Below are 214266 nucleotides of genomic sequence, written 5' to 3'. Positions count from 1 at the left end.
CCCCACAGGGATTTTCGCTCCCTTCTCCCCAGAGCACAGATGAGGCCCTTCATGGGAAATGTCTTGGGGAACAGCAGATGCTGTAAACATCCCAGTCAGAGTCAGAGACACGACCTCTCTGTGCCTGGAGGTCATCCAGCACAACCCTCTGCTCCACTGACATGTCATCCTCATCTCTCCAGGTAGCACAGATGACTCTGCCTGGAGATGACACCTCTGAGAAGAGTGAGAAGAGAGGACCATGTTAGGAACTCGGGGGTGTTTCTGCCTACAGGAGGATTGGACTCTTTATGGAATGCAGTGGAAAAGCATTCGGGGACTGTGCAAGGTTGTGCATGGGTTGTTTAGGGGAAGCAGCAGGGACACAGAAATAGAAGGAGCAAGGCAGTCTGTCCTGGAGCAGGCATAGGAGGAGAGCTGGAAGCAGGGACAAGAGGGGCTGATCCCCTGTGACCATGAGGCTGATCCATGTGCGGGACTGGACATACTTGTTGCTCTAGCTTGTTTGTCCCCCTACCAGTAGTTCCCTGCAAACAGAGTTACAAAACCAGTCTGGGAAATGCAGCAGGGCTGATCCTTAACTCTGTGCCTCGGAAGCCTCTGACCACGGGCTTTGAAGAGCTCTGTTGGTTACTTGAGCCACACAGGGTTCCCTGGGGATTGCCTGGAATCTCTTTCCCAAGGCGTCCTTCCAGGTCTTTCTAAGCTCAGACCTTCAGCCCTTCACAACTAAAGGAAATGACCATCAGGGTGAGCTAAGGAGGAAAGGAAAGAGATGGACAAGACGTGGCACATCCTCATACATGGGAATCCACTGCATCCAACTGAGAATGTCTGAAGCTTCTTCCTGGGAATTCCACTTCAAAAGAGCCCCGACAGAATGATCCAGGCTGACATCATTTGTGTCCTCTGGAAACATGCAGCACTTAAGCTGTCTTGTGCCAGCACTGCTGCATTCCTGCCCTAGAAATCCTGGGGCCTTTCATCCCAGAGCTCAGAACAAGCCTCCACTGGGCAATGGGCATGGCACAGACCTGGCAATGAAAAGGAGCAGTGCAGGAAAGGAAAGCACAGCCCCTATCATTAGCTGCGATTGTTTGCATTCAAGATGAGCTTGTCAGAAAATGGTGACCTCTGCAAAGGGTGCCTCTGGTCCTGTGGCAGTGAAGGGCAGGTATAAAAGGCAGCCCAAGTCCCTGCTCTCTCATGCCCTTCTCTTGGCTCCTTCTGCTTGGGAACCAGGTGAGTCTGAAGCCCCTTCTCCTCCTCTTCCATAGGGAGATCTGCACTTGGGAGACATCCCAGCTGATATTGCTCTGTCCTGTCCTGGGGTCTGGATCTTCTTGTCATGACAAAGGGAAGTGGGGACACTATCTACTTACAGAGAGGCTCCGATGTGTGTGAGGGGACTTTTGGTTTATGAATTAGGAGAGAACCGCCCTGGGCCATGCTGCTCTTCATACAGCAATGAAGACCCTGTGGCTCCCGCAACAATTCCCTGTCCCCACTCAGCAGTGGCCTTTGGCTCCTTGGTGACAGGGTAACCAGGCAGCTCCTCACCCACCCTTGTGCTCTGCTTCCTCCCTGCTTCTACCCAGGTGCACCTCCACCCTCAGAGACATGTCCTGCTACGACCAGTGCCTGCCCTGCCGGCCCTGCGGCCCGACCCCGCTGGCCAACAGCTGCAATGAGCCCTGTGTCAGGCAGTGCCAGGACTCCACCGTGGCCATCCAGCCCTCCGCCGTGGTGGTGACCCTGCCCGGCCCCATCCTCAGCTCCTTCCCACAGAACACCGTTGTGGGCTCCTCCACCTCCGCTGCCGTTGGCCGCATCCTCAGCTGTGACGGAGTGCCCATCAACTCTGGGGGCTTTGACCTCTCCTGCATTACCAGCCGCTACTCCGGCAGGAGATGCCCCCCCTGTTAAAGGTGCCTGGCATACATAGCTCTTGGGAAGTCTCCCTAAGATCTCTGGACATGGTGCTGGACAAAGGATAAATCTTCAGGCCTTTGCTTTCACAGGAATTGAACTTCTCCAGCTCCTCCAGAAGATGATGGCAGGAAGGGGCCAGCCTGTGCTCTTTGGAAAGATGGCCTATGTCTTTCCTTCCATTTTTCCACCTACCTCTTTTTCTCTCTTTTCATTCTTCTGCTCCCCTGGACTTCAAGGCTCTTCAAAGCCATCCTGCACTCTGCAAGAAAGGCAGGTGGATGCCCTGCATAAACATCATCATGGCCGGGGGTCGCAGCCTCTCTCTGGCCGCTCGTGATCCCTGCACTGAAGGCTTGTGCTTGGAGTGACCTCGATTTCCTTTTTAGACTCAGTAAAGGTTTCTACATCTCAGCCTGGGCCTCCGGGTGGTCCTTTCCTCCATGTGTACTCTCCCAAGCAGTTCAGGGAGAATGACTTTGATCTTAGCAGGGAATAGGATGAAGGTATAAGGACGCCCTTCACCACACCCAGAAGACTGGCAGGTTGGGACACACTGCAGAGTCCTCTTTGGGGTGCTGTTCTGTGGCACTATGCAAAACATCCCCAGGTACCCCAGAGCAAGTGGCAATAAGCCTTTGCCTTGCAATGTCTCTGCCCAGAAATACCCTCTCAGGTCCTGCAAAAATCTCTGCTGTCCCAAGGTGATAGCTAGGACTCTGTGGGAGGCCATGGAGACAAGCCACCCTGCAAGCTCATAGGACTGGTGTGCCTCCTGCTCTGGTGAGTGCTGTGCTGGGGAAGAGGACAGAAGACATCCCCAAAAGAAGGCAGGAGTGTGGATGAGCGGAATAGACTCAGGGATGCCCCTTGGTTTCACTTCCACCTTCTTGTCTCCTCCACTGCCCAGTCTAGAGCCACGTCCAGCACACATGATGGCAGGCAGCAGGATCGCTCCCCCATGCAACCTTACCCCATCCCTACGGCACTTGGCAGGGCCCAGGCTTTGGCAGGCATGTAGGACTGACATCATTCACGAGTCAGTATCGGGATTAAGCACACTGGGTCACACACAGGAGTCCCTGGTAACCCAGTACCCCCATGGGTACAAGATCTGTGCAAGAGATGATCACTGTAGTCCCTCTGAGATGTGGAGGTGACAATGGGACACACTCAGCATTATCGTTGTCTACAGCAGGAAACTTTTGTTTACAAGCATCCCTCTTTTCTGACTGATGTTTTTGGGCACTGGTTTGATCAAAAGCATATCTGAGGCCTCAGTCAGGAAGATGAACAGAACACATCCATCCATCCATCCATCCATCCATCCATCCATCCATCCATCCAAAGGCCCCTGAAAAAATTGCCCTTTTCCCAGCTGGGGATATGAAATGTGGGCACAGGTCCTTCTCTTCTGCAGGGCCAGGTTGCCAAGTCCTCTGTTGACATGCCCTCTTCTTGCCTGATTGTCTAAAGGCGAATCCGGGTGGCAGAGTTATCAAGGCACTGCTCCTATCTCCTCTGGGAATAAGGTTGATGGGGACTGTGTAAGCTGAGCTCTGCAGGTCCCAGTACCACAAAACATCTGTTCCCTGTGCACATGTGTTGGGAATCCCTGCTTTTTCGTCATCAATTCACAGTTTATAGATGGTGGGTAACTGGGTCGATGGCAGCATGACACAGAGTGGCAGTACAGAAAGTTGGGCCCTCCAGTGTCCCACGTTCCTGTTCCTTCCCATGGCATGCTCCGGGCGTTCATCTTCTCTGAGTTTCCGTGCAGGACATCTGGCTTCATTATTAATGCAGAGGTTTAGGTATTTTTTTTCTGTGATACTCTGAAATTTCTTTTTCAACCTCCACCCTCAGTTCAAGGTAGCAATTAAAAGGCTGGCACTTCTCCGTCATCTACAGTTCGCTGAATGTAGGGGAGGAGCTGCCGAAGGCAAAGCTGAGCTCACAACAGGGGCTGGGACACAAAGGGCCCAGCAGTCCAGGGGAGGTTCCCTGCACATTCTTCCTGCTGGAGATGTGGGGGGGACCCACTGAACCTGTCCATCCCTTTGGCCACTGGACACATTCTTGCCATGTCCCTCCTCCCCTCCTCCCACACGAGACCTGCACTGCTGCCACTGGGTGAATTGCCAGTATCTGACTAGACAGTTCCTTACCTTGCCTGGGACTCTGGGAGACCCCCATTCTCTCCCACCCCCAGGCAGCCCCAGGACACAAGCACCGCTCCTGTCTTGGGGATGCAGTTGCACATTCAGGCACCTGCTCAACCACACAGCACACACTGAGGCATCCCCCACTGCACCTCTGAGCCAGGCTGGGCAATAGCTTTACTTCTGGCGTGCTTGTCCCAGCACTGGCCATGCCCAAGCATCATAGTAAAAATGGTGCAAAAAGGGTGACGCAGAGTCACCTGGGAGAAGAGGACAACAAAGCCCACTGCCCACACTCCCAGCGCTGGAAGCAAATAGACTTCCTTCATCATGGTAACGTTTTTTAGAGAGCGATTTGTATCTGGTGAAATCAGGGTCGAAGGACATGGCTGAAAGGATCAGGGACTCAGTCATAGCCAAGAAGAAGTGGAAAAAAACTACTGTGCCAGGCAGCAGGAACCACAAACGGTAGTTCTGGTGACAAGGAAAGTCTCCAGCATTTTGGGGACAATGGTTGTGGCACAGCAGATCTCCAAGAAGGAAAGACTGCTACGGGAGAAATGCGTGGGGATCCTCAGGGGCTGCTCCCGCAGAGACAGTGCTGAGCCTCTTCCAGCCATGGTTAGGAGAGACGAACAAGGCTATGTACCACCTGGGGAGGTCACCCTGTCCTTGCTTGATTCCATTTGCGTTTCCTTCAGGGCAACAGACTGCAGGAACAGCTTTGTCAAGTCCAGAAGGAATCGGTTACCCAGGCAAGAGGGAGGAACCAACGGAGTGCTCAGGTAAATCCTTTATCTCTGATGGTGTCAGAGGAATAAAATCAACCCCTGCTGCGAGGCCAGGTAACCAGTTTATCCCAGATGAAGGTCTGGCCCTGCCAGGGTGGAGGAGCAGGTGGTAGACCACAGGAAAGAGAACCTGGCAGTGCTCTGACAAACATTTCTGGTTTGTGGGAATGGGCCTTTGCCCTGTAAGGGCTGATTCCTGTTGCAGCTCGTTCTATGTCTGGTAATTCCTGGGTGCATTGGCTGCCCCATCCCTAATTGCCTACTTCAAATGCCCAAGGAGCCTGTTAGTGGAGATCTTATCACATGGCCTTGGGAAGGGAAAGACACAAAGTGGCAGCTGCCAAGGTGTTTGCACAATGGAGCTAAGCTACAATAAGACACCCAATAAGCTGAGCATCCCTCTGGTGACAATGAAGGTCAGTTTATTCATGTCACCATGAAATCCCGATGCCATGTCGTCATGTGAAGGACCTACAGCAGTCACTTTGGCTTCAGGAGAACCAGCCTGACATGGGGAATCTGTGCCCTCTGTGATGCATTTCTGAGACAATGCTGGCAGGCCTTTACAGACAGGCCAGAGGATGCCACATCAGAGAATGCTCTGAGCCCTTTCTGGGGAAGCAAAAGATCCTTGTGGGAAACACCTTCCTCCCCCCCGCCTTGCACAGACCATCTGACTCTCCCTCTGTAGCACTGACCAAGTGCAGCTCTTTGCTTCCTTCAGAAGCACAGATGCACAGCAGCTGTCAGTGAGAAGAGGTGTTGAGCCCAGACATTGACTCCAAGGAGCACCTCGAGTCCTCCAGGGGTGCAAATCACGGAGAGACACTATCAGGAGCATCTGTGTAGCTGTTTCTCCTGTAGATCCTAAGGCACAAGACAGAGGAGATGGGCTTGGGGACTGGGAGTGATCCTCTGGCATGCTGGAAAGGTGTATGAGGTTTCCACGGTGTTGTCCTTCCAAGCACAGGATGAACAAACAGCCATCTGCAATGTCAGACATAACGATGATCATGCCTTGAAGATCGCAAGGTCACAAGTTTCATAGAAGGTGCAAAGAGCTCATCAAGCTTGGCAAGAGGAGAAAAGAGGCTGAGAGGAAGACAGACAGCACTTGCGAGTTACCCTCTAGCAGCTGGGGAAAACCCTGGGAAAGCAAGAGGAATGATCAGAGTGAGAAGAGATTTGCTGAAGCTTGAAAAAAATTTCCTGAAGGTAGAAGTGAAGACAGGACAAAGGCAGATAAAAGCGTTTATGAAGAAGCTGAAATCGGAAGCTGAAGCAAGGCAAAGAGATTGGTGGTAATGGCAGTGGTGTTATTTTGTCTGTATTCTCAGAAAAAGACCTTCTGCAAAACTGGCTTCTGGCATGGGAAAGGAGACCTCAGGGCTGTGACAAAGTGGCAGAAAATTGAGGTCTCCGGTTCCTGACGTATATTTGGTCAGCTGTTGGCAAGATCCTGACACAGCCTGGAAGGCTTGGTGGGGACAGTCAGAGCCTGCAGGCCTTGGGGGAGTTGTTCCTTCAAACCTTTGCGATAGCTGGAGTCTTGGGATGTCCCAAGAGGGGTTTAGCCCAGACACAATGCAGCAGCCAAGTGCAGGCAATGCAGGCAGGGAATGGGGACGGAGAGGGAGGAGACGCAGGCATCAGGGAAAGAGAGTCCCAAGCCCTGAGCTGGGGCATGTGGGTCAGCAAGAATGGTTGCCAGGGTGAGTACAATGCCCAGCAAGGTGAGCACAGAGGGGAGAAAGGAAGGGAGGAAGGAGAGGGAATATAGCTCTGCAGTGACTGGGAGTCCCCCGAGGATGACTGCTGAGCTTTTTGTATCATTTCCATCCTCTGTTGATTTGCAGGCCTGTGTAAGGTGGTAACAATTTGAAAAATGCTACAGGAGTAGAAAGGGGCAGAGGTCTTTCTGGTGCCAGATATACCTCATGCTGTCAGTCCTGCTATTCCCCACCCAGCACATCACATGTTGTGCCTCACTCAGGCCCAACAGTGTCTCACCAACATCAGCCTCAGCCAATGCCTGCTCTGGCTGCAGTATTCATGTGTCTAGAGAGTAAATATACGTGCCCCCCGAGAGACCATCATGTGGCAGCCTATGTCCTTCCAGCTGAGGCAGCTGCCCTACAGATGGTCAGGCTGGAGGCTGACCTGGAGATGTGCCTCTTCCTAATGTTCCCCTGCTCTAAGTAACGCTACACAGAGCCAGGAGAGTGATGTTCCTCTCACTTCCTCTCATGTTATTGCCAGCAGTCTCACCCCAAAAAAGAGTACAATAAACTCAGCTCCTTGCTGATGTCAGGAGCAAGGAAAGGAGAGTCCAGACCCACTGCTGACCCGGCAGCAAAACCCCAATATCGCTGTGGCTCAGCAAAACAGCAGCTGAACTCACTGCGCCTTTCTGTTCCCAGCTGCTTTCTGGGACCTGTGATCCCCAGAACTGAATTCAAGGGAAGAGCGTTGGGGAAATCTTGATCTTGACAAGGCGAGGATGGTGAGGAGCTTCTCATGGCAAAGGTTTCCTCTGTCCGACATCACCTTGGTATTCTGGGCTCGGACAGCTGCCAGTAGCAAGACGTGACAAAGAGAAACTGCACTTGGAGGAACTAAAAGTCCTCAGAGGACCTGATTCTGGTGCTGGTGCTGAAGCTCCTGCTGATGTTGGTGCCGGTGTTGGTGCCACTGTTAGTGCTTCACCTTCACCCCTGACACACATGTCTGGTCCTACCCACAGCAGTTTCTCTGGCTGTAGCCCCAGCTCATCTCCTGGTATCCCACAAGACACAGTAATAAACCTCTGCATACCTGTGCCCGGGCTGGTCAAGCCACCAGGTGCTGGATGGGAACCATGCAAAAGTTTGTATGCTCGCATAAAACCAGGAGATCATCAGCAACGGGGGACTCTGCTGGGGACCACACTGGCAGAACCGTCCTCAGGCGGCCCTGGGAATGACCGGGCCCCAGACATGCTCCTGGTCTCACCTGAGGGCCTGCAGAGACTACACAGAGAAGGGGAACAGGCAAATGAGCCCAGCAAAATTGTCCTCAGAGCAGCGTTAGTGTTGCAGCAGGGTCAAACCCTCCCAGCAGAAGCCCCCCTGTGTGCATCAATGAGCAACCTTCAGAGAGAGATGTGGGGAGCAAGAGAAAAGCGTGTGGCATGTCCTCTCGCACGGGAGCCCTTGGGCACACTCGGACAAGAACCTTGAGAGCGGTGCCCATTTCCTGACAACTTTGCCACAAGCCATCCCCCAGGAGTGGCCCCGGTGCACATCACCTGGCCGCACGGGATGCCACCAGCACTTGCGCCGAGTCTTCCGCCTGCGCTGACGTGTTTCTGTCCCGGAAATCCTTGGGGCTCTCATCCCGGCAGAAGCTTACAGAAGCCTTTGGATGGGCAAGCACGTGGCATAAGCCAGGAAATGAAAAGGCAGCCGTGCAGGAAGCCAGGACACAGCCCCTACCATTAGCTGGGATGGTTTGCATTTGGCATGAGCTTGTCAGAAAATTATTACTTGTGCAAAGGGTGCCTCTGGCCTGAGGCAGTGCAGGACTACTATAAAAGACAGCCCAGCGCTCTGCTCTCTCATCCGCTTCTCTCGCCTCCTGCTCCTTGGGAATCAGGTGAGTGTGAAGCCTCTTGTCCTCTCCTCCTCCTTCAAGATCAGGTCTTTCCTCGCTGGATGTCTCAGCTGATGGGGGTTGTCCTAGCCCAGGGCTGGGAGCTGCTTCTCGTGGGAGAGGGAAGGGGCGAGAAGGTCTCGTGCAGAGAGGGGCTGGGACTGCGCTGAGGTGGCTCCTGGGCTTTGAGCTGGGCAGCGTACGCTGGGCCAGGAGGTGCCTTGGCTCCTCTGCGGTTGGGTGCAGTGCGGCTTCTCACGTGCTCCCGTTTCCTGCTTCCCCCTGCCCTCTCTCCCAGGTGCACCTCCGGCCCCGAGACATGTCCTGCTGCAACCCGTGTGTGCCCTGCTGCCAGCCCTGCGGCCCGACCCCGCTGGCCAACAGCTGCAATGAGCCCTGTGTCAGGCAGTGCCAGGACTCCACCGTCGTCATCGAGCCCTCCCCCGTGGTGGTGACCCTGCCCGGCCCCATCCTCAGCTCCTTCCCACAGAACACCGTTGTGGGCTCCTCCACCTCCGCTGCCGTTGGCAGCATCCTCAGCTGTGACGGAGTGCCCATCAACTCTGGGGGCTTTGACCTCTCCTGCATTACCAGCCGCTACTGTGGCAGAAGGTGCCCCCCCTGCTAAAGGGGCTGGCAAATCCCAAGGGAGACACCTTGAGGTGCAGGGCTCAGCATCAGTCATGTCGATGCTCTTTTCAGGATAGCTGAACGTCTTTGAATTTCTCTCCCTTTTCTTTGCTTCAATGGCAGTAACATGTCTCCAAGACCAGCCTGTTGGGGATCACCTACCTCCTCTCCCTCTATGGGACAGGCAGATGGACATCATGCAAGAACTTCTCCACAGCCAACACCACCATCTCTTGATTTCCCCTGGGGCTCCCTGCACTGCTGTCCTCCCCTTGGAGTGACTTTGTTTCCCTCTTTTGACTCATTAAATTTATGCTGCATTCAAGCCTGACATCCGTGTCGTCCTTCCCATTGTAGACATTCCTCAAGCTGCCAAAGGGGAAGGGTCTTGCTCTGGGGGAAAAGGGGGTGAGGGCACCAGAAGACCCTTCTCCATTCACAGCAAACAGGAGGCTGGGACGTCCTGCAGTGGCTCCTCTTGTAGCCACCATCCCCTGGAGCTGAGAAAGTCACCCCTGGCTGCTCTGCTGCCAGTGACCATCAGGCTGTGCCTTGCTATGTCTGTGCCCACAAAAGCCCAGAAAGGCAGGAGGCCCTGAGGGCTCGGCAGCCCCATGACCTCCTGAGGAAGAGCGTTCCTCTTGCTATGCTTCAAGATGCAGTGGGATGGCAGGGGTGGGTCTGGGGATCCAGGAGATGCTTTACTTTGCAGAATATCAGGAGTGGTGATGCGGGGAACAGCCCTTGGGATGGCTCAGAGCTGCTGCTCCACTTTCCTCCCCCTCCAACACCCAGACTAGGGGCCATGGGCAGCACGCTTGGGCAGGAAAAACATCACCCATGCTGCTGACTTTGCTGAGTCTGGAAATTGGAGCTACACGTGTCGGAGCTGAGGGCAATCAGCACAGAAATGGAAACACTGCAATGGTGAATTTCTGAGGTAGATCAAATTGCTCTCATACAGAGCTTGTAGGGGAACGTGAAGATTAGCAAGCATGAGGGTACTGGGTGCAATTCCCAAGAGAGCTGCACAGAGCTCTTGACTGCTTCATTGGTGCCCCCAGAGAAACTGTGCTCAGGAATTAGCTGACACTGTGGGGGGATGTGGACTTCTCACATATAAACCTCATCCTTCTCTTGGCAGCCTCTGGAGTCTCAGATCCTATTTCCTGCCATCCAAATCCACATACTTGACAAAAGTGTACAGGCAGAAGCAGCATAGCCCTCTCCTTTGGGAACATCCCAGCATGAGGACAGACCTGAATTCCACCTCCAGGTGGGATCCAAATCTTATCATCCTTAGCCCGTCCAGGTGGAAAGGGGACTTCTCATATCTCTTCCAGTACCTCGCAGAGACCCTTGTCTACAGGTGCCTCACTCGCTTTGCCTCCTCCTCTTTCCCTCTGGCCCATCTCTCCCTCGAACACATCAGCCACCCACTGCAGAGCAGGTTTTTATCTTAAGGCAACTTCATCAGGCCAGCTTCCTCTCTGGTGTGCCAGCCTCAGCATCTGCAGGCGCAGGGCATCTGGCTCACCCCAGACACAGCCCTTTGCTGCCGTGGGAGCATGTCAGGGCAGCACCTCTCCCCGTGCTGAGCTGGAACTGGTCCCACACCTCCACAGCTGCCCTACAGCGATCACCAGGGACGGGCTGGGTCTTGTCTGACTCTGAGATTGTTTTGCCTTGTAAAGTGGGGAAGCCCTGCAGCTGCAGCAATAGGGATGGTCTCTAGCACATGCGAGAGTGAGTGTCTGCCAGTGTGTGTGTGAACAAGTGCCTGTCTGTGTGTGTCTGTGCGTGCGTTTGTGTACGCGGGAGCTTTTGCAGGTGAGCAAGTAAGTGTGTGTGGTGTCAGTGTGCAGGTGTGTGTATGTGTGTGGGCATCTGTGTGTGCAGACGAGCACATATCTATCTCTGTACACGAGCTTGTACGTCTATCTACATGCGAGTGTGAGTGTGCAAGTGCGCTTGAGCACGTCAACACTGATGTGATGACAAGTCTCAGGACTCTGTGTGTATGTGTGTGTGTGTGCTTGTGCAGGGGCTCCTGTGCAACTGGCTGTGCATGCACATGTGTTTCATGTGTGCTGACATGTGATGGCATCACGCAATGATAGAATATCTGGAGTCGGTAGGGGCCCATAAGGATCATCGAGTGCAACTCCCTGCTCTTTGCAGGACTGCCTAAAGGTAAACCATATCACCGAGAGCATTGTCCAGAGGCTCCTTGCACTCTGACACGTTTGGTGCCGTGACCGCTTGCGTGGGGAGCCTGTTCCAGTGACCAGCCACCCTCTCAGTGAAGAACCTTTTCCTAACGTTCAGGCTGAACTTCCCTGATGCAGCTTCATTCCATTTCCTTGACCTTTTCCTCTCCATTCCATTGCCTATCACTGGTCACCAGAAAGAGATCAGCACCTCCCCTGCTGCTGCCCGCCTTGAGGAAGGTGCGGACTGTGATGAGGTCACCCCTCAGCCTTCTCTTCTCCAAGCTGAACCATCCAAGTGACCTCAGCCACTCCTCAGAATTCTTGCCCGCAAGACCTTTCACCATCTTGGTCACCCTCTTCTGGACACTCTAAGAGTTTGATGTCCTTCTTATGCCGAGGCTCCCAAACCTGCACACGGGACGTGAGGTGGGGCCGCACCAGTGCAGAGTGGGACAATCACCTCCCTCGACCGGCTCGCTGTGCTCTGCGTGATGCACCCCAGGACACCGTTGGCCCTTTAGGCTGCCAGGTCACACTGTTGACTCACAGTCAACTTGCCATCAACCCAAAGCCCCACATCTCTCTCCGTGGGGCTGCTCTCCAGCCTCTCGTCCCCCAGTTTGTACCTATAACCAAGACTACCCTATCGCAGGTGGAGAATCCGGCACTTGCGCTTTTTACATTTCGTGAGGTTGGAGACTGCCCAGCTCTCCAGTCTATCCAGCTCTCTCTGCAAGGCCTCTCTACTCTCCAGGCAGTCCACAGCTCCTCCTCGTACATTATCATCAGCAAACTTACTTAAAGTACATTTGATTCCTGCATCCAGATCCTAAAATGGAGCCCTTGTGAACCCTGGAACACGGACTAAATGTTGCTGCAGAGCGGCGAAGGGAATCGTTGTGGGTAATTTCTGCTGTTGTAACTGTGGCAAAGGGATGAGAGATGAAGTGTCTGTACATTGTCTGCCTTTGTTGGCGCTGTGATGGTGTTATTTTGATTTTGGTGTGAGGAATTCCTTTTCTTGATGTAAGTGAAGTTTGTGAACATTGTAGATTGTGTGATGAATGTATGTAGTAGTGATAATTCTAAAATATGTGACTTGCAGAGCAGAGGGGGTGAATACATCGGGTTTCTAGAGCAAAGTTTTGGTAGCAGGGGAGCTGCAGGGGTGGCTTCTGTGAGCAGATGCCAGAAGCTGCCTCCCCTGTCAGGCAGAGCCATTCCCAGCTGTTTCTAGGACTGACCGGCCACTGACCAAAGCTGAGCCAACCAGTGATGCTGGTAGCACCTCTCTGATATTGAAGGAAAGAAGGGAAAATACTGTTGTACAAGAGATGCTGGAAGAGAGGAGTGAGAAAACGTGAGAGAAACAACCGTGCAGACACCAAGGTCAGTGAGGAAGGAGGGGGAGGAGGTGCTCCGGGTGTCACAGCCGAGATTCCCCTGCAGCCCGTGGTGAAGACCATGGTGACACAGGTTGTCCCCGTGCAGCCCATGGAGGTCCATGGTGGAGCAGATATCCACCCTGCAGCCCGTGGAGGGCCCCAGCCACAGCAGGTGGATGTGCCCTGAAGGAAGCTGTGCCCACGGGAGAGCCCGCACCGGAGCAGGCTCCTGGCAGGACCTGTGGCCCCGTGGAGAGGAGCCCACGCTGGAGCAGGGGAAGAGTGTGAGGAGGAAAAAGCAGCAGGGAAAGTGTGATGAACTTAGGACAACTCCCATTCCCCTGTGAGTTTTTCACTGAGCACTTTGCATACGGTGACATAATGTTCAAAGGACGTGGCCGAGGGGATCAGGAACGGACCCAGGAAGAAGTGGGAAAATGAAAGCAGGAAACACAAATGGTCGTTCTGCTGACAAGGAATGTCTCCAGCATCTAGGGGACAGTGGTGCGGGCACAGCAGATCTCCAAGTAGGAAAGCCGGCCAAGGAGGAAACACATCGGCATCCTCAGGGGCTGCTCACTCCCCACAGGGACAAGGATGAGGCTCTTCCCACTGAGATGAGGAGAAAAAAGGAGAAGACAAAGACAAGCAGGGCCAGGTGTCCCTTAGAGCCCGGCCCGAGGACGCCCCGTCGGGCAGCACAGCCTGAGCCCGTGGGGAGGCAGCAAGAGAGCCTGGGGGAAAGGCCGCCCTGCCCTGCCTGCCTCGGCCAGCCCGGCTCCCTCTCCCCGGGCAGCGCTGCCCGAGCGCGGCTCTTCGGTGCCCTCAGGAGCACAGACCCGCCGCGGCCGTCAATGAGAAGAGGTGCTGAGGCCAGGCCTTGGCTCCGGGGGGGGCCGGTGGTGCCGGTGGCGGTGGCGGGGCCGGGCGGGCGGGGGAAGCGGCCCGGGGCCCGGGGCCGGGCGGGGCCGGGCGGGGCGAGGCGGCCCCGGCGGGCGGAGCGGCAGCGCCCCCTGGCGGGCCCGCCCGGGGCTGTCCCCCCGCCCCCGCCGGCCCCGCCCGGCCCCGCCCGCGGCGGTTCGTGCCCGGCCGCAGCCCCGGCTCCTCTCCCCGTGTCTCCCAGCGCGCAGTAATACACCGCCGCGTCCCCGCGCCGGGGCCGGGCGAGCCACAGGGCGCTGGACCGGCGGTCTGCCGCCACCGACAGCCGCCCCGGCGGGGCCTGCAGCTCCTTGGAGCCTTTCAGAGCGAGCGCCAGGAATGCGGGGGCTCGGCCCGGGAGCTGACGGTACCAGTAGATGAGTTCCGTGGTCTGGATGTTGGGGTGGGAGCAGTTGATGGCGACGCCGGTGCCCTCGCTGGTCTCTGCCGACGGCTCCTGCTGCACCTGGGCTCTGCCCGCAGCCACTGCCGAGGAGAAAAGAAGAATCACTTTGCTTCAGCTGAACGTGTCGTGCAGCGGGAGAGGGGAGAAGGGGACACTTCACAGATGGTGGGGGTGTGATCTGAGAACACAGGATGGAGAGACCGTTTCTCGGAGAGTGGTGGTTTGGGGACAGGAATGTATGAGGGAGGTTTGGAAGGACAGTCCGAGTGAGGAAGAGGAGAAGGGGCTGAGGAACAGAGATTGGCTGGGAGAGAAGGAGAGATGGATGGATGGATGGATGGATGGATGGATGGATAGATGAATAGATGGATGCAGAAGCAGAGTAACACAGGAGAGAGGCAGAGTGAGCAGAAATGACCTCGTTTGGGGGCAGAAGAGTGGGCAGAGAAGGGAATAAGGTTCAGGAGGAGCCGGAGGGCCAGAGGCGAGCCCCGCTCCCTCACCCGACCCAGCCCCTGTCCCAGCCCCGCGCACCCAGGAGCACCGCGGCCAGCCCCGCCAGCCCTGCGCCCCGGCCCCGCCGCATCCCGCCGCTCCGCCGCCCGCGCCTCGCTGCCCCCCGCCAGCCCCGGCTCTCTGCTCCGGCCGCGGCGCCTCCTCTCCGCCGCCTCCGCTCCTCTCCGCCGCCGCCAGCTCCGCCCCGGGGCTGAGCCCTGCGCCGGCGCCGCTCGGGCTCTCGCCCGGGCTCCGAGCGCTCCGCGGCTCTGCACCGGCACCGCTTTGGCTCCCGGGAATCCCACTCTCTCCCTCCTCCGCCAAGGGCTCCCCGGCAAGAAGAAGCCTGCCCAGCGCCAGCTGCAGCCTGGGGCAGCACCAGGGCCTTGGCCCAGCACATGGAGCCGCTTCCCAGAGCTGGCCCCGAGCTCAGCGCCTGCAAACAGCAGCCACTCACCTCCTGCCCGGGGCAGGGAGGAGGCTGAGAGCCTCCCTTCAGCTGCCCCTCTGCAGGCCGAGCACAATGCCTCCGAGCTGCTCTGGAGCACAGGGGATGGCAGGCCCAGGGTGACATGGGCGTGCAGGGTTCAGGGAGGGCAGGGGACAGGGGGAAGCACAGAGGCCCCGTGGACCTGAGCAGGGACCTGCAGAGCTTGTCTGGATCAACCCCGCCTGGAACAGTTCCCGTTAGTTCAGGCCGCTCCGGGGTGGAGACTGCAGAATCTCCCAGGGAAATCCAGTCCAGTTCTCATTCTTTCTTTTAGCCTCTTGCTTAACTAGAAATCTCCCTCTTCCAGAATCCTTGACTCCTGTCACAGAGCACCTCCACAGTCTAGTCCGTCTTCTCTCCTTCCTTTGAAATCTTTTTTCCTGGATCTGCTGGGAACAATTTGTCTGACAGAGATCAGTGTCTGCCTGTTGCCTGTGGTTGGGTGTCTTGCCCAAACTTGCAGGAAATTCTGACCTTCCCACCGCTCGATGTGTTCATGAAATCTTTGGAGTATTGATCCTCCTGCTGATCCCTGAGAAAGCCCATCAGACTGTGCCAGTTGGGATTTGCACCACACAAACCCTCCTTGAGCCTGGCAGTCCAGGCAATATTCCACCCACATTATCATTCTCTCACTGAACACATTTCTCACAAATTTCTTCTTAAATTAAGTGTGAGAGAGGCATTCATGTTCTTGCTGAACTCTAGGTACACACCTCCCTTGCCCCCCCCTTATTCCACAGTGCCTGTTCCCTCCTGAGCCACCAGCAAGTTTTCCCTCAGCTACAGCAGAGCCTCAGCCCAGCAGCAGCTCCACGGAGAGGGGAATCAGCCCTGGCTGAGCTCTCCCAGCAGAGCTCCCTGGCACTGATCTCACCGAGGTCACTCAAGGGAAGGGAGAAGCCTTGGCTGCCCTGTGTCCAAGCTGGGCCTGAGCCCAGGCAGACAAATATTCAGGGGGGGAGATGGGCTTAGAGCATTGACCCACTGTAGACAGCCCTTGTTGGCAAGAGAGTCTCCCCTGGACAGCCCTGTGGGACAGCAGCAGGCTGTGGGGGATGTGGTGTCAAACCTAAGGCGTTTTCCCTGCCTGGGGCAGTTGCTGGGCACTCAGTGTGAGATTCCAGTGTGGGACATGAAGGTTTTTGTAGGCTGAAATCCCAAGCCCTCATCAGCTCATTCATTTTCCTTGTGAAAGGCACAGGGTCTGTCTTTCCCCTCACATCACAGCGATATCAGGCTTCATGATCCTTTCATTCAGTACCTGTTTCATCCAAGATCTCAGTCCCTGCCTGATACAGGACCAGGTTTCATGGGATGCACAGACACATTTTTCATGATATGGACCTGAGCGTCAGCTATGTCCCAGCACAGACACGGTGAGACTGCCCGAGAAGCAGATCCCCTCAGGGTGTCCAGCACATGACCAGCAGGATTCCTCAGCCTTTCTCCTTGCCCAGAAAGCAATCCCCATCCCTCTGATCTCTCTAGAGCTGGGGAGAGCAGCCGTGTTAAGGACTCACAAAGACACACACACACCGGCTCATGTAAACTAACATGGAATTCTATACAGATTTGTACTCCCACATGCATCCACACAAACGTGTCTGCTTACAGGTAAACACAAGAAAAGAACAAGCACGGGAACACAACGGACCATGGACACTGCTGAGGATCCCTGGGGACTGGGCAGTGTCAGGCAGGGTGGGGTCAAACCCCAGCAGCACAAGACCTACACCTGGGGAGGCAACAACAAGTGACCACGGAGGTGAGCTGAGGAGGGAGGCAGGCAAACATATGGACACGGTATAACTTCATGGGTGGGATCCCACGGCATCCGTCTGAGGAGGGCTGGAATTTCATTCTAATAACACTTCAAACAGCCCCACCCGAGCGACCCAGGCTGACATCACTTGCCTGCTCTGGAAACATCCAACACTTGAGCTGAGTCTTCTGCCTGCACTGCTGCATTCCTGCCCTAGAAATCCTGGGGCCTTTCATCCCAGCGCTCAGAACAAGCCTCCACTGGGCAATGGGCATGGCACAGACCTGGCAATGAAAAGGAGCAGTGCAGGAAAGGAAAGCACAGCCCATATCATTAGCTGCGATGGTTTGCATTCAAGATGAGCTTGTCAGAAAATGGTTACCTCTGCAAAGGGTGCCTCTGGTCCTGCGGCAGTGAAGGGCAGGTATAAAAGGCAGCCCAAGTCCCTGCTCTCTCATGCCCTTCTCTTGGCTCCTTCTGCTTGGGAACCAGGTGAGTCTGAAGCCCCTTCTCCTCCTCTTCCATAGGGAGATCTGCACTTGGGAGACATCCCAGCTGATATTGCTCTGTCCTGTCCTGGGGTCTGGATCTTCTTGTCATGACAAAGGGAAGTGGGGACACTATCTACTTACAGAGAGGCTGGGATGTGACTGAGGGGACATTTGGTTTATGAATTAGGAGAGAACCTCCCTGGGCCATGCTGCTCTTCATACGGCAATGAAGACCATGTGACTCCCTCAACAATTCCCTGTCCCCACTCTTCAGCGGCCTTGGCTCCTTGGTAACAGGGTAACCAGGCAGGTCCTCACCCACCCTTGTGCTCTGCTTCCTCCCTGCTTCTACCCAGGTGCACCTCCACCCTCAGAGACATGTCCTGCTACGACCAGTGCCTGCCATGCCGGCCCTGCGGCCCGACCCCGCTGGCCAACAGCTGCAATGAGCCCTGTGTCAGGCAGTGCCAGGACTCCACCGTGGCCATCCAGCCCTCCCCCGTGGTGGTGACCCTGCCCGGCCCCATCCTCAGCTCCTTCCCACAGAACACCATTGTGGGCTCCTCCACCTCCGCTGCCGTTGGCCGCATCCTCAGCTGTGACGGAGTGCCCATCAACTCTGGGGGCTTTGACCTCTCCTGCATTACCAGCCGCTACTGTGGCAGAAGGTGCCCCCCCTGCTAAAGCCACTGGTGACAGCCCGCACAAGGACCCATGGACACACCTTGAGGAACTCAGAACATGGTGCTGGGCAGAGGATCAACATTTGGAGCTTATTTTCAGGATAGTTGAATGGTTTTGCCTTTCTTTCCATTTTCTTTATTTGCTGCCTCTTCCTCACCGAGCAATACGTAGCCTTCCTTTTGCTGCCAATCGGCTCAGAGATAATTTCTTGTTTCCCTTCACCTCCATTAGCAGTTTCCATCGAGCTGTGCTTTGGCTTTTCCTGACTCGCCGTTCTGCACCTTGCAGAGACCATCCTTGTGCTCTGAGGAGGCTGTCTTGAAGGTTAACCCCCTCCCCCGGGACCCTCTGTGCTCCAGGGCATTTTCCCATGACATCCAGCCAAGCAGGAAAGTCCCTGGTGAGACTAAGCCGTGCTCTTCTCCAGTCAGGGGCGCTCATCCTCCTGTTTGTCCTGTCAGGCCTCTGAGCATCCTGAGCTCCACAGTCTCCTGGACAGTGAGGGCAAGGCTGCCCTTGACCTTTACATCATCCAACAATTCTTCCTCATTTGTGAGTAGCAGGTCTAAGAGAGTCTCTGCATTGCCTTTTCATGGATTTCCTGCATCAAATATTTGTCTTTCATACACACTAGACATGTTCTGCTTTGCTTGTGCCCAGCCATTTTCCTCCTGCAGTAGATCCTGAGGTGGTCAAAGTCACCCACGTGTACCTGGGCTTTGGACTGTGACTATGAGGCTTTCCCCAACTGCCTGACAAAGGTGTCATCTGCCTCCTCCTCTTCTTGAGCAGGAGATGTGTAGCAGCCACCTAAGTACACCACCACCTGCGCCACAGGGGAAGTGTGAGAGCCTCCCCTGGCATGCTGTTCCCCCGTGCATCCCTCTTCTACCCTTGTGACATCCCTGCTCTTCAGTCTGTGGTGACCTCCCCCTCCATACCTACTTTAAACTCCTCCTTCCCAGTTCTGCAGGCATTTGGAAAGACACTCTTGCCTCCCCTTGCCACGCACATTCCACCCCTGACCAGTGTCTTCACTCTTCCACGAAGGTCATCTGGGGATAGAAGGCAAAGCTGTGCAGTGCTGCTGCAGCCTCCTGCTGCCATGCCCGCGGCCCAAATGAGCTCTTCCCCATGAGGGAGAGGGAGTCTCTTCTGACTTCTGTGTCATGCTTTACATCTCACTCATTAAAAATGCATCTCACTCTTAGAAAATATAGGTAATTAGGGGTTCTGAGTCAGATGGAACAAGGTCCCCTCAGGGGATATGTCCTTCCAGCCCTGTGGGACCAACTCAGATTCCAGCACATCCTTGTGTAGAGGCTCTTTCTGCCCAGACTCACTTACCAGCAGAATTCATAGACTCACAGAATCATAGAAGAGTTTGTGTTGGAAGGGAGCTTGAAAGACCATCTAGTCCAAGCCTCCTGCTATGGGTGGGGACATCTCTCACTAGATCAGGTTGCTCAGAGCCCCATCTAACCTCACCTTGAACACTTCCGATTATGGGGCTTCCTCAACTTCTCGGGTCAAACTGCTCCAGTGTCTCAAAACCCTCATGAGAAAAAATTTTCTTCCTTAAGTCCAGTCTAAATCTACCTTCTCTAAGTTTGAAGGCATTGCCCCTTTGTCATTTCTGACACTCCTAAAACTCCTTTCCCTGTCTCTTTTATAAGCTTCCCTTTAAGAATTGAAAGGCTCCAAGGTTTCCCCAGAGCCATCTCCTCCCCAGGCTGAACAAACCCACCTCACTCAGCCTTTCCTCAGAGGAGAGGTGTTGCATCCCTCTCATCAATTTCATGGCCTTACCTGGACCCGCTCTAACAGACTCTTCCCACAGACACTGAAGAGACATCAGCTCCCACATGGGAATTATCCCTCCCCATAGCAGATGTGCACAGCAAGTGGAACAACTCCTCTTTCTGGAGACACTGATCCTGTCCTTGAAACATGGCAGCCTCTGAACTCCCCAGCTAACATAAGCTCACAGCTGGGCCGACCTACCCGATCACATCTCCATGGCTTGCTTCATCATGTGATCAGGTGTGAACCCACAGTCTGTCCTGCCAGCGCCTACAAGCACCTCCATCCCACGCCTAAAGCCCACATCCATGTCCACGGTACTCAGGGACAGACAGGGAGCAGGGAAGGGGTTTTGTGGGGTGAATGGGCTCAAGCTGGGCTCATTGCTCTCATCACCTGCATCTCCTGCTCTCACCAAGCACAGATAGGTCTTCTCTGAGCTACACAGAACCCTTGCAAATAGAGCTTGGAGAAGATGACTCTCTGCAGTCCAACACCTGTGTGCACAGTGTGTAATGCTCTCTCTGGCTGTCTTGAGTCTTCTCAGCCAGCTCTGAATGACTAGAGGTTTAGATTTGTGTGTGTCTGTGCATGTGTGTGCATGTGCACATGTTTGTGTGCCTGTGTGTGTTGTCTAAGCCAGCTGTTTGGTCTACCCTGAGTCTCCTATACAGGATTCCTTCAGCATGTGAGGTGAGTCCTCTGCTCATGCTGACATGTCTTGCTCCGGAAATGCTTGGGCCTCTCATCCTGTCATGCAAAAGATGTCTTCACTGCAGAATGTACCTGGCATCAAGCAGAAAATTAAAAGAAAATGGTTCCGGAAGCTGTAACACAGCCCATAGCCTTAGGTGGGATGTTTTGCATTCAGGATGAGCTTGTCAGATAATAACCACCTCTACAAGGGATGCCTCTGTCAGCCTGGGGCAGTAAAGGTCCAGCATAAAAGCCAGCAGAGCTCCTCGCTCTCTCATCCACTTCTCTTGCCTCCTTCTCCTTGAGAAGCAGGTGAGTCTGAGGTCCCTTCTCCCTCTCTGCTTTCTCACAAAGGAGGTCTCACTTCAGTGAACCTGCCAGCTGAGACCGGCTTTGTTCCATACCAGATCTTGGGGCTGCTTGTCATGGGAGAGGGGAGTGGGGAGAGTTCAGCTTGGAGGGATTTTGGAATGGGACTGAGGTGGCTTCTGTACTCAGGGGTAGACATTGGCACATAGGAGCTGCTGGCTCTTTTTGAACTGTGACAGAATGAGATCAGGAAGCCCTAATACATTTCTGCACAGCCTCATACTGCAGTGACAAATTGCTCATCAGGCACCCCCGTGTTCTTCTTCATTCCTGACCTCTCTCCAAGGTGCAACTGACATCCCAAGACATGTCCTGCTGTGACCAGTGCCAGCCCTGCGAGCCCTGCTGCCGGCCCTGCGGCCCGACGCCGCTGGCCAACAGCTGCAATGAGCCCTGTGTCAGGCAGTGCCAGAGCTCCACCGTCGTCATCCAGCCCTCCCCCGTGGTGGTGACCCTGCCCGGCCCCATCCTCAGCTCCTTCCCACAGAACACCGCTGTGGGCTCCTCCACCTCCGCTGCCGTTGGCAGCATCCTCAGCTGTGACGGAGTGCCCATCAACTCTGGGGGCTTTGACCTCTCCTGCATTACCAGCCGCTACTGTGGCAGAAGGTGCCCCCCTTGCTAAAGCCACTGGTGACAGCCTGCACAAGGACCCCAGGAACCCACAAGCTCATGCTGGACTGAGGACAGAGCTCCTGGCCAGTGATTTCAGGGAGGCTGAGCATCCTTCCAAGGGAGGGCAGCTGTGCCTCTCTGGTAACATGGCCAAAGTCTAACTCCCCTGCCTTCTCTTCCCTCTCATCTCTTCCTTCTCTTCTCTTTTTCTGGCCTGTAAGACCCCCAAAGCCAATCTGGGCAATCTGCTGGCTCCTCTCCCCCCATGATGATGGATCCCTTCTGGGATCTCCACCGTGGCCGATGGGCTCAGACACTTGGCAGCTGCTGGTGCTCTCCCTGATCTGGCCGCCTCTTCTCCAAGTGAACTCATTTCCCTCTCTCAGAGACATTAAAGCTTTCTGCATTCCAGCCTCTGCCTCCATATAATGCTTTTATTGGTGGACATTGTATCGAGTTGTTGAGGAAGAAAGGCTTTGTCTTCAGTGCTGTGGGATTGTGTCAGGGACCAAGAAGATGCTTCGTTGTACCCAGAGGAAGGGGTGGATGGGACACATGGCAGTGGGGATCTCTCAGGCACAGTGTCTTGGAGGTGAGGAAGACATCCCTGGCTCCCCCACAGTCAGTGGTGACCAGGCTCTGCCTTCTGGCATCTCTGCTCAGACACAGACCCTTGGCCTCAGAGCATGTCCTGCAGAAAGGAAACCTGACCACTCCTATCCCCTAGAGAGGAGCCCAATGCTGCTGGAGGTTCTGACAGCTCAGTAGCTCACAATTCTGTACAAAAGGAAATTTTTCTTGCTTTAGTTCTGCGAGAAGAATATCAGTCAAAAGATATCTGCAAAGGATGCGGGAGTGGGGAAGATGTGAGAAAAATCCTTTAGAAGAGCCCCAGAATTTCTTCTCATCATCTTCCCACCTATCCCCAGAAAGAAGGGGTCAACCTCCACTCAAAGGAAAGGATAGCAATGACAGGTCACCTCTACACCCTCCATCCGCCAAAGGGATCACTGCACAGACCAGCAGTTACACTGTTCAAAGCATTAAGCTGACCCTAAGGCTGATGTTGGAATCAGCCTGTCCAGCCCTCACACCAGAGCCCTCCTGTCACTCACACACCCCCGGCTCCCACCAGACAGGGCACCCCAAGGACAGCAGCCAGTGCCCAAGCCCCCATGGTCCATCGGTGCTGCCTGGCCTTCCCGCAGGCATGAGGCAGCTCTCCCCAAGGCCGGGTCTTCTCCTGGCAGGCCCATGAGGTCGGGCATGAGAAGGGCTCCAAGGACCAGCAGAGTGCACTGGGCAGAGCAGGTCCTCTGGATCCCAGCACATGGTGTTGCAGCAACAGGAGAGTCCACAAGGTGGATCAGACTGTTATCCACTATTGCAATAATCATGCAATTCCAGGAAGAAGCATTGCCCCGTGACATGTAATTTATGTTTTACATGTTACTTTGAACTCTGACCTCTGATGGACACATCCCACAGCAGGTACTCTTAAGACACAGGCCTGCAGGAAAACCTGAAGCACCAATGTGCAGCGGGGAATAACAGAAAGCAAAGAGCAGCAGCAAGGAATTACTGAACAAACAGAAACCATCCCTGCATTGCCTGCCCCCTCACCAGAGCCATCGGGCAGAAAAATCATGTGATCCATGGTGAGAACAAGAGGACCTGAGACTCTGTCACCACATTTGCCTTCCTCTCAAACCACTGACACTGTCCCCTCCTGGACGAAGATTTTGACCTGCAGATCCCTGGGTGCCCAGGGGAAGCAGAGGTGCCAGGGGAGAGCTGAGGGCCCCTTCCCCCAAGCTCAGCCTTGCACACACACAGCCCCTCCCTCCCCTGGGTTCTTGCCCAGCCAAGGAACCTCCCTGCACCAGGGTGTCTTGCAGAGCACAGAGGTACAAGGCGCTGTCAGAGACCTCGACTTCCTCCAGCTGCAGGACGCTGTATTTCCCTGTGGTGTTCAGCAATGTGGTGAGACGGCCGCTCTGCCTGGGGCCAGCTGCTGCCTGATACGAGAGCAGCTGGGGAGCTTGGCCTTTCCTCTGCTGGTACCAGAGCAAGGCATCAAAGGCAGAGACCTGGTATGTGCAGTTGGTCTGGAAGGTGTCTCTGTGCTTCACTGTGACTTGTCCTTCTTGCTGGGTGACTGTGATCTGCCCCGTGGTGCCTGGAAGAAAGGGAAGGTCAGCAGCCCTTCAGGGACGGGATCTGGCAAGAATAAAATGAGTGGATGCAAAATCCTGGAGGAGAAGGTTCCCTTGCCCTGCAGGAATATCATGAGACCTGGGCACATCAAGGTGGAGACTAGTTTTGGCAGGAGCTTGGAGCTGTCATACCACTGTAGACCCCCAGGAGAGCTGTGCTGTGCCCATCCTCCTTCTCCCTGGTCTCTGACTTCTGAGAGAAACATAGAACAGCCTGTTGTGCCTCATCTTTATGTTCTCTGACCAGCACACCTCCAGCAGGTTGAGGGGTACAGGGAGATTTTGAAAAGATTCCTCCTGCTTCCCCATCCCTGTCATTGTGGAGGGCTCCTAGCTCCCTGAGTACATGCAGTGCTGAGCCCAGTGTTGGAAAGAGAGAACCCTGGTTGTGTTGCCAACCAGCAGGAAACTGGAGGCCATGGCAGGTATGTGCCAGCCAAGAGGCAGAATGGGACACCCCACTGATGTCAGTGGCTTGAGGGCTTTAAAGCCCTGGTAGCGGCATTGACACTTTCTGCTAATTAGTGGTGGAAGGGTGAAATCTTGGAGTTCAGAGAGAGCTGAGAATGACAGCAGGTGTAAAATAAGAGAGACAGAGAGAGAGATGGATTGAAGGGGAGACAGATCCAGAAAAAGGGGTCTCATCTATCTCTTCTCTCTATTCTCTTCTTGTTTCAAACAGTAAGAGCATCTGGAGCCAGCATTTCCTAATGTTTTCCTATTGTGCAAAAGTAGCTCCCCACATCATCCTGATGAGGTTTGTGATGGTTTCCGTGGGGGAAGTAGAAGTATTTGTTGATAGAAAGCCCGGACTTACCCAGCAGTTGCCCCAGGAAGGCCGTGAGGATGAGATATCCGAGGTGCATGTCGAGACCAACAGGTCTTTTTGCTGAGTGAGAGAGTCAGAAAAGCACCTCCCAGCCCCGAGATAACAGAGCTGCCGGAAACGGCTCTGTTGGGGGAGCAAAGGAAGAAGTGGGGAGGGAAACGACCTGTTCTCCCTGTGCCTGAAATGCTCCTTCTGGGTTTCTCCCTCCTCCAGCAGCAACACCTGTGGCTCCCTCAGCCAAGGGCCTTCTCAGCATCTCCACAGTGAGGGGCCCTGGGGGCTCTGTGGGTGTCCCAGTGGTGGGAAGAGGCTGTTCCCGGTCAGCTGGCAGTGGAGTCCTCACCTCCCCAGCTAGAATCACCTGCTCTTCTGCACAGCCCCTGCTGGGCATTTGGGAGGTCAGGGGTTTCACATCTTCCCCTGGTGTCCTCAGCTCTCTGAGGACACTGCTATTTCTCCTGGGAAGAGAAGTCTCTTCTGTTTCTCTCACTTCTCCCATTTCTTTCCTCTGCAACACCTCTCGTCCAGGTCCTCATTAATAACAGATGAGCTCTGCTGTGCAGCAGCCCGGGGGCTCTGTCTGAGTCCTGCTCTGGTGGTGTAAACTCCAGTCTAAGAGAGGAACCTGCCTCCAGCGGGGCTGCTGGATGCCACAAACCCAGAGCGTAAAAGGACAACTTATTCCACAGGAAAAAGGGCTGAGGTGTCACCAGGAAACAGGATGAGGGATCACTGGATCGTACACACACACACACTCACAGGGAGGCCATGGGGCACCCCCTGGAGCACTGCACTGCGAGGGGTGGGGATGGGGCAGCCCTGCACCCCAGAGCTGAAAGGGCACGGGAAGGGGTGGGGGTGGGCAGGTGGAGACCCCTACTGCCACCCCCTTCCCAGACCAAATTCAAAGAGGTCCTATGCACCAGTCACAACAAAGATAACATCCTGGTCATTTAAGTGTCACAGGTCTTTGCTCCAGTAAATCTCCACAATGAGGTGAAGAGTGATCCTGGTAATGATACTGGCAGAGTTCTTCAAAGCTCATTGTCAGAGTTTTGCAGACAGAGTGAAGCATCAGCCCTGCTGCCTGTCCCAGCTGGACTTTGTGTTTGCAGGGAATTACTGGCAGGGGGACAAACAAGGCAGAGCAACAGGCATGGCCAGGCCAGCGCATGGATCAGCCCCGTGGTCAAGCTCCATCTGCCTCTCTCATCTCTGCCTCCATCTGTCTTCCCATGCTTGCTGCAGGACAGACTGCCTTGATCCTTCTCTCTGCTCCTTCCCCTAAGCATCCCGTGTCTTGGACAATCCCTAAATGCTTTTCCACTGCATCCCATAAGAAGTCCAATCCCCCTATAGGCAGAAATACATTTATAAGATGATCCTCTCTTCTCCCCCTTCTAGGGTGAGACATCCCCAGACAAAGGGGACGATTGTGACACCTGAAGGGATGTGGACAAGCTGCCCGTGAAGGAGAGGGTTGTGCTGGATGTCCTCCTACCAGAGAGAGTGATGTGTCTGACTCGGGGTAGGGGTGGTCGCAGCACGTGCTGTCCCCAGAGACATTTCCCTTGACGGGCCTGATCTTTGGTCTGGGGAGAAGAGAGAGAAAAGCCCTGTGGGAACAGGGAGTCAGACTCCTGGATTTAGGTTCTTTGTTAATGGTTCTGGCTTCTTTCAGACACTACCAAGGGACAAGGAGCACATCAGGGGCTGCAAAGGGGCCTGTCTCCAACCCCAAGAGAGGTGGGTGCAGGCCCTTGTCTCTGGCTGGACACTGGATGGCAGGAGAAGTTCATCATGGACACTCCTGCCATGCTGGGGGCTGGTTGGGATTCAGGAGGAGCAAAAGCAGGAAAACAGCCTGTAGCCTCCTGTTGCCTGACAGCAGGCTGCTTGATACCTTCCTTCAGGCTCAGGCCTGAACTTTCAGGTGCCCCAGACCCCACTGGCAATGTGACTGGAGCTGAAAGGCAGCACTTGTACAGCAGGGTACGTGTGTCTGAGGGGATGCTCAAGCACTTCCCGACTTGGAGGGCTGGGAAAAGCCCCACTGTGGCCTGAATGTCCAAAGATGAGCCTCCCAGTGCTGAACAACCTCTGCTTGGCCCTTGCAAAACTGGAACACAGTGAGAGTCACAATTCGGTGTCTTCCCTTGCGCTGAACACTTTAACGACTTTAATTAATCTCCCTACAGAGACTTCTCATGGCACAGGTGTGGAGTCCCAAGCACATCTGTCTGCAGCAGCAGGGAGAGCGTTGCTCCACCCTTGACATCGAGGTTTGGTGAATGCTTTGCGCTGGCAGAGGGATGAGAAGTGGTGAACACTCAAATTGGAAAATTGGAATGAAAGAGGTCCTAGAAGAGGAAGAAGTAAATTAAAATTAGTCCAATATTGTATGGTTGAATGGCCGAAGAAACCTGTAAAAGCACATGTCTTCTGGCCTACTTTTGGATCTTTTGAAGACTGGATTTGCCAGGCTTTAAATACATATGTTTACTCAAAAAAACCCTTTTAGTCTAGAAAAAGCGATTATGTGAAATTGTGGATCAGGACTTCACGTCCTTATCCAGCTTCAATACTTACACTAAAAAAGGATGAAAAATCTCAAGAAAAAGGGGATAAGAACAAGGAAGGGACAGAGAAAGATGATAAATGGGAATCACTAGATAACTGGCCGCCTCCATACTTTAATTATCCGGCCCCGGCGGCTTTAACAGCTCTGGCGGCTTTGACTGCTCTGACAGCTTTGACTGCTCCGGCGGCTTTACCAGCCCGGCGGTTCCCCTTCCACCTCCGGCTGCATGTACAAGAAGTAAAACTGCCGTAACTGAGGAAGCTTCCTTATATCCCTCACGGGAGGTGCCCCTCGGAGGCAACCAAGGAGGCATCGGATTTGTGGCAGTCCCGTTAAACACCTCCGATGTACGAAATTTTAAGAAAGAGATGGGGACTCTATTAGATGATCCTCTCGGAGTAGCTGAGAGGTTAGATCAATTTTTAGGTCCCAATACTTACACCTGGGAAGAAGTACAGTCTATTTTAAGCATTTTATTCACGACCGAGGAAAGGCAAATGATTAGACCAGCCAGAATGCGTTTGTGGGAACTGCAAAATCAAGCAGGGCCGCCGGCAGATCAGAACTGGCCCAGTGTCCGCCCTAACTGGGGTCATCAAGAACAGGTCCGACGGAATATGAGGGACCTCAGAAATTTAACGGTGGCCGGCATTAGAGAAGCAGTTCCTCGGGGACAAAACACTAATAAAGCCTTTAGCGAACATCAAGGGAGAGATGAACCACCCACTGATTGGCTGGAAAGATTAAGAAAGAATTTACAAATGTATTCGGGGGTAGACACGACCCGCCCGGTGGGAGAGGCTTTATTAAAAAAAAACAAACCAAACCAAACCAAAAACAAAAACAAACAAAAAACCCACAAACAAAAACAAACAAAAACCCCCCACCTCAATTCGTAGCCAATTCGTGAGGTGCCATCAGGAAAAAGTTAGAACAAGTAGACAATTGGCAAGACCGGAGTCTGCAGGATCTATTAAAAGAAACACAGAAAGTGTATGTTAAGAGAGACGAAGAAAAGCAGGAAGCAAAGGCGAAAATATTTGTTGTGGCAGAGAAACCTCCGAGATCTCATTCTAAGGGATTTACCTGGAGCTTTGGGTGGTGAAAGAAAGAGGCAGAAATTAGAGGAAACGAATTAGCATGCTATTATTGTGGAAAGAAGGGACATTTACAGCAGAACTGTAGAAAGCAGGAGCAGGATAAAAGGATGTTTAAAGAAGAATAAGGGAGTCGGGAGCTCTATTTTCTGGGGACAAAGACGTCAAAGGAGCACTTGATAAAAATAAAATGAAGTCCCCAGAGAGAAGAGTTTGGATTTTTAAGAGTGCAGAAAAATCAACTGTAAAAAATATTCCGAGGGGATTTATTATTGCTACCAGAAGCTGAAATTAAAAAATGATAGTACAAGAAAAATAAAAAAAATTAAAATTATACATTAACGGAAAAAGACGAACAACAGATAAATCCTAAAGTCTGGTATACAAAAGGAGAGATTGGAAAGCTCAAATTAAAGCCTGTTAAAATTGATATAATTGATCCGGAGACACCAATTCAGATAAAACGATACCCCATTCCCCTAAAGGGTCGAGAGGGGCTGAAACCAATTACAGACGAATTATTAAGTAAAGGCACATTGGAACCTTGTATGTCTCCACATAATACACCTATTTTACCGGTTTTAAAATCAGACAGATCTTACAGATTGGTGCAAGATTCAAGGGCTGTGAATCAGCGAACTGTGGCTCGTTTCCCTGTGGTAGCAACCCCCTAGATGCTGCTTAACCAACTACCCCTAACTACATTTGGTACAGTGTCATTGACTTAAAGGATGCATTTTGGTCCTGCCCCCCTGGACAAGGGGAACAGAGACTATTTTGCATTTGAATGGGAAGATCCATCTAATAATAGAAAACAACAACGCAGATGGACAGTGTTTCCCCAAGGGTTTACAGAATCGCCTAACCTTTTGGGGCAGGCATTAAAAAAGTTACTGCAGACATTCAAGCCACCCTCAAAAATAAAGCTTTTACAATATGTAGAGGATTTATTACTAGCCGGACAAACTGAGAATGGTGTCAGGATGGGGACTATAGAACTGCTGAACTTTGTAAGAGAAAAAGGATTAAAGGTTTCAAAATCTAAATTACAAATTGTAGAAAATGAAGTCCTTGGGGCACTAGGGCTTTGAGTGATCATTTCTTGAGATATTTTGGCTGCATTGGAATATATGAAATTGCAAAACAAACTACATACGGTTGTTTAACATGTCAAAAGATTAATAAAAGAACTATGAGACAGACCGCAGCTAGTGGAAGGAAAACAGCTTATCAGCCTTTTGAGAGGGTCCAGATAGATTTCACAGAACCACCAAAGTTGGGAGATATAAATATTTGCTGGTGATGGTAGATCAATTAACTCACTGGGTAGAAGCCTTTCCTACCACCAGAGCGACTGCTCAGTCAGTAACTAAAATTGTACTGGAACAAATTATACCACGATTTCGAATTATAAAAGCATTTGATTCGGATCAAGTTACTCAGTTCACATCTAAAATCGTAGAGTTGGTTACAGGAGCTCTGGGCATTGCTTGGGAATATCACACTCGGTGGCATCCACAAAGTTCTAGACGAGTAAAGCGAATGAATCAGACCTTAAAACAACAGTTATCTAAATTAATGTTAGAAACTAAACTCTCACGGATTAAATGCTTACCCTTAGCCTTACTCCATATTAGAACAATGCCAAATTCAGAGACAGGTGTCTCAACTTTCGAGATGCTCTATGGGATACTATATTCCCAAGGTATGCCTTTAGGGCATCCATTAATAGGAAACATGACAATTCAACAATATATTAAAATCACTGGGAAAAAAGTGAATGAATTAAGAATGAAAAGAATATTAGCCCAGACAACTCCTTTAGGATTTGCAGTACACAAAATACAACCTGGAGATGAAGTAATGATTAAAATTTGGAAGGAGGAAAGCTTATCTCATGGATAAGAAGGACCATTCCTAGTACTATTAACCACAAAAACTGCTGTAAGAACTGCTGAGAGAGGGTGGACTCAAGTTTCAGGGTAAAAGGACCGGTTACAGAAAAGCCTCAGTGGAAGATTGAATGAATGCCGGGAGACCTAAAGCTTCAAATGCAGCGGAATCAACAAAGGGATGGACTCAGTAAGACTAACTGAATAATTAGAAGGACTCTGTATTGGTAACAAGAAAATTTAAGGTATTTGCTATGAAGCTTTGTAAAATCCTGAATGTTTGTTATAATAAGTTGTGGTGTCTGCTTTATAAATAAGTGTATAAGCCATTGTATATAGTTGAATAAGAAGTTGAATAAGAGTAACAAAAAGGAGAAGAAGACTAAAAATAAATTCGAAGTGAGGGCAAGACCGGGTTGGCCTCCATTTTTGCTGTTGAGAAGATAAACTCCCAACCGTTGGCAGCAACCCAATGGGTCTAGGGACAAACAGAAAAATGTGCCATAGCGGACCTCACTATAGTGGTTTCCTTTTTCTCCTAATTATATGTATCAGCCCTGTAATGGATACAGAAAGTCGAAGTGCTCCATATGATCCCCTTGAAGATAATCAGTTTGTTTTATTAGCCAAGACAATAAGCACAACTTTCAATCTGAGCCACTGCTGGGTCTGTGGAGGACCTTTGGGACTGTCCAGCTGGCCGTGGGTCTCTGTACCCCTTACTCCATCGCAGATTGTGAGTAATTACAGTGATATTAACAATACTACCTGGGAAGAAAATGGAACATGGCCAATCCAGTTTCCAAATCAGGGCAGATTTTGTTTGATTCGAACTCAGAAAGGAGGAACTGATGTAGGGGAGAGTAAATGCCAGTGGACACTTACACATAAATTGATCAGCAAAGATAGAGGTATTTATATATGGTTATGGCTTAATGAACAGGGACACAGCAAAGGATTCAAGGGATTTTGATCAGATAAAAATGAAACTGAATATGCTAAATTATATGGAAATAGCTTTTATAATCAAACCTCTGTATGGAGAAATGATACAGGATCTTGGCATTGCAATATATGGATAAATGATCATTTAAACGATGTTTTCAGTCCTTTAGGAGATAAAAACACAACCTTAATTGGATCCCTGATTATTTTGTTATTAATTCTCACTTTTGGACCTTGTATCTTGAACAAATTAATTAACCTTGTTAAGAACAGGATTGAAGATGTCCAACTCATGATGTTAAGGCAACAATATACTGATTTAACCCAACAAGAAGAACACCAATTAGAGACTGAATTAGAAGATACCACCTATTTAGGGGCTGCTAGAGAAGCTATTTTTAAGCTTAACCAGCAAATTAAGGTGTAAAAAGAAAAAGGGGGGACTGTAATAAACTACTGTAACTAATTTGCTAAGTTAAGCAAGGCAGGTACAATACGCTTGAATGATCTGTAAATGTTAAACCATACTATCCTGCTGTCTAAAGTATTGTAAAAATAGAATATGGTATCCTGTGTGGGTGCTGAAATGATGTGTGATTACTTCACCTATATTAAAATGAATGTTTGAATATATATATATATGGATAAAATATAAAGTATGCCATTCGGTTGGAAAAATGTAACTGCTTCTCGGAAACCTCATCACCTAGAGCTGATAGGTAACCACTTCTCGGAAACCCCATCACCCAGAGATAACATGTAACTGCTGCTTCAAGAAAAGCCCACCAATAGATGGGATCATGAGGCTTTTAAAAGATCCAATAGGAGAAAAGCGCGCCAAGAGACCAAGGCTTCGAGACTTTCAGAGGACCCAATGGAGAAAGAGCAGGACAATTATCTGACGAGAGAGGGTTGGTTAAGACGGTGGTACAGGAGTATAAAAGACGCTGCTTTTTAGAACTCTGTGTGTGACTTGGTGGAGCGGAGACTCCTGTCACACCCAGCGCTGCTTTGTCTATTGTTTCTCACCCTAAATCAATTGAATATTTTAAATAAATCAATTGAACATTTTAAATAAATCAACTGATCGATTTAAAAAAAAAATATTTTTAAAAATTGGCTCATTTGATTATAACAAGCGGAAGAACAGAAATCCCCACACCCCTGTCCTTCATCAAGAGGGAATTATGGCTCATGAAGCACACAGCTCAGAATAACTGAAGGCCAGAAGCCCTATAACAGTGTTTCACTTGCATGTCTGAAATCTTTTTTCCTAGTCATGCTGCTAATAACCATCATCATCATCCCATATAGACCTCCTGTGCTACCACACTAAACCTTGTAACAAGCAGGTCCTTGGCAATGATGATACCATCTGCAATTTTTGTTCTGGAAGAGGGAGGGATGGCATTGTTCCTGACAGATGAGTAAGGCCTTTAGCCAAAACACTGCCAAAGCTCTGTTGGTGACTCCTGGCATGAGCCCTGGCTTGCCAGCCCAACCAAAGAGCTCTTGGAAACATAGGAAAAGGGCACAGGATCCATGCAGGCTTTACATTTCAAACTAAGGGTATTTGTGCCAGAGGTTGGGTTTTATTTATGGTGATTTAAACCATCGATGGACAGAGCAGGAGCTGTTCTTTACATCACACTTATTCCTGTGCTGTACACCTTGATTTACACCCTACGAAACAGGGACGTGAAAGCTGCTGGTATTTGTTCACTGCCAGCACTGGCCAGGCTGTGGTGTTTGACAGCTGAAATGATGACGAGATCTGTTTCCATTTGAATTAAACACTCTAAAAGCCTGACTGACCCGAATGGGGTAATGCGTGTGTGGATGGGACGTGGACAGTGCCCTGTGCCCTGGCAAGGGGTCATCACATTGTACTGTGCTGTGGGAGTGACTGAGAACTGCTGTGGGTTGCCCAGGGAGGTCACTGATCTTCCCTCCTCCAAAACCACCTGGACACGGTTCTGGGCAACTGGGTGGAGGTGGCCCTGCTTGAGCAGGGGGCTTGGACCAGATGACACCCAGAGGTCCCTTCTGACCTCAACTGTTCTGTGATTCTCTCATTCTGGGAGAGCAGCTGATGTAGAGCAGCTCAGGGTTCCCAGCATCTGCAGGGATGTAAGGTTCCTATACTATCCTCTCCTTCTTTGCAGCTTTCGCACTAATTAATGACATTCTAAGGAATGTTTGGAAGAGGCAGAGTGCCTCTCTTACTGGAAACAGACACTCTCATTTCTGGTTCCCCAGCCCCAGTGTCTGCAGTCTGTGGGGAGTCTGGCTTGTCCCAGGGACACCACTCTCTGCTGCTGTGTGAATACACCACTGAGGCACCATTTCCTTTCCACAACAGGGGCAGTCCCCCACTCTTGCATCTCCCTTCATGAAGTCACTAAGAATAGCTGAGAGCATCTAAGGCTCTAAGAATTTTCTCACTTGTGATGTGGGGATTCTTTGTGGCTGCAGCAATATGGATGTGCTCTAGTTATTACCTATATCCCTGACACACAGACCCTGGACACAGAAAGGCTCAATGCCTGGAAAAGCCATGACAGCTTCGTCTCTGACTTTTCTAGTGAGAAAACACCTGAATAAAGCCCAGTCAAACCCCTGATCTCCCTAAAGCTGATGGCAATGGCAGGAACTGATTCACTGCCTTCACTCCAGGGCCTGAAGGACTTGCCTAGGACTTGTCTTGGCAAGAGGCTGAGAACTGGCATTGAACTTCCTGGTTGTCAGAGCTGTGTGTGCATGTTCATGCTCACATACATGTTCTTCTGGCTGTGCTCACGTGTCCATTTGCACGTGCATGCACATTCCTGCTTGCCTATGCACAAATACTGGCTGCGGGTCTGTTTGTGCACATCTGTTGATGAGGGCGTATGTGTTTTATCACATGCACGTGCCTTCATGCAGCTGAGCACGGACGGGTGTGACAATGGTCTGCAGAGATGTAAGTGTGTGGGCACAGGGGGGTGTAGGTGTGTGCTTTTATGCGTGCACAGCGCTGTGCATGAACGTGCAAGTGTATCTGCACAGCCATGGGTGCAGGAGGATGCATATATGTCAGCATGTGTGTGGAATATCTGTGTGTACGTGTTGGTTTGGGGGGTGGCTGTGCCTGTGCCTGCTCGTGGGCTCCTTTGGAATCCTGTGTGCACACACCTCTTTCTAAGTGCTCAGATATGACACATGTCTCTGTGTGTGCATGCCTGTGTGTGTGCGTACCTCGGTGCGGGTATAGGTGTGCGTGTGTGTGCACACGTGAGCGTATGTCAGCGGTCTTGCTAAAATCCAGGTACAGCTGAGCCAGTGCCCCTCCCCTTCCCCACAGAGCCAGTCACCTCCTCACAGAGAGCAATGAGGTCGCTCAGGCGTGATTTGTCCTCAGTTAACTCATGTCAGCTGCTCCCAAATCCCTTCTTTCCTTTCATGAGCTCAGGAACGGCTTCTGAGAACATTTGCTCCATCTCCATTCCAGGGACTGAGTAGAAACTGTCCTGTCAGCTCCTTGAAACGCCTTTAGATGCCTCCCAAGTGATCCCATTGACTTGTGTATCGCCAGGTGAGAGTAAGAGCTCCTTAGACCTTTCTTCTTCTACTGTGGGTGCTGCTTCATTCCCAGAGAGTCTGTGGGAAGGTTCAGGGATGTGGTGGGCCTAAGGAGAAGCCATATCAATAAAATCAGGGTAGAAACAGGCATCAAGTATATCAATGTTCTCCTTGTCATTTTCTCCCCTTCCTCACCGAGCAGTGAGCCCTCATCTACTCAGCCTTCCTTTTGCTGCCAATCGGCTCAGAGATTACTTTCTTGTTTCCCTTCACCTCCATTACCAGTTTCCACTCCAGCTGTGCTTTGGCTTTTCCTGACTCGCCGTTCTGCACCTTGCAGAGACCATCCTTGTGCTCTGAGGAGGCTGTCTTGAAGGTTAACCCCCTCTCCTGGGACCCTCTGTGCTCCAGGGCAGTTTCCCATGGCATCCAGCCAAGCAGGAAAGTCCCTGGTGAGACTAAGCCGTGCTCTTCTCCAGTCAGGGGCGCTCATCCTCCTGTTTGTCCTGTCAGGCCTCTGAGCATCCTGAGCTCCACTGTCTCCTGGTCATTGCAGGCAAGACTGTCCTTGAACTTTACATAATTCAGAAGTTCTTCCTCATTTATGCGTAGCAGATCTAAGATATCCTCTCCCCTAATCCTTTTATGGATTTCCTGCATCAAAAATTAGCATTCCATACACCCCAGGTATGTCCTTTTGTACTTGTGCCCAGTCATTTTCCTCCTGCAGTAGATACTGAGGCGGTACCAGGTAAGAACCAGGGCTTGTGACTATGAAGCTTTCCCCAACTGCCTGACAAAGGTGTCATCTGCCTCCCTCTCTTCTTGAGCAGGAGATATGTAGCAGCCACCTAAGTACACCACCACCCGCGCCACAGGGGAAGTGTGAGAGCCTCCCCTGGCATGCTGTTCCCCCATGCATCCCTCTTCTACCCTTGTGACATCCCTGCTCTTCAGTCTGTGGTGACCTCCCCCTCCATACCTACTTTAAACTCCTCAGAATCACAGAATCATCTAGGTTGGAAAGGACCCCGGAGATCATCTAGTCCAACCGTTCGCCTAGCACAGTTCCCACCTACAGCGTATCCTTAAGCTCTAAATCGACCCTACTCTTGGACACCTCCAGGGATGGGGACTCCACCACCTCCCTGGGCAGCCCATTCCAACGCCCAACAACCCCTTCTGGAAAGAAATGCTTCCTAATACCTAGTCTGAACTTTCCCTGGCGCAACTTGAGGCCATTCCCTCTTGTCCTGTCACTTTCTACTAGGCTAAAGAGGCTTAAAACTGCTCTCTGCAGCTTCCTTTCAGGGATTTGTAGAGGGTGATGAGGTCTCCCCTCAGCCTCCTCTTCTCCAGACTAAACAATCCCAGTTCCCTCAGCCACTCCTCACAGGACATGTGTTCCAGACCCTGCACCAGCTTTGTAGCCCTTCTCTGGACACGCTGGAGTAACTCAGTGTCCTTTTTGTAGTGAGGGGCCCAAAACTGAACCCACTCATCGAGGGGCGGCCTCACCAGTGCCCAGCACAGGGCTCAGATCCCTTCCCTGTCCCTGCTGGCCACGCCAGTGCTGACACAAGCCAGGATGCCATTGGCCTTCTTGGCCCCCTGGGCACACTGCTGGCTCCTGTTCAGCCGGCCGTCAATCAATACCCCCAGGTCCCTCTCTGACTGGCAGCTCTCCAGCCACTCCTCCCCAAGCCTGTAGCGCTGCTGGGGGTTGTTGTGGCCCAAGGGCAGCCCCCGGCATTTGCCCTCAGTGAAACTCCCCCAGTTGGGCTCAGCCCATGGCTCCAGCCTGGCCAGGTCTCTCTGCAGCCTCCCTGCCCTCGAGCAGATCAACACTCCCACCCAACTTAGTGTCACCTGCAAACTGACTGAGGGTGAACTCCATCCCGTTTTCCAGATCATCAATAAAGATGTTAAACAGGAGTGGCCCCAACACCCAGCCCTGGGGGACACCACTCGTGACCGGCCGCCAGCTGGATTTAACTCCGTTCACCACAACTCTCTGGGCCCGGTCGTCCAGCCAGTTTTTACGCAGCAAAGCGTGCGATTGTCCAAACCTCGAGCAGTCATTTTTGCCAGGAGAATGCTGTGGGAAATGGTGTCAAAAGCCTTGCTAAAGTCAAAGTAAATTACATCCACAGCCTTTCCCTTATCCAATAAGCAGGTTGATCTGTCATAGAAGGAGATCAGGTTTGTCAGGCAGGACCTGACTTTCATAATCCCGCTGACTGGACCTGAGCATCTGGTTGTCCCTCATGTGTTGCATGATGGTGTTTAGGATGAGCTGCTCCAGCAGCTTCCCAGGCACTGATGTCAAGCTGACAGGCCTGTAATTTCCTGGAACATCCTTCTGACCCTTCTTATAGATGGGCGTCACACTGGCCAATTTCCCATCAGTCGGGACCTCCCCGGTCAGCCAGGACTGCTGGGAAATGATAGAAAGTGGCCTGGCAAGCACCCAGCCAGCTCCTTCAGCACCCTCGGCTGTATCCCATCTGGTCCCATAGACTTGTGTGTGTCTGTGTGATGCAGCAGGTCACTGACTGTCTCCTGGATTGCAGGGGGGTCGTTCTCCCACTCTCTGTCTTCTGGCTGTGGAGGCTGGATTTCATCAGTACAACTAACCTGGCTATTAATGACTGAGGCAAAGAAGTCATTAAGCACCTCAGCCTTCTCCTCATCACTTGTTATCAAATTTCCTCCTGCATCTAGCAGGGGATGGAGACTCTCCCTGGACTTTCTTTTGCTACTGACATACTTAGAGAAACATTTCTTTTTGTCTTTGATTGCTGAAGCCAGATTAATTTCCAGTTGGGCTTTAGCCCTTCTGATTTCCTCCCTGCATAGCCTCACAGCCTCTCTGTAATCACGGTGTGTGGCTAGCCCCTTCTTCCAAAGGCTGTAAACTCTCCTTTTCTCCCTGAGTTGCAGCCAAAGCTCCCTGTTCACCCAGGATGGTCTTCTCTGGTGTCGGTTTCTCTTAGAGCACCTGGGGACCGCCTGCTCCTGAGACATTAATGCTTCCTTCTTAAAGAGCGCCCAGCTCTTCTTCCTCCTTCCCAATTTAGCAAGGATTTGGAAAGACACTCTTGCCTCACCTTGCCAGGCACATTCCAACCCTGACCAGTGTCTTCACTCTTCCAAGAAGGTCATCTGGGGATAGAAGACAAAGCTGTGCAGTGCTGCTGCAGCCTCCTGCTCCCATGCCCACGGCCTAAACGAGGGCTTCCACATGAGGGAGAGGGAGTCTTTTCTGACTTCTGTGTCATGCTTTGCATCTCACTCTTAGACAATATCGGTAATTAAGGGCTTGTGATTGTGAGAGGTGAGAAACCAGGCCCATGAGAAATTAAGAAAAACAGCCTGAGAAAGCAAAATTTGAGGCTGATCAAAGAAATGCCTCAAACACTCAAACACAAAACTATGAGTCACAGACTGGATGGTGTGGAGTTAGAAGCTGATAAGGTTGCCCAAAAACCACAAGGTGCAGCTGGAGAGGGGAGCCCTGTGGGGACAGGACGGCTCTGCTCTGGGTCACCTGGCCAGATTTCAAGGGCCATCTGTCTGGTGAATGCCCTTTGCTTCATTATCCATGAAATGCAGATTAAAGTTAACACTCCCCAATATGCTAACGAAGGCTAACATGATCCTGCTAATTACACCATCCCATGAAACAACTTACTCCTCCCCGTACATGGGATATGTAGGTATGTGAGTTGAACTAGAGGATGGACACAAGGAAAGTGGGTGTAAATCAAGGGAGGGGTGGGTGGGGAAAGAAAGATGAGGGCCTGGAGAGTGCAGTGAAGCAAAGAAGATGGATGCAAGCGAAAAAGATGGCTGCCTCCTGGAACCCTTGCTGGTGGGAACAATGCAGAAACCCAGACCAGTGATCTGTATTCCCCCATTCCTTCTATCTCCCTCATTTGCTTTTTCTTTAAGAAATGCAAGGCATATTGCATTGCTCGCCACAACTTGCCATATACTTAGCCAACTATTGTGTGTTCAATTGGTACATTGTGGGTAGTTAACAAATGTTTGGACTTTGAAACTTGTTGTCCGCTCCACTGGGGATTTGCGAATCTGAGTCACGTATCTCCCTCTTCTGAGCAGGACGTGACAGTGAGTCAAATGGAACAAGGTCCCCTCAGGGGATATGTCCTTCCAGCCCTGTGGGACCAACTCAGATTCCAGCACATCCTTGTGTAGAGGCTCTTTCTGCCCAGACTCACTTACCAGCAGAATTCATAGACTCACAGAATCATAGAAGAGTTTGTTTTGGAAGGGAGCTTGAAAGATCATCTAGTCCAAGCCTCCTGCCATGGGTGGGGACATCTCTCCCTAAGTCAGGTTGCTCAGAGCCCCATCTAACCTGACCTTGAACATTTCCAATGATGGGATGTCCTCCACTTCTAGATTCAACTTGTTCCAGTGTCTGAAAACCATAGTCAAAAAATGTTCTTCCTCATGACCAATCTAAATCTACCTTCTCTCAGTTTAAAGCCATTGCCCCTTTGTCAATACAGACCCTTCATAACATCTTTCCCTGTCTCTTTCATAAGTCCCCCTTTAAGAATTGAAAGGTCTCTCCAGAGCTGTCTCCTTTCCAGGCTCAACAAACCCACCTCATTCAGGTTTCCTCATCATTATTGTGGCCTCCTCTGGACTGGCTCTAGCAGAGCCTGCAGACTCTTGCCACAGTCACTGAAGAGACATCAGCTCACACACGGGAATTATCCCACCCCAAAGCAGATGTGCACGGCAAGCGGAACGACTCCTCTTTCTGGAGACACTGATCCTGCCCTTGAAACATGGCAGCCTCTGAACTCCCCAGCTAACATACGCTCACAGCTGGGCCGACCTACCCGATCACATCTCCATGGCTTGCTTCATCATGTGATCAGGTGTGAACCCACAGTCTGTCCTGCCAGCGCCTACAAGCACCTCCATCCCATGCCTAAAGCCCACGTCCATGTCCACGGTACTCAGGGACAGACAGGGAGCAGGGAAGGGGTTTTGTGGGGTGAATGGGCTCAAGCCGGGCTCATTGCTCTCATCACCTGCATCTCCTGCTCTCACTAAGCACAGATCAGTCTTCTCTGAGCCACATCGAGCTCTTGGAAAGAGAGCTTGGAAAAGATGACTCTCTGCAGTCCAACATCTGTGTGCACAGTGTGTAATGCTCTCTCTGGCTGTCTTGAGTCTTCTGAGCCAACTCTGAATGACCAGAGGTTTAGATTTGTGTGTGTGTGTGCATGTGCACATATTTTATGTCTGTGTGTGTTGTCTAAGCCAGCTGTTTAGTCTGCCTTCAGTGTCCTTTAATGGATTCCTTCAGGATGTGAGGTGAGTCCTCTGCTCCTGCTGACGTGTCTTGCTCCGGAAATGCTTGGGCTTCTCATCCTGTCACGCAAGAGATGCTTTCACTGGGGTATTTAACTGGCATAAAGCAAGAAAAGAAAAGACAGTGATTCCAGAAGCCAAAACACAGCCCATAGCATTAGGTGGGATGTTTTGCATTCAGGATGAGCTTGTCAGATAATAACCACCTCTACAAGGGATGCCTCTGTCAGCCTGGGGCAGTAAAGGTCCAGCATAAAAGCCAGCAGAGCTCCTCGCTCTCTCATCCACTTCTCTTGCCTCCTTCTCCTTGAGAACCAGGTGAGTCTGAGGTCCCTTCTCCCTCTCTGCTTTCTCACAAAGGAGGTCTCACTTCAGTGAACCTGCCAGCTGAGACCGGCTTTGTTCCATACCAGATCTTGGGCTGCTTGTCATGGGAGAGGGGAGTGGGGAGAGGTTCAGCCTAGAGGGAGGCTGGGACTGTACTGAGGAGTACCCCCTTCTGTACTCATGGGTAGACAGTAGCCACATAGGAGCTGGTGGCTCTTTTTGGGCTCTGGCGTGATGAGGTCACGAATCCCTCATACATCTCTGCACAGCCTCATACTGCAATGACAAGCTGCTCATCAGGCACCTCTGTAATTTTCTTCCTTCCTGACCACTCTCCTAGGTGCAACTGACATCACAAGACATGTCTTGCTGTGACCAGTGCCAGCCCTGCGAGCCCTGCTGCCGGCCCTGCGGCCCGACCCCGCTGGCCAACAGCTGCAACGAGCCCTGTGTCAGGCAGTGCCAGAGCTCCACCATCATCATCCAGCCCTCCCCCGTGGTGGTGACCCTGCCCGGCCCCATCCTCAGCTCCTTCCCACAGAACACCGTTGTGGGCTCCTCCACCTCCGCTGCCGTTGGCAGCATCCTCAGCTGTGACGGAGTGCCCATCAACTCTGGGGGCTTTGACCTCTCCTGCATTACCAGCCGCTACTGTGGCAGAAGGTGCCCCCCCTGCTAAAGCCACTGGTGACAGCCCGCACAAGGACCCCAGGAACCCAGAAGCTCGTGCTGGACTGAGGACAGAGCTCCTGGCCAGTGATTTCAGGGAGGCTGAGCATCCTTCCAAGGGAGGGCAGCTGTGCCTCTCTGGTAACATGGCCAAAGTCGAACTCCTCTGCCTTCTCTTCCCTCTCATCTCTATCTTCTCTACTGTTCTTCTGGCCTGTAAGACCCCCAAAGTCGATCTGGGGAATCTGGAGGCTCCTCTCGCTCCACGCTGATGGATCCCTTCTGGGATCTTGACCATGGCCAATGGGCACAGACATTTGGCAGCTGCTGGTGCTCTCCCTGTTCTGGCCGCCTCTTCTCCAAGTGAACTCATTTCCGTCTTTCAGAGTCATTAAAGCTTTCTGCATCCCAGCCTCTGCCTCCATATAATGCTTTTATTGGTGGACATTGTATCGAGTTGTTGAGGAAGAAAGGCATTGTCTGGACTTATGGGAGTCAGGTCACTGAGCAGGCAGATGTTTCATCATTCGGAGAGGAAGGGGAGGATGGGACACATGGCAGTTGGGCTCTCTCAGGAACTGTCTCTTGGAGATGAGGAAGACTTCCCTGGCTCCTCCACAGCCAGTTGCAATCATGCTCTGCCTTCTGGCATCTCTGCTCAGACACATATCCGTGGCCTCAGAGCATGTCCTGCAGAAATAGAACACCACTACTGCTATCCCCTAGAGAGGAGATGAATTCTGCTGGAGGCTCTGAGAATGGACTTTTTTTTGCCTTAGTGCTGGGAAAACAATCTCACTCAAAAGGTATCTGCAAAAGATGTAGGAGTGGGTATCTTGTGAGAAAAAACTTTAAAACAGCCCCAGAAATTCTCTTCCTCATTTACACATGTGTCAAGATAATGACGGGGCATGACCTCCATACAAGGGCAAAGATAGCAATGACAGGTCACCTCTACACCCTCCATCCGCCAAAGGGATCACTGCACAGACCAGCAGTTACACACTTCAAGGGGCTATAATGACCCTAAGGCTGATGTTGAAATCAGCCTGTCCAGCCCTCACACCAGAGCCCTCCTGTCACTCACACACCCCCGGCTCCCACCAGACAGGGCACCCCAAGGACAGCAGCCAGTGCCCAAGCCCCCATGGTCCATCGGTGCTGCCTGGCCTTCCCGCAGGCATGAGGCAGCTCTCCCCAAGGCCGGGTCTTCTCCTGGCAGGCCCATGAGGTCGGGCAAGAGTGCACTGGGCAGAGCAGGTCCTCTGGATCCCAGCACATGGTGACGCAGCAACAGGAGAGTCCACAAGGTGGATCAGACTATTATCCACTATTGTAATAGTCATGCAATTCCAAGAAGGAGCGTTGCACCGTGATATGTTTTTTATGTTTTACATCTATCTTTGACCTCTGATGGACACATCCTGCGGCAGGTTTTCTTAAGACACAGGCCTGCAGGAAAACCTGAAGCAGCAATGTGCAGCGGGGAATAACAGAAAGCAAAGAGCAGCAGCAAGGAACCATTGACCAAACAGCCACAACCTCCTGCATTGCCTGACCCCTCAGCAGAGTTAATGGGGAGAAGAACCATATAATCCATGGTGAGAACAAGAGGACCTGAGACTCTGCCACTACCTTCTCCTTCCTCTCAATCCACTGACACTGTCTCCTCCTGGAAGAAGATTTTGACCTGCAGATCCCTGGGTGCCCAGGGGAAGCAGAGGTGCCAGGGGAGAGCTGAGGGCCCCTTCCCCCAAGCTCAGCCTTGCACACACACAGCCCCTCCCTCCCCTGGGTTCTTGCCCAGCCAAGGAACCTCCCTGCACCAGGGTGTCTTGCAGAGCACAGAGGTACAAGGCGCTGTCAGAGACCTCGACTTCCTCCAGCTGCAGGACGCTGTATTTCCCTGTGGTGTTCAGCAACGTGGTGAGACGGCCGCTCTGCCTGGGGCCAGCTGCTGCCTGATACGAGAGCAGCTGGGGAGCTTGGCCTTTCCTCTGCTGGTACCAGAGCAAGCCTCTGAAGTTAGAGCTGTGGTATGTGCAGTCGGTCTGGAAGGTGTCTCTGTGCTTTACTGTGACTTGTCCTTCTTGCTGGGTGACTGTGATCTGCCCCATGGTGCCTGGAAGAAAGGAAAGGTCAGCAGCTCTACAGGGAAGGGTTCTGGCAAGAAAACAAGGAGTGGATGCAAAATCCTGGAGGAGAAGTTTCCCTCTCCCTTGCTCTGCAAGAACATCATAAGGCCTGGGCACAGCAATGTGGAGACTAGTTTTGGGCAGGAGCTTGGAGCTGTCATACCACTGTAGACCCCCAGGAGAGCTGTGCTGTGCCCATCCTCCTTCTCCCTGGTCTCTGACTTCTGAGAGAAACACAGAACAGCCTGTCGTGCCTCATCTTTATGTTCTCTGACCAGCACACCTCCAGCAGTTTGAGGGGTCCAAGAAGATATTGTAAAAGATTCCTCCTGCTTCCCCATCCCTGTCAATGTGGAGGGCTCCTAGCTCCCTGAGTACATGCAGTGCTGAGCCCAGTGTTGGAAAGAGAGAACCCTGGTTGTGTTGCCAACCAGCAGGAATCTGGAGGCCATGGCAGGTGTGTGCCAGCCAAGAGGCAGAATGGGACACCCCACTGATGTCAGTGGCTTGAGGGCTTTAAAGCCCTGGTAGCAGCATTGACACTTTCTGCTAATTAGTGGTGGAAGGGTGAAATCTTGGAGTTCAGAGAGAGCTGAGAATGACAGCAGGTGTGTCATAAGAGACAGAGAGAGAGAGAGATGGATTGAAGGGGAGACAGATCCAGAATAAGGGGTCTCATCTATCTCTTCTCTCTATTCTCTTCTTGTTTCAAACAGTAAGAGCATCTGGAGCCAGCATTTCCTAATGTTTTCCTGTTGTGCAAAAGTAGCTCCCCACATCATCCTGATGAGGTTTGTGATGGTTTCCGTGGGGGAACTAGAAGTATTTGTTGACAGAAAGCCCGGACTTACCCAGCAGTTGCCCCAGGAAGGCCGTGAGGATGAGATATCCGAGGTGCATGTCGAGACCAACCTGCCCATTTGCTGAGTGAGAGAGTCAGAAAAGCACCTCCCAGCCCCGAGATAACAGAGCTGCCGGAAACGGCTCTGTTGGGGGAGCAAAGGAAGAAGTGGGGAGGGAAACGACCTGTTCTCCCTGTGCCTGAAATGCTCCTTCTGGGTTTCTCCCTCCTCCAGCAGCAACACCTGTGGCTCCCTCAGCCAAGGGCCTTCTCAGCATCTCCACAGTGAGGGGCCCTGGGGGCTCTGGGGGCTCCAGCTTTGGAAAGGGGCTGTTTCCGGACACTGGAGTCCTCACCCCCCCAGCTAGAATCACCTGCTCTTCTGCACAGCCCCTGCCGGGCCATCTGGGAGGTCAGGCGTTTCTTCCACAGTGAGGTTTCACACCTTTCCCTGGTGTCCGCAGCTCTCTGGGGATGTTGCTATTTCTGCTGAGAACAGAAGCCTCCTCCAGTTCTGTCACTTCTCCCCTGTCCTTCATCAGCTTCCGGGGAGCAGTATTTTTCCCTAAATCCGCATAAATAGGAGATGAACCCTGCTGTGCAGCACCCAGGGGTTCTGCCTGTGTCTTGTTCTGGTGGGGGCACCTATGGGGAGAGAGAGGAACCTGGCTCCAGCGAGGCTGCTGGATGCCACAAACCCAGAGGTGACCAGGGGAACTAATCCGTAGGGGAATGGGTAAGGGGTCCGCAGGGAACAGCACGCGGGATCAGTGCGTCACCCAGACACATACCCAGGGAGCACATCGGGCACCCACTGAGGTGCTGCACTGTGAGGGGTGGGGATGGGGCAGCCCTGCACCCCAGAGCTGGAAGGGCACGGGATGGGCTGGGGGATGGGTAGGTGGATACCCCTACTGCCACCCCCTTCCCAGATCAGCTCCAGAGTGATCCCATGCACCAGTCACAGCAGAGGTAAAAAAGTCTGTTCATTTTGGTTGTCTCATAAAAAGCCTAAAACACCTCCACAGTGTGGTCGGTAATAATCCAGGTAACTACAATGGTAATAATAGGAATATTCTCGTGGAAGTTTTGCACATCATTATGGCACGACAAGAGGTTTCTAGAACTGTGGAGTGTTCTGTGGCTGGCAAAGCCTTTCCCAGGTGGAAGAGCAGGTTAGAGCTCACCCTGCAAGGGGCTACAGAGATGGATCTGCCTTCCTAAGAGTCACAGCAGACATCTACAGCAGCATTAGGACTTTGGTATTTCAAATGAGAGCAGAAATTGAGCCAGAGTCCTCAGCCTGCAGCCATTCTCACTGAGCTCAGGGTCACATCCCCATGAATCTCTCCTTCCTTCATTCCCGTTTCTTTCCTCTCCCCTTCCCTTACACATTGTCTGGCTTGGCTGCACCTGGGTCCATCAGTGTCTGCCCTGAGGCTTCTCCCAGCACCATTCTAGGATGTAGGTCTCAGACACCTGAAGAATGACACTCCCAACATGGAAGACCGTGACTGTCCCTCTCAAACTCTCCATTTAGTGGGAACATTTCACCCTCTGTTTGAAAAAACAAAACCCCATGAACGACAGAATCCCTTTTCCTGCAAACAGTGGCCCATAGTAACCACAAGACAATCGTTCATGAAGAAGTTAGGCACCTGCGTTTCCAAATTTCTAGCAGGCTTTTCCCCTGTTCCAGACTGGTTTTCCTGCCCTTTTCATTATCAGTGTGCTCAAGAAGAGTTTGACTCCACCTGGCCCTGCATCCTCCAGGCAAGTGTTAGAAGCATCAGAAAGCTCTCTCTTAAGCTTCTCTTTGGAAGGCTGAAGAAGGCCAGTTCTCTCAGCATCCCCTCACGTCTCGTGTTACTTAACCAACGAATTGGTACATTTGGAAGGGACCTCTGGAGGTCACCAGGTACAAGCCCACCTCAGGAAGAGGCACCTAGAGCTGGTTGCAAAGGACCATGTCCAGAGGGATTTGGAAGACCTCCAAGGATGGAGACTGCTCCACCTCTCTGGGCATCCTGTGCCAGTGCTCCCTCACCATCACAGTGAAAAAGGGTTCCCTGGTGTTCAGAGAGAGCCTCCTGTGTTTCACTTGGTGCCCAGCGCCTCTTGTCCTGTCACAGGGCACCACGCAGAAGAGCCTGGCTCTGCCTTCTTCACACCCTCCCTCCCGATATTTGCACACAGTGATGAGAGCTCCCCGGAGACTTCTCTGTGCTGACCAGTCCCAGCTCTCTCAGCTGGGATCTCCATACGAGACTTGCTCCAGGCTCTTCATCATGGAAGAGGCCCCTTGTTGCTCTGTCTCCAGTATGACTGAGACATACGGTTCCCAGTGAAAACACACACACTTACACCCTCTGGAGTCACTGCTTATACATCAGTCCCGCCAGGTGCTGGCACAAAGAGCAAAAGGCCCCGTGACCCTTCTCCAGTGGCTGGCACCAAGGTCTACAAGCCCTGTAGCCACTGCCTGTTCGCCCAGTTAGTGGCACCCAGCTCTCTCTTGCACACCAGTCTCTCCAGTTACTGGCACTCAGACCTTGCAGCACTCACACATGGGAAAGGGAGTGAAGCTACACAGAAGGGGGCTTAAGGAAGGATTTAATAAGGAATCGGGGGGGACTGTGGTGATCAGGCACAGGGCTCATCCCGGCAAGTGCACTGACCAGCCCCTGCTTAGGGGCAGGGAGCTCCTTTTATCCTTCCTCCCCTCTGTTGCCTCGTCACCAAACAGGATAAAAGAACGTATCGACACCATGTGATATATTGTCCTGGTTCAGCTAGGATAGGGTTAAGTTTCCCCAGCAGAGAGAGAGGGGGAAGGGATCTCCAGCGGGTTATTCATACCATGCTGACCTCGGGTCCAGGCGGGAACTTTTTCCTTCGTGGCTTTTGGTGGCGGGAGCACACGTCGGGTTTGTTCCTGGACCATTGCGGTATTTCTCTGTATATCTTCGGTCTTGTTCACTGTTATTGCTGTTTATTGTTGTTATCATTGCTACTGCAGTTGTTCAGATTGTTTATCACACTGTTGGATTAAATCTCTTCTTATTTTAACCCGGGGTTTGTGCCTCACTTCCAGCCCGACCGGCTGAGGGGGGGCGAGGGGCAACGGCAACGTGCTCTCCGGTCCCGGCAGGGCTTAAACCAGCACATGTAGGTAAGCAGACACTCCTTTATTAATGGCCGGGTGCACAGGGGAGTCGTCTCACCCCCAACAAACACCTCGCGCCTGTAACATGCTGATTATATAGGATGCAGTAATTCACAACGAACAAGTTCTCATACATACACATAAATATTCCCGTAACTCATTTTCTTATTCCCACCTTTTTCCACTCCTGAAATGAGTCGGGGGACTGCTTTTACAACCACCATGGACTACTGACTCGAAAGAAACACCCTCCAGTGTCCTTGTCTCCAGGCATTTGGCTCACATTACAACTTTGACATCTTTCGAGGCCCTTTCACAACGTATCTTCTGGAAAACTTGATGTATCCTTTCAGAACACCTGCACTACAGGGCAATAAATTGTCCTTATTGATCAGCCTAACAACAGTACCCGGTCATGAATCTTATTCTGTAATAGAAACCTGGTTAATGATTATTACCCGCCTGCGTGGCCTTAGCCTGGGACTTTACAAAGGGCTTTGTAGCAGCATGACTGCTTGCACGATCACTCTAGAACAATCATTATTTAAATCAAATTCACCAAAACTCATTAACATCAGACCAAATTAGCATCAAATCAATAACAGCCTCCCCTTACTCCTCCCCAGTCCCCTCTTGCCCACCACCTTTGACCCTTCCCCTAAGCATTCCTTCAGAACTCTTGTCTAGTCCTGCAGGACCCCCCTGAAACACCCCAAACCCTCAGGTTCCTCTCCTCACTTCTTGTCACTTACAAAGCCCAGCCTCAAGCACTTCAAAGCTTCCCCTGCAGTTCCCTGATGGCCCATCAATTAGAGGCTGAAGAGCTCTGGTTCCCCTCCTTGTCTCCCTCATCACTTCCTGAGGGACTGCTGTCATTGTGTGCCTTGATTATCACTTTCCCTTTGACTTGTTCTTCCCTTTGAAAGGAAATGGCCTTGATCAGACAGCCCCAGTGATATGGAGGCTTTCACTTTCCACGGGTCTTTAAGTGACCTCTGGGGAAGTTCCTCGGGGGAGTGAATTCCTCAAGATGCTGAAAGGCCCCTGTCCGCAGAGAAAACCGGGTCACTTGAGTCATGGCTCTGGGGGGAAACCCCAAGGTGAGCTCAGTCTTTGAAGTGTGTCCCTGCAGCACCTGCAGCAGCACTAAGCCATGGCATTCACTTTCCAGGACACCCGTGATGGGGCAAACGTGAAGGAAAAGGGAAAGGCTGGCCAAAGGAGCCATCAGTTTCAGAGACAAGGCATGGAAAAGACTCAGGTCATGTGAAATGTTATTCTGGAATGAATTACTTTGCACCCCCATGTTCCATCATATTTATTGTTTGCTCTCCCAGATATCCTGTTTCCTACAAGGCCCTGAACCCTCTCTCAAAGCAATTTGGGAACATCCCAGCATGAGGACAGACCTGAATTCCACCTCCAGGTGGGATCCAAATCTTATCATCCTTAGCCCGTCCAGGTGGAAAGGGGACTTCTCATATCTCTTCCAGTACCTCGCAGAGACACTTGTCTACAGGTGCCTCACTTGCTTTGCCTCCTCCTCTTTCCCTCTGGCCCATCTCTCCCTCGAACACATCAGCCACCCACTGCAGAGCAGGTTTTTATCTTAAGGCAACTTCATCAGGCCAGCTTCCTCTCTGGTGTGCCAGCCTCAGCATCTGCAGGCGCAGGGCATCTGGCTCACCCCAGACACAGCCCTTTGCTGCCGTGGGAGCATGTCAGGGCAGCACCTCTCCCCGTGCTGAGCTGGAACTGGTCCCACACCTCCACAGCTGCCCTACAGCGATCACCAGGGACGGGCTGGGTCTTGTCTGACTCTGAGATGGCTTTGCCTTGTAAAGTGGGGAAGCCCTGCAGCTGCAGCAATAGGGATGGTCTCTAGCACATGCGAGGGTGAGTGTCTGCCAGTGTGTGTGTGAACAAGTGCCTGTCTGTGTGTGTCTGTGCGTGCGTTTGTGTACGCGGGAGCTTTTGCAGGTGAGCAAGTAAGTGTGTGTGGTGTCAGTGTGCAGGTGTGTGTATGTGTGTGGGCATCTGTGTGTGCAGACGAGCACATATCTATCTCTGTACACGAGCTTGCACGTCTATCTACATGCGAGTGTGAGTGTGCAAGTGCGTTTGAGCATATATGAACACCGATGTGATGACAAGTCTCGGGACTGTGTGTGTATGTGTGTGTGTGTGCTTGTGCAGGGGCTCCTGTGCAACTGGCTGTGCATGCACATGTGTTTCATGTGTGCTGACATGTGATGGCATCACGCAATGATAGAATATCTGGAGTCGGTAGGGGCCCATAAGGATCATCGAGTGCAACTCCCTGCTCTTTGCAGGACTGCCTAAAGCTAAACCATATCACCGAGAGCATTGTCCAGAGGCTCCTTGCACTCTGACACGTTTGGTGCCGTGACCGCTTGCGTGGGGAGCCTGTTCCAGTGACCAGCCACCCTCTCAGTGAAGAACCTTTTCCTAACGTTCAGGCTGAACTTCCCTGATGCAGCTTCATTCCATTTCCTTGACCTTTTCCTCTCCATTCCATCGCCTATCACTGGTCACCAGAAAGAGATCAGCACCTCCCCTGCTGCTGCCCGCCTTGAGGAAGGTGCGGACTGTGATGAGGTCACCCCTCAGCCTTCTCTTCTCCAAGCTGAACCATCCAAGTGACCTCAGCCACTCCTCATAATTCTTGCCCGCAAGACCTTTCACCATCTTGGTCACCCTCTTCTGGACACTCTAAGAGTTTGATGTCCTTCTTATGCCGAGGCTCCCAAACCTGCACACGGGACGTGAGGTGGGGCCGCACCAGTGCAGAGTGGGACAATCACCTCCCTCGACCGGCTCGCTGTGCTCTGCGTGATGCACCCCAGGACACCGTTGGCCCTTTAGGCTGCCAGGTCACACTGTTGACTCACAGTCAACTTGCCATCAACCCAAAGCCCCACATCTCTCTCCGTGGGGCTGCTCTCCAGCCTCTCGTCCCCCAGTTTGTACCTATAACCAAGACTACCCTATCGCAGGTGGAGAATCCGGCACTTGCGCTTTTTACATTTCTTGAGATGGAGACTGCCCAGCTCTCCAGTCTATCCAGCTCTCTCTGCAAGGCCTCTCTACTCTCCAGGCAGTCCACAGCTCCTCCTCGTACATTATCATCAGCAAACTTACTTAAAGTACATTTGATTCCTGCATCCAGATCCTAAAATGGAGCCCTTGTGAACCCTGGAACACGGACTAAATGTTGCTGCAGAGCGGCGAAGGGAATCGTTGTGGGTAATTTCTGCTGTTGTAACTGTGGCAAAGGGATGAGAGATGAAGTGTCTGTACATTGTCTGCCTTTGTTGGCGCTGTGATGGTGTTATTTTGATTTTGGTGTGAGGAATTCTTTTTCTTGATGTAAGTGAAGTTTGTGAACATTGTAGATTGTGTGATGAATGTATGTAGTAGTGATAATTCTAAAATATGTGACTTGCAGAGCAGAGGGGGTGAATACATCGGGTTTCTAGAGCAAAGTTTTGGTAGCAGGGGAGCTGCAGGGGTGGCTTCTGTGAGCAGATGCCAGAAGCTGCCTCCCCTGTCAGGCAGAGCCATTCCCAGCTGTTTCTAGGACTGACCGGCCACTGACCAAAGCTGAGCCAACCAGTGATGCTGGTAGCACCTCTCTGATATTGAAGGAAAGAAGGGAAAATACTGTTGTACAAGAGATGCTGGAAGAGAGGAGTGAGAAAACGTGAGAGAAACAACCGTGCAGACACCAAGGTCAGTGAGGAAGGAGGGGGAGGAGGTGCTCCGGGTGTCACAGCCGAGATTCCCCTGCAGCCCGTGGTGAAGACCATGGTGACACAGGTTGTCCCCGTGCAGCCCATGGAGGTCCATGGTGGAGCAGATATCCACCCTGCAGCCCGTGGAGGGCCCCAGCCACAGCAGGTGGATGTGCCCTGAAGGAAGCTGTGCCCACGGGAGAGCCCGCACCGGAGCAGGCTCCTGGCAGGACCTGTGGCCCCGTGGAGAGGAGCCCACGCTGGAGCAGGGGAAGAGTGTGAGGAGGAAAAAGCAGCAGGGAAAGTGTGATGAACTTAGGACAACTCCCATTCCCCTGTGAGTTTTTCACTGAGCACTTTGCATACGGTGACATAATGTTCAAAGGACGTGGCCGAGGGGATCAGGAACGGACCCAGGAAGAAGTGGGAAAATGAAAGCAGGAAACACAAATGGTCGTTCTGCTGACAAGGAATGTCTCCAGCATCTAGGGGACAGTGGTGCGGGCACAGCAGATCTCCAAGTAGGAAAGCCGGCCAAGGAGGAAACACATCGGCATCCTCAGGGGCTGCTCACTCCCCACAGGGACAAGGATGAGGCTCTTCCCACTGAGATGAGGAGAAAAAAGGAGAAGACAAAGACAAGCAGGGCCAGGTGTCCCTTAGAGCCCGGCCCGAGGACGCCCCGTCGGGCAGCACAGCCTGAGCCCGTGGGGAGGCAGCAAGAGAGCCTGGGGGAAAGGCCGCCCTGCCCTGCCTGCCTCGGCCAGCCCGGCTCCCTCTCCCCGGGCAGCGCTGCCCGAGCGCGGCTCTTCGGTGCCCTCAGGAGCACAGACCCGCCGCGGCCGTCAATGAGAAGAGGTGCTGAGGCCAGGCCTTGGCTCCGGGGGGGGCCGGTGGTGCCGGTGGCGGTGGCGGGGCCGGGCGGGCGGGGGAAGCGGCCCGGGGCCCGGGGCCGGGCGGGGCCGGGCGGGGCGAGGCGGCCCCGGCGGGCGGAGCGGCAGCGCCCCCTGGCGGGCCCGCCCGGGGCTGTCCCCCCGCCCCCGCCGGCCCCGCCCGGCCCCGCCCGCGGCGGTTCGTGCCCGGCCGCAGCCCCGGCTCCTCTCCCCGTGTCTCCCAGCGCGCAGTAATACACCGCCGCGTCCCCGCGCCGGGGCCGGGCGAGCCACAGGGCGCTGGACCGGCGGTCTGCCGCCACCGACAGCCGCCCCGGCGGGGCCTGCAGCTCCTTGGAGCCTTTCAGAGCGAGCGCCAGGAATGCGGGGGCTCGGCCCGGGAGCTGACGGTACCAGAGGATGTAGTCGGCGATCTTTGGGTTGGGGTGGGAGCAGTTGATGGCGACGCCGGTGCCCTCGCTGGTCTCTGCCGACGGCTCCTGCTGCACCTGGGCTCTGCCCGCAGCCACTGCCGAGGAGAAAAGAAGAATCACTTCGCTTCAGCTGAACGTGTCGTGCAGCGGGAGAGGGGAGAAGGGGACACTTCACAGATGGTGGGGGTGTGATCTGAGAACACAGGATGGAGAGACCGTTTCTCGGAGAGTGGTGGTTTGGGGACAGGAATGTATGAGGGAGGTTTGGAAGGACAGTCCGAGTGAGGAGGAGGAGAAGGGGCTGAGGAACAGAGATTGGCTGGGAGAGAAGGAGAGATGCATGCATGGATGGATGGATGGATCGATTCAGAAGTGGAGTAACACAGGAGAGAGGCAAAGTGAGCAGAAATGACCTCGTTGGGGGCAGAAGAGTGGGCAGAAAAGGGAATAAGGTTCAGGAGGAGCCGGAGGGCCAGAGGCGAGCCCCGCTCCCTCACCCGACCCAGCCCCTGTCCCAGCCCCCGCCGTCGCCAGCCCCGCGCACCCAGGAGCACCGCGGCCAGCCCCGCCAGCCCTGCGCCCCGGCCCCGCCGCATCCCGCCGCTCCGCCGCCCGCGCCTCGCTGCCCCCCGCCAGCCCCGGCTCTCTGCTCCGGCCGCGGCGCCTCCTCTCCGCCGCCTCCGCTCCTCTCCGCCGCCGCCAGCTCCGCCCCGGGGCTGAGCCCTGCGCCGGCGCCGCTCGGGCTCTCGCCCGGGCTCCGAGCGCTCCGCGGCTCTGCACCGGCACCGCTTTGGCTCCCGGGAATCCCACTCTCTCCCTCCTCCGCCAAGGGCTCCCCGGCAAGAAGAAGCCTGCCCAGCGCCAGCTGCAGCCTGGGGCAGCACCAGGGCCTTGGCCCAGCACATGGAGCCGCTTCCCAGAGCTGGCCCCGAGCTCAGCGCCTGCAAACAGCAGCCACTCACCTCCTGCCCGGGGCAGGGAGGAGGCTGAGAGCCTCCCTTCAGCTGCCCCTCTGCAGGCCGAGCACAATGCCTCCGAGCTGCTCTGGAGCACAGGGGATGGCAGGCCCAGGGTGACATGGGCGTGCAGGGTTCAGGGAGGGCAGGGGACAGGGGGAAGCACAGAGGCCCCGTGGACCTGAGCAGGGACCTGCAGAGCTTGTCTGGATCAACCCCGCCTGGAACAGTTCCCGTTAGTTCAGGCCGCTCCGGGGTGGAGACTGCAGAATCTCCCAGGGAAATCCATTCCAGTTCTCATTCTTTCTTTTAGCCTCTTGCTTAACTAGAAATCTCCCTCTTCCAGAAGCCTCAACCCATGTCACAGAGCACCTCCACAATCTAGTCCGTCTTCTCTCCTTCCTTTGGAGTCTTATTTCCTGGATCTGCTGGGAACAATTTGTCTGACAGAGATCAGTGTCTGCCTGTTGCCTGTGGTTTGGTGTCATCCCCCAGCTTGCAGGAAATTCTGACCTTCCCACTACTTGCAATGTTTCTGAAAGACTGTAGTATTGATCGTCCTGATGATCCCTGAGAAAGCCCATCAGTAATTGTCTGCCAGCTGGGATTTGCACCACTCGTCACAACTCTTTGAGCCTGGCAGTCCAGGCAATATTCCACCCGCATTATCATTCTCTCACTGAACACATTTCTCACAAATTTCATCATAAATTAAGTGTGAGAGAGGCATTCATGTTCTTGCGCTGAACTCTAGGTACACACCTCCCTTGCCCCCCCCTTATTCCACAGTGCCTGTTCCCTCCTGAGCCACCAGCAAGTTTTCCCACAGCTACAGCAGAGCCTCAGCCCAGCAGCAGCTCCACGGAGAGGGGAATCAGCCCTGGCTGAGCTCTCCCAGCAGAGCTCCCTGGCACTGATCTCACCGAGGTCACTCAAGGGAAGGGGGAAGCCTTGGCTGCCCTGTGTCCAAGCTGGGCCTGAGCCCAGGCAGACAAATATTCAGGGGGGGAGATGGGCTTAGAGCATTGACCCACTGTAGACAGCCCTTGTTGGCAAGAGAGTCTCCCCTGGACAGCCCTGTGGGACAGCAGCAGGCTTTGGGGGATGTGGTGTCAAACCTAAGGCACTTTCCCTTGTGGTCCCTGTGGGCTGAAGTCCAAGGCAGCCATCATTTCTTTGGCTTTCCTTGTGAGAGCCACAGGGTCTGTCACTTCCCCTCAGAGCACAGTGATATCAGGCTCTGTGTTCCTTTCATTCATTATCTCTTTGGTCCGAGCTCTCAGGTCCTGCCTGATGCAGCACCTGACCTATGATCTGCACAGGTACATTGTGATATGTCCTGCTGCAGACAGCACCAACACTGCCCGGGAAGCAGATCCCCTCAGGGATGGCCAGCACATGGCCAGCAGGATTCCTCAGCCTTTCTCCTTGCCCAGAAAGCAATCCCCATCCCTCTGATCTCTCTAGAGCTGGGGAGAGCAGCCGTGTCCTGGCCTGGAGAGGCAGGGAGGGGGCACTGCCAGCCATGCTGAGGCACTGCCAGGGTTGTTACACTGAATTAAACTAAGGGCCCAAGGTGGAGTGAAACCATCCTTGCAGTGGCCTGACATTGGCAGCAGCGGAGCGTGAGCTTTGGAGGGGCAGGAAAAGGAGGGCTCAGGAGCCAGGGGCTGCACTTCAGAGCCTCTTCCCTGGACACATCTCTAGCAGGCTGGTGCCATCACCGTTCAGCTGCACTCAGGCTCCTTCTGACCCCGGGAACCTGCTGCTCTGTGGTGCTCATGGACAGAGCAGAGGAGAGTGTCCCTGCCATGAGCAGCACATTCCCTCGTGATGAAGGACACACAAGGACACACACACACACACACACCGGCTCATGTACACTAACATGGAATTCTATACAGATTTGTACTCCCACATGCATCCACACAAACGTGTCTGCTTACAGGTAAACACAAGAAAAGAACAAGCACGGGAACACAACGGACCATGGACACTGCTGAGGATCCCTGGGGACTGGGCAGTGTCAGGCAGGGTGGGGTCAAACCCCAGCAGCACAACACCTACACCTGGGGAGGCAACAACAAGTGACCACGGAGGTGAGCTGAGGAGGGAGGCAGGCAAACATATGGACACGGTATAACTTCATGGGTGGGATCCCACGGCATCCGTCTGAGGAGGGCTGGAATTTCATTCTAATAACACTTCAAACAGCCCCACCCGAGCGACCCAGGCTGACATCACTTGCCTGCTCTGGAAACATCCAACACTTGAGCTGAGTCTTCTGCCAGCACTGCTGCATTCCTGCCCTAGAAATCCTGGGGCCTTTCATCCCAGCGCTCAGAACAAGCCTCCACTGGGCAATGGGCATGGCACAGACCTGGCAATGAAAAGGAGCAGTGCAGGAAAGGAAAGCACAGCGCATATCATTAGCTGCGATGGTTTGCATTCAAGATGAGCTTGTCAGAAAATGGTTACCTCTGCAAAGGATGCCTCTGGTCCTGCGGCAGTGAAGGGCAGGTATAAAAGGCAGCCCAAGTCCCTGCTCTCTCATGCCCTTCTCTTGGCTCCTTCTGCTTGGGAACCAGGTGAGTCTGAAGCCCCTTCTCCTCCTCTTCCATAGGGAGATCTGCACTTGGGAGACCTCCCAGCTGATATTGCTCTGTCCTGTCCTGGGGTCTGGATCTTCTTGTCATGACAGAGAGAAGTGGGGACCAGGTTTTCTTATAGAGAGGGTGGATGTGGTGGAGGATGTTTTCGGTTTATGAATTAGGATGGGGCTTCATTAGGCCAGACTGCTCTCTGTAGACCAATGAAGACTGTGTGGATCCTGGCAGAGTTTCCATCTCCCCACTCATCAGTGGCCTTGGCTCCTTGGTGACAGGGTAACCAGGCAGGTCCTCACCCACCCTTGTGCTCTGCTTCCTCCCTGCTTCTACCCAGGTGCACCTCCACCCTCAGAGACATGTCCTGCTACGACCAGTGCCTGCCATGCCGGCCCTGCGGCCCGACCCCGCTGGCCAACAGCTGCAATGAGCTCTGTGTCAGGCAGTGCCAGGACTCCACCGTGGCCATCCAGCCCTCCCCCGTGGTGGTGACCCTGCCCGGCCCCATCCTCAGCTCCTTCCCACAGAACACCGTTGTGGGCTCCTCCACCTCCGCTGCCGTTGGCCGCATCCTCAGCTGTGACGGAGTGCCCATCAACTCTGGGGGCTTCGACCTCTCCTGCATTACCAGCCGCTACTCTGGCAGAAGGTGCCCCCCCTGCTAAAGGGGCTGGCAAAGCCCCATAGACACACCTTGAGGAACTCAGAACATGGTCCTGGGCAGAGGATCAATATTTGGAGCTTGTTTTCAGGATAGTTGAATGGTTTTGCCTTTCTTTCCATTTTCTTTGTTTGCTGCCTCTCCCCTCACACACCCCAGCACCAGCTGGGTAAGGTCCATCTATCTCCTCTCCCTCCCTGGGACAGGCAGACAGACATCACGCAGGAACTTCTCTACGGCCAAGGACTGCAGGGTCTCAGCTGCCCCTGGGGCTTTCTGTGCTGCTGACCTCCACTTGGAGGGACTTTGTTTCCTTCTTTTGACTCATTAAAATTCTGCTGCATTCAGGCCTGGCCTCCATGTGGTCCTTCCCTCTGTGGACACTGCCCAAGCTGCCAAAGGAGAAGGGTGTTGCTCTGGGTGGAAGGGGGTGAGGGCACAGGGAGACCTTGCCTTGTTGTGTCTCTGTGCACAAACGCCCAGAAAGGCAGGAGGCTCTGAGGGGTCAGCAGCCCCATCAGCTCCTCAGCAAGAGCCTTCCTCTTGCTATGGCTGGAGCCGCGCTGGCTTGTGCAGGGGCTTGGCTTTGGGCTCTGAAAGGTGATTTGCTTTGCACAATGGCAAGAGTGGTAAAGGAGGGAACAGCCCTTGGGATGGCCCAGAGCTGCTACTCCACCTTCCTCTGCCCTCCACCACTCAGTCTAGGCCCACGGCCAGCACACCTGCACGGGACTAGCAGGGAAAAGTCGCCCATGCTGCTGAATGTCTTGAGGCTGGACATGGGAGCTACACCTGTGGGAGCTGCGGGTAGTCAGCACAGAAATGGGGACAGTGAAACAGAGTATTTCTGAGGGGATCTAATTGCTCTGAGACAGAGTGTGCAGGAGAACATGAAGATCGGTGAGGACAAGGGTGCTGGGTGCACTTCCCAAGAGAGCTGTGGGTAGGTGCAGAGCTCTTGTCTGCTTCATTGGTCCATCCAGAGTGTTTGTGCTCAGGAATTGCTGCCGATCTAGGGACAGTTGATGTAATTTTATGTACATGTCATTCCTTCTGATCAGTGGAAATGTGTCTCAGCAGCCACTACTCTCTCATATGCTGTTTCCTATATGAACCTCCAGATGCGTTGACAGAAGTGTCCAAGTGGAAGAATGGAAATGCCCACACCCCTGTCCTTCATCGAGAGGGAATTACAGCTCATGAAGCACAGCTCAGAATAACAGAAGGAAAGAAGCTTTATAATGGCATTTCATTTGCATGTCTGAAATCTTTTTTCCGAGTCATGGTGCTAATATCCATCATTATCATCCCATATAGACCTCCTGTGCTACCACACTAAACCTTGTAATGAGCAGAAGGTATTTCAGTTCCTTGGCAATGATGATCCTGTCTGCAATTGTCCTTGTAGAAGAGGGAGGGAAGGCATTGTTCCTGACAGATGAGTAAGGCCTTTGGCCAAAGCACTGCCAAAGTGCTGCTGCTGACTCCTGGCATGAGCCCTGGTTTTCCAGCACAACGATAGAGCTCTTGGAAATGTAGGAAAAGAGCTCAGGATCCATGGAATCTTTACATTTCAGCCTAAAGACGTTTGTGCAGAGGTTGTTTTTTACAGAGCAGGAGCTGTTCTTTACACCACACTTATTCCTGTGCTGTACACCTTGATTTACACCCTGTGATGCAAGGATGTGAAAGTTGCTGGTATTTGTTCACTGTCAACGCTGGACAGTTTCTAGTGATAGACAGGTGAAATGATGACGAGATCTGTTTCCATTTGAATTAAACACTCTAAAAGCCCGACTGATGCAAATGGGGTAATCCTTGCATGGATGGGATGCACACAGTGCCCTGTGCCCTGGCAAGGGGTCATCACATTGTACTGTGCTGTGGGAGTGACTGAGAACTGCTGTGGGTTGCCCAGGGAGGTCACTGATCTTCCCTCCTCCAAAACCACCTGGACACGGTTCTGGGCAACTGGGTGGAGGTGGCCCTGCTTGAGCAGGGCCCTTGGACCAGATGACACCCAGAGGTCCCTTCTGACCTCAACTGTTCTGTGATTCTCTCGTTCTGGGAGAGCAGCTGATGTAGAGCAGCTCAGGGTTCCCAGCATCTGCAGGGATTTAAGGTTCCTATACTATCCTCTCCTTCTCTGTAGCTTTCGCACTAATTAATGACATTCTAAGGAATATTTGGAAGAGGCTGAGTGCCTCTCTTACTGGAAACAGACACCCTCATTTCTGGTTCCCCAGCCTCAGTGTCTGCAGTCTGTGGGGAGTCTGGCTTGTCCCAGGGACACCACTCTCTGCTGCTGTGTGAATACACCACTGAGGCACCATTTCCTTTCCACAACAGGGGCCAGTCCCCCACTCTTGCATCTCCCTTCATGAAGACACTAAGAATAGCTGAGAGCATCTAAGGCTCTAAGAATTTTCTCACTTGTGATGTGGGGATTCTTTGTGGCTGCAGCAATATGGATGTGCTCTAGTTATTACCTATATCCCTGACACACAGACCCTGGACACAGAAAGGCTCAATGCCTGGAAAAGCCATGACAGCTTCGTCTCTGACTTTTCTAGGGAGAAAACACCTGAATAAAGCCCAGTCAAACCCCTGATCTCCCTAAAGCTGATGGCAATGGCAGGAACTGATTCACTGCCTTCACTCCAGGGCCTGAAGGACTTGCCTAGGACTTGTCTTGGCAAGAGGCTGAGAACTGGCATTGAACTTCCTGGTTGTCAGAGCTGTGTGTGCACGTTCATGCTCACATACATGTTCTTCTGGCTGTGCTCACGTGTCCATTTGCACATACGTGTGTCTGTGTGTGCCTGGGGCAATGCACAGGCAAGCAGGAGTGTCCACAAATATTGGCTGCGGGTCTGTTTGTGCACATCTGTTGATGAGGGCGTATGTGTTTTATCACATGCACGTGCCTTCATGCAGCTGAGCACGGACGGGTGTGACAATGGTCTGCAGAGATGTAAGTGTGTGGGCACAGGGGGGTGTAGGTGTGTGCTTTTATGCGTGCACAGCGCTGTGCATGAACGTGCAAGTGTATCTGCACAGCCATGGGTGCAGGAGGATGCATATATGTCAGCATGTGTGTGGAATATCTGTGTGTACGTGTTGGTTTGGGGGGTGGCTGTGCCTGTGCCTGCTCGTGGGCTCCTTTGGAAACCTGTGTGCACACACCTCTTTCTAAGTGCTCAGATATGACACATGTCTCTGTGTGTGCATGCCTGTGTGTGTGCGTACCTCGGTGCGGGTATAGGTGTGCGTGTGTGTGCACACGTGAGCGTATGTCAGTGGTCTTGCTAAAATCCAGGTACAGCTGAGCCAGTGCCCCTCCCCTTCCCCACAGAGCCAGTCACCTCCTCACAGAGAGCAATGAGGTCGCTCAGGCGTGATTTGTCCTCAGTTAACTCATGTCAGCTGCTCCCAAATCCCTTCTTTCCTTTCATGAGCTCAGGAACGGCTTCTGAGAACATTTGCTCCATCTCCATTCCAGGGACTGAGTAGAAACTGTCCTGTCAGCTCCTTGAAACGCCTTTAGATGCCTCCCAAGTGATCCCTTTGACTTGTGTATCGCCAGGTGAGAGTAAGAGCTCCTTCGGTGTTTATTCTTTTACTGTGGGTGCTGCTTTATTCCCAGAGAGGTGCGGGAAGGTTCCGGGGTGTGGTGGGCCGGAGGATTAGCACTATCAGTAAACACTGAGAAGAAATAGGCATCGAGTACCTCAGCTTTTTCCCTTGGTCATTTGTCACCAAGTCCCCTTCCTCACCGAGCAACTCATAGCCTTCCTTTTGCTGTCAATCGGCTCAGAGATAATTTCTTGTTTCCCTTCACCTCCATTACCAGTTTCCACTCCAGCTGTGCTTTGGCTTTTCCTGACTCGCCGTTCTGCACCTTGCAGAGACCATCCTTGTGCTCTGAGGAGGCTGTCTTGAAGGTTAACCCCCTCTCCCGGGACCCTCTGTGCTCCAGGGCAGTTTCCCATGGCATCCAGCCAAGCAGGAAAGTCCCTGGTGAGACTAAGCCGTGCTCTTCTCCAGTCAGGGGCGCTCATCCTCCTGTTTGTCCTGTCAGGCCTCTGAGCATCCTGAGCTCCACAGTCTCCTGGACAGTGAGGGCAAGGCTGCCCTTGACCTTTACATCATCCAACAGTTCTTCCTCATTTGTGAGTAGCAGGTCTAAGAGAGTCTCTGCATTGCCTTTTCATGGATTTCCTGCATCAAATATTTGTCTTTCATGCACACTAGACATGTTCTGTTTTGCTTGTGCCCAGCCATTTTCCTCCTGCAGTAGATCCTGAGGTGGTCAAAGTCACCCATGTGTACCTGGGCTTTGGACTGTGACTATGAGGCTTTCCCCAACTGCCTGACAAAGGTGTCATCTGCCTCCTCCTCTTCTTGAGCAGGAGATGTGTAGCAGCCACCTAAGTACACCACCACCTGCGCCACAGGGGAAGTGTGAGAGCCTCCCCTGGCATGCTGTTCCCCCGTGCATCCCTCTTCTACCCTTGTGACATCCCTGCTCTTCAGTCTGTGGTGACCTCCCCCTCCATACCTACTCTAAACTCCTCCTTCCCAGTTCTGCAGGCATTTGGAAAGACACTCTTGCCTCCCCTTGCCACGCACATTCCACCCCTGACCAGTGTCTTCACTCTTCCAAGAAGGTCATCTGTGGACACAAGATAAAACAGCAGAGTGCTGCTGCACCTTCCTCCCGCCATGCATGTGGCCAAATGAGCTCTTCCACATGAGGGAGAGGGAGTCTCTTGTGACTTCTCTGCCATGCTTTGCATCTCATTCCTACTAAATATGCATGTTGCTCTTAGAAAATACAGGTAATTAAGGGGTTATAGGTTAAAAAAAAAAGATCCCTTCAGGAGATATGTCCTTCCAGCCCTGTGGGACCAACTCAGATTCCAGACATATTCCTGTGTAGAGAATCTTTCAAGCCAGACTCACTTACCAGCAGAATTCATAGACTCACAGAATCATAGAAGAGTTTGTGTTGGAAGGGAGCTTGAAAGACCATCTAGTGCAAGCCTCCTGCCATGGGTAGGGACAACTCCCACTAGATCAGGTTGCTCAGAGCCCCATCTAACCTGACCTTGAACACCTCCAGTCACGGGACATTCTCAACTTCTAGGGTCAATCTGTTTCAGTGCATCAAAACCCTTATCAGAAAAATTTCTATCCTTATGAGCAATCTAAACCTACTTTTTTTCATTATAAAGCCATTGCCCCTTTGTCAGTACAGGCCCTTCGAACACATTTGTCTTTCTATAAGTTCCCAATTAAGAATTGAAAGGCTGCAAGAAGCTCTCCCCAGAGCTGTCTCCTCCCCAGGCTGAACAACCCCACCTCACTCAGCCTTTCCTCACAGGAGAGGTGTTCCATCCCTCTCATCATTTTTGTGGCCTCCTCTGGACTGGCTCTAGCAGAGCCTGCAGACCCTTCCCACAGACACTGAAGAGACATCAGCTCACACACGGGAATTATCCCACCCCAAAGCAGATGTGCACGGCAAGCGGAACGACTCCTCTTCCCTGGAGACACTGACCCTGCCCTTGACCCATGGTGGCCTCTGAACTCCCCAGACAGCAGAAGCTCACAGCAGGGCCAGCCTGCCTGGTCACATCTCCATGGCTTGCTTCATCATGTGATCAGGTGTGAACCCACAGTCTGTCCTGCCAGCGCCTACAAGCCCCTCCATGCCATGCCTAAAGCCCACGTCCATGTCCACGGTACTCAGGGACAGACAGAGAGCAGGGAAGGGCTTTTGTGGGGTGAATGGGCTCAAGCTGGGCTCATTGCTCTCATCAGTTGCATCTACCACTCTGACCTAACACAGATCATTTTTCCCTCAGCCACACGGAACCCTTGAAAAGAGGGCTTTTAGAAGACAAATCTGTCCAGTTCAAGACATGTGTGCACAGTGTAGATGTCTCTCTTTGGGTGACTTTTTGAGTTTTCTCAACTAACTCTGAATGACTAGAGGTCTAGATTTGTGTTTGTGTGTGCATGTGCACATGTTTTTGTGTCTGTATGTGTTGTCTAACCCAGCTGTTAAGTCTACCTTGAGTGTCCTTTAATGGACTCCTCCAGGATGTGAGGTGAGTCCTCTGCTCTGCTCCGCAAATGATGGGCCTCGCATCGTTTCACACAAAAGATGCCTTCACTGGGGAATGTACTTGGCATCAAGCAGGAAATGAAAAGACAGCGATTCCGAAGGCCAAAACACAGCCCATAGCATTAGGTGGGATGTTTTGCATTCAGGATGAGCTTGTCAGATAATAACCACCTCTACAAGGGATGCCTCTGTCAGCCTGGGGCAGTAAAGGTCCAGCATAAAAGCCAGCAGAGCTCCGCGCTCTCCCATCCACTTCTCTTGCCTCCTTCTCCTTGAGAACCAGGTGAGTCTGAGGTCCCTTCTCCCTCTCTGCTTTCTCACAAAGGAGGTCTCACTTCAGTGAACCTGCCAGCTGAGACCGGCTTTGTTCCATACCAGATCTTGGGGCTGCTTATCATGGGAGAGGGGAGTGGGGGAAGGTTCAGCTTGGAGGGAGGCTGGGGCAGTACTGAGGAGGCTTCTGTACTCATGGGTAGAGAGTAGCCACATAGGTGCTGCTGGCTTTTTCTGGACTTGGGCAGGATGAGGTCAAGAATCCCTCATACATCTCTGCACAGCCTCATACTGCAGTGACAAGCTGCTCATCATGCATCCCCATATATTTCTTCCCCACTGACCTATCTTGCAGGTGCAAATCGTTCACAAGACATGTCCTGCTGCAGCCCATGTGTGCCCTGTGACCCCTGCTGCCGGCCCTGCGGCCCGACCCCGCTGGCCAACAGCTGCAATGAGCCCTGTGTCAGGCAGTGCCAGAACTCCACGGTTGTCATCGAGCCCTCCCCCGTGGTGGTGACCCTGCCCGGCCCCATCCTCAGCTCCTTCCCACAGAACACCGTTGTGGGCTCCTCCACCTCCGCTGCCGTTGGCAGCATCCTCAGCTGTGACGGAGTGCCCATCAACTCTGGGGGCTTTGACCTCTCCTGCATTACCAGCCGCTACTGTGGCAGAAGGTGCCCCCCCTGCTAAAGCCACTGGTGACAGCCCGCACAAGGACCCCAGGAACCCAGAAGCTCGTGCTGGACTGAATACAGAGCTCCTGGCCAGTGATTTCAGGGAGGCTGAGCATCCTTCCAAGGGAGGGCAGCTGTGCCTCTCTGAAAACATGGCCAAAGTCTGTCTCCCCTGCCTTCTACTCCCTCCCATCTCTTTCTTCTCTACTGTTCTTCTGGGTTGTAAGACCTCAAATGTCAATCTGTAGGATCTGCTGTCTCCTCTCCCTCTGTGCTGATGGATCCCTTCCAAGATCTCCACCATGGCCAGTGGGAACAGACATTTGGCAGCTGCTGGTGCTCTCCCTGCTCTGGCTGCTTCCTCTCAAAGTGAACTCGTTTCCCTCTTCAGGGAATTAAAGCTTGCTGCATCACAACCTCTGTCTCCACATCATTCTTTTGTTGTTGGACATTGTGTCAACTTGCTGAGGAATAAACGCATTGGCATGACCGGTGGGGTTGGGGCGAGAAGTTTCATCATTCGGAGAGGAAGGGGAGGATGGGACACATGGCAGTGGGGCACCTTCTGGCATTGTCACCTGGAGCTGAAGATGACATCCTGGCCACTGACACTTGGGACCTCCTGGAGAAGGATCTTGACCTACAGATCCCTGCGTGCAGGGGGGAAACAGAGCTGCCAGGAGAGAGCCGATGGCAGTTGCCCCAGGAAGGCCATAAGGCTGAGATACTGGAAGTGTTTGTCAAGACCAGCCTGGCCATTTGCTGAGAGAGAGAGAGTCAGAAAAGCACCTCCCAGCCCCGAGATAACAGAGCTGCCAGAAACGACTCTGTTGGGGGAGCAAAGGAAGGATCCTGGAAGAGAAATGATCTGTTCTTCCTGTGCCTGAAATGCTCCTTCTGGGTTTCTCCCTTTACTGGAAGAAACACCAGTGGCTCCCTCAGCCAAGAACATTCTCAGCATCTCCACAGTGAGGGGCCCTCGGGGTCTGTGGGTGTCCCAGTGGTGGGAAGAGGCTGTTCCCGGTCAGCTGGCAGTGGAGTCCTCACCCCCCCAGCTAGAATCACCTGCTCTTCTGCACAGCCCCTGCCGGGCCATCTGGGAGGTCAGGGGTTTTGCATCGTCCCCTGAGGTCCTTCAGCTCTCTGGAGACACTGCTGTTTCTTCTGGGAAGAGAAGTCTCCTCTGTTTCTCTCAGGTCTCCCATTTCTTTCCTCAACAAAGATTCTCCCCCAAGTCCCCAGAAATATCAGATGAGCCCTGCTGTGCAGCAGCCCAGGGGCTTTGCCTGTGTCCTGCTCTGCTGGTATAAACTACAGACTGAGAGGAACTTGCCTTCAGCGTGGCAGCTGAATGCCACAAAACCAAAGGCAATAAAGAGAACAAACTCCATAGGGAAAAGGGCGATGGGTCAACAGGAACAGGATGAGGGATCAGTGGGTCACCCCCCTACACACACAGGGAGCCCATGGGGCACCCCCTGGAGCGCTGCACTGCGAGGGGTGGGGTACAGGGCAGCCCTGCACCCCAGAGCTGAAAGGGCATGCAAAGGGATGGGGGGTGGGCAGGTGGAGACCCCTGCTGCCACCCCCTTCCCAGATCAACTCCCGAGTGATCCCATCCACTAGTCACAACAAAGATAACTTCCTGTTCATTTTGATTAAGTCTCATATAGTCTTTGCTCCAGAAAACCTCCACAATGAGGTGAATAACGATCCAGGTAATGATAATGGCAACAATAAGCACATTCTCGTGGAAGTGCTGTACCTCTTCATGCTGTAAAATAAGATTTCTAGAGAAGTGGAGGGTCCTTATTTCAACAGAGCCTTTCCCAGGTGGAGAAGCAGGCTGAAGCTTACCCTCCCACAAGCTCCTGAGATGGATCTGCTTTCTGAGGCTTTGCAGCAGACGTAAGAGCTGTACAGGAAGATGAGGATTTCTGCAGTTCGACTGAGAGGAGAAAAAGAGTCATAATCCTCAACCGGCAACTGTCCTTGCTGACCCCAGGGCCACATCACTGGCAGTCTCTCCTTCCTTTATGTTTGTGACTCCTCTCTCAACATCCCTAATACTTTCTTTGTCTGACTTTCTGCACCTGGCTCCATCATAGGGTCTGCCCCACACCTCCCTCAGCCCACCTCTAGGATGTAGCTCTCTGACACCTGAAGAATGACACTCCAAGCCCTGCAGATCCCGACTGTCCCGTTTAAATCCTCCAGGCAGAATCAGCTTTCGCCTCTACCCAAACCAAAGCACCTCAGGGGCCAGTGGATCTCCCTGCCTGCCTGTAGTGGCCCACAGTAACCAGAAGGTGATTGTTCCTGGAGGAGTTAGGGATCATCCGCATGGCAGCTGACCTGAGCAGGCACGGACACGTGCTGTGCTGTGCCCTAAATATCACTTGGCGCTCAGCAATGATGCCACAAACATGTGGCACAAACCCTTGGTCCTCTGAGGTAAACGCTACGTGTATTGGAGCCCTGCTTCCTGAGAAGGCCTGACATTGCCTGTTAATGGGAAGTAGAGGATAAATCTGTTTTCTTTTTGCTTCCGCACACAGACCTTTACTTTGCTTTGCTTACATTAAACCAGCTTTTGTTTTACCCACAAGGGGTTGGGTTTTTTCCTATCTTATTTTCTTTCCCTCCCAACAGATATTGTTTATAGGCTTAATTCATAGAGCACAGGAGCTCTAGGAACAATTCTGACAGTTTCACGCAGTATGCACAGGTGCTCGAGGAACAGTACTGACATTTTAAGCATCTTAGACAGGCTAGGTAACGAGAAGCTAGACATAGATTAACTGTATGTTAAATAGAACATTTTGAGTCTTTTCTCAGAAGTCTAGAAGTGAACTATGATGAAGATTGCTCAGAAGATACGTAACCATGATGACCAAAGACTGCATCAATGAGCAGTGGTGTCCGAAAAAGAATTGGTACAGAATGATGAGAACTACTTGAAACAGTGGAATACAGTGGACTCTGGAAATTGATGATGAATTGAGAGCTGAAAGTTCCTGGAAAATCACCAAAGACAATTTCTGTTGTATGTTATATCATGTATATAGGGGGTGATTTTGGGAGCTGTTGCCACTCACCGAGGTGCTGGCTCCACTCTGAACTGTTAATAAAGCAAGCCTAGAGATAGCCACAGTCTGGTGAAATCCTTTAACGGTGACAGAGCGACTTGGTGGGTACCTGGCTCAATGCCAAGGTCAAACCACCACACCTATACCCTCTGATGTCACGCAACACTCACATTTGTTCATCCCCCAAACACCAGCACGGGCCCTCAGCCCATCTAATAGCCCTGCCTGGAGCCTGGGCCCTCTCACCCAGCACCTGGGGCTCCTCCTTCTCTCTGGCTAGGCCAGCCTGATGTTCACTAGCAAAACGATGTGTGAAATCACCCACTGCCACCATCATCCCCACACTCTTGGGTCCCTCAAACCTTACCATGGCTTGGTAATATCAGCCTGTCTAGCAGCCATGAGCGGGCCCTGGGCTCCCTTACCCACCTCTGTCTCAGACTTTAGATACAGATTTCTGCCCACTCACTCAAATATGCTGCCAGTTCCACATACGCACCCATGACCATCAGGGTCATTTCTCAAAGAAGAATGAGAAACACGCTGAGGTCCCTCCAGTCACTCGTTCCTAGACCTGCCACGCGTACACGTGCAGTGTGGTCCCTGCAGTTGCTGACAGCAAGATGTATGACCCCTCGGCCAGGTTCTTCCTTCTCCAGTTGCTGGCACCCAGACCTTGCTCACACTCCAGTCCCTCCAGATGCTGGCGCAGAGGGTGATAGGCCCTGTGACCTGTGACCCTTCTCCAGGTGCTGGCACTTAGATCTTTCAGCACACAGCCTGGTGATTCAGCTACTGGCCCCCAGGCCTGCAATCCCTATGGGCATTGGTTGCTTGTCCAGTTACTGACACCCACCTCTCTCTTTCACACCAGTCTCTCCAGTTACTGCACTCAGACCTTGCAGCACTCACACAGGGGAAAGGGAGTGAAGTTAGTCAGTAGGATGGTTAGAAAACCATTTCACAAGACGTGGGGACAGTAGTGATCAGGCACAGGCATCATCCCAACATGTGCCCTGACTGAGCCCTGCTTCTGTGCTGTTGGCTCCTTTGTCCTTCCTCCTCTCTACCGACTCCCCTTGCTCCTCCCCAGTCCCCTCTTGCCCACCACCTTTGACCCTTCCCCTAAGCATTCCTTCAGAACTCTTGTCTAGTCCTGCAGGACCCCCTCAAACATCCCAAATCCTCATGTTCCTCTCCTCACTTCTTGTCACTTACAAAGCCCAGCCTCAAGCACTTCAAAGCTTCCCCTGCAGTTCCCTGATGGCCCATCAATTAGAGGCTGAAGAGCTCTGGTCTCCCTCCTTGTCTCCCTCCTCACTTCCTGAGGGACTGCTGTCATTGTGTGCCTTGATTATCACTTTCCCTTTGACTTGTTCTTCCCTTTGAAAGGGAAGGGGACTTGATCAGACAGCCCTAATGAACTGGGTGCTTTCGGCTTTCAAATGCCCTGACAGGACCCTCTGGGGAAGTTCCTCAGGTGTGCAACTTCCTCAAGAAGCTCAAAGGCTCCTGTCCCCTGAAACAATTGGTTCTCTTGAGTCAAGGCTTTGGGGTGAAACCCCATGGCAATTCTGGGGAGTCCCTAGAGCTGAAAGAGGCCTGAAAAGCAGGGGCACAGCTCGAGGGTTGAACAGAAAATCTTGTCCAGTACCTGGTTGATGGGCCTTTGACACATGTTGGGGCTCTCACTGATCCCCAGTTGCAGACCTAGGAAAACATCTTCCTTCTTCTGGCTTTTTTTTTTTTTTTTTTCCCAGAAGATTAAACCACAGGAGCAGTCATGGTTTTTGGCATTAGCCTCCTCCTCCAACGGCGGTCATTGGTGCATGCAGAGGAAGAGTAACATTGGGAAAAGCAGCTGGGATATTTCTCCTGAATAATCGCTGCTATGTCCCTCTCATTTTCAGCAGCTCAGGATTGTTCCTGAATCTGCTGTGGCAATGCACCCTCGTGGCAAGGAAGGCCAACAGCAGCCTGGGCTGCAGTAGGAAGAGCATCACCAGCAGGACAAGGGGCCTGATCCTTCCTCTCTACTCAGCGCTGCTGCGGCCACCTCTGGAGTGCTGGGTCCAGTTCTGGGCTCCCCAGTACAAGAAAGAGAGCTGAATGAGCCCAGCAAAATGGTGCAGGGACTGGAGCATCTTTCCTATGAGGACAGGCTGAGCGGGCTGGCAGTGTTCAGCCTGGGGAAGAGAAGGCTCGAGGAGGATCTTGGCAGTGTCTGTAAATACCTGATGGGAGGGAATGAAGAAGAGACTCTTCTCAGCAGTGCCCACTGACAGGAGCAGAGGTAGTGCACACCAGTTTAAAAACCCAACCTAACACGGTCCTGGGCAACCTGCTCTATCTGACCCAGCTTGAACAGGGGCTGCATGATCTCAGAAGGTGCCTTCCAATGCTACCAGTTCTGTGATTCATTGCAATATGCCCAGATTTTCTCTCTGCTGCACAGGCTGGGCAGGCAGAGACCCAGCCTCCCCCCCGCGCCAGGGGGCAGTTCCTGGGCAGGCTGAGCTCAGAGCTACACCCAAGCAGTGGTGGGGAGGGAGTCGCTCCCCAGCACACACCCTCCCCTTCCTGTGCAGTGCTGCACAATGGGGGCACAGATGAGGACTCGGCACGCAGAGACAGAGAGCGCTGTCCTGGAGCTCGGCATCCCCCACGTGCAGAAGCACCTGGGAGTCCTCTCAGACAGCACAGAGGAGAACCTCCCTGAATCCACACCAGTTTTGTACTCACTCACCCCCAGCAGCATTGGACGGGACTGCTTTGGGAGCTGCTGGTACCAGTAGAAGTCTGGGTTGGAATCACTGGTGGAGAAACCCAAGTTGAGTGTTGTGTGGTGTCCTGCCTGCATGGTCCTTTCTGGAGGGCACTGGAGCACAGAGTCCTTCTGCGTGTGACGCGTAAAGCCAGACGGGAATTTCAGCACTCCCTGCATTGACCCAGCCTTCTCCTGATGATTTTGGCCATTCCTACACGGGCTGAAAGCATTTTGTCAAACGTGTCTGGGAGAGGAGTTTCCATCTCTAGTGTTGGACTCTAGCCTAGCAGCTCTCTCTCTCTCAAAACACCTGTGCAAAACAACCCCTAGAAAGGCACTTGTGAACGCTCACAGGGGTGTGCAGAGTCTTACTCCTCCCTCCATTCCCATCACAGCTGACATCTCCCTGACGATTTCCCATTCCCACCTGCGGTCCCTGCTCTGCCTACAGAATCAGTCCCAGTTCCCTGCAGAGTCACAACTCAAATTTCCCTTTCCAAGGGGAAAGGAAGGAGTGGCTGTGATGAACTTCTGCCATCCAGGGCCCAGCCAGACACAGGGGCCTGCATCCACTTCTCTCAGAGTTGCAGACACGCACCTTTGCATTCCTCCTTGTCTCTCGGTAGTGTCTGAAGGAGGCAGAAGCAGGAACAGCCAAAAGCATCTGGAAGCAGGAGCCTAACTCCCTGTCCCCACAGGGATTTTCGCTCCCTTCTCCCCAGAGCACAGATGAGGCCCTTCATGGGAAATGTCTTGGGGAACAGCAGATGCTGTAAACATCCCAGCCAGAGTCAGAGACACGACCTCTCTGTGCCTGGAGGTCATCCAGCACAACCCTCTGCTCCACTGACATGTCATCCTCATCTCTCCAGGTAGCACAGATGACTCTGCCTGGAGATGACACCTCTGAGAAGAGTGAGAAGAGAGGACCATGTTAGGAACTCGGGGGTGTTTCTGCCTACAGGGGGATTGGACTCTTTATGGAATGCAGTGGAAAAGCATTCGGGGACTGTGCAAGGTTGTGCATGGGTTGTTTAGGGGAAGCAGCAGGGACACAGAAATGGAAGGAGCAAGGCAGTCTGTCCTGGAGCAGGCATAGGAGGAGAGCTGGAAGCAGGGACAAGAGGGGCTGATCCCCTGTGACCATGAGGCTGATCCATGTGCGGGACTGGACATACTTGTTGCTCTAGCTTGTTTGTCCCCCTGCCAGTAGTTCCCTGCAAACAGAGTTAAAAAACCAGTCTGGGAAATGCAGCAGGGCTGATCCTTCACTCTGTGCCTCGGAAGCCTCTGACCACGGGCTTTGAAGAGCTCTGTTGGTTACTTGAGCCACACAGGGTTCCCTGGGGATTGCCTGGAATCTCTTTCCCAAGGCGTCCTTCCAGGTCTTTCTAAGCTCAGACCTTCAGCCCTTCACAACTAAAGGAAATGACCATCAGGGTGAGCTAAGGAGGAAAGGAAAGAGATGGACAAGACGTGGCACATCCTCATACATGGGAATCCACTGCATCCAACTGAGAATGTCTGAAGCTTCTTCCTGGGAATTCCATTTCAAAAGAGCCCCGACAGAATGATCCAGGCGGACATCATTTGTGTCCTCTGGAAACATGCAGCACTTAAGCTGTCTTGTGCCAGCACTGCTGCATTCCTGCCCTAGAAATCCTGGGGCCTTTCATCCCAGAGCTCAGAACAAGCCCTCACTGGGCAATGGGCATGGCACAGACCTGGCAATGAAAAGGAGCAGTGCAGGAAAGGAAAGCACAGCCCATATCATTAGCTGCGATGGTTTGCATTCAAGATGAGCTTGTCAGAAAATGGTTACCTCTGCAAAGGGTGCCTCTGGTCCTGCGGCAGTGAAGGGCAGGTATAAAAGGCAGCCCAAGTCCCTGCTCTCTCATGCCCTTCTCTTGGCTCCTTCTGCTTGGGAACCAGGTGAGTCTGAAGCCCCTTCTCCTCCTCTTCCATAGGGAGATCTGCACTTGGGAGACATCCCAGCTGATATTGCTCTGTCCTGTCCTGGGGTCTGGATCTTCTTGTCATGACAAAGGGAAGTGGGGACACTATCTACTTACAGAGAGGCTCTGATGTGTGTGAGGGGACTTTTGGTTTATGAATTAGGAGAGAACCTCCCTGGGCCATGCTGCTCTTCATACGGCAATGAAGACCATGTGGCTCCCGCAACAATTCCCTGTCCCCACTCAGCAGTGGCCTTGGCTCCTTGGTGACAGGGTAACCAGGCAGGTGCTCACCCACCCTTGTGCTCTGCTTCCTCCCTGCTTCTACCCAGGTGCACCTCCACCCTCAGAGACATGTCCTGCTACGACCAGTGCCTGCCATGCCGGCCCTGTGGCCCGACGCCGCTGGCCAACAGCTGCAATGAGCCCTGTGTCAGGCAGTGCCAGGACTCCACCGTGGCCATCCAGCCCTCCCCCGTGGTGGTGACCCTGCCCGGCCCCATCCTCAGCTCCTTCCCACAGAACACCGTTGTGGGCTCCTCCACCTCCGCTGCCGTTGGCCGCATCCTCAGCTGTGACGGAGTGCCCATCAACTCTGGGGGCTTTGACCTCTCCTTCATTACCAGCCGCTACTCCGGCAGGAGATGCCCCCCCTGTTAAAGGTGCCTGGCATACATAGCTCTTGGGAAGTCTCCCTAAGATCTCTGGACATGGTGCTGGACAAAGGATAAATCTTCAGGCCTTTGCTTTCACAGGAATTGAACTTCTCTAGCTCCTCCAGAAGATGATGGCAGGAAGGGGCCAGCCTGTGCTCTTTGGAAAGATGGCCTATGTCTTTCCTTCCATTTTTCCACCTACCTCTTTTTCTCTCTTTTCATTCTTCTGCTCCCCTGGACTTCAAGGCTCTTCAAAGCCATCCTGCACTCTGCAAGAAAGGCAGGTGGATGCCCTGCATAAACATCATCATGGCCGGGGGTCGCAGCCTCTCTCTGGCCGCTCGTGATCCCTGCACTGAAGGCTTGTGCTTGGAGTGACCTCGATTTCCTTTTTAGACTCAGTAAAGGTTTCTACATCTCAGCCTGGGCCTCCGGGTGGTCCTTTCCTCCATGTGTACTCTCCCAAGCAGTTCAGGGAGAATGATTTTGATCTTATCAGGGAATAGGATGAAGGTATAAGGACGCCCTTCACCACACCCAGAAGACTGGCAGGTTGGGACACACTGCAGAGTCCTCTTTGGGGTGCTGTTCTGTGGCACTATGCAAAACATCCCCAGGTACCCCAGAGCAAGTGGCAATAAGCCTTTGCCTTGCAACGTCTCTGCCCAGAAATACCCTCTCAGGTCCTGCAAAAATCTCTGCTGTCCCAAGGTGATAGCTAGGACTCTGTGGGAGGCCATGGAGACAAGCCACCCTGCAAGCTCATAGGACTGGTGTGCCTCCTGCTCTGGTGAGTGCTGTGCTGGGGAAGAGGACAGAAGACATCCCCAAAAGATGGCAGGAGTGTGGATGAGCGGAATAGACTCAGGGATGCCCCTTGGTTTCACTCCCACCTTCTTGTCTCCTCCACTGCCCAGTCTAGAGCCACGTCCAGCACACATGATGGCAGGCAGCAGGATCGCTCCCCCATGCAACCCTACCCCATCCCTACGGCACTTGGCAGGGCCCAGGCTTTGGCAGGCATGTAGGGCTGACATCATTTCACGAGTCAGTATCGGGATTAAGCACACTGGGTCACACACAGGAGTCCCTGGTAACCCAGTACCCCCATGGGTACAAGATCTGTGCAAGAGATGATCACTGTAGTCCCTCTGAGATGTGGAGGTGACAATGGGACACACTCAGCATTATCGTTGTCTACAGCAGGAAACTTTTGTTTACAAGCATCTCTCTTTTCTGACTGATGATTTTGGGCACTGGTTTGATCAAAAGCACATCTGAGGCCTCAGTCAGGAAGATTAACAGAACACTTCCATCCATCCATCCATCCATCCATCCATCCATCCATCCATCCATCCAAAGGCCCCTGAAAAAATTGCCCTTTTCCCAGCTGGGGATTTGAAATGTGGGCACAGGTCCTTCTCTTCTGCAGGGCCAGGTTGCCAAGTCCTCTGTTGACATGCCCTCTTCTTGCCTGATTGTCTAAAGGCGAATCCGGGTGGCAGAGTTATCAAGGCACTGCTCCTATCTCCTCTGGGAATAAGGTTGATGGGGACTGTGTAAGCTGAGCTCTGCAGGTCCCAGTACCACAAAACATCTGTTCCCTGTGCACATGTGTTGGGAATCCCTGCTTTTTTGTCATCAATTCACAGTTTATAGATGGTGGGTAACTGCGTCGATGGCAGCATGACACAGAGTGGCAGTACAGAAAGTTGGGCCCTCCAGTGTCCCACGTTCCTGTTCCTTCCCATGGCATGCTCCGGGCGTTCATCTTCTCTGAGTTTCCGTGCAGGACATCTGGCTTCATTATTAATGCAAAGGTTTAGGTATATTTTTTTCTGTGATACTCTGAAATTTCTTTTTCAACCTCCACCCTCAGTTCAAGGTAGCAATTAAAAGGCTGGCACTTCTCCGTCATCTACAGTTCGCTGAATGTAGGGGAGGAGCTACCGAAGGCAAAGCTGAGCTCACAACAGGGGCTGGGACACAAAGGGCCCAGCAGTCCAGGGGAGGTTCCCTGCACATTCTTCCTGCTGGAGATGTGGGGGGGACCCACTGAACCTGTCCATCCCTTTGGCCACTGGACACATTCTTGCCATGTCCCTCCTCCCCTCCTCCCACACGAGACCTGCACTGCTGCCACTGGGTGAATTGCCAGTATCTGACTAGACAGTTCCTTACCTTGCCTGGGACTCTGGGAGACCCCCATTCTCTCCCACCCCCAGGCAGCCCCAGGACACAAGCACCGCTCCTGTCTTGGGGATGCAGTTGCACATTCAGGCACCTGCTCAACCACACAGCACACACTGAGGCATCCCCCACTGCACCTCTGAGCCAGGCTGGGCAATAGCTTTACTTCTGGCGTGCTTGTCCCAGCACTGGCCATGCCCAAGCATCATAGTAAAAATGGTGCAAAAAGGGTGACGCAGAGTCACCTGGGAGAAGAGGACAACAAAGCCCACTGCCCACACTCCCAGCGCTGGAAGCAAATAGACTTCCTTCATCATGGTAACGTTTTTTAGAGAGCGATTTGTATCTGGTGAAATAAGGGTCAAAGGACATGGCTGAAAGGATCAGGGACTCAGTCATAGCCAAGAAGAAGTGGAAAAAAACTACTGTGCCAGGCAGCAGGAACCACAAACGGTAGTTCTGGAGTTCTGGAGACAAGGAAAGTCTCCAGCATTTTGGGGACAATGGTTGTGGCACAGCAGATCTCCAAGAAGGAAAGACTGCTACGGGAGAAATGCGTGGGGATCCTCAGGCGCTGCTCCCGCAGAGACAGTGCTGAGCCTCTTCCAGCCATGGTTAGGAGAGACGAACAAGGCTATGTACCACCTGGGGAGGTCACCCTGTCCTTGCTTGATTCCATTTGCGTTTCCTTCAGGGTAACAGACTGCAGGAACAGCTTTGTCAAGTCCAGAAGGAATCGGTTACCCAGGCAAGAGGGAGGAACCAACGGAGTGCTCAGGTAAATCCTTTATCTCTGATGGTGTCAGAGGAATAAAATCAACCCCTGCTGCGAGGCCAGGTAACCAGTTTATCCCAGATGAAGGTCTGGCCCTGCCAGGGTGGAGGAGCAGGTGGTAGACCACAGGAAAGAGAACCTGGCAGTGCTCTGACAAACATTTCTGGTTTGTGGGAATGGGCCTTTGCCCTGTAAGGGCTGATTCCTGTTGCAGCTCGTTCTATGTCTGGTAATTCCTGGGTGCATTGGCTGCCCCATCCCTAATTGCCTACTTCAAATGCCCAAGGAGCCTGTTAGTGGAGATCTTATCACATGGCCTTGGGAAGGGAAAGACACAAAGTGGCAGCTGCCAAGGTGTTTGCACAATGGAGCTAAGCTACAATAAGACACCCAATAAGCTGAGCATCCCTCTGGTGACAATGAGGGTCAGTTTATTCATGTCACCATGAAATCCTGATGCCATGTCGTCATGTGAAGGACCTACAGCAGTCACTTTGGCTTCAGGAGAACCAGCCTGACATGGGGAATCTGTGCCCTCTGTGATGCATTTCTGAGACAATGCTGGCAGGCCTTTACAGACAGGCCAGAGGATGCCACATCACAGAGAATGCTCTGAGCCCTTTCTGGGGAAGCAAAAGATCCTTGTGGGAAACACCTTCCTCCCCCCCGCCTTGCACAGACCATCTGACTCTCCCTCTGTAGCACTGACCAAGTGCAGCTCTTTGCTTCCTTCAGAAGCACAGATGCACAGCAGCTGTCAGTGAGAAGAGGTGTTGAGCCCAGACATTGACTCCAAGGAGCACCTCGAGTCCTCCAGGGGTGCAAATCACGGAGAGACACTATCAGGAGCATCTGTGTAGCTGTTTCTCCTGTAGATCCTAAGGCACAAGACAGAGGAGATGGGCTTGGGGACTGGGAGTGATCCTCTGGCATGCTGGAAAGGTGTATGAGGTTTCCACGGTGTTGTCCTTCCAAGCACAGGATGAACAAACAGCCATCTGCAATGTCAGACATAACTATGATCACGCCTTGAAGATCGCAAGGTCACAAGTTTCATAGAAGGTGCAAAGAGCTCATCAAGCTTGGCAAGAGGAGAAAAGAGGCTGAGAGGAAGACAGACAGCACTTGCGAGTTACCCTCTAGCAGCTGGGGAAAACCCTGGGAAAGCAAGAGGAATGATCAGAGTGAGAAGAGATTTGCTGAAGCTTGAAAAAAATTTCCTGAAGGTAGAAGTGAAGACAGGACAAAGGCAGATAAAAGCGTTTACGAAGAAGCTGAAATCGGAAGCTGAAGCAAGGCAAAGAGATTGGTGGTAATGGCAGTGGTGTTATTTTGTCTGTATTCTCAGAAAAAGACCTTCTGCAAAACTGGCTTCTGGCATGGGAAAGGAGACCTCAGGGACTGTGACAAAGTGGTAGAAAATTGAGGTCTCCGGTTCCTGACGTATATTTGGTCAGCTGTTGGCAAGATCCTGACACAGCCTGGAAGGCTTGGTGGGGACAGTCAGAGCCTGCAGGCCTTGGGGGAGTTGTTCCTTCAAACCTTTGCAGTAGCTGGAGTCTTGGGATGTCCCAAGAGGGGTTTAGGCCAGACACAATGCAGCAGCCAAGTGCAGGCAATGCAGGCAGGGAATGGGGACGGAGAGGGAGGAGACGCAGGCATCAGGGAAAGAGAGTCCCAAGCCCTGAGCTGGGGCATGTGGGTCAGCAAGAATGGTTGCCAGGGTGAGTACAATGCCCAGCAAGGTGAGCACAGAGGGGAGAAAGGAAGGGAGGAAGGAGAGGGAATATAGCTCTGCAGTGACTGGGAGTTCCCCGAGGATGACCGCTGAGCTTTTTGTATCATTTCCATCCTCTGTTGATTTGCAGGCCTGTGTAAGGTGGTAACAATTTGAAAAATGCTACAGGAGTAGAAAGGGGCAGAGGTCTTTCTGGTGCCAGATACACCTCATGCTGTCAGTCCTGCTATTCCCCACCCAGCACATCACATGTTGTGCCTCACTCAGGCCCAACAGTGTCTCACCAACATCAGCCTCAGCCAATGCCTGTTCTGGCTGCAGTATTCATGCGTCTAGAGGGTAAATATACGTGCCCCCCGAGAGACCATCATGTGGCAGCCTATGTCCTTCCAGCTGAGGCAGCTGCCCTACAGATGGTCAGGCTGGAGGCTGACCTGGAGATGTGCCTCTTCCTAATGTTCCCCTGCTCTAAGTAACGCTACACAGAGCCAGGAGAGTGATGTTCCTCTCACTTCCTCTCATGTTATTGCCAGCAGTCTCACCCCAAAAAAGAGTACAATAAACTCAGCTCCTTGCTGATGTCAGGAGCAAGGAAAGGAGAGTCCAGACCCACTGCTGACCCAGCAGCAAAACCCCAATATCGCTGCGGCTCAGCAAAACAGCAGCTGCACTCACTGCGCCTTTCTGTTCCCAGCTGCTTTCTGGGACCTGTGATCCCCAGAACTGAATTCAAGGGAAGAGCATTGGGGAAATCTTGATCTTGACGAGGCGAGGATGGTGAGGAGCTTCTCATGGCAAAGGTTTCCTCTGTCCGACATCACCTTGGTATTCTGGGCTCGGACAGCTGCCAGTAGCAAGACGTGACAAAGAGAAACTGCACTTGGAGGAAGTAAAAGTCCTCAGAGGACCTGATTCTGGTGCTGGTGCTGAAGCTCCTGCTGATGTTGGTGCCGGTGTTGGTGCCACTGTTAGTGCTTCACCTTCACCCCTGACACACATGTCTGGTCCTACCCACAGCAGTTTCTCTGGCTGTAGCCCCGGCTCATCTCCTGGTATCCCACAAGACACAGTAATAAACCTCTGCATACCTGTGCCCGGGCTGGTCAAGCCACCAGGTGCTGGATGGGAACCATGCAAAAGTTTGTATACTCGCATAAAACCAGGAGATCATCAGCAACGGGGCACTCTGCTGAGGGGACTCTGCTCGGGACCACACTGGCAGAACCGTCCTCAGGTACCCCTGGGAAGGACCGGGCCCCAGACATGCTCCTGGTGTCGCCTGAGGGCCTGCAAAGACTACACAGAGAAGGGGAACAGGCAAATGAGCCCAGCAAAATTGTCCTCAGAGCAGCGTTAGTGTTGCAGCAGGGTCAAACCCTCCCAGCAGAAGCCCCCCTGTGTGCATCAATGAGCAACCTTCAGGGAGAGATGTGGGGAGCAAGAGAAAAGCGTGTGGCATGTCCTCTCGCACGGGAGCCCTTGGGCACACTCGGACAAGAACCTTGAGAGCGGTGCCCATTTCCTGACAACTTTGCCACAAGCCATCCCCCAGGAGTGGCCCCAGTGCACATCACCTGGCCGCACGGGATGCCACCAGCACTTGCGCCGAGTCTTCCAACTGCGCTGACGTGTTTCTGTCCCGGAAATCCTTGGGGCTCTCATCCCGGCAGAAGCTTACAGAAGCCTTTGGATGGGCAAGCACGTGGCATAAGCCAGGAAATGAAAAGGCAGCCGTGCAGGAAGCCAGGACACAGCCCCTACCATTAGCTGGGATGGTTTGCATTTGGCATGAGCTTGTCAGAAAATTATTACTTGTGCAAAGGGTGCCTCTGGCCTGAGGCAGTGCAGGACTACTATAAAAGACAGCCCTGCGCTCTGCTCTCTCATCCGCTTCTCTCGCCTCCTGCTCCTTGGGAATCAGGTGAGTGTGAAGCCTCTTGTTCTCTCCTCCTCCTTCAAGATCAGGTCTTTCCTCGCTGGATGTCTCAGCTGATGGGGGTTGTCCTAGCCCAGGGCTGGGAGCTGCTTCTCGTGGGAGAGGGAAGGGGAGAGAAGGTCTCGTGCAGAGAGGGGCTGGGACTGCGCTGAGGTGGCTCCTGGGCTTTGAGCTGGGCAGCGTACGCTGGGCCAGGAGGTGCCTTGGCTCCTCTGCAGTTGGGTGCAGTGCGGCTTCTCACGTGCTCCCGTTTCCTGCTTCCCCCTGCCCTCTCTCCCAGGTGCACCTCCGGCCCCGAGACATGTCCTGCTGCAACCCGTGTGTGCCCTGCTGCCAGCCCTGCGGCCCGACCCCGCTGGCCAACAGCTGCAATGAGCCCTGTGTCAGGCAGTGCCAGGACTCCACCGTCGTCATCGAGCCCTCCCCCGTGGTGGTGACCCTGCCCGGCCCCATCCTCAGCTCCTTCCCACAGAACACCGTTGTGGGCTCCTCCACCTCCGCTGCCGTTGGCCGCATCCTCAGCTGTGACGGAGTGCCCATCAACTCTGGGGGCTTTGACCTCTCCTGCATTACCAGCCGCTACTGTGGCAGAAGGTGCCCCCCCTGCTAAAGGGGCTGGCAAATCCCAAGGGAGACACCTTGAGGTGCAGGGCTCAGCATCAGTCATGTCGATGCTCTTTTCAGGATAGCTGAACGTCTTTGAATTTCTCTCCCTTTTCTTTGCTTCAATGGCAGTAACATGTCTCCAAGACCAGCCTGTTGGGGATCACCTACCTCCTCTCCCTCTATGGGACAGGCAGATGGACATCATGCAAGAACTTCTCCACAGCCAACACCACCATCTCTTGATTTCCCCTGGGGCTCCCTGCACTGCTGTCCTCCCCTTGGAGTGACTTTGTTTCCCTCTTTTGACTCATTAAATTTATGCTGCATTCAAGCCTGCCATCCGTGTCGTCCTTCCCATTGTAGACATTCCTCAAGCTGCCAAAGGGGAAGGGTCTTGCTCTGGGGGAAAAGGGGGTGAGGGCACCAGAAGACCCTTCTCCATTCACAGCGAACGGGAGGCTGGGACGTCCTGCAGTGGCTCCTCTTGTAGCCACCATCCCCTGGAGCTGAGAAAGTCACCCCTGGCTGCTCTGCTCCCAGTGACCATCAGGCTGTGCCCTGCTATGTCTGTGCCCACAAAAGCCCAGAAAGGCAGGAGGCCCTGAGGGCTCGGCAGCCCCATGACCTCCTGAGGAAGAGCGTTCCTCTTGCTATGCTTCAAGATGCAGTGGGATGGCAGGGGTGGGTCTGGGGATCCAGGAGATGCTTTACTTTGCAGAATGGCAGGAGTGGTGATGCAGGGAACAGCCCTTGGGATGGCTCAGAGCTGCTGCTCCACTTTCCTCCCCCTCCAACACCCAGACTAGGGGCCATGGGCAGCACGCTTGGGCAGGAAAAACATCACCCATGCTGCTGACTTTGCTGAGTCTGGAAACTGGAGCTACACATGTCGGAGCTGAGGGCAATCAGCACAGAAATGGAAACACTGCAATGGTGAATTTCTGAGGTAGATCAAATTGCTCTCATACAGAGCTTGTAGGGGAACGTGAAGATTAGCAAGCATGAGGGTACTGGGTGCAATTCCCAAGAGAGCTGCACAGAGCTCTTGACTGCTTCATTGGCGCCCCCAGAGAAACTGTGCTCAGGAATTAGCTGACACTGTGGGGGGATGTGGACTTCTCACATATAAACCTCATCCTTCTCTTGGCAGCCTCTGGAGTCTCAGATCCTATTTCCTGCCATCCAAATCCACAAACTTGACAAAAGTGTACAGGCAGAAGCAGCATAGCCCTCTCCTTCCACAGCTGCATGGCCCAGCTGTCCTCCTCCCAGCTCCTGGGCAGGGACCAATGCTTCCTCCTCCTTCTCATGGCCTATGGCCACTGCTTGGTTACCTGCACCCCACTGTGCCATGGGGCCATCACGCATCAGGCTGTGTGTGCCTGGCTGGTGGCACGGACATGGCTGGCCGGTTCCCTGCCTCCTGCTCTGCACACAATACTCACCTCCCGCTTGGTGCACCGTGAGCCCAGGCACATCCACCGCTTCTCTGGTGCTCCCCCAGCCTTCCTGGACATGCCTTGTGCTGACCCGTCTGACAACCAGGCTGGGATCACGTTCCATATTGGCGATGTGACCCTGGGCTCCTTCCTCTTCATCCTCACTTCCTACAGGTGCAGAGCAAGAACCATCCTGCGGCTCTGCTGTGTGGAACACAGGCACTGGGCTGACTCATCCTGTGCTTCCCATGTCAGTGCTCTGTCCTGTTCCTACGGGCTGAGTCTTCTCCTCCATGGGAACTGACCTCAAAAGGGTCACTAGACAGAGCGGTGGCTGTTCTTTACACCGCTCGTACTCCCCTGAGGTACTCCTTGATTTACACCCTAAGAAGCAAACATGAGAAAGCTGCTCATAGTTGTTCGCATCCAGTGAACAACTGGCAGGGTCATAGTGTTTGACCGTAGGAATGATGAATAGAGCTGTTTCCTTTGAAGAAAATGCTGTAAAGCTTGAAGGACAGAAACCTTTCTGTGGATGGGATCAGTAGAGTGTCCTGTGCCCCGGAGTATGGACAACAATAATTCCCGGTGCTGTGGGAGTGACTGAGCACTGGCATAGCTATCCCAGGGACTCTGCTGACTCTTCCTGCTTAGAGAGTGAGAAAAACAATCCTCGACACAGTCCTGGGCAACTGGCTCTAGGTGGCCATGCTTGAGCAGGGGGATTGGACCAGATGACACCCAGAGGTCCCTTCCGACCTCAACTGTTCTGTGATTCTCTCATTCTGGGAGAGCAGCTGATGTAGAGCCGCTGAGGGTCCCCAGCATCTGAAGGCATGTAAGGTTCCTATACTGTCCTCTCTAGCTTAAGTTCTAATTAATGACATTTTAAGGAATGCTTGGAAGAGGCTGAGTGCCTCTTTTACTGGAACCCACCACTCTCATTTCTGGTTCCCCAGCCTCAGTGTCTACAGTCTCTGGGGAGTTGCTTGTCCCAGGGACATCACTCTCTGCTGCTGTGTGAATACACCACTGAGGCACCATTTCCTAAATTCCTTCACAGAGCAGGGGCCGCTCCCCCAGCCCCACATCTCCCTTCAGGAGATCACTCAGCACAGCTGGGAACATCTAAGGCTGTTGCCTCAATCGTGATGTGGGGAAGCTTTGTGGCTGCAGCAATATGGATGTTCTCTATTTTTTCACACACAGACGTTGCCTAGGACTTGTCTTTGCAAGAGGCTGAGAACTGTGTACTGGGTCTGTCTGAACTGGAATCGGTTTTCCCCTATAGCAGCCCTCACGGTGCTGTGGTTTATGCTGGGAGCTGCAGGGTGTTGGCAGCACCCTGGTGTTGTGGCTGCTGCTGAGCAGGGCTTACCCAGCACCAAGGCTCTTTCTGACATTTCCCCCAGTGGGACGGGGTGGGCAAGATCTTGGGAGGGGACACAGCCAGGACAGCTGACCCAAACCGACCAAAGGGATATTCCAGACCATGTGACGTCTGCTCAGTATAAAGCTGGGAGAAAGGAGGAAGGGGGTGGGGTCACCCTTGATCCTCCGAGGCAACCACTACGCGTATTGGAGCCCTGGTCCTGAGAAGGCCCGACATCGCCTGTCCATGGGAAGTAGAGAATAAATCTCTTTGCTTTTCCTTCTGCGCGTGGAATTTTGCTTTGCTTTGCTTATATTAAAACTGCTTTTGTTTCACCCACAAGGGTTGCTTTATATTCTTTCCCCTCTTTACCCTGTTGTAGAAAACAAAGGGAAAGGTGGTGTGAGTGTGTGTGTGTGTGTGTGTGAAGTGATTGACTGCCTTGGTGGATAACTCGTATTTAGCCAGAATCAAACCATCACAAGCTGGCATTGAACTTCCTGGTTGTCAGAGCTGTGTGTGCATGTTCATGCTCACATACATGTTCTTCTGGCTGTGCTCACGTGTCCATTTGCACATACGTGTGTCTGTGTGTGCCTGGGGCAATGCACAGGCAAGCAGGAGTGTGCACAAATATTGGCTGCGGGTCTGTTTGTGCACATCTGTTGATGAGGGCGTATGTGTTTTATCACATGCACGTGCCTTCATGCAGCTGAGCACGGACGGGTGTGACAATGGTCTGCAGAGATGTAAGTGTGTGGGCACAGGGGGGTGTAGGTGTGTGCTTTTATGCGTGCACTGCGCTGTGCATGAACGTGCAAGTGTATCTGCACAGCCATGGGCGCAGGAGGATGCATATATGTCAGCATGTGTGTGGAATATCTGTGTGTACATGTTGGTTTGGGGGGTGGCTGTGCCTGTGCCTGCTCGTGGGCTCCTTTGGAAACCTGTGTGCACACACCTCTTTCTAAGTGCTCAGATATGACACATGTCTCTGTGTGTGCATGCCTGTGTGTGTGCGTACCTCGGTGCGGGTATAGGTGTGCGTGTGTGTGCACACGTGAGCGTATGTCAGCGGTCTTGCTAAAATCCAGGTACAGCTGAGCCAGTGCCCCTCCCCTTCCCCACAGAGCCAGTCACCTCCTCACAGAGAGCAATGAGGTCGCTCAGGCGTGATTTGTCCTCAGTTAACTCATGTCAGCTGCTCCCAAATCCCTTCTTTCCTTTCATGAGCTCAGGAACGGCTTCTGAGAACATTTGCTCCATCTCCATTCCAGGGACTGAGTAGAAACTGTCCTGTCAGCTCCTTGAAACGCCTTTAGATGCCTCCCAAGTGATCCCATTGACTTGTGTATCGCCAGGTGAGAGTAAGAGCTCCTTCGGTGTTTATTCTTTTACTGTGGGTGCTGCTTTATCCCCAGAGAGGTGCGGGAAGGTTCCGGGGTGTGGTGGGCCGGAGGATTAGCACTATCAGTAAACACTGAGAAGAAATAGGCATCGAGTACCTCAGCTTTTTCCCTTGGTCATTTGTCACCAAGTCCCCTGCCTCACCGAGCAATACGTAGCCTTCCTTTTGCTGCCAATCAGCTCAGAGATTACTTTCTTGTTTCCCTTCACCTCCATTACCAGTTTCCATCCAGCTGTCCTTTGGCTTTTCCTGACTCGCCGTTCTGCACCTTGCAGAGACCATCCTTGTGCTCTGAGGAGGCTGTCTTGAAGGTTAACCCCCTCCCCCGGGACCCTCTGTGCTCCAGGGCAGTTTCCCATGGCATCCAGCCAAGCAGGAAAGTCCCTGGTGAGACTAAGCCGTGCTCTTCTCCAGTCAGGGGCGCTCATCCTCCTGTTTGTCCTGTCAGGCCTCTGAGCATCCTGAGCTCCACAGTCTCCTGGACAGTGAGGGCAAGGCTGCCCTTGACCTTTACATCATCCAACAGTTCTTCCTCATTTGTGAGTAGCAGGTCTAAGAGAGTCTCTGCATTGCCTTTTCATGGATTTCCTGCATCAAATATTTGTCTTTCATACACACTAGACATGTTCTGTTTTGCTTGTGCCCAGCCATTTTCCTCCTGCAGTAGATCCTGAGGTGGTCAAAGTCACCCACGTGTGCCTGGGCTTTGGACTGTGACTATGAGGCTTTCCCCAACTGCCTGACAAAGGTGTCATCTGCCTCCTCCTCTTCTTGAGCAGGAGATGTGTAGCAGCCACCTAAGTACACCACCACCTGCGCCACAGGGGAAGTGTGAGAGCCTCCCCTGGCATGCTGTTCCCCCGTGCATCCCTCTTCTACCCTTGTGACATCCCTGCTCTTCAGTCTGTGGTGACCTCCCCCTCCATACCTACTCTAAACTCCTCCTTCCCAGTTCTGCAGGCATTTGGAAAGACACTCTTGCCTCCCCTTGCCACGCACATTCCACCCCTGACCAGTGTCTTCACTCTTCCAAGAAGGTCATCTGTGGACACAAGATAAAACAGCAGAGTGCTGCTGCACCTTCCTCCCGCCATGCATGTGGCCAAATGAGCTCTTCCACATGAGGGAGAGGGAGTCTCTTGTGACTTCTCTGCCATGCTTTGCATCTCATTCCTACTAAATATGCATGTTGCTCTTAGAAAATACAGGTAATTAAGGGGTTATAGGTTAAAAAAAAAAGATCCCTTCAGGAGATATGTCCTTCCAGCCCTGTGGGACCAACTCAGATTCCAGACATATTCCTGTGTAGAGAATCTTTCAAGCCAGACTCACTTACCAGCAGAATTCATAGACTCACAGAATCATAGAAGAGTTTGTGTTGGAAGGGAGCTTGAAAGACCATCTAGTGCAAGCCTCCTGCCATGGGTAGGGACAACTCCCACTAGATCAGGTTGCTCAGAGCCCCATCTAACCTGACCTTGAACACCTCCAGTCACGGGACATTCTCAACTTCTAGGGTCAATCTGTTTCAGTGCATCAAAACCCTTATCAGAAAAATTTCTATCCTTATGAGCAATCTAAACCTACTTTTTTTCATTTTAAAGCCATTGCCCCTTTGTCAGTACAGGCCCTTCGAACACATTTGTCTTTCTATAAGTTCCCAATTAAGAATTGAAAGGCTGCAAGAAGCTCTCCCCAGAGCCGTCTCCTCCCCAGGCTGAACAACCCCACCTCACTCAGCCTTTCCTCAGACGAGAGGTGTTCCATCCCTCTCATCATTTTTGTGGCCTCCTCTGGACTGGCTCTAGCAGAGCCTGCAGACCCTTCCCACAGACACTGAAGAGACATCAGCTCACACACGGGAATTATCCCACTCCAAAGCAGATGTGCACGGCAAGCGGAACAACTCCTCTTCCCTGGAGACACTGACCCTGCCCTTGACCCATGGTGGCCTCTGAACTCCCCAGACAGCAGAAGCTCACAGCAGGGCCAGCCTGCCTGGTCACATCTCCATGGCTTGCTTCATCATGTGATCAGGTGTGAACCCACAGTCTGTCCTGCCAGCGCCTACAAGCCCCTCCATGCCATGCCTAAAGCCCACGTCCATGTCCACGGTACTCAGGGACAGCCAGAGAGCAGGGAAAGGGCTTTTGTGGGGTGAATGGGCTCAAGCTGGGCTCATTGCTCTCATCAGTTGCATCTACCACTCTGACCTAACACAGATCATTTTTCCCTCAGCCACACGGAACCCTTGAAAACTGAACTTGGAGAAGATGACTCCATCCAGTCCAAGAGATGTGTAGACAGTGTAGATGTCTCTCTTTGGGTGTCTTGTTGAGTCTTCTCAACTAACTCTGAATGACTAGAGGTCTAGATTTGTGTTTGTGTGTCCGTCTGTGTTCACGTGCACATGTTTGTGTGTCTGTGTGTTGTCTAACCCAGCTGTTTGGTCTACCTTGAGTGTCCTTTAATGGACTCCTCCAGGATGTGAGCCGACTCCTCTGCTCAAGTTGATGTGTTTTGCTCCGCAAATGATGGGCCTCGCATTATTTCACACAAAAGATGCCTTCACTGGGGAATGTACTTGGCATCAAGCAGGAAATGAAAAGACAGCGATTCCGAAGGCCAAAACACAGCCCATAGCATTAGGTGGGATGTTTTGCATTCAGGATGAGCTTGTCAGACAATAACCACCTCTACAAGGGATGCCTCTGTCAGCCTGGGGCAGTAAAGGTCCAGCATAAAAGCCAGCAGAGCTCCTCGCTCTCTCATCCACTTCTCTTGCCTCCTTCTCCTTGAGAACCAGGTGAGTCTGAGGTCCCTTCTCCCTCTCTGCTTTCTCACAAAGGAGGTCTCACTTCAGTGAACCTGCCAGCTGAGACCGGCTTTGTTCCATACCAGATCTTGGTGCTGCTTGTCATGGGAGAGGGGAGTGGGGGGAGGTTCAGCTTGGAGGGAGGCTGGGGCAGTACTGAGGTGGCTTCTGTACTCAGGGGCAGAGAGTAGCTACATAGGAGGTGGTGGCTCTTTTTGGGCTCTGGCGTGATGAGGTCACGAATCCAACATACATCTCTGCACAGCCTCATACTGCAGTGACAAGCTACTCATCATGCATCCCCATGTATTTCTTCCTCCCTGACCTATCTTGCAGGTGCAAATCGTTCACAAGACATGTCCTGCTGCAGCCCATGTGTGCCCTGCGAGCCCTGCTGCCGGCCCTGCGGCCCGACGCCGCTGGCCAACAGCTGCAATGAGCCCTGTGTCAGGCAGTGCCAGAGCTCCACCGTCGTCATCCAGCCCTCCCCCGTGGTGGTGACCCTGCCCGGCCCCATCCTCAGCTCCTTCCCACAGAACACCGCTGTGGGCTCCTCCACCTCCGCTGCCGTTGGCAGCATCCTCAGCTGTGACGGAGTGCCCATCAACTCTGGGGGCTTTGACCTCTCCTGCATTACCAGCCGCTACTGTGGCAGAAGGTGCCCCCCCTGCTAAAGCCACTGGTGACAGCCCGCACAAGGACCCCAGGAACCCAGAAGCTCGTGCTGGACTGAGGACAGAGTTCCTGGCCAGTGATTTCAGGGAGGCTGAGCATCCTTCCAAGGGAGGGCAGCTGTGCCTCTCTGGTAACATGGCCAAAGTCTAACTCCCCTGCCTTCTCTTCCCTCTCATCTCTTTCTTCTCTACTGTTCTTCAGGCCTGTAAGACCCCCAAAGTCAATCTGGGGATTCTGGAGGCTCCTCTCCCTCTGTGCTGATGGATCCCTTCTGGGATCTCCACCATGGCCAAGGGGCACAGACATTTGGCAGCTGCTGGTGCTCTCCCTGCTCTGGCTGCCTCCTCTCAAAGTGAACTCATTTCCCTCTTTCAGAGTCATTAAAGCTTTCTGCATCCCAGCCTCTGTCTCCACATCATTCTTTTGTTGTTGGACATTGTATTGACTTGCTGAGGAAGAAAGGCATTGTCATGACTGGTGAGGGATCAGCTGGAGTTGCAGGCAGACGTTTCATCATGCCCAGAAGAACAGGAGGATGGGACACATGGCAGTGTTTCTTGGAGGTGAGGAAGACATCCCTGGCTCCCCCACAGTCAGTGGTGATCAGGCTCTGCCTTCTGGCATCTCTGCTCAGACACAGGCCCTTGGCCTCAGAGCATGTCCTGCAGAAAGGAAACCTGACCACTGCTATCCCCTAGAGAGGAGCCCAATGCTGCTGGAGGCTCTCAGAGGTCAGTAGCTCACCAGTTTGTGCAGAAGGGAGTTTTTCATGCTTTAGTGCTGGGAGAAGAAGTTCAGTCAAAAGATGTCTGCAAAGGACGCAGGAGTGGGGATGATGTGAGAAAAATCCTTTAAAACAGCCCCAGAAATTCTCCTCTTTGTCTTCCCACCTGTCCCCAGAAAGAGGGGGCCTGACCGGCACTCAAGGGCAAGGACAGCAATGACAGGTCACCTCTACACCCTCCATCTGCAAAAAAGATAACTGCTTACCGAGTTCAAAGGGCTAACATGACCCTAAGGTTGATGAAATCAGCCTGTCCAGCCCTCACACCAGAGCGCTCCTGTCACTCACACACCCCCGGCTCCCACCAGACAGGGCACCCCAAGGACAGCAGCCAGTGCCCAAGCCCCCATGGTCCATCGGTGCTGCCTGGCCTTCCCGCAGGCATGAGGCAGCTCTCCCCAAGGCCGGGTCTTCTCCTGGCAGGCCCATGAGGTCGGGCATGAGAAGGGCTCCAAGGACCAGCAGAGTGCACTGGGCAGAGCAGGTCCTCTGGATCCCAGCACATGGTGACGCAGCAACAGGAGAGTCCACAAGGTGGTTCAGACTGTTATCCACTATTGTAATAGTCATGCAGTTCCAAGAAGGAGCGTTGCACCGTGATATGTTTTTTATGTTTTACATCTATCTTTGACCTCTGATGGACACATCCCGCGGCAGATTCTCTTAAGACACAGGCCTGCAGGAAAACCTGAAGCAGCAATGTGCAACGGGGAATAACAGAAAGCAAAGAGCAGCAGCAAGGAACCATTGACCAAACAGCCACAACCTCCTGCATTGCCTGACCCCACAGCAGAGGTAATGGGCAGAAGAATCATGTGACCTGTGGTGAAAACAAGAGGACCTGAGACTCTGACACCACATTTGCCTTCTTCTCAAACCACTGACACTGTCCCCTCCTGGAAGAAGATTTTAACCTGCAGATCCCTGGGTGCCCAGGGGAAGCAGAGGTGCCAGGGGAGAGCTGAGGGCCCCTTCCCCCAAGCTCAGCCTTGCACACACACAGCCCCTCCCTCCCCTGGGTTCTTGCCCAGCCAAGGAACCTCCCTGCACCAGGGTGTCTTGCAGAGCACAGAGGTACAAGGCGCTGTCAGAGACCTCGACTTCCTCCAGCTGCAGGACGCTGTATTTCCCTGTGGTGTTCAGCAACGTGGTGAGACGGCCGCTCTGCCTGGGGCCAGCTGCTGCCTGATACGAGAGCAGCTGGGGAGCTTGGCCTTTCCTCTGCTGGTACCAAGACAAGGCATAAAAGCTGGGAATCTGGTATGTGCAGTTGGTCTGGAAGGTGTCTCTGTGCTTCACTGTGACTTGTCCTTCTTGCTGGGTGACTGTGATCTGCCCCATGGTGCCTGGAAGAAAGGAAAGGTCAGCAGCTCTGCTGGGAGGGGCTCATGTAAGCAAAGCAGGAATGGATGCAAAACCCTGGAGGAGAAGGCTCCCTCTCCCTTACCCTACAGGAACATCATGAGGCCTGGGCACAACAAGGTGGAGACTTATTACAGGCTGGAGCTCAGAGCTCTCATACTAGTACAGACCCTGAGGAAAGCTTTGCTGTGTCAATGCTTCTTCTCCCTGGTGTCTGACTTAGGAAAGGAGCACAGAACAGTTGTAGTGCCTCATCTTTATGTTCTCTGACCAGCACACCTCCCGCAGGTTGAGGGGGCCAGGAAGATATTGAAAAAGATTCCTCCTGCTTCCCCATCGCTGTCATTGTGGAGGGCTCCTAGCTCCCTGAGTACATGCAGTGCTGAGCCCAGTGTTGGAAAGAGAGAACCCTGGTTGTGTTGCCAACCAGCAGGAAACTGGAGGCCATGGCAGGTGTGTGCCAGCCAAGAGGCAGAATGGGACACCCCACTGATGTCAGTGGCTTGAGGGCTTTAAAGCCCTGGTAGCAGCATTGACACTTTCTGCTAATTAGTGGTGGAAGGGTGAAATCTTGGAGTTCAGAGAGAGCTGAGAATGACAGCAGGTGTATCATAAGAGAGACAGAGAGAGAGAGAGATGGATTGAAGGGGAGACAGATCCAGAAAAAGGGTTCTCATCTATCTCTTCTCCCAATTGTCTTCTTGTTTCAAACAGTAAGAGCATCTGGAGCCAGCATTTCCTAATGTTTTCCTATTGTGCAAAAGTAGCTCCCCACATCATCCTGATGAGGTTTGTGATGGTTTCCGTGGGGGAAGTAGAAGTATTTGTTTCTAGAAAGCCAAGACTTACCCAGCAGTTGCCCCAGGAAGGCCGTGAGGATGAGATATCCGAGGTGCATGTCGAGACCAACCTGCCCATTTGCTGAGTGAGAGAGTCAGAAAAGCACCTCCCAGCCCCGAGATAACAGAGCTGCCGGAAACGGCTCTGTTGGGGGAGAAAAGGAAGAAGTGGGGAGGGAAACGACCTGTTCTCCCTGTGCCTGAAATGCTCCTTCTGGGTTTCTCCCTCCTCCAGCAGCAACACCTGTGGCTCCCTCAGCCAAGGGCCTTCTCAGTATCTCCACAGTGAGGGGCCCTGGGGGCTCTGGGGGCTCCAGCTTTGGAAAGGGGCTGTTTCCGGACACTGGAGTCCTCACCCCCCCCAGCTAGAATCACCTGCTCTTCTGCACAGCCCCTGCCGGGCCATCTGGGAGGTCAGGCGTTTCTTCCACAATGAGGTTTCACACCTTCCCCCGGTGTCCGCAGCTCTCTGGGGATGTTGCTTTTTCTGCTGAGAACAGAAGCCTCCTCCAGTTCTGTCACTTCTCCCCTGTCCTTCATCAGCTTCCTGGGAGCAATATTTTTTCCCTAAATCCGCATAAATAGGAGATGAACCCTGCTGTGCAGCACCCAGGGGTTCTGCCTGTGTCTTGTTCTAGTGGGGGCACCTATGGGGAGAGAGAGGAACCTGGCTCCAGCGAGGCTGCTGGATGCCACAAACCCAGAGGTGACCAGGGGAACTAATCCGTAGGGGAATGGGTAAGGGGTCCGCAGGGAACAGCACGCGGGATCAGTGCGTCACCCAGACACATACCCAGGGAGCACATCGGGCACCCACTGAGGTGCTGCACTGTGAGGGGTGGGGATGGGGCAGCCCTGCACCCCAGAGCTGGAAGGGCACGGGATGGGCTGGGGGATGGGTAGGTGGATACCCCTACTGCCACCCCCTTCCCAGATCAGCTCCAGAGTGATCCCATGCACCAGTCACAGCAGAGGTAAAAAAGTCTGTTCATTTTGGTTGTCTCATAAAAAGCGTAAAACACCTCCACAGTGTGGTCGGTAATAATCCAGGTAACTACAATGATAATAATAGGAATATTCTCGTGGAAGTTTTGCACATCATTATGGCACGACAAGAGGTTTCTAGAACTGTGGAGTGTTCTGTGGCTGGCAAAGCCTTTCCCAGGTGGAAGAGCAGGTTAGAGCTCACCCTGCAAGGGGCTACAGAGATGGATCTGCCTTCCTAAGAGTCACAGCAGACATCTACAGCAGCATTAGGACTTTGGTATTTCAAATGAGAGCAGAAATTGAGCCAGAGTCCTCAGCCTGCAGCCATTCTCACTGAGCTCAGGGTCACATCCCCATGAATCTCTCCTTCCTTCATTCCCGTTTCTTTCCTCTCCCCTTCCCTTACACATTGTCTGGCTTGGCTGCACCTGGGTCCATCAGTGTCTGCCCTGAGGCTTCTCCCAGCACCATTCTAGGATGTAGGTCTCAGACACCTGAAGAATGACACTCCCAACATGGAAGACCGTGACTGTCCCTCTCAAACTCTCCATTTAGTGGGAACATTTCACCCTCTGTTTGAAAAAACAAAACCCCATGAACGACAGAATCCCTTTTCCTGCAAGCAGTGACCCATAGTAACCACAAGACAATCGTTCATGAAGAAGTTAGGCACCTGCGTTTCCAAATTTCTAGCAGGCTTCTCCCCTGTTCCAGACTGGTTTTCCTGCCCTTTTCATTATCAGTGTGCTCAAGACGAGTTTGACTCCACCTGGCCCTGCATCCTCCAGGCAAGTGTTAGAAGCATCAGAAAGCTCTCTCTTAAGCTTCTCTTTGGAAGGCTGAAGAAGGCCAGTTCTCTCAGCATCCCCTCACGTCTCGTGTTACTTAACCAACGAATTGGTACATTTGGAAGGGACCTCTGGAGGTCACCAGGTACAAGCCCACCTCAGGAAGAGGCACCTAGAGCTGGTTGCAAAGGACCATGTCCAGAGGGATTTGGAAGACCTCCAAGGATGGAGACTGCTCCACCTCTCTGGGCATCCTGTGCCAGTGCTCCCTCACCATCACAGTGAAAAAGGGTTCCCTGGTGTTCAGAGAGAGCCTCCTGTGTTTCACTTGGTGCCCAGCGCCTCTTGTCCTGTCACAGGGCACCACGCAGAAGAGCCTGGCTCTGCCTTCTTCACACCCTCCCTCCCGATATTTGCACACAGTGATGAGAGCTCCCCGGAGACTTCTCTGTGCTGACCAGTCCCAGCTCTCTCAGCTGGGATCTCCATACGAGACTTGCTCCAGGCTCTTCATCATGGAAGAGGCCCCTTGTTGCTCTGTCTCCAGTATGACTGAGACATACGGTTCCCAGTGAAAACACACACACTTACACCCTCTGGAGTCACTGCTTATACATCAGTCCCGCCAGGTGCTGGCACAAAGAGCAAAAGGCCCCGTGACCCTTCTCCAGTGGCTGGCACCAAGGTCTACAAGCCCTGTAGCCACTGCCTGTTCGCTCAGTTAGTGGCACCCAGCTCTCTCTTGCACACCAGTCTCTCCAGTTACTGGCACTCAGACCTTGCAGCACTCACACACGGGAAAGGGAGTGAAGCTACACAGAAGGGGGCTTAAGGAAGGATTTAATAAGGAATCAGGGGGGACTGTGGTGATCAGGCACAGGGCTCATCCCGGCAAGTGCACTGACCAGCCCCTGCTTAGGGGCAGGGAGCTCCTTTTATCCTTCCTCCCCTCTGTTGCCTCGTCACCAAACAGGATAAAAGAACGTATCGACACCATGTGATATATTGTCCTGGTTCAGCTAGGATAGGGTTAAGTTTCCCCAGCAGAGAGAGAGGGGGAAGGGATCTCCAGCGGGTTATTCATACCATGCTGACCTCGGGTCCAGGCGGGAACTTTTTCCTTCGTGGCTTTTGGTGGCGGGAGCACACGTCGGGTTTGTTCCTGGACCATTGCGGTATTTCTCTGTATATCTTCGGTCTTGTTCACTGTTATTGCTGTTTATTGTTGTTATCATTGCTACTGCAGTTGTTCAGATTGTTTATCACACTGTTGGATTAAATCTCTTCTTATTTTAACCCGGGGTTTGTGCCTCACTTCCAGCCCGACCGGCTGAGGGGGGGCGAGGGGCAACGGCAACGTGCTCTCCGGTCCCGGCAGGGCTTAAACCAGCACATGTAGGTAAGCAGACACTCCTTTATTAATGGCCGGGTGCACAGGGGAGTCGTCTCACCCCCAACAAACACCTCGCTCCTGTAACATGCTGATTATATAGGATACAGTAACTCACAACGAACAAGTTCTCATACATACACATAAATATTCCCGTAACTCATTTTCTTATTCCCACCTTTTTCCACTCCTGAAATGAGTCGGGGGACTGCTTTTACAACCACCATGGACTACTGACTCGAAAGAAACACCCTCCAGTGTCCTTGTCTCCAGGCATTTGGCTCACGTTACAACTTTGACATCTTTCGAGGCCCTTTCACAACGTATCTTCTGGAAAACTTGATGTATCCTTTCAGAACACCTGCACTACAGGGCAATAAATTGTCCTTATTGATCAGCCTAACAACAGTACCCGGTCATGAATCTTATTCTGTAATAGAAACCTGGTTAATGATTATTACCCGCCTGCGTGGCCTTAGCCTGGGACTTTACAAAGGGCTTTGTAGCAGCATGACTGCTTGCACGATCACTCTAGAACAATCATTATTTAAATCAAATTCACCAAAACTCATTAACATCAGACCAAATTAGCATCAAATCAATAACAGCCTCCCCTTACTCCTCCCCAGTCCCCTCTTGCCCACCACCTTTGACCCTTCCCCTAAGCATTCCTTCAGAACTCTTGTCTAGTCCTGCAGGACCCCCCTGAAACACCCCAAACCCTCAGGTTCCTCTCCTCACTTCTTGTCACTTACAAAGCCCAGCCTCAAGCACTTCAAAGCTTCCCCTGCAGTTCCCTGATGGCCCATCAATTAGAGGCTGAAGAGCTCTGGTTCCCCTCCTTGTCTCCCTCATCACTTCCTGAGGGACTGCTGTCATTGTGTGCCTTGATTATCACTTTCCCTTTGACTTGTTCTTCCCTTTGAAAGGAAATGGCCTTGATCAGACAGCCCCAGTGATATGGAGGCTTTCACTTTCCACGGGTCTTTAAGTGACCTCTGGGGAAGTTCCTCGGGGGAGTGAATTCCTCAAGATGCTGAAAGGCCCCTGTCCGCAGAGAAAACCGGGTCACTTGAGTCATGGCTCTGGGGGGAAACCCCAAGGTGAGCTCAGTCTTTGAAGTGTGTCCCTGCAGCACCTGCAGCAGCACTAAGCCATGGCATTCACTTTCCAGGACACCCGTGATGGGGCAAACGTGAAGGAAAAGGGAAAGGCTGGCCAAAGGAGCCATCAGTTTCAGAGACAAGGCATGGAAAAGACTCAGGTCATGTGAAATGTTATTCTGGAATGAATTACTTTGCACCCCCATGTTCCATCATATTTATTGTTTGCTCTCCCAGATATCCTGTTTCCTACAAGGCCCTGAACCCTCTCTCACAGCAATTTGGGAACATCCCAGCATGAGGACAGACCTGAATTCCACCTCCAGGTGGGATCCAAATCTTATCATCCTTAGCCCGTCCAGGTGGAAAGGGGACTTCTCATATCTCTTCCAGTACCTCGCAGAGACACTTGTCTACAGGTGCCTCACTTGCTTTGCCTCCTCCTCTTTCCCTCTGGCCCATCTCTCCCTCGAACACATCAGCCACCCACTGCAGAGCAGGTTTTTATCTTAAGGCAACTTCATCAGGCCAGCTTCCTCTCTGGTGTGCCAGCCTCAGCATCTGCAGGCGCAGGGCATCTGGCTCACCCCAGACACAGCCCTTTGCTGCCGTGGGAGCATGTCAGGGCAGCACCTCTCCCCGTGCTGAGCTGGAACTGGTCCCACACCTCCACAGCTGCCCTACAGCGATCACCAGGGACGGGCTGGGTCTTGTCTGACTCTGAGATGGCTTTGCCTTGTAAAGTGGGGAAGCCCTGCAGCTGCAGCAATAGGGATGGTCTCTAGCACATGCGAGGGTGAGTGTCTGCCAGTGTGTGTGTGAACAAGTGCCTGTCTGTGTGTGTCTGTGCGTGCGTTTGTGTACGCGGGAGCTTTTGCAGGTGAGCAAGTAAGTGTGTGTGGTGTCAGTGTGCAGGTGTGTGTATGTGTGTGGGCATCTGTGTGTGCAGACGAGCACATATCTATCTCTGTACACGAGCTTGCACGTCTATCTACATGCGAGTGTGAGTGTGCAAGTGCGTTTGAGCATATATGAACACCGATGTGATGACAAGTCTCGGGACTGTGTGTGTATGTGTGTGTGTGTGCTTGTGCAGGGGCTCCTGTGCAACTGGCTGTGCATGCACATGTGTTTCATGTGTGCTGACATGTGATGGCATCACGCAATGATAGAATATCTGGAGTCGGTAGGGGCCCATAAGGATCATCGAGTGCAACTCCCTGCTCTTTGCAGGACTGCCTAAAGCTAAACCATATCACCGAGAGCATTGTCCAGAGGCTCCTTGCACTCTGACACGTTTGGTGCCGTGACCGCTTGCATGGGGAGCCTGTTCCAGTGACCAGCCACCCTCTCAGTGAAGAACCTTTTCCTAACGTTCAGGCTGAACTTCCCTGATGCAGCTTCATTCCATTTCCTTGACCTTTTCCTCTCCATTCCATCGCCTATCACTGGTCACCAGAAAGAGATCAGCACCTCCCCTGCTGCTGCCCGCCTTGAGGAAGGTGCGGACTGTGATGAGGTCACCCCTCAGCCTTCTCTTCTCCAAGCTGAACCATCCAAGTGACCTCAGCCACTCCTCATAATTCTTGCCCGCAAGACCTTTCACCATCTTGGTCACCCTCTTCTGGACACTCTAAGAGTTTGATGTCCTTCTTATGCCGAGGCTCCCAAACCTGCACACGGGACGTGAGGTGGGGCCGCACCAGTGCAGAGTGGGACAATCACCTCCCTCGACCGGCTCGCTGTGCTCTGCGTGATGCACCCCAGGACACCGTTGGCCCTTTAGGCTGCCAGGTCACACTGTTGACTCACAGTCAACTTGCCATCAACCCAAAGCCCCACATCTCTCTCCGTGGGGCTGCTCTCCAGCCTCTCGTCCCCCAGTTTGTACCTATAACCAAGACTACCCTATCGCAGGTGGAGAATCCGGCACTTGCGCTTTTTACATTTCTTGAGATGGAGACTGCCCAGCTCTCCAGTCTATCCAGCTCTCTCTGCAAGGCCTCTCTACTCTCCCGGCAGTCCACAGCTCCTCCTCGTACATTATCATCAGCAAACTTACTTAAAGTACATTTGATTCCTGCATCCAGATCCTAAAATGGAGCCCTTGTGAACCCTGGAACACGGACTAAATGTTGCTGCAGAGCGGCGAAGGGAATCGTTGTGGGTAATTTCTGCTGTTGTAACTGTGGCAAAGGGATGAGAGATGAAGTGTCTGTACATTGTCTGCCTTTGTTGGCGCTGTGATGGTGTTATTTTGATTTTGGTGTGAGGAATTCTTTTTCTTGATGTAAGTGAAGTTTGTGAACATTGTAGATTGGGTGATGAATGTATGTAGTAGTGATAATTCTAAAATATGTGACTCGCAGAGCAGAGGGGGTGAATACATCGGGTTTCTAGAGCAAAGTTTTGGTCGCAGGGGAGCTGCAGGGGTGGCTTCTGTGAGCAGATGCCAGAAGCTGCCTCCCCTGTCAGGCAGAGCCATTCCCAGCTGTTTCTAGGACTGACCGGCCACTGACCAAAGCTGAGCCAACCAGTGATGCTGGTAGCACCTCTCTGATATTGAAGGAAAGAAGGGAAAATACTGTTGTACAAGAGATGCTGGAAGAGAGGAGTGAGAAAACGTGAGAGAAACAACCGTGCAGACACCAAGGTCAGTGAGGAAGGAGGGGGAGGAGGTGCTCCGGGTGTCACAGCCGAGATTCCCCTGCAGCCCGTGGTGAAGACCATGGTGACACAGGTTGTCCCCGTGCAGCCCATGGAGGTCCATGGTGGAGCAGATATCCACCCTGCAGCCCGTGGAGGGCCCCAGCCACAGCAGGTGGATGTGCCCTGAAGGAAGCTGTGCCCACGGGAGAGCCCGCACCGGAGCAGGCTCCTGGCAGGACCTGTGGCCCCGTGGAGAGGAGCCCACGCTGGAGCAGGGGAAGAGTGTGAGGAGGAAAAAGCAGCAGGGAAAGTGTGATGAACTTAGGACAACTCCCATTCCCCTGTGAGTTTTTCACTGAGCACTTTGCATACGGTGACATAATGTTCAAAGGACGTGGCCGAGGGGATCAGGAACGGACCCAGGAAGAAGTGGGAAAATGAAAGCAGGAAACACAAATGGTCGTTCTGCTGACAAGGAATGTCTCCAGCATCTAGGGGACAGTGGTGCGGGCACAGCAGATCTCCAAGTAGGAAAGCCGGCCAAGGAGGAAACACATCGGCATCCTCAGGGGCTGCTCACTCCCCACAGGGACAAGGATGAGGCTCTTCCCACTGAGATGAGGAGAAAAAAGGAGAAGACAAAGACAAGCAGGGCCAGGTGTCCCTTAGAGCCCGGCCCGAGGACGCCCCGTCGGGCAGCACAGCCTGAGCCCGTGGGGAGGCAGCAAGAGAGCCTGGGGGAAAGGCCGCCCTGCCCTGCCTGCCTCGGCCAGCCCGGCTCCCTCTCCCCGGGCAGCGCTGCCCGAGCGCGGCTCTTCGGTGCCCTCAGGAGCACAGACCCGCCGCGGCCGTCAATGAGAAGAGGTGCTGAGGCCAGGCCTTGGCTCCGGGGGGGGCCGGTGGTGCCGGTGGCGGTGGCGGGGCCGGGCGGGCGGGGGAAGCGGCCCGGGGCCCGGGGCCGGGCGGGGCCGGGCGGGGCGAGGCGGCCCCGGCGGGCGGAGCGGCAGCGCCCCCTGGCGGGCCCGCCCGGGGCTGTCCCCCCGCCCCCGCCGGCCCCGCCCGGCCCCGCCCGCGGCGGTTCGTGCCCGGCCGCAGCCCCGGCTCCTCTCCCCGTGTCTCCCAGCGCGCAGTAATACACCGCCGCGTCCCCGCGCCGGGGCCGGGCGAGCCACAGGGCGCTGGACCGGCGGTCTGCCGCCACCGACAGCCGCCCCGGCGGGGCCTGCAGCTCCTTGGAGCCTTTGTGACCGCTCACGAGGAATGCGGGGCCTCGGCCCGGGAGCTGACGGTACCAGAGGATGTAGTCGGCGATCTTTGGGTTGGGGTGGGAGCAGTTGATGGCGACGCCGGTGCCCTCGCTGGTCTCTGCCGACGGCTCCTGCTGCACCTGGGCTCTGCCCGCAGCCACTGCCGAGGAGAAAAGAAGAATCACTTTGCTTCAGCTGAACGTGTCGTGCAGCGGGAGAGGGGAGAAGGGGACACTTCACAGATGGTGGGGGTGTGATCTGAGAACACAGGATGGAGAGACCGTTTCTCGGAGAGTGGTGGTTTGGGGACAGGAATGTATGAGGGAGGTTTGGAAGGACAGTCCGAGTGAGGAAGAGGAGAAGGGGCTGAGGAACAGAGATTGGCTGGGAGAGAAGGAGAGATGGATGGATGGATGGATGGATGGATGCAGAAGCAGAGTAACACAGGAGAGAGGCAAAGTGAGCAGAAATGACCTCGTTGGGGGCAGAAGAGTGGGCAGAGAAGGGAATAAGGTTCAGGAGGAGCCGGAGGGCCAGAGGCGAGCCCCGCTCCCTCACCCGACCCAGCCCCTGTCCCAGCCCCGCGCACCCAGGAGCACCGCGGCCAGCCCCGCCAGCCCTGCGCCCCGGCCCCGCCGCATCCCGCCGCTCCGCCGCCCGCGCCTCGCTGCCCCCCGCCAGCCCCGGCTCTCTGCTCCGGCCGCGGCGCCTCCTCTCCGCCGCCTCCGCTCCTCTCCGCCGCCGCCAGCTCCGCCCCGGGGCTGAGCCCTGCGCCGGCGCCGCTCGGGCTCTCGCCCGGGCTCCGAGCGCTCCGCGGCTCTGCACCGGCACCGCTTTGGCTCCCGGGAATCCCACTCTCTCCCTCCTCCGCCAAGGGCTCCCCGGCAAGAAGAAGCCTGCCCAGCGCCAGCTGCAGCCTGGGGCAGCACCAGGGCCTTGGCCCAGCACATGGAGCCGCTTCCCAGAGCTGGCCCCGAGCTCAGCGCCTGCAAACAGCAGCCACTCACCTCCTGCCCGGGGCAGGGAGGAGGCTGAGAGCCTCCCTTCAGCTGCCCCTCTGCAGGCCGAGCACAATGCCTCCGAGCTGCTCTGGAGCACAGGGGATGGCAGGCCCAGGGTGACATGGGCGTGCAGGGTTCAGGGAGGGCAGGGGACAGGGGGAAGCACAGAGGCCCCGTGGACCTGAGCAGGGACCTGCAGAGCTTGTCTGGATCAACCCCGCCTGGAACAGTTCCCGTTAGTTCAGGCCGCTCCGGGGTGGAGACTGCAGAATCTCCCAGGGAAATCCATTCCAGTTCTCATTCTTTCTTTTAGCCTCTTGCTTAACTAGAAATCTCCCTCTTCCAGAAGCCTCAACCCATGTCACAGAGCACCTCCACAATCTAGTCCGTCTTCTCTCCTTCCTTTGGAGTCTTATTTCCTGGATCTGCTGGGAACAATTTGTCTGACAGAGATCAGTGTCTGCCTGTTGCCTGTGGTTTGGTGTCATCCCCCAGCTTGCAGGAAATTCTGACCTTCCCACTACTTGCAATGTTTCTGAAAGACTGTAGTATTGATCGTCCTGATGATCCCTGAGAAAGCCCATCAGTAATTGTCTGCCAGCTGGGATTTGCACCACTCGTCACAACTCTTTGAGCCTGGCAGTCCAGGCAATATTCCACCCGCATTATCATTCTCTCACTGAACACATTTCTCACAAATTTCATCATAAATTAAGTGTGAGAGAGGCATTCATGTTCTTGCGCTGAACTCTAGGTACACACCTCCCTTGCCCCCCCCTTACTCCACAGTGCCTGTTCCCTCCTGAGCCACCAGCAAGTTTTCCCTCAGCTACAGCAGAGCCTCAGCCCAGCAGCAGCTCCACGGAGAGGGGAATCAGCCCTGGCTGAGCTCTCCCAGCAGAGCTCCCTGGCACTGATCTCACCGAGGTCACTCAAGGGAAGGGAGAAGCCTTGGCTGCCCTGTGTCCAAGCTGGGCCTGAGCCCAGGCAGACAAATATTCAGGGGGGGAGATGGGCTTAGAGCATTGACCCACTGTAGACAGCCCTTGTTGGCAAGAGAGTCTCCCCTGGACAGCCCTGTGGGACAGCAGCAGGCTTTGGGGGATGTGGTGTCAAACCTAAGGCACTTTCCCTTGTGGTCCCTGTGGGCTGAAGTCCAAGGCAGCCATCATTTCTTTGGCTTTCCTTGTGAGAGCCACAGGGTCTGTCACTTCCCCTCAGAGCACAGTGATATCAGGCTCTGTGTTCCTTTCATTCATTATCTCTTTGGTCCGAGCTCTCAGGTCCTGCCTGATGCAGCACCTGACCTATGATCTGCACAGGTACATTGTGATATGTCCTGCTGCAGACAGCACCAACACTGCCCGGGAAGCAGATCCCCTCAGGGATGGCCAGCACATGGCCAGCAGGATTCCTCAGCCTTTCTCCTTGCCCAGAAAGCAATCCCCATCCCTCTGATCTCTCTAGAGCTGGGGAGAGCAGCCGTGTCCTGGCCGGGAGAGGCAGGGAGGGGGCACTGCCAGCCATGCTGAGGCACTGCCAGGGTTGTTACACTGAATTAAACTAAGGGCCCAAGGTGGAGTGAAACCATCCTTGCAGTGGCCTGACATTGGCAGCAGCGGAGCGTGAGCTTTGGAGGGGCAGGAAAAGGAGGGCTCAGGAGCCAGGGGCTGCACTTCAGAGCCTCTTCCCTGGACACATCTCTAGCAGGCTGGTGCCATCACCGTTCAGCTGCACTCAGGCTCCTTCTGACCCCGGGAACCTGCTGCTCTGTGGTGCTCATGGACAGAGCAGAGGAGAGTGTCCCTGCCATGAGCAGCACATTCCCTCGTGATGAAGGACACACAAGGACACACACACACACACACACCGGCTCATGTACACTAACATGGAATTCTATACAGATTTGTACTCCCACATGCATCCACACAAACGTGTCTGCTTACAGGTAAACACAAGAAAAGAACAAGCACGGGAACACAACGGACCATGGACACTGCTGAGGATCCCTGGGGACTGGGCAGTGTCAGGCAGGGTGGGGTCAAACCCCAGCAGCACAACACCTACACCTGGGGAGGCAACAACAAGTGACCACGGAGGTGAGCTGAGGAGGGAGGCAGGCAAACATATGGACACGGTATAACTTCATGGGTGGGATCCCACGGCATCCGTCTGAGGAGGGCTGGAATTTCATTCTAATAACACTTCAAACAGCCCCACCCGAGCGACCCAGGCTGACATCACTTGCCTGCTCTGGAAACATCCAACACTTGAGCTGAGTCTTCTGCCAGCACTGCTGCATTCCTGCCCTAGAAATCCTGGGGCCTTTCATCCCAGCGCTCAGAACAAGCCTCCACTGGGCAATGGGCATGGCACAGACCTGGCAATGAAAAGGAGCAGTGCAGGAAAGGAAAGCACAGCCCATATCATTAGCTGCGATGGTTTGCATTCAAGATGAGCTTGTCAGAAAATGGTTACCTCTGCAGAGGATGCCTCTGGTCCTGCGGCAGTGAAGGGCAGGTATAAAAGGCAGCCCAAGTCCCTGCTCTCTCATGCCCTTCTCTTGGCTCCTTCTGCTTGGGAACCAGGTGAGTCTGAAGCCCCTTCTCCTCCTCTTCCATAGGGAGATCTGCACTTGGGAGACCTCCCAGCTGATATTGCTCTGTCCTGTCCTGGGGTCTGGATCTTCTTGTCATGACAGAGAGAAGTGGGGACCAGGTTTTCTTATAGAGAGGGTGGATGTGGTGGAGGATGTTTTCGGTTTATGAATTAGGATGGGGCTTCATTAGGCCAGACTGCTCTCTGTAGACCAATGAAGACTGTGTGGATCCTGGCAGAGTTTCCATCTCCCCACTCATCAGTGGCCTTGGCTCCTTGGTGACAGGGTAACCAGGCAGGTCCTCACCGACCCTTGTGCTCTGCTTCCTCCCTGCTTCTACCCAGGTGCACCTCCACCCTCAGAGACATGTCCTGCTACGACCAGTGCCTGCCATGCCGGCCCTGCGGCCCGACGCCGCTGGCCAACAGCTGCAATGAGCTCTGTGTCAGGCAGTGCCAGGACTCCACCGTGGCCATCCAGCCCTCCCCCGTGGTGGTGACCCTGCCCGGCCCCATCCTCAGCTCCTTCCCACAGAACACCGTTGTGGGCTCCTCCACCTCCGCTGCCGTTGGCCGCATCCTCAGCTGTGACGGAGTGCCCATCAACTCTGGGGGCTTTGACCTCTCCTACATTACCAGCCGCTACTCTGGCAGAAGGTGCCCCCCCTGCTAAAGGGGCTGGCAAAGCCCCATAGACACACCTTGAGGAACTCAGAACATGGTCCTGGGCAGAGGATCAACATTTGGAGCTTGTTTTCAGGATAGTTGAATGGTTTTGCCTTTCTATCCATTTTCTTTGTTTGCTGCCTCTCCCCCCACACACCCCAGCACCAGCTGGGTAAGGTCCATCTATCTCCTCTCCCTCCCTGGGACAGGCAGACAGACATCACGCAGGAACTTCTCTACAGCCAGGGACTGCAGGGTCTCAGCTGCCCCTGGGGCTTTCTGTGCTGCTGACCTCCACTTGGAGGGACTTTGTTTCCTTCTTTTGACCCATTAAAGTTCTGCTGCATTCAGGCCTGGCCTCCATGTGGTCCTTCCCTCTGTGGACACTGCCCAAGCTGCCAAAGGAGAAGGGTGTTGCTCTGGGTGGAAGGGGGTGAAGGGCACAGGGAGACCTTGCCTTGTTGTGTCTCTGTGCACAAACGCCCAGAAAGGCAGGAGGCTCTGAGGGGTCAGCAGCCCCATCAGCTCCTCAGCAAGAGCCTTCCTCTTGCTATGGCTGGAGCCGCGCTGGCTTGTGCAGGGGCTTGGCTTTGGGCTCTGAAAGGTGATTTGCTTTGCACAATGGCAAGAGTGGTAAAGGAGGGAACAGCCCTTGGGATGGCCCAGAGCTGCTACTCCACCTTCCTCTGCCCTCCACCACTCAGTCTAGGCCCACGGCCAGCACACCTGCACGGGACTAGCAGGGAAAAGTCGCCCATGCTGCTGAATGTCTTGAGGCTGGACATGGGAGCTACACCTGTGGGAGCTGCGGGTAGTCAGCACAGAAATGGGGACAGTAAACAGAGTATTTCTGAGGGGATCTAATTGCTCTGAGACAGAGTGTGCAGGAGAACATGAAGATCGGTGAGGACAAGGGTGCTGGGTGCACTTCCCAAGAGAGCTGTGGGTAGGTGCAGAGCTCTTGTCTGCTTCATTGGTCCTCCCAGAGTGGGGGGGGCAGGTTGTGCTCAAGAACTGGCTGCCATTCTGGGGAGAGAGGATGTTATTACATGTAAATGTCATCCCTTCCTATCAGTGGAAATGTGTCTCAGCAGCCACTACTCTCTCATATGCTGTTTCCTATATGAACGTCCAGATGCCTTGACAGAAGTGTCCAAGTGGAAGAATGGAAATCCCCACACCCCTGTCCTTCATCGAGAGGGAATTACAGCTCATGAAGCACAGCTCAGAATAACTGAAGGCCAAAAGGTCTACCACAGTGTTTCACTTGCATGCCTGATAACATTTTTCCATAGTCATGCTGCTAATAACCATCATCATCATCATCCCATAGACCTCCTGTGCTACCACACTAAACCTTGTGACAAGCAGAACGTCCCTCAGTTCCTTGGCAATGATGATCCTGTCTGCAATTGTCCTTGTAGAAGAGGGAGGGATGGCATTGTTCCGGACAGATGAGTAAGGCCTTTGGCCAAAGCACTGCCAAAGTGCTGCTGCTGAATCCTGGCATGAGCCCTGGTTTGCCGACCCAACTAAAGAGCTCTTGGAAATGTAGGAAAACGGCACAGGATCCATGCAGGCGTTACACTTCAGCCTAAGGGCATTTGTGCCAGAGGTTAAGTTTTATTTGTGGTGATTTCAACCATTGGCTGGCTGAGCAGGAGCTGTTCTTTACATTGCACTTATTCCTGTGCTGTATACTTTGATTTACACCCTATGAAACAGGGATGTGAAAGCTGCTGGTATTTGTTCACTGCCAGCACTGGCCAGGCTGTGGTGTTTGACAGCTGAAATGATGACGAGATCTGTTTCCACTTGAATTAAACACTCTAAAAGCCTGACTGACCCGAATGGGGTAATGCGTGTGTGGATGGGACGTGGACAGTGCCCTGTGCCCTGGCAAGGGGTCATCACATTGTACTGTGCTGTGGGAGTGACTGAGAACTGCTGTGGGTTGCCCAGGGAGGTCACTGATCTTCCCTCCTCCAAAACCACCTGGACACGGTTCTGGGCAACTGGGTGGAGGTGGCCCTGCTTGAGCAGGGGGCTTGGACCAGATGACACCCAGAGGTCCCTTCTGACCTCAACTGTTCTGTGATTCTCTCATTCTGGGAGAGCAGCTGATGTAGAGCAGCTCAGGGTTCCCAGCATCTGAAGGGATATAAGGTTATCTATACTATCCTCTATTTCTTGCCTATTTTTGCACTAATAAATGACATTTTAAAGAATATTTGGAAGAGGCTGAGTGCCTCTCTTACTGGAAACAGACACTCTCATTTCTGGTTCCCCAGCCTCAGTGTCTGCAGTCTGTGGGGAGTCTGGCTTGTCCCAGGGACACCACTCTCTGCTGCTGTGTGAATACACCACTGAGGCACCATTTCCCTAATTCCTTCACAGATCAGGGGCCGGTCCCCCAGCCCCACATCTCCCTTCAGGAGATCACCAAGCACAGCTATGAGCATCTAAGGCTGTAAGAATTTTCTCTCTTGTAATATGAGGATTCTTTGTTTCTGCAGCTTTATGGATGTTCTCTAGTTTTTACGTTATCCCTGAGGCACAGACTTGGGCCATGGAGAGGCTCAATGCCTGGAAAAGCCATGACAGCTTCGTCTCTCACTTTTCTAGTGAGAAAACACCTGAATAAAGCCCAGTCAAACCCCTGATCTCCCTAAAGCTGATGGCAATGGCAGGAACTGATTCACTGCCTTAACTCCAGGGCCTGAAGGACTTGCCTAGGACTTGTCTTGGCAAGAGGCTGAGAACTGGCATTGAACTTCCTGGTTGTCAGAGCTGTGTGTGCATGTTCATGCTCACATACATGTTCTTCTGGCTGTGCTCACGTGTCCATTTGCACATACGTGTGTCTGTGTGTGCCTGGGGCAATGCACAGGCAAGCAGGAGTGTGCACAAATATTGGCTGCGGGTCTGTTTGTGCACATCTGTTGATGAGGGCGTATGTGTTTTATCACATGCACGTGCCTTCATGCAGCTGAGCACGGACGGGTGTGACAATGGTCTGCAGAGATGTAAGTGTGTGGGCACAGGGGGGTGTAGGTGTGTGCTTTTATGCGTGCACTGCGCTGTGCATGAACGTGCAAGTGTATCTGCACAGCCATGGGTGCAGGAGGATGCATATATGTCAGCATGTGTGTGGAATATCTGTGTGTACGTGTTGGTTTGGGGGGTGGCTGTGCCTGTGCCTGCTCGTGGGCTCCTTTGGAAACCTGTGTGCACACACCTCTTTCTAAGTGCTCAGATATGACACATGTCTCTGTGTGTGCATGCCTGTGTGTGTGCGTACCTCGGTGCGAGTATAGGTGTGCGTGTGTGTGCACACGTGAGCGTATGTCAGTGGTCTTGCTAAAATCCAGGTACAGCTGAGCCAGTGCCCCTCCCCTTCCCCACAGAGCCAGTCACCTCCTCACAGAGAGCAATGAGGTCGCTCAGGCATGTTTTGGCCTCAGCCAACTCATGTCAGCTGCTTCCAAGCCCATCTTGAGTCTTTCATGAGCTCAGGAACGGCTTCTGAGAACATTTGCTCCATCTCCATTCCAGGGACTGTCCTGTCAACTCCCTGAACACCTTTGGATGCCTCCCAAGTGAGACCATGAACTTGTGTATGTCTTGATGAGAGTAAGAGCTCCTTAGATCTTTCTTCTTCTACTGTGGGTGCTGCTTCATTCCCAGAGAGTCTGTGGGAAGGTTCAGGGATGTGGTGGGCCTGAGGAGCAGCCATATTTGTAAAAACTGAGGAGAAACAGGCATTGAGTGCATCAGGTTTTTCTTTGTCATTTGTCACCAAGTACTCTTCCTCACTGAGCAATGAGGCTCATCTACTCAGCCTTCCTTTTGCTGCCAATAGGCTCAGAGCTCCCTTTATTTATTCTCTTCACCTCCCTCAAAGTGTGCACTGCAGCTGAGTTTTCTCTTTTCTTGACTCACCCTTTTACCTGTTGTAGGGACCATCCTTGTGCTCTGAGGAGGCTGTCTTGAAGGTTAGCCCCCACTCCGTGGACCCTCTGTGCTCCAGGGCAGTTTCCCATGGCATCCAGCCAAGCAGGAACGTCCCTGATGAGACTAAGCCGTGCTCTTCTCCAGTCAGGGGCGCTCATCCTCCTGTTTGTCCTGTCAGTCCTCTGGGCATCCTGAGCTCCTGGTCACTGCAGGCAAACCTGCCCTTGGACTTTACATCATCCAACAGTTCTTCCTCATTTGTGAGTAGCAGGTCTAAGACGTTCTCTCCCATAGTCCGGTCATGGAATTCCTGCATCTGTTCCCCTGTGCATACCTCTTCTACCCTTGTGACATCCCTGCTCTTCAGTCTGTGGTGACCTCCCCCTCCATACCGACTTTAAACTCCTCCTTCCCAGTTCTGCAGGCATTTGGAAAGACACTCTTGCCTCCCCTTGCCACGCACATTCCACCCCTGTCCAGTGTCTTCACTCTTCCAAGAAGGTCATCTGGGGATAGAAGGCAAAGCTGTGCAGTGCTGCTGCAGCCTCCTGCTGCCATGCCCGCGGCCCAAATGAGCTCTTCCCCATGAGGGAGAGGGAGTCTCTTCCATCTTCTTTGCCATGCTTTACATCTCACTCATTAAAAATGCATCTCACTCTTAGAAAATGAAGGTAATTAGGGTTCTGTGTCATATGGAACAAGGTCCCCTCAGGGGATATGTCCTTCCAGCCCTGTGGGACCAACTCAGATTCCAGCACATCCTTGTGTAGAGGCTCTTTCTGCCCAGACTCACTTACCAGCAGAATTCATAGACTCACAGAATCATAGAAGAGTTGGAAGGGAGCTTGAAAGACCATCTAGTGCAAGCCTCCTGCCATGGGTAGGGACAACTCCCACTAGATCAGGTTGCTCAGAGCCCCATCTAACCTGACCTTGAACACTTCCGATTACGGGGCTTCCTCAACTTCTTGTGTCAATCTCTACCAGTGTCTCAAAACCCTCCTCAGAAAAGGTTTCTTCCTTATGACTGATCTATATCTACTTTGTTTTCAGTGTAAAGCCATTGCCTCTTTATTACTACAGACCCTTTGAAAACATCTTTCTCTGTCTGTCTTATAAGCCCCCTTTAAGAATTGAAAGGCCTCAAGAAGCTCTCCCCAGAGCCGTCTCCTCCCCAGGCTGAACAACCCCACCTCACTCAGGCTTTCCTCATAGGAGAGGTTTTCCATCCCTCTCATCATTTTCATGGCCTCCTCTTTCCCATAGTCACTGAAGAGACATCAGCTCACACACGGGAATTATCCCACTCCAAAGCAGATGTGCACGGCAAATGGAACGACTCCTCTTTCTGGAAAGCACTGACCCTGCCCTTGACCCACGGTGGCCTCTGAACTCCCCAGACAGCAGAAGCTCACAGCAGGGCCAGCCTGCCTGGTCACATCTCCATGGCTTGCTTCATCATGTGATCAGGTGTGAACCCACAGTCTGTCCTGCCAGCGCCTACAAGCACCTCCATCCCATGCCTAAAGCCCACGTCCATGTCCACGGTACTCCGGGACAGACAGCGAGCAGGGAAAGGGCTTTTGTGGGGTGAATGGGCTCAAGCTGGGCTCATTTCTCTCATCAGCTTTTCCTCAAGCTGGACATATTATTCTCATCAGTTGCATCTCCTGCTCTCACCAAGCACAGATCAGTCTTCCCTCAGCCACACGGAACTTTTGGAAACAAAATTTGGAGAAGATTACTCTGTCCAGTCCAAAACCTGTGTGGACAGTATAAACGTTTCTCTTTAGGATTTTGAGTCTCCTCAAGTAACTCTAGATGAATAAAGGTCTAAATCTGTGAGTGAGTGTTTGTGTGTCTCTGTGTGCTGTCTAATCCAGCTGTTTAGTCTACCTTGATTGTCCTTTATTGGACTCTTCCAGGATGTGAGGTGAGTCCTCTGCTCAGGCTGAGGTCTTGCTACCAAAATGCTTGGGCCTCTCATCCTGTCATGCAAAGCTGCCTTCACTGGGGAATGTATTTGGCATCAAGCAGGAAATGAAAAGACAGTGATTCTGGAAGCTGAAACACAGCCCATAGCATTAGGTGGGATGTTTTGCATTCAGGATGAGCTTGTCAGATAATAACCACCTCTACAAGGGATGCCTCTGTCAGCCTGGGGCAGTAAAGGTCCAGCATAAAAGCCAGCAGAGCTCCTCGCTCTCCCGTCCACTTCTCTTGCCTCCTTCTCCTTGAGAACCAGGTGAGTCTGAGGTCCCTTCTCCCTCTCTGCTTTCTCACAAAGGAGGTCTCACTTCAGTGAACCTGCCAGCTGAGACCGGCTTTGTTCCATACCAGATCTTGGGGCTGCTTGTCATGGGAGAGGGGAGTGGGGAGAGTTCAGCTTGGAGAGATTCTGGAACGGTACTGAGGAGGCTTCTGTACTCAGGGGTAGAGAGTAGCCACACAGGAGCTGCTGGCTCTTTTTGGTCCATGGTAGGATGAGTCCAAGAAACCCTCATACATCTCTGCACAGACTCTACCTCTGGTGTCTGCATGTTCTTTGGATCCCTCATGGTGTGGTGACAAGCTGCTCCTCACATCCCTTTGGTTTTTGCTTCCTCCCTGACCACTTTTCCAGGTGCAACTTCTGTCCCAAGACATGTCCTGCTGTGACCAGTGCCAGCCCTGTGATCCCTGCTGCCGGCCCTGCGGCCCGACCCCGCTGGCCAACAGCTGCAATGAGCCCTGTGTCAGGCAGTGCCAGGACTCCACCATCGTCATCCAGCCCTCCCCTGTGGTGGTGACCCTGCCCGGCCCCATCCTCAGCTCCTTCCCACAGAGCACCGCCGTGGGCTCCTCCACCTCCGCTGCCGTTGGCCGCATCCTCAGCTGTGACGGAGTGCCCATCAACTCTGGGGGCTTTGACCTCTCCTGCATTACCAGCCGCTACTGTGGCAGAAGGTGCCCCCCCTGCTAAAGCCACTGGTGACAGCCCGCACAAGGACCCCAGGAACCCAGAAGCTCGTGCTGGACTGAGGACAGAGCTCCTGGCCAGTGATTTCAGGGAGGCTGAGCATCCTTCCAAGGGAGGGCAGCTGTGCCTCTCTGGTAACATGGTCAAAGTCTAACTCCTTGCCTTCTACTCCCTCCAATCTCTTTCTTCTCTTCTGTTCTTCTGACCTTTAAGACCTCCAACGCCAATCTGGGGAATCTGCTGGCCTGTCTCCCTCCATGCTGATGAATCCCTTCTGGGATCTCCACCGTGGCCTATGGGCTCAGACATTTGGCAGCTGCTGGTGCTCTCCCTGATCTGGCCACCTCTTCTCCAAGTGAACTCATTTCCCTCTCTCAGAGTCATTAAAGCTTTCTGCATCTCAGCCTCTGCCTCCATATAATGCTTTTATTGGTGGACATTGTATCGAGTTGTTGAGGAAGAAAGGCTTTGTCTTGATTGTTGGGGGAACAGGTGTAGGCCCAGGCAGATGCTTCCTCATGCCCAGAGGAAGGGGAGGATGGGACACATGGCAGTGGGGCCCTCTCAGGCACTGTCTCTTGGAGCTGAGGAAGACATCCCTGGCTGCTCCACAGCCAGTGGCATTAGGCATTGGCCTTCTGTCATCTGTGCTCAGACAGAAGCCCTTGGCCTCAGAGCATGTCCTGCAGAAAGGGAATGTGACCAGTGCTGTCCCCTAGAGAGGAGACCAACGCTGCTGGAGGCTCCGAGAGTTCAGTAGCTCACCAGTTTGTGCAGAAGGGATTTTTCTCTTTCTTTAGTGCTGGGAAAAGAAGTTCAGTTAAAAGTTGTCTGCAAATATGCAGGAGTGGGGATGATGTGAGAAAAAAAACCTTTAAAACAGCTGCAGAACTTCTCTTCATCTTCTGACCTGTTCCCAGAACAAGGATAGCAAGTACAGGTCGTCTCTACACCCTCCATCCCCCAAAGGGATCACTGCACAGCCCAGCAGTTACACTGTTCAAAGCGTTAAGCTGACCCTAAGGCTGATGTTGAAATCAGCCTGTCCAGCCCTCACACCAGAGCCCTCCTGTCACTCACACACCCCCGGCTCCCACCAGACAGGGCACCCCAAGGACAGCAGCCAGTGCCCAAGCCCCCATGGTCCATCTATGGTGCCTGAGTTTTCCCCAGGCATGAGACAGCCATCCCCAAGGTCTTCTCCTGGCAGGCCCATGAGGTCGGGCATGAGAAGGGCTCCAAGGACCAGCAGAGTCCAGCAAGTTCTGAGCCTGTGCAATTGATGGAAAACACCAGAATATTTCATCACTCAAGTTAGGCCGGAGTGGAGAAGTACCTGATGAAAGTTAATTATCCTGGTAACTATAAACAGCAACCCTAAGTGAGAGCCCTTTAGCTCTCCTGGACTGCAGAGAGCATGTGGCCATGGGTTGGGACACCTCTTGGGTATCAACTCCTGGAGGTGCCATCTGCTGTTAGAGCCTACAAAGGGCCAGGGCAAAGTCTACCCCGCAAGTCTCAATTATCGCTGCTGAGGAATGCCAATGCATTTTGCGTATTTCCTCTAAACTCAAGAGGGAAATTTTAACTGTGGCCCAGCTTCTCTTTCACCCAGTCACTCTACCTGCCCATGTATTTGGGCATACACCGTTATTTTCACAAGTGTAGATACCTATATATTCCACTGGATCCAGATAGTCTGTCTGTGTGCTTGTACACGTTGGGTTTATGAATATACACACATATATATTAGAGTACCTTATAGTAAGTTGGTGTGAATCTTGAAATTTTGGAATCTGTAGTTAAGTCGTTATTCTAATCATAATGTATTTTACTGAATTATTTTGTAAACCCTTAAACTGGTTAATGGTTAAGTTCTGGTGGTCATTGATAATTATTGATTTGCTGCTAAATCCTTACCGTGTTAATATTTCCATCTGTGACAGTCTCCTGGTCACTGCAGGCAAGGTCACCCGTGAACTTTACGTCATCCTTTACATACCTTCCTCTTTTGTGAGTAGTAGGTCCAAGAGAACCTCTCCTGTAGTCCACTCATGGTTTGCCTGCATCAAAATTTTGCCTTCTATATGCCCCAGACATGTCCTGTTTCACTTGTGCCCAGCCATTTTGTCCTGGCAGCAGATATGGAGCTGGAAATAATCATCCAGGGGTAACAGGGACTGTGACTGGTTGAAGAAGGCTGACAGCCTGTCCCAAAGGGTAGGCCCAGGGGACAGGGTCTGGAGCTCTGGCTATCACCAGTGTTGGGAGATCACACATGTGACTACGTGAAGCCTGGGGAGGGGCTGTCTGTAAAGCAGAGGGCTGTGCTGGGTGTCATCCCCACCCAGCAGAGTGAGGGGCAGTGCTTGTCCCTGCAGGGGGAGTTTCTGCAGCAGCTGCTCTTCATATAGATGTTTCCCTTGAGGAGCCACTTCTGTGCCCAGGGAGAAAAGGACAGAAAACCTCTTTAGGGGAAGAGAGCGGTGCTGCAGGCACAGATTGTTCAGTTGTGACTGAGCAGACACAGGACACGGGGTACCAGATGTGCCACTTCATAATCCCGCATGGGCAGAAGCGAACAACTTGCTCCCACTGCAATGTTTAATGTCTCCAGAGATTCCTTGGAATGATGATCCAGTTGGGTAGATGAGCCACCTACTGATAGGAGGCTAAGCCTGGGGCTGTGTCCCCGGAGAGAACAGGATGGTGCATGCTGGCAGATACCTGGGTCCAGCTTTTCTTTGTCTGTGTTCTTTGTCTCTGTTCCAAACCCCCATGATCTTTAAGGTCCCTTCCAACTCAGATGGTTCTGGGATTCTATGATTCAATGATAAATAGTGGTCAAGATGAACAAATCGCTAATATATAAATGCAATGGCTCAAGTGTGTGCTCTCTGGTAGAATATTAGACAATGAAGCATCCCACACATATGCAGTAAGAAGACAATGCCCTCAGTTCATAGAGAAAGGGAATATTAAAGTTTCTGTTTCCATAAATGTATGGAATGAACAGAAAACATTACAGCACAGGATCTTGTCCTGCATACCCCTTGGTGCCCAGGGGAAGCAGAGGTGCCAGGGGAGAGCTGAGGGCCCCTTCCCCCAAGCTCAGCCTTGCACACACACAGCCCCTCCCTCCCCTGGGTTCTTGCCCAGCCAAGGAACCTCCCTGCACCAGGGTGTCTTGCAGAGCACAGAGGTACAAGGCGCTGTCAGAGACCTCGACTTCCTCCAGCTGCAGGACGCTGTATTTCCCTGTGGTGTTCAGCAACGTGGTGAGACGGCCGCTCTGCCTGGGGCCAGCTGCTGCCTGATACGAGAGCAGCTGGGGAGCTTGGCCTTTCCTCTGCTGGTACCAGAGCAAGCCTCTGAAGTCAGAGACCTGGTATGTGCAGTTGGTCTGGAAGGTGTCTCTGTGCTTCACTGTGACTTGTCCTTCTTGCTGGGTGACTGTGATCTGCCCCTTGGTACCTGGAAGAAAGGGAAGGTCAGTGTCTCTGCAGGGAGGTGCTCTGGGGAGCAAACCAGAATTGGATGCAAAACCCTTAAGAAGAAGGCTCCCTCTCCTTCGACCAGCATGGACCATGAGAAGAGTTGGGCTGTGTCCCTGCTCCTCTTCCCTTCTCTTTGTCCTGCTGCACAGAGTAGCAGGGAACAGCCTGTTATGGTTGATCTTTGTGTGCTGGACCAGCACCCCTCCAGCAGGTTGAGGGGTCCAGGGAGATACTGAAAAAGATTCATCCTGCTTCCCCATCCCTGTCATTGTGGAGGGCTCCTAGCTCCCTGAGTACATGCAGTGCTGAGCCCAGTGTTGGAAAGACAGGTTATGTTGACCATCAGCAGGAGACTGGAGGTCATGGCAGGTGTGTGCCAGCCAGGAGGCAGAATGGGACACCCCACTGATGTCAGTGGATTGAGGGCTCATAACTCCATATAGCAGCATTGAAAGGGTAAAATTTTGGAGTGCAGAGAGAGCTGAGATTGACAGCAGGTAGAGAGATGCATAAAAGTTTAATTGAAATGGAGAGAAAAACAGATGAAAGGGTCTGATATTTCTCTTCTCTCTATTCTCTTCTCAGTACCAACAGTAAGAGCATCTGGAGACAAAATTTCTTGTTATGCAAGAGTAGTTCCCCACATCATCCTGTTAAGACTTCTGAGGGTTTCCACAGTAGAAGTATTTGTTTCTAGAAAGCCAAGACTTACCCAGCAGTTGCCCCAGGAAGGCCGTGAGGATGAGATATCCGAGGTGCATGTCGAGACCAACCTGCCCATTTGCTGAGTGAGAGAGTCAGAAAAGCACCTCCCAGCCCCGAGATAACAGAGCTGCCGGAAACGGCTCTGTTGGGGGAGCAAAGGAAGAAGTGGGGAGGGAAACGACCTGTCCTTCCTGTGCCTGAAATGCTCCTTCTGGGTTTCTCCCTCCTCCAGCAGCAACACCTGTGGCTCCCTCAGCCAAGGGCCTTCTCAGCATCTCCACAGTGAGGGGCCCTGGGGGATCTGGCTGTGCCAGTGGTGGGAAGAGGGAATCCATTTCCCCGCAAGCAGTGGCCCATAGTAACCACTAGAGAATATTTCATGGAGAAGTTAGGCACCTGCATTTTCAAATTCCTAGTAGGCATTTGCCCTGTTCCAGAATGTGTCCACAGCCCTTTGTATTATCGCTGTGCTCAAAGAACAGTTTGACTCCATCTGGCCCTGCATCTTCCAGTCAGGTGTTAGAAGCATCAGAAAGTTCTTCTCTTTGGAAGGCTGAAGAAGGCCAGTTCTCTCAGCATCCCCTCACGTCTCGTGTTACAGAAACACAGAATTGGTACATTTGGAAGGGACCTCTGGAGCTCAGAGGGTCTACACACCACCACAGGAAGAGTGACCTAGAGCTGGTTGCAAAGGACCATGTCCAGAGGGATTTGGAAGACCTCCAAGGATGGAGACTGCTCCACCTCTCTGGGCATCCTGTGCCAGTGCTCCCTCACCATCACAGTGAAAAAGGGTTCCCTGGTGTTCCTGTTTGAGTGACCTCTGGGGAAGTTCCTCGGGGGAGTGAGTTCCTCAGATGCTGAAAGGCCCCTGTCCACAGAGAAAACCGGGTCACTTGAGTCATGGCTCTGGGGGGAAACCCCAAGGTGAGCTCAGTCTTTGAAGTGTGTCCCTGCAGCACCTGCAGCAGCACTAAGCCATGGCATTCACTTTCCAGGACACCCGTGATGGGGCAAACATGAAGGAAAACTGAAAGTTTGGCCAAATGAGCCATCAGTCTCAGAGGTAAGGTGGTGTAAATAAGCACTTGGGTCATGTGAAATGTCATTCTGGAATGAATTACTTTGCACCCCCATATTACAAATTATTTATTTTTTGCTTCCCCAGATGTCCTGCATTTCCTGCAAGACCCTGAACCCTCTCTCACAGCTCTTTGGGAACATCCCAGCATGAGGACAGACCTGGATTCCACCTCCAGGTGGGATCCAAATCTCATCATTCTTAGCCCATCCAGGTGGAAAGGGGACTTCTCCTATCTCTTCCAGTACCTCACAGAGACACTTGTCTACAGGTCCCTCACGCTCTTTGCCTCCTCCTCTTTCCCTCCGGCCCATCTCTCCTTTAGACATTTCAGCCACCCACTGTCTTCCACAAAGCCTGAAATTTGGCCTCCGGCGGCCTCACTGCCAACAGCCGCTGCCATGGCCTACTGAGCTGACCCCACTCCAGTAATTAGGACATGTTGGCCGGCCACCATGGCTGCTTTGTTCAGCTCCCCCCACAGCTTCCCCACTGCAGGACAAGCTATTTGCTTACCAGGACAGACTGACTTAAACAAGAGACGTGTGTACAGAGGGACCCACTAGATCCCAGAAATGCACATCCCAATACTGCAGCCACCAGCAGTTTTCTGTTGGGCAGAGAACTCACAGGGACTCAGGGACTCCCCCAGTCTACTGCTGCTGAGTGCCCTCAGCTGGAGGAGAGGCCCAAAAAGCAGGGGGAGAACTCAAGGGGTTGAACAGAGAAAAGATTCAGTCCAGTGCCTGGCTGAAGGCTCTTTGTCACAAGTTGAGGCTTTCACTGATCTCCAGATCCAGGGCTAGGAGGACATTTGCCTTCCTTGGGTTTCTTTTGGCAAGGAGGTAACTCCACAGGAGCTGTCATGTCTCCTACCAAGAGTCCCCTTCTCCAAGAGGGGTCACTGGTGGACATTGAGGGAAGAGCAAGATTTGGACAAGTAGCTGGGACACTTCTCCTGAATAATCGCTGCTATGTCCAGCCCCTTTCAGCAGCTCAGGATTGTTCCTGAATCTGCTGTGGCAATGCACCCTCGTGGCAAAGAAGGCCAACAGCAGCCTGGGCTGCAGTAGGAAGATCATCACCAGCAGGACAAGGGGCCTGATCCTTCCTCTCTACTCAGCGCTGCTGCGGCCACCTCTGGAGTGCTGGGTCCAGTTCTGGGCTCCATGATGAACTTCTGCCATCCTGTGCTCAGCCAGAGAGAGGGGCCTGCACCCACCTCTCTCTGGGTTGGAGACAGGCCCCTTTGCAGCCCCTGATGTGCTCCTTGTCCCTCCTCCATAGTGTCTGAAGGGAGGTAGAACCAGGAACAGCCAAAGGCACCTGGAAACAAGAGTCTGACTCTCCTTTCCCACAGGGAGTTTCTCTCCCTTCTCCCCAGACCATGGATGAGGCCCTTCAAGGGAAATGTCTTGGGGAACAGCATGTGCTGTAAACAAGCCAGCCAGAGTCAGAGACATGACCCCTCTGTGGCAGAGGGACATCCAGCACAAACCTCTGCTCACAGACATCTTACCCACCTCCTTCCCATTACCACTGATCACCCCATCATCTGGAGGTGACACCTCTGAGAAGAGTGAGAAGAGAGGACCATGTTAGGAACTCGGGGGTGTTTCTGCCTACAGGGAGACTGGATTCCTTACAGGATGCAGTGGAAAAGCATTTGGGGACTGTGCAAGGAGTTGTGCCTGGGTTGTTTAGGGGAAGCAGCAGGGACACAGATCAGGGCAGTTTGTCCTGGAGCAGGCTTGGGAGGAGAGCTGGAAACAGGGACAAGAGGGGCTGATCCCCTGTGACCATGGGGCTGATCCATGTGCTGGCATGGCCATGCCTGTTGCTCTGCCTTGTTTGTCCCCCTGGCAGTAGTTCCCTGCAAACAGAGTTACAAAGACCAGCTGAGACAGGCACCACGGCTGATCCTTCACTCTGTGCCTCAGAAAACTCTGACCATGGGCTCTGAAGGGCTGTGTTGGCTACTTGAGCCACACAGGGCTCCGAGGCAAAGAGCTGGAACCTGCAGGCTCTTCGCAGTGAAGAACTGCAGCCCATGGGAAGGATCCACGTTGGAGAAGGTCATGGAGGACTCTCTGCCATGGGAGGGACCCCACGCTGGAGCAGGGGAAGAGTGTGAGGAGGAAGGAGCGGCAGAGATATGTGTGATGAACTGGTCACAACCCCCATTCCCCATCCGCCTGTGCTGCTTAGGGGGATGAGGCACAGAATTCAGGAGTGAAGCTGAGCCTGAGAAGGGGTGAAGGGGGACGGTGCTTTGGCCTTGTTTTTCATTTCTCATTATCCTACTCTGATGTAATTGGCAATAAATTAAACTGACTTCCCCAAAGTGAGTGGCTTTTGCCTGTGCTTGTAATAGCTGAGTGATCTTCCCTTCCTTATCTCAACTCACGAGGCTTTGGTAATATTTTCTTTCCCCTGTCCAGCTGAGGAGGGGAAGTGATAGAGCAGCTCGGTGGGGCACCTGGCACCCACCCAAGGTTAACTCACCCCAGGAGCCCAGACCAGGCTTTTACAGTGTCTCCGGGGCCTCAGCTCAGAATGTTCTGAATCGTGTCAAACAGGCTCATGGTCTCAACACTGAGACACTGTGGGGAGCGCTTGAAGGTGCCCGTGACCTCGACATCCCCTTCTGCTCTTGCTGTGGAGCTTGAACTCCTGACTCCGTGGGATGACTCTGTAACGTGAGCAGAAACATTCTGAAAGGTCCCCGGCGGCCTGTAGCTGGAGGATGCAGTTTTTCATTGTATATGGGAGCTTTTACAAAGTAACAAAAAGTGCAACCCCTTGTGGCTGTTCTTTCCTAAAGAGAGATTTGCATTAGCAACTCAGCCCTGGAGTGCCGGTGGGGACGGGGCAGATGGAATCTCCTGCTCGGGGTTCCCTGGGCTGTCCTCGGGGGGAAAGCCCGGAGCCCGAGGAGGGGCCCTGGATGTTCCGTGTGAGCCGAGGGCTGCCCGGCTGCCCGTGGGCAGGAGGAGCTCTGCTGCACCGGGAACCTCCTGGGTGCACTGGTTTCTTCCCCGCCCCGTAGCTAACTGCCTCCGTGGGACGTGCCGGGAGGCTGTTGGCGGTACGAACAGCCTCGGGGGGAGCCCTTGGGGCACGTGGCCGGGAAGGGCAAAAGCTCCGGGACTCTGTCCCCCGGGCGAGGCGTTTGTGAGCCGGAGCTGGGCGGCCCTTAGAGCCCGGCCCGAGGACGCCCCGTCGGGCAGCACAGCCTGAGCCCGTGGGGAGGCAGCAAGAGAGCCTGGGGGAAAGGCCGCCCTGCCCTGCCTGCCTCGGCCAGCCCGGCTCCCTCTCCCCGGGCAGCGCTGCCCGAGCGCGGCTCTTCGGTGCCCTCAGGAGCACAGACCCGCCGCGGCCGTCAATGAGAAGAGGTGCTGAGGCCAGGCCTTGGCTCCGGGGGGGGCCGGTGGTGCCGGTGGCGGTGGCGGGGCCGGGCGGGCGGGGGAAGCGGCCCGGGGCCCGGGGCCGGGCGGGGCCGGGCGGGGCGAGGCGGCCCCGGCGGGCGGAGCGGCAGCGCCCCCTGGCGGGCCCGCCCGGGGCTGTCCCCCCGCCCCCGCCGGCCCCGCCCGGCCCCGCCCGCGGCGGTTCGTGCCCGGCCGCAGCCCCGGCTCCTCTCCCCGTGTCTCCCAGCGCGCAGTAATACACCGCCGCGTCCCCGCGCCGGGGCCGGGCGAGCCACAGGGCGCTGGACCGGCGGTCTGCCGCCACCGACAGCCGCCCCGGCGGGGCCTGCAGCTCCTTGGAGCCTTTCAGAGCGAGCGCCAGGAATGCGGGGGCTCGGCCCGGGAGCTGACGGTACCAGAGGATGTAGTCGGCGATCTTTGGGTTGGGGTGGGAGCAGTTGATGGCGACGCCGGTGCCCTCGCTGGTCTCTGCCGACGGCTCCTGCTGCACCTGGGCTCTGCCCGCAGCCACTGCCGAGGAGAAAAGAAGAATCACTTCGCTTCAGCTGAACGTGTCGTGCAGCGGGAGAGGGGAGAAGGGGACACTTCACAGATGGTGGGGGTGTGATCTGAGAACACAGGATGGAGAGACAGTTTCTCGGAGAGTGGTGGTTTGGGGACAGGAATGTATGAGGGAGGTTTGGAAGGACAGTCCGAGTGAGGAAGAGGAGAAGGGGCTGAGGAACAGAGATTGGCTGGGAGAGAAGGAGAGATGGATGGATGGATGGATGGATGGATGGATGGATGGATGGATGCAGAAGCAGAGTAACAAAGGAGAGAGGCAGAGTGAGCAGAAATGACCTCGTTGGGGGCAGAAGAGTGGGCAGAGAAGGGAATAAGGTTCAGGAGGAGCCGGAGGGCCAGAGGCGAGCCCCGCTCCCTCACCCGACCCAGCCCCTGTCCCAGCCCCGCGCACCCAGGAGCACCGCGGCCAGCCCCGCCAGCCCTGCGCCCCGGCCCCGCCGCATCCCGCCGCTCCGCCGCCCGCGCCTCGCTGCCCCCCGCCAGCCCCGGCTCTCTGCTCCGGCCGCGGCGCCTCCTCTCCGCCGCCTCCGCTCCTCTCCGCCGCCGCCAGCTCCGCCCCGGGGCTGAGCCCTGCGCCGGCGCCGCTCGGGCTCTCGCCCGGGCTCCGAGCGCTCCGCGGCTCTGCACCGGCACCGCTTTGGCTCCCAGGAATCCCACTCTCTCCCTCCTCCGCCAAGGGCTCCCCGGCAAGAAGAAGCCTGCCCAGCGCCAGCTGCAGCCTGGGGCAGCACCAGGGCCTTGGCCCAGCACATGGAGCCGCTTCCCAGAGCTGGCCCCGAGCTCAGCGCCTGCAAACAGCAGCCACTCACCTCCTGCCCGGGGCAGGGAGGAGGCTGAGAGCCTCCCTTCAGCTGCCCCTCTGCAGGCCGAGCACAATGCCTCCGAGCTGCTCTGGAGCACAGGGGATGGCAGGCCCAGGGTGACATGGGCGTGCAGGGTTCAGGGAGGGCAGGGGACAGGGGGAAGCACAGAGGCCCCGTGGACCTGAGCAGGGACCTGCAGAGCTTGTCTGGATCAACCCCGCCTGGAACAGTTCCCGTTAGTTCAGGCCGCTCCGGGGTGGAGACTGCAGAATCTCCCAGGGAAATCCATTCCAGTTCTCATTCTTTCTTTTAGCCTCTTGCTCATCTAGAAATCTCCCTGTTCCAGAATCCTCGACTGCTGTCACAGAGCACCTCCACAGTCTAGTCCGTCTTCTCTCCTTCCTTTGGAGTCTTATTTCCTGGATCTGCTGGGAACAATTTGTCTGACAGAGATCAGTGTCTGCCTGTTGCCTGTGGTTGGGTGTCATCCCCCTTCTTGCAGGAAGCTCTGACCTTCCCACCGCTCGATGTGTTCATGAAATCTTTGGAGTATTGATCCTCCTGCTGATCCCTGAGAAAGCCCATCAGTAAGTGTTTGTCAGCTGGGATTTGCACCACTCAAACCCTCCTTGAGCCTGGCAGTCCAGACAATATTCCACCCACATTATCATTCTCTCACTGAACACATTTCTCAAAAATTTCATCATAAATTTAGTGTGAGAGAGGCATTCATGTTCTTGCTGAACTCTAGGTACACACCTCCCTTGCCCCCCCCTTACTCCACAGTGCCTGTTCCCTTCTGAGCCACCAGCAAGTTTTCCCTCAGCTACAGCAGAGCCTCAGCCCAGCAGCAGCTCCACGGAGAGGGGAATGAGCCCTGGCTGAGCTCTCCCAGCAGAGCTCCCTGGCACTGATCTCACCGAGGTCACTCAAGGGAAGGGAGAAGCCTTGGCTGCCCTGTGTCCAAGCTGGGCCTGAGCCCAGGCAGACAAATATTCAGGGGGGGAGATGGGCTTAGAACATTGACCCACTGTAGACAGCCCTTGTTGGCAAGAGAGTCTCCCCTGGACAGCCCTGTGGGACAGCAGCAGGCTTTGGGGGATGTGGTGTCAAACCTAAGGCACTTTCCCTTGTGGTCCCTGTGGGCTGAAGTCCAAGGCAGCCATCATTTCTTTGGCTTTCCTTGTGAGAGCCACAGGGTCTGTCACTTCCCCTCAGAGCACAGTGATATCAGGCTCTGTGTTCCTTTCATTCATTATCTCTTTGGTCCAAGGTCTCAGGTCCTGCCTGACTCAGCACCTGACCTATGATCTGCACAGGTACATTGTGATATGTCCTGCTGCAGACAGCACCAACACTGCCCGGGAAGCAGATCCCCTCAGGGATGGCCAGCACATGGCCAGCAGGATTCCTCAGCCTTTCTCCTTGCCCAGAAAGCAATCCCCATCCCTCTGATCTCTCTAGAGCTGGGGAGAGTAGCCGTGTCCTGGCCTGGAGAGGCAGGGAGGGGGCACTGCCAGCCATGCTGAGGCATTCCATGATGTTACACTCTTTTGCTGTTTAAGCATACCAAGTAAACTCAGACACCAGTGTGAAAAGAGCAGGCGTGTTTTACTGGGCAGAACTAAATAATGTAACACAGTAATACAGAAACATAGAGTAAGAAAAGGCAGAAGAGTGCATTTAAACAAATGGGAAAATAGAGGGTAATGCATCAAACCTTTACTACCTGAGAGAAAGAATAGTGATTAAGAAAGATCCATCACCACTTGCATACTTTACCATCATCCAGATCTGCAATCTCTGGGGAGCCCCAGCCACAGCGAGGGTTTGCAGAGCCTGTCCCTGCAAGTGGGAAATCCTATGCGGTGCGTCCACCCATAGGTGAGGCATCCAGAGTCGTTGTGAGTGGGTCTGGCCATATATACCCCAAAATCAGCAAGCCAGAATAGCTGGCACCTTTGTTTTTAAGCAGAAATATCTGGTTTAAATCTCACATTAGATTCCCCCAGAGCCTGGCTAGAGCTCAAGGGGGAATCTAGAGGAGTTTCACTTCTTATCTAATTGGATTATGCGCAGGGTCTCACAACAGGCCACAGTGACAAACCATTGTCTCCATGACCCTGTTATTTTAGCCACACAGGAAGATGAATATACATTCAACATAGCTGCATCTTCCATACACATTTCACTAATGATTCCATACGGAGGTAACGCCTTCAGTTCAGGGCCTGTTGTTCAGGCTTCAATACATCCACTTTTTAGAGAAAAACAGGCAGTTTGTTCTAACTTAGTATAATAAGTATTAGGACAATGGTTATCACTTATAAAATATAGAGGATTCATCAATAGGTCAACTCTGGCTTGGGCCAGTTGTCCAAGCCTTAGCACTTCATACACTGAATTAAACTAAGGGCCCAAGGTGGAGTGAAACCATCCTTGTAGTGGCCTGACATTGGCAGCAGCGGAGCGTGAGCTTTGGAGGGGCAGGAAAAGGAGGGCTCAGGAGCCAGGGGCTGCACTTCAGAGCCTCTTCCCTGGACACATCTCTAGCAGGCTGGTGCCATCACCGTTCAGCTGCACTCAGGCTCCTTCTGACCCCGGGAACCTGCTGCTCTGTGGTGCTCATGGACAGAGCAGAGGAGAGTGTCCCTGCCATGAGCAGCACATTCCCTCGTGATGAAGGACACACAAGGACACACACACACACACACACCCCGGCTCATGTACACTAACATGGAATTCTATACAGATTTGTACTCCCACATGCATCCACACAAACGTGTCTGCTTACAGGTAAACACAAGAAAAGAACAAGCACGGGAACACAACGGACCATGGACACTGCTGAGGATCCCTGGGGACTGGGCAGTGTCAGGCAGGGTGGGGTCAAACCCCAGCAGCACAACACCTACACCTGGGGAGGCAACAACAAGTGACCACGGAGGTGAGCTGAGGAGGGAGGCAGGCAAACATATGGACACGGTATAACTTCATGGGTGGGATCCCACGGCATCCGTCTGAGGAGGGCTGGAATTTCATTCTAATAACACTTCAAACAGCCCCACCCGAGCGACCCAGGCTGACATCACTTGCCTGCTCTGGAAACATCCAACACTTGAGCTGAGTCTTCTGCCAGCACTGCTGCATTCCTGCCCTAGAAATCCTGGGGCCTTTCATCCCAGCGCTCAGAACAAGCCTCCACTGGGCAATGGGCATGGCACAGACCTGGCAATGAAAAGGAGCAGTGCAGGAAAGGAAAGCACAGCCCATATCATTAGCTGCGATGGTTTGCATTCAAGATGAGCTTGTCAGAAAATGGTTACCTCTGCAAAGGGTGCCTCTGGTCCTGCGGCAGTGAAGGGCAGGTATAAAAGGCAGCCCAAGTCCCTGCTCTCTCATGCCCTTCTCTTGGCTCCTTCTGCTTGGGAACCAGGTGAGTCTGAAGCCCCTTCTCCTCCTCTTCCATAGGGAGATCTGCACTTGGGAGACATCCCAGCTGATATTGCTCTGTCCTGTCCTGGGGTCTGGATCTTCTTGTCATGACAAAGGGAAGTGAGGACCAGGTCTGGTTGGAGAAAGACTAGGGGACGTTTGGTTTATGAATTAGGATAGATCTTCATTGGGCCAGGCTGATATGTGTGGGTCTTGTCAAAGTTCCATCTCCCCAGTATGTACTGGCCTTGGCTCCTTGGTGACAGGGTAACCAGGCAGGTCCTCACCCACCCTTGTGCTCTGCTTCCTCCCTGCTTCTACCCAGGTGCACCTCCACCCTCAGAGACATGTCCTGCTACGACCAGTGCCTGCCATGCCGGCCCTGCGGCCCGACCCCGCTGGCCAACAGCTGCAATGAGCTCTGTGTCAGGCAGTGCCAGGACTCCACCGTGGCCATCCAGCCCTCCCCCGTGGTGGTGACCCTGCCCGGCCCCATCCTCAGCTCCTTCCCACAGAACACCGTTGTGGGCTCCTCCACCTCCGCTGCCGTTGGCCGCATCCTCAGCTGTGACGGAGTGCCCATCAACTCTGGGGGCTTTGACCTCTCCTTCATTACCAGCCGCTACTGTGGCAGAAGGTGCCCCCCCTGCTAAAGGGGCTGGCAAAGCCCCATGGACACACCTTGAGGAACTCAGAACATGGTGCTGGGCAGAGGATCAACTTTTGGAGCTTGTTTCAGGATAGCTGAATGGTTTTGCCTTTCTTTCCATTTTCTTTGCTACCTTTCCCCCCACACACCCCAGCACCAGCTGGGTAAGGTCCATCTATCTCCTCTCCCTCCCTGGGACAGGCAGACAGACATCACGCAGGAACTTCTCTACGGCCAAGGACTGCAGGGTCTCAGCTGCCCCTGGGGCTTTCTGTGCTGCTGACCTCCACTTGGAGGGACTTTGTTTCCTTCTTTTGACCCATTAAAGTTCTGCTGCATTCAGGCCTGGCCTCCATGTGGTCCTTCCCTCTGTGGACACTGCCCAAGCTGCCAAAGGAGAAGGGTGTTGCTCTGGGTGGAAGGGGGTGAAGGGCACAGGGAGACCTTGCCTTGTTGTGTCTCTGTGCACAAACGCCCAGAAAGGCAGGAGGCTCTGAGGGGTCAGCAGCCCCATCAGCTCCTCAGCAAGAGCCTTCCTCTTGCTATGGCTGGAGCCGCGCTGGCTTGTGCAGGGGCTTGGCTTTGGGCTCTGAAAGGTGATTTGCTTTGCACAATGGCAAGAGTGGTAAAGGAGGGAACAGCCCTTGGGATGGCCCAGAGCTGCTACTCCACCTTCCTCTGCCCTCCACCACTCAGTCTAGGCCCACGGCCAGCACACCTGCACGGGACTAGCAGGGAAAAGTCGCCCATGCTGCTGAATGTCTTGAGGCTGGACATGGGAGCTACACCTGTGGGAGCTGCGGGTAGTCAGCACAGAAATGGGGACAGTAAACAGAGTATTTCTGAGGGGATCTAATTGCTCTGAGACAGAGTGTGCAGGAGAACATGAAGATCGGTGAGGACAAGGGTGCTGGGTGCACTTCCCAAGAGAGCTGTGGGTAGGTGCAGAGCTCTTGTCTGCTTCATTGGTCCATCCAGAGAGTTTCTCCTCAGGAATTGCTGCCGTTCTGGTGAGGGAGGATTTTCTTGTAAGTCTCATCCCTTCTGATCAGTGGAAATGTGTCTCAGCAGCCACTACTCTCTCATATGCTGTTTCCTATATGAACCTCCAGATGCGTTGACAGAAGTGTCCAAGTGGAAGAATGGAAATCCCCACACCCCTGTGCTTCATCGAGAGGGAATTACAGCTCAGGAAGCACAGCTTAGAATAACTGAAGGCCAAAAGGTCTATCACAGTGTTTCACTTGCATGCCTGATTAGATTTTTCCATAGTCATGCTGCTAATAACCATCATCATCATCATCCCATAGACCTCCTGTGCTACCACACTAAACCTTGTGACAAGCAGAACGTCCCTCAGTTCCTTGGCAATGATGATCCTGCCTGCAATTGTCCATGTAGAAGAGGGAGGGATGGCATTGTTCCGGACAGATGAGTAAGGCCTTTGGCCAAAGCACTGCCAAAGTGCTGCTGCTGACTCCTGGCATGAGCCCTAGTTTGCCGGCCCAACTAAAGAGCTCTTGGAAATGTAGGAAAAGGGCACAGGATCCATGCAGGCGTTACACTTCAGCCTAAGGGCATTTGTGCCAGAAGTTAAGTTTTATTTGTGGTGATTTCAACCATTGGCTGACAGAGCAGGAGCTGTTCTTTACATTGCACTTATTCCTGTGCTGTATACTTTGATTTACACCCTATGAAACAGGGATGTGAAAGCTGCTGGTATTTGTTCACTGCCAGCACTGGCCAGGCTGTGGTGTTTGACAGCTGAAATGATGACGAGATCTGTTTCCATTTGAATTAAACACTCTAAAAGCCTGACTGACCCGAATGGGGTAATGCGTGTGTGGATGGGACGTGGACAGTGCCCTGTGCCCTGGCAAGGGGTCATCACATTGTACTGTGCTGTGGGAGTGACTGAGAACTGCTGTGGGTTGCCCTGGGAGGTCACTGATCTTCCCTCCTCCAAAACCACCTGGACACGGTTCTGGGCAACTGGCTCTAGGTGGCCGTGTTTGATCAGGGCCCTTGGACCAGATGACACCCAGAGGTCCCTTCCGACCTCAACTGTTCGTTGATTCTCTCATTCTGGGAGAGCAGCTGATGTAGAGCAGCTCAGGGTTCCCAGCATCTGCAGGGATGTAAGGTTCCTATACTATCCTCTCCTCCTTTGCAGCTTTTGCACTAATTAATGACATTCTAAGGAATATTTGGAAGAGGCTGAGTGCCTCTCTTACTGGAAACAGACACTCTCATTACTGGTTCCCCAGCCCCAGTGTCTGCAGTCTGTGGGGAGTCTGGCTTGTCCCAGGGACACCACTCTCTGCTGCTGTGTGAATACACCACTGAGGCACCATTTCCTTTCCACAACAGGGGCCAGTCCCCCACTCTTGCATCTCCCTTCATGAAGTCACTAAGAATAGCTGAGAGCATCTAAGGCTCTAAGAATTTTCTCACTTGTGATGTGGGGATTCTTTGTGGCTGCAGCAATATGGATGTGCTCTAGTTATTACCTATATCCCTGACACACAGACCCTGGACACAGAAAGGCTCAATGCCTGGAAAAGCCATGACAGCTTCGTCTCTCACTTTTCTAGGGAGAAAACACCTGAATAAAGCCCAGTCAAACCCCTGATCTCCCTAAAGCTGATGGCAATGGCAGGAACTGATTCACTGCCTTCACTCCAGGGCCTGAAGGACTTGCCTAGGACTTGTCTTGGCAAGAGGCTGAGAACTGGCATTGAACTTCCTGGTTGTCAGAGCTGTGTGTGCATGTTCATGCTCACATACATGTTCTTCTGGCTGTGCTCACGTGTCCATTTGCACATACGTGTGTCTGTGTGTGCCTGGGGCAATGCACAGGCAAGCAGGAGTGTGCACAAATATTGGCTGCGGGTCTGTTTGTGCACATCTGTTGATGAGGGCGTATGTGTTTTATCACATGCACGTGCCTTCATGCAGCTGAGCACGGACGGGTGTGACAATGGTCTGCAGAGATGTAAGTGTGTGGGCACAGGGGGGTGTAGGTGTGTGCTTTTATGCGTGCACAGCGCTGTGCATGAACGTGCAAGTGTATCTGCACAGCCATGGGTGCAGGAGGATGCATATATGTCAGCATGTGTGTGGAATATCTGTGTGTACATGTTGGTTTGGGGGGTGGCTGTGCCTGTGCCTGCTCGTGGGCTCCTTTGGAAACCTGTGTGCACACACCTCTTTCTAAGTGCTCAGATATGACACATGTCTCTGTGTGTGCATGCCTGTGTGTGTGCGTACCTCGGTGCGAGTATAGGTGTGCGTGTGTGTGCACACGTGAGCGTATGTCAGTGGTCTTGCTAAAATCCAGGTACAGCTGAGCCAGTGCCCCTCCCCTTCCCCACAGAGCCAGTCACCTCCTCACAGAGAGCAATGAGGTCGCTCAGGCGTGATTTGGCCTCAGCCCACTCATGTGAGCTGCTTCCAAGCCCATCTTGAGTCTTTCATGAGCTCAGGAACGGCTTCTGAGAACATTTGCTCCATCTCCATTCCAGGGACTGTCAGCTCCTTGAAACGCCTTTAGATGCCTCCCAAGTGATCTCTTTGACTTGTGTATCGCCAGGTGAGAGTAAGAGCTCCTTCGTTGTTTATTCTTTTACTGTGGGTGCTGCTTTATTCCCAGAGAGGTGCGGGAAGGTTCCGGGGTGTGGTGGGCTGGAGGATTAGCACTATCAGTAAACACTGAGAAGAAATAGGCATCGAGTACCTCAGCTTTTTCCCTTGGCCTTTTGTGACCAAGTCCCCTTCCCCAACGAGCAATACGTAGCCTTCCTTTTGCTGCCAATTGGCTCAGAGATAACTTTCTTGTTTCCCTTCACCTCCATTACCAGTTTCCACTCCAGCTGTGCTTTGGCTTTTCCTGACTCGCCGTTCTGCACCTTGCAGAGACCATCCTTGTGCTCTGAGGAGGCTGTCTTGAAGGTTAACCCCCTCTCCCGGGACCCTCTGTGCTCCAGGGCAGTTTCCCATGGCATCCAGCCAAGCAGGAAAGTCCCTGGTGAGACTAAGCCGTGCTCTTCTCCAGTCAGGGGCGCTCATCCTCCTGTTTGTCCTGTCAGGCCTCTGAGCATCCTGAGCTCCACAGTCTCCTGGACAGTGAGGGCAAGGCTGCCCTTGACCTTTACATCATCCAACAGTTCTTCCTCATTTGTGAGTAGCAGGTCTAAGAGAGTCTCTGCATTGCCTTTTCATGGATTTCCTGCATCAAATATTTGTCTTTCATACACACTAGACATGTTCTGCTTTGCTTGTGCCCAGCCATTTTCCTCCTGCAGTAGATCCTGAGGTGGTCAAAGTCACCCACGTGTACCTGGGCTTTGGACTGTGACTATGAGGCTTTTCCCAACTGCAGAGCCTCCAGACCCTTCCCACAGACACTGAAGAGACATCAGCTCACACACGGGAATTATCCCACCCCATAGCAGATGTGCACGGCAAGCGGAACAACTCCTCTTTCAGGAAACAATGACACTGCCCTTGACCTACGGTGGCCTCTGAACTCCCCAGACAGCAGAAGCTCACAGCAGGGCCAGCCTGCCTGGTCACATCTCCATGGCTTGCTTCATCATGTGATCAGGTGTGAACCCACAGTCTGTCCTGCCAGCGCCTACAAGCACCTCCATCCCATGCCTAAAGCCCACGTCCATGTCCACGGTACTCAGAGACAGACAGAGAGCAGGGAAAGGGCTTTTGTGGGAGCGAACTGGCTCAAGCTGGGCATGTTACTCTCATCACCTGCATCTTCTGCTCTCAAGAAGCAGAGATCAGTCTTCCCTCAGACACACGAAACCCTTGAAAACAGGGCTTGGAGGAGATGATTCTGTCAGTTCCAAGACATCTGTGGACAGTGTAGACATCTCTCTTTTAGCATCTTGAATCTCCTCAACTAACTCTTAATGACTAGAGGTCTAGATTTGTTTGTGTGTGTGCGTCTGTGTTCATGTGCACATGTGTGCGTTGTCTAACCCAGCTGTTTACTCTACCTTGAGTGTCCTTTAATGGACTCCTCTAGGATGTAAGGAGTTGAATGTCATGTTGATGTGTTTTGCTCCGCAAATGATGGGGCTCCCATCATTTCACACAAAAGATGCCTTAACTGGGGAATGTACTTTGCATCAAGCAGGAAATGAAAAGACAGCGATTCCGGAAGCCAAAACACAGCCCATAGCATTAGGTGGGATGTTTTGCATTCAGGATGAGCTTGTCAGATAATAACCACCTCTACAAGGGATGCCTCTGTCAGCCTGGGGCAGTAAAGGTCCAGCATAAAAGCCAGCACAGCTCCTCGCTCTCTCATCCACTTCTCTTGCCTCCTTCTCCTTGAGAACCAGGTGAGTTTGAGGTCCCTTCTCCCTCTCTGCTTTCTCACAAAGGAGGTCTCACTTCAGTGAACCTGTCAGCTGAGACCGGCTTTGTTCCATACCAGATCTTGGGGCTGCTTGTCATGGGAGAGGGGAGCGGGGAGAGGTTCAGCTTGGAGGGAGGCTGGGGTAGTACTGAGGAGGCTTCTGTACTCAGGGGTAGAGAGTAGCCACATAGGAGCTGCTGGCTTTTTCTGGACTTGGGCAGAATGAGTCCAAGAATCCCTCATACATCTCTGCACAGCCTCATATTGCAGTGACAAATAGCTCATCATGCATCCCCATATATTTCTTCCCCACTGACCTATCTTGCAGGTGCAAATCGTGTCACAAGACATGTCCTGCTGCAAACCGTGTGTGCCCTGCGAGCCCTGCTGCCAGCCCTGCGGCCCGACCCCGCTGGCCAACAGCTGCAATGAGCCCTGTGTCAGGCAGTGCCAGGACTCCACCGTGGCCATCCAGCCCTCCCCCGTGGTGGTGACCCTGCCCGGCCCCATCCTCAGCTCCTTCCCACAGAACACCGTTGTGGGCTCCTCCACCTCCGCTGCCGTTGGCCGCATCCTCAGCTGTGACGGAGTGCCCATCAACTCTGGGGGCTTTGACCTCTCCTGCATTAGCAGCCGCTACTCCAGCGGGAGATGCCCCCCCTGTTAAAGGTGCCTGGCATACATAGCTCTTGGGAAGTCTCCCTAAGATCTCTGGACATGGTGCTGGACAAAGGATAAATCTTCAGGCCTTTGCTTTCACAGGAATTGAACTTCTCCAGCTCCTCCAGAAGATGATGGCAGGAAGGGGCCAGCCTGTGCTCTTTGGAAAGATGGCCTATGTCTTTCCTTCCATTTTTCCACCTACCTCTTTTTCTCTCTTTTCATTCTTCTGCTCCCCTGGACTTCAAGGCTCTTCAAAGCCATCCTGCACTCTGCAAGAAAGGCAGGTGGATGCCCTGCATAAACATTATCATGGCCGGGGGTCGCAGCCTCTCTCTGGCTGCTCGTGATCCCTGCACTGAAGGCTTGTGCTTGGAGTGACCTCGATTTCCTTTTTAGACTCAGTAAAGGTTTCTACATCTCAGCCTGGGCCTCCAGGTGGTCCTTTCCTCCATGTGTACTCTCCCAAGCAGTTCAGGGAGAATGTCTTTGATCTTAGCAGGGAATAGGATGAAGGTATAAGGGCGCCCTTCACGACATCCAGAAGATTGGCAGGTTGGGACACACTGCAGAATCCTCTTTGGGGTGCTGTTCTGTGGCACTATGCAAAACATCCCCAGGTACCCCAGAGCAAGGGGCAATAAGCCTTTGCCTTGCAATGTCTCTGCCCAGAAATACCCTCTCAGGTCCTGCAAAAATCTCTGCTGTCCCAAGGTGATAGCTAGGACTCTGTGGGAGGCCATGGAGACAAGCCACCCTGCAAGCTCATAGGACTGGTGTGCCTCCTGCTCTGGTGAGTGCTGTGCTGGGGAAGAGGACAGAAGACATCCCCAAAAGATGGCAGGAGTGTGGATGAGCGGAATAGACTCAGGGATGCCCCTTGGTTTCACTTCCACCTTCTTGTCTCCTCCACTGCCCAGTCTAGAGCCACGTCCAGCACACATGATGGCAGGCAGCAGGATCGCTCCCCCATGCAACCCTACCCCATCCCTACGGCACTTGGCAGGGCCCAGGCTTTGGCAGGCATGTAGGGCTGACATCATTCACGAGTCAGTATCGGGATTAAGCACACTGGGTCACACACAGGAGTCCCTGGTAACCCAGTACCCCCATGGGTACAAGACCTGTGCAAGAGATGATCACTGTAGTCCCTCTGAGATGTGGAGGTGACAATGGGACACACTCAGCATTATCGTTGTCTACAGCAGGAAACTTTTGTTTACAAGCATCCCTCTTTTCTGACTGATGATTTTGGGCACTGGTTTGATCAAAAGCACATCTGAGGCCTCAGTCAGGAAGATTAACAGAACACTTCCATCCATCCATCCATCCATCCATCCATCCATCCATCCAAAGGCCCCTGAAAAAATTGCCCTTTTCCCAGCTGGGGATTTGAAATGTGGGCACAGGTCCTTCTCTTCTGCAGGGCCAGGTTGCCAAGTCCTCTGTTGACATGCCCTCTTCTTGCCTGATTGTCTAAAGGCGAATCCGGGTGGCAGAGTTATCAAGGCACTGCTCCTATCTCCTCTGGGAATAAGGTTGATGGGGACTGTGTAAGCTGAGCTCTGCAGGTCCCAGTACCACAAAACATCTGTTCCCTGTGCACATGTGTTGGGAATCCCTGCTTTTTTGTCATCAATTCACAGTTTATAGATGGTGGGTAACTGGGTCGATGGCAGCATGACACAGAGTGGCAGTACAGAAAGTTGGGCCCTCCAGTGTCCCACGTTCCTGTTCCTTCCCATGGCATGCTCCGGGCGTTCATCTTCTCTGAGTTTCCGTGCAGGACATCTGGCTTCATTATTAATGCAGAAGTTTAGGTATTTTTTCTTCTGTGATACTCTGAAATTTCTTTTTCAACCTCCACCCTCAGTTCAAGGTAGCAATTAAAAGGCTGGCACTTCTCCGTCATCTACAGTTCGCTGAATGTAGGGGAGGAGCTGCCGAAGGCAAAGCTGAGCTCACAACAGGGGTTGGGACACAAAGGGCCCAGCAGTCCAGGGGAGGTTCCCTGCACATTCTTCCTGCTGGAGATGTGGGGGGGACCCACTGAACCTGTCCATCCCTTTGGCCACTGGACACATTCTTGCCATGTCCCTCCTCCCCTCCTCCCACACGAGACCTGCACTGCTGCCACTGGGTGAATTGCCAGTATCTGACTAGACAGTTCCTTACCTTGCCTGGGACTCTGGGAGACCCCCATTCTCTCCCACCCCCAGGCAGCCCCAGGACACAAGCACCGCTCCTGTCTTGGGGATGCAGTTGCACATTCAGGCACCTGCTCAACCACACAGCACACACTGAGGCATCCCCCACTGCACCTCTGAGCCAGGCTGGGCAATAGCTTTACTTCTGGCGTGCTTGTCCCAGCACTGGCCATGCCCAAGCATCATAGTAAAAATGGTGCAAAAAGGGTGACGCAGAGTCACCTGGGAGAAGAGGACAACAAAGCCCACTGCCCACACTCCCAGCGCTGGAAGCAAATAGACTTCCTTCATCATGGTAACGTTTTTTAGAGAGCGATTTGTATCTGGTGAAATCAGGGTCAAAGGACATGGCTGAAAGGATCAGGGACTCAGTCATAGCCAAGAAGAAGTGGAAAAAAACTACTGTGCCAGGCAGCAGGAACCACAAACGGTAGTTCTGGTGACAAGGAAAGTCTCCAGCATTTTGGGGACAATGGTTGTGGCACAGCAGAATTCCAAGAAGGAAAGACTGCTACGGGAGAAATGCGTGGGGATCCTCAGGGGCTGCTCCCGCAGAGACAGTGCTGAGCCTCTTCCAGCCATGGTTAGGAGAGACGAACAAGGCTATGTACCACCTGGGGAGGTCACCCTGTCCTTGCTTGATTCCATTTGCGTTTCCTTCAGGGTAACAGACTGCAGGAACAGCTTTGTCAAGTCCAGAAGGAATCGGTTACCCAGGCAAGAGGGAGGAACCAACGGAGTGCTCAGGTAAATCCTTTATCTCTGATGGTGTCAGAGGAATAAAATCAACCCCTGCTGCGAGGCCAGGTAACCAGTTTATCCCAGATGAAGGTCTGGCCCTGCCAGGGTGGAGGAGCAGGTGGTAGACCACAGGAAAGAGAACCTGGCAGTGCTCTGACAAACATTTCTGGTTTGTGGGAATGGGCCTTTGCCCTGTAAGGGCTGATTCCTGTTGCAGCTCGTTCTATGTCTGGTAATTCCTGGGTGCATTGGCTGCCCCATCCCTAATTGCCTACTTCAAATGCCCAAGGAGCCTGTTAGTGGAGATCTTATCACATGGCCTTGGGAAGGGAAAGACACAAAGTGGCAGCTGCCAAGGTGTTTGCACAATGGAGCTAAGCTACAATAAGACACCCAATAAGCTGAGCATCCCTCTGGTGACAATGAGGGTCAGTTTATTCATGTCACCATGAAATCCCGATGCCATGTCGTCATGTGAAGGACCTACAGCAGTCACTTTGGCTTCAGGAGAACCAGCCTGACATGGGGAATCTGTGCCCTCTGTGATGCATTTCTGAGACAATGCTGGCAGGCCTTTACAGACAGGCCAGAGGATGCCACATCACAGAGAATGCTCTGAGCCCTTTCTGGGGAAGCAAAAGATCCTTGTGGGAAACACCTTCCTCCCCCCGCCTTGCACAGACCATCTGACTCTCCCTCTGTAGCACTGACCAAGTGCAGCTCTTTGCTTCCTTCAGAAGCACAGATGCACAGCAGCTGTCAGTGAGAAGAGGTGTTGAGCCCAGACATTGACTCCAAGGAGCACCTCGAGTCCTCCAGGGGTGCAAATCACTGAGAGACACTATCAGGAGCATCTGTGTAGCTGTTTCTCCTGTAGATCCTAAGGCACAAGACAGAGGAGATGGGCTTGGGGACTGGGAGTGATCCTCTGGCATGCTGGAAAGGTGTATGAGGTTTCCACGGTGTTGTCCTTCCAAGCACAGGATGAACAAACAGCCATCTGCAATGTCAGACATAACGATGATCATGCCTTGAAGATCGCAAGGTCACAAGTTTCATAGAAGGTGCAAAGAGCTCATCAAGCTTGGCAAGAGGAGAAAAGAGGCTGAGAGGAAGACAGACAGCACTTGCGAGTTACCCTCTAGCAGCTGGGGAAAACCCTGGGAAAGCAAGAGGAATGATCAGAGTGAGAAGAGATTTGCTGAAGCTTGAAAAAAATTTCCTGAAGGTAGAAGTGAAGACAGGACAAAGGCAGATAAAAGCGTTTACGAAGAAGCTGAAATCGGAAGCTGAAGCAAGGCAAAGAGTTTGGTGGTAATGGCAGTGGTGTTATTTTGTCTGTATTCTCAGAAAAAGACCTTCTGCAAAATTGGCTTCTGGCATGGGAAAGGAGACCTCAGGGCTGTGACAAAGTGGTAGAAAATTGAGGTCTCCGGTTCCTGATGTATATTTGGTCAGCTGTTGGCAAGATCCTGACACAGCCTGGAAGGCTTGGTGGGGACAGTCAGAGCCTGCAGGCCTTGGGGGAGTTGTTCCTTCAAACCTTTGCAGTAGCTGGAGTCTTGGGATGTCCCAAGAGGGGTTTAGCCCAGACACAATGCAGCAGCCAAGTGCAGGCAATGCAGGCAGGGAATGGGGACGGAGAGGGAGGAGACGCAGGCATCAGGGAAAGAGAGTCCCAAGCCCTGAGCTGGGGCATGTGGGTCAGCAAGAATGGTTGCCAGGGTGAGTACAATGCCCAGCAAGGTGAGCACAGAGGGGAGAAAGGAAGGGAGGAAGGAGAGGGAATATAGCTCTGCAGTGACTGGGAGTCTCCCGAGGATGACCGCTGAGCTTTTTGTATCATTTCCATCCTCTGTTGATTTGCAGGCCTGTGTAAGGTGGTAACAATTTGAAAAATGCTACAGGAGTAGAAAGGGGCAGAGGTCTTTCTGGTGCCAGATACACCTCATGCTGTCAGTCCTGCTATTGCCCACCCAGCACATCACATGTTGTGCCTCACTCAGGCCCAACAGTGTCTCACCAACATCAGCCTCAGCCAATGCCTGCTCTGGCTGCAGTATTCATGCGTCTAGAGGGTAAATATACGTGCCCCCCGAGAGACCATCATGTGGCAGCCTATGTCCTTCCAGCTGAGGCAGCTGCCCTACAGATGGTCAGGCTGGAGGCTGACCTGGAGATGTGCCTCTTCCTAATGTTCCCCTGCTCTAAGTAACGCTACACAGAGCCAGGAGAGTGATGTTCCTCTCACTTCCTCTCATGTTATTGCCAGCAGTCTCACCCCAAAAAAGAGTACAATAAACTCAGCTCTTTGCTGATGTCAGGAGCAAGGAAAGGAGAGTCCAGACCCACTGCTGGCCCAGCAGCAAAACCCCAATATCGCTGCGGCTCAGCAAAACAGCAGCTGCACTCACTGCGCCTTTCTGTTCCCAGCTGCTTTCTGGGACCTGTGATCCCCAGAACTGAATTCAAGGGAAGAGCGTTGGGGAAATCTTGATCTTGACGAGGCGAGGATGGTGAGGAGCTTCTCATGGCAAAGGTTTCCTCTGTCCGACATCACCTTGGTATTCTGGGCTCTGACAGCTGCCAGTAGCAAGACGTGAGAAAGAGAAACTGCACTTGGAGGAAGTAAAAGGCCTCAGAGGACCTGATTCTGGTGCTGGTGCTGAAGCTCCTGCTGATGTTGGTGCCGGTGTTGGTGCCACTGTTAGTGCTTCACCTTCACCCCTGACACACATGTCTGGTCCTACCCACAGCAGTTTCTCTGGCTGTAGCCCCGGCTCATCTCCTGGTATCCCACAAGACACAGTAATAAACCTCTGCATACCTGTGCCCGGGCTGGTCAAGCCACCAGGTGCTGGATGGGAACCATGCAAAAGTTTGTATGCTCGCATAAAACCAGGAGATCATCAGCAATGGGGGACTCTGCTGAGGGGACTCTGCTTGGGACCACACTGGCAGAACCGTCCTCAGGTACCCCCGGGAAGGACCGGGCCCCAGACATGCTCCTGGTCTCGCCTGAGGGCCTGCAAAGACTACACAGAGAAGGGGAACAGGCAAATGAGCCCAGCAAAATTGTCCTCAGAGCAGCGTTAGTGTTGCAGCAGGGTCAAACCCTCCCAGCAGAAGCCCCCCTGTGTGCATCACTGAGCAACCTTCAGAGAGAGATGTGGGGAGCAAGAGAAAAGCGTGTGGCATGTCCTCTCGCACGGGAGCCCTTGGGCACACTCGGACAAGAACCTTGAGAGCGGTGCCTATTTCCTGACAACTTTGCCACAAGCCATCCCCCAGGAGTGGCCCCGGTGCACATCACCTGGCCGCACGGGATGCCACCAGCACTTGCGCCGAGTCTTCCGCCTGCGCTGACGTGTTTCTGTCCCGGAAATCCTTGGGGCTCTCATCCCGGCAGAAGCTTACAGAAGCCTTTGGATGGGCAAGCACGTGGCATAAGCCAGGAAATGAAAAGGCAGCCGTGCAGGAAGCCAGGACACAGCCCCTACCATTAGCTGGGATGGTTTGCATTTGGCATGAGCTTGTCAGAAAATTATTACTTGTGCAAAGGGTGCCTCTGGGCCTGAGGCAGTGCAGGACTACTATAAAAGACAGCCCTGCGCTCTGCTCTCTCATCCGCTTCTCTCGCCTCCTGCTCCTTGGGAATCAGGTGAGTGTGAAGCCTCTTGTCCTCTCCTCCTCCTTCAAGATCAGGTCTTTCCTCGCTGGATGTCTCAGCTGATGGGGGTTGTCCTAGCCCAGGGCTGGGAGCTGCTTCTCGTGGGAGAGGGAAGGGGAGAGAAGGTCTCGTGCAGAGAGGGGCTGGGACTGCGCTGAGGTGGCTCCTGGGCTTTGAGCTGGGCAGCGTACGCTGGGCCAGGAGGTGCCTTGGCTCCTCTGCAGTTGGGTGCAGTGCGGCTTCTCACGTGCTCCCGTTTCCTGCTTCCCCCTGCCCTCTCTCCCAGGTGCACCTCCGGCCCCGAGACATGTCCTGCTGCAACCCGTGTGTGCCCTGCTGCCAGCCCTGCGGCCCGACCCCGCTGGCCAACAGCTGCAATGAGCCCTGTGTCAGGCAGTGCCAGGACTCCACCGTGGCCATCCAGCCCTCCGCCGTGGTGGTGACCCTGCCCGGCCCCATCCTCAGCTCCTTCCCACAGAACACCGTTGTGGGCTCCTCCACCTCCGCTGCCGTTGGCCGCATCCTCAGCTGTGACGGAGTGCCCATCAACTCTGGGGGCTTTGACCTCTCCTGCATTACCAGCCGCTACTGTGGCAGAAGGTGCCCCCCCTGCTAAAGGGGCTGGCAAAGCCCCATGGACACACCTTGAGGTGCAGGGCTCAGCATCAGTCATTTCGATGCTGTTTTCAGGATAGCTGAACGTCTTTGAATTTCTCTCCCTTTTCTTTGCTTCAATGGCAGTAACATGTCTCCAAGACCAGCCTGTTGGGGACCATCTACCTCCTCTCCCTCTATGGGACAGGCAGATGGACATCATGCAAGAACTTCTCCACAGCCAACACCACCATCTCTTGATTTCCCCTGGGGCTCCCTGCACTGCTGTCCCCCCTTGGAGTGACTTTGTTTCCCTCTTTTGACTCATTAAATTTATGCTGCATTCAAGCCTGCCATCTGTGTCGTCCTTCCCATTGTAGACATTCCTCAAGCTGCCAAAGGGGAAGGGTCTTGCTCTGGGGGAAAAGGGGGTGAGGGCACCAGAAGACCCTTCTCCATTCACAGCGAACGGGAGGCTGGGACGTCCTGCAGTGGCTCCTCTTGTAGCCACCATCCCCTGGAGCTGAGAAAGTCACCCCTGGCTGCTCTGCTGCCAGTGACCATCAGGCTGTGCCTTGCTGTGTCTCTGCCCACAAAAGCCCAGAAAGGCAGGAGGCCCTGAGGGCTCGGCAGCCCCATGACCTCCTGAGGAAGAGCGTTCCTCTTGCTATGCTTCAAGATGCAGTGGGATGGCAGGGGTGGGTCTGGGGATCCAGGAGATGCTTTACTTTGCAGAATATCAGGAGTGGTGATGCGGGGAACAGCCCTTGGGATGGCTCAGAGCTGCTGCTCCACTTTCCTCCCCCTCCAACACCCAGACTAGGGGCCATGGGCAGCACGCTTGGGCAGGAAAAACATCACCCATGCTGCTGACTTTGCTGAGTCTGGAAATTGGAGCTACACATGTCGGAGCTGAGGGCAATTAACACAGAAATGGAAACACTGCAATGGTGAATTTCTGAGGTAGATCAAATTGCTCTTATACAGAGCTTGTAGGGGAACGTGAAGATTAGCAAGCATGAGGGTACTGGGTGCAATTCCCAAGAGAGCTGCACAGAGCTCTTGACTGCTTCATTGGTGCCCCCAGAGAAACTGTGCTCAGGAATTAGCTGACACTGTGGGGGGATGTGGACTTCTCACATATAAACCTCATCCTTCTCTTGGCAGCCTCTGGAGTCTCAGATCCTATTTCCTGCCATCCAAATCCACAAACTTGACAAAAGTGTACAGGCAGAAGCAGCATAGCCCTCTCCTTCCACAGCTGCATGGCCCAGCTGTCCTCCTCCCAGCTCCTGGGCAGGGACCAATGCTTCCTCCTCCTTCTCATGGCCTATGGCCACTGCTTGGTTACCTGCACCCCACTGTGCCATGGGGCCATCACGCATCAGGCTGTGTGTGCCTGGCTGGTGGCACGGACATGGCTGGCCGGTTCCCTGCCTCCTGCTCTGCACACAATACTCACCTCCCGCTTGGTGCACCGTGAGCCCAGGCACATCCACCGCTTCTCTGGTGCTCCCCCAGCCTTCCTGGTCATGCCTTGTGCTGACCCGTCTGACAACCAGGCTGGGATCACGTTCCATATTGGCGATGTGACCCTGGGCTCCTTCCTCTTCATCCTCACTTCCTACAGGTGCAGAGCAAGAACCATCCTGCGGCTCTGCTGTGTGGAACACAGGCACTGGGCTGACTCATCCTGTGCTTCCCATGTCAGTGCTCTGTCCTGTTCCTACGGGCTGAGTCTTCTCCTCCATGGGAACTGACCTCAAAAGGGTCACTAGACAGAGCGGTGGCTGTTCTTTACACCGCTCGTACTCCCCTGAGGAACTCCTTGATTTACACCCTAAGAAGCAAACATGAGAAAGCTGCTCATAGTTGTTCGCATCCAGTGAACAACTGGCAGGGTCATAGTGTTTGACCGTAGGAATGATGAATAGAGCTGTTTCCTTTGAAGAAAATGCTGTAAAGCTTGAAGGACAGAAAGTGAGAAACCTTTCTGTGGATGGGATCAGTAGAGTGTCCTGTGCCCTGGAGTAGGGACAACAATAATTCCCGGTGCTGTGGGAGTGACTGAGCACTGGCATAGCTATCCCAGGGACTCTGCTGACTCTTCCTGCTTAGAGAGTGAGAAAAACAGTCCTCGACACAGTCCTGGGCAACTGGCTCTAGGTGGCCGTGCTTGAGCAGGGGGATTGGACCAGATGACACCCAGAGGTCCCTTCCGACCTCAACTGTTCTGTGATTCTCTCATTCTGGGAGAGCAGCTGATGTAGAGCCGCTGAGGGTCCCCAGCATCTGAAGGCATGTAAGGTTCCTATACTGTCCTCTCTAGCTTTAGTTCTAATTAATGACATTTTAAGGAATGCTTGGAAGAGGTTGAGTGCCTCTTTTACTGGAACCCACCACTCTCATTTCTGGTTCCCCAGCCTCAGTGTCTACAGTCTCTGGGGAGTTGCTTGTCCCAGGGACATCACTCTCTGCTGCTGTGTGAATACACCACTGAGGCACCATTTCCTAAATTCCTTCACAGAGCAGGGGCCGCTCCCCCAGCCCCACATCTCCCTTCAGGAGATCACTCAGCACAGCTGGGAGCATCTAAGGCTGTTGCCTCAATCGTGATGTGGGGAAGCTTTGTGGCTGCAGCAATATGGATGTTCTCTATTTTTTCACACACAGACGTTGCCTAGAACTTGTCTTTGCAAGAGGCTGAGAACTGTGTACTGGGTCTGTCTGAACTGGAATTGGTTTTCCCCTATAGCAGCCCTCACGGTGCTGTGGTTTATGCTGGGAGCTTCAGGGTGTTGGCAGCACCCTGGTGTTGTGGCTGCTGCTGAGCAGGGCTTACCCAGCACCAAGGCTCTTTCTGACATTTCCCCCAGTGGGACGGGGTGGGCAAGATCTTGGGAGGGGACACAGCCAGGACAGCTGACCCAAACCGACCAAAGGGATATTCCAGACCATGTGATGTCTGCTCAGTATAAAGCTGGGAGAAAGGAGGAAGGGGGTGGGGTCACCCTTGATCCTCCGAGGCAACCACTACGCGTATTGGAGCCCTGGTCCTGAGAAGGCCCGACATCGCCTGTCCATGGGAAGTAGAGAATAAATCTGTTTGCTTTTGCTTCTGCGCGTGGAATTTTGCTTTGCTTTGCTTATATTAAAACTGCTTTTGTTTCACCCACAAGGGTTGCTTTATATTCTTTCCCCTCTTTACCCTGTTGTAGAAAACAAAGGGAAAGGTGGTGTGAGTGTGTGTGTGTGTGTGAAGTGATTGACTGCCTTGGTGGATAACTCGTATTTAGCCAGAGTCAAACCATCACAAACTGGCATTGAACTTCCTGGTTGTCAGAGCTGTGTGTGCATGTTCATGCTCACATACATGTTCTGGCTGTGCTCACGTGTCCATTTGCACATACGTGTGTCTGTGTGTGCCTGGAGCAATGCACAGGCAAGCAGGAGTGTCCACAAATATTGGCTGCGTGTCTGTTTGTGCACATCTGTTGATGAGGGCGTATGTGTTTTATCACATGCACGTGCCTTCATGCAGCTGAGCACGGACGGGTGTGACAATGGTCTGCAGAGATGTAAGTGTGTGGGCACAGGGGGGTGTAGGTGTGTGCTTTTATGCGTGCACAGCACTGTGCATGAACGTGCAAGTGTATCTGCACAGCCATGGGTGCAGGAGGATGCATATATGTCAGCATGTGTGTGGAATATCTGTGTGTACGTGTTGGTTTGGGGGGTGGCTGTGCCTGTGCCTGCTCGTGGGCTCCTTTGGAAACCTGTGTGCACACACCTCTTTCTAAGTGCTCAGATATGACACATGTCTCTGTGTGTGCATGCCTGTGTGTGTGCGTACCTCGGTGCGGGTATAGGTGTGCGTGTGTGTGCACACGTGAGCGTATGTCAGCGGTCTTGCTAAAATCCAGGTACAGCTGAGCCAGTGCCCCTCCCCTTCCCCACAGAGCCAGTCACCTCCTCACAGAGAGCAATGAGGTCGCTCAGGCGTGATTTGTCCTCAGTTAACTCATGTCAGCTGCTCCCAAATCCCTTCTTTCCTTTCATGAGCTCAGGAACGGCTTCTGAGAACATTTGCTCCATCTCCATTCCAGGGACTGAGTAGAAACTGTCCTGTCAGCTCCTTGAAACGTCTTTAGATGCCTCCCAAGTGATCCCATTGACTTGTGTATCGCCAGGTGAGAGTAAGAGCTCCTTCGGTGTTTATTCTTTTACTGTGGGTGCTGCTTTATCCCCAGAGAGGTGCGGGAAGGTTCCGGGGTGTGGTGGGCCGGAGGATTAGCACTATCAGTAAACACTGAGAAGAAATAGGCATCGAGTACCTCAGCTTTTTCCCTTGGTCATTTGTCACCAAGTCCCCTTCCTCACCGAGCAATACGTAGCCTTCCTTTTGCTGTCAATCGGCTCAGAGATTACTTTCTTGTTTCCCTTCACCTCCATTACCAGTTTCCACTCCAGCTGTGCTTTGGCTTTTCCTGACTCGCCGTTCTGCACCTTGCAGAGACCATCCTTGTGCTCTGAGGAGGCTGTCTTGAAGGTTAACCCCCTCTCCCGGGACCCTCTGTGCTCCAGGGCAGTTTCCCATGGCATCCAGCCAAGCAGGAAAGTCCCTGGTGAGACTAAGCCGTGCTCTTCTCCAGTCAGGGGCGCTCATCCTCCTGTTTGTCCTGTCAGGCCTCTGAGCATCCTGAGCTCCACAGTCTCCTGGACAGTGAGGGCAAGGCTGCCCTTGACCTTTACATCATCCAACAGTTCTTCCTCATTTGTGAGTAGCAGGTCTAAGAGATTCTCTGCATTGCCTTTTCATGGATTTCCTGCATCAAATATTTGTCTTTCATACACGCTAGACATGTTCTGTTTTGCTTGTGCCCAGCCATTTTCCTCCTGCAGTAGATCCTGAGGTGGTCAGTCACCCACGTGTACCTGGGCTTTGGACTGTGACTATGAGGCTTTCCCCAACTGCCTGACAAAGGTGTCATCTGCCTCCTCCTCTTCTTGAGCAGGAGATGTGTAGCAGCCACCTAAGTACACCACCACCTGCGCCACAGGGGAAGTGTGAGAGCCTCCCCTGGCATGCTGTTCCCCCGTGCATCCCTCTTCTACCCTTGTGACATCCCTGCTCTTCAGTCTGTGGTGACCTCCCCCTCCATACCTACTCTAAACTCCTCCTTCCCAGTTCTGCAGGGATTTGGAAAGACACTCTTGCCTCCCCTTGCCACGCACATTCCACCCCTGACCAGTGTCTTCACTCTTCCAAGAAGGTCATCTGTGGACACAAGATAAAACAGCAGAGTGCTGCTGCACCTTCCTCCCGCCATGCATGTGGCCAAATGAGCTCTTCCACATGAGGGAGAGGGAGTCTCTTGTGACTTCTCTGCCATGCTTTGCATCTCATTCCTACTAAATATGCATGTTGCTCTTAGCAAATACAGGTAATTAAGGGGTTATAGGTTAAAAAAAAAAGATCCCTTCAGGAGATATGTCCTTCCAGCCCTGTGGGACCAACTCAGATTCCAGACATATTCCTGTGTAGAGAATCTTTCAAGCCAGACTCACTTACCAGCAGAATTCATAGACTCACAGAATCATAGAAGAGTTTGTGTTGGAAGGGAGCTTGAAAGACCATCTAGTGCAAGCCTCCTGCTATGGGTAGGGACAACTCCCACTAGATCAGGTTGCTCAGAGCCCCATCTAACCTGACCTTGAACACCTCCAGTCACGGGACATTCTCAACTTCTAGGGTCAATCTGTTTCAGTGCATCAAAACCCTTATCAGAAAAATTTCTATCCTTATGAGCAATCTAAACCTACTTTTTTTCATTTTAAAGCCATTGCCCCTTTGTCAGTACAGGCCCTTCGAACACATCTGTCTTTCTATAAGTTCCCAATTAAGAATTGAAAGGCTGCAAGAAGCTCTCCCCAGAGCTGTCTCCTCCCCAGGCTGAACAACCCCACCTCACTCAGCCTTTCCTCAGAGGAGAGGTGTTCCATCCCTCTCATCATTTTTGTGGCCTCCTCTGGACTGGCTCTAGCAGAGCCTGCAGACCCTTCCCACAGACACTGAAGAGACATCAGCTCACACACGGGAATTATCCCACCAGAAAGCAGATGTGCACGGCAAGCGGAACGACTCCTCTTCCCTGGAGACACTGATCCTGCCCTTGACCCATGGTGGCCTCTGAACTCCCCAGACAGCAGAAGCTCACAGCAGGGCCAGCCTGCCTGGTCACATCTCCATGGCTTGCTTCATCATGTGATCAGGTGTGAACCCACAGTCTGTCCTGCCAGCGCCTACAAGCCCCTCCATGCCATGCCTAAAGCCCACGTCCATGTCCACGGTACTCAGGGACAGCCAGAGAGCAGGGAAAGGGCTTTTGTGGGGTGAATGGGCTCAAGCTGGGCTCATTGCTCTCATCAGTTGCATCTACCACTCTGACCTAACACAGATCATTTTTCCCTCAGCCACATGGAACCCTTGAAAACAGGGCTTGGAGAAGATGACTCCGTCCAGTCCAAGAGATGTGTAGACAGTGTAGATGTCTCTCTTTGGGTGTCTTGTTGAGTCTTCTCAACTAACTCTGAATGACTAGAGGTCTAGATTTGTGTTTGTGTGTCCATCTGTGTTCACGTGCACATGTTTGTGTGTCTGTGTGTTGTCTAACCCAGCTGTTTGGTCTACCTTGAGTGTCCTTTAATGGACTCCTCCAGGATGTGAGCCGACTCCTCTGCTCATGTTGACGTGTTTTGCTCGGCAAATGATGGGCCTCGCATCATTTCACACAAAAGATGCCTTCACTGAGGAATGTACTTGGCATAAAGCAGGAAATGAAAAGACAGCGATTCCGGAAGCCAAAACACAGCCCATAGCATTAGGTGGGATGTTTTGCATTCAGGATGAGCTTGTCAGATAATAACCACCTCTACAAGGGATGCCTCTGTCAGCCTGGGGCAGTAAAGGTCCAGCATAAAAGCCAGCACAGCTCCTCGCTCTCTCATCCACTTCTCTTGCCTCCTTCTCCTTGAGAACCAGGTGAGTCTGAGGTCCCTTCTCCCTCTCTGCTTTCTCACAAAGGAGGTCTCACTTCAGTGAACCTGCCAGCTGAGACCGGCTTTGTTCCATACCAGATCTTGGGGCTGCTTGTCATGGAAGAGGGGAGTGGGGAGAGTTCAGCTTGGAGGGATTCTGGAACGGTACTGAGGAGGCTTCTGTACTCAGGCGTAGAGAGTAGCTACATAGGAGCTGGTGGCTCTTTTTGGGCTCTGGCGTGATGAGGTCACGAATCCCTCATACATCTCTGCACAGCCTCATACTGCAGTGACAAGCTACTCATCATGCATCCCCATATATTTCTTCCTCCCTGACTATCTTGCAGGTGCAAATCGTTCACAAGACATGTCCTGCTGCAGCCCATGTGTGCCCTGCGAGCCCTGCTGCCGGCCCTGCGGCCCGACCCCGCTGGCCAACAGCTGCAATGAGCCCTGTGTCAGGCAGTGCCAGAACTCCACGGTTGTCATCGAGCCCTCCCCCGTGGTGGTGACCCTGCCCGGCCCCATCCTCAGCTCCTTCCCACAGAACACCGCTGTGGGCTCCTCCACCTCCGCTGCCGTTGGCAGCATCCTCAGCTGTGACGGAGTGCCCATCAACTCTGGGGGCTTTGACCTCTCCTGCATTACCAGCCGCTACTGTGGCAGAAGGTGCCCCCCCTGCTAAAGCCACTGGTGACAGCCCGCACAAGGACCCCAGGAACCCAGAAGCTCGTGCTGGACTGAGGACAGAGCTCCTGGCCAGTGATTTCAGGGAGGCTGAGAATCCTTCCAAGGGAGGGCAGCTGTGCCTCTCTGGTAACATGGCCAAAGTCTAACTCCTCTGCCTTCTCTTCCCTCTCATCTCTTTCTTCTCTTCTCTTTTTCTGGCCTGTAAGACCCCCAAAGTCAATCTGGGGATTCTGGAGGCTCCTCTCCCTCTGTGCTGATGGATCCCTTCTGGGATCTCCACCATGGCCAAGGGGCACAGACATTTGGCAGCTGCTGGTGCTCTCCCTGCTCTGGCTGCCTCTTCTCCAAGTGAACTCATTTCCCTCTTTCAGAGTCATTAAAGCTTTCTGCATCCCAGCCTCTGTCTCCACATCATTCTTTTGTTGTTGGACATTGTATCGAGTTGTTGAGGAAGAAAGGCTTTGTCTGGTCTTATGGGAATCAGGTCACTGAGCAGGCAGATGTTTCATCATTCGGAGAGGAAGGGGAGGATGGGACACATGGTAGTTGGGCTCTCTCAGGAACTGTCTCTTGGAGATGAGGAAGACTTCCCTGGCTCCTCCACAGCCAGTTGCAATCATGCTCTGCCTTCTGGCATCTCTGCTCAGACACATATCCGTGGCCTCAGAGCATGTCCTGCAGAAATAGAACACCACTACTGCTATCCCTTAGAGAGGAGATGAATTCTGCTGGAGGTTCTGAGAATAGACTTTTTTTTGCCTTAGTGCTGGGAAAACAATCTCACTTAAAAGGTATCTGCAAAAGATGTAGGAGTGGGTATCTTGTGAGAAAAAACTTTTAAAACAGCCCCGGAAATTCTCCTCCTCATCTACACATGTGTCAAGATAATGACGGGGCATGACCTCCATACAAGGGCAAAGATAGCAATGACAGGTCACCTCTACACCCTCCATCCGCCAAAGGGATCACTGCACAGACCAGCAGTTACACAGTTCAAGGGGCTATAATGACCCTAAGGCTGATGTTGAAATCAGCCTGTCCAGCCCTCACACCAGAGCCCTCCTGTCACTCACACACCCCCGGCTCCCACCAGACAGGGCACCCCAAGGACAGCAGCCAGTGCCCAAGCCCCCATGGTCCATCAGTGCTGCCTGGCCTTCCCGCAGGCATGAGGCAGCTCTCCCCAAGGCCGGGTCTTCTCCTGGCAGGCCCATGAGGTCGGGCATGAGAAGGGCTCCAAGGACCAGCAGAGTGCACTGGGCAGAGCAGGTCCTCTGGATCCCAGCACATGGTGACGCAGCAACAGGAGAGTCCACAAGGTGGTTCAGACTGTTATCCACTATTGTAATAGTCATGCAATTACAAGAAGGAGCGTTGCACCGTGATATGTTATTTGTTTTCCATCTTACTTTGAACTCTGACCTCTGAGGGACACATCCCTGAGCAGGTACTCTAAGAGACAGGCCTGGAGGAAAACCTGAAGCACCAATGTGCAGCAGGGAATAACAGAAAGCAAAGAGCAGCAGCAAGGAACCATTGACCAAACAGCCACAACCTCCTGCATTGCCTGACCCCACAGCAGAGGTAATGGGCAGAAGAATCATGTGACCTGCGGTGAAAACAAGAGGACCTGAGACTCTGTCACCACATTTGCCTTCTTCTCAAACCACTGACACTGTCCCCTCCTGGAAGAAGATTTTGACCTGCAGATCCCTGGGTGCCCAGGGGAAGCAGAGGTGCCAGGGGAGAGCTGAGGGCCCCTTCCCCCAAGCTCAGCCTTGCACACACACAGCCCCTCCCTCCCCTGGGTTCTTGCCCAGCCAAGGAACCTCCCTGCACCAGGGTGTCTTGCAGAGCACAGAGGTACAAGGCGCTGTCAGAGACCTCGACTTCCTCCAGCTGCAGGACGCTGTATTTCCCTGTGGTGTTCAGCAACGTGGTGAGACGGCCGCTCTGCCTGGGGCCAGCTGCTGCCTGATACGAGAGCAGCTGGGGAGCTTGGCCTTTCCTCTGCTGGTACCAGAGCAAGCCTCTGAAGTTAGAGCTGTGGTATGTGCAGTCGGTCTGGAAGGTGTCTCTGTGCTTCACTGTGACTTGTCCTTCTTGCTGGGTGACTGTGATCTGCCCCGTGGTGCCTGGAAGAAATGGAAGGTCAGCAGCTCTACAGGGAAGGGTTCTGGCAAGAAAACAAGGAGTGGATGCAAAATCCTGGAGGAGAAGTTTCCCTCTCCCTTGCTCTGCAAGAACATCATAAGGCCTGGGCACAGCAATGTGGAGACTAGTTTTGGGCAGGAGCTTGGAGCTGTCATACCACTGTAGACCCCCAGGAGAGCTGTGCTGTGCCCATCCTCCTTCTCCCTGGTCTCTGACTTCTGAGAGAAACACAGAACAGCCTGTCATGCCTCAATTTATGTTCTCTGACCAGCACACCTCCAGCACTTTGAGGGGTCCAAGAAGATATTGTAAAAGATTCCTCCTGCTTCCCCATCCCTGTCATTGTGGAGGGCTCCTAGCTCCCTGAGTACATGCAGTGCTGAGCCCAGTGTTGGAAAGAGAGAACCCTGGTTGTGTTGCCAACCAGCAGGAAACTGGAGGCCATGGCAGGTGTGTGCCAGCCAAGAGGCAGAATGGGACACCCCACTGATGTCAGTGGCTTGAGGGCTTTAAAGCCCTGGTAGCAGCATTGACACTTTCTGCTAATTAGTGGTGGAAGGGTGAAATCTTGGAGTTCAGAGAGAGCTGAGAATGACAGCAGGTGTGTCGTAAGAGAGACAGAGAGAGAGAGAGATGGATTGAAGGGGAGACAGATCCAGAATAAGGGGTCTCATCTATCTCTTCTCCCAATTGTCTTATTGTTTCAAACAGTAAGAGCATCTGGAGCCAGCATTTCCTAACGTTTTCCTATTGTGCAAAAGTAGCTCCCCACATCATCCTGATGAGGTTTGTGATGGTTTCTGTGGGGAAGTAGAAGTATTTGTTTCTAGAAAGCCAAGACTTACCCAGCAGTTGCCCCAGGAAGGCCGTGAGGATGAGATATCCGAGGTGCATGTCGAGACCAACCTGCCCATTTGCTGAGTGAGAGAGTCAGAAAAGCACCTCCCAGCCCCGAGATAACAGAGCTGCCGGAAACGGCTCTGTTGGGGGAGCAAAGGAAGAAGTGGGGAGGGAAACGACCTGTTCTCCCTGTGCCTGAAATGCTCCTTCTGGGTTTCTCCCTCCTCCAGCAGCAACACCTGTGGCTCCCTCAGCCAAGGGCCTTCTCAGCATCTCCACAGTGAGGGGCCCTGGGGGCTCTGGGGGCTCCAGCTTTGGAAAGGGGCTGTTTCCGGACACTGGAGTCCTCACCCCCCCAGCTAGAATCACCTGCTCTTCTGCACAGCCCCTGCCGGGCCATCTGGGAGGTCAGGCGTTTCTTCCACAATGAGGTTTCACACCTTCCCCTGGTGTCCGCAGCTCTCTGGGGATGTTGCTATTTCTGCTGAGAACAGAAGCCTCCTCCAGTTCTGTCACTTCTCTCCTGTCCTTCATCAGCTTCCTGGGAGCAATATTTTTTCCCTAAATCCGCATAAATAGGAGATGAACCCTGCTGTGCAGCACCCAGGGGTTCCGCCTGTGTTTTGTTCTGGTGGGGGCACCTATGGGGAGAGAGAGGAACCTGGCTCCAGCGAGGCTGCTGGATGCCACAAACCCAGAGGTGACCAGGGGAACTAATCCGTAGGGGAATGGGTAAGGGGTCCGCAGGGAACAGCACGCGGGATCAGTGCGTCACCCAGACACATACCCAGGGAGCATATCGGGCACCCACTGAGGTGCTGCACTGTGAGGGGTGGGGATGGGGCAGCCCTGCACCCCAGAGCTGGAAGGGCACGGGATGGGCTGGGGGATGGGTAGGTGGATACCCCTACTGCCACCCCCTTCCCAGATCAGCTCCAGAGTGATCCCATGCACCAGTCACAGCAGAGGTAAAAAAGTCTGTTCATTTTGGTTGTCTCATAAAAAGCGTAAAACACCTCCACAGTGTGGTCGGTAATAATCCAGGTAACTACAATGGTAATAATAGGAATATTCTCGTGGAAGTTTTGCACATCGTTATGGCACGACAAGAGGTTTCTAGAACTGTGGAGTGTTCTGTGGCTGGCAAAGCCTTTCCCAGGTGGAAGAGCAGGCTAGAGCTCACCCTGCAAGGGGCTACAGAGATGGATCTGCCTTCCTAAGAGTCACAGCAGACATCTACAGCAGCATTAGGACTTTGGCATTTCAAATGAGAGCAGAAATTGAGCCAGAGTCCTCAGCCTGCAGCCATTCTCACTGAGCTCAGGGTCACATCCCCATGAATCTCTCCTTCCTTCATTCCCGTTTCTTTCCTCTCCCCTTCCCTTACACATTGTCTGGCTTGGCTGCACCTGGGTCCATCAGTGTCTGCCCTGAGGCTTCTCCCAGCACCATTCTAGGATGTAGGTCTCAGACACCTGAAGAATGACACTCCCAACATGGAAGACCGTGACTGTCCCTCTCAAACTCTCCATTTAGTGGGAACTTTCACCCTCTGTTTGAAAAAAACAAAACCCCATGAACGACAGAATCCCTTTTCCTGCAAGCAGTGACCCATAGTAACCACAAGACAATCGTTCATGAAGAAGTTAGGCACCTGCGTTTCCAAATTTCTAGCAGGCTTCTCCCCTGTTCCAGACTGGTTTTCCTGCCCTTTTCATTATCAGTGTGCTCAAAAAGAGTTTGACTCCACCTGGCCCTGCATCCTCCAGGCAAGTGTTAGAAGCATCAGAAAGCTCTCTCTTAAGCTTCTCTTTGGAAGGCTGAAGAAGGCCAGTTCTCTCAGCATCCCCTCATGTCTCGTGTTACTTAACCAACAAATTGGTACATTTGGAAGGGACCTCTGGAGGTCACCAGGTACAAGCCCACCTCAGGAAGAGGCACCTAGAGCTGGTTGCAAAGGACCATGTCCAGAGGGATTTGGAAGACCTCCAAGGATGGAGACTGCTCCACCTCTCTGGGCATCCTGTGCCAGTGCTCCCTCACCATCACAGTGAAAAAGGGTTCCCTGGCGTTCAGAGAGAGCCTCCTGTGTTTCACTTGGTGCCCAGTGCCTCTTGTCCTGTCACAGGGCACCACGCAGAAGAGCCTGGCTCTGCCTTCTTCACACCCTCCCTCCCGATATTTGCACACAGTGATGAGAGCTCCCCGGAGACTTCTCTGTGCTGACCAGTCCCAGCTCTCTCAGCTGGGATCTCCATACGAGACTTGCTCCAGGCTCTTCATCATGGAAGAGGCCCCTTGTTGCTCTGTCTCCAGTATGACTGAGACATACGGTTCCCAGTGAAAACACACACACTTACACCCTCTGGAGTCACTGCTTATACATCAGTCCCGCCAGGTGCTGGCACAAAGAGCAAAAGGCCCCATGACCCTTCTCCAGTGGCTGGCACCAAGGTCTAAAATCCCTGTAGCCACTGCCTGTTCGCCCAGTTAGTGGCACCCAGCTCTCTCTTGCACACCAGTCTCTCCAGTTACTGGCACTCAGACCTTGCAGCACTCACACACGGGAAAGGGAGTGAAGCTACACAGAAGGGGGCTTAAGGAAGGATTTAATAAGGAATCAGGGGGGACTGTGGTGATCAGGCACAGGGCTCATCCCGGCAAGTGCACTGACCAGCCCCTGCTTAGGGGCAGGGAGCTCCTTTTATCCTTCCTCCCCTCTGTTGCCTCGTCACCAAACAGGATAAAAGAACGTATGGACACCAATGTGATGTATTGTCCTGGTTCAGCTAGGATAGGGTTAAGTTTCCCCAGCAGAGAGAGAGGCGGAAGGGATCTCCAGCGGGTTATTCATACCATGCTGACCTCGGGTCCAGGCGGGAACTTTTTCCTTCGTGGCTTTTGGTGGCGGGAGCACACGTCGGGTTTGTTCCTGGACCATTGCGGTATTTCTCTGTATATCTTCGGTCTTGTTCACTCTTACTGCTGTTTATTGTTGTTATCATTGCTACTGCAGTTGTTCAGATTGTTTATCACACTGTTGGATTAAATCTCTTCTTATTTTAACCCGGGGTTTGTGCCTCACTTCCAGCCCGACCGGCTGAGGGGGGGCGAGGGGCAACGGCAACGTGCTCTCCGGTCCCGGCAGGGCTTAAACCAGCACATGTAGGTAAGCAGACACTCCTTTATTAATGGCCGGGTGCACAGGGGAGTCGTCTCACCCCCAACAAACACCTCGCGCCTGTAACATGCTGATTATATAGGATACAGTAACTCACAACGAACAAGTTCTCATACATACACATAAATATTCCCGTAACTCATTTTCTTATTCCCACCTTTTTCCACTCCTGAAATGAGTCGGGGGACTGCTTTTACAACCACCATGGACTACTGACTCGAAAGAAACACCCTCCAGTGTCCTTGTCTCCAGGCATTTGGCTCACATTACAACTTTGACATCTTTCGAGGCCCTTTCACAACGTATCTTCTGGAAAACTTGATGTATCCTCTCAGAACACCTGCACTACAGGGCAATAAATTGTCCTTATTGATCAGCCTAACAACAGTACCCGGTCATGAATCTTATTCTGTAATAGAAACCTGGTTAATGATTATTACCCGCCTGCGTGGCCTTAGCCTGGGACTTTACAAAGGACTTTGTAGCAGCATGACTGCTTGCACGATCACTCTAAAACAATCTTTATTTAAATCAAATTCACCAAAACTCATTAACATCAGATCAAATTAACATCAAATCAATAACTGCCTCCCCTTACTCCTCCCCAGTCCCCTCTTGCCCACCACCTTTGACCCTTCCCCTAAGCATTCCTTCAGAACTCTTGTCTAGTCCTGCAGGACCCCCCTGAAACACCCCAAACCCTCAGGTTCCTCTCCTCACTTCTTGTCACTTACAAAGCTCAGCCTCAAGCACTTCAAAGCTTCCCCTGCAGTTCCCTGATGGCCCATCAATTAGAGGCTGAAGAGCTCTGGTCTCCCTGCTTGTCTCCCTCCTCACTTCCTGAGGGACTGCTGTCATTGTGTGCCTTGATTATCACTTTCCCTTTGACTTGTTCTTCCCTTTGAAAGGGAAATGGCCTTGATCAGACAGCCCCAGTGATATGGAGGCTTTCACTTTCCACGGGTCTTTAAGTGACCTCTGGGGAAGTTCCTCGGGGGAGTGAATTCCTCAAGATGCTGAAAGGCCCCTGTCCGCAGAGAAAACCGGGTCACTTGAGTCATGGCTCTGGGGGGAAACCCCAAGGCGAGCTCAGTCTTTGAAGTGTGTCCCTGCAGCACCTGCAGCAGCACTAAGCCATGGCATTCACTTTCCAGGACACCCGTGATGGGGCAAACGTGAAGGAAAAGGGAAAGATTGGCCAAAGGAGCCATCAGTTTCAGAGACAAGGCATAGAAAAGACTCAGGTCATGTGAAATGTTATTCTGGAATGAATTACTTTGCACCCCCATGTTCCATCATATTTATTGTTTGCTCTCCCAGATATCCTGTTTCCTACAAGACCCTGAACCCTCTCTCACAGCAATCTGGGAACATCCCAGCATGAGGACAGACCTGAATTCCACCTCCAGGTGGGATCCAAATCTTATCATCCTTAGCCCGTCCAGGTGGAAAGGGGACTTCTCATATCTCTTCCAGTACCTCGCAGAGACACTTGTCTACAGGTGCCTCACTCGCTTTGCCTCCTCCTCTTTCCCTCTGGCCCATCTCTCCCTCGAACACATCAGCCACCCACTGCAGAGCAGGTTTTTATCTTAAGGCAACTTCATCAGGCCAGCTTCCTCTCTGGTGTGCCAGCCTCAGCATCTGCAGGCGCAGGGCATCTGGCTCACCCCAGACACAGCCCTTTGCTGCCGTGGGAGCATGTCAGGGCAGCACCTCTCCCCGTGCTGAGCTGGAACTGGTCCCACACCTCCACAGCTGCCCTACAGCGATCACCAGGGACGGGCTGGGTCTTGTCTGACTCTGAGATGGCTTTGCCTTGTAAAGTGGGGAAGCCCTGCAGCTGCAGCAATAGGGATGGTCTCTAGCACATGCGAGAGTGACTGTCTGCCAGTGTGTGTGTGAACAAGTGCCTGTCTGTGTGTGTCTGTGCGTGCGTTTGTGTACGCGGGAGCTTTTGCAGGTGAGCAAGTAAGTGTGTGTGGTGTCAGTGTGCAGGTGTGTGTATGTGTGTGGGCATCTGTGTGTGCAGACGAGCACATATCTATCTCTGTACACGAGCTTGCACGTCTATCTACATGTAAGTGTGAGTGTGCAAGTGCGTTTGAGCACGTCAACACTGATGTGATGACAAGTCTCGGGACTCTGTATGTGTGTGTGTGTGTGTGCGTGTGCAGGGGTTCCTGTGCAACTGGCTGTGCATGCACATGTGTTTCATGTGTGCTGACATGTGATGGCATCACGCAATGATAGAATATCTGGAGTCGGTAGGGGCCCATAAGGATCATCGAGTGCAACTCCCTGCTCTTTGCAGGACTGCCTAAAGCTAAACCATATCACCGAGAGCATTGTCCAGAGGCTCCTTGCACTCTGACACGTTTGGTGCCGTGACCGCTTGCGTGGGGAGCCTGTTCCAGTGACCAGCCACCCTCTCAGTGAAGAACCTTTTCCTAACGTTCAGGCTGAACTTCCCTGATGCAGCTTCATTCCATTTCCTTGACCTTTTCCTCTCCATTCCATCGCCTATCACTGGTCACCAGAAAGAGATCAGCACCTCCCCTGCTGCTGCCCGCCTTGAGGAAGGTGCGGACTGTGATGAGGTCACCCCTCAGCCTTCTCTTCTCCAAGCTGAACCATCCAAGTGACCTCAGCCACTCCTCATAATTCTTGCCCGCAAGACCTTTCACCATCTTGGTCACCCTCTTCTGGACACTCTAAGAGTTTGATGTCCTTCTTATGCCGAGGCTCCCAAACCTGCACACGGGACGTGAGGTGGGGCCGCACCAGTGCAGAGTGGGACAATCACCTCCCTCGACCGGCTCGCTGTGCTCTGCGTGATGCACCCCAGGACACCGTTGGCCCTTTAGGCTGCCAGGTCACACTGTTGACTCACAGTCAACTTGCCATCAACCCAAAGCCCCACATCTCTTTCCGTGGGGCTGCTCTCCAGCCTCTCGTCCCCCAGTTTGTACCTATAACCAAGACTACCCTATCGCAGGTGGAGAATCCGGCTCTTGCGCTTTTTACATTTTGTGAGGTTGGAGACTGCCCAGCTCTCCAGTCTATCCAGCTCTCTCTGCAAGGCCTCTCTACTCTCCCGGCAGTCCACAGCTCCTCCTCGTACATTATCATCAGCAAACTTACTTAAAGTAGATTTGATTCCTGTGTCTAATCAATTATAACATCTGTGAAGACAAATGTCTCTAAAATGGCGCCTCTGGGAACTGTGGAACATGGAGTAAATATTGCTGCAGTGTGACGAGTGGAATAGTTGTCAGGAATTTCTGCTGTCGCAATTTGGAGAAGGGATGAGAGATAAAGTACATTTTGGTGTGAAGGAATTATTTTTGTTCATGTAAGTGAAGTTTGTGAACATTGTAGATTGTGTGATGAATGTATGTAGTAGTGATAATTCTAAAATATGTGACTTGCAGAGCAGAGGGGGTGAATACATCGGGTTTCTAGAGCAAAGTTTTGGTCGCAGGGGAGCTGCAGGGGTGGCTTCTGTGAGCAGATGCCAGAAGCTGCCTCCCCTGTCAGGCAGAGCCATTCCCAGCTGTTTCTAGGACTGACCGGCCACTGACCAAAGCTGAGCCAACCAGTGATGCTGGTAGCACCTCTCTGATATTGAAGGAAAGAAGGGAAAATACTGTTGTACAAGAGATGCTGGAAGAGAGGAGTGAGAAAACGTGAGAGAAACAACCGTGCAGACACCAAGGTCAGTGAGGAAGGAGGGGGAGGAGGTGCTCCGGGTGTCACAGCCGAGATTCCCCTGCAGCCCGTGGTGAAGACCATGGTGACACAGGTTGTCCCCGTGCAGCCCATGGAGGTCCATGGTGGAGCAGATATCCACCCTGCAGCCCGTGGAGGACCCCAGCCACAGCAGGTGGATGTGCCCTGAAGGAAGCTGTGACCACGGGAGAGCCCGCACCGGAGCAGGCTCCTGGCAGGACCTGTGGCCCCGTGGAGAGGAGCCCACGCTGGAGCAGGGGAAGAGTGTGAGGAGGAAAAAGCAGCAGGGAAAGTGTGATGAACTTAGGACAACTCCCATTCCCCTGTGAGTTTTTCACTGAGCACTTTGCATACGGTGACATAATGTTCAAAGGACGTGGCCGAGGGGATCAGGAACGGACCCAGGAAGAAGTGGGAAAATGAAAGCAGGAAACACAAATGGTCGTTCTGCTGACAAGGAATGTCTCCAGCATCTAGGGGACAGTGGTGCGGGCACCGCAGATCTCCAAGTAGGAAAGCCGGCCAAGGAGGAAACACATCGGCATCCTCAGGGGCTGCTCACTCCCCACAGGGACAAGGATGAGGCTCTTCCCACTGAGATGAGGAGAAAAAAGGAGAAGACAAAGACAAGCAGGGCCAGGTGTCCCTTAGAGCCCGGCCCGAGGACGCCCCGTCGGGCAGCACAGCCTGAGCCCGTGGGGAGGCAGCAAGAGAGCCTGGGGGAAAGGCCGCCCTGCCCTGCCTGCCTCGGCCAGCCCGGCTCCCTCTCCCCGGGCAGCGCTGCCCGAGCGCGGCTCTTCGGCGCCCTCAGGAGCACAGACCCGCCGCGGCCGTCAATGAGAAGAGGTGCTGAGGCCAGGCCTTGGCTCCGGGGGGGGCCGGTGGTGCCGGTGGCGGTGGCGGGGCCGGGCGGGCGGGGGAAGCGGCCCGGGGCCCGGGGCCGGGCGGGGCCGGGCGGGGCGAGGCGGCCCCGGCGGGCGGAGCGGCAGCGCCCCCTGGCGGGCCCGCCCGGGGCTGTCCCCCCGCCCCCGCCGGCCCCGCCCGGCCCCGCCCGCGGCGGTTCGTGCCCGGCCGCAGCCCCGGCTCCTCTCCCCGTGTCTCCCAGCGCGCAGTAATACACCGCCGCGTCCCCGCGCCGGGGCCGGGCGAGCCACAGGGCGCTGGACCGGCGGTCTGCCGCCACCGACAGCCGCCCCGGCGGGGCCTGCAGCTCCTTGGAGCCTTTGTGACCGCTCACGAGGAATGCGGGGGCTCGGCCCGGGAGCTGACGGTACCAGAGGATGTAGTCGTTAGACTGGATGTTGGGGTGGGAGCAGCTGATGGCGACGCCGGTGCCCTCGCTGGTCTCTGCCGACGGCTCCTGCTGCACCTGGGCTCTGCCCGCAGCCACTGCCGAGGAGAAAAGAAGAATCACTTCGCTTCAGCTGAACGTGTCGTGCAGCGGGAGAGGGGAGAAGGGGACACTTCACAGATGGTGGGGGTGTGATCTGAGAACACAGGATGGAGAGACCGTTTCTCGGAGAGTGGTGGTTTGGGGACAGGAATGTATGAGGGAGGTTTGGAAGGACAGTCCGAGTGAGGAAGAGGAGAAGGGGCTGAGGAACAGAGATTGGCTGGGAGAGAAGGAGAGATGCATGCATGGATGGATGGATGGATGGATGGATGGATGGATGCAGAAGTGGAGTAAGAAAATAGAGAGGGAAGCTGGGAGAGAATGACCTCGTTGGGGGCAGAAGAGTGGACAGAGAAGGGAATAAGGTTCAGGAGGAGCCGGAGGGCCAGAGGCGAGCCCCGCTCCCTCACCCGACCCAGCCCCTGTCCCAGCCCCGCGCACCCAGGAGCACCGCGGCCAGCCCCGCCAGCCCTGCGCCCCGGCCCCGCCGCATCCCGCCGCTCCGCCGCCCGCGCCTCGCTGCCCCCCGCCAGCCCCGGCTCTCTGCTCCGGCCGCGGCGCCTCCTCTCCGCCGCCTCCGCTCCTCTCCGCCGCCGCCAGCTCCGCCCCGGGGCTGAGCCCTGCGCCGGCGCCGCTCGGGCTCTCGCCCGGGCTCCGAGCGCTCCGCGGCTCTGCACCGGCACCGCTTTGGCTCCCGGGAATCCCACTCTCTCCCTCCTCCGCCAAGGGCTCCCCGGCAAGAAGAAGCCTGCCCAGCGCCAGCTGCAGCCTGGGGCAGCACCAGGGCCTTGGCCCAGCACATGGAGCCGCTTCCCAGAGCTGGCCCCGAGCTCAGCGCCTGCAAACAGCAGCCACTCACCTCCTGCCCGGGGCAGGGAGGAGGCTGAGAGCCTCCCTTCAGCTGCCCCTCTGCAGGCCGAGCACAATGCCTCCGAGCTGCTCTGGAGCACAGGGGATGGCAGGCCCAGGGTGACATGGGCGTGCAGGGTTCAGGGAGGGCAGGGGACAGGGGGAAGCACAGAGGCCCCGTGGACCTGAGCAGGGACCTGCAGAGCTTGTCTGGATCAACCCCGCCTGGAACAGTTCCCGATAGTTCAGGCCGCTCCGGGGTGGAGACTGCAGAATCTCCCAGGGAAATCCATTCCAGTTCTCATTCTTTCTTTTAGCCTCTTGCTCATCTAGAAATCTCCCTCTTCCAGAATCCTTGACTCCTGTCACAGAGCACCTCCACAGTCTAGTCCGTCTTCTCTCCTTCCTTTGAAATCTTTTTTCCTGGATCTGCTGGGAACAATTTGTCTGACAGAGATCAGTGTCTGCCTGTTGCCTGTGGTTTGGTGTCATCCCCCAGCTTGCAGGAAATTCTGACCTTCCCACTACTTGCAATGTTTCTGAAAGACTGTAGTATTGATCGTCCTGATGATCCCTGAGAAAGCCCATCAGTAATTGTCTGCCAGCTGGGATTTGCACCACTCGTCACAACTCTTTGAGCCTGGCAGTCCAGGCAATATTCCACCCGCATTATCATTCTCTCACTGAACACATTTCTCACAAATTTCATCATAAATTTAGTGTGAGAGAGGCATTCATGTTCTTGCGCTGAACTCTAGGTACACACCTCCCTTGCCCCCCCCTTACTCCACAGTGCCTGTTCCCTCCTGAGCCACCAGCAAGTTTTCCCTCAGCTACAGCAGAGCCTCAGCCCAGCAGCAGCTCCACGGAGAGGGGAATCAGCCCTGGCTGAGCTCTCCCAGCAGAGCTCCCTGGCACTGATCTCACCGAGGTCACTCAAGGGAAGGGGGAAGCCTTGGCTGCCCTGTGTCCAAGCTGGGCCTGAGCCCAGGCAGACAAATATTCAGGGGGGGAGATGGGCTTAGAACATTGACCCACTGTAGACAGCCCTTGTTGGCAAGAGAGTCTCCCCTGGACAGCCCTGTGGGACAGCAGCAGGCTTTGGGGGATGCAGTCTTGAATTTCATATCCCTTGCTGCTCTGGGACAGGTGCTGGGCACTCAGAGTGAGACTCCAGTGTGGGGCATGAAGGTTCCTGTGGGCAGAAGTCTGAAGTCCAAGCCATCATCATCTCTCTGGATTTCCTTGTGAAAGGCACAGGGTCTGTCTTTCCCCTCACAGCACAGCGATATCAGGCTTCATGCTCCTTTCATTCAGTACCTGTTTCGTCCAAGATCTCAGTCCCTGCCTGATACAGCACAGATGCACAGACACATTTTTCATGGTAGGGACCTGAGAGATGGCCATGTCCATGTTGACACAACTGACACTGCCCGGGAAGCAGATCCCCTCAGGGATGGCCAGCACATGGCCAGCAGGATTCCTCAGCCTTTCTCCTTGCCCAGAAAGCAATCCCCATCCCTCTGATCTCTCTAGAGCTGGGGAGAGCAGCCATGTCCTGGCCTGGAGAGGCAGGGAGGGGGCACTGCCAGCCATGCTGAGGCACTGCCAGGGTTGTTACACTGAATTAAACTAAGGGCCCAAGGTGGAGTGAAACCATCCTTGCAGTGGCCTGACATTGGCAGCAGCGGAGCGTGAGCTTTGGAGGGGCAGGAAAAGGAGGGCTCAGGAGCCAGGGGCTGCACTTCAGAGCCTCTTCCCTGGACACATCTCTAGCAGGCTGGTGCCATCACCGTTCAGCTGCACTCAGGCTCCTTCTGACCCCGGGAACCTGCTGCTCTGTGGTGCTCATGGACAGAGCAGAGGAGAGTGTCCCTGCCATGAGCAGCACATTCCCTCGTGATGAAGGACACACAAGGACACACTCACACACACACACCGGCTCATGTACACTAACATGGAATTCTATACAGATTTGTACTCCCACATGCATCCACACAAACGTGTCTGCTTACAGGTAAACACAAGAAAAGAACAAGCACGGGAACACAACGGACCATGGACACTGCTGAGGATCCCTGGGGACTGGGCAGTGTCAGGCAGGGTGGGGTCAAACCCCAGCAGCACAACACCTACACCTGGGGAGGCAACAACAAGTGACCACGGAGGTGAGCTGAGGAGGGAGGCAGGCAAACATATGGACACGGTATAACTTCATGGGTGGGATCCCACGGCATCCGTCTGAGGAGGGCTGGAATTTCATTCTAATAACACTTCAAACAGCCCCACCCGAGCGACCCAGGCTGACATCACTTGCCTGCTCTGGAAACATCCAACACTTGAGCTGAGTCTTCTGCCAGCACTGCTGCATTCCTGCCCTAGAAATCCTGGGGCCTTTCATCCCAGCGCTCAGAACAAGCCTCCACTGGGCAATGGGCATGGCACAGACCTGGCAATGAAAAGGAGCAGTGCAGGAAAGGAAAGCACAGCCCATATCATTAGCTGCGATGGTTTGCATTCAAGATGAGCTTGTCAGAAAATGGTTACCTCTGCAAAGGGTGCCTCTGGTCCTGCGGCAGTGAAGGGCAGGTATAAAAGGCAGCCCAAGTCCCTGCTCTCTCATGCCCTTCTCTTGGCTCCTTCTGCTTGGGAACCAGGTGAGTCTGAAGCCCCTTCTCCTCCTCTTCCATAGGGAGATCTGCACTTGGGAGACATCCCAGCTGATATTGCTCTGTCCTGTCCTGGGGTCTGGATCTTCTTGTCATGACAAAGGGAAGTGAGGACCAGGTCTGGTTGGAGAAAGACTAGGGGACGTTTGGTTTATGAATTAGGATAGATCTTCATTGGGCCAGGCTGATATGTGTGGGTCTTGTCAAAGTTCCATCTCCCCAGTATGTACTGGCCTTGGCTCCTTGGTGACAGGGTAACCAGGCAGGTCCTCACCCACCCTTGTGCTCTGCTTCCTCCCTGCTTCTACCCAGGTGCACCTCCACCCTCAGAGACATGTCCTGCTACGACCAGTGCCTGCCATGCCAGCCCTGCGGCCCGACCCCGCTGGCCAACAGCTGCAATGAGCCCTGTGTCAGGCAGTGCCAGGACTCCACCGTCGTCATCCAGCCCTCCCCCGTGGTGGTGACCCTGCCCGGCCCCATCCTCAGCTCCTTCCCACAGAACACCGTTGTGGGCTCCTCCACCTCCGCTGCCGTTGGCAGCATCCTCAGCTGTGACGGAGTGCCCATCAACTCTGGGGGCTTTGACCTCTCCTGCATTACCAGCCGCTACTGTGGCAGAAGGTGCCCCCCCTGCTAAAGGGGCTGGCAAAGCCCCATGGACACACCTTGAGGAACTCAGAACATGGTGCTGGGCAGAGGATCAACTTTTGGAGCTTGTTTCAGGATAGCTGAATGGTTTTGCCTTTCTTTCCATTTTGTTTGCTACCTTTCCCCCCACACACCCCAGCACCAGCTGGGTAAGGTCCATCTATCTCCTCTCCCTCCCTGGGACAGGCAGACAGACATCACGCAGGAACTTCTCTACGGCCAAGGACTGCAGGGTCTCAGCTGCCCCTGGGGCTTTCTGTGCTGCTGACCTCCACTTGGAGGGACTTTGTTTCCTTCTTTTGACTCATTAAAGTTCTGCTGCATTCAGGCCTGGCCTCCATGTGGTCCTTCCCTCTGTGGACACTGCCCAAGCTGCCAAAGGAGAAGGGTGTTGCTCTGGGTGGAAGGGGGTGAGGGCACAGGGAGACCTTGCCTTGTTGTGTCTCTGTGCACAAACGCCCAGAAAGGCAGGAGGCTCTGAGGGGTCAGCAGCCCCATCAGCTCCTCAGCAAGAGCCTTCCTCTTGCTATGGCTGGAGCCGCGCTGGCTTGTGCAGGGGCTTGGCTTTGGGCTCTGAAAGGTGATTTGCTTTGCACAATGGCAAGAGTGGTAAAGGAGGGAACAGCCCTTGGGATGGCCCAGAGCTGCTACTCCACCTTCCTCTGCCCTCCACCACTCAGTCTAGGCCCACGGCCAGCACACCTGCACGGGACTAGCAGGGAAAAGTCGCCCATGCTGCTGAATGTCTTGAGGCTGGACATGGGAGCTACACCTGTGGGAGCTGCGGGTAGTCAGCACAGAAATGGGGACAGTAAACAGAGTATTTCTGAGGGGATCTAATTGCTCTGAGACAGAGTGTGCAGGAGAACATGAAGATCGGTGAGGACAAGGGTGCTGGGTGCACTTCCCAAGAGAGCTGTGGGTAGGTGCAGAGCTCTTGTCTGCTTCATTGGTCCATCCAGAGAGTTTCTCCTCAGGAATTGCTGCCGTTCTGGTGAGGGAGGATTTTCTTGTAAGTCTCATCCCTTCTGATCAGTGGAAATGTGTCTCAGCAGCCACTACTCTCTCATATGCTGTTTCCTATATGAACCTCCAGATGCGTTGACAGAAGTGTCCAAGTGGAAGAATGGAAATCCCCACACCCCTGTCCTTCATCGAGAGGGAATTACAGCTCAGGAAGCACAGCTTAGAATAACTGAAGGCCAAAAGGTCTATCACAGTGTTTCACTTGCATGCCTGATTAGATTTTTCCATAGTCATGTGTTGGAGAACGGCTTGCAGAGAGCAAGGCCATGGGTCTCTGCAGAAGCTGATTGCAGCCATCTGAGGTAAACAAAGGAAAAAAACCCAGGGTACAGTTATGCCAAACAACAGACTGTTATGTTAACAAAGAGAGAAACTGAGGTACACAATGGCCTTGATGGTAAAAAACAACCTTGGGAAAGGAGGCAGGCCAGAAGAGGGAAGATGTTGTGACATGTCTGAGATGCCACAGGGGGCTGGGATATTATAATTTAGCTTTTTACATGTATCCAATAGATTTGTGAGTAGTATGCATGATTATTGTAGAGTGCTTATATAAGGGGTGATTTCTGTCAATAAAGTTGAAGCTTGCTCTATCATTCACATTGAATCGGCTGCTTGCTTCCTCCGCCCGTCGCAGTCATGCTGCTAATAACCATCATCATCATCATCCCATAGACCTCCTGTGCTACCACACTAAACCTTGTGACAAGCAGAACGTCCCTCAGTTCCTTGGCAATGATGATCCTGCCTGCAATTGTCCATGTAGAAGAGGGAGGGATGGCATTGTTCCGGACAGATGAGTAAGGCCTTTGGCCAAAGCACTGCCAAAGTGCTGCTGCTGACTCCTGGCATGGCCCCTGGTTTGCCAGCCCAACTAAAGAGCTCTTGGAAATGTAGGAAAAGGGCACAGGATCCATGCAGGCGTTACACTTCAGCCTAAGGGCATTTGTGCCAGAAGTTAAGTTTTATTTGTGGTGATTTCAACCATTGGCTGACAGAGCAGGAGCTGTTCTTTACATTGCACTTATTCCTGTGCTGTATACTTTGATTTACACCCTATGAAACAGGGATGTGAAAGCTGCTGGTATTTGTTCACTGCCAGCACTGGCCAGGCTGTGGTGTTTGACAGCTGAAATGATGACGAGATCTGTTTCCATTTGAATTAAACACTCTAAAAGCCTGACTGACCCGAATGGGGTAATGCGTGTGTGGATGGGACGTGGACAGTGCCCTGTGCCCTGGCAAGGGGTCATCACATTGTACTGTGCTGTGGGAGTGACTGAGAACTGCTGTGGGTTGCCCTGGGAGGTCACTGATCTTCCCTCCTCCAAAACCACCTGGACACGGTTCTGGGCAACTGGCTCTAGGTGGCCGTGTTTGATCAGGGCCCTTGGACCAAATGACACCCAGAGGTCCCTTCTGACCTCAACTGTTCGTTGATTCTCTCATTCTGGGAGAGCAGCTGATGTAGAGCAGCTCAGGGTTCCCAGCATCTGCAGGGATGTAAGGTTCCTATACTATCCTCTCCTCCTTTGCAGCTTTTGCACTAATTAATGACATTCTAAGGAATATTTGGAAGAGGCTGAGTGCCTCTCTTACTGGAAACAGACACTCTCATTACTGGTTCCCCAGCCCCAGTGTCTGCAGTCTGTGGGGAGTCTGGCTTGTCCCAGGGACACCACTCTCTGCTGCTGTGTGAATACACCACTGAGGCACCATTTCCTTTCCACAACAGGGGCCAGTCCCCCACTCTTGCATCTCCCTTCATGAAGTCACTAAGAATAGCTGAGAGCATCTAAGGCTCTAAGAATTTTCTCACTTGTGATGTGGGGATTCTTTGTGGCTGCAGCAATATGGATGTGCTCTAGTTATTACCTATATCCCTGACACACAGACCCTGGACACAGAAAGGCTCAATGCCTGGAAAAGCCATGACAGCTTCGTCTCTCACTTTTCTAGTGAGAAAACACCTGAATAAAGCCCAGTCAAACCCCTGATCTCCCTAAAGCTGATGGCAATGGCAGGAACTGATTCACTGCCTTCACTCCAGGGCCTGAAGGACTTGCCTAGGACTTGTCTTGGCAAGAGGCTGAGAACTGGCATTGAACTTCCTGGTTGTCAGAGCTGTGTGTGCACGTTCATGCTCACATACATGTTCTTCTGGCTGTGCTCACGTGTCCATTTGCACATACGTGTGCCTGTGTGTGCCTGGGGCAATGCACAGGCAAGCAGGAGTGTCCACAAATATTGGCTGCGTGTCTGTTTGTGCACATCTGTTGATGAGGGCGTATGTGTTTTATCACATGCACGTGCCTTCATGCAGCTGAGCACGGACGGGTGTGACAATGGTCTGCAGAGATGTAAGTGTGTGGGCACAGGGGGGTGTAGGTGTGTGCTTTTATGCGTGCACAGCGCTGTGCATGAACGTGCAAGTGTATCTGCACAGCCATGGGTGCAGGAGGATGCATATATGTCAGCATGTGTGTGGAATATCTGTGTGTACGTGTTGGTTTGGGGGGTGGCTGTGCCTGTGCCTGCTCGTGGGCTCCTTTGGAAACCTGTGTGCACACACCTCTTTCTAAGTGCTCAGATATGACACATGTCTCTGTGTGTGCATGCCTGTGTGTGTGCGTACCTCGGTGCGGGTATAGGTGTGCGTGTGTGTGCACACGTGAGCGTATGTCAGCGGTCTTGCTAAAATCCAGGTACAGCTGAGCCAGTGCCCCTCCCCTTCCCCACAGAGCCAGTCACCTCCTCACAGAGAGCAATGAGGTCGCTCAGGCGTGATTTGGCCTCAGCCCACTCATGTGAGCTGCTTCCAAGCCCATCTTGAGTCTTTCATGAGCTCAGGAACGGCTTCTGAGAACATTTGCTCCATCTCCATTCCAGGGACTGTCAGCTCCTTGAAACGCCTTTAGATGCCTCCCAAGTGATCTCTTTGACTTGTGTATCGCCAGGTGAGAGTAAGAGCTCCTTCGGTGTTTATTCTTTTACTGTGGGTGCTGCTTTATTCCCAGAGAGGTGCGGGAAGGTTCCGGGGTGTGGTGGGCTGGAGGATTAGCACTATCAGTAAACACTGAGAAGAAATAGGCATCGAGTACCTCAGCTTTTTCCCTTGGCCTTTTGTCACCAAGTCCCCTTCCCCAACGAGCAATACGTAGCCTTCCTTTTGCTGCCAATTGGCTCAGAGATAACTTTCTTGTTTCCCTTCACCTCCATTACCAGTTTCCACTCCAGCTGTGCTTTGGCTTTTCCTGACTCGCCATTCTGCACCTTGCAGAGACCATCCTTGTGCTCTGAGGAGGCTGTCTTGAAGGTTAACCCCCTCTCCCGGGACCCTCTGTGCTCCAGGGCAGTTTCCCATGGCATCCAGCCAAGCAGGAAAGTCCCTGGTGAGACTAAGCCGTGCTCTTCTCCAGTCAGGGGCGCTCATCCTCCTGTTTGTCCTGTCAGTCCTCTGAGCATCCTGAGCTCCACAGTCTCCTGGACAGTGAGGGCAAGGCTGCCCTTGACCTTTACATCATCCAACAGTTCTTCCTCATTTGTGAGTAGCAGGTCCAAGAGAGTCTCTGCATTGCCTTTTCATGGATTTCCTGCATCAAATATTTGTCTTTCATACACACTAGACATGTTCTGCTTTGCTTGTGCCCAGCCATTTTCCTCCTGCAGTAGATCCTGAGGTGGTCAAAGTCACCCACGTGTGCCTGGGCTTTGGACTGTGACTATGAGGCTTTCCCCAACTGCAGAGCCTCCAGACCCTTCCCACAGACACTGAAGAGACATCAGCTCACACACGGGAATTATCCCACCCCATAGCAGATGTGCACGGCAAGCGGAACGACTCCTCTTTCAGGAAACAATGACCCTGCCCTTGACCTACGGTGGCCTCTGAACTCCCCAGACAGCAGAAGCTCACAGCAGGGCCAGCCTGCCTGGTCACATCTCCATGGCTTGCTTCATCATGTGATCAGGTGTGAACCCACAGTCTGTCCTGCCAGCGCCTACAAGCACCTCCATCCCATGCCTAAAGCCCACGTCCATGTCCACGGTACTCAGGGACAGACAGAGAGCAGGGAAAGGGCTTTTGTGGGAGCGAACTGGCTCAAGCTGGGCATGTTACTCTCATCACCTGCATCTTCTGCTCTCAAGAAGCACAGATCAGTCTTCCCTCAGACACACGAAACCCTTGAAAACAGGGCTTGGAGGAGATGATTCTGTCAATTCCAAGACATCTGTGGACAGTGTAGACATCTCTCTTTTAGCATCTTGAATCTCCACAACTAACTCTTAATGACTAGAGGTCTAGATTTGTTTGTGTGTGTGCGTCTGTGTTCATGTGCACATGTGTGCGTTGTCTAACCCAGCTGTTTACTCTACCTTGAGTGTCCTTTAATGGACTCCTCTAGGATGTAAGGAGTTGAATGTCATGTTGATGTGTTTTGCTCCGCAAATGATGGGGCTCCCATCATTTCACACAAAAGATGCCTTAACTGGGGAATGTACTTTGCATCAAGCAGGAAACGAAAAGACAGTGATTCCGGAAGCCAAAACACAGCCCATAGCATTAGGTGGGATGTTTTGCATTCAGGATGAGCTTGTCAGATAATAACCACCTCTACAAGGGATGCCTCTGTCAGCCTGGGGCAGTAAAGGTCCAGCATAAAAGCCAGCACAGCTCCTCGCTCTCTCATCCACTTCTCTTGCCTCCTTCTCCTTGAGAACCAGGTGAGTTTGAGGTCCCTTCTCCCTCTCTGCTTTCTCACAAAGGAGGTCTCACTTCAGTGAACCTGTCAGCTGAGACCGGCTTTGTTCCATACCAGATCTTGGGGCTGCTTGTCATGGAAGAGGGGAGCGGGGAGAGGTTCAGCTTGGAGGGAGGCTGGGGTAGTACTGAGGAGGCTTCTGTACTCAGGGGTAGAGAGTAGCCACATAGGAGCTGCTGGCTTTTTCTGGACTTGGGCAGGATGAAGTCAAGAATCCCTCATACATCTCTGCACAGCCTCATACTGCAGTGACAAGCTGCTCATCATGCATCCCCATATATTTCTTCCCCACTGACCTATCTTGCAGGTGCAAATCGTGTCACAAGACATGTCCTGCTGCAGCCCATGTGTGCCCTGTGACCCCTGCTGCCGGCCCTGCGGCCCGACCCCGCTGGCCAACAGCTGCAATGAGCCCTGTGTCAGGCAGTGCCAGAACTCCACGGTTGTCATCGAGCCCTCCCCCGTGGTGGTGACCCTGCCCGGCCCCATCCTCAGCTCCTTCCCACAGAACACCGTTGTGGGCTCCTCCACCTCCGCTGCCGTTGGCAGCATCCTCAGCTGTGACGGAGTGCCCATCAACTCTGGGGGCTTTGACCTCTCCTGCATTACCAGCCGCTACTGTGGCAGAAGGTGCCCCCCTTGCTAAAGCCACTGGTGACAGCCCGCACAAGGACCCCAGGAACCCAGAAGCTCGTGCTGGACTGAGGACAGAGCTCCTGGCCAGTGATTTCAGAGAGGCTGAGCATCCTTCCAAGGGAGGGCAGCTGTGCCTCTCTGGTAACATGGCCAAAGTCTAACTCCTCTGCCTTCTCTTCCCTCTCATCTCTTTCTTCTCTACTGTTCTTCTGACCTTTAAGACCCCCAAAGTCAATCTGGGGAATCTGGTGGCCCCTCTCCCTCTGTGCTGATGGATCCCTTCTGGGATCTCCACCATGGCCAATGGGCACAGACATTTGGCAGCTGCTGGTGGTCTCTCTGCTCTGGCTGCCTCCCCTCAAAGTGAACTCGTTTCCCTCTCTCAGAATCATTAAAGCTTGCTGCATCCCAGCCTCTGTCTCCACATCATTCTTTGGTTGGTGGATATTTTATCGAGTTGTTGGGGAAGAAAGGCTTTGTCTTGACTGGTGGGGTTGGGGCGAGAAGTTTCATCATTCGGAGAGGAAGGGGAGGATGGGACACATGGCAGTCGGGCACCTTCTGGCATTGTCACTTGGAGCTGAAGATGACATCCTGGCCACTGACACTTGGGACCTCCTGGAGAAGGATCTTGACCTACAGATCCCTGCGTGCAGGGGGGAAACAGAACTGACAGGAGTGAGCCGGTGGCAGTTGCCCCAGGAAGGCCATAAGGCTGAGATTCTGGAAGTGCTTGTCAAGACCAACCTGGCCATTTGCTGAGAGAGAGAGAGTCAGAAAAGCACCTCCCAGCCCCGAGATAACAGAGCTGCCAGAAACGACTCTGTTGGGGGAGCAAAGGAAGGAGCCTGGAAGAGAAATGATCTGTTCTTCCTGTGCCTGAAATGCTCCTTCTGGGTTTCTCCCTTTACTGGAAGAAACACCAGTGGCTCCCTCAGCCAAGAACATTCTCAGCATCTCCACAGTGAGGGGCCCTCGGGGTCTGTGGGTGTCCCAGTGGTGGGAAGAGGCTGTTCCCGGTCAGCTGGCAGTGGAGTCCTCACCCCCCCAGCTAGAATCACCTGCTCTTCTGCACAGCCCCTGCCGGGCCATCTGGGAGGTCAGGGGTTTTGCATCGTCCCCTGAGGTCCTTCAGCTCTCTGGAGACACTGCTGTTTCTTCTGGGAAGAGAAGTCTCCTCTGTTTCTCTCAGGTCTCCCATTTCTTTCCTCAACAAAGCTTCTCCCCCAAGTCCCCAGAAATATCAGATGAGCCCTGCTGTGCAGCAGCCCAGGGGCTTTGCCTGTGTCCTGCTCTGCTGGTATAAACTACAGACTGAGAGGAACTTGCCTTCAGCGTGGCAGCTGAATGCCACAAAACCAAAGGCAATAAAGAGAACAAACTCCATAGGGAAAAGGGCGATGGGTCAACAGGAACAGGATGAGGGATCAGTGGGTCACCCCCCTACACACACAGGGAGCCCATGGGGCACCCCCTGGAGCGCTGCACTGCGAGGGGTGGGGTACAGGGCAGCCCTGCACCCCAGAGCTGAAAGGGCATGCAAAGGGATGGGGGGTGGGCAGGTGGAGACCCCTGCTGCCACCCCCTTCCCAGATCAACTCCCGAGTGATCCCATCCACTAGTCACAACAAAGATAACTTCCTGTTCATTTTGATTAAGTCTCATATAGTCTTTGCTCCAGAAAACCTCCACAATGAGGTGAATAACGATCCAGGTAATGATAATGGCAACAATAAGCACATTCTCGTGGAAGTGCTGTACCTCTTCATGCTGTAAAATAAGGTTTCCAGAGAAGTGGAGGGTCCTTATTTCAACAGAGCCTTTCCCAGGTGGAGAAGCAGGCTGAAGCTTACCCTCCCACAAGCTCCTGAGATGGATCTGCTTTCTGAGGCTTTGCAGCAGACGTAAGAGCTGTACAGGAAGATGAGGATTTCTGCAGTTCGACTGAGAGGAGAAAAAGAGTCATAATCCTCAACCGGCAACTGTCCTTGCTGACCCCAGGGCCACATCACTGGCAGTCTCTCCTTCCTTTATGTTTGTGACTCCTCTCTCAACATCCCTAATACTTTCTTTGTCTGACTTTCTGCACCTGGCTCCATCATAGGGTCTGCCCCACACCTCCCTCAGCCCGCCTCTAGGATGTAGCTCTCTGACACCTGAAGAATGACACTCCAAGCCCTGCAGATCCCGACTGTCCCGTTTAAATCCTCCAGGCAGAATCAGCTTTCGCCTCTACCCAAACCAAAGCACCTCAGGGGCCAGTGGATCTCCCTGCCTGCCTGTAGTGGCCCACAGTAACCAGAAGGTGATTGTTCCTGGAGGAGTTAGGGATCATCCGCATGGCAGCTGACCTGAGCAGGCACGGACACGTGCTGTGATGTGCCCTAAATATCACTTGGCGCTCAGCAATGATGCCACAAACATGTGGCACAAACCCTTGGTCCTCTGAGGTAAACGCTACGTGTATTGGAGCCCTGCTTCCTGAGAAGGCCCGACATCGCCTGTTAATGGGAAGTAGAGGATAAATCTGTTTTCTTTTTGCTTCCGCACACAGACCTTTACTTTGCTTTGCTTACATTAAACCAGCTTTTCTTTTACCCACAAGGGGTTGGGTTTTTTTCCTATCTTATTTTCTTTCCCTCCCAACAGATATTGTTTATAGGCTTAATTCATAGAGCACAGGAGCTCTAGGAACAATTCTGACAGTTCCACGCAGTATGCACAGGTGCTCGAGGAACAGTACTGACATTTTAAGCATCTTAGACAGGCTAGGTAACGAGAAGCTAGACATAGATTAACTGTATGTTAAATAGAACATTTTGAGTCTTTTCTCAGAAGTCTAGAAGTGAACTATGATGAAGATTGTTCAGAAGATACGTAACCATGATGACCAAAGACTGCATCAATGAGCAGTGGTGTCCGAAGAAGAATTGGTACAGAATGATGAGAACTACTTGAAACAGTGGAATACAGTGGACTCTGGAAATTGATGATGAATTGAGAGCTGAAAGTTCCTGGAAAATCACCAAAGACAATTTCTGTTGTATGTTATATCATGTATATAGGGGGTGATTTTGGGAGCTGTTGCCACTCACTGAGGTGCTGGCTCCACTCTGAACTCTTAATAAAGCAAGCCTAGAGATAGCCACAGTCTGGTGAAATCCTTTAACGGTGACAGAGCGACTTGGTGGGTACCTGGCTCAATGCCAAGGTCAAACCACCACACCTATACCCTCTGATGTCACGCAACACTCACATTTGTTCGTCCCCCAAACACCAGCACGGGCCCTCAGCCCATCTAATAGCCCTGCCTGGAGCCTGGGCCCTCTCACCCAGCACCTGGGGCTCCTCCTTCTCTCTGGCTAGGCCAGCCTGATGTTCACTAGCAAAACGATGTGTGAAATCACCCACTGCCACCATCATCCCCACACTCTTGCATCCCTCAAACCTTACCATGGCTTAGTAATATCAGCCTGTCTAGCAGCCATGAGCGGGCCCTGGGCTCCCTTACCCACCTCTGTCTCAGACTTTAGATACAGATTTCTGCCCACTCACTCAAATATGCTGCCAGTTCCACATACGCACCCATGACCATCAGGGTCATTTCTCAAAGAAGAATGAGAAACACGCTGAGGTCCCTCCAGTCACTCGTTCCTAGACCTGCCACGCGTACACGTGCAGTGTGGTCCCTGCAGTTGCTGACAGCAAGATGTATGACCCCTCGGCCAGGTTCTTCCTTCTCCAGTTGCTGGCACCCAGACCTTGCTCACACTCCAGTCCCTCCAGATGCTGGCGCAGAGGGTGATAGGCCCTGTGACCTGTGACCCTTCTCCAGGTGCTGGCACTTAGATCTTTCAGCACACAGCCTGGTGATTCAGCTACTGGCCCCCAGGCCTGCAATCCCTATGGGCATTGGTTGCTTGTCCAGTTACTGACACCCACCTCTCTCTTTCACACCAGTCTCTCCAGTTACTGCACTCAGACCTTGCAGCACTCACACAGGGGAAAGGGAGTGAAGTTAGTCAGTAGGATGGTTAGAAAACCATTTCACAAGACGTGGGGACAGTAGTGATCAGGCACAGGCATCATCCCAACATGTGCCCTGACTGAGCCCTGCTTCTGTGCTGTTGGCTCCTTTGTCCTTCCTCCTCTCTACCGACTCCCCTTGCTCCTCCCCAGTCCCCTCTTGCCCACCACCTTTGACCCTTCCCCTAAGCATTCCTTCAGAACTCTTGCCTGGTCATGCAGGACCCCCTCAAACATCCCAAATCCTCATGTTCCTCTCCTCACTTCTTGTCACTTACAAAGCTCAGCCTCAAGCACTTCAGAGCTTCCCCTGCAGTTCCCTGATGGCCCATCAATTAGAGGCTGCAGAGCTCTGGTCTCCCTCCTTGTCTCCCTCATCACTTCCTGAGGGACTGCTGTCATTGTGTGCCTTGATTATCACTTTCCCTTTGACTTGTTCTTCCCTTTGAAAGGGAAGGGGACTTGATCAGACAGCCCTAATGAACTGGGTGCTTTCGGCTTTCAAATGCCCTGACAGGACCCTCTGGGGAAGTTCCTCAGGTGTGCAACTTCCTCAAGAAGCTCAAAGGCTCCTGTCCCCTGAAACAATTGGTTCTCTTGAGTCAAGGCTTTGGGGTGAAACCCCATGGCAATTCTGGGGAGTCCCTAGAGCTGAAAGAGGCCTGAAAAGCAGGGGCACAGCTCAAGGGTTGAACAGAAAATCTTGTCCAGTACCTGGTTACCTGGTTGATGGGCCTTTGACACATGTTGGGGCTCTCACTGATCCCCAGTTGCAGACCTAGGAAAACATCTTCCTTCTTCTGGCTTTTTTTTTTTTTTTTTCCCAGAAGATTAAACCACAGGAGCAGTCATGGTTTTTGGCATGAGCCTCCTCCTCCAACGGCGGTCATTGGTGCATGCAGAGGAAGAGTAACATTGGGAAAAGCAGCTGGGATATTTCTCCTGAATAATCGCTGCTATGTCCCTCTCACTTTCAGCAGCTCAGGATTGTTCCTGAATCTGCTGTGGCAATGCACCCTCGTGGCAAGGAAGGCCAACAGCAGCCTGGGCTGCAGTAGGAAGAGCATCGCCAGCAGGACAAGGGGCCTGATCCTTCCTCTCTACACAGCGCTGCTGCGGCCACCTCTGGAGTGCTGGGTCCAGTTCTGGGCTCCCCAGTACAAGAAAGAGAGCTGAATGAGCCCAGCAAAATGGTGCAGGGACTGGAGCATCTTTCCTATGAGGACAGGCTGAGCGGGCTGGCAGTGTTCAGCCTGGGGAAGAGAAGGCTCGAGGGGGATCCTGGCAGTGTCTGTAAATACCTGATGGGAGGGAATGAAGAAGAGACTCTTCTCAGCAGTGCCCACTGACAGGAGCAGAGGTAGTGCACACCAGTTTAAAAACCCAACCTAACACGGTCCTGGGCAACCTGCTCTATCTGACCCAGCTTGAACAGGGGCTGCATGATCTCAGAAGGTGCCTTCCAACGCTACCAGTTCTGTGATTCATTGCAATATGCCCAGATTTTCTCCCTGCTGCACAGGCTGGGCAGGCAGAGACCCAGCCTCCCCCCCGCGCCAGGGGGCAGTTCCTGGGCAGGCTGAGCTCAGAGCTACACCCAAGCAGTGGTGGGGAGGGAGTCGCTCCCCAGCACACACCCTCCCCTTCCTGCGCAGTGCTGCACAATGGGGGCACAGATGAGGACTCGGCACGCAGAGACAGAGAGCGCTGTCCTGGAGCTCGGCATCCCCCACGTGCAGAAGCACCTGGGAGTCCTCTCAGACAGCACAGAGGAGAACCTCCCTGAATCCACACCAGTTTTGTACTCACTCACCCCCAGCAGCATTGGACGGGACTGCTTTGGGAGCTGCTGGTACCAGTAGAAGTCTGGGTTGGAATCGCTGGTGGAGAAACCCAAGTTGAGTGTTGTGTGGTGTCCTGCCTGCATGGTCCTTTCTGGAGGGCACTGGAGCACAGAGTCCTTCTGCGTGTGACGCGTAAAGCCAGACGGGAATTTCAGCACTCCCTGCATTGACCCATCCTTCTCCTGATGATTTTGGCCATTCCTACACGGGCTGAAAGCATTTTGTCAAACGTGTCTGGGAGAGGAGTTTCCATCTCTAGTGTTGGACTCTAGCCTAGCAGCTCTCTCTCTCTCAAAACACCTGTGCAAAACAACCCCTAGAAAGGCACTTGTGAACGCTCACAGGGGTGTGCAGAGTCTTACTCCTCCCTCCATTCCCATCACAGCTGACATCTCCCTGACGATTTTCCATTCCCACCTGCGGTCCCTGCTCTGCCTACAGAATCCGTCCCAGTTCCCTGCAGAGTCACAACTCAAATTTCCCTTTCCAAGGGGAAAGGAAGGAGTGGCTGTGATGAACTTCTGCCATCCAGGGCCCAGCCAGACACAGGGGCCTGCATCCACTTCTCTCAGAGTTGCAGACACGCACCTTTGCATTCCTCCTTGTCTCTCGGTAGTGTCTGAAGGAGGCAGAAGCAGGAACAGCCAAAAGCATCTGGAAGCAGGAGCCTAACTCCCTGTCCCCACAGGGATTTTCGCTCCCTTCTCCCCAGAGCACAGATGAGGCCCTTCATGGGAAATGTCTTGGGGAACAGCAGATGCTGTAAACATCCCAGCCAGAGTCAGAGACACGACCTCTCTCTGCCTGGAGGTCATCCAGCACAACCCTCTGCTCCACTGACATGTCATCCTCATCTCTCCAGGTAGCACAGATGACTCTGCCTGGAGATGACACCTCTGAGAAGAGTGAGAAGAGAGGACCATGTTAGGAACTCGGGGGTGTTTCTGCCTACAGGGGGATTGGACTCTTTATGGAATGCAGTGGAAAAGCATTCGGGGACTGTGCAAGGTTGTGCACGGGTTGTTTAGGGGAAGCAGCAGGGACACAGAAAGGAGCAAGGCAGTCTGTCCTGGAGCAGGCATAGGAGGAGAGCTGGAAGCAGGGACAAGAGGGGCTGATCCCCTGTGACCATGAGGCTGATCCATGTGTGGGACTGGACATACTTGTTGCTCTAGCTTGTTTGTCCCCCTGCCAGTAGTTCCCTGCAAACAGAGTTACAAAACCAGTCTGGGAAATGCAGCAGGGCTGATCCTTCACTCTGTGCCTCGGAAGCCTCTGACCACGGGCTTTGAAGAGCTCTGTTGGTTACTTGAGCCACACAGGGTTCCCTGGGGATTGCCTGGAATCTCTTTCCCAAGGCGTCCTTCCAGGTCTTTCTAAGCTCAGACCTTCAGCCCTTCACAACTAAAGGAAATGACCATCAGGGTGAGCTAAGGAGGAAAGGAAAGAGATGGACAAGATGTGGCACATCCTCATACATGGGAATCCACTGCATCCAACTGAGAATGTCTGAAGCTTCTTCCTGGGAATTCCACTTCAAAAGAGCCCCGCCAGAATGATCCAGGCGGACATCATTTGTGTCCTCTGGAAACATGCAGCACTTAAGCTGTCTTGTGCCAGCACTGCTGCATTCCTGCCCTAGAAATCCTGGGGCCTTTCATCCCAGCGCTCAGAACAAGCCTCCACTGGGCAATGGGCATGGCACAGACCTGGCAATGAAAAGGAGCAGTGCAGGAAAGGAAAGCACAGCCCATATCATTAGCTGCGATGGTTTGCATTCAAGATGAGCTTGTCAGAAAATGGTTACCTCTGCAAAGGGTGCCTCTGGTCCTGCGGCAGTGAAGGGCAGGTATAAAAGGCAGCCCAAGTCCCTGCTCTCTCATGCCCTTCTCTTGGCTCCTTCTGCTTGGGAACCAGGTGAGTCTGAAGCCCCTTCTCCTCCTCTTCCATAGGGAGATCTGCACTTGGGAGACCTCCCAGCTGATATTGCTCTGTCCTGTCCTGGGGTCTGGATCTTCTTGTCATGACAAAGGGAAGTGGGGACACTATCTACTTACAGAGAGGCTCCGATGTGTGTGAGGGGACATTTGGTTTATGAATTAGGAGAGAACCGCCCTGGGCCATGCTGCTCTTCATACGGCAATGAAGACCATGTGGCTCCCGCAACAATTCCCTGTCCCCACTCATCAGTGGCCTTGGCTCCTTGGTGACAGGGTAACCAGGCATGTCCTCACCCACCCTTGTGGTCTGCTTCCTCCCTGCTTCTACCCAGGTGCACCTCCACCCTCAGAGACATGTCCTGCTACGACCAGTGCCTGCCATGCCGGCCCTGCGGCCCGACCCCGCTGGCCAACAGCTGCAATGAGCCCTGTGTCAGGCAGTGCCAGGACTCCACCGTGGCCATCCAGCCCTCCGCCGTGGTGGTGACCCTGCCCGGCCCCATCCTCAGCTCCTTCCCACAGAACACCGTTGTGGGCTCCTCCACCTCCGCTGCCGTTGGCCGCATCCTCAGCTGTGACGGAGTGCCCATCAACTCTGGGGGCTTTGACCTCTCCTGCATTAGCAGCCACTACTCCAGCGGGAGATGCCCCCCCTGTTAAAGGTGCCTGGCATACATAGCTCTTGGGAAGTCTCCCTAAGATCTCTGGACATGGTGCTGGACAAAGGATAAATCTTCAGGCCTTTGCTTTCACAGGAATTGAACTTCTCCAGCTCCTCCAGAAGATGATGGCAGGAAGGGGCCAGCCTGTGCTCTTTGGAAAGATGGCCTATGTCTTTCCTTCCATTTTTCCACCTACCTCTTTTTCTCTCTTTTCATTCTTCTGCTCCCCTGGACTTCAAGGCTCTTCAAAGCCATCCTGCACTCTGCAAGAAAGGCAGGTGGATGCCCTGCATAAACATTATCATGGCCGGGGGTCGCAGCCTCTCTCTGGCCGCTCGTGATCCCTGCACTGAAGGCTTGTGCTTGGAGTGACCTCGATTTCCTTTTTAGACTCAGTAAAGGTTTCTACATCTCAGCCTGGGCCTCCAGGTGGTCCTTTCCTCCATGTGTACTCTCCCAAGCAGTTCAGGGAGAATGACTTTGATCTTAGCAGGGAATAGGATGAAGGTATAAGGACGCCCTTCACGACATCCAGAAGATTGGCAGGTTGGGACACACTGCAGAGTCCTCTTTGGGGTGCTGTTCTGTGGCACTATGCAAAACATCCCCAGGTACCCCAGAGCAAGTGGCAATAAGCCTTTGCCTTGCAATGTCTCTGCCCAGAAATACCCTCTCAGGTCCTGCAAAAATCTCTGCTGTCCCAAGGTGATAGCTAGGACTCTGTGGGAGGCCATGGAGACAAGCCACCCTGCAAGCTCATAGGACTGGTGTGCCTCCTGCTCTGGTGAGTGCTGTGCTGGGGAAGAGGACAGAAGACATCCCCAAAAGATGGCAGGAGTGTGGATGAGCGGAATAGACTCAGGGGTGCCCCTTGGTTTCACTTCCACCTTCTTGTCTCCTCCACTGCCCAGTCTAGAGCCACGTCCAGCACACATGATGGCAGGCAGCAGGATCGCTCCCCCATGCAACCCTACCCCATCCCTACGGCACTTGGCAGGGCCCAGGCTTTGGCAGGCATGTAGGGCTGACATCATTCACGAGTCAGTATCGGGATTAAGCACACTGGGTCACACACAGGAGTCCCTGGTAACCCAGTACCCCCATGGGTACAAGATCTGTGCAAGAGATGATCACTGTAGTCCCTCTGAGATGTGGAGGTGACAATGGGACACACTCAGCATTATCGTTGTCTACAGCAGGAAACTTTTGTTTACAAGCATCCCTCTTTTCTGACTGATGTTTTTGGGCACTGGTTTGATCAAAAGCACATCTGAGGCCTCAGTCAGGAAGATAAAAAGAACACATCCATCCATCCATCCATCCATCCATCCATCCATCCATCCAAAGGCCCCTGAAAAAATTGCCCTTTTCCCAGCTGGGGATATGAAATGTGGGCACAGGTCCTTCTCTTCTGCAGGGCCAGGTTGCCAAGTCCTCTGTTGACATGCCCTCTTCTTGCCTGATTGTCTAAAGGCGAATCCAGGTGGCAGAGTTATCAAGGCACTGCTCCTATCTCCTCTGGGAATAAGGTTGATGGGGACTGTGTAAGCTGAGCTCTGCAGGTCCCAGTACCACAAAACATCTGTTCCCTGTGCACATGTGTTGGGAATCCCTGCTTTTTCGTCATCAATTCACAGTTTATAGATGGTGGGTAACTGGGTCGATGGCAGCATGACACAGAGTGGCAGTACAGAAAGTTGGGCCCTCCAGTGTCCCACGTTCCTGTTCCTTCCCATGGCATGCTCCGGGCGTTCATCTTCTCTGAGTTTCCGTGCAGGACATCTGGCTTCATTATTAATGCAGAGGTTTAGGTATTTTTTCTTCTGTGATACTCTGAAATTTCTTTTTCAACCTCCACCCTCAGTTCAAGGTAGCAATTAAAAGGCTGGCACTTCTCCGTCATCTACAGTTCGCTGAATGTAGGGGAGGAGCTGCCGAAGGCAAAGCTGAGCTCACAACAGGGGCTGGGACACAAAGGGCCCAGCAGTCCAGGGGAGGTTCCCTGCACATTCTTCCTGCTGGAGATGTGGGGGGGACCCACTGAACCTGTCCATCCCTTTGGCCACTGGACACATTCTTGCCATGTCCCTCCTCCCCTCCTCCCACACGAGACCTGCACTGCTGCCACTGGGTGAATTGCCAGTATCTGACTAGACAGTTCCTTACCTTGCCTGGGACTCTGGGAGACCCCCATTCTCTCCCACCCCCAGGCAGCCCCAGGACACAAGCACCGCTCCTGTCTTGGGGATGCAGTTGCACATTCAGGCACCTGCTCAACCACACAGCACACACTGAGGCATCCCCCACTGCACCTCTGAGCCAGGCTGGGCAATAGCTTTACTTCTGGCGTGCTTGTCCCAGCACTGGCCATGCCCAAGCATCATAGTAAAAATGGTGCAAAAAGGGTGACGCAGAGTCACCTGGGAGAAGAGGACAACAAAGCCCACTGCCCACATTCCCAGTGCTGGAAGCAAATAGACTTCCTTCATCATGGTAACGTTTTTTAGACAGTGATTTGTATATGGTGAAATCAGGGTCAAAGGACATGGCTGAAAGGATCAGGGACTCAGTCATAGCCAAGAAGAAGTGGAAAAAAACTACTGTGCCAGGCAGCAGGAACCACAAACGGTAGTTCTGGTGACAAGGAAAGTCTCCAGCATTTTGTGGACAATGGTTGTGGCACAGCAGATCTCCAAGAAGGAAAGACTGCTACGGGAGAAATGCGTGGGGATCCTCAGGGGCTGCTCCCGCAGAGACAGTGCTGAGCCTCTTCCAGCCATGGTTAGGAGAGACGAACAAGGCTATGTACCACCTGGGGAGGTCACCCTGTCCTTGCTTGATTCCATTTGTGTTTCCTTCAGGGTAACAGACTGCAGGAACAGCTTTGTCAAGTCCAGAAGGAATCGGTTACCCAGGCAATAGGGAGGAACCAACGGAGTGCTCAGGTAAATCCTTTATCTCTGATGGTGTCAGAGGAATAAAATCAACCCCTGCTGCGAGGCCAGGTAACCAGTTTATCCCAGATGAAGGTCTGGCCCTGCCAGGGTGGAGGAGCAGGTGGTAGACCACAGGAAAGAGAACCTGGCAGTGCTCTGACAAACATTTCTGGTTTGTGGGAATGGGCCTTTGCCCTGTAAGGGCTGATTCCTGTTGCAGCTCGTTCTATGTCTGGTAATTCCTGGGTGCATTGGCTGCCCCATCCCTAATTGCCTACTTCAAATGCCCAAGGAGCCTGTTAGTGGAGATCTTATCACATGGCCTTGGGAAGGGAAAGACACAAAGTGGCAGCTGCCAAGGTGTTTGCACAATGGAGCTAAGCTACAATAAGACACCCAATAAGCTGAGCATCCCTCTGGTGACAATGAAGGTCAGTTTATTCATGTCACCATGAAATCCCGATGCCATGTCGTCATGTGAAGGACCTACAGCAGTCACTTTGGCTTCAGGAGAACCAGCCTGACATGGGGAATCTGTGCCCTCTGTGATGCATTTCTGAGACAATGCTGGCAGGCCTTTACAGACAGGCCAGAGGATGCCACATCACAGAGAATGCTCTGAGCCCTTTCTGGGGAAGCAAAAGATCCTTGTGGGAAACACCTTCCTCCCCCCCGCCTTGCACAGACCATCTGACTCTCCCTCTGTAGCACTGACCAAGTGCAGCTCTTTGCTTCCTTCAGAAGCACAGATGCACAGCAGCTGTCAGTGAGAAGAGGTGTTGAGCCCAGACATTGACTCCAAGGAGCACCTCGAGTCCTCCAGGGGTGCAAATCACTGAGAGACACTATCAGGAGCATCTGTGTAGCTGTTTCTCCTGTAGATCCTAAGGCACAAGACAGAGGAGATGGGCTTGGGGACTGGGAGTGATCCTCTGGCATGCTGGAAAGGTGTATGAGGTTTCCACGGTGTTGTCCTTCCAAGCACAGGATGAACAAACAGCCATCTGCAATGTCAGACATAACGATGATCATGCCTTGAAGATCGCAAGGTCACAAGTTTCATAGAAGGTGCAAAGAGCTCATCAAGCTTGGCAAGAGGAGAAAAGAGGCTGAGAGGAAGACAGACAGCACTTGCGAGTTACCCTCTAGCAGCTGGGGAAAACCCTGGGAAAGCAAGAGGAATGATCAGAGTGAGAAGAGATTTGCTGAAGCTTGAAAAAAATTTCCTGAAGGTAGAAGTGAAGACAGGACAAAGGCAGATAAAAGCGTTTACGAAGAAGCTGAAATCGGAAGCTGAAGCAAGGCAAAGAGTTTGGTGGTAATGGCAGTGGTGTTATTTTGTCTGTATTCTCAGAAAAAGACCTTCTGCAAAACTGGCTTCTGGCATGGGAAAGGAGACCTCAGGGCTGTGACAAAGTGGTAGAAAATTGAGGTCTCCGGTTCCTGATGTATATTTGGTCAGCTGTTGGCAAGATCCTGACACAGCCTGGAAGGCTTGGTGGGGACAGTCAGAGCCTGCAGGCCTTGGGGGAGTTGTTCCTTCAAACCTTTGCAGTAGCTGGAGTCTTGGGATGTCCCAAGAGGGGTTTAGCCCAGACACAATGCAGCAGCCAAGTGCAGGCAATGCAGGCAGGGAATGGGGACGGAGAGGGAGGAGACGCAGGCATCAGGGAAAGAGAGTCCCAAGCCCTGAGCTGGGGCATGTGGGTCAGCAAGAATGGTTGCCAGGGTGAGTACAATGCCCAGCAAGGTGAGCACAGAGGGGAGAAAGGAAGGGAGGAAGGAGAGGGAATATAGCTCTGCAGTGACTGGGAGTCTCCCGAGGATGACCGCTGAGCTTTTTGTATCATTTCCATCCTCTGTTGATTTGCAGGCCTGTGTAAGGTGGTAACAATTTGAAAAATGCTACAGGAGTAGAAAGGGGCAGAGGTCTTTCTGGTGCCAGATACACCTCATGCTGTCAGTCCTGCTATTGCCCACCCAGCACATCACATGTTGTGCCTCACTCAGGCCCAACAGTGTCTCACCAACATCAGCCTCAGCCAATGCCTGCTCTGGCTGCAGTATTCATGCGTCTAGAGGGTAAATATACGTGCCCCCCGAGAGACCATCATGTGGCAGCCTATGTCCTTCCAGCTGAGGCAGCTGCCCTACAGATGGTCAGGCTGGAGGCTGACCTGGAGATGTGCCTCTTCCTAATGTTCCCCTGCTCTAAGTAACGCTACACAGAGCCAGGAGAGTGATGTTCCTCTCACTTCCTCTCATGTTATTGCCAGCAGTCTCACCCCAAAAAAGAGTACAATAAACTCAGCTCTTTGCTGATATCAGGAGCAAGGAAAGGAGAGTCCAGACCCACTGCTGACCCGGCAGCAAAACCCCAATATCGCTGTGGCTCAGCAAAACAGCAGCTGCACTCACTGCGCCTTTCTGTTCCCAGCTGCTTTCTGGGACCTGTGATCCCCAGAACTGAATTCAAGGGAAGAGCGTTGGGGAAATCTTGATCTGGACGAGGCGAGGATGGTGAGGAGCTTCTCATGGCAAAGGTTTCCTCTGTCCGACATCACCTTGGTATTCTGGGCTCTGACAGCTGCCAGTAGCAAGACGTGACAAAGAGAAACTTTACTTGGAGGAAGTAAAAGGCCTCAGAGGACCTGATTCTGGTGCTGGTGCTGAAGCTCCTGCTGATGTTGGTGCCGGTGTTGGTGCCACTGTTAGTGCTTCACCTTCACCCCTGACACACATGTCTGGTCCTACCCACATCAGTTTCTCTGGCTGTAGCCCCGGCTCATCTCCTGGTATCCCACAAGACACAGTAATAAACCTCTGCATACCTGTGCCCGGGCTGGTCAAGCCACCAGGTGCTGGATGGGAACCATGCAAAAGTTTGTATGCTCGCATAAAACCAGGAGATCATCAGCAACGGGGGACTCTGCTGAGGGGACTCTGCTGGGGACCACACTGGCAGAACCGTCCTCAGGTACCCCCGGGAAGGACCGGGCCCCAGACATGCTCCTGGTCTCACCTGAGGGCCTGCAGAGACTACACAGAGAAGGGGAACAGGCAAATGAGCCCAGCAAAATTGTCCTCAGAGCAGCGTTAGTGTTGCAGCAGGGTCAAACCCTCCCAGCAGAAGCCCCCCTGTGTGCATCACTGAGCAACCTTCAGAGAGAGATGTGGGGAGCAAGAGAAAAGCGTGTGGCATGTCCTCTCGCACGGGAGCCCTTGGGCACACTCGGACAAGAACCTTGAGAGCGGTGCCCATTTCCTGACAACTTTGCCACAAGCCATCCCCCAGGAGTGGCCCCGGTGCACATCACCTGGCCGCACGGGATGCCACCAGCACTTGAGCCGAGTCTTCCGCCTGCGCTGACGTGTTTCTGTCCCGGAAATCCTTGGGGCTCTCATCCCGGCAGAAGCTTACAGAAGCCTTTGGATGGGCAAGCACGTGGCATAAGCCAGGAAATGAAAAGGCAGCCGTGCAGGAAGCCAGGACACAGCCCCTACCATTAGCTGGGATGGTTTGCATTTGGCATGAGCTTGTTAGAAAATTATTACTTGTGCAAAAGGTGCCTCTGGCCTGAGGCAGAGCAGGACTACTATAAAAGACAGCCCTGCGCTCTGCTCTCTCATCCGCTTCTCTCGCCTCCTGCTCCTTGGGAATCAGGTGAGTGTGAAGCCTCTTGTCCTCTCCTCCTCCTTCAAGATCAGGTCTTTCCTCGCTGGATGTCTCAGCTGATGGGGGTTGTCCTAGCCCAGGGCTGGGAGCTGCTTCTCGTGGGAGAGGGAAGGGGAGAGAAGGTCTCGTGCAGAGAGGGGCTGGGACTGCGCTGAGGTGGCTCCTGGGCTTTGAGCGGGGCAGCGTACGCTGGGCCAGGAGGTGCCTTGGCTCCTCTGCGGTTGGGTGCAGTGCGGCTTCTCACGTGCTCCCGTTTCCTGCTTCCCCCTGCCCTCTCTCCCAGGTGCACCTCCGGCCCCGAGACATGTCCTGCTGCAACCCGTGTGTGCCCTGCTGCCAGCCCTGCGGCCCGACCCCGCTGGCCAACAGCTGCAATGAGCCCTGTGTCAGGCAGTGCCAGGACTCCACCGTCGTCATCGAGCCCTCCCCCGTGGTGGTGACCCTGCCCGGCCCCATCCTCAGCTCCTTCCCACAGAACACCGTTGTGGGCTCCTCCACCTCCGCTGCCGTTGGCCGCATCCTCAGCTGTGACGGAGTGCCCATCAACTCTGGGGGCTTTGACCTCTCCTGCATTACCAGCCGCTACTGTGGCAGAAGGTGCCCCCCCTGCTAAAGGTGCTGGTGACACCCTTGGGCAAGAACCTCCCATCACCTCAGAACATGGTGCTGGACAGGAGATAGAGCTTCGTGGCCTCGTATGAAGAGCTTCTGACCACTCTTTCCTTCCTCCACTCTCCTCTCTCTCTCTTGCCTTGCCTGGCACCACCTCCCAACGCCAGCCGAGCAGGGCCCTGTTGGCCTCCCTCCTCCTGCAGGACAGGCCGACAGACACCCTGCAGGAGCTCCGCCGCATCTCGGTGCCTGCCACGGGCGCTTCATGTCAGCCTCCTCCTTTCCTTCTTTAGACTCATTAAAGTTGTGCTGCATCCAAGCCTGGGCCTCCGAGTCCTCCTTCCTTCTGAGGCAACTCTTTCCGAAGGCTTTCCCTTGCAGCTATGGGAGACATCCCTGGCTACTCCACAGCCAATGGCCATGAGTCAGAACGTGGCTCCAAAGGGTGGCAGGAGTGGGGATGGGAAACAACAATGCCTGCGGACAGCCCCACAACCTCACCTCCCCATTCCCCTCCCCTACATCACCCGATCTAGCGTCTGTGGCCAGCGCACGTGGGCTCAGGCAGATGAGACAGGAACCCAGCTGCTGTCCAGACGTGCAGGCCTGAGGGAATTCACGAGTTAGGATTGGTAGCAGCCACACTCAGGCTACGCAGCGCAGTCCCCACTCCCTGTAAACCCAACACCCCCAAAAGGCTCTCACGTGTCCCTCTTCCCTGTGCCAGCAACTTGCGGCTTCACTATTAATGCCAACGCTTAGATATGCGTTTCGGTGCTGCTTGAAAACTTACTGTCAGACCTTGGCGTTCAGCCCCGGGCAACGCTCTAAATCCTGGCATTCCTCAGGTGTCATCGGTCTCCTGGGTGCAGAAAAGGAACTCCTGTAGGCATCGCTGAGCTCAGAATCGCAGCTCGGTCACTCAGCACCCCGTGAACTACGTCAGCTTCCACTCGTGCTCCTCCTGCCCACATTCCACGGCAGAGACACCATCTTCCTCCACCTCACCAGGCACTGGGCACCTTCTTGCTTTGCCCAGAGAGCAAGGCTTCGCCACTTCCTAAGGAGACCTGCTGCCCCAGCCCTGGGGTCACTTGCCAGCACCCAGGCATCTCCCGTCCCTCTTCTCTGTGCGCGTCACCCCCACGGGCAGCTCCATGGGTCAAGCATCTGTTGTGCCCTACGGAGACGGCGGTGCAGCACAGGTACCAACCCATCCACGGCAAAGTCGCTGGGGATGACCCTGCCTGGACTCAGCTTCCCGGGCTCCTCAAGGCCTCCGCGGCAGGGCCAGACCAAGCTCCGCTCACACCACCACTGCTCCTCACATGCAGGCCAGGGCCTTCCCAGCTCTGCAGTCTTTGCGCTTGCAAGCCTGCAGTATACGTCTCGCTAGGTGAACAAGGCTAAGAGACAAAAAGGTTATGAGCCATGCAGCACCCCATTTTCTCCGAAAAGCTTGTTGGTCTTGATTGCAATACACCCTTCCAGTGAGGAGAGTTTTCCTGCTATCCCATCTAAAGCTCCCCTGGCACAACTTGAAGCCCTTTCTTCTCTGCCCATCGCTCGCTACCTGGGAAAAGAGATGGACCCCCACCTTGCTACAACCTCCTTCCAGCTAGAAGAGAGCAAAAGGGTCTCTCCCCGGAGCCTCCTTTTCTCCAGACTAAGCACGTCCTCTTCCCTCTATCATGAAGACCGTAGTTGGAGATTTCAGCAAGTGTGACTCGGAGGAGGAGAGAACGCTGCCAATGCCTTTGCCCAAGGGAGCTAAACTATGGTGAGACACCCACTAAGCTGAGCATCCTTCTGGAGCAATTAGCTCGTTCAGGAAAACATGGAATTCATTTACCATCTTGTCAAGGGAAAGACCCAAACCTGTCACTTGCTCTTTGGGGGAACCTGCCTGACGGGGGCAGGAGAAATCTCCTGGGCTAGAGCCCAGAGATGACTCCTCCTCGCCTTCCCACCCATCTCCAGAAGGGGGGGGGGGGGGGGCATGGCATGCATCCAAGGGCAAGGACAGCTGGGGCAAGTCCTCTGTTCTTCCGTCACACCTGTACAGCGCCCCGTGCAGCCCCAACGGTCCGTTGCACAGATTTGCAGGGCTGAGGTGTCTCGCAGAGTGCACATCGCCAACTCCCATCAGACAGTCACCTCCAGGACAGCCCACAGATACCCATCGCTCGAGCCACTGCTTCCCTAGGGGGACCGTGTCCCACGCAGGAGCCGTGTTACAGCCAAGCAAACAAGTAAGAGGGAAAGAGAAGCAGTACAAAAGAACAAGGAACAGAGAGAGTACAGAAGAAGGAAGCTCTTATGGCCCGACCCCAGCTCCCTGTACTGTCTCTTGCCTCACCAAAGGGACTGATTTGTTATAACCTGCGGTGACCACAAGTGGAATGCAGACTAGGAACGGGGAAGAGACATGTCTGGAGCGAAGCTTCTGCTGGGGAAGGGGCATGAAATGTGTGCTTGCCTAAGTGTTTTAAATGTTTGTTATCTTTGTTTCCCAACACCCAAACCAGTACGTCAATATTTAAAGTTCAGTTCCCCAAGTCAAGTTTCTTTTGCCTCCAAGAGTAGCTGGTGAGTGATTTCCCTGTCTTTCTTTTGACCCACAAGTTTTCTTGCTCTTGCTGTTGCTATTTACTGCCCCATCCCGCCGAGGCAAGGGGAGCTAGTGAGCTGCTGTGTGGGTGCTGGACTGTTAGCTGGGGCCCGCCCAGCACAAGCACTGGGGCACATTCCCCACGAGGGCACACTTGGCCCCAGCGCTCGTGAGCCCACCATACATCTGCTGCCTGAGCCCTCCGAGCAGGCACCTCAGCAGCTGGAGGGGCTGCCTTCTTGCTCAGCCGCTCTGACATGTCTGGCCACGGGGCAGGGGGAAGGCAACTTCTGGAACCTTTATGTCACTTTGCTGAGAACACAGCAGCTTTGTTGTGCAGAGGAAGATGATGGATCAACAGTCTGTTGGAGATAGCGTGAGAAACTTCAGTCCTAGCAGTCCAGCCATATCTGTCAGATACATTCTGGGGATCTTACTCTACGTGTTTCTGGCCGTCCTGCTGGACCTGTGTCTTGAGTCCCCCCACACCTCCGAGAACGTTGTAGCAGCGCGGCAGAAAACTGCCTGTAACAGTCTTGAACTGGCTTTGTCTTTGGTGGGGAAGGGCGGCAGAAGGCCGAGTGAACCCACTTCACTCACAGACACTGCAAACTGTGTCATCCTTAACTTTGCCTTTGCTCTCTCTTCCTTTTTTTCCTTGTCGTGCCTATAAATAGGGGAAGGAAAGACTTGGACGGCTTCCCCGTAGATCAGCTGCCACAGACAAAGTCCGAGGAAAGAGGGAAATAACATCTTGGTATTGTCCAGGTTTTCTCTGTCTCCCCCTTCAGACAAGAGAAACCCAGTCTGTGTCGCCCAGCATTGACACGCATCCGATTATTAACAGCGATCGGATGAAGCCGTGACAATCTGGAGTGCAATGGTGGTGTAAGTGTCTGTCTCTGTGTAGGCACAGAGGTAACGTACGTCTTTGCAGAGCATAGTACTTGGACAGCTACAAGGAACAAAAGCAAATCGATGGAAGTCTCAAAATATTTCCCACGGTACCTTGTTCTTCCGTAGAGTGCAAACACTGCAGGAACTGAGAAGGCTGCACCTTCATGCTCTACATTCTAAGGACAGCTCACAGCACCTGCGCACTCATGATGCTTCGGGGATATGTAAAAATCGCTCCGTGGCGCATAAGCAGAACTTGCTTTGCTATGGGGATTACAAAACACTGCATACACGTGTGCTGTGTGAAACTGGAGGGGGCTTGGTGTGCACAGCATCATTCCTGGTGTCCCAGCCTCAGCAATGGGCATTTCCGCTTGTCCCAGAAACACAACCTTCTGCAGCCGTGGCAGTATGAGAGTGAGGCCTTGTTCTGTGCAGAGAAGCCAGGGGTGGTCCCAGAGCCCCTAGGAAGATGACCAGGCCACTAGACAGCTGGAATGATTCATGTCACTATTGCTCAGGTATCTGAGGGCATCTCCAACCACCAAGGAGTTGCTGAACACCCTCTGTGGGAGGATGCCTGGCCCCTGAGAAGATGGGGCCATTCATACCCCTGTGGCTGTAGACAGGATGTTTGAGCGACCCTCGATCCAAAGTACCTCCCCTTCCTGGCAAGGGAGGTAGAGAGGCTGGAAAGCCCTGGGGTGGACTCCCATCAGGCTCACTGCAAGAGAAATGTGGAGAGACAGAAATGGGAGGGTCGGTGCCACCAAAGGGGCTCAGGTCCCAGAAACATCAGGAGAAGGACCAGAGGGAGTGTCCAAGAAGTGCCTGGGGAAGAGAAGAGGAAGGGCTCAAAAGTAAAAATCCCCCCAGCAAGAAGGGGTGAAGGGCCTTGCTTGTAGAGCACGGGGGGCAATTCCTTCCTGGGCATGCTCAAAGCTCAGGTGCCAAGTTCCCCAGCAGCTCTGCGGAGCAGCTCAGCAGTGACTGGCACAGAGACCCTGGGCAGTAAGCGTCCCACCACGGCACAGCCTTTTTATGCTCCTCACTGTGCCACGCTCTCAGGACGTGAACCACAGAGCTCCGGAGCCAGCAGCAGAGTCTCCTTGGCTGCACACGCCCTGCCCAGCCGTGAGCTGTTCCCGAGGACAGAGGAGCTCCCCAGGCGGTGCAGTGAAACCCAGTCTCTGCACCGTACTGGCAGCCGTGTGGAAGAGGCTGGACTCGAGGAGTTAGTGAGCCGGAGAAACCCGCCTCTTCTTGCTTGGGCCTTGCACTTCAGGCCTGAGAAGCCCCGCTGCTGGCAGGAGGACCACTGTAAGGGCACCTGCTGCAGTGCCCCATGCTGGTCTGTGCTGCACACCAGCGGCTGTTAGGACAGAAATAATGCCCCAGCCTGTCAGGAGAAGACATGTGGTCTGGTTTGTTACACAGAATAAATGGCACCTCCACGTGAGAGGGAGCAGGAACGGCTCCACCATCAGGAGCTGCACAGGGAGCCTTGGGAACATCTGTCGGGGCACCATCTGCTGCTGCCGCACAGATGTGGGGTTTCCAGCATCTGAAGAGATAGAAGATTTACCCAGTATCTATATTGCTATTTTTAATTTTCTCTTACTAAAAGAGCTTTTTGGTTTTGTCATTTCTTGTGACATGGGTGAAAGAATCTCGTGGGTCAAGATAAAGGCAGGGACAGCAGTTACCAGTTATGCAAGTCATAATCATGCAAAACTCTGTATGCTCACAGAAAGCCGGCATAGAGTCAAGCACAAACGAAGAAACATGTGCAGGAATACAACAACCAACAGCTGGGGACACTTCTGAGGAGATGCTGGGGACCACACTGGCAGAACCGTCCTCAGGTACCCCCGGGAAGGACCGGGCCCCAGACATGCTCCTGGTCTCACCTGAGGGCCTGCAGAGACTACACAGAGAAGGGGAACAGGCAAATGAGCCCAGCAAAATTGTCCTCAGAGCAGCGTTAGTGTTGCAGCAGGGTCAAACCCTCCCAGCAGAAGCCCCCCTGTGTGCATCAATGAGCAACCTTCAGAGAGAGATGTGGGGAGCAAGAGAAAAGCGTGTGGCATGTCCTCTCGCACGGGAGCCCTTGGGCACACTCGGACAAGAACCTTGAGAGCGGTGCCCATTTCCTGACAACTTTGCCACAAGCCATCCCCCAGGAGTGGCCCCGGTGCACATCACCTGGCCGCACGGGATGCCACCAGCACTTGCGCCGAGTCTTCCGCCTGCGCTGATGTGTTTCTGTCCCGGAAATCCTTGGGGCTCTCATCCCGGCAGAAGCTTACAGAAGCCTTTGGATGGGCAAGCACGTGGCATAAGCCAGGAAATGAAAAGGCAGCCGTGCAGGAAGCCAGGACACAGCCCCTACCATTAGCTGGGATGGTTTGCATTTGGCATGAGCTTGTCAGAAAATTATTACTTGTGCAAAGGGTGCCTCTGGGCCTGAGGCAGTGCAGGACTACTATAAAAGACAGCCCTGCGCTCTGCTCTCTCATCCGCTTCTCTCGCCTCCTGCTCCTTGGGAATCAGGTGAGTGTGAAGCCTCTTGTCCTCTCCTCCTCCTTCAAGATCAGGTCTTTCCTCGCTGGACGTCTCAGCTGATGGGGGCTGGGAGCTGCTTGTCGTGGGAGAGGGAAGGGGAGAGAAGGTCTCGTGCAGAGAGGGGCTGGGACTGCGCTGAGGCGGCTCCTTGGCTTTGAGCTGGGCAGCGTACACTGGGCCAGGAGGTGCCTTGGCTCCTCTGCAGTTGGGTGCAGTGCGGCTTCTCACGTGCTCCCGTTTCCTGCTTCCCCCTGCCCTCTCTCCCAGGTGCACCTCCGGCCCCGAGACATGTCCTGCTGCAACCCGTGTGTGCCCTGCTGCCAGCCCTGCGGCCCGACCCCGCTGGCCAACAGCTGCAATGAGCCCTGTGTCAGGCAGTGCCAGAGCTCCACCGTCGTCATCGAGCCCTCCCCCGTGGTGGTGACCCTGCCCGGCCCCATCCTCAGCTCCTTCCCACAGAACACCGTTGTGGGCTCCTCCACCTCCGCTGCCGTTGGCCGCATCCTCAGCTGTGACGGAGTGCCCATCAACTCTGGGGGCTTTGACCTCTCCTGCATTACCAGCCGCTACTGTGGCAGAAGGTGCCCCCCCTGCTAAAGGGGCTGGCAAATCCCAAGGGAGACACCTTGAGGTGCAGAGCACAGCATCAGTCATTTCGACGCTGTTTTCAGGATAGCTGAACGTCTTTGAATTTCTCTCCCTTTTCTTTGCTTCAATGGCAGTAACATGTCTCCAAGACCAGCCTGTTGGGGACCATCTACCTCCTCTCCCTCTATGGGACAGGCAGATGGACATCATGCAAGAACTTCTCCATAGCCAACACCACCATCTCTTGATTTCCCCTGGGGCTCCCTGCACTGCTGTCCCCCCTTGGAGTGACTTTGTTTCCCTCTTTTGACTCATTAAATTTATGCTGCATTCAAGCCTGCCATCCGTGTCGTCCTTCCCATTGTAGACATTCCTCAAGCTGCCAAAGGGGAAGGGTCTTGCTCTGGGGGAAAAGGGGGTGAGGGCACCAGAAGACCCTTCTCCATTCACAGCGAACGGGAGGCTGGGACGTCCTGCAGTGGCTCCTCTTGTAGCCACCATCCCCTGGAGCTGAGAAAGTCACCCCTGGCTGCTCTGCTGCCAGTGACCATCAGGCTGTGCCTTCCTGTGTCTCTGCCCACAAAAGCCCAGAAAGGCAGGAGGCCCTGAGGGCTCGGCAGCCCCATGACCTCCTGAGGAAGAGCGTTCCTCTTGCTATGCTTCAAGATGCAGTGGGATGGCAGGAGTGGGTCTGGGGATCCAGGAGATGCTTTACTTTGCAGAATATCAGGAGTGGTGATGCGGGGAACAGCCCTTGGGATGGCTCAGAGCTGCTGCTCCACTTTCCTCCCCCTCCAACACCCAGAGTAGGGGCCATGGGCAGCACGCTTGGGCAGGAAAAACATCACCCATGCTGCTGACTTTGTTGAGTCTGGAAATTGGAGCTACACATGTCGGAGCTGAGGGCAATCAGCACAGAAATGGAAACACTGCAATGGTGAATTTCTGAGGTAGATCAAATTGCTCTCATACAGAGCTTGTAGGGGAACGTGAAGATTAGCAAGCATGAGGGTACTGGGTGCAATTCCCAAGAGAGCTGCACAGAGCTCTTGACTGCTTCATTGGTGCCCCCAGAGAAACTGTGCTCAGGAATTAGCTGACACTGTGGGGGGATGTGGACTTCTCACATATAAACCTCATCCTTCTCTTGGCAGCCTCTGGAGTCTCAGATCCTATTTCCTGCCATCCAAATCCACATACTTGACAAAAGTGTACAGGCAGAAGCAGCATAGCCCTCTCCTTCCACAGCTGCATGGCCCAGCTGTCCTCCTCCCAGCTCCTGGGCAGGGACCAATGCTTCCTCCTCCTTCTCATGGCCTATGGCCACTGCTTGGTTACCTGCACCCCACTGTGCCATGGGGCCATCACGCATCAGGCTGTGTGTGCCTGGCTGGTGGCACGGACATGGCTGGCCGGTTCCCTGCCTCCTGCTCTGCACACAATACTCACCTCCCGCTTGGTGCACCGTGAGCCCAGGCACATCCACCGCTTCTCTGGTGCTCCCCCAGCCTTCCTGGACATGCCTTGTGCTGACCCGTCTGACAACCAGGCTGGGATCACGTTCCATATTGGCGATGTGACCCTGGGCTCCTTCCTCTTCATCCTCACTTCCTACAGGTGCAGAGCAAGAACCATCCTGCGGCTCTGCTGTGTGGAACACAGGCACTGGGCTGACTCATCCTGTGCTTCCCATGTCAGTGCTCTGTCCTGTTCCTACGGGCTGAGTCTTCTCCTCCATGGGAACTGACCTCAAAAGGGTCACTAGACAGAGCGGTGGCTGTTCTTTACACCGCTCTTACTCCCCTGAGGAACTCCTTGATTTACACCCTAAGAAGCAAACATGAGAAAGCTGCTCATAGTTGTTCGCATCCAGTGAACAACTGGCAGGGTCATAGTGTTTGACCGTAGGAATGATGAATAGAGCTGTTTCCTTTGAAGAAAATGCTGTAAAGCTTGAAGGACAGAAAGTGAGAAACCTTTCTGTGGATGGGATCAGTAGAGTGTCCTGTGCCCTGGAGTAGGGACAACAATAATTCCCGGTGCTGTGGGAGTGACTGAGCACTGGCATAGCTATCCCAGGGACTCTGCTGACTCTTCCTGCTTAGAGAGTGAGAAAAACAATCCTCGACACAGTCCTGGGCAACTGGCTCTAGGTGGCCGTGCTTGAGCAGGGGGATTGGACCAGATGACACCCAGAGGTCCCTTCCGACCTCAACTGTTCTGTGATTCTCTCATTCTGGGAGAGCAGCTGATGTAGAGCCGCTGAGGGTCCCCAGCATCTGAAGGCATGTAAGGTTCCTATACTGTCCTCTCTAGCTTTAGTTCTAATTAATGACATTTTAAGGAATGCTTGGAAGAGGCTGAGTGCCTCTTTTACTGGAACCCACCACTCTCATTTCTGGTTCCCCAGCCTCAGTGTCTACAGTCTCTGGGGAGTTGCTTGTCCCAGGGACATCACTCTCTGCTGCTGTGTGAATACACCACTGAGGCACCATTTCCTAAATTCCTTCACAGAGCAGGGGCCGCTCCCCCAGCCCCACATCTCCCTTCAGGAGATCACTCAGCACAGCTGGGAGCATCTAAGGCTGTTGCCTCAATCGTGATGTGGGGAAGCTTTGTGGCTGCAGCAATATGGATGTTCTCTATTTTTTCACACACAGACGTTGCCTAGGACTTGTCTTTGCAAGAGGCTGAGAACTGTGTACTGGGTCTGTCTGAACTGGAATTGGTTTTCCCCTATAGCAGCCCTCACGGTGCTGTGGTTTATGCTGGGAGCTGCAGGGTGTTGGCAGCACCCTGGTGTTGTGGCTGCTGCTGAGCAGGGCTTACCCAGCACCAAGGCTCTTTCTGACATTTCCCCCAGTGGGACGGGGTGGGCAAGATCTTGGGAGGGGACACAGCCAGGACAGCTGACCCAAACCGACCAAAGGGATATTCCAGACCATGTGACGTCTGCTCAGTATAAAGCTGGGAGAAAGGAGGAAGGGGGTGGGGTCACCCTTGATCCTCCGAGGCAACCACTACGCGTATTGGAGCCCTGGTCCTGAGAAGGCCCGACATCGCCTGTCCATGGGAAGTAGAGAATAAATCTGTTTGCTTTTGCTTCTGCGCGTGGAATTTTGCTTTGCTTTGCTTATATCAAAACTGCTTTTGTTTCACCCACAAGGGTTGCTTTATATTCTTTCCCCTCTTTACCCTGTTGTAGAAAACAAAGGGAAAGGTGGTGTGAGTGTGTGTGTGTGTGTGAAGTGATTGACTGCCTTGGTGGATAACTCGTATTTAGCCAGAGTCAAACCATCACAAACTGGCATTGAACTTCCTGGTTGTCAGAGCTGTGTGTGCATGTTCATGCTCACATACATGTTCTGGCTGTGCTCACGTGTCCATTTGCACATACGTGTGTCTGTGTGTGCCTGGAGCAATGCACAGGCAAGCAGGAGTGTGCACAAATATTGGCTGCAAGGGTGTTTGTGCACATCTGTTGATGAGGGCGTATGTGTTTTATCACATGCACGTGCCTTCATGCAGCTGAGCACGGACGGGTGTGACAATGGTCTGCAGAGATGTAAGTGTGTGGGCACAGGGGGGTGTAGGTGTGTGCTTTTATGCGTGCACAGCGCTGTGCATGAACGTGCAAGTGTATCTGCACAGCCATGGGCGCAGGAGGATGCATATATGTCAGCATGTGTGTGGAATATCTGTGTGTACATGTTGGTTTGGGGGGTGGCTGTGCCTGTGCCTGCTCATGGGCTCCTTTGGAAACCTGTGTGCACACACCTCTTTCTAAGTGCTCAGATATGACACATGTCTCTGTGTGTGCATGCCTGTGTGTGTGCGTACCTCGGTGCCTTTTGTGACCAAGTCCCCTTCCCCAACGAGCAATACGTAGCCTTCCTTTTGCTGCCAATTGGCTCAGAGATAACTTTCTTGTTTCCCTTCACCTCCATTACCAGTTTCCACTCCAGCTGTGCTTTGGCTTTTCCTGACTCGCCGTTCTGCACCTTGCAGAGACCATCCTTGTGCTCTGAGGAGGCTGTCTTGAAGGTTAACCCCCTCTCCCGGGACCCTCTGTGCTCCAGGGCAGTTTCCCATGGCATCCAGCCAAGCAGGAAAGTCCCTGGTGAGACTAAGCCGTGCTCTTCTCCAGTCAGGGGCGCTCATCCTCCTGTTTGTCCTGTCAGGCCTCTGAGCATCCTGAGCTCCACAGTCTCCTGGACAGTGAGGGCAAGGCTGCCCTTGACCTTTACATCATCCAACAGTTCTTCCTCATTTGTGAGTAGCAGGTCTAAGAGAGTCTCTGCATTGCCTTTTCATGGATTTCCTGCATCAAATATTTGTCTTTCATACACACTAGACATGTTCTGCTTTGCTTGTGCCCAGCCATTTTCCTCCTGCAGTAGATCCTGAGGTGGTCAAAGTCACCCACGTGTGCCTGGGCTTTGGACTGTGACTATGAGGCTTTCCCCAACTGCCTGACAAAGGTGTCATCTGCCTCCTCCTCTTCTTGAGCAGGAGATGTGTAGCAGCCACCTAAGTACACCACCACCTGCGCCACAGGGGAAGTGTGAGAGCCTCCCCTGGCATGCTGTTCCCCCGTGCATCCCTCTTCTACCCTTGTGACATCCCTGCTCTTCAGTCTGTGGTGACCTCCCCCTCCATACCTACTCTAAACTCCTCCTTCCCAGTTCTGCAGGCATTTGTAAAGACACTCTTGCCTCCCCTTGCCACGCAAATTCCACCCCTGACCAGTGTCTTCACTCTTCCAAGAAGGTCATCTGTGGACACAAGATAAAACAGCAGAGTGCTGCTGCACCTTCCTCCCGCCATGCATGTGGCCAAATGAGCTCTTCCACATGAGGGAGAGGGAGTCTCTTGTGACTTCTCTGCCATGCTTTGCATCTCATTCCTACTAAATATGCATGTTGCTCTTAGAAAATACAGGTAATTAAGGGGTTATAGGTTAAAAAAAAAAGATCCCTTCAGGAGATATGTCCTTCCAGCCCTGTGGGACCAACTCAGATTCCAGACATATTCCTGTGTAGAGAATCTTTCAAGCCAGACTCACTTACCAGCAGAATTCATAGACTCACAGAATCATAGAAGAGTTTGTGTTGGAAGGGACCTTGAAAGACCATCTAGTGCAAGCCTCCTGCCATGGGTAGGGACAACTCCCACTAGATCAGGTTGCTCAGAGCCCCATCTAACCTGACCTTGAACACCTCCAGTCACGGGACATTCTCAACTTCTAGGGTCAATCTGTTTCAGTGCATCAAAACCCTTATCAGAAAAATTTCTATCCTTATGACCAATCTAAACCTACTTTTTTTCATTATAAAGCCATTGCCCCTTTGTCAGTACAGGCCCTTCGAACACATCTGTCTTTCTATAAGTTCCCAATTAAGAATTGAAAGGCTGCAAGAAGCTCTCCCCAGAGCTGTCTCCTCCCCAGGCTGAACAACCCCACCTCACTCAGCCTTTCCTCAGAGGAGAGGTGTTCCATCCCTCTCATCATTTTTGTGGCCTCCTCTGGACTGGCTCTAGCAGAGCCTGCAGACCCTTCCCACAGACACTGAAGAGACATCAGCTCACACACGGGAATTATCCCACCCCAAAGCAGATGTGCACGGCAAGCGGAACGACTCCTCTTCCCTGGAGACACTGATCCTGCCCTTGACCCACGGTGGCCTCTGAACTCCCCAGACAGCAGAAGCTCACAGCAAGGCCAGCCTGCCTGGTCACATCTCCATGGCTTGCTTCATCATGTGATCAGGTGTGAACCCACAGTCTGTCCTGCCAGCGCCTACAAGCCCCTCCATGCCATGCCTAAAGCCCACATCCATGTCCACGGTACTCAGGGACAGACAGAGAGCAGGGAACGGGCTTTTGTGGGGTGAATGGGCTCAAGCTGGGCTCATTGCTCTCATCAGTTGCATCTACCACTCTGACCTAACACAGATCATTTTTCCCTCAGCCACACGGAACCCTTAAAACAGGGCTTGGAGAAGATGACTCCGTCCAGTCCAAGAGATGTGTAGACAGTGTAGATGTCTCTCTTTGGGTGTCTTGTTGAGTCTTCTCAACTAACTCTGAATGACTAGAGGTCTAGATTTGAGTTTGTGTGTCCGTCTGTGTTCACGTGCACATGTTTGTGTGTCTGTGTGTCGTCTAACCCAGCTGTTTGGTCTACCTTGAGTGTCCTTTAATGGACTCCTCCAGGATGTGAGCCGACTCCTCTGCTCAAGTTGACGTGTTTTGCTCGGCAAATGATGGGCCTCGCATCATTTCACACAAAAGATGCCTTCACTGAGGAATGTACTTGTCATCAAGCAGGAAATGAAAAGACAGCGATTCCAGAAGCCAAAACACAGCCCATAGCATTAGGTGGGATGTTTTGCATTCAGAATGAGCTTGTCAGATAATAACCACCTCTACAAGGGATGCCTCTGTCAGCCTGGGGCAGTAAAGGTCCAGCATAAAAGCCAGCAGAGCTCCACGCTCTCTCATCCACTTCTCTTGCCTCCTTCTCCTTGAGAACCAGGTGAGTCTGAGGTCCCTTCTCCCTCTCTGCTTTCTCACAAAGGAGGTCTCACTTCAGTGAACCTGCCAGCTGAGACCGGCTTTGTTCCATACCAGATCTTGGGGCTGCTTGTCATGGGAGAGGGGAGTGGGGAGAGTTCAGCTTGGAGGGATTCTGGAACGGTACTGAGGTGGCGTCTGTACTCAGGGGTAGAGAGTAGCTACATAGGAGCTGGTGGCTCTTTTTGGGCTCTGGCGTGATGAGGTCACGAATCCCTCATACATCTCTGCACAGCCTCATACTGCAGTGACAAGCTGCTCATCATGCATCCCCATATATTTCTTCCCCACTGACCTATCTTGCAGGTGCAAATCGTTCACAAGACATGTCCTGCTGCAGCCCATGTGTGCCCTGCGAGCCCTGCTGCCGGCCCTGCGGCCCGACCCCGCTGGCCAACAGCTGCAATGAGCCCTGTGTCAGGCAGTGCCAGAACTCCACGGTTGTCATCGAGACCTCCCCCGTGGTGGTGACCCTGCCCGGCCCCATCCTCAGCTCCTTCCCACAGAACACCGTTGTGGGCTCCTCCACCTCCGCTGCCGTTGGCAGCATCCTCAGCTGTGACGGAGTGCCCATCAACTCTGGGGGCTTTGACCTCTCCTGCATTACCAGCCGCTACTGTGGCAGAAGGTGCCCCCCCTGCTAAAGCCACTGGTGACAGCCCGCACAAGGACCCCAGGAACCCAGAAGCTCGTGCTGGACTGAGGACAGAGCTCCTGGCCAGTGATTTCAGGGAGGCTGAGCATCCTTCCAAGGGAGGGCAGCTGTGCCTCTCTGGTAACATGGCCAAAGTCTAACTCCTCTGCCTTCTCTTCCCTCTCATCTCTTTCTTCTCTTCTCTTTTTCTGGCCTGTAAGACCCCCAAAGTCAATCTGGGGATTCTGGAGGCTCCTCTCCCTCTGTGCTGATGGATCCCTTCTGGGATCTCCACCATGGCCAAGGGGCACAGACATTTGGCAGCTGCTGGTGCTCTCCCTGCTCTGGCTGCCTCTTCTCCAAGTGAACTCATTTCCCTCTTTCAGAGTCATTAAAGCTTTCTGCATCCCAGCCTCTGTCTCCACATCATTCTTTTGTTGTTGGACATTGTATCGAGTTGTTGAGGAAGAAAGGCTTTGTCTGGTCTTATGGGAATCAGGTCACTGAGCAGGCAGATGTTTCATCATTCGGAGAGGAAGGGGAGGATGGGACACATGGCAGTTGGGCTCTCTCAGGAACTGTCTCTTGGAGATGAGGAAGACTTCCCTGGCTCCTCCACAGCCAGTTGCAATCATGCTCTGCCTTCTGGCATCTCTGCTCAGACACATATCCGTGGCCTCAGAGCATGTCCTGCAGAAATAGAACACCACTACTGCTATCCCTTAGAGAGGAGATGAATTCTGCTGGAGGTTCTGAGAATAGACTTTTTTTTGCCTTAGTGCTGGGAAAACAATCTCACTTAAAAGGTATCTGCAAAAGATGTAGGAGTGGGTATCTTGTGAGAAAAAACTTTTAAAACAGCCCCGGAAATTCTCCTCCTCATCTACACATGTGTCAAGATAATGACGGGGCATGACCTCCATACAAGGGCAAAGATAGCAATGACAGGTCACCTCTACACCCTCCATCCGCCAAAGGGATCACTGCACAGACCAGCAGTTACACAGTTCAAGGGGCTATAATGACCCTAAGGCTGATGTTGAAATCAGCCTGTCCAGCCCTCACACCAGAGCCCTCCTGTCACTCACACACCCCTGGCTCCCACCAGACAGGGCACCCCAAGGACAGCAGCCAGTGCCCAAGCCCCCATGGTCCATCGGTGCTGCCTGGCCTTCCCGCAGGCATGAGGCAGCTCTCCCCAAGGCCGGGTCTTCTCCTGGCAGGCCCATGAGGTCGGGCATGAGAAGGGCTCCAAGGACCAGCAGAGTGCACTGGGCAGAGCAGGTCCTCTGGATCCCAGCACATGGTGACGCAGCAACAGGAGAGTCCACAAGGTGGATCAGACTATTATCCACTATTGTAATAGTCATGCAGTTCCAAGAAGGAGCGTTGCACCGTGATATGTTATTTGTTTTCCATCTTACTTTGAACTCTGACCTCTGAGGGACACATCCCTGAGCAGGTACTCTAAGAGACAGGCCTGGAGGAAAACCTGAAGCACCAATGTGCAGCAGGGAATAACAGAAAGCAAAGAGCAGCAGCAAGGAACCATTGACCAAACAGCCACAACCTCCTGCATTGCCTGACCCCACAGCAGAGGTAATGGGCAGAAGAATCATGTGACCTGCGGTGAAAACAAGAGGACCTGAGACTCTGTCACCACATTTGCCTTCTTCTCAAACCACTGACACTGTCCCCTCCTGGAAGAAGATTTTGACCTGCAGATCCCTGGGTGCCCAGGGGAAGCAGAGGTGCCAGGGGAGAGCTGAGGGCCCCTTCCCCCAAGCTCAGCCTTGCACACACACAGCCCCTCCCTCCCCTGGGTTCTTGCCCAGCCAAGGAACCTCCCTGCACCAGGGTGTCTTGCAGAGCACAGAGGTACAAGGCGCTGTCAGAGACCTCGACTTCCTCCAGCTGCAGGACGCTGTATTTCCCTGTGGTGTTCAGCAACGTGGTGAGACGGCCGCTCTGCCTGGGGCCAGCTGCTGCCTGATACGAGAGCAGCTGGGGAGCTTGGCCTTTCCTCTGCTGGTACCAGAGCAAGCCTCTGAAGTTAGAGCTGTGGTATGTGCAGTCGGTCTGGAAGGTGTCTCTGTGCTTCACTGTGACTTGTCCTTCTTGCTGGGTGACTGTGATCTGCCCCATGGTGCCTGGAAGAAATGGAAGGTCAGCAGCTCTACAGGGAAGGGTTCTGGCAAGAAAACAAGGAGTGGATGCAAAATCCTGGAGGAGAAGTTTCCCTCTCCCTTGCTCTGCAAGAACATCATAAGGCCTGGGCACAGCAATGTGGAGACTAGTTTTGGGCAGGAGCTTGGAGCTGTCATACCACTGTAGACCCCCAGGAGAGCTGTGCTGTGCCCATCCTCCTTCTCCCTGGTCTCTGACTTCTGAGAGAAACACAGAACAGCCTGTCATGCCTCAATTTATGTTCTCTGACCAGCACACCTCCAGCAGTTTGAGGGGTCCAAGAAGATATTGTAAAAGATTCCTCCTGCTTCCCCATCCCTGTCATTGTGGAGGGCTCCTAGCTCCCTGAGTACATGCAGTGCTGAGCCCAGTGTTGGAAAGAGAGAACCCTGGTTGTGTTGCCAACCAGCAGGAAACTGGAGGCCATGGCAGGTGTGTGCCAGCCAAGAGGCAGAATGGGACACCCCACTGATGTCAGTGGCTTGAGGGCTTTAAAGCCCTGGTAGCAGCATTGACACTTTCTGCTAATTAGTGGTGGAAGGGTGAAATCTTGGAGTTCAGAGAGAGCTGAGAATGACAGCAGGTGTGTCATAAGAGAGACAGAGAGAGAGAGAGATGGATTGAAGGGGAGACAGATCCAGAATAAGGGGTCTCATCTATCTCTTCTCCCAATTGTCTTATTGTTTCAAACAGTAAGAGCATCTGGAGCCAGCATTTCCTAACGTTTTCCTATTGTGCAAAAGTAGCTCCCCACATCATCCTGATGAGGTTTGTGATGGTTTCTGTGGGGAAGTAGAAGTATTTGTTTCTAGAAAGCCAAGACTTACCCAGCAGTTGCCCCAGGAAGGCCGTGAGGATGAGATATCCGAGGTGCATGTCGAGACCAACCTGCCCATTTGCTGAGTGAGAGAGTCAGAAAAGCACCTCCCAGCCCCGAGATAACAGAGCTGCCGGAAACGGCTCTGTTGGGGGAGCAAAGGAAGAAGTGGGGAGGGAAACGACCTGTCCTTCCTGTGCCTGAAATGCTCCTTCTGGGTTTCTCCCTCCTCCAGCAGCAACACCTGTGGCTCCCTCAGCCAAGGGCCTTCTCAGCATCTCCACAGTGAGGGGCCCTGGGGGCTCTGGGGGCTCCAGCTTTGGAAAGGGGCTGTTTCCGGACACTGAGTCCTCACCCCCCCAGCTAGAATCACCTGCTCTTCTGCACAGCCCCTGCCGGGCCATCTGGGAGGTCAGGCGTTTCTTCCACAATGAGGTTTCACACCTTCCCCCGGTGTCCGCAGCTCTCTGGGGATGTTGCTATTTCTGCTGAGAACAGAAGCCTCCTCCAGTTCTGTCACTTCTCCCCTGTCCTTCATCAGCTTCCTGGGAGCAATATTTTTTCCCTAAATCCGCATAAATAGGAGATGAACCCTGCTGTGCAGCACCCAGGGGTTCCGCCTGTGTCTTGTTCTGGTGGGGGCACCTATGGGGAGAGAGAGGAACCTGGCTCCAGCGAGGCTGCTGGATGCCACAAACCCAGAGGTGACCAGGGGAACTAATCCGTAGGGGAATGGGTAAGGGGTCCGCAGGGAACAGCACGCGGGATCAGTGCGTCACCCAGACACATACCCAGGGAGCACATCGGGCACCCACTGAGGTGCTGCACTGTGAGGGGTGGGGATGGGGCAGCCCTGCACCCCAGAGCTGGAAGGGCACGGGATGGGCTGGGGGATGGGTAGGTGGATACCCCTACTGCCACCCCCTTCCCAGATCAGCTCCAGAGTGATCCCATGCACCAGTCACAGCAGAGATAAAAAAGACTGGTCATTTTGGTTGTCTCATAAAAAGCGTAAAAAACCCTCCACAGTGTGGTCGGTAATGATCCAGGTAACTACAATGGTAATAATAGGAATATTCTCGTGGAAGTTTTGCACATCGTTATGGCACGACAAGAGGTTTCTAGAACTGTGGAGTATTCTGTGGCTGGCAAAGCCTTTCCCAGGTGGAAGAGCAGGCTAGAGCTCACCCTGCAAGGTGAAACAAAACCCCATGAACCACAGAATCCATTTTCCTGCAAGCAGTGGCCCATAGTAACCACAAGACAATCGTTCATGAAGAAGTTAGGCACCTGCGTTTCCAAATTTCTAGCAGGCTTTTCCCCTGTTCCAGACTGGTTTTCCTGCCCTTTTCATTATCAGTGTGCTCAAGAAGAGTTTGACTCCATCTGGCTCTGCATCCTCCAGGCAAGTGTTAGAAGCATCAGAAAGCTCTCTCTTAAGCTTCTCTTTGGAAGGCTGAAGAAGGCCAGTTCTCTCAGCATCCCCCCATGTCTCGTGTTACTTAACCAACGAATTGGTACATTTGGAAGGGACCTCTGGCGGTCACCAGGTACAAGCCCACCTCAGAAAGAGGCACCTAGAGCTGGTTGCAAAGGACCATGTCCAGAGGGATTTGGAAGACCTCCAAGGATGGAGACTGCTCCACCTCTCTGGGCATCCTGTGCCAGTGCTCCCTCACCATCACAGTGAAAAAGGGTTCCCTGGTGTTCAGAGAGAGCCTCCTGTGTTTCACTTGGTGCCCAGTGCCTCTTGTCCTGTCACAGGGCACCACGCAGAAGAGCCTGGCTCTGCCTTCTTCACACCCTCCCTCCCGATATTTGCACACAGTGATGAGAGCTCCCCGGAGACTTCTCTGTGCTGACCAGTCCCAGCTCTCTCAGCTGGGATCTCCATACGAGACTTGCTCCAGGCTCTTCATCATGGAAGAGGCCCCTTGTTGCTCTGTCTCCAGTATGACTGAGACATACGGTTCCCAGTGAAAACACACACACTTACACCCTCTGGAGTCACTGCTTATACATCAGTCCCGCCAGGTGCTGGCACAAAGAGCAAAAGGCCCCGTGACCCTTCTCCAGTGGCTGGCACCAAGGTCTAAAATCCCTGTAGCCACTGCCTGTTCGCCCAGTTAGTGGCACCCAGCTCTCTCTTGCACACCAGTCTCTCCAGTTACTGGCACTCAGACCTTGCAGCACTCACACACGGGAAAGGGAGTGAAGCTACACAGAAGGGGGCTTAAGGAAGGATTTAATAAGGAATCGGGGGGGACTGTGGTGATCAGGCACAGGGCTCATCCCGGCAAGTGCACTGACCAGCCCCTGCTTAGGGGCAGGGAGCTCCTTTTATCCTTCCTCCCCTCTGTTGCCTCGTCACCAAACAGGATAAAAGAACGTATGGACACCAATGTGATGTATTGTCCTGGTTCAGCTAGGATAGGGTTAAGTTTCCCCAGCAGAGAGAGAGGCGGAAGGGATCTCCAGCGGGTTATTCATACCATGCTGACCTCGGGTCCAGGCGGGAACTTTTTCCTTCGTGGCTTTTGGTGGCGGGAGCACACGTCGGGTTTGTTCCTGGACCGTTGCGGTATTTCTCTGTATATCTTCGGTCTTGTTCACTCTTACTGCTGTTTATTGTTGTTATCATTGCTACTGCAGTTGTTCAGATTGTTTATCACACTGTTGGATTAAATCTCTTCTTATTTTAACCCGGGGTTTGTGCCTCACTTCCAGCCCGACCGGCTGAGGGGGGGCGAGGGGCAACGGCAACGTGCTCTCCGGTCCCGGCAGGGCTTAAACCAGCACATGTAGGTAAGCAGACACTCCTTTATTAATGGCCGGGTGCACAGGGGAGTCGTCTCACCCCCAACAAACACCTCGCGCCTGTAACATGCTGATTATATAGGATACAGTAACTCACAACGAACAAGTTCTCATACATACACATAAATATTCCCGTAACTCATTTTCTTATTCCCACCTTTTTCCACTCCTGAAATGAGTCGGGGGACTGCTTTTACAACCACCATGGACTACTGACTCGAAAGAAACACCCTCCAGTGTCCTTGTCTCCAGGCATTTGGCTCACATTACAACTTTGACATCTTTCGAGGCCCTTTCACAACGTATCTTCTGGAAAACTTGATGTATCCTCTCAGAACACCTGCACTACAGGGCAATAAATTGTCCTTATTGATCAGCCTAACAACAGTACCCGGTCATGAATCTTATTCTGTAATAGAAACCTGGTTAATGATTATTACCCGCCTGCGTGGCCTTAGCCTGGGACTTTACAAAGGGCTTTGTAGCAGCATGACTGCTTGCACGATCACTCTAAAACAACCTTTATTTAAATCAAATTCACCAAAACTCATTAACATCAGATCAAATTAACATCGAATCAATAACAGCCTCCCCTTACTCCTCCCCAGTCCCCTCTTCCCACCAACTTTGACCCTTCCCCTAAGCATTCCTTCAGAACTCTTGTCTAGTCCTGCAGGACCCCCCTGAAACACCCCAAACCCTCAGGTTCCTCTCCTCACTTCTTGTCACTTACAAAGCTCAGCCTCAAGCACTTCAAAGCTTCCCCTGCAGTTCCCTGATGGCCCATCAATTAGAGGCTGCAGAGCTCTGGTCTCCCTCCTTGTCTCCCTCATCACTTCCTGAGGGACTGCTGTCATTGTGTGCCTTGATTATCACTTTCCCTTTGACTTGTTCTTCCCTTTGAAAGGGAAATGGCCTTGATCAGACAGCCCCAGTGATATGGAGGCTTTCACTTTCCACGGGTCTTTAAGTGACCTCTGGGGAAGTTCCTCGGGGGAGTGAATTCCTCAAGATGCTGAAAGGCCCCTGTCCGCAGAGAAAACCGGGTCACTTGAGTCATGGCTCTGGGGGGAAACCCCAAGGTGAGCTCAGTCTTTGAAGTGTGTCCCTGCAGCACCTGCAGCAGCACTAAGCCATGGCATTCACTTTCCAGGACACCCGTGATGGGGCAAACGTGAAGGAAAAGGGAAAGGCTGGCCAAAGGAGCCATCAGTTTCAGAGACAAGGCATAGAAAAGACTCAGGTCATGTGAAATGTTATTCTGGAATGAATTACTTTGCACCCCCATGTTCCATCATATTTATTCTTTGCTCTCCTAGATATCCTGTTTCCTGCAAGGCCCTGAACCCTCTCTCACAGCAATTTGGGAACATCCCAGCATGAGGACAGACCTGAATTCCACCTCCAGGTGGGATCCAAATCTTATCATCCTTAGCCCGTCCAGGTGGAAAGGGGACTTCTCATATCTCTTCCAGTACCTCGCAGAGACACTTGTCTACAGGTGCCTCACTTGCTTTGCCTCCTCCTCTTTCCCTCTGGCCCATCTCTCCCTCGAACACATCAGCCACCCACTGCAGAGCAGGTTTTTATCTTAAGGCAACTTCATCAGGCCAGCTTCCTCTCTGGTGTGCCAGCCTCAGCATCTGCAGGCGCAGGGCATCTGGCTCACCCCAGACACAGCCCTTTGCTGCCGTGGGAGCATGTCAGGGCAGCACCTCTCCCCGTGCTGAGCTGGAACTGGTCCCACACCTCCACAGCTGCCCTACAGCGATCACCAGGGACGGGCTGGGTCTTGTCTGACTCTGAGATGGCTTTGCCTTGTAAAGTGGGGAAGCCCTGCAGCTGCAGCAATAGGGATGGTCTCTAGCACATGCGAGAGTGAGTGTCTGCCAGTGTGTGTGTGAACAAGTGCCTGTCTGTGTGTGTCTGTGCGTGCGTTTGTGTACGCGGGAGCTTTTGCAGGTGAGCAAGTAAGTGTGTGTGGTGTCAGTGTGCAGGTGTGTGTATGTGTGTGGGCATCTGTGTGTGCAGACGAGCACATATCTATCTCTGTACACGAGCTTGCACGTCTATCTACATGTAAGTGTGAGTGTGCAAGTGCGCTTGAGCACGTCAACACTGATGTGATGACAAGTCTCGGGACTCTGTATGTGTGTGTGTGTGTGTGCATGTGCAGGGGTTCCTGTGCAACTGGCTGTGCATGCACATGTGTTTCATGTGTGCTGACATGTGATGGCATCACGCAATGATAGAATATCTGGAGTCGGTAGGGGCCCATAAGGATCATCGAGTGCAACTCCCTGCTCTTTGCAGGACTGCCTAAAGCTAAACCATATCACCGAGAGCATTGTCCAGAGGCTCCTTGCACTCTGACACGTTTGGTGCCGTGACCGCTTGCGTGGGGAGCCTGTTCCAGTGACCAGCCACCCTCTCAGTGAAGAACCTTTTCCTAACGTTCAGGCTGAACTTCCCTGATGCAGATTCATTCCATTTCCTTGACCTTTTCCTCTCCATTCCATCGCCTATCACTGGTCACCAGAAAGAGATCAGCACCTCCCCTGCTGCTGCCCGCCTTGAGGAAGGTGCGGACTGTGATGAGGTCACCCCTCAGCCTTCTCTTCTCCAAGCTGAACCATCCAAGTGACCTCAGCCACTCCTCATAATTCTTGCCCGCAAGACCTTTCACCATCTTGGTCACCCTCTTCTGGACACTCTAAGAGTTTGATGTCCTTCTTATGCCGAGGCTCCCAAACCTGCACACGGGACGTGAGGTGGGGCCGCACCAGTGCAGAGTGGGACAATCACCTCCCTCGACCGGCTCGCTGTGCTCTGCGTGATGCACCCCAGGACACCGTTGGCCCTTTAGGCTGCCAGGTCACACTGTTGACTCACAGTCAACTTGCCATCAACCCAAAGCCCCACATCTCTTTCCGTGGGGCTGCTCTCCAGCCTCTCGTCCCCCAGTTTGTACCTATAACCAAGACTACCCTATCGCAGGTGGAGAATCCGGCTCTTGCGCTTTTTACATTTTGTGAGGTTGGAGACTGCCCAGCTCTCCAGTCTATCCAGCTCTCTCTGCAAGGCCTCTCTACTCTCCCGGCAGTCCACAGCTCCTCCTCGTACATTATCATCAGCAAACTTACTTAAAGTAGATTTGATTCCTGTGTCTAATCAATTATAACATCTGTGAAGACAAATGTCTCTAAAATGGCGCCTCTGGGAACTGTGGAACATGGAGTAAATATTGCTGCAGTGTGACGAGTGGAATAGTTGTCAGGAATTTCTGCTGTCGCAATTTGGAGAAGGGATGAGAGATAAAGTACATTTTGGTGTGAAGGAATTATTTTTGTTCATGTAAGTGAAGTTTGTGAACATTGTAGATTGTGTGATGAATGTATGTAGTAGTGATAATTCTAAAATATGTGACTTGCAGAGCAGAGGGGGTGAATACATCGGGTTTCTAGAGCAAAGTTTTGGTCGCAGGGGAGCTGCAGGGGTGGCTTCTGTGAGCAGATGCCAGAAGCTGCCTCCCCTGTCAGGCAGAGCCATTCCCAGCTGTTTCTAGGACTGACCGGCCACTGACCAAAGCTGAGCCAACCAGTGATGCTGGTAGCACCTCTCTGATATTGAAGGAAAGAAGGGAAAATACTGTTGTACAAGAGATGCTGGAAGAGAGGAGTGAGAAAACGTGAGAGAAACAACCGTGCAGACACCAAGGTCAGTGAGGAAAGAGGGGGAGGAGGTGCTCCGGGTGTCACAGCCGAGATTCCCCTGCAGCCCGTGGTGAAGACCATGGTGACACAGGTTGTCCCCGTGCAGCCCATGGAGGTCCATGGTGGAGCAGATATCCACCCTGCAGCCCGTGGAGGACCCCAGCCACAGCAGGTGGATGTGCCCTGAAGGAAGCTGTGCCCACGGGAGAGCCCGCACCGGAGCAGGCTCCTGGCAGGACCTGTGGCCCCGTGGAGAGGAGCCCACGCTGGAGCAGGGGAAGAGTGTGAGGAGGAAGGAGCGGCAGAGATATGTGTGATGAACTGGTCACAACCCCCATTCCCCATCCGCCTGTGCTGCTTAGGGGGATGAGGTACAGAATTCAGGAGTGAAGCTGAGCCTGAGAAGGGGTGAAGGGGGACGGTGCTTTGGCCTTGTTTTTCATTTCTCATTATCCTACTCTGATGTAATTGGCAATAAATTAAACTGACTTCCCCGAAGTGAGTGGCTTTTGCCTGTGCTTGTAATAGCTGAGTGATCTTCCCTTCCTTATCTCAACTCACGAGGCTTTGGTAATATTTTCTTTCCCCTGTCCAGCTGAGGAGGGGAAGTGATAGAGCAGCTCGGTGGGGCACCTGGCACCCACCCAAGGTTAACTCACCCCAGGAGCCCAGACCAGGCTTTTACAGTGTCTCCGGGGCCTCAACTCAGAATGTTCTGAATCGTGTCAAACAGGCTCATGGTCTCAACACTGAGACACTGTGGGGAGCGCTTGAAGGTGCCCGTGACCTCGACATCCCCTTCTGCTCTTGCTGTGGAGCTTGAACTCCTGACTCCGTGGGATGACTCTGTAACGTGAGCAGAAACATTCTGAAAGGTCCCCGGCGGCCTGTAGCTGGAGGATGCAGTTTTTCATTGTATATGGGAGCTTTTACAAAGTAACAAAAAGTGCAACCCCTTGTGGCTGTTCTTTCCTAAAGAGAGATTTGCATTAGCAACTCAGCCCTGGAGTGCCGGTGGGGACGGGGCAGATGGAATCTCCCGCTCGGGGTTCCCTGGGCTGTCCTCGGGGGGAAAGCCCGGAGCCCGAGGAGGGGCCCTGGATGTTCCGTGTGAGCCGAGGGCTGCCCGGCTGCCCGTGGGCAGGAGGAGCTCTGCTGCACCGGGAACCTCCTGGGTGCACTGGTTTCTTCCCCGCCCCGTGGCTAACTGCCTCCGTGGGACGTGCCGGGAGGCTGTTGGCGGTACGAACAGCCTCGGGGGGAGCCCTTGGGGCACGTGGCCGGGAAGGGCAAAAGCTCCGGGACTCTGTCCCCCGGGCGAGGCGTTTGTGAGCCGGAGCTGGGCGGCCCTTAGAGCCCGGCCCGAGGACGCCCCGTCGGGCAGCACAGCCTGAGCCCGTGGGGAGGCAGCAAGAGAGCCTGGGGGAAAGGCCGCCCTGCCCTGCCTGCCTCGGCCAGCCCGGCTCCCTCTCCCCGGGCAGCGCTGCCCGAGCGCGGCTCTTCGGCGCCCTCAGGAGCACAGACCCGCCGCGGCCGTCAATGAGAAGAGGTGCTGAGGCCAGGCCTTGGCTCCGGGGGGGGCCGGTGGTGCCGGTGGCGGTGGCGGGGCCGGGCGGGCGGGGGAAGCGGCCCGGGGCCCGGGGCCGGGCGGGGCCGGGCGGGGCGAGGCGGCCCCGGCGGGCGGAGCGGCAGCGCCCCCTGGCGGGCCCGCCCGGGGCTGTCCCCCCGCCCCCGCCGGCCCCGCCCGGCCCCGCCCGCGGCGGTTCGTGCCCGGCCGCAGCCCCGGCTCCTCTCCCCGTGTCTCCCAGCGCGCAGTAATACACCGCCGCGTCCCCGCGCCGGGGCCGGGCGAGCCACAGGGCGCTGGACCGGCGGTCTGCCGCCACCGACAGCCGCCCCGGCGGGGCCTGCAGCTCCTTGGAGCCTTTCAGAGCGAGCGCCAGGAATGCGGGGGCTCGGCCCGGGAGCTGACGGTACCAGAGGATGTAGTCGGCGATCTTTGGGTTGGGGTGGGAGCAGTTGATGGCGACGCCGGTGCCCTCGCTGGTCTCTGCCGACGGCTCCTGCTGCACCTGGGCTCTGCCCGCAGCCACTGCCGAGGAGAAAAGAAGAATCACTTTGCTTCAGCTGAACGTGTCGTGCAGCGGGAGAGGGGAGAAGGGGACACTTCACAGATGGTGGGGGTGTGATCTGAGAACACAGGATGGAGAGACCGTTTCTCGGAGAGTGGTGGTTTGGGGACAGGAATGTATGAGGGAGGTTTGGAAGGACAGTCCGAGTGAGGAAGAGGAGAAGGGGCTGAGGAACAGAGATTGGCTGGGAGAGAAGGAGAGATGCATGCATGCATGCATGGATGGATGGATGGATGGATGGATGCAGAAGTGGAGTAAGAAAATAGAGAGGGAAGCTGGGAGAGAATGACCTCGTTGGGGGCAGAAGAGTGGACAGAGAAGGGAATAAGGTTCAGGAGGAGCCGGAGGGCCAGAGGCGAGCCCCGCTCCCTCACCCGACCCAGCCCCTGTCCCAGCCCCGCGCACCCAGGAGCACCGCGGCCAGCCCCGCCAGCCCTGCGCCCCGGCCCCGCCGCATCCCGCCGCTCCGCCGCCCGCGCCTCGCTGCCCCCCGCCAGCCCCGGCTCTCTGCTCCGGCCGCGGCGCCTCCTCTCCGCCGCCTCCGCTCCTCTCCGCCGCCGCCAGCTCCGCCCCGGGGCTGAGCCCTGCGCCGGCGCCGCTCGGGCTCTCGCCCGGGCTCCGAGCGCTCCGCGGCTCTGCACCGGCACCGCTTTGGCTCCCGGGAATCCCACTCTCTCCCTCCTCCGCCAAGGGCTCCCCGGCAAGAAGAAGCCTGCCCAGCGCCAGCTGCAGCCTGGGGCAGCACCAGGGCCTTGGCCCAGCACATGGAGCCGCTTCCCAGAGCTGGCCCCGAGCTCAGCGCCTGCAAACAGCAGCCACTCACCTCCTGCCCGGGGCAGGGAGGAGGCTGAGAGCCTCCCTTCAGCTGCCCCTCTGCAGGCCGAGCACAATGCCTCCGAGCTGCTCTGGAGCACAGGGGATGGCAGGCCCAGGGTGACATGGGCGTGCAGGGTTCAGGGAGGGCAGGGGACAGGGGGAAGCACAGAGGCCCCGTGGACCTGAGCAGGGACCTGCAGAGCTTGTCTGGATCAACCCCGCCTGGAACAGTTCCCGTTAGTTCAGGCCGCTCCGGGGTGGAGACTGCAGAACCTACAAATGTCCCTGTTCCAGAAGCCTTGATATGTTTTACAGCTCCTCCACATTCTACTCCATCTTCTCTCTTTCCTTTGAATTCTTATTTTCTGGATCTGCTGGGAACAATTTGTCTGACAGAGATCAGTGTCTGCCTGTTGCCTGTGGTTGGGTGTCACCCACGAACTTGCAGGAAATTCTGACCTTCCCACTACTTGCAATGTTTCTGAAAGACTGTAGTATTGATCGTCCTGATGATCCCTGAGAAAGCCCATCAGTAATTGTCTGCCAGCTGGGATTTGCACCACTCGTCACAACTCTTTGACCCTGGCAGTGCAGACAATATTCCACCCACGTTATCATTCTCTCACTGAACACATTTCTCACAAATTTCATCTTAAATTAACTGTGAGAGAGGCATTCATGTTTTGGTAAACTCTAGGTACACACCTCCCTTATGCATCCACACAAACCCATCAGCTTACAAGTAAGCACAAGGAAAGTACATACATGGGGACAAAAGGCACCATGGACACTGCTGAGGATCCCTGGGGACTGGGCAGTGTCAGGCAGGGTGGGGACAAACCCCAGCAGCACAACACCTACACCTGGGGAGGCAACAACAAGTGACCACGGAGGTGAGCTGAGGAGGGAGGCAGGCAAACATATGGACACGGTATAACTTCATGGGTGGGATCCCACGGCATCCGTCTGAGGAGGGCTGGAATTTCATTCTAATAACACTTCAAACAGCCCCACCCGAGCGACCCAGGCTGACATCACTTGCCTGCTCTGGAAACATCCAACACTTGAGCTGAGTCTTCTGCCTGCACTGCTGCATTCCTGCCCTAGAAATCCTGGGGCCTTTCATCCCAGCGCTCAGAACAAGCCTCCACTGGGCAATGGGCATGGCACAGACCTGGCAATGAAAAGGAGCAGTGCAGGAAAGGAAAGCACAGCCCATATCATTAGCTGCGATGGTTTGCATTCAAGATGAGCTTGTCAGAAAATGGTGACCTCTGCAAAGGGTGCCTCTGGTCCTGCGGCAGTGAAGGGCAGGTATAAAAGGCAGCCCAAGTCCCTGCTCTCTCATGCCCTTCTCTTGGCTCCTTCTGCTTGGGAACCAGGTGAGTCTGAAGCCCCTTCTCCTCCTCTTCCATAGGGAGATCTGCACTTGGGAGACCTCCCAGCTGATATTGCTCTGTCCTGTCCTGGGGTCTGGATCTTCTTGTCATGACAAAGAGATGTGGGAAGAAGGTTTGTTGAGAGAGAGGCTGCAGTGCTGAAGGGATTTTGGTTTCCTAGTTAGGAGAGAGCCTCCCTGGGACAGGCTGCTCTTCATAGGACAATGACGACTGTGTGGCTCCTGGCAGAGTTTCCATCTCCCACACAGCAGTGGCCTTGGCTCCTTGGTGACAGGGTAACCAGGCAGCTCCTCACCCACCCTTGTGCTCTGCTTCCTCCCTGCTTCTACCCAGGTGCACCTCCACCCTCAGAGACATGTCCTGCTACGACCAGTGCCTGCCATGCCGGCCCTGCGGCCCGACCCCGCTGGCCAACAGCTGCAATGAGCCCTGTGTCAGGCAGTGCCAGGACTCCACCGTCGTCATCGAGCCCTCCCCCGTGGTGGTGACCCTGCCCGGCCCCATCCTCAGCTCCTTCCCACAGAACACCGCTGTGGGCTCCTCCACCTCCGCTGCCGTTGGCCGCATCCTCAGCTGTGACGGAGTGCCCATCAACTCTGGGGGCTTTGACCTCTCCTGCATTACCAGCCGCTACTCTGGCAGAAGGTGCCCCCCCTGCTAAAGGGGCTGGCAAACCCCCATGGACACACCTTGAGGAACTCAGAACATGGTGCTGGGCAGAGGATCAACATTTGGATCTTGTTTTCAGGATAGTTGAATGGTTTTGCCTTTCTTTCCATTTTCTTTTTTTGCTGCCTTTCCCCCCACACACCCCAGCACCAGCTGGGTAAGGTCCATCTATCTCCTCTCCCTCCCTGGGACAGGCAGACAGACATCACGCAGGAACTTCTCTATGGCCAAGGACTGCAGGGTCTCAGCTGCCCCTGGGGCTTTCTGTGCTGCTGACCTCCACTTGGAGGGACTTTGTTTCCTTCTTTTGACTCATTAAAGTTCTGCTGCATTCAGGCCTGGCCTCCATGTGGTCCTTCCCTCTGTGGACACTGCCCAAGCTGCCAAAGGAGAAGGGTGTTGCTCTGGGTGGAAGGGGGTGAAGGGCACAGGGAGACCTTGCCTTGTTGTGTCTCTGTGCACAAACGCCCAGAAAGGCAGGAGGCTCTGAGGGGTCAGCAGCCCCATCAGCTCCTCAGCAAGAGCCTTCCTCTTGCTATGGCTGGAGCCGCGCTGGCTTGTGCAGGGGCTTGGCTTTGGGCTCTGAAAGGTGATTTGCTTTGCACAATGGCAAGAGTGGTAAAGGAGGGAACAGCCCTTGGGATGGCCCAGAGCTGCTACTCCACCTTCCTCTGCCCCCCACCACTCAGTCTAGGCCCACGGCCAGCACACCTGCACGGGACTAGCAGGGAAAAGTCGCCCCTGCTGCTGAATGTCTTGAGGCTGGACATGGGAGCTACACCTGTGGGAGCTGCGGGTAGTCAGCACAGAAATGGGGACAGTAAACAGAGTATTTCTGAGGGGATCTAATTGCTCTGAGACAGAGTGTGCAGGAGAACATGAAGATCGGTGAGGACAAGGGTGCTGGGTGCACTTCCCAAGAGAGCTGTGGGTAGGTGCAGAGCTCTTGTCTGCTTCATTGGTCCATCCAGAGAGTTTGTGCTCAGGAATTGCTGCCGATCTAGGGACAGTTGATGTAATTTTATGTACATGTCATTCCTTCTGATCAGTGGAAATGTCTCTCAGCAGCCACTACTCTCTCATATGCTGTTTCCTATATGAACCTCCAGATTCATTGACAGAAGTGTCCAAGTGGAAGAATGGAAATGCCCACACCCCTGTCTTTCATCAAGAGGGAATTACAGCTCATGAAGCACAGCTCAGAATAACAGAATGAAAGAAGCTTTATAATGGCATTTCATTTGCATGTCTGAAATCTTTTTTCCGAGTCATGGTGCTAATATCCATCATTATCATCCCATATCGACCTCCTGTGCTACCACACTAAACCTTGTAATGAGCAGAAGGTATTTCAGTTCCTTGGCAATGATGATCCTGTCTGCAATTGTCCTTGTAGAAGAGGGAGGGATGGCATTGTTCCTGACAGATGAGTAAGGCCTTTGGCCAAAGCACTGCCAAAGTGCTGCTGCTGACTCCTGGCATGGCCCCTGGTTTTCCAGCACAACGATAGAGCTCTTGAAATGTAGGAAAAGAGCTCAGGATCCATGGAATCTTTACATTTCAGCCTAAAGACGTTTGTGCAGAGGTTGTTTTTTACAGAGCAGGAGCTGTTCTTTACACCACGCTTATTCCTGTGCTGTACACCTTGATTTACACCCTGTGATGCAAGGATGTGAAAGTTGCTGGTATTTGTTCACTGTCAACGCTGGACAGTTTCTAGTGATAGACAGGTGAAATGATGACGAGATCTGTTTCCATTTGAATTAAACACTCTAAAAGCCTGACTGACACAAATGGGGTAATCCTTGCATGGATGGGATGCACACAGTGCCCTGTGCCCTGGCAAGGGGTCATCACATTGTACTGTGCTGTGGGAGTGACTGAGAACTGCTGTGGGTTGCCCTGGGAGGTCACTGATCTTCCCTCCTCCAAAACCACCTGGACACGGTTCTGGGCAACTGGCTCTAGGTGGCCGTGTTTGATCAGGGCCCTTGGACCAAATGACACCCAGAGGTCCCTTCCGACCTCAACTGTTCTGTGATTCTCTCATTCTGGGAGAGCAGCTGATGTAGAGCAGCTCAGGGTTCCCAGCATCTGCAGGGATTTAAGGTTCCTATACTATCCTCTCCTTCTCTGTAGCTTTCGCACTAATTAATGACATTCTAAGGAATGTTTGGAAGAGGCTGAGTGCCTCTCTTACTGGAAACAGACACCCTCATTTCTGGTTCCCCAGCCCCAGTGTCTGCAGTCTGTGGGGAGTCTGGCTTGTCCCAGGGACACCACTCTCTGCTGCTGTGTGAATACACCACTGAGGCACCATTTCCTTTCCACAACAGGGGCCAGTCCCCCACTCTTGCATCTCCCTTCATGAAGTCACTAAGAATAGCTGAGAGCATCTAAGGCTCTAAGAATTTTCTCACTTGTGATGTGGGGATTCTTTGTGGCTGCAGCAATATGGATGTGCTCTAGTTATTACCTATATCCCTGACACACAGACCCTGGACACAGAAAGGCTCAATGCCTGGAAAAGCCATGACAGCTTCATCTCTGACTTTTCTAGGGAGAAAACACCTGAGTAAAGCCCAGTCAAACCCCTGATCTCCCTAAAGCTGATGGCAATGGCAGGAACTGATTAGTTAGGCCCTTAACTCCAGGGCCTGAAGGACTTGCCTAGGACTTGTCTTGGCAAGAGACTGAGAACTGGCATTGAACTTCCTGGTTGTCAGAGCTGTGTGTGCATGTTCATGCTCACATACATGTTCTTCTGGCTGTGCTCACGTGTCCATTTGCACATACGTGTGTCTGTGTGTGCCTGGGGCAATGCACAGGCAAGCAGGAGTGTGCACAAATACTGGCTGCGGGTCTGTTTGTGCACATCTGTTGATGAGGGCGTATGTGTTTTATCACATGCACGTGCCTTCATGCAGCTGAGCACGGACGGGTGTGACAATGGTCTGCAGAGATGTAAGTGTGTGGGCACAGGGGGGTGTAGGTGTGTGCTTTTATGCGTGCACAGCGCTGTGCATGAACGTGCAAGTGTATCTGCACAGCCATGGGTGCAGGAGGATGCATATATGTCAGCATGTGTGTGGAATATCTGTGTGTACATGTTGGTTTGGGGGGTGGCTGTGCCTGTGCCTGCTCGTGGGCTCCTTTGGAAACCTGTGTGCACACACCTCTTTCTAAGTGCTCAGATATGACACATGTCTCTGTGTGTGCATGCCTGTGTGTGTGCGTACCTCGGTGCGGGTATAGGTGTGCGTGTGTGTGCACACGTGAGCGTATGTCAGTGGTCTTGCTAAAATCCAGGTACAGCTGAGCCAGTGCCCCTCCCCTTCCCCACAGAGCCAGTCACCTCCTCACAGAGAGCAATGAGGTCGCTCAGGCGTGATTTGGCCTCAGTTAACTCATGTCAGCTGCTCCCAAATCCCTTCTTTCCTTTCATGAGCTCAGGAACGGCTTCTGAGAACATTTGCTCCATCTCCATTCCAGGGACTGAGTAGAAACTGTCCTGTCAGCTCCTTGAAACGCCTTTAGATGCCTCCCAAGTGATCCCATTGACTTGTGTATCGCCAGGTGAGAGTAAGAGCTCCTTCGGTGTTTATTCTTTTACTGTGGGTGCTGCTTTATTCCCAGAGAGGTGCGGGAAGGTTCCGGGGTGTGGTGGGCCGGAGGATTAGCACTATCAGTAAACACTGAGAAGAAATAGGCATCGAGTACCTCAGCTTTTTCCCTTGGTCATTTGTCACCAAGTCCCCTGCCTCACCGAGCAACTCGTAGCCTTCCTTTTGCTGCCAATCAGCTCAGAGATTACTTTCTTGTTTCCCTTCACCTCCATTACCAGTTTCCACTCCAGCTGTGCTTTGGCTTTTCCTGACTCGCCGTTCTGCACCTTGCAGAGACCATCCTTG

General features: G+C 53.5%; 7 protein-coding genes, 5 pseudogenes and 3 gene segments (V, D, J or C); 12 read left to right on the top strand and 3 right to left on the bottom strand.

Annotated features, from left to right (window-relative positions):
• Positions 1-8382: 8382 nt before the first annotated feature.
• Positions 8383-9140, top strand: LOC141970385 (feather keratin Cos1-1/Cos1-3/Cos2-1-like; annotated as a pseudogene).
• An 8130-nt stretch (positions 9141-17270) lies between these two features.
• On the top strand, positions 17271-17992 carry LOC141970340 (feather keratin Cos1-2-like). Of its 2 annotated transcripts, XM_074926875.1 has the most exons (2): positions 17271-17323; positions 17680-17992. In XM_074926875.1, the coding sequence occupies exons 1-2, from the start codon at positions 17274-17276 to the stop codon at positions 17990-17992; spliced, it is 363 nt and encodes a 120-aa protein (XP_074782976.1). In that variant the 5' UTR covers positions 17271-17273. The 2 variants fall into 2 exon arrangements, with proteins under 2 accessions (XP_074782976.1, XP_074782975.1); XM_074926874.1 differs by lacking the exon at positions 17271-17323 and having other exon boundaries at positions 17687-17992.
• Positions 17993-40133: 22141 nt separating this feature from the next.
• On the top strand, positions 40134-40957 carry LOC141970341 (feather keratin Cos1-2-like; annotated as a pseudogene).
• Positions 40958-62716: 21759 nt separating this feature from the next.
• Positions 62717-63472, top strand: LOC141970100 (feather keratin Cos1-1/Cos1-3/Cos2-1-like). The gene is made up of 2 exons (XM_074926455.1): positions 62717-62789; positions 63153-63472. The coding sequence occupies exon 2, from the start codon at positions 63155-63157 to the stop codon at positions 63470-63472; it is 318 nt and encodes a 105-aa protein (XP_074782556.1). The 5' UTR covers positions 62717-62789; positions 63153-63154.
• A 7638-nt stretch (positions 63473-71110) lies between these two features.
• On the top strand, positions 71111-71927 carry LOC141970099 (feather keratin Cos1-2-like; annotated as a pseudogene).
• Positions 71928-78414: 6487 nt separating this feature from the next.
• Positions 78415-79172, top strand: LOC141970098 (feather keratin Cos1-1/Cos1-3/Cos2-1-like; annotated as a pseudogene).
• Positions 79173-97270: 18098 nt separating this feature from the next.
• Positions 97271-98667, bottom strand: LOC141970518 (T cell receptor alpha variable 4-like). The segment is given in 3 exon segments: positions 97271-97391; positions 97865-98186; positions 98616-98667. Coding segments are annotated over 3 exon segments (495 nt in total).
• Positions 98668-117033: 18366 nt separating this feature from the next.
• LOC141970516 (T cell receptor alpha variable 26-2-like) lies at positions 117034-118922 on the bottom strand. The segment is given in 4 exon segments: positions 117034-117179; positions 118041-118096; positions 118140-118425; positions 118871-118922. Coding segments are annotated over 4 exon segments (540 nt in total).
• A 4142-nt stretch (positions 118923-123064) lies between these two features.
• LOC141970334 (feather keratin Cos1-2-like) lies at positions 123065-123370 on the top strand. The gene has a single exon (XM_074926862.1). It carries the CDS (start codon positions 123065-123067, stop codon positions 123368-123370), a length of 306 nt encoding a protein of 101 aa, XP_074782963.1.
• A 12508-nt stretch (positions 123371-135878) lies between these two features.
• Positions 135879-136637, top strand: LOC141970333 (feather keratin Cos1-2-like; annotated as a pseudogene).
• A 7383-nt stretch (positions 136638-144020) lies between these two features.
• On the top strand, positions 144021-144338 carry LOC141970190 (feather keratin Cos1-1/Cos1-3/Cos2-1-like). Its single transcript, XM_074926600.1, has one exon. It carries the CDS (start codon positions 144021-144023, stop codon positions 144336-144338), a length of 318 nt encoding a protein of 105 aa, XP_074782701.1.
• Positions 144339-159495: 15157 nt separating this feature from the next.
• LOC141970452 (feather keratin Cos1-1/Cos1-3/Cos2-1-like) lies at positions 159496-159801 on the top strand. Its single transcript, XM_074927080.1, has one exon. The coding sequence runs from the start codon at positions 159496-159498 to the stop codon at positions 159799-159801; it is 306 nt and encodes a 101-aa protein (XP_074783181.1).
• Positions 159802-165929: 6128 nt separating this feature from the next.
• Positions 165930-166247, top strand: LOC141970483 (feather keratin Cos1-1/Cos1-3/Cos2-1-like). Its single transcript, XM_074927139.1, has one exon. The coding sequence runs from the start codon at positions 165930-165932 to the stop codon at positions 166245-166247; it is 318 nt and encodes a 105-aa protein (XP_074783240.1).
• Positions 166248-206038: 39791 nt separating this feature from the next.
• LOC141970515 (T cell receptor alpha variable 4-like) lies at positions 206039-207927 on the bottom strand. The segment is given in 3 exon segments: positions 206039-206184; positions 207083-207430; positions 207876-207927. Coding segments are annotated over 3 exon segments (546 nt in total).
• Positions 207928-210041: 2114 nt separating this feature from the next.
• Positions 210042-210347, top strand: LOC141970121 (feather keratin Cos1-1/Cos1-3/Cos2-1-like). The gene has a single exon (XM_074926491.1). The coding sequence runs from the start codon at positions 210042-210044 to the stop codon at positions 210345-210347; it is 306 nt and encodes a 101-aa protein (XP_074782592.1).
• Positions 210348-214266: the final 3919 nt, after the last annotated feature.

Source organism: Athene noctua, chromosome 25 (genome assembly GCF_965140245.1).
Source record: "Athene noctua chromosome 25, bAthNoc1.hap1.1, whole genome shotgun sequence".
In the NCBI taxonomy this organism is placed as follows: Eukaryota; Metazoa; Chordata; class Aves; order Strigiformes; family Strigidae; genus Athene; species Athene noctua.
This window is presented reverse-complemented; position numbering and strand designations above follow the sequence as displayed.

Bases quoted from the DNA above. Each gene is read 5' to 3' on its own strand.
- LOC141970340 (XM_074926875.1), top strand. From the start codon at position 17,274: ATGCCCTTCTCTTGGCTCCTTCTGCTTGGGAACCAGGTGAGTCTGAAG. The intron at 17,324-17,679 runs CCTTCTCCTCCT...CACCTCCACCCT, and splicing joins AACCAGGTGAGTCTGAAGCC to CAGAGACATGTCCTGCTACG.
- LOC141970100 (XM_074926455.1), top strand. From the start codon at position 63,155: ATGTCCTGCTGCAGCCCATGTGTGCCCTGTGACCCCTGCTGCCGGCCC.
- LOC141970334 (XM_074926862.1), top strand. From the start codon at position 123,065: ATGTCCTGCTACGACCAGTGCCTGCCATGCCGGCCCTGCGGCCCGACC.
- LOC141970190 (XM_074926600.1), top strand. From the start codon at position 144,021: ATGTCCTGCTGCAGCCCATGTGTGCCCTGCGAGCCCTGCTGCCGGCCC.
- LOC141970452 (XM_074927080.1), top strand. From the start codon at position 159,496: ATGTCCTGCTACGACCAGTGCCTGCCATGCCAGCCCTGCGGCCCGACC.
- LOC141970483 (XM_074927139.1), top strand. From the start codon at position 165,930: ATGTCCTGCTGCAGCCCATGTGTGCCCTGTGACCCCTGCTGCCGGCCC.
- LOC141970121 (XM_074926491.1), top strand. From the start codon at position 210,042: ATGTCCTGCTACGACCAGTGCCTGCCATGCCGGCCCTGCGGCCCGACC.